General features: G+C 42.2%; 12 protein-coding genes across 26 annotated transcripts; 4 read left to right on the top strand and 8 right to left on the bottom strand.

The window, feature by feature from the left end:
* Positions 1–14,661: 14,661 nt before the first annotated feature.
* spata18 (spermatogenesis associated 18) lies at positions 14,662–22,757 on the bottom strand (the record flags this gene model as incomplete). Its single annotated transcript, XM_084066318.1, has 12 exons — positions 14,662–14,761; positions 15,009–15,080; positions 15,596–15,719; positions 16,271–16,446; positions 16,988–17,146; positions 17,626–17,860; positions 18,213–18,347; positions 18,549–18,644; positions 19,902–20,020; positions 20,858–20,973; positions 21,070–21,175; positions 22,671–22,757. The coding sequence occupies 12 exons, from the start codon at positions 22,755–22,757 to the stop codon at positions 14,705–14,707; spliced, it is 1,482 nt and encodes a 493-aa protein (XP_083922444.1). The 3' UTR covers positions 14,662–14,704.
* Positions 22,758–25,912: 3,155 nt separating this feature from the next.
* Positions 25,913–36,198, top strand: sgcb (sarcoglycan, beta (dystrophin-associated glycoprotein)). The gene is made up of 6 exons (XM_084066295.1): positions 25,913–25,948; positions 28,338–28,547; positions 29,904–30,089; positions 30,365–30,556; positions 33,253–33,384; positions 33,724–36,198. The coding sequence occupies exons 1-6, from the start codon at positions 25,934–25,936 to the stop codon at positions 33,925–33,927; spliced, it is 939 nt and encodes a 312-aa protein (XP_083922421.1). The 5' UTR covers positions 25,913–25,933; the 3' UTR covers positions 33,928–36,198.
* A 17,456-nt stretch (positions 36,199–53,654) lies between these two features.
* dcun1d4 (DCN1, defective in cullin neddylation 1, domain containing 4) lies at positions 53,655–63,369 on the bottom strand. 3 transcript variants are annotated; one of them, XM_084066613.1, is made up of 11 exons: positions 63,299–63,369; positions 61,404–61,474; positions 61,185–61,224; positions 60,661–60,745; positions 59,524–59,612; positions 59,298–59,368; positions 58,593–58,684; positions 58,335–58,443; positions 57,439–57,543; positions 57,226–57,328; positions 53,655–56,914 (listed from the first exon to the last, which is right to left on the bottom strand). In XM_084066613.1, exons 1-11 carry the CDS (start codon positions 63,315–63,317, stop codon positions 56,859–56,861), a joined length of 840 nt encoding a protein of 279 aa, XP_083922739.1. In that variant the 5' UTR covers positions 63,318–63,369; the 3' UTR covers positions 53,655–56,858. The 3 variants fall into 3 exon arrangements, with proteins under 3 accessions (XP_083922739.1, XP_083922740.1, XP_083922741.1); XM_084066614.1 differs by having other exon boundaries at positions 57,226–57,325; XM_084066615.1 differs by lacking the exon at positions 63,299–63,369 and adding an exon at positions 62,282–62,414.
* A 5,237-nt stretch (positions 63,370–68,606) lies between these two features.
* Positions 68,607–70,973, bottom strand: LOC311051307 (E3 ubiquitin-protein ligase TRIM39-like). Its single transcript, XM_084065858.1, has 2 exons — positions 70,910–70,973; positions 68,607–70,675 (listed from the first exon to the last, which is right to left on the bottom strand). Exon 2 carries the CDS (start codon positions 70,672–70,674, stop codon positions 69,019–69,021), a length of 1,656 nt encoding a protein of 551 aa, XP_083921984.1. The 5' UTR covers position 70,675; positions 70,910–70,973; the 3' UTR covers positions 68,607–69,018.
* A 4,733-nt stretch (positions 70,974–75,706) lies between these two features.
* Positions 75,707–185,682, top strand: fryl (furry homolog, like). 11 transcript variants are annotated; one of them, XM_084066785.1, is made up of 65 exons: positions 75,707–75,825; positions 84,669–84,737; positions 93,575–93,640; positions 110,973–111,181; positions 111,881–111,934; positions 114,513–114,652; positions 114,913–115,009; positions 116,757–116,836; positions 118,299–118,379; positions 118,867–119,035; positions 120,187–120,279; positions 120,873–120,971; positions 122,816–122,917; positions 127,201–127,245; positions 128,976–129,079; positions 129,329–129,437; positions 129,558–129,644; positions 130,324–130,495; positions 130,641–130,773; positions 130,860–130,967; positions 132,084–132,321; positions 133,212–133,388; positions 133,956–134,042; positions 134,446–134,714; positions 138,720–138,933; positions 139,820–139,944; positions 140,471–140,528; positions 140,646–140,737; positions 141,782–141,954; positions 142,684–142,844; positions 143,885–143,995; positions 144,622–144,776; positions 145,344–145,443; positions 145,816–145,984; positions 146,255–146,517; positions 147,359–147,499; positions 148,154–148,322; positions 149,179–149,266; positions 149,973–150,085; positions 150,452–150,602; positions 151,325–151,428; positions 152,108–152,290; positions 152,704–152,902; positions 153,581–153,702; positions 154,088–154,275; positions 154,541–154,635; positions 154,896–155,182; positions 155,633–155,977; positions 156,384–156,652; positions 159,165–159,305; positions 160,148–160,348; positions 160,890–161,051; positions 161,214–161,288; positions 161,445–161,621; positions 163,525–163,725; positions 165,320–165,511; positions 169,520–169,872; positions 173,668–173,875; positions 174,126–174,275; positions 174,832–174,930; positions 176,956–177,024; positions 178,557–178,574; positions 181,089–181,199; positions 182,777–182,970; positions 183,356–185,682. In XM_084066785.1, the coding sequence occupies exons 4-65, from the start codon at positions 111,062–111,064 to the stop codon at positions 183,612–183,614; spliced, it is 9,249 nt and encodes a 3,082-aa protein (XP_083922911.1). In that variant the 5' UTR covers positions 75,707–75,825; positions 84,669–84,737; positions 93,575–93,640; positions 110,973–111,061; the 3' UTR covers positions 183,615–185,682. The 11 variants fall into 11 exon arrangements, with proteins under 11 accessions (XP_083922911.1, XP_083922920.1, XP_083922913.1 ...); XM_084066794.1 differs by lacking the exon at positions 93,575–93,640; XM_084066787.1 differs by lacking the exons at positions 75,707–75,825; positions 84,669–84,737 and adding an exon at positions 91,996–92,488 and having other exon boundaries at positions 154,896–155,176.
* Positions 185,683–187,555: 1,873 nt separating this feature from the next.
* On the bottom strand, positions 187,556–189,433 carry zar1 (zygote arrest 1; the record flags this gene model as incomplete). Its single annotated transcript, XM_084066052.1, has 5 exons — positions 187,556–187,699; positions 187,789–187,863; positions 187,947–188,039; positions 188,206–188,455; positions 188,997–189,433. The coding sequence occupies 5 exons, from the start codon at positions 189,431–189,433 to the stop codon at positions 187,556–187,558; spliced, it is 999 nt and encodes a 332-aa protein (XP_083922178.1).
* Positions 189,434–192,074: 2,641 nt separating this feature from the next.
* slc10a4 (solute carrier family 10 member 4) lies at positions 192,075–194,506 on the bottom strand (the record flags this gene model as incomplete). Its single annotated transcript, XM_084066980.1, has 3 exons — positions 192,075–192,605; positions 193,441–193,651; positions 194,025–194,506. The coding sequence occupies 3 exons, from the start codon at positions 194,504–194,506 to the stop codon at positions 192,075–192,077; spliced, it is 1,224 nt and encodes a 407-aa protein (XP_083923106.1).
* Positions 194,507–196,175: 1,669 nt separating this feature from the next.
* On the top strand, positions 196,176–209,874 carry LOC311052778 (B-cell receptor CD22-like). Of its 3 annotated transcripts, none has more exons than XM_084067982.1 (11): positions 196,176–196,251; positions 196,611–196,703; positions 197,189–197,539; positions 197,643–197,867; positions 197,976–198,239; positions 198,862–199,122; positions 207,318–207,578; positions 208,161–208,242; positions 208,400–208,427; positions 209,208–209,299; positions 209,477–209,874. In XM_084067982.1, exons 2-11 carry the CDS (start codon positions 196,649–196,651, stop codon positions 209,640–209,642), a joined length of 1,785 nt encoding a protein of 594 aa, XP_083924108.1. In that variant the 5' UTR covers positions 196,176–196,251; positions 196,611–196,648; the 3' UTR covers positions 209,643–209,874. The 3 variants fall into 3 exon arrangements, with proteins under 3 accessions (XP_083924108.1, XP_083924110.1, XP_083924109.1); XM_084067984.1 differs by lacking the exons at positions 207,318–207,578; positions 208,161–208,242; positions 208,400–208,427; positions 209,208–209,299; positions 209,477–209,874 and adding exons at positions 199,440–199,527; positions 199,872–199,899; positions 200,510–200,601; positions 200,856–200,969; positions 201,124–201,217; XM_084067983.1 differs by lacking the exons at positions 207,318–207,578; positions 208,161–208,242; positions 208,400–208,427; positions 209,208–209,299 and adding exons at positions 199,440–199,527; positions 199,872–199,899; positions 200,510–200,601.
* A 3,406-nt stretch (positions 209,875–213,280) lies between these two features.
* LOC311051472 (myosin-7-like) lies at positions 213,281–234,962 on the bottom strand (the record flags this gene model as incomplete). The annotated part of the gene is made up of 38 exons (XM_084066041.1): positions 213,281–213,388; positions 215,871–216,002; positions 216,962–217,057; positions 217,149–217,253; positions 217,381–217,677; positions 218,054–218,257; positions 218,742–219,050; positions 219,131–219,255; positions 219,506–219,671; positions 219,758–219,941; positions 220,387–220,477; positions 220,928–221,033; positions 221,519–221,637; positions 221,773–221,899; positions 221,987–222,376; positions 223,159–223,249; positions 223,383–223,528; positions 223,972–224,148; positions 224,569–224,811; positions 225,229–225,484; positions 225,980–226,116; positions 226,393–226,516; positions 227,097–227,302; positions 227,403–227,470; positions 228,032–228,341; positions 228,494–228,664; positions 229,590–229,739; positions 229,857–229,975; positions 230,064–230,202; positions 230,649–230,752; positions 230,839–230,937; positions 231,021–231,084; positions 231,286–231,378; positions 232,115–232,220; positions 232,336–232,363; positions 233,413–233,569; positions 234,024–234,167; positions 234,759–234,962. 38 exons carry the CDS (start codon positions 234,960–234,962, stop codon positions 213,281–213,283), a joined length of 5,895 nt encoding a protein of 1,964 aa, XP_083922167.1.
* Positions 234,963–241,162: 6,200 nt separating this feature from the next.
* shc2 (SHC (Src homology 2 domain containing) transforming protein 2) lies at positions 241,163–268,060 on the bottom strand (the record flags this gene model as incomplete). The annotated part of the gene is made up of 13 exons (XM_084066888.1): positions 241,163–242,919; positions 243,723–243,893; positions 245,170–245,513; positions 246,204–246,377; positions 246,495–246,582; positions 247,773–247,941; positions 249,489–249,615; positions 251,336–251,387; positions 251,582–251,635; positions 252,007–252,126; positions 253,393–253,453; positions 259,758–259,828; positions 267,299–268,060. The coding sequence occupies 12 exons, from the start codon at positions 268,058–268,060 to the stop codon at positions 243,765–243,767; spliced, it is 2,151 nt and encodes a 716-aa protein (XP_083923014.1). The 3' UTR covers positions 241,163–242,919; positions 243,723–243,764.
* A 12,748-nt stretch (positions 268,061–280,808) lies between these two features.
* On the top strand, positions 280,809–284,274 carry cks2 (CDC28 protein kinase regulatory subunit 2). Its single transcript, XM_084067117.1, has 3 exons — positions 280,809–280,988; positions 282,450–282,577; positions 283,662–284,274. Exons 1-3 carry the CDS (start codon positions 280,930–280,932, stop codon positions 283,706–283,708), a joined length of 234 nt encoding a protein of 77 aa, XP_083923243.1. The 5' UTR covers positions 280,809–280,929; the 3' UTR covers positions 283,709–284,274.
* Positions 284,275–284,388: 114 nt separating this feature from the next.
* On the bottom strand, positions 284,389–287,711 carry cimap1d (CIMAP1 family member D; the record flags this gene model as incomplete). The annotated part of the gene is made up of 4 exons (XM_084066040.1): positions 284,389–284,870; positions 285,202–285,336; positions 286,425–286,535; positions 287,663–287,711. 4 exons carry the CDS (start codon positions 287,709–287,711, stop codon positions 284,389–284,391), a joined length of 777 nt encoding a protein of 258 aa, XP_083922166.1.
* Between the last annotated feature and the right edge of the window lie 647 nt (positions 287,712–288,358).

Raw genomic sequence — 288,358 nt, 5'->3', positions numbered from 1 at the left:
TAAGTCAAGCCTATTCTACTGAAGTTAACCATTACAGAGACTCTGTCTGTCTGTATGCCAGAGGATGGTGATTTTAATAGACCACCAACGTCCATAACTGGGACTCTATGACGACCCCATTATATATTATGTTTATTTGACAGAACCTAATATATTGCTGTACTAAAAGGCCCGAACCCCAAAAGCTTATATATCCATGCTTCTAAAGCACAAAAAAAACTTTTAATTACATTTTAACCCCGAAACGATTAATTAGACATGAAGATGGTCACCATGCCAGATCTGACAGTATAACTTATTATAATGGTTTAAACCTGAAAGTTACACACTGCAACAACACCGCACAGCTGAGTCAGCCATCTTTCATCAGCAGGAAATAGATGTGGTCTCTGAGGTGGTGTCAGCAGAATATATGAGAAGCAGTTAAAATTCTAAGCTGTGTATTGAAGAGAGACTCACATTATTATTAATACAGTCATCCATTACATGGTGCTGTGACTGGAAAGTGCGTAGTGGTGTGAAGTAAGTACATTTACTCAAGTACTGTACTCAAGTACAATTTTGTGGTATTATTTACTTTACTACTGGAATATTTCCAGTTTTCAATACTTTTACTTCTACTCCACTACATATCAGAGGCAAATATTGTACCTTTTAGTCCACTATAATTATATGAAAACTTTAGTTACTTTGTAGATTTTGATTATTATTACAAAACATACATTAACCACTTCAACCCTATATACATTTCTACAGATCTACAAGCTCACAATGCGTTGTGATGTGACGCATTGCTAGCTTGTAGATCTGCTATTTTCAACTGGAGTGAGTTATGGCAAATGGAAGCCAGCAACATCAGCTTCATCATAAGAGCTATATATGATGTGCTTCCGTCACCAAAAAACCTACATCAGTGGTATGGCGAGGACCTGCCCCCTCTGCCCAGCTCCAGCAACTCTCAGACATATCATGTCGGTTTGCAAGACCAGTCTCACACAAGGCCGCTACACCTGGAGGCACAATCAGGTCCTCAAGAGCCTGGCTGCAGCACTTGAAATCAAGAGGAGTGCAACCAACTCCTTACCCCCAAGAACAAGCAATCCCATCAAAACGACAACATTCATCCGGGAGGGACAGAAAAAGCCTAAGCATCTTCCTACAAAGCCAGAAACTGGACACCTAGCCATGGCCCGGGACTGGAAGATGCTGGTCGATATTGGCCAGCAACTAATCTTTCCACCTGAGATCGCTTCCACCAACCTTAGGCCAGACATGGTACTCTGGTCCCCTTCACGAAAGTCTGTGTACATCATAGAACTCACAGTCCCGTGGGAGTCCTCTGTTGAGGAGGCCTATGAGCGTAAGAAACTGCGCTACACAGAGCTGGCAGCAGACGCAATTCAGCGTGGCTGGAACGCAAAAGTCTGTCCAGTTGAAGTGGGATGCAGAGGATTTGTGGCTTCTTCCACCATCAGATTGCTGAAGGAACTTGGAATCCATGGACAGGCTCTGCGGCAGACCATCAGAGCAGTTTCTGAAGCAGCTGAAAGAGGCAGCCAGTGGTTATGGATCAAACGGAAGGACCCTTGCTGGGCTCTAAGAACATGACCCCCCCCCCACCTGAGAACCCAATTCAAACCCCTCCAACTTAAGGAGGGCATATGAGGTATGCGGTCAGCTGTAGGGTTGGCTCAGGGAAGAGGACGCCCCTGCCTTGCACAGTCCCTTGGGATGTCTGCCATTTAACAACTAGGCAAATCTTAATGATTGGGCATGGGACACAAGCTAAGGCTTGATCACCCTGTAGCTGGCCACCTTTGATGGTATAGTGTTTGAAGGCCGAAACACCCCCTGATTCAAAGGCACACTACTGAGGATGTGTCCCAAAATTGACATCTTACTCCAGTCTAAGAAAGACACCTCCCATGCCACTCTCGTAACATCAAGGCAAATCTCATGTGAGTGCACACCATCTACTGGCACAATGGACAGTATTAACATCACGTCCCGTGTTTTATGATTCTATTTTCAAAAGATTTTAATACAATTTATACATTTGAAAACTTGTGAAATGGGACATAATGAGTATTTTCTGCTTTTGGTACTTTTTAAGTACAAAGTGCTTAAGCATAGTATTTCTACATTGCAGTATTGATACTTTTACTTAAGTAAAAAATGGGAATACTTTTTCCACCACTCAGAGTGTGAGAGAAAGCTGATGTTTAAAACATTTCACAGTGATGTCTTGGGGGGGGGGGGGGGTTTACTGAAACATGAAGCTGAGTCATTTCCGTGAACAGACAACACGTGACCCATGGCCTGAAGGTGTTTTTGTTCTGTTCATTGTCATGTATCGGTCATTGTCAAACATTTTGATTTCAAGGACCCCAGTTTGGTATGCATTAGGGGCACGTAGCCCCATAACTGTACAAATGGAACCAAACGGATTTGACGTTTGTACACTCTCAGAGTAACAGACCAGTAAGAGTCCATTTGGTTCCTCCTAACTATCAATCATTTAGCATGGGGACCCCCTGGAACCCCCTCAAGGACCCCCTGGGGGTTCCCGGACCCCACTTTGATAACCACTGTGACTGTCCTATATTCACATGCGAAGTCATCACGGCAGGTGAGCATTATAGGTTCATTATAGTTTTGCTATAATAATTATTGTTATTTTTATGATAGTAACAAAAAATCTACAAAACTGCATACCATTTAAGAACATATTCATGGGTAAAACTGACAGCAAAAAAACTATAGATAGCCTAGATATCATATCCATCCTAAATATTATACACTATAAGATCTATGAGTTATACGTTTTAGCAAAGCCACATAAAATACATTTTTAAAAAGTGTCGTTAGTTTTAGTTAACTATAATAACCTTGCTGGGTCATAGTAAAAATGACAGTGGCAGGACAGGCCATCATCTGAACAGCTTTCTACAGTCAGGACTTCAGAAGGATATCTCAACGGTTTCACAGCTTGATGGATAGGAAACAGGCTATAGCAATACATCAAAACCGTACAATACATCCTAAAATGCTACAGTAGTTGATAACCACTGAGCGGGTGAGGTACATTTAACATTTAGCAATTTTCTGGGCAATACAGTCTTACTAGGATCAAGTGCTATAGAACCACTGTGTTACATTGTCATGACCAGCCCTTCGTCATTAGTTTAGATTGGAGCTGATACTGCAATATGATTAAAATAATTTATGTACGCATGAATCTGACACGTCTCACATGCACAGACAGACACACAGACACACAGACACGCACGCACGCACGCGCACACACACACACACATGCACACTATATTTGAACAAATAAGCAGCACTCCCCAGAAGTACAAAAACAGGCCCATGCTGTCACATATCTGCAAACATACGGTATTTCGCAGCTGGGAAAGTAGAGTCCATTCATCTTGTAGACGCATACAATACAAACATCACTAGATTAGGCCTGCAGCTATAACAGCCAGGACTGTGTCTGTCAAAATGCCCCCACATTCTCTTCTAACGTCAGGCTTCATTTTAGATGAAAGTTGATCAGTGTGTTGCAATCTAACGTTCTTCTTTCTTGTGTACCACTATTGACACATCCTACCAGGACCTTCTCTCCTGTGTCTCCACTACACTGTGGGTGTCTCCCTCTCAGATTTCCAACTGTCTGTCTCCCCTACACTATCTCCCTCTCAGCTCTCCTACTGTCTGTCTCCCCTACACTGTCTCCCTCTCAGCTCTCCTACTGTCTGTCTCCCCTACACTGTCTCCCTCTCAGCTCTCCTACTGTCTGTCTCCCCTACACTGTCTCCCTCTCAGCTCTCCTACTGTCTGTCTCCCCTACACTGTCTCCCTCTCAGCTCTCCTACTGTCTGTCTCCCCTACACTGTCTCCCTCTCAGATTTCCTACTGTCTGTCTCCCTGCCTGCTGATACGTCTGGGTAAATCTAAATTCAGTGTATATATGAGCTAGAACAGCGGCAAGAACAGCCGCTGACAAACCTATGCTCACTGCTTTGAAAACCAAACCTGATACCGTCCAAATATGGACCTAAAGTCTTTGCATTGGTTCTGCAGTGATGCTGTTATGTATATACATCTTTTTTTATTTCAGCTTTCTTACTTTTTATCTCAATAAAGAAATACAAAGGGACATATGTTTGGTGCCAAACTCAATATGGTTCCTCTTTCGGGTCACTGTTTGAACACTCCCTAGCTCCCTTCTTCCTCACCCAGAGGAAGAAGGATGAAAACCCTCTAAATCTCTGCCTAATAGATGGTACCCTCCTCTCCTCGCCTCCAACTCCGGTTGCCCCCTACCCTTCAAGACCATGAGGCCAGCTCCCCGGTCAGGGAGCAGTTATTGATGGTTGGAGTCGTGACCAGTGACTATGACATCTGACTGGGTCAGTGGAAGCCTCCCTCCCCTCCACCTCCCTCAAGTTTTATCCCTCCATCCCAGAAGAAATATTTATCTTCCTGTCCCTACTGGGGACAGACTGAAGGGCAAGAGGTGAGGCTGACAGGCAGGACATTCGTCCTAGAGACGTTCCCTAGACAGTTGTGCGTTGACTCCAGGGCCCCCAGAGGCCCCCAAGGGCCCCCAGAAGGCCCCCAGGCAGACACATGCATAAAGCAAAGGATATGAGCTTGAATTCTCCAGTCACAGTATCGCCAAAATCAAGTTCAAGTTCATTTGGGAGGTACACCAGAGGTGAGGGGGTAACTCATTACATTACTCTCATCACTGTAACTGTAGGTTTTGTGTACTTGTGTACACAAAACAGGAGTCTGCAAGACTTCATGCTTAGTGGAGTTACATTACACAGTTTTACATTTTGAAAGAGTCAAATGTCACAAAGAAAAATCACTTCCTGTGTGAAGAGAGTGGTGCCTTTGATGAGCCCCGTATTGTCATCACCCGTGTTGTCATCAATGTTTGTTTATTGGACAGACATACATACATACATATGGACACACGGACAAAGTCACATATAGGAGTGGTTGGCACCACTCAAAAACTATAGAAAGGTGCACTCAGTGGACTGCCAGAGAGCCTCTGACGCCATCGATATGCTGTCATAGTGATGTCATCAATATATCATATTGATGTCCAAATATATGGCTCCGTATTTGGGCAAGACTGATCGCAGGGACGGTGGATCTGAGATTATGAATTCACAAAATGTGAAAAATATTCATTAAAAAAACAGATTCCCACTATGTGAAAACATTTGGGGGAGTTACTTCCTTGGTCTACTGGCAGTGTGCACAAGACATTTGGCACTGATCTGCCCAGTGGTTTGTAAGATTAGCCACACACACGCACAACACACACACACACACACACACACACACACACACACACACACACACACACACACACACACACACACACACACACACACACACACACACACACACACACACACACACACACACACACACACACACACACACACACACACACACACACACTCCCAAGTTGCCTTTGGCCAGGGAGATAATGAGCTGAAAGGATGACAATATTGGGTTAGAGTGCCATCTAGTGGCTTATTGAGTAATACATTGAGTAATGTTTTTTTGGGCCAGGCACAGGCAATGAATGTCCCACCACACTCTCTCAGGGCCCATCATGTGGAATCAAACACAAACACCCACATACTGGCTTGCAAGATTCGCTTTTTTTATCACTCAAATTATGCAGAAGTTGCATGTCAAACGGAAACATGGTCTTCATAGTGACAGAGTTATCGGGATTTATTTTCATTTAACCATTGATGTAAAATGTGTCTCCTCATGTGTTTGTGTGTGAGAGAGGCAGGGAAAATGTGTGAGAGACATAGGCACCAGGCAGGCAGACAGACTGACAGAGGTACTGGTAGTAGGTTTCTATGTCTGAGTCAGTATAACAGATTTAGCAGCTGTTCGATAAAACCTAAAAGACTCAGGAGGTCAGGTTTTGAAAGAGTTTGTATTTATTCAGTATGACATGGGCTATTACACATGCCCCCCCTTAGCCCCTTGTGAACCCACTGTTACAATTTTCAAAACCACAAAGGCAGCCAATGGCAAACATTTAGCCCCCCCCTTTTTGTGCTTTCTCTCTATAAATCTGCTCCCTCTCACCCCAACCCTCCTTTTCACGTTCTCTATATCTCTTCTGTCTTTTTTCATTCTGTCTATATATATTCTCTGGGTGGGGGTGTTTAGCACTGACTGGGGCCGGGCGGACGCGGGTCTGGCGCCGGGTTTGATCGCCTGTTTCCGTGAGAGTATCGAATCATGCTAAGTGTAACAAGTCCCTGCGGGGCTGTAACCCCGGCCAAACTCACACCTGCATAAACGGCACATATGCACATTACCCTGCCAGCCCTGCACTGTAATGTAATGGATGGCCGCTATTCTCATTAAACAAATCACCCCAGATGTTTCTTTATATATATATATTATAGAACATTCCAGGGTCCAGTCGCCTTTGAACGGCTGAAAAATGGACACAGACAAGTCCATAGCTTGGTTCTCCGCTATAGGCCTACAGACAGAGCAAATTAGAGAGAAGTCAAAGTAAAGCACGCTTGCGTCTTTGTTTGTTAGATTTACAACTCTGCGTTGCAGCTGTGCAGATACTTAAAGCTACAATGTTTTATGTCCGTTGTCTCCCTCTCCTGATGGAGAGAGGTACATGCAACAATGTCTGAACTACAGTAAAGATGGTGGTGCATCTAATGTTCAATCTGGTGCACCGTCTGTTTCATATAACTTTATTGACATTGTCAGTAAAGTACCAGTACAATGTCCTACCCGAAGCCGGGGTATAATTTCTCACTGGAAGATGGGAGACAAAATGGGTTTGGCGAGATGACAAATTTAAAAGTCTTTTAAAATCGTATTTTAAAGTTGTAGTCATGTTGGTTTCATGTAATTTGAAAAGACGTTTTATTAGCATTATCTCTAGATATTTTTTGGCAGTTTGTGTTACATTGAGCTGGACATAATGCTCAGAAAACCTCTGTTTTCCAAATAAACTTTGACAAATTATTTAAAGATTACACCAGTTACACCACTTGTAACAATGTTGCTTCTACAGTCAAATTCTACTCTTTGCTGAAGAAAGTGGCACTAAAAATCAAGCATGAGTGTCAATAAGGTCCAATTAACTTAACTTTTATTTCATTTCACCTGACAACAATTAGTTGTAATAAAAACGTAAGAAATTATTTGTGAGTGAGTGAGTGAGTGAGTGAGTGAGAGTGAGTATGTGTGTGTGCATGTGAGATAGAGGGGGGGTGAAAGGCAGAGAGAGATTACCTAAAATGAGTGACTCTAAATCCTGTCTTTCAATGACTATTAAATAGTTCTAATGTAAGATCATGTTCAAGAAGTTGATGGGGTGTTTTATTGATCATTCCCAAAAGAAAAGAAATAAGAAAAAACGGTTACACCAATTGACATTTGTGACATCATTTCTCCAAATATTCTATCAATATTGAATGAAACCAGAACTTTTACACTAGAAAAGAGTAACTTGTATGTCTATTTTCAAAATGCGTCCCTTTTAAATGTAACTAAACCATATGGACACAACAAAAAACTATTTATTTATTCAAATAAGTCTCGGATAGCAACTGTAATTGTTTTCTTCCAGCGATATGTAAGCAGTAAGCACCGATCCTTTGCCACAGGGAAATGGTTCAAAACCCCTTCCACTCGGCTGAACACGCCCCCATCCCTCTGGGAAGAGAAGTGGTCGTGACAGCCTCGGAGGCCTTAACGATGTGTTAAAAAGTGTTTCGCGAACAACGAGAACCAATTCCCCCACACCCTGGGGCCCCCCTTGAGCGTCGATGTGATTTTAGGATCACTGACCAGAACGTGTTTATGCAAACGAGCAACGGGTCCAGACAGCTCGCTGGGAACTGGCTACGCTGATTTCATTATGAAAATATTACTGTTCACAAAGCTCTCTGTATGCTGTGCCACACCGATCATTTCACATTCATAGCAACTGACATATACGACCGGTGTGCCCAGATGCTACTAACCAGTGATGTGTTGAAGCTGCTGATGACATACTGCAGCACGGAATCTGACGTTTCTTAACCATTCAAGTGCGCTTTTATACTTTGTTGTATTTTGGTGTCGTACTGCAAAAATCTACAAGCTCACAACGCGTGGCCATGTGCCGCGATGTGAGCTTTTAGGTTGGCTGTTTTTGTTTATTTTTTCTTTTGTGAACATTTCTGCGTATTACGACAAAATAGGGATGCCAGGTTGAAGGTGACAAAAAAAACAGCATACAGAGATATCTGCAAGTAACAACCTTCACACAGAGGAAAGGTCAGGTCAAATCATTTGACCTCTAAAAACACCTAACTGGCCTTTGGCCTGTGAGAATCCAGATGTGCAATCGATGTGAGAACAAGCGGGGAAATGACCTCCACAAATCGGTGTATTGGGAGCCGGTGTGTCCAAAAGATTAATCCGTGAGATGTGATGTGCATCAGAGAGCAAGGGAGGAAGGAAGTGTTTAGCCATGCTGTATCTCTGGCAGAGCGGAGACACTTGCTCTCTGACCCTTGCTGGAATCGAGGTGATGTGCTGTTACGCCTATTTGGACTTTCCTCCGTGGGGTCCATCGGGGCCCATCGGGGCCCTCTCAGGCAGGCCAACAGGGCCCCGCCCCCGCTATGACCTCACAAGCTCAGCAGTGCCAACTTAAGGGAGGGCCCTTGGGCATAGCACCATGGCGGATGGAGAGGGTGGGGTTGTCAATGAGATGTATTCTTGTTTTGTGATATTCTGAATGAAGTCATGGTCTGGTGTTTTCTGTCTTTCTCCTGCTCTCCTCCTCTCCTCCTCTCTGCGTGGTCCCTCCTGTCATAAACTGTTGCCTCCTGTGCGGCAGTCACTGTGCATCCTGCTCCGTTCCAGATGTGTTTAACGGCCCTTCAGAGGGCCACAGAAAAGCCTGCCTCTCTTGGAGACGAAGGGAGCTGAAAACCAGCAACTGCGTCTGTCCGTCCGTCCGTCCCCCCTACCCCACCCCACCCCAAGATAGAGTAGCTCCATCGGGAATAGAACGGAGCATCCTAACCAGCCACACCTCTTCCCTTGTTCGTTTGACATAACCAGTCATCACCACAGTGCCGAACAACCCATGCTTTTCCTGGACAGCAAGATGGACGGAAGTGATGAATTGATAAATGGGTCTAACCCCACAAATACACAAATCATTCTTCCTGATTGTTTGCAAAAGAACAAGCTAGGCTATTCTACTGTAACTCCTCTCTTGCGCTTTCGTATCTCTCATCCCAGTGCATCCCTCCCTCCGTCCTTCCCACTGTCCGTTATCATATTTTCTTTGATTTACGCACAGTTTCTTCCGCTCAACTGTAACTGTGTCATCATGTGTGGTGATATACAGCCCCATTACCCCGTTCCCCTGCTCTCGTAGTGTGGGGGCGGCGGTTGGCCTCTGGCTGAAGCCAAAGAAACTCAAGGCCAGTCGGAGCTGAGCGTGTCCAAGAAGTTCTCCAAGCGTTTGAGAGAAAACATCACACAGTCCAGCAGCGTGGAAGCATGTCCCCGATACTGAAACAAAGGCCTCGCTGGGCCAATCAAAGGGGCTCTGAAGGACCTCCAGTCCCAGCTGGAAAATAGCAGATCTACAAGCTCACAGCACATCAGCGTGAGCCGTTGTAGGGCTTGTAGTTATAGCCTATATCCGGTATGCAACACCATCATGCAACTAGTATGATAAATAAATCAGGCTTGAGTCCGTATGGGGGAAAAAGCGCCAACTACAATAGAGGCTTTCCAAGTGAAGTCAGGTCATGGATTAATATCTCAATCGTTAGCAGCTGCTGAGTTGTTGTCACCTTTATACAGGAAACTGTTGTTTCACCGTTTGCTACCAGAGTACGTCTCTATCCAGCTATGGAACATTGACTTGATGGAAGGATCTCTCTTTGTCTCTCTATGTGGTGTGTGTGTGTCAGCCAGGGAGAGCAAAATATGTTTCTGTGTGTGCAGTGGTGTAAAGTAAGTAAATACATTTACTCAAGTACTGCACTTAAGTGCAGTTTTGAGGATTTTTTTTTTACTTTACTGGAGTATTTCCAAATTTCAGTACTCTACTACACTCTTCTACTACACTACATCTCAGAGGCAAATATTGTACCTTTACTCCACTACAATTATTTGAAAACTTTAGTATAGTTACTTTGTAGATTTTTATTACAAAACATTCAGTAACCACTTCAGCCTATATACATTTCGGCCATTTGAAAATAGCCGATCTACAAGCTCATAATGTGTCGCGACGCATTGTGAGCTACTATTTTAAGTTTATACTAAGATTTGTATACATTTTATTCATTTGAAAACTTGAGACATTCTGCATAACATAACTAGTACTTTCTATTTTTTGTACTTTATGTACATTTTGATACCAATACTTTTGTACTTTTTCTACATCGCAGTATTGATACTTTTACTTAAGTAAAAAAAAAAACTTTTTCCACGACTGTGTGTGTGTGCGCATGCATGCATGTATGCCTGCATAATGCATGCGTGTGTGCTAACACATTCATGTATAACAGGCATATGTACATAGGCACATACAGTATGTGAGCGCCTATGATTATTCATGTTTGCATGTAGGATGGACAGTGTAATGAATGCTTGGACACATGGTCTGTGTCCCGTCGGTTCTCTTTGTGAGAAATATGGAGCCTTTAAAGTCAGCAGGTCTTTTCAGACTGTGATTTGAGGAGCCCATAAAAAACACAGCAGATCTGAGGAATACCTTGATGGATTTAACGCAGGCTAAAGTCTGCAGGCTCCGATGGCTTTGTCACATGTGAGGGTATAACCTGGGGGCTGAGACAGTTCCCTCTCGGTTTGCTTTATACGTTGATAGCCCCTCTCTGCCCCACAGGGTTTAACCTGAACTCAGCTTTACCCCTGCCCCCTGTTGGCCTGTTCCCAAACACAACTTTACGACAGCAAACACACAGCCACGGTTTTCAGTTTTATGCAGATATATACTTGTACTACAGTGTCGCTCGGAACCTCTTACATGCTGCTAGAAAAATCATTAAAAAAGAGCATGCATTTGTTTATGTGTGTGTGCATGATGATGTACATGTTTGAAATTGGATGAGTGTCGCTTGATGCTTGAAGGAAACGCCAGTGGCTGGTTACCATCCCTGCAGTTAGGTTGCGTTCTCAGCCAATAAGTAGCACCATCTCATTCCCAGTTCTCCTCACCAGGCCAACTAATGACACTGTTGCCCCCTGAGTCCACTCGAATGCCCCAAGTGAAGAATCCGCTTGACAGAGCAGAAACATGCCTCACAACCTCCAGCCAGGGCCTCTGGATGACTGCATGATTAATGAACACATGGGCTAACTCACTGTTTGTTTGTAGATGAGATGGCATCCATTAGCTCATTATATGATATCCTGGATATGTTGATTAGAAGAGTAGAGCTTCTTTGTGTTTTGTTGATGAAAGTCTCTTTCGTCTATTACAGTGATTATAATTATTCGGGTGGTTTTCCCTGTTGATAGAGTGAAGATAGATACAGATTTGAGATTAGATGGAGGCTTTGTTGTGCTGGGTCTGGAATCACACATCAGAAGATCTTGGCAAACACTGTTAATTGGTGTCCGAACTCCAAATAAAACACATCATTGAATAAATACGTGAATGGAAACCAGGACTGACTGCTGTCCTATAATAGCAGCTAATGGTTTCAGAGTGCAATGTTATAACAGCGTAAACATCCTTCCTAAGCTGGAACAAATATATATTTGGATCATATCCCTATAAAGCCTAAAACAATCTTGGTTAGTCCCTTTCATTTGCAAACCAGTAGATGCAAGGGTCAAGGAGATACTGCATATTTGTGGAATATGCATTTTTTTTTAAAAGGAAGCTGAATGCTGAGAAGTCCATGTCATGGGAACTTCCACCATGCCTTTGTCACCACATTCCCACACCAGGAGTGTCCCATCTGGTCCCCAATGGTTCAGGAAGGTCCCGGGACCAGATCTTGGTCTAAAACTATGATAAAAATGGCACTGGGCCTGTTGTGGCCCTGCTGGTTGGATGTTTACTCAGGTGAGCTGTGGTTAGTTGTGGTCCTTGGGAGTGGAACCACAGCCAAGAAACTACTGCACTTTAAGAGGAAACGGGAGGCTTTGCTTGGCGTCTACTGGGGACAATAACTGACCACATGATCCCAAGTGTCCCTCTGGGACTGGGCATGTCATCATAGGTGAACTTAAGGCGAAAATACCCCAACATTTGTTGAAAAGAGCTTATCTTCAAGCTCACAAAGTGTCAACAACACATTGTGAGCTTGTAGATCAGCTATTTTCACAGAAGAGATTTGATGTCGAAGGAAAAAGGTAGTGGGCCAAGTACAGACCCCTGGGGGACCCCCTATAACAAAGTATAAATGGTTTACAGTAAGTTGTTACAAAACAAACAACTCCATCATAATAGGAAACCTATCAGCCTAATCTCCACCCTAGCCATGCATACTTAATGTGTGACTTACTTATTGACTATGGCACAATGGACCTACATTATTGATAATGGCATGGCACAATGGACCTGAATTATGAATCTAATATTTTGATGAAAAGTGGTAAGTTTTATGTGATTTCGAGGTGTTTAAGGTATGTTTTGAGACGCACCAGGCTTCAATAAGAAGGTGACTGATGTTATCAATATGATGTCATCATTATGATGTCTTTGTTATGACAGAATACATTTTAAAAGCTCAAGTGTGTTGACTTTGTGACCCAGAAGAAATGTATGTACTATCAGTGACATTGAGGTACCAAAAACAATCCCAAACATTCCAAGGTCACTTAGGTCAGAACCCTCAATAGCAGAGCAGCTTGGAACCTTTCAGGTCCAGCTGTGCGATGGACCAACAGTGCCATCTACTGTTTAACACAGGGCCAAACTACAGTTTGAGGCTTTGTTAACAACCGCATGAGGATCCTTCTGTGATGCTGGGATTTTATTTATGGTTATGATCTTTTGGTCTCTCAACCATAGCTTAATTCAGGACCCAAACATGCTATGCAGTGTTGGTCACAAACAATAGAGAAACAGAATGTGTTTAGGAATATGCTAAATATGTCAATGCAAGAACTTCAACGTGTCCAATCTTTTATTCTTAAAAAAGTTATATAAGGCACAGTCAGAAATATATATTGAGCACTCAATACCACAAAATACAGTTCAGATCAACATACAGAACTGTCTTCACTAAATTGAGTATGAAGTCATCCCTAAATTACGGGCATAGACGTTATACTGCACAGTACGTCATTAGGAACAAAAATATTTAAAATGACACAAATATGACAAACTTGGGATAACATTGATAGCACCCATTCTGCAAAATCAGTCGATATTGGTGTTATTTATCGCCACAATTCTTTGGAAAAACGATAAAGTAAAAGAATAATCACCTTGTCCATCTCCCATTTCATGAACGTCCTTGTTTTAGCAATATCATTTTAGATTTTTGAGCACTTCGTATCATTTGATTCTCAAAATACACAACCACAGCACCAAAAACTCAATAAAAACACACAGTGTAGTAACGGATCCCACGAAGAGCTGCTTTGATCAATATCAGTATAAGTCAAGTACTGGAGGAGTTTATCACTCATTAGCACTGTTCCGTTTTATTTCAACCTGACACGGATATCTACTCAACATGTGATGTGTCACAGAGAAAGAACTAGATGGAATAGATTAGCTGCAAATAGCTGCAATAACCAGCTACAGTGAATCTTGACTAAGAAAGTGCTACTGTGCAGGTGTGATTTTTTTCCCCCCTCAATTGATATTTCTCCAATTAGGGAATATTGTGCGACTATCACTAACACAAAAAACACACTCAATAAAATAAAGGTGTTTCACCCCGATGGCTGTGGTTTAGCAGGACGTAGCAGTGCACGCTTCTGCGCTTCTGAGCAACAAGGCAGGCGTGCTCTTTACATAATACATAACTAGCATGCTAACTTTAATGTCTGGACGTTTGAATTTACTGAAATAAAGAATGTTTGATAACAAATGCATGAGCAACCAATGGCCGTCCAAGATGCTAATCGATAGGGCTGGAAAGATCCGTTATAATCTAGGTTGAGATTGCAAATATTACTTGTATATTGATATGAAACATATTTTGACCTTCAACATTAGCAAGCTCAGCTTGACAAGCCAATCAAATGCGAGCAGTCAGACCTTGAGTCAGTCAAACAACACTGTGATGCAGCAGGATGTAAGAGGCAGGCCCCGGGCGAAACACCTGGTTTTAAGGAGTCCCAAAAACTAAGGAATTCAATCTAAATACAGTAAACTACAGTAAAGGAACTGTTTAAGTGTTTAGTTAGCTGCCAGACTGCTAAATTCCCAAAATCAACCTTGTCTAACAAACAATGTATTAACACCTGGCTATTGCCATCAACCACCAAAACCCTCCATCTGATAATGTAAACTCTGTCAATGGGACCTTGCTACAAACTCCTTCACTTCAAGTAACGACCAACAGACAACAAAATACAAGGAGCCAGCAGATTAAGGCTGTAAGTCAATGAGAAATAGATGAGTATGTAGGCTGTTGTCTTTCTGTGCCCCGGTTGAACAGCTCGTCGTTTACAACCAGCTGGCTGAGAGACGGCCAGGTGAAGATCTTTTGGGGCTGCTAAATACCTGGAAACATCCAAGCAAGACAGGAGAGCATTGAAAGAGAGAGAGGGTTATTTAGTCCACATCTTTTATCATTAAAAATACAGAATTTGGATGAAAAGCAAGTCGGGGTATTGCACTATACTTACCCTACAGACCAGTGGGTGTGGTTGCATGTAGTTTGAAAGAGGTATATGATCTTAAATCTACATTTCGAGTGTTACTGTAAATATGAGCAGGGTTCACACCAAGAACAGTTATGGAAACGTACCAGATGGCGAGTGGGGCTGACAGAGCGAGAACGCACAGGGCTGGCACTCCTGCTCCGACTTCTGCTGCTCCACTGGAAGAACACACATATGATCCTTTTACTGAACATTTGCCTATTATGACATGCACAGAATAAGGATGGTAGGGTTCATGTGGTTAAATTAACACAGACACTACTACAGACATGCAGAATAGTCTCAATAATGACTAGGGCTATCTTTGACTAAAGCAATTGTTAGCCGACTAATATAGTCATTTGTTGATTAATCGATAGTTGATTTAATCACTCTCTTGCGTCTCTGTCATGCAGAGACCAGTGAGGTTGAGAACTGAACATTCTAATGTTGATTTAAGAATGGCTACTGGCTATAATTGGCATGCAGACTGCCACTGAGTCTAGAGTTTACAATACATGTGCTCATAATTCTTAACTAATTCATTCAACATGGAAAAAAACATAAAAAGTCTAATCAACTAATTACCAAGTCTTGGTCGACTGAGAGTAAACTGATCGATTGATCAATTATTATTATTATTATCATCATCATTATGAGGGGACAGCCGTAATAACATCATTTGTGTGTGTACCAGAGCGCCTCTTCGGGTCAAAGCCTCTCCCTTCACGATCACCCCATCCTCTTCCATGAGGGCAGGCCACACGTGGTGCGCCACAAGAGGGGCGGAGAACTCTGAATCATAGCTACGCCGATACCTGGAGCACGGAACAAATACAGGATGAAGATTGGAGAAGAAGAGAAGAGAAGAGAAGAGAAGAGAAGAGAAGAGAAGAGAAGAGAAGAGAAGAGAAGAGAAGAGAAGAGAAGAGAAGAGAAGAAATGTGTGAGCGAATGCAATACTGTACATGTGTTGAGGGTGACATCTAGTGGTGGGGACAGTAAATGAACAGCTAAAGATTAAGAAACAGCTGTTTGTTGAGACCATACATACAGGAGTGGCATACATCAGTGGTTTTAAAGATTGTATTACAATAAAGTGATTTGATTTGCTAAACTTATTAGACAGTTCTAGCTGAGTGATCATCACATCCACATTAATTTCTTACACTTGAGTGTAAATGTCTTCTGAATCGACCACCAGTCATCTCCAAAATATGGTCAGGTTATTCATTACGGGGTATTCGGTCAAATAGATCAGGATATTTGATTTGTGTCAAATCACTGTGGTGCTGAATGTTTGGTGGTGTCCCTAATCAATTTGTGTATCCGTGCATGTGCATTCAGAACATGTCACACAGTCACTGACTTGCTGTCACTGTACAGTTCTCCATCACTGGCGAAGGCCAGGTCCAGAGGTGGCTCCAGTGTCTGCATGCCGAACGCCACCCGGCAGGTCTCTCTGATTAGGGTGCTGATGAGGACAAAGTCCACCTCCGGAGGGAAGGAGATGCGCGGGTTCACGTTCATGGCGTTGATCACATCCTGTGCATAAGACATTGCAAATGCACCGTCAAAGACAATCCTATGACCACAAAACCGGCTAGACACCATTAACTAACTACTTAACCACATGAACTTCGCATCCCTATTCTGGCCGCGTCATAATAGGTGAACATTCCGCAAAAATAGCCAATGTACAAGCTCAGCGTTGTGAGCTAGTTTTTTGATTTTCCAATATATTTTCCGCTGCGAGAAACAGTGTGAAGACTTCCCTTCCTTCTCCATTGTACATTGACTATTCTCCCTTAAGACTTTTGGTGTACTGAAGAGGAGGGGGTCAAGTATAGACTCCTGGGGGACTCTGATTAACTACAGTAAGTATATACTGCAGTTCCTATATACTTCATTGACCGGGGTCAACAAAGCATGACCCAGAAGTATGACGTACATCATCACATTATTAAGCATTAACCACTCCTTAAACCCTACAGTGTAGGGTTCAAGTTGTCAATAGCTGTTGCATGTTGCAACAGCTAATAACTCTTTGTATTTGTGATGTCATGCAGCAGACTAAGTTCCCTACGTTGACGCTGGACTGAACGTCATAGAGGTCCAGGTTTCGGACAATGTAGTCCACTGCTGCTTCCTCCAGGCTCTCAGGACCCAGGTGAGAGGGCGACAACGTCTTCCTCACACGCAGCTTGAACTGACGGTAAGCTAGCTTGCCGACCTGGAAGGATTCCTGTGAAACGCAAACAAGAAGAGGTTAAGCTAGCATCAGATACTCACCTTCTGCTGGTTTTCTATTTGGCCAGCGAGATAAATGGTTCTGAACTGTGTGTATGCTATTTGTACTGACAGTGACAAATTATGTAATCCATGCCCCAGTGCAAATACTGTAGCATTCATGCCTCTACTTGCAGTAGTGTCAGGGGTTTTCAAGGGCAGCCAGTTTGGTATGCATTAGGCTACGGACCCCCACTCTGTGAGTGTACAAATGGAACCAAATGGACCCATTTATACACTCTCAGTAACAGACCTGTAAGGGTTCATTTGGTTCCCAACTATCAATCATTTAGGATCCCCTCTAATGCCCTCGCAGACTCCTGGGGGGTCCCTGGACCCCATTTGAGAACCAGTAACCCAATACACCCTAGTGTGGCCTTCTGGTGAACAGCATCTCTACACTGACGCTGTAGAGCGATCCCCAGTGTTTCTCACCATGACAGCGATGAAAATGATTCTCTGGACCATCTGCAGGTCATCAATGTAGCGTCTCAGCATGCTCTGGGCCTCCAGGCGCTCCACAGCGTACAGGTCGCTGAACCGCGACACCAGGCGGGCGTGTCGGGAAGAGTTGGTGAGCTGGGCCCTAGTGGGGGACTCGCCCCTCAGGGGGCTGGAGGGACGACTGCGTCTCATGGGCAAGGGGCTGGGAGAGCGACTCCTCACCAGCCTGGAAGAAAACAATTCGGGCTGCACTATTGATTATCTTCTTATAGATTTTTAAAATATTTTACTATATCAATTAATCTGATTAAAGGAGTAGTTCACCCAAAAAATGACTTATTTTCCATCAATTACACACTCCATAAAGCCTTAAATGGATTTTTTTTAGCTTTTGTCGCATTCCTGAGCCAATAATTTGACTCCTTTAACTACTTAAGCCCTATTCTATACTTCAGTGTACAACAGTATTGCTCAACAACAGCGAAAATAGGCGATCTACAAGCTCACAATGCATCGTAATGCGATGTGCTGTTGCGGCCCTACAAACAATAAACCAAACTGTGTGTGTGCGCACTCACCTCTGCTGCAGTAAAGCCTTCTCTGAGGTCAGGTAAGACACTTCATCCCTGAGCAGGCGAATCTGACGCTCATAGTCATCCAGCGCGTCCAACTTCCTCTTATAAATCTCCACCTGCTCATGTGCAGCACGCAGGCTGATGCACCCACACACACACACACACACACACACACACACACACACACACATACACACACACACACACTTACTGCTTGTTTGCTTCCTTGCGGACTTGTTTCCGTTGGGGTCCTTGAATTAATTTCATAGACATATACTGTATAGTAGCAACCAAACAGTTCAAATATCAACATAAAATACAGAGAAGGCTATCTCTCACTCTGCTCTTAGTTGCAGTATCTCATCTTCTGTTGCCAGCAGAGTGGTTGCTGACTTATTCTTTGTGTCATCCAGTTCCAGATGAGCGTCTGTTAGCCTGGTAGGACAAAATAAATATATCATGTGACCTATTCTGTTTACTTCCACGTCTGACCAAAACCCTTCGCCAAAAACAGCGGATGTACAAGCTTACAACGTATCACAATACATTGTGATGCGTTTTTAGCATGTTTGCCTATTATGACATACCCAGAATAGGGACACTAGGGTTCATGTGGTTAAGATTGCCTCTTGTGTTGTAACTTGTATCTCTCCTCCTTGTGTGTTTTAATACTTTTACTGACATCTCAAACTGGTTGCTTGTATCATTTGAGAGATACAGTAATTGCTATTCACCACTGAAACACCCTTGTTCTCAGCAATCTATCCACACCACCTGTTGTTAAACCACAGCTGTTTTGTTTCTGCAATAAAAGCCCTAATATAAACGGTTCCAAACAATAATTCAATAGAACAAAGAAGAAAATAAGAAAAAGAAAAGCTTTCAGGCATTGATGAATACATGAAAAGGAACTAACTACAACAACAGATTAATGGAACAAACCCTGACCTTAAACTGAAACAAACAACATTTCAAATATGTATTTGGTGTTTTTATTCATCTTACCATAACTAGTTGTATGCTCTCACATAAACTCCCTCTGCTGTCAAATTATGTAATGAACCAGGATCTGTGAGACAGACTAAAGACTAATTATGCCTTATACCTAGTTTTGCCATAATGTTACAATGTAGGCAGTGATAGAATAAAGGTTGTGTTCTGTGCAAACATTAATAGAATATTAATGATAATTAATAGAATAACAGTGTGTGTTTTAAAACTGTCATATATGTTGTTACATTGGCCACTGACTGAGCCCAGAAGGAAAACTCAGCTCGGTTTATACACAGCCGATCTACAAACACAATGAGTGGGTTTGTAGATCGGCTGTATTTGCCTTGGGACTGTCGTTTCCAAAGGGAAACCAGTGAACATTCACACATCCCACCGGGATTTTCATGGATAAGCTTCAAAAACCTGTTAAAAACTCAAAAAACATGATTTAGTGTGTGGAGTGGATCATTAGAATCTAGATTAACTGTGCATGCGCGCGTGCGTGTGTGTGTGTGTGTGTGTGTGTGTGTGTGTGTGTGTGTGTGTGTGTGTGTGTGTGTGTGTGTGTGTGTGTGTGTGTGTGTGTGTGTGTGTGTGTGTGTGTGTGTGTGTGTGTGTGCGTGCGTGCGTGCGTGCGTGCGTGCGTGCGTGCGTGCGTGCGTGTGTGCCCAAATAAAATGTATTAGTATTTTGACTCACTCTGCTTTGACAGAGTCTAGCTGCAAACGGGTGGAGCTGAGCTGGGTCTCCATCATCTGTATGTCACTGTCATGAGACTGATTCAGCTCCCTGATCTTCCTGTCCTTCTGCACTGAGTCCTGAAGACAAGACAAGACAAGACAAGACAAGACAAGACAAGACAAGACAAGACAAGACAAGACAAGACAAGACAAGAGAAGAGAAGAGAAGAGAAGAGAAGAGAAGAGAAGAGAAGAGAAGAGAAGAGAAGAGAAGAGAAGAGAAGAGAAGAGAAGAGAAGAGAAGAGGAGAGGAGAGGAGAGGAGAGGAGAGGAGAGGAGAGGAGAGGAGAGGAGAGGAGAGGAGAGGAGAGGAGAGGAGAGGAGAGGAGAGGAGAGGAGAGGAGAGGAGAGACGATTATATTTTATTGAGCTGGATTTAATTTGACTGAACCTAATTGAAGTGAACCTTTTCATAATTAAAATGACTGAGTGTTCAACATTAACTATTAGCCGTACAATATGCTTTACATCAGAGATGCTACGATATAAACCAAGGGTACCAGACGTTTTCGGCAGTTGATCATTTAGCCCTTTTCCAAGGCAGGCATGATCACCCAGTGCCAGACAGTGAAAACCACAATTGATTTTACGTTATTATAGGCTGCTAATTACAATAAAACATAACAAAGAATGAGTCAATCATTTAATATGAATAATAAAGGTAAGATAAATTCTGACTATCTGGGGAGTAAGGTTCTATGCACATCAAATAATGGTTGATAATAGCTGTTTTCAATCAACTCAGTTGATCACCTCAATAGCCCAATCTGATCACCTTTTTTTTTAAGTGTTTGCCCATCCCTGTTTTATCTCTTAATCATAAGATATGATGTTTGGTTTTCTTTCCAGGAATGAACCATGTTCAATACTAAAATTGGTTTCCAATGAGAAGACAATCCAGAAAAATCAGGTCACCTGGATGAGACTCAGACTGGTGTCATTTGTCACCGAGGGGCTTGCCATGGAGAAGCAGGTCCCCAGCCATGGCAGCAAGCGGCTTTTGAGGGTGTCCACCCCAGCGTAGTGACCACCTGATCCACAAAGGAGAGTTCACATGAGGTAATGACTGTGTTTATAAAGGAGCTCGTGCTTTGCAAAGCACCCAGTGTTGTAAGTCAGACCTGTACCTTCAGTAGCAGTGTAGTTCAGAATGATGAAGAGTTGGCCCTGGATCTTGGCAGTGAGTTCGATCAGCTCACAACATCTGTTCAGATTCTGGTCACAGGAAAACACCTGTAGAGGGTGAATGTGTATGAGAATGAAGAATGTTTAACCACAAACATTTTCTGAATTATGTTTGAAAATAGCCGATGTACAAGATCGCAACGCATTGTGGTGAAATGCGTTGTGAGCTTGTAGGTCTGCTGTTGTTGGGGGAAAAAACAAATGTTATTTTATTTTAGCCTATATTAATGACATTCTCAATATTGGGACACCAGGGTTAAAGTGGTTAAGACTCTCTCGGCTGCTGCTAGTGTCCGTCTGTTCACAGATATCTGTACATTCGTTTTGCCAGTTAATGTCATGTTGATTAATTAATTAACATGACATGACTATCATTAATTGCCATGCAATGCTAATTAAACATTTCAATTCAGACAGCTATAAATGCATGAATAGTTATAAATGAATTCTAGCCTACATTATTACACATACTGTACGTATTTTCAGGCAGTTTTTCTCACTGCATGCATATTTTATTGTGTGTCTCCATCTTCATCATACTATTAGTATTTGATAACAATGATCTGTCATCAGTTTCATATCAAGGGCTGTTTGATGACAAAGCCATTTCAAATATGTGATCTTTGTACTTTTGCCTTATTTCTGGTAGGCCTATCCATCTCTTTTGTGATTCCGTTCCCTTCAGTCATTAAATGCAATGTTTTGTGTGTGTGTCCACCCCACCCCCACCTGTAGCCTAAAGCAGTGGTTTTGAAAGTGGGGTCCGGGGACCCACAGGGATCCTTTATGAAGGGGTTCCAGGGTGTACCCAGCACAATCAGTAACAGTCTTAACACTTGAACCCCACTTTCAGCTATTCTTTTTAACATTTGGAAAAATATTGAAAAATGTGGAATCATTTTGAAAGCTTCTAACAAGTTCAACGCATTGATATCTTCTCTGGCCCTGGCAAACAATATTTTCAGACGGGGTCCGTAACCAAATACATATCATTTGGGGTCCTTGACAAATGACAATGTGAAAAAGTTTCTGTAGCCTACCACCGGCCTAAAGAATACCACCACTGTCCAGTAGAGGCAGTAGTCTAGACGGGAGGAATGGTCTCACGGTAACCATAGCGACGGGCGTCCATAGCAACCAAACTTTGTCCGGAAATCAACGTAATTAAAACAGGCATACATTCCTTTACTGAAAACGTTACACTTGATTTTATTAGTTTCATTGTTTATACCGGTGTTGCAATGCATTACTCACATGCATATTGATATGCGATATGCCATGACTACCGAATAACTTGTCTAATGATTCAGAAGAAGTGCATGCATAAAAACATTTAATCACATTTTTAAAAGCAAATTGAGACTGAAATGGACAATTTTTATGGAAAACATTTCTGCAGAACCAAAGTCGAATCCTTAAATTGCAAAGGAAAATGTCAGTCTCCTGCAGAGACAAATATCACACAGTCTTGTAAAAGTACACCTGAAGTGGTGTGGTCAGATTTAGGTCAATGATGGTTTATTAATGACAATGACAGACTTACATGGTAGTCTTTGTACCAGCTCTCAGCCTTGTCCTGTAAAACGCTGAAGGAAGAAGTATTCACCAGCCTCCTCAAAGTGTCGGCCATGTCCCTTACCTCTTTTTCTGAACCCTCAGCCTTTAATCTGTCAGTGCTTTAAAAAAAAAGAAAAGAAGAGAGAAATGCTCCCAGACAACCGTGGTGGGTGGGTTTTTAATCTGCACCACGACAGCGCTGATGGGCGGGCGCACGGCACCCACACACATCCGTTTTTATGGACAGTTGTAAAAATTCCAAGCTGCTCGTTTGTTCCTCCACGTTCAATTTCAAAACGCCCCACATCAGCAGTGGCAACGACGTTGACGATCTGAGTGACTGACAACCGAGACAGAGTCACGTTACGTGGAGATCAAAACAAACTCATTATGTCGGTCCGTCTTGTCTTGTGTGGTGTATCGTTCTCCTCCTGTCCTGAACGATGTAAAGAGGAGGACCATTGTAATGCATACTGTTACTGTCAAACCAAAATGCTCGCCCCAAAACACAGTCGCCCCGGAGTAAATCCGGCGACCTCCGAACGGTCACAACCTGGTATTCCTGTAACCTGATTCATGATCGATTGAATACTTTATTAACAGGGATTTCTGGTGATAGCCGTGGTCTTTTTACAGGGACCAGTTCTGAATTGCAGCCACCTGTAAATGCTCTTTTAGAGCAGTGGTTCTCAAACTTTTTCATGTCAAGGACCCCCAAATTGACACTTATTAGCCCGCAGACCCCCATTTCAAAAGATATGCCATGGACCCCCATGGCATATCTTCAGTCAATAAGAGAAGATTTTTTACGGCTCTAGCAGTGATTCTCAACCATTTTAATTTCAAGGACCCCCAGTTTGACATGCATTAGGCAGGCTGCAGACCCCCATTTAATGGCATTTCTATCACTTGGACCGCAATTTATATTGTAAAATCTGTCAATTTAACTCTGAGAGTGTACAAATGGAACCAAATGGACCCGTTCCATTTGTACACTCAGAGTTACAGACCCAAGGGTCCATTTGGAGCCTAATCTATCATTTAGCTGGGGACCCCCTGGAACTCCCTCAAGGACCCCTGGGGGTCCCCGGACCCCACTTTGAGAACCAATGTTTTAGAGCACCTCAGTAAACTATGTGTGACTGTGAACCCAGTGCCAGTGGTGTGTTCTAAGTTTTTTTTCGGAGGGAGAGCTACGCTTCCCCCCCCCCCCAAAAAAAAAATCATACTATGTGTAACTGCTGGCATCAAGTCATTGTTTTATTTTGTGTATTTGTCCTTTTAGTGCCTGATTCATGTCTCTTGAGGGCGCTCTAAGTGCGTTCTATGTGTTGTAGGTTTCCAATTAGGTCATTTGTCAATCAAGTATGTTTGCTACACCTGTTGTGGTTGAGATGGGAGCAGCAGTGTCATTCCACTGAGGGAGAGCAGGAGGAGAGAAGGAGAGCTGAACAGAAAGAGAGAAATAAAATAAAATAGAAGAAAGTAAAGTAAAATAAAGAATGTAAAGAAGAGAAAATAAAAAGGTTTTGCAGAAAAGACTGAAGTATCCAAGTCGACCCCCCTCGAGTCCCCATTCGTGTGCAAGCAGGCAAAATGGTCAGTAGCCTAATTGTTTGTGAGTGAAACAGTGAAGGTCACGAATTTTAATGTAAAATGTCAGAATGCCCAAGTTGATGTTTTGTTTTTAGTCTTTTCTGTATGTACTGTCAGTTCTACGATGTTTTGAAGTGAATAAACACCAGTAAAAAGAACTCCGAGTCTCACATGCGTCGGATGGGAGGCACACTATGTATAACACGGTAGAACACACCACTGCTTAAACCTAACCTTATTCATAAACGTAACATTAGTAAAAGTATGCCTAACCCTAAACGTATTCCGAACCTCAATCCTCAGTAAAAAAAAAAAATAGGCCTACAAGAATACAATCGCTGGGGGCGAGACGCCGCGAGAGGTGCGCGTGTTTTGGGGCGAGGCTTCCGGTTACCGTGTCAAGCTGTCAAACGACACCAGTTAGTTTCCGACAGTAAACAAGCACCAAACTGTGTCTCTGTGTGTGTGTGTGTGTGTGTGTGTGTGTGTGTGTGTGTGTGTGTGTGTGTGTGTACGCGCGCGCGTACTGTTAGAATGTCGGACTTTACTGTTAACACAGTATTTCTACATTGGATTACAGTATTGATACTTTTACTTACGTAAAACAAATTAAGTACTTTTCCCACCACTGCCCGCCTGTAAGTTTAACTATGGAACATATGAATGGACATGAACAGTCTCCTATTTTGGGATGCTCTCTGCCTGCTTCCCATTGGATAGTCCAATCTAACTGGAACAGACCATGAGTCGTCACAGAAAAACATCCTTTTTGAAGATAGCTCGCAGAAATAAAAACTCATAAATGTAGACTATACTACTGTATGTGTTTCTAATTTACTGTGTACTTTCACAACACAGGCCTAATACTGATTCACGCAGCTCTCACCTACACATAAACTGCACTGCAGTAAAGAAAGTAAAGTGGTTTATTCCACTGCCTAACTGTAGTCTACATCCCATGGTCCAGAGGGACGTTCGCGCTGTGATTGCCTCTTTGGTTACCAAGCAACCGCTGAATTGAGCTTGATATTTGAGTTAACAGTTTACATAAATTAAAGGTTATTAAACTAGAATGAACTTTGTAGCTACTGACCGAATAACCACAATTATGTCCCACAGAAAAGACTATCACACAAAAAACAACAATCCAACCACTGGCTGTCACAACAGCTGCTGTGTGTGTCCACTGTCCAGAGACTATTATTACACATTGGACAATGTTGTCTCTTCGAATTTATCAATGTCATTTATTGGTGGACAAAGTATATAATCAAGTGAATACTCAAGTAGGCCTATTCAAAAGTACAATTTCCTTTTAATATCAATGCATTGTTGTATTGAAATCCAGCATTTCAAAAACAAAACAACAGAATTCTTCTGAAAGTTAAAAACAGCAGATCTACAAGCTAACAACGCCATGCACCACCACAACGTGCAAAAAAAATACCAAATATACTCAACAAAAGTACTGAATTCAAGCAAATGCAGGCCTAGGCTACATGTCCACCACTGCATTTTTTTGTATCACATTATTTGCTGTTTACCACCAGTCGCTTGACAACCGATTAGCCAATCACAGCGCAACAGTCCCTCCGGCTGATGGGATCAAGACTGTACGTCGTTAAAGCAGAGACGGAGGGTCTGACTGTCAACATGGCGTCTGAACAGGTCTGATTTTTACATTATTATTAGAAGCTGCTCCCATACAAGGTTGTCTGGTTCGTAAACAGCATAGCGTATCATCTAGTTATATGAACCTAGTAAACGTAAAGGAAAGTATACGTGTATGATATTTATTATGGCCTGCTGTGTGTGTAGGCTATGAGAAATAACGGTCTGCTGGCCTGCGCTCTGCTCGGTTTAAGATCATTACAGTCTGATGATGATCATCATCATCATAATCATATATGATCATACATTAATTTAAAAGGCAGTATATAGAACAATACGACGCCGTCGGTTTTTACGTTAAATATAGCTCCCACTACCATGACTGAAACAATGTATTTTTAGCCCTGATGGGATGGTCACTCACACACACAGACATGTAGACGCGCATTCCTCTGCACACAAGCAGCGCAGAGAAGTGCGCATACATACAAGCTGGTGCAATGGAACTGTTGTTGTTAATTGTAAACAAGAGCTAATCAATCTGCATTAACAATAGTTCAACCGTGGAAATGCGGGTTTCCAATTTAACAAAGCACAATATAGTCACTACAGCTGGCTACACCAGTGGTTCTCTCAAACCATTTCATGTCAAGGACCCCCAATGTATTTGGCCGCGGACCCCCCATCTGAAAAGGTGTTTGTGCCAGGGACACCCAGAAGAGAAGTTTTATGTGAAAAAAAGGACGAAATTATTCAACATTTTCCAAACATTTTGGATACTTTTCAAATATTTTCAAAAATAGCAAATGTGAGCTTGTAGATCTGCGATTTTTGAATATCCAAAATATAAATAGATAAAGTGGTTAAAATGATATGTGGCACTATGCTACTTTTGCTGGGGACCCCTGGACCCCCCACCCCCCCAAGGACCCCTAGGGGTCCCCGGACCCCACTTTGAGAACCAATGGCCTACAAGAAGTCTACACGAAGAGTGGGCACTAACTGGAAGAGTGGGCACCTCGAGGTAGAATTGGTTATTTTGTCCAAAATGTAAAAAAAATAAATAATAAAGTATTTGAAAAATGGTCTTAAGTAGGCTAATGCTGAATACATGATTTGAACATGCACACTGCACATTACATCATTATTAGACTTAAATGTACCCTTCAACGTTGATGCCCAAAATGATTGAATGTACAGATTTTGTAGCAATTTGTACTAGCAATTGTAGAAATATTAAACCTTAATTGTGAAATGTTCAATCACTTTCTAATCATGTATACTTAAAATTACTTAAAACTGTTTTCCAAATATTTATTTTTTATATTTTGGACCAAATAGCCAATTTCACATCGAGGTGCCCACTCGTCCTTAGTGCCCACTCTTCTTGTGTTACCCCAGCACAGCAGTCGAACCCAGTCCAAACCTCCCACAATAAGTAATTGCAAGAATATATTTATGATATGACTTGATACTAGCTCACCATATTTTTTTTAACTGATTGTCTCAATAATCAAGAATCATTTTTATTGTCACATGCTTACATCACAGGTTTACAGGTGTAAATCAGTGGGGGAAGTGTTTGTGCAAGCTCCATCATTTTCGTTGTTTTCAGGAAAGAAAGAAGGGGGAGAAAGAAACATGTCAAATAAAACAATCAAATCAAAGATATCTACATCATTTATTTACACATGCATATATACACTTAGGCTAAAAAAGCAGGAAGTATGTACATGAGATTAGGAATGAGGTGCAAAGAGTGGCAACGTATCGGTAGGTCCACATAGCAGTAGGTATGTACATGAGGTTACACAAGTCAAGGATATGGATATGTACTGTATATCATCAATGTCTGTTGACCCTTGAGAGATTTTAGACTATCTTCAGTATTCCACAGCCATAGCCACAAGTGCCTATGGCTATGGGTTGCATCAAAGTGCTGCTTAAGCTTTGATGGCTATTATTGGCTAATGGCTTCATAGAGACATTTGACAGCACTATCATAACAAATTATATTTGTTTGTTTGTTTGTTTATACATTATCTTTGCTAATACTAATATGTTGGACTTTGTGGCATTCCTAAGCCAATAATTTGATGACCGGGTGTGTATTCGGTAGGAGACACAAATAATCTACTTTGTGTCTCCTACCGGATACATTAGCCGGTAGGAGACGGGAATCAAATTATTGGCTTAGGAATGCCACAAAAACAAAAATAAATCCATGGATTCAAGGCTTCATGGGGTGTGCAATTGATAGAAAATAAGTCATTTTTGGGTGAACTACTCCTTTAATGTGTATTTTCAGACATTTACATACAAGTAAAAATAAAAACGTTCCTATCGTTCCTTGTGGCCCCCCTGTACTAACTCTGAGAACCCCCTAGGCAGAGGTCCCGGACTCCCTGTTGAAGAAGAACCTTGATCTATAATATTTGCATTTCAGGAGAGCTCGAATGGGCCGGTGAAGAGGTCCATGAGAGAGAAGGCCATAGAGCGACGCACCGTCAACAAGGAGCACAACAGTAACTTCAAAGCAGGTTACGTGCCCATAGAAGAGGAGCGTCTCCACAAGACAGGCCTGAGGGGACGCAAGGGGAACATCGCTGTGTGTGTCATCGTCCTGCTGTTCCTGCTCGCTCTAATCAACCTCATAGTGAGTACATGTCGCCTGTTAAATGTCACCTGTTAACAATGAAAACAATACGCCCGCACACTGCCGAACTGCACGGTACAGGAGCAACGATTTATTCAAAGAAGCAATGTTTCGGTCACTAATGACCTTCTTCAGGCATGTCTGAAGAAGGTCATCAGTGACAGTTCGGCAGTGTGTGGGCGTATTTTTTGTTGATGTGCACTTGTTGCCTACGCACCTGCTTCTAAAGTGTTTATTCTAGGTGTGCGAAAGTTTTTCTAAACAAATGTCACCTGTTATAAATGGCTGTGATCCTCCTGAAATACTGTTACAAAGCTTGTAGTACGTACACGTTGTTCTTAAATCCTGGACTTATTTGTATGATTAAAACGGTATTTTAACCAATCTGTATGGCAGAGAATGTAAGAGCGGCACTATGTAACTTTCTTTTAATGAATAAAATGTAATTTTGTCCATTCTGTATGGTAGTGTTAATACAATATTGGGGTGGTTGTATTTTGTCTCCCTGCTCTTCTATTGAGACATTCAGATCGTGTCAAAGGTCATGTCTCACCTAGACACAGGAGACACAAATTTAACCTGATGGTCAAGAATCAAGATCCAATTTATCCCCTGAGCAAGCAGGCAGGCTCTATTAGCTCAATGGTAAAATGTCTAATTTCAAATCCAGGGTAGAAGAGGAAAGTTTAATATAAGTAGTAGACCTACATCTGCAGTGGTTGGAGGTGGTCTCCCTACTCTTCCATTGCGAAATGTAGAACCTGGTGACACCTTCTTGTTGACAAGTGGCCCTGCCTGAGGCTCATAAGCACCCCAGACCAAGCGGGGATTACATCTTGGCTCAGGGATAGACGTTTGGTTTCCTACGCAGGTTTGAATCCCAGGTGTTAACAGTTGCAGTTACCTCTCTTTGTCAGTAGAGGACATCAAAGGCTACAGATTGTAACTTTAAAAGAATTGGACTCAAATCGGCAATGTGTCACAGATGACCAGTGGTGTAAAGTAACTAAGTACATGTACTCAAGAACTGTACTTAAGTCCAATTTTGAGGTATTCTTACTTCACTGGAGTATTTCCAATTGTCAGTACTTTTACTTCTACTCCACTACAATTATTTGAAAACTTTAGTCATTAGTTGCTGAAGATTTTTATACATTTGAAGACTGAACTGTGAAACTGTGAAATGGGACATTCTGTATAATGAGTACTTTCTACTTTTGGTACTTTTTCTTTTTTTTTTATACCAATACTTTTGTACTTTTACTCAAGTAAATTTTGAATTCTGGACTTCTACTTGTAACTTGTATTTCTACATTGCAGTATTATTGATACTTTTACTTTTTTCCCCCACTGCAGATTACTTTAGTGATATGGACGGTGATCCGGATCGGTCCCAGCGGCTGTGACAGCATGGAGTTTCACGAGAGCGGACTTCTGCGTTTCAAGCAGAAGGCAGACATGGGCATCGTCCACCCACTACACAAGAGCACCGTAGGGGGCCGCAAGGACCAGGACCTGATCATCACTGGCAACAACCACCCGGTGAGAAACCATCACAGTCTCAGGACTGATTTACACTTCGTCGTACGATGGTGTTGTGTGTCGAAAAAAAGCTGTATCTAACAGTACAAGCTCACAACGACAGATTAGCTGTTTTCGGCACACGACACAGCAGGGAAGAAATGCAAAAGAGTAGAGGAAAATCATACCTATTCTTAACCCATTAAGACCTGAGGCCGATTCTACAAATGCCTTAGTTCTAAATTGTTGTTTTTTGTCTGTTAACTTTCTATTTGTATATGTATGTGTCACCCTAGGTGGTGTTCCAGCAGGGCACCACTAAGCTGAGTGTGGAGAAAGACAAGACATCCATCGTCAGTGATGTTGGCATATCTTTCACGGACCCTCGTACCCAGAAGACATATTTCAGCACAGACTTTGAAAACCATGAGTTCCACCTCCCCAAAGGAGTCAACACACTCAGCGTACAGAAGGCCTCCACAGAAAGGGTATATACCACAGTAATAATGAATGTGTTATGTATACTGGATGTCATTACTGTGACTAAAGCCCTGTTATGACAGCATTAGTTTTTAAAGGGTAGGTTCTGTCATTTCATGTCTTACAGATGTGGCATTGATCCCGACCGGATCAGCCATTTTATCACACCAACTCTGTGAAAACCAACCTGTTCAGGGCCACTCCGATCAATTTAATACCATCCTATCTGAAAGCTGTTTGATTTAACAGATATTTCTTGTCGCAAATGTGTTATTATGCTATCGAACACCTAGAGCCTTTTTATTTTTTGCATAACATTTTTATATTAGCCAGTCCCACTTCCATAATATTGAAAAGAAACTACAGAGATTCTAATCCCAGCCAAATTAAAGGTTAGATGAAATAAGAAAATATATAAAGCCTTCATTGATTTGTGGAGGAAAATTCAGGTGTAGCACTAGCTACTTACTTACTACTGTAAGAGTCAAACACAGGAGAGGTACAGGTAAGAGCCAAACCAAAGATAAATGAAAATAAAATAAAATATAGCTGCAAGCAGCGATAATACGGGGCCAGGAGAGAGAAAGAGAAATGATAATTCCTTTAACAGGTCAGTTCATGAAAGTCCTTGCGGTCTTGTTTCCAATGAGGGCCTGTGAGCAATTAGGGGTTAAGAGTCTTGCTTGTGTCGATGACAAATTTCATCGACACATTTGCTGACCTGGCCTGGAATCGTACCTGGGGCAACCAGAGCCTCTGGCTCCCTAGGCGGGCTCACTAACCACTCAGCTATGGCCGCCCCTGAGAGAGAGAGAGAGAGAGAGAGAGAGAGAGAGAGAGAGAGAGAGAGAGAGAGAGAGAGAGAGAGAGAGAGAGAGAGAGAGAGAGAGAGAGAGAGAGAGAGAGAGAGAGAGAGAGAGAGAGAGAGAGAGAGAGAGAGAGAGAGAGAGAGAGAGAGAGAGAGAGAGAGAGAGAGAGAGAGAGAGAGAGAGAGAGACGGAATAGATTGAAGATAGAAACGGAATAGATTGAAGAGACAGAGAGAGAGACATGGAAACGGAATAGATTGAAGAGAAAGGCATGGAAACGGAATAGATTGAAGAGAGAGAGAGAGAGAGCCATGGAAACGGAATAGATTGAGTCATGTTTTTTGCAATTCAACTTAAATGAGTGTGCATCAAGTGAGGCTTGAACCAGCAACCTTGCGGTCGTGAGGCACTCTTAGGTAGCTGCAACACTACCTATAGTGCTATAGCTTTGTCCAGGCTGATGTTGTCTGTTGAGGATAACAAACGCTTGCCTTCTGTCATGACCCAAGCCCCTGTTTCACTAACACTAAGATCACTCGTTCACAAACCATTTACCAATAAAGAAATTGTACATCTCCTCAGAAGCAAAACTAGTGAAAGTAGCCGATCTACAAGCTCACAAACCATTAAAAGTTGTCAGATTGTACATCGGCTATTTTCACAATGAAGTATGTTATACATTGAAAAAACATACTCTCATTGCTATCTGAAAAGTTGTGAGATTGTAGATCAGCTGTATGTAAAAAACACTCAATTAAATATTTCATGTTATCTTTAACAATTGCAGATGTATTCATTGATAGTCATGTTGTGTGAAATGCACCTTAGATGAAGTCCGCACCAAGTGAGGCTTGAACTGGTGACCTTCAGGTTGTGGGGCACACATTTAAGCGAGAAGCCACCAACAGACAAGAACCTGTGAAAGGAGATCACACAGATGATACAGTTTCACGCAAATAGCTGAAAAATCCTGGGTTTAAGTGTTTTTCAAACTGCTCAAGATTGCGGACAATCTAAGGGCGGTGCTTACTGGTCAACGTGATAGATGTGTTCCTCATTAGTCAAGGCACATGTGTAAGCAGGTCTAATGGCTGTCGGCCAAACGAGGCATGACTTTTGCCTGTTTAAAGTTTGCATTTTCAAAAAATTGCTATAGCGCCCCCGTTTGACCAATTGGAGTAAGATTGGTTTCAGTGATATTTGGAATGGCCCTTTACATTTCTGCAAAGTTTCAAAGAATGGTAAGTCTGCATGTATGTGTTAGGGGCAGATGAATAATTGTCATAAAACTGCAATGTTCATTGGCTCATTAAAGTTTCATTTTTTCACTTATGGAAAATATTTTGCAAACGTTTTTTGGCATAGGTCCAAAGTTCATGTGTAAAATGTTTCGTGCAGATTACTCAAAAATCCCAGGAGGAGATAGGTTTTAACTGTTTTTCATATAATTCAAAATGGTGGGAGATCTAAAGGTCAGAGGTCAAAAGTCAGAGTGTGAAAGTTGTTCAGCATGAGGAGACGCATGTGTGCATCGAAGTTTCATGGCTGTAGGTGAAACAGGGCATGAGTTGTACCTGTTCAAAGTTGGCATTTTTCAATTGAGTGCTATAGCGCCACCTTTTGACGAAAGATTGTGAGAATTATTTCTTGATCGTTTTTCATGACCATCTATCATATGGCCGAGTTTCATAAAAAGCGACTGCACGGTTCAGCCAGAACTGCCAAAAGTGGCAGAAGAAGAAACGGAATAATCAGAATAACAATACGGGTCCATGCTGGAAGCCTGGCCCCGTAAATAGATCTAATGACAGACGTCCAGTGTTAGTAATCAGATCTCCGATGTTGTTTGTGAAGCTATAACTTTAGCCCTATTCTCGTGCTTTATCTGTTTTCAGATCACAAGTAATCTGACCGGTGACCTTCTTATCAAAGGGGACGGCAGCGCCATCATCCGCGGCAACGAGGGGGTCAACATCATGGGCAAGGATGTGGAGTTCAGAATGGGGGGAAACCTGGAATTCAAGGCTGTAAGTGGACAAATAACTCACAATCTGACTTGATGTACTATATGACCTTTGTCTCTCTGTTGTCATATTAATGGAGCACTTCACCTTATTCCAACCTTATCTTCATATTATTGGTCGTCCCTAACGCTCATTATAAGATAGCACCATTTCCATCTACTCACTCTACGACCTGAAAATGTATCTTCTGTTTACTAAAGAGATGGAGAAACGGGGTGACCACTGTAACTGAACAAAACACTCAGTAACAGCAATGATTACCATGGGAATATAGAGCTATTTAACACTTGTTTTAACAACAAAAACAACAATCACATTTAAAGCAGAGTTTACTCTCTGCAGGAGAACAGCATTGTCCTGAACGGCTCCATCATGATCAACACCACTCGAATCCCACACTCGTCTGGCGACAGGTATGCCCCCGACGACGGCAAGGAGAGGTACAAGCTGTGCATGTGTGCCGACGGGACTCTGTTCCGCGTGAAGGTGAAGCATCACAACATGGGCTGCCTGACGTCGGACAACCCCTGCGGAAATCTTCACTAAAGCCTGATTTATTCTCGAGCTTGTAGATCGGATATTTTCTGGAACGAGCAATTGCTGTTCAAGGACCTGCAGTCAGCCGCCACTGAAGTGCTGAACTACCCTGGGACTCCCCTCGCCACACCTCTCTTAATACAACTGCACTAGGGATGTGCGCAGCTAGTCCACTAGTCCATTAAATGGTGCTGCCCCTACTAATTGTTTACTAAATACTAGTCGTTTAAACCATTATTTATTATATGATCAGTTTTATTACAGTTATTCTGCGAAAATACATTGTTTGACACGCAGCAATCACGGCTCTCCTTCAAGTGATCGAGGTATCTTATTCCTCAGAGTACAGTACTGCCGTTTTATTTAAGGCAGTGGCTGCCTCGCGGGTACATTTATCAATCAATCAATCAATCAATCCATCTTTATTTCAGACTATTATAGGTCCTTATAAAAGACAATACAGGGGACAACACAACAAAAATTAAAACAAAGACAAAAAAACGTATAGAAAAGAGGTACATTAGGCATGGTTAAAGCATTATAATTAAAAGGTTTTAGTCCTTCAACCTTGTTATAAAACTCTACATCAAAAAAACTACCTTCCCTAACATAAATTCACCAGTATCTATGATGGCTGTCGGAATGTTCGCTGGAGCATACCTTTCATGGAGCGAATTTAAGTATAATTTTAGTAAAATCGAAGTTTTAATTTCATTTGAGAAACATTTTCCTAATTGTTGGAAAACGGCAGTACTGTTGGAAAACAATTAGGAACAATTTTGCAGAATCAACAACACATTTCTTTCTGTGCATTTTTTGCAAGAGAACCATGAAGCATGATTGCAAACTGAACTACTTTACTGCGGCATTTCCAAATGGCTTTTATATCTCACAATCATTTTTTCCGATGATGTTTGGCCTTATGGATCGAATTTGTGCTCAATTGTGGCTGTGTTCCCTCAATTTTTAGACTAGTCGTTTAGTCAGTTGCAAAAACATTGTTTAAACATCAGTGAAATTAGTCGCTGCGCACATCTCTAAATGTCCGTTTTCTTACTTTCCGTGTATGCCATTTGTTTGTCAAAAAGGGATCGTATATGAATCATTTCAACATGGCCAAAGATCTATATAGAACATTTGTATGCTGCAAACCATGCTCAAGTGTTTTCATTGTTCTATAGATGTTGCCGACTGTGTTTGAGGTACCTGAAATGATCATAACGGAATATGACTCTCCTGTATCTCTTATTTTACTGTGCTTTAACACTGGCCATTAGGAATTAATGGCAGCAGTTAAGTTAATTACAGTAGTGTTTTCTTTGCCTTACCATCCAGTATTATTAATACACCAGCCTTTACCACACCTTCAAGGGGAAGTTGTGTCAATCTTTATTTGCAATTCATTGTGTCTGGCAGCTGTGCAATGTTTTTTTTTCTTCTCCCCATTATAGACGTCAGGTACTTGTAATGGTGTGGGCCACTATGGGGGTTATTCTTTGTAGATAGTCACCGAATTGCACAGGATTATGAGTCTGGGATTAATTGCAATCGATAGGAAACAGTTTAAGCCGTCCGCTATTACTAAAGGTGGATCAAGAGATGATCTTCTGTCTAGGACTATCCCCTTCATGGGTGTGCTAATGGATTTATGAGGGATAAGACTGTAATATTAAAATTTAGTTTCACTTGTTGTTTGTTTTTTGTTTTTCAGACATTTTATTGTAATATTATTGCATCATTTGAAAACGAAACTGGAGGTTGCTTGCACTAAGATACACTACAGATATAAATGCAAATCTCCTTCTAAATCCAAATGTTCATGAAGGTGTTTGTTTGCCTCATATATTTAACTTGGTTTGAAACCAATATTATTGAGTGGTATGCATTTTGTGCAATATAGCATAGCTCTGTTTCAGTGCTAGAAGTTTGATTCTTGATTTTTATTTAGCCTTGGAGTGTCTTGTCTTCTATAACATGCAGTACTTAAGTTAAAATCTCGCTGCCAACGTTTATAAAGAAATGAAGTAATAATTCTCAAGAAAAGCATAGTTTATTTCATCAACTGAATGGGTGAAATATCAGTGGGCCTTATTTAAATACCCAGGGCTAGGATTTAATTGCAATGTTTGTGTGAATAAAGAGGTATATGTTTGAATGTCTGTTATGATCTTGTTTTTGTTTCAGACCAATTTTGTCAAATGTCTGCAAATGTCTTACATGTATTTAGCCATACAGTTTTTACAAAGCGGCTTTATCATCTATAATAAAAACTCAACCTGGGCTTGGCTCCCTTCGTCACAATCCTCGGTTATCTATAAGGCATGTGGAGAACTATTGACAGTAAGACATTAACTACTTGTGTGAATGATTGAAGGAGTGCCCATAATATTTTATGTCATCTTTGTGTATGTGCATGAGTGAGTAGACACGGTCACACACGCTCCAGACTTTGATCGGAGTCGAAAGTCGATATACTGTTGACAGCGCACTGGAGGTGGGAATTAAGGAGTGACAGTCACAAGTTTTCTTTCGGCCCATAAAGTGTGGACACACAAGGGTAAGTTTGATATGTTTACCAAATTTCTCTTTGTATTATTGTACATAATGGCTCCCTTTTGATTTAGAGTGATTCAGTATGATGTCTGCTATTTCATAGATTATGTGTAATGCTGACTGTCTAGATGGAGCGTTTGATATTTTAAGGGGAGATTGTACAGTACATAACTTGTGTTATAAGGCAACGTGGGTTCCAGAGGGTCCCCAGATGTACAAGAATGTGTATTTTGATATTAGTTTCATTGTTATCTCTATACCTGCTGTACAGTACATAGACCGCAAAGGAATTCTGGCCCTAATGACAGACCACATCAGACCATATCATGTCTAACATTTAACATGTTCTTAGATTGGGGTCCCAGTCTCCTGGAGACAACAATCTTATCAAATGGGGTCTGTGTGGCCTATTGCATATCACATTGGGGGTCGTAGAAATGAAATAGGTTGAGAATCACTGTTATAAGTTATACCATATTCCAATGGGTAAAATGCATTTTACTGCAGCTTGTTCAAAACAGACACTTATAACTCTGATTGCTTTTTCTATCCATGCTTCCAGGGCTGGTTTTGATGGCAGTGCCCCACTGGCCCTTCGTGGCTACAGTGCTGCTTTTTCTTCTCCCCCACGGTCTCCGGTGCTCCCCTGCCCACCCCACGGCCTGCCTCGGCCACAGGGGTCCTGTGTTGAACTGTTCCTCCTCTGGTCTTTCCCTCGCACCGCAACACATCCAGGCCACTGTCTCCGAGCTTGATCTGTCTCATAATAACCTCCTGAACTTGTTCTCACTGCACCAGCCTCATCCCAACCTCAAGAGCATATGGCTGGGAAACAACAACATAACACACCTGTCCCTGTGCGTGGAGGGGACCGTCAGAGGCCGAAGGGGTCAAGCCGCTACGCATCCACATCGGTCCAGATCACAGCGCAAGCAGGGATGTGTGTCTTGGGCGCCCTCCCTGCAGCTGTTATCTGTTGAGAGGAATCAGCTGGTGCAATTCCCTGAGGGTGGGTACCATGCACCCACACAAATAAAACATTATCTCAGCAACTATGTCCTACAGTGTTGAGAAAGATAGCTACTTTCAAAATCGAACACACATTGTACTGGAGCCTATTACTTATCACTTTAAATGAAATGTGACACGTTATGTCGCAAGATTACTTTCTATGCAAGTAAATCTGTTAATAGCTATATAATGTTTGTGATACTTGTGCTTTAATTTCATAAACACTTAAATGAAGTGATATTAAATGTGAGAGGATAGGGTGTGTTAAAATGCTTTTTAGCAGCCCGAAGTTAAATGCCATGATGAAACAGAAAAGTCAGATGCTGCAGCACCCTCTATTGGTGTAGAATGTACATTTAAGAAATCTGAGAAAGGTGTATATAGCAGATGGCTGACAAACTGCATTGCACATTGTTATTAGTGTACATGAATGGATTCACATAACATTTAATTCTAAATAACAGAGTTGACATAGTAACTATACCCTATTTGTGAAAGTACCAGCTGAGCTTAGCCATAGTGGCTTGGGACTTGGAGGTCAGGGGTTAAATCCCCAGCTGGGTCAGACCTCAGCATCAAAGGGTGGATTGGGGGTAAGTCTCTGTGACATACAGTACTAGCGTTATGTCCAAGGCCCAAGGGGTGTCGGCTACTTGTACATCAAGGTTCCTCATGCTGTGATTGCTTATAGGTCTGCCCGGTCTAGAACCAGGCAGTAGTTCCATTTAGTAAATTAGTAGTAGTAGTACTATTTAAAGCATTTTTTTATACTACTAGTACTATAGTAGTTTTTTAGAAATAATTGAAATATTTCAATAGTACCAGGGAATCAAACTGAGGACCCACTGATCAGAGCATTGCGCCCACGTGGTATGCACCCTCCGTTCAATGAATGATGAAAAGAAAAATATGTATATATTCCTTTGTCTGGTGTTGCGCCAAAAATAGCAGATCTACAAGCTCAGAACACTCTACATTGCTTGTAGATCTGCTATATTTGGCATGCGACACCAGCACCGATATAGTATAGTGCCTTGAACAAAAGCACATGGTGGCAATGTAGCATCTTCACTGGTGATATCAGAACTGATTCTGAAGCAGTACAGATCATGGTCTGTTCCTGGTTCCATCACAGAATCACTTTACTGCCACTATGTAAGTGATATATTAACCGATATTATTAACCTATAGCAACCTATATTTCATAGGCCATATCAGGAGTTTTTCATTGCCATCTATGTTGTTACCGTCAGATAAAAAGACATTTAACAAATAACAGTAGAAAAATAAGGGGGGAAAAGAAGCCCACCAGAGGCCCCTTACTGGTGTTTGCGTGTTCTCTTCGTTGGGTCCAATGCACACTTGTTACTTAGTGAAAGTATGGAAAAACAGAAAGAGTTTTTTTGCTGACATGTTTCAGCCAAAGCTGTGGCCTTTGTCAGGGCAGAGTCCTGTTCCTCTATTGTTTCACACTGGGACCCAAATGTGTATATGGACCATGCACATTCTGCAATGCACAATTTGTTTTTACATTACATTATTCCATAATGGAAAGATCTTTGTCTGTAACCCTGTCAGAACATCTTGTGACCCAGTTTTTGGTTCCAAACTATTTGCTGAGAAACACAACAGGAAATTCATGTTTTTGGTCTGTGAATTCTACGATAGCTCAACCATTCCATGGACCACATAGACATATTGTACGTGTAGCTATGGTATATTTGTATTGTCAGTAGCCTAAGTAAACAAATAGAGAAAGTCATTGTTATCCATCATCTGTGGTACTTTGCTCTATTCATAAATGATTAAACATCTCTCCCACAACCTCCAACCAGCCACAGCGCATGTCTACCTGCGTTCCAATGGCCGATAACAGGCTGTAAATGTGCAATGATTATGCTTTTAAGCAGGGAGGGAGGTGGGGGAAAAACTCCCTCATCATCAGTTTTATATAGTGACTCAGAAGTGGCGTGTCGCTTCCTGTGAGTACCTAACTTAAAAAAGTTCTGTCAGAAGAGTATGTGAGGACAGCTTGGCCCTTTCCAAAGCGAGAGGCTGAGCACTCTGTTGACAGTCACAGACTGGTGTCCTGTTTGGTATTCTGCTCACAGAGGCGTCAGGGCCTCTCTAATGAGGCACAGGCCCACAGAGGCTTACTGGAGTCCAGCAGGCTCCCTGAGACTGAGACTGACTCGGTCTTCTGAAAATGGGGGACTTAAAGGCAGCGGAGATGGAGGCGCGAGCAGCTGGGAGAAATTCTTGGCCATTAATTAGCCCTACTTTAAGAGCACACACGCTAATGCATATTGCGAAATAACCCAGGAGGAAATCCATACTGACATTCCAGAGGCGAAGTGTTCTTTATAGCATGGGGAAATCGAAATATAATACATTATGTTCATCAGCTCATGAGCTGTACGATTACACAAGCAGGGTGAGCGTGTTAATTATTCTCATGAAGAAATAATGACAGATTTTTGTAAGGCTCTGCGGCTCTCACATCGTTCCCATTTAGGAAGAGGTTGGAGGCTACAGGTGTACAGAACCAGGTCAAAGGTCAGGTTGCCTGAGGTCAATATCGTCTCTGTGGGGTGGAAACCTCATGTGTCCAAAACTGTTACTTTTCAGTATAGTGGAGGTGTTAGGACCCAAAAATATGCCGTTGACTTCAAGTCATGATACAAAGGTCCCCTTTGGTATGGAAGTACCTTAGGGCCATAGGAAAACATGTATCCAAAGAGACGAGTTAGATCACCCTTCATTTCTGAAATATACATGTTTTAAAAAATGTCCGCCACCATTTACAGCAATACAGCAAAAACAATATCTTTGCTTCTGTTAAAGCTATAACAATAATATTGGTGTCAAAGTGTACATTTTTGGGGTCAAGTAATCCAATTCAATAGGTTTCAAGGCAAAAAAAAATAATCATTTTCTCAATGCCATGAAAACAGGGCTAAAATATGCTAATTTAATTGGAAAATGTTGTTTTAACAGGGTAACTTTCCATTTTTCCCCACTCGAAAACCTTAATTTAGTTTCCCCTTTGGCATGGAAGTACCTTAGGACCATAGGAAAACATTTATCCAAAGAGACGAGTTAGATCACCCTTCATTTCTGAAATATACACGTTTTAAAAAATGGCCGCCACCATTTACAGCAATACAGCAGAACCAATATCTTTGCTTCTGTTAAAGCTATAATAATATTATTGGTGTCAAAGTGTACATTTTTGGGGTCAAATAATCCAATTCAATAGGTTTCCAGGCAAAAAACCCAATCATTTTCTTATTGGCATTGAAAACAGGGGTAAAATATGCACATTTTATTAGAAAAATACGTAAATAACGGGTAACTTTCCATTTATTTCCCCTCTAAAACTTTAATTTAGTTTTCCCTTTGGCATGGAAGTACCTTAGGGGAATAGGAAATACATTATCCAAAGACACAAACTAGATAAGACGTCATTTCTAAAGTATTTGTGTTTTAAAAAATGGCCGCCACCATTTACAGCAATACAGCATAGCCCATATCTTTGCTTCTGTTAGGGCTATGATGATAATATTGGTGTCAAAGTGTACATTTCTGGAGCCAAGGAATACAATTACATAGGTTCCAAGACTAAAAAACCCAATAGTTTTCTCATTACCCTCACAATGGGGGTAAAATATGCACATTTCATCAACAAAATAAGTGACATTAAAATGTTCCCCCTATTAAAAAAACTTTAAGAAGTACAACCTCTTATGCTATGCCATATGCTTTATGTGTGTCTGTCCAATCTAGGAACCCAGTCAAAAAAAGGAAAAAACAGCACCCTCTGCTATTTTTTTCCTTAAGATTTGACTCTGGGGGGGACCTCCCAATAGAATGTGGAAAACAGGATGGTGGCCATTAGGTCCGCCCTCAGCCCTCCACTTCCGGTCTATGTGTCTTTGTTTACATTCCTAACATTCCTAACTATACACGTTGTATCAGGAGCTCCCGACAGATTCAGCTGCAGAGCTCTGAATCTGTCTTGAGAGATTAGTGTCTGTCTGACTGTAAGTGTATATGTCTGACTGCTATCACCTGAGAGTTACACCTGTTGCTGCCACAAAACATAAATTCTGCACAAGGGACTGCGACAATTTGATTAAATCAGAGGTGACAGAAAATCTGAGACACTTTGAGGTTCAATTTGAGGTTTGTATTACTTTCTCATTTAATACAGAATGTTTTTTATGTTAACTGTGCCATTATTGGACAGAGTCGACAGAGCAAGAAGAAGACATGAAGAGTCTGTGAGCCCAGTAAAAACACAGTGCATGAATGGTGGTGGCAAGTTCACTGCACAGGCTATACTCTCATGCTCATCATCATCCTCATGTGAATAAACCACACCGTGTTTCTTCTGTGGTGAAGTTGGCAACAGAAAGGAACTAAGGACGGCTTCCACCCTGGGATTGGATCGAAAAGTGAAATAATGTGCTCAGGTGCTGGGTGACAAGTGTCTGTTAGCTAAACAAGCTGCTGGTGACATGGTAGCTATGGAGGCAGTGCATCATCGTGCATGCCTGACTAGGCTCTATAGAAAAGCAGAAACCGCCGTTGTGACATGACAGAAAATAAGGCAACACAGGTCATCAGAGCACATGTCCTCAATGAATTGTTTGAGTCAATCAATTATTATTAAATGTAACACCACGCGCCTTCGAGAGGATATTGACATCAGATCTGTGCGACTAGATCGTGGCTGGTCCCTGTTATGTTGTTTGATGATGACCTGAAAGCTGTTGTTGGCATGAAAAGCAACACATTTACTGATGTCTCCATCATCTTCAGAGCAGCTAAAATCCTCCGGGAAGAATATCTTCCGATGAAACAATAATTTACAGGTTCCTTCACAGCCTCCTGATTCAATCCCTCCCCTGCTGCAATTGTTCCTAAAGATGCTTCTGGATGGATAAGGTATTGACCAGCCAGCCCCTGAACCAGAGAAGTGCCAGGTTGCTACATCAATTGGGCAGCAAATCATTTACAACTCTGTGAAATGCAGATCCAAGAAATGTCCGTAGTGTTAGTTGTCACATAAGAGAAAGGGAACCACAGCTTCACTGTATCTGGCAATGAATCTGCACCTGCATACTGGCAGTAAACACCAGGTGGATACCATGCATAAGCGAGGTATGGTGTATCATGTGATCGCTTGAAAACATTGAGTACAGTGATCAATCAGTGGGAGCAGATTGGTGTGGTGGTCCCACCTCAGGCAGTTAAGGGTGTCTTCACTAATGGTGGTTTTGACAACATTGACCTCAACCCATCGTCAACAACAGCAAAATCAGCCCTCCACGGGACATGCATAAGCATTCAGCAGCACTTCCCGTCAGATGACCAACAAACAGCCAATCTCACTAACATCCTAGTTCCAGCTAAGATGGGGAAGAAGCATGTACAATCCTTTCCAGCTTTCTACACAACAATGGATCTGGATGTTTCACTCCAAACTCATGTTCCTGCCCTTAATACAAACAGTCATCCTCAGCCAGCCTCTTGTCCTCTCAGCAACATACTTGAAGAAGGCTGCCAGTGGTTGGAGAGAGTCACCGACACCTTGTGGGGAAAGACAACCTTGAGGATGAAGAATGGATCTCATGGGGTGCATATTATGCAAGCATTGCAGAGCCTTGTTCAGCCCCCCCATCCAGATCATACATACTGCCACTGTTCACAGAGTCTCCTACCAGTCCCACTATGGCTTGGCTTGGCATGCAATGAATGTCCTCCTTCAAGTAATCAACTACCTAAATCCAGGTCAGACACCAGTCATGTTAGCTGATCAACCCCTATTCACACTTGCCAAAAAAGATGCTCTGGAGTGTGTCTGGAGACTGGCTGGATGAATGGCAGTGGATGGACTACAGCTCTCACCAATAGTGGTAATTCAACTAGTGGCAAAGCTCAGTCTTTCATTGGTGTTGACCACATCTGCAGAACCTGGTACATGCATCAGGTGTCTGTAGCTGCTCTGTACTTGTGATGAAGGCTTATGAGCGATATTTGGAAAAGGCTGTAAATGATGAGTCGAGCCCCCTCTTCCTTTTGCCCTTTGATGAACGGCTTCAATTAAAATTATTTCAAGGGACTTGCCAGAACTGGTTATTTGCAAGTGCAAGACTCAAATTACCACAACAACCCCATTGTCATGGTAGTAAGAAAATTATTGGGGATTTGTTTTGCCTTGAAACCTAATTAATTGGATTCCTTGACCCTAAAAATGTTTACCATTATAGCTTTAACAGAAGTAAATATGGGTTCTGCTGTATCACTTCAAATGGTGGTGGCCATTTTTAAAAACGCATATATTTCAGAAATGAAGAGTGATCTTATTTGTCTCTTTGGATCATTTCTTTCTTAGTGCTCTAAGGTACTTCTATACCAAAGGGAAAAGTAAATCAAAGTTTTAGAGGAGGGGGGGTAAGTTACCCTGTTAAAACGTATTCTTCAAATGAAATTTACATATTTTACCCCCCGCTGTCATGGCAATTAGTAAAGCATTGGGTATTTTACATTGAAACCTATTTAATTGAATTCCTCAACCCCAAAAATGTACAATTTGACACCAATATTATTACTATAGCTCTAACAGAAGCAAAGATATGGGGTCTGATATAATAGTGGTTAATTGTCGTCAGCCTTTTTTTAAAAACGCCTATATAAAGAAAATGAAGGGTGATCAAACTTGTCTCTTTGGATATTTTTTTTCCTATGGCCCTATGGTACTTCCATGACAAAGGGAAAAGTAAATACAAGTTTTAGAGGGGGTGGGGTTAAGTTACCCTGTTAAAACGTATTTTTTTAATGAAGTTTGCATATTTTACCCCCCGCTGTCATGGCAATTAATGAAGTATTCGTTTTTTTGCATTGAAACCTATTTAATTGAATTCCTTGACCCCAAAAATGTACACTTTGACACCAATATTATTATTATAGCTCTAACAGAAGCAAAGATATGGGGTCTGGTGTAATAGTGGTTAATTGTCGGCGGCCATTTTTAAAAACGCCTATAAAAAAAAAAAGAAGGGTGATCTAACTCGTCTCTTTGGATAATTCTTTTTCTATGGCCCTAAGGTACTTCCATACCAAAGGGGACCTTTGTATCATGACTTGAAGTCAAATGTTGCTTAGCACCTCCACTAGTATTCAAATTGAAAAACGGCAAAAGAGGCAGATCTACAAGCTCAAAACACAAGCCCTCACCCACCTTTCGAGCTTGTGGATCTGCTACTTTTGATGCTTTTGTGTGACGCTGTAGTGTGATCAAGTAGGGCATTAATTCAAGAAAAAACACAAAAAGTTATGGACTATGGTGATAAGAGATTTCTGCCCGACAAGCAACGATATCATCCTCAGAACAAATCATAATGTTCCTGTACTGTCAAGTCAATAATCTTTGCTGTTCACTTATTTCAGTGCATCCACGTGATGTTTTTATTTATAGACAGACACACAGACCCCCGTATAGACGGCTATCTCGTTCAGAGCCACGTGAAAACCTTAAATTTAAAATAATGAATGTATTACAGTGTACAGTAGGGAGTGGAATACACACCAAATAGAATACTGTAAAAATGGACCCATAAAGGTTGAAATTAATTAACTAAAGAATTTGCAGTGCAGAGTTAACCAGAGAAGGTGTCATTATTCTCTGTTGTCGTGTCAAGCAGGGCTGGGAGGCAGTGAGACTCTACAGGTGCTGCAGCTCTCCTACAACAGCATCTCCACACTGCAGCCTGGTGACTTGAATGCTCTGCGACAGCTGAGGGAGCTCCACCTGCAGCACAACCACATCACCAGCCTCCAACCACAAGCACTCACCCACCTGTCCCAGCTCAAGGTAACACTGCTACGAGTATATCACTGTATCTGGAGTGGTGGTAAAAGTACTGTTTTACTAAAATAAAAGTATCAATACTGCAATGTAGAAATAATCTATATATAAATACTATATACTATAATACTATAAGTCCAGAATTCTAAATTTAATTGAGTAAAAGTACAAAAGTATTGGCATCAAAATGTACTTAAAATACCAAAAATAAAGTACTCATTATGCAGAATGTCCCAATTCACAAGTGTTCAAAAAAAATTAAATAGCAGATCTACAAGCTCACAACGCGTCACACAGCATGGATGACTTGATAAATATCTATTTTACTTGAAAGTTGCTATTTGAACGCTGAATGAATGTACAAATGGAAAGTACATTTAGACACTCTCAGAGTTAACACTACAACTTGAACCTGTTCTGTGAAAGAGCATCAACTTGGTGTGACATCTGGAGGAAGCAAAGCAATTATCATCTTATAATAGGCTCTTTATATTTATGGGTGTTTTGCATTTGTTTAATGTCCAATGCATTCAATAATTATCTGTAATTATATTTGATCTTTTAAACAGATACATTAAAAAAACAGATCACTTACTGTTCCTGGTACATAAGTATTTCAACATCCTCAGTTATTTGTAGCAAATTATCTCTTTTAATAGTCGCACTCAGAATATGCAAGCATAATATCATGATGCTGCTGGCAAGGTGTTCAGACTTGCATTCCGCAAAGACTTTGCCTGCAATGCTGTAGCTCCCAAGCAGGCATGAATGCCAAAACAAGACACTCAAAATTCGGCACACGTTCACACATGACACCAAAATTATGCCGACACACTGCCTGCAAATCTTGTATATCTGAACGGGGGCTTAAGACAGAATAGTGACATATTTCGACACCCATATTTGCTCTGTCCTCCCTCCCAGGTCCTTGATCTGAGCTTCAACCTGCTGAGCACCATCTCCCCGCTGACCTACCTGTCACTACGCACCATCAGGGTTGGGGTGGAGCTCAGGGGGAACAGGTGGAGGTGCGACTGCAGCATGCAGAGTGTGAGGAGATGGATGGCCTACGATACGGCCCGAGGCCGCCATGCCTGGAGGATGGTGTGCGCTTCCCCCTCTGCTCTCTCAGGTAGGGCTGTCACCATCATGAAAGTTTAGTTGACGATTAATCGTTGCACAAATAATTGTGATTAATGATTTAATTGCGTTCTTTGGCAATGAACATAACATATACATTTGAACATATAAGTGAAAATTACATTCATGTTTGGGCTATCTTTTAGTAAACAAAACTTGCACAGGGCAGATTTGTCAAATAACTTAAATATACAAAGAAATGACAATGACTGGTACTAATAATCCAATTATTGTAGTATGACCAAAACAGACCATGCATTTAATAATTGTATACTTTCAAAAGAAAAGAAGATCTACAAGGTCACTTGTGGTTCCGTAGATCGGCAATTTTTCAACAGATACATTTATAAAGATGAATGGAAACAGTTCAGACGATTACAGTGTGCAAAATAATTGCGATTATCTCAAATAATTACGATCGGCGATTATGTTTCAATTGTGACGGGCCTACTCTCAGGTAGAGACCTGATCCAGCTGGACGAAGACCACTTGACCTGTTCTACGGCCGACAGCTGGCCAGGTCAGCACCAGCACCACCAGGACATTACGGTGGACGAAGGCTCGGAGATACTGCTGCCCTGTGGCACCACACACCAAGGTAACTTTAGTCACAGACAGTACACAGTAAAATAATCAGTGTTCATTTAACCCATTAAGACCTGAGATCGATTCTACAAATGTTTTCTAAATCCTAACAGTTTTCTGAAAAACCTGTTTCTATATCAGTGGTGCACAAACCTTTTCATGTCAAGCACCCCCCAACATTATATGAATTTGGCCGCCGACCCCCATCTGAATATATGTTGTTCCAGGGACCCCCAGAAGCACAGATTTGAGTTAAAAATGTTCACTATAAATATATATTAAAATATTTGCACACATTTTCAAGATTTTTTAAAAGTAGCAGATCTACAAGCTTCAGAGTTGCACTCCCCCACTTCCTAAATTAGCACTACAACACTGAACTCAACAATATTTGTCCTGACATGCGCAAAACAGGGATGCCAGGGTGAAAGTGGTTTGATGATGATGATTTATTATAATTCCGCTTATTGTTTTTATTGTAGTTTCAACATGGTGGACGCCAAAAGGTGAAGTGTATCTGAAGCAATTTCAGCCTGGCTTGCTGATCAGGAACATCACAGAGACAGACACAGGACTGTATGTATGTGTGACTGAATCACAGCAGGGTTCACTGGCTGTATTCAACCTGGAAATCAGGAAGACTGAGAGCAAAACCAGAAACCCTAGGAGTGTGCCCAGGGGTTTGATCCCACAAGACATCATTCATAGGGTGGGCATCGAAACTAAGTACCCTACACAATCCGACCTGGCTCTTGCCGTGAGTCTGTCTGTTATCATCACCTTCCTGGTAGCATTCATCATCGGAGTCCTGGTCAGACCTTGTATTGACATTCTCTGGAGAAGGATGTGCACCAAGAAGGAGACCTCAGCAACTTACGACATATCTGCTGCGGAACAAAGACCATATGACAATGAGGCCTACTCCGATGGAGAGGAGTCGGTGGAAATCGAGGGGCACAGGGAAAGGAGGGTCACGTTTAGCGCTGTGGACAATAGGGAACAGAGCAATGTGCCGTACTATGATACCGTTGCCAAATTGGAAAACACCGGCAAAGACTCAGTGATAGGGGGTGGAATGGCCATGACTAAGGACCAGTCTGCGGAAGCAGGGAGTGACAGCAGCTCACAGCAGGGCAGTCCAGAGATTAAAGGGAGAGGAGGTAGAGACCTGCAAGATGACCCTCACCTGGGCCCCGTCCATAGAATGGAGTTTGAGCACATCCCAGATCCAAGTGACCTTGGAGAGAGGGGAAGCCTGTCCTCGCACTCAGATAGTTCACACTCTGACAAAGAGCAAAAAGAGAAACTATTGATGCAGAAAGATCCCCATGCACCTCAGTTCCCTCAGCAGGCAGAGGATACATTTCAGCAGAGGTCCGAGTCCCCTACAACCAGACCAGTAGAAGTGTCTCAGACTTCAATCGAAGGCACAGGATTTACCAGTGAGCCCTTTGGTGAGTGGCCACCAAACATTAATGACCAGAACCTGAGGGACCCTGACCTGTGGAATGACAGCGGAGAAAAGTTTGATTTCAGTGATTCCATTCGAAGTGGTTCAGCAAGATCCAACAGTCTCTTCGGCTCTTTCAACCGGTCAAATCAGAATGTGTTGTCTTCCTCTGATAAGTGGAAGCATTCCGACAGTTCCAGCTCCAGCATGAGTGGGGATGAACCCACACAGTACACTGTCAATTTGGAGGGAGAGGAAGAGGGGCATGTTGAGGCGATCCAACTCACTCATGACGATCCTTTTAGACCTTCTCTACGTAATGAGGAATTCAATCAGGCAGAGGGTAGACATGACACGCAAAGTCCTTCAGTAGGCCTGGAACACTCTGACTCGTCCCATTCCAGTGACAGCGATGGTGAGCACACACGGCACACAGTGAACCAAGAAAGCAAAGAGGAAGAGAAAATAGAATGGATGGTCAGTGAGATTGATAAGCCAGAGAGCAGTATGCCTGAAGCAGAACAACCTGGCCTCAGTGTGGGTGACCCCACCATCAATTCCAGTGACTCAGCAAGCAGCTCAGATGAAACAGAGTCTGGCGTACCCACACCCAAACTGGAACCGAAACCTGAGTTAAGATGGACTGATTTGGATCTCAGCAGTGTCCCCCGTGTCAAGAGACGTTTGGACATCAAAGTGGACTCACCAACACCACCTCCTTCACCCTGTGATGGGACTGCTGGCCACAAAGTGAAAAGGGAATGGGACAGAACCGATATGGAGATATCACGTCGTGAGCCACAGGCAAAGTGGCCTGACACAGATCTCAGTGCTGTCTCGCCAGGTCCTATACCAGCTGAATTAAGTTCTTCCAGTAGTGAGAGCGAGGATGAGAGGAGATACAGTGCACCTAAGCCAGAGAGGGAGGTAGGGGCCATTGAAATAGAGGCTGTTCCACATCCAAAAGACACATTGGTGGGGGTTTCTCTCACTACCAAAAGAGCTCTCAATATCACCCTGGCAAACAGTGCTGACATCACAGAGGGGCAGGGAGAAACGGCAGAGCTACACTTTAAAAGCCAGTCATCAAAGGTGGAAATAGAGTCAAAGCAGACAGAATCAGGTCTCAGCAGTGTCCTCCATATCAAGAGGCGACTGGATATCAAAGCAGCTTCACCACTGCAGAGTGAATCTTCTTCCAGCAGTGAGGGTGAGGATGAAACGAGCAGTCAAAAAAACAAACATGATGGAGACAGGCTTGATTTAGGGAGCAAAGGGCCCAAGCCAGAGACAAAGTGGCCTAACCTGGATTTCAGCACAATCCCTGTTCTGAAGAGGCGTCTGGATATCAAAGCAGCTTCACCACTGCAGAGTGAATCTTCTTCCAGCAGTGAGGGTGAGGATGAAACAAGCAGACAAAAAAAGAAACATGATGGAGACGGGCTCGATTTAGGGAGCAAAGGGCCCAAGCCAGAGATAAACTGGCCTAACCTGGATTTCAGTACAATCCCTGTTCTGAAGAGGCGTCTGGATATCAAAGCACCATCACCACCACCAGGTGATTCTTTCTCTTTCGAGGGTGCAGACCACGCCATAAAACAAGGTGAAAGAGATGCTGGAAACTTAACCAGCGAACAAAAAGATACATGCCTTAATGTGGGAGGAATAAATGTTTCACTTGACCAATCGAAAGCTCCATTGGTGGAGGTTTCTTTCACTCCCAAGAGAGCTCTCAATATCACCCTGAAAAACAGTGCTGACATCACAGATGAGACCGAGGACAGAACCACAGCTGATATCAGCCCAGCCCAAATTGTAACCCCAGAGCTTGAGTCAAGGTGGGCGGGGATGACTCTGGGGGTCTCTCGTCTGAGAAAACATTCAGGTATCGCATCACCCAGGGATGCATCACCCAAAGTACCATCAGCACCTCTGCCTGAGTCATCCTCTTCAAGTAGTGAAAGTGAGAATGAACATAAAGACCACAGAGTTAAACATACAAACACTGTGACAGGAGATGTGCTGGCTGCTCTGGGTGTTCCGCGTATTAAAAGGCGCATGGACATCAAATCCTCTGAGAAGCCTCCGTCTGCACCACCGTCACAAAGACCACAAGTTTACTCCTCCGGCAGTGAGAGTGAAGACGAGATGGGTAAAGGACAGAGAGAAACGCCTGAGCTGTACCCAAAGAAAGCCATCAAGGTCCATTTCAATCTGTCAGGGAGCAGTAATGAGGGGCAGGGAGAAACGGCAGAGCTACACTTTAAAAGCCAGTCATCAAAGGTGGAAATAGAGTCAAAGCAGACAGAATCGGGTCTCAGCAGTGTCCTCCATATCAAGAGGCGACTGGATATCAAAGCAGCTTCACCACTGCATAGTGAATCTTCTTCCAGCAGTGAGGGTGAGGATGGAACGAGCAGACAAAAAAAGAAACATGATGGAGACAGGCTTGATTTAGGGAGCAAAGGGCCCAAGCCAGAGACAAAGTGGCCTAACCTGGATTTCAGCACAATCCCTGTTCTGAAGAGGCGTCTGGATATCAACGCAGCTTCACCACTGCATAGTGAATCTTCTTCCAGCAGTGAGGATGAAACAAGCAGACAAAAAAAGAAACATGATGGAGACGGGCTCGATTTAGGGAGCAAAGGGCCCAAGCCAGAGATAAACTGGCCTAACCTGGATTTCAGTACAATCCCTGTTCTGAAGAGGCGTCTGGATATCAAAGCACCATCACCACCACCAGGTGATTCTTTCTCTTTCAGCAGTAAAGAGGAGGGTGCAGACCACGCCATAAAACAAGGGGAAAGAGATGCTGGAAACATAACCAGCGAACAAAAAGATACATGCCTTAATGTGGGAGGAACAAATGTTTCATTTGCCAAATCAAAAGCTCCATTGGTGGAGGTTTCTCTCACTCCCAAGAGAGCTCTCAATATCACCCTGAAAAACAGTGCTGACATTACAGATGAGACCGAGGACAGAACCACAGCTGATATCAGCCCAGCCCACATTGTAACCCCAGAGCTTGAGTCAAGGTGGGCGGGGATGACTCTGGGGGTCTCTCGTCTGAGAAAACATTCAGGTATCGCATCACCCAAGGATGCATCACCCAAAGTACCATCAGCACCTCTGCCTGAGTCATCCTCTTCAAGTAGTGAAAGTGAGAATGAACATAAAGACCACGGAGTTAAACATACAAACACTGGGACAGGAGATGTGCTGGCTGCTCTGGGTGTTCCGCGTCTTAAAAGGCGCATGGATATAAAATCCTCTGAGAAGCCTCCGCCTGCACCACCGTCACAAAGACCACAAGTTTACTCCTCCAGCAGTGAGAGTGAAGACGAGATGGGTAAATCAGAGCTACACTTCAACAGCCAGTCATCAAAGGTGGAAAAAGAGACTAAATCGGGTCTCAGCAGGCGCCTGGATATCAAAGCAGCTTCACCACCGCAGAGTGAATCCTCTTCCAGCAGTGAGGGTGAGGATGAAACGAGCAGTCAAAAAAAGAAACATGATGGAGACAGGCTTGATTTTGGGAGCAAAGGACCCAAGCCAGAGAAGAGGTGGCCTCTACTGGATTTAGACAGAATCCCCAGTCTGAAGAGGAGTCTGGATATCAAAGCACCATCACCTCCACCAGGTGATTCTTCCTCTTTCAGCAGTAAAGAGGAGAGTGCAGACTACGCCATAATACTAAGGGAAAGAGAGACTGGAAACTTAGCCAGAACAGAAAGAGATTCACACCTAAATGTGGGAGGAATAAATGTTTCACTTGCCCAAGGGAAAGCTCTGAACATCAGCTTTGATGAGATGGTGAGGAAAAAGATTGAGCAGATCAGACCCGATCCACATGTGGACTTGCATCCTGCAGTCCCGGGAGGCCATCCACCTTTCACTTCTTCCTCAAGCAGCGACTGGGAGGATGACAAAAAACAAGAGAGAGAGAAAGAAGAAATCACACCACCAAACCCATACTCATCCTTCGATCCCATGAGTGCTTCTCGGCGACCCAGGGGAGTTCTTGACATCAAGTTTGACAACACCTCTAGCAGCACAGATGGGGTAGACGGGAGCGTCTGGTCAGAGGACCGGAGGGAGAGGAAGGGCCTGAGTGCTCTGAAAGCCATGTCATCTGAAAGAGGAAACTGGGATACAGTACATGACGAACTTGAAAGCGGCTCTAGTCAACAGACTGACCAGTTTATATCTTACCATGGGCACCCCACTTTATATAAGTATCAAGCCACTAGGGACATCAAGCCATTCTTTTCCTCTACCTCAACAGATGGAACAAGAGCTGCAGGGATGACACATGGAATCTCCCAGCTCAGTAGCCATACTGTTGTAGATACCCAGGCACCACCTCCTGTCCCAGGATCACCACCACCAGAGGAGGATGGGGTGGTGGTGCCTATGTGGAGATCTTCAAAGATCAGTGAAAAGCAAGACTACAAAGGTTCAATGTCCTCCACATCTCGAAATAGTGATGTAGAAAGGAGCCCCAGTCTCATAGGGCTGGGAGTGGCGACACCATACCACACAACACGGGGCTATCGGAGCATAACCTCCACTACAACACAGCTGGGCCGGACTGACCAGCGTGAGAGCAATGTGACCAACACCACCTCAAAAACCTCCACACTCCATTTTGACCACTCCAACAACATTACAGACGTTTAACTTTGCCGTAAAAAGATGATTGGCATTGTTGATTTTTATGTCACTCACCGAATGATATTCAATATGGTTTTTAATTTTTTTAAATTGTAAACGTGGAAATACGTATAACTATAAGAAAATATTTGATACACACCAACTGTAAAGGTACAAACAGTATGTTGTAAGGACTCATCTTTGACATCACTTTGTATTGTTGTAACTTACCCATTTGATTTATGAATCATTGATCCATGTCTACTGAATGCATTTTGAAAACACATTTCCTTTTGTTCACATCATGTGTCATTAATACATTATTTTAAGAGAACCTAAGCTCAAGTCAATTTCTCTAATTTATTTTTCACATCTGGATGACAATAGCATACTGATGAGCATAATAGCAATGATAATGTGAGGACTAAATCTCTCTAGTTGTGGGTAAAACACAAGCTCCTGTATCAAGCATTAAGTTAATAAACCCCTTTATTTTTGTATAGAGACATAGGTTATAGTGAAAACAGACATATACACACTTACATACATAGTTTACATACATATATACAGCCAGGACAAGGTGGTCCATCCTCCTGCATTAACATGAAAGAATACTATCTCAATTACTTTGCATACAAGTATTTAGTAAGCAGTCTACAAGAACTACAAGTCCATCGTTTAACAAATTCTCATACGCTTATGACTGAAATGCATTCTGACATTATATAACCGAAGCTCTTACAAGGTTTAGAAAGCAAAAGGGTTTTCGTTTACATACATACGGGCTGGTATTAAAACTCATTCAGTTTTACCTTCAAGGTCAGTTCTGAGAGGTACAACAATAGTGTGGTGGAAAGGTCCCAGCACAGACTACTTGCCTTTGAGCAAGGCATCAAGTTAGCCCCTGTGCTCTAAGAGGCACCTTCCTATGAACAGTGTGTGAGAGAACGTTTGGTAGGGGTTAAATGCAGGAGGGAACTCCTCTTCCACGGTGAGGTTACAGGTGTGTTCCAGGTCTGAATAAGACGCAATCATGGTTTTCAGAAGAGAGTGAAGGTATCATGATCGCCAATATCAAATGAAGCACAAAAGAAAGATACTTGCACAAAATTCCTGTACAATAATAAATGAGGAGATTTTACATTAAAAAAAAGAAAAGGAAAAAAAAGAAACATTAAATCATCCATTCACAGAAAAGCTCTGATGGAGCATGCATGCAAATATTAAGTCTTCGGATGATTTCAGCGTCACATCACAGCCAAAGACAAAAGGTTTATACATTTGTTACAAGAACATTATACTAGGCAAGAAAGAACAGCATCAGCGTCATTACACAGTTTCAAACTGTCAATGTCCATGGTTTTTGATTAGACCCTAGGGGGAGATACTAAAGTAACGCATTCACCAAAGCTACCTAGCTAAGCTAGGCCTAGATAAGCCTAAAAAAAAACCTTGTCCCGCCTGAGAGGGTCACCTCGTCTTCCCCCCATCGATCTACTAACACTGTCAGTGCTGGGGGAGAGATGCTACTACCAAGACCTGAAACGAACAGTGAACTAAGGCAGTGGTTCTCAACCTTTTCAGGCCGCGACCCCCCAAAAATAATCATATTTGAACTGGGGACCCCCCACCCTGACAAGCACTTGGAATGTAGGAGTTGGGGCATTAAATCTTGTTTCACCCGGTTCCACAGATAAATATTGTGATAATAGCCGATCTACAAGCTCACAACACCTCGCAATGCAAATGTTGCCTCTTTCTTATATTATTTGACAATTTGGCCAATGTTTGACTAGTTTTACAGTATGGTTTGTTGATTACTTTTGATGAAGTAATAGTCTTTTTTCTTTAGGTATTAAAAAGGTCTTATAAGCCATTAAATTGTCACTTCACTGTCATCTGGGCCCCCCCTCCTCCCTAAAATCATGTGGGGACCTGACCCACAGGTTGAGAACCACTGAACTAAGGAAGACACAATGGATGCCACATTATCAAGACAACTTTGACACCAGCTGGCTCTATTTCAACTCAAAACACCTGCCCGACCGTCTGTATACATCCTGAATAATCCCTGACAACTATTTGTGTTAGTGTGCCTGTGTGTGTGTGTATGTGCGTGTATGTATGCATAATATTTTATGCATGTGAATGAGACACACAAAGTGACTTCCACGTGTTGAGGCACAAGTATATTCTCACCAACACATCGTACATAGATAAACTGGCCACAGGACCAACAAACTGTTGCTGTCGGACAGAAACCTTGTATCTCCACATTTCACCTATAAAATAGGGCATACATTTTCATCAAATGTATGCCCTATTTTATAATTAATTGTAAAAGGAGCAAATATAGCAGATCTACAAGCTCACAATGCGACGTGTTGAGCTTATAGAGCTGCCATTTCTGAAATCCTTTGAAAGTTCTCGCCTACTATGACATGCACAAAAGGGGGACGCCAGGTTTACCATTTAGACCAGAGAACGATTCTAAAAACGCCTTCTAAATCCTTAATTTCTGAAAAACTAATAATGTTGCTATATTGCAACAACAAAAATGACCGGCTTGAAAGTTATAACAACGTATGGGTGTTCCCATTTCCTGAAAAGTAACGGTTTTGGACATACAAGGTTTGCGGCCGACAGTGACGATATGCTGGTCAAAACGTTTATGACCGACGGCTGTGTTGTAAGAACAGTTAAGTTAGTAAGCAGCAATGCTGATTAGTAGAGTGGGCATGATGTTTGAATCCATCACGGGGGGGGGCTTTGCAAACTGGAACACAATCTGGGGCTATACGGAGTGACGGGGGGCACCGTAAGAAAGAAATATCACTGGCACCAATCAATAGAAAACACGCAGGCGTCGCCAGCCTGCACGCAGCCATTTGACACAGTGTGTGCTTCTTTAAGAATTCCAATCAAGCATGAGTTCAAGTCTGATGCACCAGGTATAAAAATGTACAATGTGCCATCACTTAAACCCTATATACTTAGTTGATGGGAGTTCCCCAGGCCTTTACACTTAGTATCTTCGGCGAAAATAGCTGATCTATAAGCTCACAACGCATGTGTTGTGAGCTTGTACAGTACACCAACTATTTCCGCCGAATGTTCACCCCCAGAATAGGGCTGCTATAGGGTTCATTCATGTGGTTTAAGACTTGCTCAAAGGGTCACATCTGATGGTTTCTTTGTGCTGGAGGCAACGGGCTGAGGAGTGGCGTTCTCTTGTCACAGCATGTCACTTTATACCGCCATCCACCTATGACCACATGTTATCCTAACACAGACAGCGATATGACACATCACAGTGAGGGGAGAGGGAATGCCACCGGGCGGGGCTTTGCCGCAAGCTGATAAAACTATGGAACATTGGAAGGGAATATCAGTCCACAGTCACAGTCCAGGACCTGATCTCTCTCTGGACAGCATGCAGCCAGGCTGGAATATAACCCTTGACCTTTGACCCGCAACACCCCCACCCCCAACCCCACCCAACAGGAAAACACTGATGCCATTGCCGACATACAACTTTCCCCATTTTTCATTGTATTGTTTACTTATTAGTTGTCGATTCTCATAGCTGTCGTCATGGTCGTTATTCTCTCTCAGTTCTTTATTCTTTCTTTTTTTCAAAACAAGTCTTCGTGTTGGCCGTTTTTTGATCTCTGGCTATGACATCTCTCTCTCCTTGTACCATTCTACAAATTCGTCCAACAATACTGGCCCTGGTAAATAAAAGAAAAGAAAGAAAGAGAGAGAGATGGATGTAATAATGCAACAAAAAAAAATGTGCGGGTACTGTAAAATCGTGAGTGTCAATTTAACAAAGTGCATAAATAGAACCAAATGGACCCTTAAGGGTCGTTAATGCCAAGTAATACTACTTTAACTATACTGTTCACCACTGTTGTCGTTATAGTTGTTTTGTGGATTCTGCCATCCACTTGAATTAGAATTTTTTTTTATAAAACTATATATATTTATTTTACTGTACTATATGTGTGCTGGAATATGGTGGATATTCATATTTACTCACAGGCACCATCTTCGTCATAGTTACTGAGGTCCAGGCTGATTGTCCTGCTGAACTCTAAAACATTACACCACTGGTCTTTGTTGATGACTTTATACTTGGACTGCTGGAGGAAGCATAGAAGCTTTGGTTTATACAACCGCAAACAATAAAAGAAATAAACACAGCTGTGCGACATGCTCCGATTTGGATGCCGTTCAGGCCCTCCTTCCTCACCTCTAGAAACTGGTTAAATACGGGAAACAGAGGCCAGGTCTTTCCCAGGAGAAGTCCCAGCATGCACTTGGCTGTGTTCAAGTCCAAACTCCTCTGATCCTTTTCCTGTCCAAATCCAAAACAACCAGAGGGGTTCATGAGGTCAGTGAGGCGTTCCATCCAGCAGAGATCACACACAGGGACAAGCACAGTAAGCTCATTATCTGCAACACAACGCCTGCCCATAATGCAACACATGAACCCATCGGACCCATTTCTCATGATCATCAAATATGACAGTGGCGACACAGTCGCTGTTGCGCGCTTATGTCGTGCATCAAAACATTTGCGGATATACGCACTGCGACGCGTTGTGAGCTTGTAGACCGGCTATTTTCTTGTAGACCGGCTATTTTCGATGCGCGACACAAACGCTCAACCAAGTATAAATCTGGAGTCAGTGTGTTGCTCTCCTGAAAGTATGCTTACATCAGCCCAAGGCAGGCTGTGTAAATACAGGAGGTTGAAGACTTGATAAGAGCTCTCTCACTGCAAGTAAAGTCAAACCAGATAATGGCATACTAAAAAAGGTCTACATATGGGTATGTTCTTACACAGCGTTTTGTCCCCCAAATGCTGCTGCCTTTTGTTACATTCAAACCCTATGGAAATGCATCCACATTCTAAAAAGCGCTGAGCTGATTTTTATTGCAGCAACTGGAGCGCTTCCAAAAGCTGGTGAGAAAAGTTAAACTTTTTACAAAAACATTAATGACGTGGACCACCCCTTTCTGAGACATGGTCACCAGGTCGTCGTAAAGGAATGGGAAAGGAATGGGTGTCACGTGATCAGTTTGTTTAGCCTCTACTGTATATTATCCAGTCAAACGCCACTTTTTTTTTTACGTTTGACTTACGCGGGCGAAATCAAAGGCGTATCTGTAGATGAGCTTAAAGCTGGTGGCGTCATTGAGGACAGATCTCAGGTAGTCGAGGGAGTTGCGCAGTCTCTCCGTGGAGTCACACCTGACAACGGAACAAAGCCACTTTAGACACACACACACACACACACACACTCTACACTCAAGCAGATGAACACCGGAGAGTACGGTTATGACAAGAGCCCGTCTCATCCAGGGTGATTAAAAACAACACGGCTTGATGGTAGGACTTACTGTAATGAACCCATGCCTCTCAGCCACTCCTGGAGAGTGAAATATCCCATACTCTGTGCATCCAGCTTCCAGGCAAGCACCAGCATCACCACCTGGACAGGACACACAAAAAGCATCCCTTACCACCACACACACATCTCGCTCCCTCGGCTTGGCGTGACATGAATTCATCCAGTGAAGTGAATTGGCAAAGCCTGTTAACCCATTAAGACCTGAAGCCGATTCTACAAATGTCTTCTAAATCCCAACAGTTTTCTGAAAAACGTATGTTTCTATATCAGTGATGCTCAAACTTTTTCATGTCAAGGACCCCCAAAATTATTTATTTGGCCGCCAACCCCCATCTCAAAATATGTTGTTCCAGGGGTTCCCCAGAAGCAAAGATTTGAGTTAAGAATTTCGCTTTAAAAGAATACATATATTAAAAATGTTCACACATTTTCAAGATTTTTCAAAAATAGCAGATCTATGAGCTTGTAGATCTGCTATTTTTGAATAGCCAAAGTGTAAAATAATGCTTTTCAGCTCAAATCTAAAAATTACACAGATGCGTTCCAGGTCTCAATGGGTTAAACATCCAACTGAGAACACAGCTGTCCACTGTCCTCAAAAAAACAAAGAAAAGAAAAAAATCTTAAATAAATTGAAATAATAAGAATGCAAGGCACTAAGGCAAACTAAAGAGGCATTGAATACACTCCTTACGTTCTCTGGTTCCACGCCGATGTCCTCGCAAAACTTCTCCATGCCCTCTGGCCCCACGACGTCGTCACAGCCTGTTTTAGACACATCAATGTGACATCATCATCCATGTGTAACACCTGAGGCGTAACACCCGCCCACTGAGCAGGCACTGGCTTTATAGGTCACAGTCATTCAACATGGAGCTGATTGTGAATGTCGTGACATCTACCAGCACTGACATCCTCACCTGCATACTCGTAGAACCACTCTATGCATCTCTTACTGGAGAACGTCTCCTCTTCACAGATTTGTAATGTGTCGTGTTTTCTGAAAACACTTCAGATGAAAACATGGTCAACACGACATCATAGCGATGGCAATCTTTCCCGCAACTTTTCAAATTCTCACCCTTCAAATTCCCACTGTCAACCTGACTTCCCTATTTTGGGCACTGTTGACAAATGGTTGCCAAAATTATCAAAATGTTTCCAAAATGTATCAAATAGATCTACAAACTCACAACATCATCTTGTGAGCTTGTAGATTGGCTATTTTGGCATTTTTTTGTACGATAAAGTATATAGGGATTATTAACTCTTTCAGTGCCAGAGTATTTTCATAAAGTACTCCCCCAGTGCCAGCAATTTTCGTTTTTTTTGTTTTGTTATTTTGTAATTTAATTTTCAAATAGCTTGTCTATATGCAGTCTTAAACTCATACGACAGTTCTACCAATAGAGAGCGACAAATTGAGACATTGATCACCTCGTTGACTCGCTCGCCCCCTCCCAAACAGGCCGACGTCACATCCGGTCATAAACGGATGCGACGTTTTCGACAATTTCTGATCGGGCTAAAATACGATGTTATACACGACTACGATGACTGATCGTCACCCAGACCAAAGAGAGTAGCAGTAGACCTCTCCGTTCGTTTTGTATACCGTGTGAAAAACCGTGACTTTCCCTATTCTGGCCGAAAATGATCGCGGGGAAAAAAATGAGAACCGGAAACGGAATCTGCGTCATGAAACCGGAACCCAGTGACTCTGAAGGAGTCAGGAAGCGAAAGTGATCATGAGAAATAAACAGAATAGCGCGACCACAGTAAAAAGTAAAAACTCGGGATTTCTCGTTCTGGCAGGGAGGGTACTCGGGGAAAACTCGGGGTATCTCGGGGCGTGGCACTGAGAGAGTTGAGTGTTTAAAACTACACATGATTTAAAACGGGGCCTTCGAAACATTCTCTATATGGTGAGCATTCTATACAGTCATACGAGAGCAATGAGTAAGACTCAGCTCTGCTGTATCACTGGAGAAGCAGAATTCATCACTACGCTAGTACTGTAGGTACTATAATGTATGATATCAATAATGCTATCATACCTCTCTTGGCGGCTTTTCTTGGCTGACATGTCGTCTCCTGCGGACGGTCTCCTCTTTTTCCTGGGAGGCATGACTCTGGAACAAGCTGGACCAATGGGAAGACAGATGGACAGGTCTTACTGGAAGCAGTGCATAGGTGATGATAGTGCTGGGCAATTAACCAAAATTAAATCAAAACCGATATTTAGAAGCAATAACCGACTTAATCTTTCTCATGTACGTTAATCGATCAATCAAGAAGCAGTTTTTTTTAATGTATTTTTTGTATATCAATAAATCGACACAATAAAAGACAAATCGATTTTTTTATAATCAACTAAATTCATTACTCTGATTAATCCTGTAGTATGCTTCATTGTACATTGGTGGCATACCAAATATCGCAATCGAGACGGTGTACAAATGGGTCCATTTGGTTCCATTTGTACACTGTCAGAGTTATGAGGCCTTATATATACCAAACTGGGGGTCCTTGAAATGAATCACTTTGAGAACCATTGCTATAGAAGATGGCTTATTATTACCTGAGGGGTGACTGTCCTGTCCGACGTCCTCTGTCAGGTTCTGTCATGAGGAATGCACAGAAATGTTAGCTTCACACACACACACACACACACACACACACACACACACACACACACACACACACACACACACACACACACACACACACACACACACACACACACACACACACACACAGATCAAATATATCCAAATGCATTGACATAAAACATATTTACCAGCCTATGCAGGGTGTGGTAGATCTTGTGAATGCTGGCCAGTGTAGACAAATGGGAGTTCAGCTGAAAATCTATAATTTCCACAAATGAAATACAAACTTTTATCAGAACTGACTGATCCTACAGTTGAGTGACATGCATAATAACCTTCAAATGTTCCTCGGAAAACATATGAATCCAAATCAAACAACAGACCACAGCTGACAATCTCCTGTTTATATATTGACAGATCCATTCATTTTAAACTGTATCAATGCAGTTGTGATGACTGGTGGGTGACATCATTGTAGCACTAGTCTATCCGTTTCTATAATTAGATTCCCAACAGTTTTAACCAGAATAATATGACCAGCTCCCCCATATGGTCTCTGTGTCAGTGATTTAGGGCAGGGGTCTTCAACAGGGGGTCCGGGGCCCCTAGGGGGTCCTCAGAGTAACTACAGGGGGAACGCCAAATCTTAGTGTGATGGGGGACATTAGCCGAATGTGAGCTTGTAGATCGACTATTTTCAGAGAGTTGGTGTAGAGGGAAAAAGAGCAAACCAAGTACAGAGCCAAAGGTCAAGTTGAATAAATAATGAGGGTTTAAAAGGTTAACATGCACATTAACATGAATCCAACATGTTAATAGAAAACATAATGTTATAACACGTCTATGGAGTGTCTATGAAATCTATGAAAAAGTGTAATCTGCAACACAATCTTATACAATATGTATGGGGATCTTGGGCTGAAAAACGTTGAAGACCCCTGATTTAGGGCTTAAGATGTGTTTTTAAAAAGACAGAATAGTGATCACACGCATGCATGACAGACATAGATCTGCTCCACACGTAACGCTTGCAAAGTCTAAATGACTTGGATTACATGCATGCTACCTTTTATCCAAATGTCATCTAGCCATTTGCGTTCAGAAGACGTCGTCCAATACAGTCGTGTTTAATTCGTTTCCAAAAAGGCCGAAAAACCCAGTCAAATCAACGGACGTGCGAGCAGATAGCACTAGCTGCATACCTAAAATAGCAGTGCACACACGCACAACTTGCACACAGAGTTTACAAAGTATCTGGAGAGTTGGCTACATGGGCGTTGTAGTCCGTTTCCTTAATACGCGCCATAGGAACCTCGACTGTAGTTGCTAAATCAAACTACAATTCCCAGGCTCACAACGATAATTATTTCACCCCTCTCCTCTCCCCCAACATTTACCTCAACTGATGAATGCATTTCACATTGTTACAAAAAAAGCAACATTGTATTGTGCTTATAACACATCTACTGCATGTATATGTTTCATTACCATATGTAAATGGCGCACAGACAGTCAGACGGCACTGCTGCAGCAGGCAGTGAAAGATGTTTTACAGAACTGCGTCACAATTTTTCATTCTCTGTATTTTTCCGCAGCTGACTGCAAATTTGACCGATTTAACAACAGCATCACACTGTCACCAAGTTGAAGTTGACATTCGTGGGCGACCTCGACTGTAATCAACGGACACAAATCACAACAGATCAATTTTTAACCGAAAAAAAACCATGGCATGTCGATTTGGACTCGAAAACACAACTGAACAGCACTAAACGTTACGCTGAAACATCACCAGCCCCAGCAGGAACACTGCAGAGTCAAAGGTCTCACCACTGAGCATCCACATCACATGAAATTATTATTGCAACTATTCTCCCTTTGTTGTCGCCCCAAGACAACTGAAAAATACAACAGCCACACAATTCATGCATGATCTTCTGCACAATACAAGTGGATCCAGAGATGCAATGCATCTGACTTGTCTGCACAAGCTTTGTCTCCGATTACTTGACTAACCCCCACTTTGCTGAAGGATTTGCATGTTCAAAACGATGGTTAAAAAGCCATGTTAAAGGATACTTACTTGCCGCATCAGAGTGCATTTTTATGAAACACACAACTGTCTGTGGGAAAACCAGCCGCAGACCCGGCCAGTGGGCGGGACGTGTCAGCGTAAACCACGCCCATTGGTGCTTTTAGGCACAAGATCGGCCCTCGTGGCCACGCCCTTGCTTGCTGCGGATTGGCCGATTGAGGTGTCATGTAACCGGGTGGTAGACAAAGAACTAAAGCCCGCCCATGCACCAACGGGATACGGCAGAATTCCAAAACAGGCCGTCCCGTCGAGGCACCTCATTGGCTGGCGAGCTGACCCGCACACGTCAGTCATCAGGATTTCCTCGTGCTAGACTGAAGGCCGGCCCACGACGGGATCCGATTGGCCAGGTCCATGGGTTTGTTAGTACAGTCAACCATACAGCAAAACATCATCTGTCAATTTGCTTCGCTCAGTCAGAGAGAAACACACACACACGCACGCATGCACACACGCAACCACGCAGGCACGCACGCACGCACGCACGCACGCACGCACGCACGCACGCACGCACACACACACACACACACACACACACACACACACACACACACACACACACACACACACACCTCTCACATGGAGTTGAGGCCTCAGTAAGTTAAGTGTCCTGTTCTAAAATTCAAGTCAAAAGGTGAGTGACCTCCCATTCCTAGTATCCTAGACTTAGACCCAGATGTGATGGAAACTCTCGTTCTGAAACTCTCTTTGCAACATATCTACTAGTGGTGGAAAGTAACTAGGTACAATTACTTAAGTAGGCTACTGTACTTAAGTACAATTTTGAGGTATTTTTACTTTACTGGAGTATTTCTACAATTCTACCCAGACCCCACTTTGAGAATCACTAATGGCCGAACCTCACACCTAATATATCACTTTCTGATGCTGGTGATGCTTACTGTATGACTATGCTGTGCAACAATGACATGTTACCCTTAAGAGCGCTGTGTGTGTGTGTGTGTGTGTGTGTGTGTGTGTGTGTGTGTGTGTGTGTGTGTGTGTGTGTGTGTGTGTGTGTGTGTGTGCGTGCGTGCGTGCGTGCGTGCGTGCGTGCGTGCGTGCGTGCGTGCGTGCGTGCGTGCGTGCATGTGTGTACGTTTGTGTGTGTGTGTGTGTGTGTGTGTGTGTGTGTGTGTGTGTGTGTGTGTGTGTGTGTGTGTGCTAGGCATTGAAGTGTGTCATCTCCAGATTTCTCTGGTGACCTCCCTGCTGTCCAGCACTCAGATAAACATTTACATTGAATGGCCTCATCTTCATGTCTTTATTGGCAGGCAGGAGTAATAATCAATCGATGGTGCCAGGTCTGTCTACACTCTCACACTGTATTTCTCAATACAGAGGCAGCCAATCGAAAGCACCACAGAGTGTCCATCCATGCGGTGATGTAGTCACACGGACATCAAAAATTGCAGCCATTATCCCCTTGGTCACTAGGGGCAACGGGTAGAATGGCTCGAGAAGTGCTCCGGAACCAAGGCGTTTGCACTTCATTCTGGGTATAGTGGGGTCAGATAGCAGAACTTCATCTTCTGAATGGGACTAGGTATAGTGCGGCTTTGCATTTATTCAGAATGTTTGAATGTGTTTTAATCGACCAACACAGTTAATGTAAAAAAAATGGCTAAACATCTACTAATGTGACAGTGGGGAATTCCTTCAACCAGCACTGAAATATGAACTATTTATTTCCTGTGTGCGTGTAGCCTAAACTATGCTATGGTTTTCTATCCTACCAGGAGTAGTACTGATGGTTTTCTATCCAGGACCTCTAGTACTGATGGTTTTCAGTGTCCCAGGGTTGGGAACTATGTCCCACAGATTGGACAGTTGAAACAAATGCGTTAATGTCTTGTCTATTGCCACAAAACATATTGGAGCTGGACTCTGAATGGCCCTGATGTCTGTCCTCTAAACAGCCTGTTGAAGTATGCAGTGCAGGGCACAGCCTGGGGGAGGCGCCATAAGCAGGTGCTTGGTGGCTTTGTTGTGTCTTTGTGGAGCAGGGCTGGACAAACAGAAAAGAGAGACAGACAGGCGGGGGGGGTCAACGAGACAGGTTATTCTGGTGTGCCTGCATGCGTGCATGCATGGGTGTGTTTTGGGAATAGTTAGCAGATCTGGGTCGTGTTCTACTGGACATAGTGAGACAAAACAACATACAGTAAATAACAAAATATTGTGTCTGAATAGTATTGTATGGGATTTTGTGTTAGTGTGTCTTTTTGTATGGTAGTGTGTGTGTGTGTGTGTGTGTGTGTGTGTGTGTGTGTGTGTGTGTGTGTGTGTGCGTGCGTGCGTGCGTGCGTGCGTGCGTGCGTGCGTGCGTGCGTGCGTGCGTGAGTGCGTGCGTGCGTGTTTGCGTGTGTGTGTGTGTGTGAGAGAGAGAGAGAGAGAGAGAGAGAGAGAGAGAGAGAGAGAGAGAGAGAGAGAGAGAGAGAGAGAGAGAGAGATTAGAGAACATCCACAGCTGAAGTCTCCCCCTTAGCCCCAGTCTGTTGGTCAAGGAACCCCCCCAAAAAAAGGCTGGGTTTCCGAGGCTAGGAACCCCCTAACATCAAGATACCCGTCTCCCTTTCAGCTTTCCTGCTGTCTATCTGTCCTACACAGCCTCCCTCCGATAAGCTTTTCTGTTGTCTGTTTCTCCTACGTCGTCTCCATCTCAGCTTTCCTGATAGACTAGGCTAGACATTTCCTTGCTGGCTCAGCATGAATAGCAGCCACACTCTTGTCCAAGTGCAATGTCATCTGGTGCTATAGGTTGGTGCTTGGGAAATAGAAACCAGGTGGAAATGCTCCACAACAGGTGTACTGTTGAATCAGTAGATGTAGCATGTAGATTGTTTTGGTGATTGTTTTGTATGTGTTCCCCCATACCTCCACATGGAAGTATGATGGAGCAGTACAGTGAGTTATTGTTTACTATGTTTCATTTTATATTATATTGCAATTGATTTTGATATTTTAGTTATTCTGATATTTATATGTGGTTTCCAACTGAGTCTATTGTAATTCTGAAAAATGTGTGCTCGTATATAGGCTACTCGTTCAATTTCAATCTCATTAATTGATAATTTGACTGGTTTATTCATTTTTCTATTGGAAAAGATGATATATTTGGTTTTGGTTAGGTTCAATGATAATTTGTTTATGTCAAACCACTTCTCTAGTTCCCTTTCCACTCACCACTGTGTTAAATGAATGGGGAACTATATTGAACGGGTGCAGCGTGGCACTTCTGCTGACCTCTGCGGATGCCTTTAGATCAGTGGTTCTCAAAGTGGGGTCCAGGGACCCAGAGGGATCCTTGCGGGCGTTCCAAGGGGTCCCCAGGTAAATGATTGATAGCTAGGTACCAAATGGACCCTTAACGGTCTGTAATGGAACCAAATCTGTAATGGAACTGTTGATCACTGAGTTGAGGCATTCAATTTAGTTTGATCTACAAGATTTCTTATATAATTTGACAATTTGGCCAATGTTTGACCAGTTTTTATGGTATAGATTGTTGATTACTTTTGATGCAGTAATGGTCTTTTTTCTTTCTTTTTGAAGTAAGTCCTTAAATTGTCACTTCACTGTCACCTGGGGACCCCCCCAAATCATGTGAGGACCCCCCTGGGGGTCCCGGCCCCCAGGGGGTGACTGTGGATCTCAATTAGTGAATCTAGTATAATGTTTGTTGTTTTAAATTCAGCTGATGGCATAAGCAGCTTACAGGATGTTGACAAGAGGTTTCACATGTCTTTAAAATGACTCATTGTAGAAGCGGAAGCTGCTCCTTTTTGTCCCTCGCCAGCTGATATTGTATCCATATTGAGGATGTGGCTTCAAAGCAGCTGTTACGACATTAGTCAATGTTTTGTCAATGTTTCCCCTTTAGTCATGCAATGCATGACCGCTCCTGTACTCGCCTTTCTTGGAGCCAGCCAGCAGAGGGCAGTAGAACCTTAGGACAGCTGCAGTGCAACATATTCTAATGTTGAATATTTGACTCTTTCTGACAGAAATCATAAAATGTGTCTAGTTTGAGTGTCCTTTCTTCATTTGTAGATCAAGGTTATTATAGATAACTAAAACTAAAATGGGTAAAAAAAACACAACAACAACAACAACAACAACAACAACAACAACAACAACAACAACAACTGTATTGTGTGTTTATAAAACAAACTAAAACTAAAATCATGGATAAAATGTCCTAGTTTTAGTCTTTATCAATTTATTCCATACAAAAGCCTAGTATTTTGGTTGTATTTGAAATCTATCGTCTATTTGTTTAATTGTGCCAATACTTTTTATGACCTTTTTGAATCTCAACCCTGACAAATACCCGATATTATGAAGCAAAAAAATTAAGCATGTTTGCAAAATACAAATTAACTAAACTAGCAAACCCACTTTAAAAACTAAATAAAACTAACTGAAATTGATAAACATACAGTCAAAATGAAATCAAAATGAAAACTAATGATACATTTAAAATAATTTACTGGTGTGGATTCAGGTCAATCAATGGGTGTTGTATGTCTGATTGTCTTTATCTATTCTGTCTGTCTGTTGCTCTGAAGGGGCCTGGCTGTGTGGAACGAGGTTTGTCTGTATCTCTTTCTGTCTCTATGTATCTCTGTATCTCTGTCTGTCTCTATATCTATCTGTATGTATCTCTCTGTTTCTCGGAGTGTTTCTATATCTGTGTGTATCTCTGACTCTGTGTCTCTGTCCCCACAAAAGTATCACAGCAGAGCAGAAGGCCACGCTCCGTAGGCAACGTTATCAATATCAGCACACAGAGATTACGCATGTTAGCACATCATTGTTGATGATGTATGTATAAACATTAAAACCTAGCTGGTTGGACATAACAAGTGCTATACATGGACTAAAATGAAATTGTGTGTGTGTGTGTGTGGGGGGGGGGTATTGATGCACTCAGGCAGCAATACCATAGTCTCTCACTAGATGGCGCCCTCTCCTTGGTGTGTAGTAATGTGCAATACATTTGTCTCATTGAAGTCCAACAGAGACTGCTCCAGGATCAAAACTGGATCATGAAATGTCCTGGTGGGTTTATGGAGCATTAGGAATATCTGATTTCTTAGTCAACACAAATGATGTGTCGCAAAGCCAAATGATCTGAGAGCCACTGATTTAAACAATTGTTCTGCCTAGGTTCCATTCACATGTTGGTTTCCATTTCATAGTGATTACAGTTTCAACATCAAGACAATTCAAACACAAAACATTAAGCATTAAGCATTTGTCCAATATAACACTTTACTTCAGACATGCTTACCAGGCAAAGTCTATGAAGGACCAAGCATGTACAGTATAAGACATGGCAGTCACAGGGATTATGCAAATATTACACAATGTTCTACAAACCCAGTTCTAAGTGTACCATGTAAAATATGAATTGACCAACAATAACTAAATGTCTTTTGTGTTATTTTATGTTAAAGTTAAGGTTTCATAACATTTACAATATGTTTTCAATAGTTGTTGCAGTATAGTTGCACTATACATGAACACAGTGATCTACATATTTGATTCATTCAACATTTTAAAGCATTTATTCAAATTTGTGGCAGAAATATGAATGTTTATGGTTCATGATTCTTCATGATCCGCTGTCTGTAAATAAGATTTACAAATTGTGTTGTAAATGTAAATAGCAAATAGGATTAGTCTAATGATTAGACAAATCTCTAATTAGAATTAAAATCTAATCTCTTGACAGGAGAGATTATCAGAGGAGCAGAGTTTTTACCACCAATATTAAAACCAGGACTGAAGAATGGATAGAGTTTCTCAGTGAAGTTGCAGCCAGTGAAAGAGTAGATATGAACTCTGGTCTCCACATCATAAAAGGAGACGAGACCCTCCTCATAATCCACAAACACTCCCACTTTCTGGAGCTTCTCTCTTACATGAAGGACAACATCAGCCCCAGTAAGAGCATGATACTCATTTCCATTCCTCAACCTTATAGACCAGTAACCGTTGTTGGGGTTCAGTGTAATTTCTCTTTTCCTGTTGATAGACCCTCTAGCCACTCCTAAATTCCAATGAGTCTTCCTTGTAACCTCTACCTCATAGTAGAATCTTCCTGAGGAGAAGCTTTGTTTTCCTAAGACATCAAGAGTTTTAGAGAATCTCTCTGTGTTGTCTGGGAGATGCGTCTTTATGTCTCCATGATTCACTTGTTTTCCATTTTCGGACAGGATGAGTTTGCGGTGTGCTGTATCAGGGTTCAGAGTTACGCCCACTGCATATTGCTGGATCCTCCTCAGTTCAGCATCACACAGCTTCTTCATCTCTTTACTGAGTGTCTTCTCCAGCTGAGCCACTGCTGTCCTCACAGTCCCCACATATGAAGACTGATGGACATTGAACTTTGTCCAGTCCTTTGTCGGTGGAGGGTTGTTGATAGGGAATGGGAAGTTCTCAAGGAGGTGAAGATGGTCTTCGGTGTGTGAGAGCTCCTTCAGCTCAGAGTTTCTCTTCTTTAACTCAGTGATTTCCTTTTCCAGCTCTTTGATGAAGCCTTCAGCCTGTTTCTCTGTTGTTTTCTGCTTCTCTTCAATCATATCAAGGAGCTCAGCCTGGCTTCTCTCAATACAGCTGATTAGAGCAGTGAAGACTTGCACACTGTCTTCTATCTCTCTGTCTGCATCTTTCTTGCTGAGCTGTACTGAGTGTTTGACCTCCTGAATCTTCACTTGTCTCTCCTGGATCAACTGTTGAACTTCAGCCTCTGCCTTTCCCAGCTCAGCCTTCTTTCTGTCATATTCCTCTTTCAGAGGTACAATTTGATGGAACTTATGGTCTAACTCAGTGCAGAACTGACAAACACACTTGTGGTCAGTCTTACAGAACAGCTCCAGAGGTTTGTCATGTTTCTTACATATAATGTCTTCCAGGTTCTTTACAGGGTCGATTAGTTTGTGTCGTTTTAGCGCTGTGACTCTCTGATGAGGCTCCAAGTGAGTCCCACAGTAGGAGGCCAGACACACCAGGCAGGACTTCAGGGCCCTGAGCTTCGTCTCAGTGCAGAAGTCACATGAGATTTCATTTGTTTTAGCAGGTTCTTGGTTTGTGTTGGAATTCATTTTCTCCTGCTGTGTATTCCTGAACTGATCAGCCATCTCTGAAATGAAAGTATTGACAAAGACTTCTGGTCTCTTATCAAAGGTTTTCTTACATAGTGGACACAGACACACATCATTAGTGTCCCAGTAATGTGTGATACAGGTTTTGCAGTAGTTGTGCCCACACGGAGTGGCGATTGGATCAGTGAACACATCCAGACAGATAGAACACAGGAACTGCTCTTCAGACAGGAGACTGCTCGCAGATGCCATTCTACACACAGAATAAAAGATAAAGTGTCAGATGTAGCCTATTGAATGATACTTCTCACAGCTTAATTGTTTCGGTTGCTGGATTGTATTGGAATAGAGCACAGTCATGTTGACAGATGTACTACGTACTTCATCAAAACCTGTCATATTTATCAAAATTTCAAGGGGTATGAAAATAGTTGCAGATCATGTCTGGATATATGTCTGTTAATGAATAATAAGTCATTCTACCCACCTGTCTTTAAGTTCTCAGTATTTCTGTAAACGTCATGTTGAATGTGTGTGCGCTGCAACCTAACTACTGTCTCTGCTAGTGTATACACTTTCACTTTAGATTTACGAGAAACTCCTCCTCCTGGTACTGGAGCTGTTAACCCCTCACAGCCTCCACTCTTCTGTCCTTTAGCCCACTGTTTCCCAAACACTGGGTCGGGACCCATTTGTGGGTCCAGAGAAAATATCCTTACATAAAACATTATATACTATTGCTTCAAAAGAAAAGAAAAAAGAATGTCAAAAATAACACAAATCAAAGAAATTCCATAAATTTCCCCACAAAAAGAAAACACTTTTAAGAAGTAGCCTAGTGAAAATGGTAGATGTACAAGCTCACAACGTGGCGCGAAGCGACACGTTGTGAGCTTGTACATCTGCTATTTTCACTAGTTTGGGTCCTGGGGAGATATAAAATTTCCCTTTTGGGTCTTGAGTTAAAAGGTTTGGGAACCAATGCTTTAGACCTCTTTCTCATTCTCTTCATCTCCACTCATCCACTTCTTCTCTACCGTTTACACCATTCATGAGATATAAAGGACATACAGTTTGAACATTACAAAAACAAATAAAATAAAAAAAATACAAGACAAAGATGCACAATTTTACCTCAGCCATTTGTAACTCTGAGTGTTAACAGTGGATTTTATTGTGGAATAGTTTGGAAAACATAAAGAAAAAACAACAATCATAAAAACAAAACTGCCAATGGCTAGGAGCCTGACCCTCAGCCCCAGGTTCTGAGGTGCATTTTGAATTATTTAATGACAGATCAGACATCTAACAATAGAGGGTTTACAGTCCACTCACTAACCTGTGAAGAAACCTTAATGTAATCACAATCTGCACTGTCTGCTGGAGTGTTACAGTAGGTCACCTGTCTTAACAGTGTACAGTATAACAAAATGATGAAGACAGTATAGCAGAGCAATTTAGTCCCGCAAAATGCAGTGTAGTTTTACATGACAGCTTAAAGCCAACAGGAGAATCCTTCAACCTGTCAGGCTTATTGTGAAGTCATTGAAAATCACAGCAGTTGTGTAATGTTACTGTCAGTGTTGTCGTCTTTCTGCTCTTCAATGCTGCAATGACATTCATGATGCTGCTGACAGCTCTTCATTTCAGTTGTACACACCATCCATGATGCACCGTGACGCTCTCATTCATCCCATGCATCTCCATATTTGTTCTTCTTAACTTTGAAGTGAAATATTGACAATAGAAACTCAGACACAATCCATATACGTACATCACCTCAGATGCCAACAATTGCATTTTCTCTGGTTGATAGAAGTTAAAAGTTGTGCAGGAGAAGATGCTCACCTTCTTTGGGGGGAACAGGTGTTTGAGTATAGGGCTTCAACAAAGGCTCAGTCCTTTGGGCCAGAACTTTATAGTTCCCACTGTTATTTACAGCTTAATGAACATTTATAACTTATAAACATTAAGCACAAATGTCTGTAGGAAGAATCTTAAAGAGATATTCATGTGTAGACCCTGCTTTATGCAATGAAGATTCAACTTAAACCTTGTTTCATTTGCATTCATTCCATTATGACACAAATCACCCTGTATTAGCCCTTTCTCATCACACAGTAAAATCCTCAGTGTTCATTTATCCATTTGTTACTCCAGTTCGAAAGTCAAATTAAAGCTGTAACTTATTTTTGAGGAATTAAAAGTTTTTTCAACCAATCTGGTCTGTTAATAGCCTACAATAGGCATAACTGCAGTGGTTAGAGTTGGATGGCGGACTACCTACTCTTCCACTGCTGCTACTGCCCATAGAGTTATTGTAATATAGCCTATACTGCCTGGCAGTCTGGCAATGGCAGCCCATGAGTGCAATATCCCCTGGCCAAGCAGGGACTGCCACTTGCAAATTTAGTTTCTCTGGACTGGAGAATGGAGATCATAAAAGTTATGGATGGCTCACTGCTTTGACGCATTACAGTGCAGGACAGGACAGGTTGACTTTTTGTAGTGATCATGATGAATAACTTTACATTGTCTGTGTCTGTGTCTGTGTCTGTGTCATTGTGCCACACTGCCCGTGCGCGTGATTGCAAGGAATTGCACTCTGTATCCAGCGGAAGCTATAGAAGTAGTACTTTACTAGTACTACCAATGCCTTTTTGCTTTGTAAAACCATGTCTTTACTTGCATGTGAGTACAGTTGTTTACACACCAGATCAACAGAAAATGTTTCAAAACATGTGGTGAATAATCCGTGTTGCTCAGTGTATAACCATCTGCTATTTCTGCCAAGAGCATACCTACTGGGTAGTTAGTTACAAGTTACAATGCAAGTTATTATAGCATATTAGCATGTATTAACCCCATTATTGACCATAATACTAAACTTTATATCGATCTGTAACTGATCTGTATTATCTTGTGAGCGGGACATTATTTATACCCTCCAATATATACAGTCCTAGGCTACAATAAAGGCCTGGACTGGACCGTCTGGTTTATCTGCAACAGCAAGACTCCGTGCGTAAAATGTCACAACAATCACAACGTAACATGATGACCTTGCTGCCTGGTTTGGTTGCGCACCGTGTCGCGCACCTAAAATAGCAGATCTAGAAGCTGACAACGCGTCGCACATTGTTATGCATTGTGATTTGTGAGCTTGTAGATCAGCTATTTTCGACGCGCGACACCAGTGCGCAACTAAAAAACACGAATCATGCTTCTTCAATGACCAATCTTTGAGGATGAGCGTTTGGAAACACCGGACTGCCCGATTGGGCGGCCTTGAAGACAGACAGGAGAAGAAGAACAACAATAACGAACACTTTCAACAGCAGGTGCAGACAGTGGTGTAAATAAGTACAATTTTAAGTATTTTTTTTACTCCACTGGAGTAGTAGTCGTAGGCCTACTTCCAATTTTCAATACTTTTACTTCTATATTGTACTTTTACTCCACTACATTTATTTGAACACTTTAGTTAGGCTACTTACTACTTTGCAGATTTGGATTATTATTAGAAAACCAATTCAGCCTTATGTACTTTGGGTATTTGAAAATAGCAGATCTAGGCCTACAAGCTCACACTCACAATGCGTGCTGTGAGCTTGTAGATCTGCTATTTTCAAATGTTTTTTTATACATGTTATACATTTGAAAACTTGTGAAATGGGACATTCTGCATAACGAGTACTTTCTACTTTTGGTACTTTAAGTACATTATGATACCAATACTTTTGTACTTTTACTCAAGTATTTTTTGAATTCTGGACTATTACTTGTAACAGATTATTTCTACATTGCAGTATTGACACTTTTACTTAAGTACCATTTTAAAAAAAACTTTTTCTACCACTGGTATGATGTATATCATTTTTTATAAAAAAAATCTATCATTATTTATTCATTTTTACAGGACGACTGCATTAAAATATGCCGCACCGCATATCAGAAATGATGTGTGGTCACAATGTTGTCCTGTAAATCGAGCTCACCCGATTTCATCCCCAAAATGTTACCCAATCACCAGGTCGTTCTCTGGCACAGCTTCTGATTGACAGGCGTCTCATACAACGGGACGCCTCATAGTGTGGTAGGCGTCTTACCAGCACAGCCAGTCAGGAACGACGTCACACCGACATTGTTGCCCTATTGAATCTCCCGTTTGTTTGGTTATTTCTCCTCAATTTCTGCACAGCAGTCGAGGAGGAGGGCGATAATTTAACCATTTAAACCCATATGGGTAACCAGAGTCCCTCAGGGCTCAATACTAGTATATTTTCGGGTTTCCGTTATTGTGGGGAAAGCTTTCGCTGAAAATAGCCGATCGACATGAAGCTCACAATGCAACGCAGCAGCCCATTGAATAAAAGGAAATATTAAAATTGATTGATTGAATACCTTAGTAACAGTTTTGTAGATTGTTATCATTTTAGACTAAGTGTTTGACTGTGCTCGTGGTGTTTGCATTTCTGTCCAATAAAATATTCAATCATCAAAAAACAGAGGTAGGCCTACGGTTTACAATTATTTTCAAAAGGATAACACAAAAAGCCCAGTCTGGCGTCCTGGGCTTGTTGTTTCCATTGTGGTCACACGTATTCAATTCATTAAGACATCAACACTAGCACTATGATAAAAAAACAACAACTACAAAATACTTACTTTTTAAATTAAAATGTTCTCATCAAACATTTAGCCTGCAGAAATTATGAAATATTTGCAAATATTAAATTAAATACTTTTATCATATAATTTTTTTTTTATATTTAAATATTTTATCAAGCATTTATTTTGCCCTGCCGAAAAAATGATTGAACAGGGTGCATACTTCAACGGGTCACAGATGTGGGTGTACCACTCCGGAGGCGGGACCAGCGTGTCGTGTTGACAGTGGCGCTCTTCTACCACAAAACCAGCGTTGCCATGTCCGCTTATTATAAGCGACTTTGGGCTTGTTTTTCTATAAAGTTGCTTATTTAGGCTTGCTTTCAGTTTTTTTTTATTATTATTTAAACCAGTCGTTCTTAAATATTTTCATGAAAACGTGTTGTGCCCAGGGGAGCATTTGTGTTGTTAGAATGTTTCAACAAAACTCCAAATATTCCACATTTAATTGCAAGAGTTTTTGAAAATAGCTGATCTAGATCTAAAGTTTTCATGTGGCCTTTAGTTACTTCTTTCAGGCTTGTTTTCCTAGACCTGGTTGCTTATTTCTCTCACAATACCTGGCAACACTGCACAAAACCCCAGTTAGAGGAAGAAAAAAAAAACCTCAGAGCTTCAGTTGCAGTCCCTTCATGGAGGAGGAAACCTTGCCTTGTTGGTCCAAAATGACTGTCTGTGAGCCACACAGCTACGTCTAGCTAAAAGTACAACAACACCAGGACCACGGAAGATGTGAGTAAACGTTAGATAAAGAAAGTATTGAAGTGAACAGACACCGTTAATAATGTGATGTTGTTGAGGTGTGTAAAACTGCGTTAGCAAAAACAGGCTAACGTAGCCTAGCGTGATGCTACTGGTACAGACAGACAGATGGGAGTTTTGCTCTCAGATTTAGCATTAGCTTTAGCTTCAATCTGTGGAGAGCAGCAGCAGTGTCAGCCCCTCTCCACTCCTCACTTTTTCTGTGACTGCTTTATAGTTTGGTTCTGTTTGAGAGGCTTTTGTTTGTCTTTATTGTTGTTATTACACATTAACGTGGAGTTGTCAACCAGCTGGCTGGATAAATGAAGTTGTTTTGTTTACAGCTTGGAAGCTTTTTAGTGTAACTTGTACAGAACACATACTCTTGTCTCGACGTCAAGCTAAACTGCTAAATAAAAAGCTAGCTGACGTTAGCTAACTGTGCATTATTTTTGCAGTGTTTTGTTTTTGGTAGATATACTGTTGCAACCGCGTTGCATTTGTTTTGTTAATTTAACTATTGAGTGTACGAATGGAATTTGTTCCATGTGTACACTCAGAGTTACGTGGATAAAATGACACTTAAGGATTTAATTGTGTATGTATTAGGTAAGCCTTATGTCAGTAGCAATCACTGAAGTCTAAATGCAAGGTGCAAATAGCCTTTACTTTAAATCAACATCACTTCTCCTCTGCTAACTGAAATAACCATGCACTCCCCTAAGTCACAATCTATTTAAAGTGGGCTGCAGTGATTTATTTTTAATCTCTGTCTTTCCTGGGCAAATGAAAGAGAAATCTGCAAAATATTAGTCTTTTTCTCTATGAAGATTGCAATATAGTTTGATAGCTATGTGGTCACTCAGCCTAAAAGCTGTCCCTGTGCCGTTTTGACAGAGTAAACAAAAACATGCATACAGCATGACATCTCTCTTGCTTGTCGCACCTCCTGCATGACACTGGGAGAATTGTCAGCGTTGCATCTCGCATGCTTCAGAGAACTTCATTTTCTCTATCTAGAGAGTGCATGACAGACACACAATGGAGGATTTGTTCTTGTGCTGTGCAAGAGCTGAGCTGCGAGACTGGAACACAGACAGAGAGCGAGACAGAGACAGAGAGGGAGAGAGGAATCTGGTCAGTCTGTTGCGAGGCTGGAGGTGGAGATGGCCAAACTATTTCAGACGTAGGCACAATACACATTGATGGGGTGAAAAGTCAGTTTCACCCACGTGCCCACATAGGAGTTGGTCATGCTCTTGGCTGTGTGGGTCCTCTTGTATAGTTGGATGAATACTTTTATATCTCAGCAGTTCTGCAGAGAGAAGAAAGAATGATTCTCCTGTCAGTCAGTCAGTCAGTCAGTGGACTATGATGCCACCACTTTGTTTCATCTCAGTTGACAGTATTTGCTTTTTTGCTCCAAACACATATTCGGGTGGTGAACATTTGCCAAGAACAGGCGAAGTTTGGGGAATTTGTAGATCAGCTATTTTTGATGTAGAGGGAAATACCAGCAGACCTAGTACAGAACTTTGGGCAACCCCGGCCAACAAAGTTATAGACTTTATGTGGTTAATGTATACATATTGGAACCAACCGACTATCTTTCTTCCCTCTGTCCTGCTGGGATATAAGCCCCTGGTGGGAGTGCAGATGTGTAGGCTGTTGTTGATGCACACACGCCCTCAAACTGCTGGGAATCCCTCTAGGTTGTTGAAAACGCATCAATTTGCGATGATCTGGGGCATAATTCAAGGGATTGTGTTTTGTTTAATCTGGTATCAGTGATGAGTATGGGGATAGAATAGCTGGCTTGGTAAAAAGAAAAAAGCACCCCCCTCCCCCTCTTTGGCCCCTCACTAAGCTGTCCCCCTGCTAGGATTAACTGTTAACTCAGCAGTTCACTGGTGGTCACGAAAATATTATGTAATGCACAACGACTAAGGGGCACAAGTATCATCTTTTCACCCTTTTAAATTGTCCTTTTTTATCACATAATCCTTTTTGTTTTTCCAAAAGTCACTGTTGCTTCCCCTGGATCTGACTTAATAGATCCATTAGTTTAACACCACTCTGAATCTGGTCAGTCAGATGATGAGGCTTTTTCTTCCTGACGCAATGCTCGTCTGTCTCACCTATCAGCAGAATGTTGGCCAATTGAGCTGTTGTTGTAGTTAACGTCATGTCATTTTCTTGTCTGGACCTCTGTCTGGCATTCAGCTTACGCACCTGATTGGAATACCTAATCATTTGGACTGTGTTTAACAAGAGCACAAACTAGTTGTATCCATATTTGTTGTTTGTCTGGACAAGGGGTGAAAGGTACAAACGGTGTAGACGGTTTTATTGTATTTCATGCAGTGCTTTTCAGAGAAAAGGTTTTGTACTTTTCATTATTATAGCAGTCTTGCACAATATCATGTTTTTAAAATACCTTTTAATCTACTATTTGAAATATGTCCTAGTAATACATTTAAGTGTACTAATATATATTGGCATACCAGTGCTTTACCCCTTCAGAAGCCTTTATTTTGATTAATTTAGTGTTACCCCAATTTAGTCAATATGCCAATTCATTCTAAATTCTGTTGCCACTGCTGTTGTACCCTACTGGCTCACCTGCCAATGAGGAGCCCCCACCGGGAGGACGTAGCACCTCCGTCCTACTTGTCCTGTTCGACACCCAATGTTGACAGGCGCTGACCCAGACTGTGTAGGAGCATCTGTGTGTGCAGCAACAAAGATCACCCTCCCTCCCCACCTGGCTTCCCTCCCGTGTTCGTATAGATGCTCGGCCAAACTGGAATCACCGCGGTGCAAACGCCTAGACTAAGTCTGTGGTGGTGGGCAGGTATACTTTACCCCTGTGCCACCCATTGGCCCTTCAGAAGCATTTATATTGGCATTTTAGGGAAATGGAATACACCGTCATATACAGTTACCATCAGTGCTTACAATTATACTGTGATATAAATATTACTCCTTACCGGCCAGCCCCAGTGTGGACAATCTACAGTATACCTTCCTCATACGATTAAATACATGAGTTGTCCCTCACATCACACGGATGAGGAGTCCACTGTGACGCAGACATCTCAGATGATTGACTCTGTGTAAGAGCTGGTTCTCTGAGCTCTTGGCAGCTCACCTGTGCCCTTCTCAGAGACACTGGTACACAGAAGAATCCTGAGTTAAATTAACACTCTACTGTTCTACTATTATACTACGATGTTGGTGTTTTACAACCGAGATCAGTGATTCTCAACCGTTTTAATTTCAAGGACCCTTAGTTTGATATGCATTAGGCCATTTTAAAAAATCTCTGGGACCCCAAGCTACACTGTAAAATCTCCAGTGTTCATTTGATGCTGAAATGGTACAAATAAACACATGTGTAAAGACCTGTAAGGGTACATTTGGTTCTTAACTATACATCATGTAGCTGACGGGACCTCCAGCCACCTGTTAAGGACCCCTTGGGAGTCCCCAGACCCAGCGTTGAGAACCAGTGGCCTAGATGACAGCTTTCATTTGTTTGGCCTGTGTGCCACAGATGAGCCCTTATCTCCACTTAGACTGAGGAGGTTGCGTCCAGGTGTTGTTTGTCTGTCTGTTTGTGTGTATTTGCAGTTTAGATTAATGATTAACCTGAGAGTATGTCAAGAAGCCACATACTGCAAGTGAATCTGAATGACACTGCTTGACTTTACGTCAAGTTGGATATGGGGCTTGCTTGGCTGTTTTCTTTAGAACAGCACCTTGGTTCATGGTGAAATGTATTTACAATAACGTCAATAACGCCAGTATTTCAAGTTCAAGCTGAAACTCTCCTGCCCACTGACTGATGAGAATAAAATGCAATTTAAAGGACACGTTCTCAAGGGTCTGAAACCAAAACACCCAAGCTTAATTTAAATGTATACCCCATTGCACGCCGGTGTGGCTTGGTGACAAGTGCTGCATTTTAACGTGTTGTTAGCTTGCAATGAGTTACTTTGAGTGAGCTACAACGTCATGCAATTGTGTATAAATTAGGCTTAAAAGCTTCTCATGTTGCCTTCCTATGGACATGTGGGAATTAGTGCACATTAATTTTAAGCACAGTTTAAGACAGATTGCTTGATAATAGAAGTGGGTCATTGATCCCAGAACAAGTTGACTTTTCTCATTGAGTGCATTGAAAGGCTCAGTGTACTGTAACGCTCAACGTGGAATGAGTTGAGCTAGAAATAGCCTATAATTGAGCCCTGCTGAGGCAGATTATTCTTGGCTTTGGGAGAAAGGGTTTGGAACATAATTGATGTTTGGGTCCGACTTCACCAAAGAAACCACCCCGCTTTTGCCCTAAGGCCGGATTTATACTCTGTTGCGCGCTGGTGTCGCGCGCCGAAAATAGCTGATCTGCAAGCTCACGATGTGTTGTAGCGTGACATGTTGTGAGCTTGTAGATCAGCTATTTACGGTGCGCAAACACTCCTCGCAAGTATATATCAAGCCCTAACGGGAGACGCTCCAAGTCTGGCCTGGGTCCTCAGTAAGTCTCAAGCAGAGCAAGTGGAACGCCAAATATATATTAGGCCATTAGATGTGAGCCAGTCAGGTCAGGTGCAAAGGCAAATCTGTTGAGACATGCAAATAGGTGGTTGTCTCTGGGCGGCAGCATGAAAGTCCTCTCTGTCAAAAGAAGCCAGCGATATTTCCGCTCTGCAGAAAGGTAGCGATTACAGTGGGGGCCCTGGCCTGTCATTTAGCACTGGAGTGAACCAGATGTAGGCTATTTGGTTTGCCTTTGTCCCATTTGCGATACAGCAGCGCAGCGCCCTGGTTGCTGGCTAAAGGCTACACAGGCTGTTACAAATAACAAGTCCAGCCCATGTTGGTATTATTGCTTTTGAAAGTTAGGCCTCCTTGTGTGTGACTATAAAACGGTGATTATGCCATTAGGCCATGGACCCCCATTTGACAAGATTTCTTTTATCTCTGGGACCTGAATCTACACTGTAAAATCATCTATGTTAATTTAACTCTGAGTGTGCACAAATGGAACCAAGTGCACCCGAGAGTTTGTACACTCTCAGAGTTACAGACCTGCATTTGGTTCCCAACTATCACTGGGGGGGGGGGGGGGGGGGGGGCCTGGTCCATGTTGAGAACCAGTGCTGTAAGGTATATATACAGTTCAATTAATGCTGACTGGCTTCTCGCATGCAGCAGTGTTGCATTATGCATTCAAGATGAAAATAAGGAAGAAACCACACAAAAAGATATGGGCCTATATAGTATATAAATGTCTGATTGTAGCATCCTTCCTGCCTGAAAAACCTCAAGGTTGAAGTCCAAGTTAACCATTGCTCACGTCAACACTCTCTGCTCTGTTGATCTTTTACGTTCCTTACAGTTTGTCTTGCTGCTTGCTTGCAGCAACGTGCCCCCGTCTCCTCCCGCAGATCCAAATTCCATAAAAGGCCTCATTCGTTAGCATTATTTTGTAATGCCAGCAAAATGCGACTGTCTCTACCCACCAGTCTATATATAGCGCAGAGGTTTTAGTGTGTCTGTTTGCCTCAACCTCCAGGAGGTACACAAAGTTGGCCTCGCTCTTTTTCTGTGGTCACAAGTTTTTTTTCTTATTTTTTTTCTTTTGGGGTGTGTTTGGAGCTGCCGAGCTGGAACAGGAAGCCAGATATATTCACTCAGGTCTGTCAGCGTGAGAAGCTGTTGGATTAAAAGTGTCTTTTCTTGCAGGAGGCGGGGCTGCATGTGTCCACGAGCCCTGTACTGTGGCTTTTCGGTTTGTCAGTGTTATTTCCTTTTCTTCTTTTTTTTTGACCTGTTACAACTTCTCACAAGTTGTCCACATCAGTGGGGAGTGGAAGTTCTTCTTCACACAGCTGAACTTCTCTGTCTGCCTGACGTGTTCCGTGTCTGACTCACTGACTCATGCAAGCCTAAGTTATGCTTCGCCGTGCGACAGCGACCAAAAATAACCAGTCTACAAGCTCACAACACATCACAGCCTACCACGAGCCTTTGAGCTTGTAGATCGGCTATTTTCGGTGCACGACACCGTAAGTCATGCTTCACCCTTCCTCTCTTTGTTTGATCACAGATGTATTTTGTTGTGTTTTGTTGATCTGTCCAGTGGCACTCTATTTGCACCATTATCAAGGGGTAGCAGTATACATTTCACTCTACATACTACTAGCTTGTGCCAGCATGTTTGTATTGCTGTGGCCGTCAAGCACTGTGTCATGCGGAATACGTCAACCGTTAATAACATCATGTCTTAGACATACTGATACTGGAGTTTTGAGGTATATATTGATATTAGGGAGCTAAAAAAATAAAAAGACTAAATTCTGACATTGATTATTCAATATTCGATGATCCCTCAAATGTGTTATAGTCTCCATTATGTCTTTGGTGGTTATCAAACACTTGATGTTTGATAACCAAAGACATAATGGAGACTATGGAGTCAGATTATTTTGCAGTTAAACAATATAATGTTTTGCTCAAAATGACGTCAGTGCACTGAATTCTGCATTATGTTCTGCAAAAAAAGTTTCATATCGGCACATTTGTATTAGGGCTGTCAAAAAAAATCGATTCATGAATAAATCGCGATTCTTAATGCCACGATTTTAAAAATCGATTCAAAATATTAAAATCGATTTTTTATTTTTTATTTTTATTTTTTTTTTTTTTTTTTTTATTAATTTTTTTTTTTTTTTTTTATAAAATCGCAATAAATCGCAGAATCGAATATCAATTAATCGCAGAATCGCAATTTTAATCGAATCGGCACCCTAGAAAATCGCAATAAATCGCAGAATCGCAATTTTAATCGAATCGGCACCCTAGAAAATCGCAATAAATCGCAGAATCGAATCGAATATCAATTAATCGCAGAATCGCAATTTTAATCGAATCGGCACCCTAGGAATCGATTTTGAATCGAATCGTGAGGTAAGTGAATCGTGACACCCCTAATTTGTATGTTGGACAACGCACAGTCTATACTGGTACCATATCTATCATAGCCAATATTGTCTGAATCGTTATAATGTAAGTAAGTAGGTCGGAGAGGATTATTATTATCGGTATCAATCGAGATTCGAGAACACGGGAGTCTATGCGCTAGACCCCTGGGAGATGGATTGCTGAGGTGGAGCACCACTCCTACCATCAGCTCCCAGTACTTGCTGCACGAGTTGCCGCACTCAAGCCGTGCCATGCTACTCATACGCTGAGTTGGCGATGCCCGGGATCGAACCCATGACCTTGTGATCCAAAGGCGTGCTCTACCGACTGAGCAACCCGGACACATTATAGTGTGACGGCTCTATATTATTACATAATATAGACTAGAGGAGGGGGACCTGAGGGAAGGGGGAAGAGCCTCTACAGCCGTCCTGATGGGATTGATGGTATTTTCGGGGGCTGTGACTACTTATGAAACTGCCTCTTGGATGCAGTGGGAAATGTGAGATTATTCATCCACTCCGGAGTCCGGAGGAGTTTGTAATCCTCCTGACCCCCCCACACAGAACGTGGAATGGAGCCAACAGTAGGCTGTCCCTTCACCTGCTGCTCTGGGACCAGATTGTAAAGCAGCTAGAGGGTAGCTCTAGCTTTAGGCAATATGTGTAATCCTCTAATATGTAGATAGTGTTTTTGCATTCTGCCTGTATGGTATCCCTGTTTTGGAATGTTATCATTGACGAAAATGTAAAAAAAAACGACAACTTTATTTTATGGCAGATCTACAAGCTCACAATATGTCACATTTTGGCACTTTGTGAGTTTGTAAATCAGTTAATTATTTTATATCCAAAGTATGAACCAATTGAATGATGAAGAAATATCCATGAACAAAAATCCAAATCCAATACAAATAAATAGTTGTTTTCATTATATCTTTCAACAGCACCAAGGGAATATAATGTTTTTACCCAGATCTCCTCTCTACATCTGCTGCTTTCCTTTTAACCTGTGTTATTCACAACAAGTCTGATTTCAGTAATTAAGGACCTGGTGTGAGGCCATGTCTGTTTTTGGAGGGACTCCAAAATGTTAAACATTACATGATGCACAAAATCATCTTGTTTTCATCCACTGTCTGCCTGTATGTTCTCAATGTGATTATCAGTCCAGCTTGTCATACAGTATCTATTATGTAACTTTAACAAAGCTAACTCCCACATCATTGTGAAGTACAGTATAATAAGATTGTTAAAAAACGTATGTGTGCGCTCATGTGTAGGCCTGTCACAATTTTTACATAATCGCAATTGTTTGGCATAATCGTTTCCATGTTGAGAAATGTTCAAATATTTTGAAACATTTTTTAAAATAGTGCAGATAGCAGATCTACAATCTCACAACGCTTCAGCGGCTATTTCCACTATTGTTCTTTTGAAAGTATAAAGTTATTAAATATGTCAGTCATTTCTTTGTATATTTAGGTTATTTGTCATACCTGCCCTGTGTAACTTCAAAGCCTAAAAGCCAAACAGAAATTACATTTTTATTCATATGTTCCAGTGTTCAAAAACACAATTAAACCGTTAATCGCAATTATTTGTGTGACAATTAATTGTGATGTAAAATGTCAGAATCGTGACAGCTCTACTCATGTGTGGGGGTCTCATCCTTTGTCAGACGTAAGAAGGGGGGCTTCAAGGAAAAAAGGGATGTGAACCACTGGACCATTCAAGATGTTCTTTTCGTACTGTGCCCATCCAAGATGATACACTGTACTGTACAAAGATGTGGATATATATCACTCTATGGTTTACTGATCCTTTGTGTTCTCTTATGTGTTTCAGTTACTTGTGCAGTGACATCGTTGGACGTCCATCTTTGCCTGTCGCAGTCCATCACTCTATGGCCTTAAGGTACGTCACACAGGCTTCTACTGTGCACTGTGGAGGTTTTACGGAAGCCAAGAGCTGCTAATCAGTGTGGGAAAGAATATGCTGGATTAATCTTGTTGTTGTGCTGCAATCTGAAAAGTAGCACAGTGGAGGTTTTCAGAGCTTTTTCTTTTTTTTTGTGTGGTTTTGTTTTGTAGCCATTTTAAGTTCTTCCCGGGCTTAGGTAACTCGACTAGCCTGTAAATGAGTTGATGTCCAGCCTGACAGCTGTTAGCTCAGGAATGCCTCACGCCACTCAGTCACAACACTGACCCCACACACACACACACACACACACACACACACACACACACACACACACACACAGAAAGGGATTGCGTGTTTCGAACTCATTCACAACAAGCCAGTTGATACTTTGGCTTTCTATTGTAAAGCCTGTGAGCTTGTAGATCTGCTGTCTTCGTTACGCGACACCCGCACGCTGCTAAATGTAACTCAGGCGTAAGCTGGAAATGGACGCAATCAGGCCTGTAATATGGGAGTGCAGACACGCCAAGGTATGTAGCAGGTCTCTGCAGCACTCTGAAACACAGTGCTGTATCAATAGCAGTCTGACCTACATCGAGGGGAGGCTTCAGCCTTTGCTTGCAGTATACGCGGTAAAATCCTCAGTGTTACCCTTACAGGTCCATTTGGTTACATTCGTATGCTGTCAGACTAGGGCTCGAGACTAAGGGAATCCCGACGTCCTGGGGACTTAAAAATATGTATTTCGGGATGCAAATGAATCTCCACTGGGACGAAGTGGATTTTTTGAGCCGACGTCGCATGTCAAAGTCACTGTGCAAGTGGTGCGCAAACTCACAGCACGAGACACACAGAAAATAAATATGATGTATACAGAATGCTTAAAAAGTAAGGGTTCCATCTGAACCAAAACAACGGTGTGTGCGGCAGACTCCGCATGCAGGGACGTTCCAATAAGCCTGGTTATACTTCGTCTATATGACGGTGTTGTGCGGTGAACATAGCCGATCTAAAAGCCCTCAAGGCCCCAAGGATGTGACGCGTTGTGGGCTTGCAAATCGTCTAAGTTCACCGCGCAACACCGTCGTACGGACGAAGTACAAACCAGGTTTTACCGTAATTCCTCCAACGCTCGTGTATGGTTCTTTACCGTATGTGACAGTTATGACACCCACACCCCCTCTTACCCTGGCTGGCTGGCAATCAGATTTTGAGTAGCCACAAGCATATTTATTCAGTAGTAGTAATAATAATAATAATAACACATTCATTTATCAATTGAAAATATAATCATTTTTTACATTACATTCACTTTGGGACGGTTAAATATTTATTGTGGGATGGTTCTGGGACGGTGGTGAAAAAAGTTAGTCTGGAGCCCTGAGTTATAAATGGATAAATTGATACTGAGTATTTTGTAGGAAAATGTAGTCATAATTTATTGTTTTGTGTATTCAGTATAAAGTTCCCTGAAAAGAAATGAAGATATAACTTGGTAAATGAGAAATTATTTCAGCAGAAAATATTTGTGGCAGACAAAAAAAGATGTTACAGGTAAAATAGAAGATCTACAAGCTCACGACACATTGTGAGCTTGTAGATGCAATGGTTTCTGCATGTCACCATCACATGACAAAATATAAAACATGGCTTAGGTGGTAAACCATCATCTGCTCGATGGCTAAGGTGAGAACGAAACTGTGGCTTGCAGCTTCCCAGGTCACACCGGACCATAGCTGTTGTCTTGGTCAACTTCCCTCCCTAGTAATTTGAAGGGTTAAAAGAACATGGGCTCATGTTCTGTTGAGCAAGCAATGGTAAATGTTGCGACGCTAAAGCAAGAGCAGGTTCATTCCCGTCAATTCAGGTTTTTACAGTGTACATACCTTTTATCGTTGTAGTGTAACTGAAGGCCTCGTGTTGCCACGGAGTGGTGATTGGCTCTGACTCAAACAGAGCGATCGTGACCCCGAGGCCGGTCAGATCACATTCTGGCATTCCTCGACACTGACAACCTAGTTCTCGGAGGGTTGCCTCACAACTGTCATTCACCACAACAACGCACAATCAGCCTGATCTCTTTGTCACACACACACACACACACACACACACACACACGCACACGCACACGCACACACACCTATACACCAGCAAACATTTACGCGCGCACACACCTACACACAGACACACACGTTTTTCCTGTTCACATCAAAGATGATTGACATTTGGCTGAAGCACCATCTTACAGCACTGTTCAGATGTCTGAACAACCTGTTATGCAAAATGTGACAAAAGAACACGTAATTTGTAGTAATTTGAGGGGTTGGACAGAAAGCTGGTGTGAAAGAAGACGCAGGGCGAATGTGTGTCTCTAGTAGCACTAGCATATGATGCAGTGTTTGTTTGTGCCATGGGAGGGCGATACAGCGTCGTTATGAAATCCTGGCCTAATCTTTCTGAGGTTTCAGGTATGAGAGGGAGGCGGGGGGGGGGGGGGGGGGGTCGTTATTGATGCCTTTCCGGATCAACTACACTAGCATAACCTGGCGGCAGTAGAAGCAGAAAGTGACAGTGTGAGGACCAGCAGGGACCCAGCTGATTGGGCCCCGCAGTCCGCCGGCTTTCCTGTTTTCTCAGGGCTGGACTGCAGAGCAGGCCAGCGGCAGGCGGGCGGTACCCTGGAATGCCATAAGGGAACGCTGCGCATTGTTCCCGAGCGCTTCCTCTTCCACATTCCTGGGCTGATTGGGATCTGGGCCTCCTGCGCCGGGGTATTGTTCTAACCAGTCAGCACCGCCGACCTGGCCCCCACAGCAGCACAGCTGCCTCCACCGGCCCATTGTGCTGCTCAGACCCTGCGATGACTATCTCCCCCCCAACCCTCATCACTCAGCTCTCTCTCTTTCTCTCCCCTCTGACTCTCTGATTCTTACTAGGCCTCGCTAGGCCTCAGCCTCTCCTCATCTTCATCCGTCACCAGCAGCTACTAGCTTTGGTCCTCAATGCACTATAGTGTGTGTTTATTTTCCTTGTATTTCTATTGTGTCTGCTTTGGCAGCTATTAGTTGTCTGGAATAACAGTAGTGTTTACTTGTATCCGAATCCTCCCAGTAGGTTTCGGTTGGGGGGGGGGGGGGGGTAGATTTTTAACATGGACGTGAACACTGCTTTCATAATGTCGGGTACGAGCTGAACCTTTCTGTAAACAAAATGTAATTGGTAGTATAATTGTTTTAGTCACTGATTGATTGTCACTGTTGCCTAACTGACAAATATGCTCTTGGTTTAATAAGTGACATTGTTTTTCGTCAAATCGAATGTGGAAATTGTATCTGTGTGAACTCTGGCTAGTTAAACACTTGAACCCCAGCATCCCTATTCTGTGGGAAGAATTTGGCAAAAATAGCAGATCTACAAGCTCACAAAGCATCACGGATGCGACGTGTTGTGAGCTTGTAGATCGGCTATTTTCGAGCCAAGAGATTTGGTGTACTAGAGGTGAAAAAAGACTGCACCAAGTAAGTACAGAGCAATACAAGTACAGAGCAACTCGGGTCAAGTATAGAGGTTTTGACTGGTTAAGACCAGCTGTGGTGCAAACCTAAAGATGGGCCTCTTCATCTCCAGGGCTCAGTGCTTGTGTTTGTACTCTGCCAGCTGGCCTCTAGAGGGCAGAACTGCTGCAACTCTTCTCCTACTGGCCACTGCTGCCCTTTCATTTGGCTGGCTGTATTCATCCCCTGCCCTGTTACTTTGTGCTTACTCTGCACTCTAGGTTTGGTGCTGGCTAGATGTAATGCTACAATGCCCTTTGTGCATACTTTTCACAATATTCAGTGTGTGTGTTCTGTGAGAGAGAGACAGAGTTGGTGCACAGCTTTTGTACTGGCAGGCTGTTTAGTGGAGTTTTGAAACGTTTACATCATCTCTCTGACATTTTCACACGCTGCAGCAGAGGGTGTGAGCTCTCTGCACTTCCTCTACACACTCTACAGAGTTTAGAGGAAAACTGACCACACACACGCACACATAATGTTCAGACCTGGTCATTTGAGTGAAACATAAACTATTGAACATTGTATAGAGACAGTTAAGTGAGGAATTGAAAAACATCAGTAACTGGCTGTCTCACTCTGAAAAGAAATTGTCTGTGCACCTTGGGAATATTCTATCTATATTATTTGGTACAAAATTAAGATTGAGTTGAGTAGGTCCTCGAAGCTCAGTATTACAATGGGAGACACACTGATGGCTGCCAAAACATGTGTTAAATTCCTGGGGCAGATCCCTGATTGGAGAGGTTATGGGACAAAGAGTTCACCAAGGTGAACCAGAAAATCACATTACAGGCGTGTAAGCCCAATTTCTGGATAAGGAAACCATGAAAATGTTGGCCTCGGCTTTCATACAGCCTCATGTTGACTACGCCTGTACTACATGGTACAGTAATACACCCAAGGGTATTAAAACTAAACCTCTAACAGATCAAAATAAACTAATCAGGGTGGTATTGAACCTTAGCCCCATGTCTCACCGTGCCAATTAAAGGAATTAAAATGGTTGACAGTTAGAAATAGGTTAAAGCAGATGAAATTGGGAGTTCAATGTAATGGGCCATGGTGTTTTAAGAACTATTTTATGCTAGTTAGGGACTTGCATGCCGCTATTGGCGATCGATTGATTTTTGATCCAGGCAGTTATCGGATCCGATATTCATAATTGTTTAATTATTGGAATCTGTGTTTTGACTTGCCACTCTGGTGCAGTGACCACTCTCTGAAAGCTACGGTTTTGTAATCTGCTGTTAGTAATAATCTAAAAACTGGAGCACCGAAAAGCATCGAACACAAGATATACATTTACATACAAATATATTTGGTAGAGAGTCTAGAGACACATTTGTATAACATTTTAAGTATTTTAAGAGTAAAACCCTTGTGGAGCTTTTTAGGCAATTATGTTTTATCTTTTTAGTAATTTCACTTCAGTTCATAAGAAATGCTGCTAGGAGAAGCTCCCTGCATTTTCAAAAAATTAAACGTGTGTTATGTTTAAAGGAAGTTTTGTGTTACTGTAACTTTTGACACAATGAAATCTTAACTGCAAAATGTATATATGCAATGCAATGTAGATTTAAGACATGTTCTGGGAAAAACTAAATACCTTTCTGTACTTGGCTACAGTATAGAGTTGAATAAACTTCCAGTAGAGATAAAATCAAACCAGTCATTTTCATAGATTTAAACATTCATGTGGGAAATGGCAATTTGTCCACAATTAAAGAATGACCTACGAAGGTGTAAGTTTGTAGGTATTTATGTGTGATAGTTTTGTGTGTAATCCACGGTATGCTTGTACTGTAGGTAGGTGTGCTCGGAGGACACTTGGGTGTGCCTAATGAATTGGAACAAACAGCTGACCAACAACGCTTAGACCTGTTTTATTTGGTATCCAGGAAAGAGAACGGAAGTTCATATGGGTTGGAACGTTGGTTATTGTTGTCATTGTTGTAACTGGCTCTAGGTTTAGGTTGTGTCTATAACGGCAGCAACAAGACAAACCTGGGTGGTGTAGTTGCTAAAGAGGCCGTTCTAGAGTGGTGGTATATACTGTACTGTAGATTCGATTCTTTGATGCATAGCTGATGTCACGTGTGCTTGAGCAAAAAACAGAAACCCAGAGAAGTCCAAAATGTGAAATGAAATCGCAACAGAAGTAACTGTAACCTACATTGAGAATTAATGCCAATTATTAGTGGCATTGCACTACATATATTTTAAGGAATAACACATAGCAGGTTAATAAAGCAGTTTGCACCATTTACTGTAACTATGGGATTTTGACCTAATAACAGAGTATACCACCCGATTATTATACACACCAAGCTGACTGACTTTGTCTTTGTGTTATTACAGGATTGCCTCACCCATTCATTTGTATAAACAGTGATTGTCCTGCCACTGAATCTGTGCACAGAGCTACCAAACTGAATTGTAATCTAAAAGACAAAGTAATAAAGACTTAAAATACTTGTACTTTTAGCATTATAGTGGCATGGTCCAGTCGCTTCACTGTGGTGCATAACTTTAGCTAACACTAAAGGTTGTTTTATACTTGAACATAGCCGATCTACAAGCTCACAACACGTCGCAGCACAACGTGTTATGATCTTGTAGCTCATAACACGTAACATGTGTTCCAGACAACCGTGGATATTTTCAGTGCACGGCACGGTGCACAACAAAGTATAAATCAGGCATAATGGTGAATCAGCAGAAATGTCCAGTCATGAAGGTGTTGTAATGGTTTATTGGACACTGCTACAACTATAATGGTTTATTGGACACTGCTACAACTATTGTATCTTTTTATGGAATATTATCATATGAGGTTGATATGATCATATTGAGAACTGCATATATTTGTGCTTGGATGGGCTTCACATTTTTTATTTTATTTCTTTTGCGCATGCTTTTAGGAAATAGCTAATTGATTATTTCCTTAGGCTCTGTGCCTGTGAGAGTCAGCACAGCACACTCCCTCTCTCCCTGCCCTCTCTCTCCTTCTCTCTCCCTCCCTCCCATCAGCTGGGAGGATTTTTGGAGGAGTTAAGAGTTTGCTGCAGGTACGAACTGTGCAGCCAAGCACAGCACAGCAGTCTGTCATCAGGCCGTTTCACAAGAGGCTTTCAGCTCGCTCACTCTGCTTCTTGTCATCATACGTCCAACGCCGTACAGTGGAAATGAGAGGCAGAGGAGTGCTGCTGTTGCTGTTTTATTAACCCTGGCATGACTATTTTGGGCAAATTAGTTTTTTCTTCCGTCATACATGGAAGTATATAGGGCTTAAGCAAGCAAACACACCATCATTCAGATGTGTTGTTTTGTCTGCGTGTCTGTGTGTGTATGTATATGAGTGTGGGAACATATGACACAGTTCCGTGCATGATAAGGGCTATCAGTAAACACAGGCAGGCCAGCAGAGCTGGATACATGCACGCTCGCTGGCTTTACCAGAGTGTGCTGGTGTGTGTCAGTCACTCCTCCTTCCCCTGGCGAGGGGAGGCAGGTCTGCAGGGCGTGGCTGCTGGGTCTTCTGTTGTGATTGGCTGGAGGCCCGGGCGTGTGTTATCTCCTGTGGAACATATTCTAGCCCCGCCCCTGATAGCGCCTGGCCCCGCCCACTCTTAATTACATCACGGTCGGAGAAGAGTGCCATGTCTGTTTGCTTTCTGCCTCTTCTGCGAGCACACAGGTAGTTTCTCGCTCTTTGACAACAGGCGGTTAATCCACTGTCAGAGTGGCAGAGGAGAAACAACAGTCCTGCTACTGAGACGTGCAGAGATCCCAAGAGGTCGCGTGTCTGTCTGCTCATCTTGAGGTCAGTCTGAGGGTCCCGCACGTATAGGCCTCAGTAGCTGCTATCTGAGGGACCATCCATCCCCTGCTCCTCCGTGAGCGGAGATGAAGCAGCTGGGTAGCAGGCCGCACGTTACCGGACCACGCGCTGGAGTGAGAAAGACACTGGGCGAAACATGGATTTCCTCAGGAGCCTGGTCCCCAACGTCATGTCAGGGGACGGTCCCACGGAGCACGGGGGAGGGGTCCCTCGGGAGACGGGCCCCCGGCTGCTCCGCATGAAGCGGCTGGGCCTGCTGGCCATGGGGCAAACCATCCACGAGGATCCGAGAGAGGCGGCGGCTGGCACCGCTGCGCCCCCTCGCTCCGACCGCAGCCGCCTCAAAGGTACTGCTTACCCAACAGCACAGGCATGTAGGAGTCATCCACGTCCGCCTTTATCTCTGCTTGTTAAATGGACTCTCGCGCCCGCCTGCCCGCCCGCCTGCTCGTCTGCTTCCCTGCCTCAAACTCTACTTTGCATTTGTGGTTAACCCTCCCAAGTTCCATTCAGTGCAGTGGGTGTTCGTGAACACCCAGCTACTCCTTAGTGATAAGCAGGTTTACCAGCAGCCTGTCACACTCGCAGTGGCATAGACCAGCTTACAACACATGAAGCCCTGAGTGTAATTTAGGAGGCGGCCATACTGTCCGCAGCATTCTGAGGGGTGGTACTGTACCTTGAGTTTGCTCTTGAACAATCAGCATGTCTTGTATACATTGAGCTCACGCAGTCACAAGTCAGCCATTACTTGGGCACTGTATTAAAAAGCAGTCAGTCCATTTGCTCTGTCATGATAACTCTCAACGGCCTACATATAATGCACCAGCACCCGTTTTATTTTAGAGCTGAAGTACTTGGTTTACTGTGATCAGATAACTCGTACTGAGAAGTAGATCTACAGTACCTGTGCTTGGGGCCTTGGGAACATGTTAGTTGTGTGTGTGTGTGTGTGTGTGTGTGTGTGTGTGTGCGCGCACACATATCATGCAGGATGATGACTCGTCATTCTCTCAGCGTGGCTTTGTGTGCATCGCTTTCCTGTCAGAACACGCCTGTTCTCCTGTTTACTCACGGCTAAAACATGGCTGAACGCTCCTTCCTCCTCCTCCGCTCATTCAGGGCTTTTACGATGAGCCAGGCTGAGTGCTTGCCCAGTTAACCCAGTTAACCCACACGGTCCGGCCCACGTTAACAACCGAGATGGGCCAGTTTGTTGGAAACCCTCCGGTTGTGGAGCGGTACACAAGTTAAAATGTGTAAAGGTTGTTGACTCTGTGTTCCAACATAACTGGGTACCCTCCCCCCACCCTTTGTGCTCCTCTGTATTAATATATCCATATTAACACATCATCACTCTCCCTCGAGAATTGACAGAATAAAGCATTCTCCCTTTTCCCCCTCCTTTTCTGTTTTGTCCCCTTTTCAACTAGGACACCGCCGCCACTTTAGAAAAGTCTCCTTTGCACACCCTGCTACTGGTGGTAGGGGTTCTGCTGGTGAGTTCGACGTAACAAAGGAAAGAGCTTTTTGCACAGTGATTGACTGCGGCATGCAGGACCGGTCTGGAGACTGCGTTGAAAGAGTGCATTTAACTTTGTCGCATCTTGGGGGACTCAAATCACTCATGCAGCGTTTATTAGCACCACTCCCTTGTGTTCTGGGACTGGCATATGGCCTGAGTTGGCTTTCCAGGCGGTGCCGCTCTAGTCTTTCTGTCGTTTGTCATGTCCAGGTACACACAATGACATCAGTTCATAGCTAGATATACCGTGGAGCGTTGATTAGGACCAGTATTTGGTTAAAGGGTGCTGCAGGTTTGCCGTTTGTAATTAGGGTGTGTTATACTATGTGCGTGTGACTGAACGTGGATGTGGGCCAATGGGCCGTACTTCAGTAATGAAGGATGTTGCATGTGATATTTTTTTTTCTTGGCCCGTGAATAGCTCACAGGGTGTGTGTTCCAGACAGCCGTGGACCAAATTATTCACTGGGCTTCTTAAATAGTTATTAGCTGCACATTGAAACGCCAGTGAAAGAAGCCCTTTAATGGCGCAGCCTAGCACAGACAGTGCACTTAGTGGGAGAACAGTATCATAGCTGGTGGAGACACGTGCTATGAATCATCCCTGATGCTCACACCGTCACACTGACTCCACAGTGAATAACCCTGCAGTGAGGCCGCATCTCATCTCTCTACCTGAGGTTTAATCCTAATTTGGCTGCAATGTGCTTCCATAGAGATGTTGCTGCTGCTGACCTCACAGTGACACTATGAAACGACGCAACACTCAGCATTTGGAAGGCAAATCTTTGCAAAGTGGGTTCATTAGCTTAGCCTCGAGTCTGATAGATAGAGTATACAGCTTGTGTGTGTGTGTGTGTGTGTGTGTGTGTGTGTGTGTGTCAGCATGTTCAAATGTGGGGCTGATAGTTCCTTGTGAACTGTAGTCATTAGTGAAGCCAACTATGATTGTGCAATATGTTTTGAAAAACAAATCAGTCACAATAATTGACAAATGTTGCAGTTTGGCAAGTTTTTTTAAATTTAAAAAATCTCAAAATGAAACTTGTTTCAAACGGCAACATAAACAAGCTACTGTTACTTTTAACTTTAAAATTTTTAGTTTATTAATGTTAAAGCTGCACTGAAACTTTCCTCTTCTACCCCGGTTTTCTGCGCACGTGCTGACATTTTTACCATTGATATAATCAGATCGTCAGATCCTGTCTCTAGGTGAGACATGACCTTTGACCCGATCTAAATGTCTCAATAGAAAAGCAGGGAGACAAAATACAACCACCCCAATTGTCTAAGTTATATTGAATTAACATACTCTACCATACAGATAGGTCAAAATTACATTGTATTCATTAAAAAAATGAATAAAAGTTAGTTTAATACTGTGCCCTTTAATGTTGGTGTTCATTTATCCACAATGTAATATTGAGATAAATCTACTGCATGTACATTTTCTGTATCTTCTCTATTTGTACTGTGTTAAGTACACACACAAACAAACACCTATACACATTATGTATATGGGTGTGTACAGCGACACCGCAAAATGTGGTTAAGAAAACATGTCATTTCCAAGTGTAGATCTCACGATTTATGGTCAATGGCGTTTTCACTTTGCGGAAGAGAGAAGTAGCTTATATAGCAGTGGCAATATTCAGCAAAAATATATACTTTGTATAGTATACTGCTTTTTTTTTTACTCGACTCATTCAGCCCTCAATTACACCTAGGGAGCAAGTGGCCGTTAGTCTGCAGTTTAAAGCATTGTCTAGATATCTAGGAAGGCATAGTGTTGCATGGGGTGTGGGAGAGTTGTACTTGTTTTTCTGCTTCTGTCTACACAGGGCTTGGTTTGTTGAGTGCAGTGTCCACATCGAGAATAGCAGATCTACAAGCTTGTAAATCTGCTATGTTTGGTGTGTGACCTATTGCCTACCATACTCTAACAGACTTTGAAAACTAAGATTTTGAAAAGACTTATAAAAGACTTCAAGTCTCACATCTAAAGACAATTTGTCACGGACTATAAGATTGGCAAAGGCTGGGGATATTGCAGGTCCAGTATGTGCAAGAAGACGCCAGTAAGCAGCGACATGCTCGCCACGCTCTCGCTGCTTGTACCTGTATGAGTAGTGACAAATAAACCCTCTTGACTTTTGTATGCTATTTTTCAATAATTTTATTTTTGAGTTAGATTTTGAATATACAGTACTAATCATGTGGTATCGAACCACAAGGAATATTAGGAAAGTGCCGCATCTTGTGACTAAGCAGCGGTACTAAGCACATAATAAAGAGATTTGTTGTATGCCACATCTGCCATTGTATGTTGTTGTCCGTTCCATGTGACCCATCTACTGTACCGTTAGTGTTGGAGAGAGCGTACCTATTGGATGTCATTGAACTTCACACAAATATGCGCCAACTCTGCCAAGACTAAAGACTTAATAAACATGATTGGAACTGTCAAGATGAGAAAAAGACTGACTCAAGACAGCTCAGACTACCACCTTACACCATCAACATGACGGGAGCGCGTTGTGACCCGACTCAAACATTGGGAAATTTTGTCTAGAACAGTGTAATTGTTGAAAAGTTGTTTGATGTAAGGCCGGCATAAGTATAAATCCGGCTTATAGTAGGTGCGTAGGACCTGTACAGGTTGTTTGATGGATCTGATGCTGTGTCCTCTGCAGCCCAGGCAGTGCGAGGGAGGTCAGGGATTGAATTACAGCTGCTATCGATTGTTGCCCCCCCCCACCACCACCACCCTCCCACTTTGTGCAGACTAGAGAGGCCAGGACAGGAAATGCATGCCCCACTCTGTGGGCTCCTGGGAGGAGCAGCCTCCCCCAGTAATGTCTGCAGTCAGGATGGCTCTCTGTCCATCACGCCCCCCACTTTGTGAATGGAGCTACCGCCACTCGACTGGCCTCGGCTCTGAGGTTATTTGATCATCGGGTGGGGGGGCTCTTGTTTCCTGGAGGTTGAGGTTTTAATGATGTTTAGTTGGAAGTCTCGGGGCCTGGGCTTGCCTTCGTTGTCGGACAGTCGCTCCATAATGGCTGTCCAACGTTCCCATGATGCTGTCGGGAGATTATTCCTCACACATTCCTTGAGGATTGAAGCCGGTTTACACAAAACAGTGTCTTCAGAGCCCTCTGTGTGTTTGTATGTGAACAGGTGTGTTTATGCTGCAGATACTGTGTGATCTCTCTCTCTCCCTCTGTCTCTCTCTGTGTTCTGTTTTTCCCGTAGCTGCTTTGAGTGCAAAACTGCGAATTAGGCTTCGGTCCAATACCGCTTTTCTGTTTATTTTATTAATAAATAAACCTGCAACTCTCAGCCTGTATCGGTCGACATCAGAGTTGGTGCCGGGGCCTGGTTTCGACAAAGCGCACATTTGTGTGGTGTTTGTTTGCTGCAAGCTCTGGCCGGGTTTTGCATAACTTGTGTGTTGTGAGGGCGCGTCATGTGACAGAGGGGAGCGGTCGAGGGAGAGAACTGAAGGGATGAAGACAAAGAGTGTTTGTTACAGCGACAGTCTGCTATCTCTTCTTCTCTGAATATTTTGTTAACAAAGTTAATCCTGCTCTTGAGTCTTGACCAAGAATTAGTCCATGTCATGCGGATACGTTTAAACTCTGTAAGCAGAGGAGAGAGTATAGTCAACACAGGTTAAAATAAATGCCAGTTAAAACGCATACAGCCACATTGCATTTGTTTTTTCAGTGATGGAGCGTGGGTAATTGTCTAGTGGCTTTTATAAATCTATTATGTAATGAGTATGACTCCGCTGGGTGTGTTTGTTTTGTTTAGCCCTACAGAGCAGCTATCATCCCTGTCGTGCCCTTCTGCAGGGCTGACGCACAGAAGGATCAGCTGTCCTGTGTCCTGCTCAAGTGAAACATCCTAACATAGCCTAGATTCTCCTGTTTGGACCTGGAACTCTGGAATGTGTGATTTCATTTTTGCGGGCAGATCATTTATTTATTATTGTTTTTTTTTTTTTGGGAGTGGTCTCCTGTCTGAGTTGTAAAAACTGCTGTAGTTGGAATAGCAGTATTACTTGTTCTGCTGGGCTGTGTGTATGCCTGCTTTTCTTTCCTCTTCTCTCTCTCTCTCTCTCTCTCTCTCTTTCTTCCCATTCTCATTTCTTTTCCTCACACACTGCAGTTGGAGGATGACGCATCAGTATTGCTGTGGGGAGCTTACAGGAAGTGTAGTTTTGATAGGCCAGCGCAGAGGCAGCACAGTAGCGGCTCTGACATGCGTTTGCATCGCTGAACCGCAGCCAGGCAACACTCGCAGCATTTTGATGACATCACCCCCCCACCCCTCTTTCTGCTGTTGAAACAAGCTCTCTCTCTCTCTCTCTCCCTCTGAGAGAAAAGAGCAGGCATCAGTAAAGAACAAGAGCTAGTTGGAAAGGGGAGGGGCTGTCAGTGAGCGAATAGGGAGGCAGGGAGCTTGACTGAGCGAGAGAATAGCTGACAGCGCTAGCCGGGCTAGAACTCGACACTCAAACACAGGAAGAAGGAGAGGAGAGGGAATATCTCCACGCATTTGCCAGGAGTTGTATGTGCGCGTGGGGAGCTCCGCTACTGTGCCTTTCCCACTAGGAGAAAAGTTTCCCTGGCTATAACACCCCCCCCCCCCTGCAGCCCCTCCGCTGTGTCTGGATCTCTGCACTGGGATGGGGATGAGGGACTCAGTGGACTGGCAAAACTGCAGCAGCAGGCACCGGGACGGAATAGTCCTCTGAATTAGCCGGGGACTGTGTTCTTTCTCTGCGGAGTGCTGTCAGCAGGCAGCAGGGAGTGAACCAACAACCCTGGACGTCCTCCCCGGGGCTCCATCAACACTGAGCTGCTCCGACATCGCCATGCCACCCTGCGGAGGCTAGAACTTGGCTCCGGGTTGTTTAGTTTTTTTTTTTCTGTGCCAGGACATAACGTGCGTGTTTCTCCCGAGGGGGAATCGGGTGTCTTTCGCTGAGTCTTCGTGTTTCTGCGGAACTGCCGGTGGGGGATTTTGTCCCGGTACATTTTTTGTGCCTTTTGGGTGTTTTTTTGTGTATTCGTGTGTGAGAAGCCCAAACGGCAAGTGGCGTCATGCTGAGCCTGCAGGATTCAGTCTTCTTTGAGATCAGCATCAAGTCCCTGCTGAAGTCGTGGAGTGGCAGCTGTGAGTAACCCCCGCCAGGCTATAAGATGCACACACACACACACACACACACATACAATGTTTACATACCTCGCTCAGATTCAACGCGCTTATCTACCGCACGCAGTTAGCCAGCAGGCCCGCGCGGCGTCCTGCCCGCTTCCTCGCATGCCATCCATGCATGAAGATTGCTTATCGCCTCCGAGGGGGGACAATGAAGTGCCTATTAATGGCCTTGACGGCTTGATTGATCATCTTTGGTCCAGATGTTTGATCTGTATGCAGGTAGTTGTGAAGTTAACTTCCCTTGTTTGGCTGGCTGCGGCTGTGTCCCGCGGGGCACCGTGGCCTTGATGAGCATCTGCAGATGCAGACAGTGATTACACACACACACACACACACACACACACACACACACACACACACACACACACACACACGCACGTACAAGACGTACACCCTCACGGGCTGCCCGAAAGCGCCTGCCACACTAGCCATTCTCCCCCCTCATCTTCACTTCTTTCACTTTTTGGACTTGAATCGTCTCCCAACTCATTCCTTCCAGATGCACAGAAAATATCTTTTCAACTATCTTTTTTTCCAGCCTTTATTTCCCTTTCATACCCCCCCCTCCAACCCCCCATACTTATCTCTCTCTCTCTTATCCTTTGGGACGGCTAATGTTTCTCTCTTATTGATCTGTCTTCTGGTTGACTCCTGTTATTATGTTCCCATACAGGCAGCTAATATACCATCAGACATAAGAAAGGGTCTGCCTCTATTATCCTGTTGACCTTAAAGTCTGGGACCTTTATACCTGGTTGCGCATCGTATGGCGTAATGAAAATAGCCGGTCTACAAGCTCAGAGCTATTTTCGATGGGCTATACCTGCGCACAACTAAATCAGGCTTATAACATACAAATAGAGATACAGCTGGAATGCCTATCACTAATATATCTCTGATGCTGCTTAGCATCACTCTTTTGTCCCCTTGTTTCAGGATGCTTTATAATATGATGTCACAGTTTGTCACATGGTGGCTGTCACCAGCTATAGTGACATAAGTTCTTGTGTCTCGTAAAGAACATGACCACACACCATTATTTGGCTGTATTGATCATCTAGTTGAGACAGAGAGAGAGAAGCTGATAAACGGCTAAAAGACACACATCCCAGACCTACTAGGCTGGGTGCTGGATAAAATAAAGTTTAACAGTGTATAAGAATAGAATTCCGCACACCAGTATTGCTGCTCCCAAATGGAATTTAGTTAGTAACGTTTTGAGCCACCATGGCTCTTCCTCAAACTTGTACATCTACCCATCAGTTTCCTCCTCTTTTGTTGCATGTGATATATGGGAGCTTTTTGACGATTTTTTTATTTAATTTGTATTGAACAGTAACATGAAGTTATTGGGCGCATTGCTAATTTGTTAACCGCTACGCGTATGTATAATTTTCCAATGTATATATATTTTTTGCTCTGTCTGCTAACATATTGTTTTGAAGCTCTGCCCAAGTGACCCTTCCACCTTTCATGCAATTACTTTAACAAAATAATTTACAAAACAAATCACTGGTTTGCAATGCAAAGTATAGTAGCAAACGATCGCTGCCAAGTTAACTAGACCAAGCACAGGCACAGCACATGATCATCATATACGTGTATCATTCTTTGAGACAGAAATTACATCATTGGCAGAAGTTAGTTAGTTTAGACACATTTTGAACGGGATCAAACAATTGATAAACAGTCTTATTATTGCAACAGCATAGTTTTTACCATTACTAAAAATCCCAAGAGCACAAAACAACATTTATAATCACAGCATGCTTGCTCTGCCCCTGAAAATACCACTGAGGCTATGCCAGTCTACCAGCGCTGCTGACAAAAAGTTTATCAATGAAGGATTTTTATTGATGATCCTGTATTCCCACCTCACTTCACTTCACAGCTGGGATGGCTTTTTACACTTGCTTGATGTAAACTCCTATGATGTGAAATGGTGCCTCACAACTTACTGTACATCCACCCATATTATGAAATGATAAGAAAATAACCACTTTGTGTGGAGAATCATCTCATATGGGATTTCCCTAGAAGGAGTATATGAATGACGTTGTTGCTGAGATACAATTATGGCCCGAGGATTGTACCAGGCACTATTTAATTAAAGGATAATTAAAGGCCTATAATCGCAGAATATTTTGCATCAGCGTTCAATAAGATTAGACTCAAATGGGATAACTCCCCTAAGTCGGATATCTAAACCAGTATTCACACTCGGAGTAAAGCTTGAGTCGGCTACTAACACTCTTGTATTGTTCTGTCAGTATTATCCCGATTTTTTTTTTACTTGGCCAATCTACCAATAGACACCTGACTGGACAACCCTGGACGGCTGCTACCATCCCTAACCCAACATAAAGTTCTCCCTAACACATTTTTTGAAATCTTGGAGATTTTCACCTAGAATGACATGACAAAATAGGTCAGAGTTAATCTAAAGACTTCACGGTTGCAGCAGTGAACCATTTGCATATCTCTCATCCTCTGTTGTGTATAGATACAATTCAAAGAGAAAACAAAACCAGTGCAGAGATTTGAGATAAATTGACTCATTTGAAAATATACCACTGTTATTCGTTTTTGTTTTTTGTTCTAGATTTCCTTGAAATGGCATTGACTTTCCCAGTGTCTGTTCATTTTGTGGTGCTGTAAAGTTGGCAACTTGCTGTTCAGTAGAACAAGCAACCGTTGGGTAAACAGCTTTTTTTTCTTCATTTGCCCCCTTTTTCTCTAATTAATGGCCCCTTAGCCCCCCGCCCCTATCCTCGTATCCTGTGCTGGTTGCCAGTTCCTCTGCATTAGGCCTCTCGAACAAAGAGGGCTAAGGCCTAGTTATAGCAACTGTCTCTCTCTATGCCGTGAAATCCACAGGGTTTTAATTTAACTCTTTGAGTGTAAGAACGGTTCACTTTTTACGCTCTTGAGTTAAATGAACACTCTGGATTCTGCTGTGTATCCTGACCTGCCACAACCTTCCTCCACCTGTTGTCTCAGCATCACGCTCTTTCTTTTTGCTTGGCACATATTTGATGTTCCAGAATGCTCCTAAACACCCCATGCAACAGCACATCAATGACACTTTTTTGACTTGTTTTGCAAAAGAAGTTGTCACAGCATAATCGCATGCACGTTGCGCATGAAGGTCCCGGGGGCTAGAGCCTGTGTTTTCATGTCGGCATGTTGCTCGGAACCGGTGTTGTCAACTTCATTTGTCAGTTTTGATTCACCTTGTATCTCCTGGGCTTGGCTCATTTACCTAGAAGAAGCCACGGTGAAGTGTCGACCAGTAGTAACTCGTTGGAAAGTGCTAACATGTTAAGACACTGTGACAGAATTGGCATTGCCGCACACTAGCACACTCTAGCCGTGCAACCTTTACTCCCTTTAATACACTACAAGGGAATGAAAATGCATGCATCCAACTCTGCATACCAACATAGTGTGTGTGTGTGTGTGTGTGTGTGTGTGTGTGTGTGTGTGTGTGTGTGTGTGTGTGTGTGTGTGTGTGTGTGTGTGTGTGTGTGTGTGTGTGTGTGTGTGTGTGTGTGTGTGTGTACTGTATGTACACCATTGTTGCTGGTTGTTCTGAGAGCGGAAGTTAGAAGGCCTTGGGGAGGGCTCTATTTTTACTGTGACGAGGTCACTCGCTCTATGAGTTGTGTAGTCCGACTGGGTTCTGTGTTTCTGGACGGGTGGTGTCTCTTTGACTCTGAGGGGTCTCTGGAGCCCCTCACATGCTTGGCTGCATGATAAGCCTGTATACCTTTTACAAGGTATCAGTATTCTTTACAACCCCTGGACTCCTTGAAGGGCTTCAAGTTGTGAACAGAAATGCTGGACTTATACTTTGTTGTACGCTCATCGCGTCGCTGTCAGAAATAACAGATCTACATTAGGCATTGAGAGCTTTTAGATCAGCAATTTTCAAGTCTTATTTTAAATCATTTTTAAACAAGTTTTTGCTGCAAATGGTCTAGCAGGCCAGGAATCGAACCAGAGACTCGCTGTCAGGCAGTCGAGTCCATGTATTCTGCGCCCTAACCACTCAGCTAGCTATCAGGTATCACCCTTTGAGGATAAAGACTATGTATCAATACCGAGATGGGCATTCAGTGTTGAAGGCCTGGAAAGGAATACAATTGGAGGTTATAGCTGTACTAGTAGCAGTATTCAATCTACAAATTGCACTCTTTGTGTACTCACCTGCAGTGCCTGATTTGGACTTCCCCAAACCACACTTTCATTGTTCCGTGGGCTATGTATTTTAGCCGTTGATAATTCTTTGCATGTTGTATGTTCTGTGCATACTCTGCAGTTGCCAAATATTCCGATTGTCCCCTTTGGGAAATGATGGCAAACAAAGTCCTACAATAATTTTGAGAACAACTACCCTTAACACATTTAATACAGGAAAGCATCTGTGTCATTTTCGATTATAGCTATATATATTGTCTCTGTCGGGTGGAAACCTCATATGTCCAAAACAGTTACTTTTCCAGGATTCAAATAAAAAAATAGCAAAAGTAGCAGATCGACAAGCTAAAAACGCGTTGCTTCGCGCCCTATTAGCTTGTAGATCTGCTACTTTTGATGCTTTTGTGTGACGCTGTATTTGTATGATATGACGTTTTTCAGAAAACAGTTAGGCTTTAGAAGGCATTTATAGAATCGTCCTCAGGTCTAAATGGTTTAAGCTATAATACGTTTTTACTCCTAGTGCTTCATTGTTTTGAAGCGGAGAAATATGTAGCAAGCACTCTTGTTTAAGCCCCTGTGTGGTGAGTAAGCATTCCCAGTCATTGGACCGCAGCAGTCAGTCACACAGCTACTGGATGTCACTTTTCATATTCCCATTTCATGATGCCACAAAGCTACTTCCTGGTGCGTCAGTCAGGTCGCCGATGATGGGCCGGCAGCTTTTCCTGAAAAGCCGCGGAGAGAGAAATTCAGCTATGGGTTAAAGCCTGCTTTGCTGACGTTAGTCACAGAAAGGGGTTGGGAGGGTATTTCTGCTACTTTTGCATTGAGATTTGAATGAGGAATGAAGCATGAGCTGTGAGTGTGTCGCACAGCTCCCCCCGGCCAGGCGGCCACACAGTACGACGGTTGTCTCTAGCCTCCAAGGTTTTTAGACCAGTTGCTAAGATTTTTGCAACGAGGTCAGTTTAGGGAGGGAAGGGTCGGATTTGGCACGTCACAAATGACTCCCCATTGAGAGAGAGAGAGCAAGCGAGAGAGAGAGAGAGAGAGAGAGAGCAAGATAGAAAGGCAGAGCAATGCAGAGACTTGGCCCGGGAAAGGATGCCTTGCATTTTTTTCCCCTCGCTGTGTTGTTGAGTGGAAAAATACAAACAATGTTCCTTCCCTGCGACCCGCTCTCTTGTCTGTCTGTCTGGCATTCTGTCTCACTCCTGTCTCTCTCTACTTCTGTACCCTAGAGATACAGGAGTGAGAGAGACAGTCGGAGAGGGAAAGAAGGAAGAAGGGTGGTGGGGGTAGAGCAGGGCATCACGGGGTGGTGATTGGCCGTGGCGAGCTGGCTATGTGACAAGGCTATGTGACATCACTGGGTGGGCAGCTGGGGTGTGTTGAAGAGGTGTTGGGGGGGGGGGGGGGGGGGGGGCGTGTTGGTGAAACACAGTAAACAAAGAGGCAAATGTCTGAAAGGCTCACTGTGCTTGCTGGACAGCGTTTTCCACTACGCAATAACAGTCACTCCCCATTAGTGTGCCCCCTGACCACCCCACACCCCTCACCCCCCTTACTATATTCTGTAACACTCACACTGTGTGCCCCCTGGATCAGCCCCCCCCCCCCCTCCCTTACTATAAAAGTTTTTCACACAGGGGGCGTTTTCCTTGTGTGATTAATTGGCCCAAAAATATATTTTTGTCCCAACGGTTGTTGGTGTCATGACTTGAGTACATTACTGTGGCGATAAACCAACGTTATTTTTATTTGGAACAAGCCAGATTTTTCAGAGCTCCCGCATCGCGAATAAAGACATGAGCCCATATGAATGAGCTACATGGATACTTTTGGTACGAAATATTTGTAGGCAAGTATTTAGCATTTTTTGATTATTTATTTGTCCCTGGCTGCACCGGTATGTAAAGGCCTTAAAGCCAAAAATGGCAGTAGATAGGCTGTTTTAGGTGTGTGTGTGTGCGACACGGTGCACGTCGAAATATACATCGGGCTTAACACTCACACTGGGATGCCAATTAACCCATTAAGACCTGAGGCCGATGCTTCAAATGCCTTCTAAATCAGTTGTTCTCACACTTTGAAGATTTTAAAAAAATGTTCAAAAATAGAAGATGTACGAAGTGACGCGCTGTGAGCTTGTATATCTGCTATTTTTTAATAACCAGTGCAAAAATCGAAAATCCTTTCCCGGTTTTAATGGGTTAATCCGATTCCACCCTCACTTTCTATTTAACTCGCTAGTCGCTACGTTTCGTTTTTATATACTGCAGGTTGTACAATTCTGCATACCTTGCTTTCAAGTTTAAAAAAAGGGGTTCCACTCCTGCGGCTTTGCATATTCCCTTCAACGACAACTTTTTTCACCTCCTCAGTTATGTAACCCTAATCATTGTTAGATGCTTGGTGTGTTGCTCAAAGCCGGTTGCTGGGTGTGAACATCTTTCCTCATTATTTTTTTTATTATTATTATTTTTTACTGCGGTTCAGCTGCAGCACCTCGCTATTGTTTGAACTTTTTTTCTGGAGCATGCAGGGGTGTTGCTCTTGACAACCAGGAAGCAACAGAACCAGGGTTGTTTTTTCTTTACTGGGGAGAGCTGGCCAAGGGTCGTTTTGGGCTGACTGGGAACATACTGGACTGGTGCAGAATGCTTTCCTCCTGGTCTCTTATGGTTCTTTTCAACTACAAAGAGTAACCCAGAACCTTCCATGTCCTGAAACTTCACAGAAGCTGTGAAGTTCTGTTTACATTTCTATTATAACCAGGAACACCCCTGAGGGTGGAGAAAAAAACAACAACTCATTAAAATAGCTAAAATAGCTCATCTACAAGCTCAATGCGCTGTGAGCTTGCAGATCTGCTGTTTTCGCTATTAAGTTGACCCAGATCTCAGGGTTAGTACTATACCTAGCTCCTGAACAGGTCCCAAATTAGGTTTTGAGGACCTTACCTGAAACCGAGCTGTAGCATATTATGGAAACGAATCCAGAACAGGCACTTTAATTCACTCAGTTCTTGTAGTCGAAAAGAGCCATTAATATTCCTAAACTTAACAGAAGTCTCTCTAACTCCCCCAACGTAGCCTACAGTACCAGCAGACAAGTGTCTAGGCATGTAGGTGTGTGTGGTTCATTAGTCATGTTGCTGGCAAGACGGCAGGATTACAGGAGTTCCAGATTTTCTCAATGGATGGACTCCACTGCTTCCATTCAAACCCAAAAGAGGTTGAGTAATTTGAACAAAATGTGACACTCTAGTCAAGACTCAACGTGTGGTCCGGGGACCCACAGGGGCCCTTGGGGGGTTCCGGGGGGTCCCCAGCTTAACTGACTGATGGTTAGGAAAGGGTCTCTAATGCTGTGTTCACACTGGCAGCTACAAAGATATAGGCTACCATTTGTTTTCAACAGAAGCCAGCAACATGAAGATGCAAAGATACATCCAACGTTTGTAGCTGCTACAAAAGCTACAACAACTTAGAGTTCTCAACGGCCCTGAAAATTAAGGCCCGACCCTGACTGGGCCCTAACTGGTCTGGCCCGAAGCATAATGTAATGTTAGGCCCGAAAAGCCCCCAAAAGCATACATTGGCATAATTACCATACATTTTCGGCCTGGCCTGGCCCGAAAACGTCGGGTCGGGTTCGGGCAGAATTTGAGAACTTTACAACAGCTACAAAGTTACAAGAAAGTTGAGCTGGTTTCAACTTGAGCTACAAAGATAAGATACAAAGCTTCAAAAATGCGGTTTATCTTTGTATCTTTGTATCTGCCAGTGTGAATGAAGCAACACTCTCTTAACCCATTAAAACTGGGAAAGCATCTGTGTCATTTTTTATTTAGCTACGTATAGTAGCACATTGGTTGGCTATTCAAAGATAGCTGATATACAAGCTCATAGCACGTCACTTCGTGCCGCGCTATGAGCTTACAATGCAATTTTGGGGGTCCTTGACATGAAAAAGTTTGAGAACCATTGATATGCCAGGGATAATTGACGGGTAGCCGGACATTATTGATAAATAAATCCTGACAGGGTGATTAGGCACTGACGCGTAGCAATTATCCCGCTTATTACGCGGCTACTTAATAAATAAAGTAATACATTGACCCAAAAGTAACAATAAAACGAAGTATTTCCTTCATACTGTAAGTGTTGCGCAGGGCGGACACGGTCGCCTCGGAAAACAAGGAAGTGTTGATCAAATGGAATACATTTTTGGTTACTGCATTGTCTATTTCTCGCTTCAAATGTTTTCAAAAACATTCTTGGGAGCAATGTTTAGTTGTAAATTACATGGTGTGTTTGTTTACATGGCTGTCATGTTGGATACAGCATAATATCAAGCAGTGCAGGTTGATATGAGCAGGTGGTCTGAGTCTTTGATTAGACAGCGGTCTGTTATTGAGCTCATCGGTCATTATCCAGAAATAACACCGCTGAATTCAGTGATTGACCAATCAGAATCAAGCATTCAACCAAGCTGTATAATAAAGCAACATAAGGCATTTGTAGAATCTGCCTCAGGTCTTAATGGGTTAACGGTGTACAAATTGAACTAAATATTTGCTACACTGTCAAGAGTTAAATTAGCACTGAGGTCTTTGCGGTGTAGATGAGGGTCCCGGACTCCCGGAGATAAACATTGAATGTAATGCATATCGAACTGGGGGGTCCTTGCAGTGAAAAAAAGGTTAAGAATCACTGATTCAGAGAACTATCTGTGGGTTCTCCTGGTGACCCCTGCAAGAATGTGTTACAGGAAGCCTGTGTCAATATTGAGAGGTGCTGCTGTGCACATATACAGCTCTCGTCTCCAGCTGAGAATGTGCGTACGTGCGTTGCGTTCGTGCTTTGTGTGTGTGTGAGTGAGTGAGCGTTACAGTATTTCAGCGCTCTCCCTCCCACTGAGTTGCGGGGGTCACCTGTTCCCAATCTTATGAACTTTTACATAACTCTGGAAGCGAGGCAGAGGGGGGCTTTTGTTGATCATGTGGAGGCAGTGTTCCATCAGTGTTCTGTTCTCAGGACAACTCCCAGCTCCAACAACACATCTGACTCAAGTGGTTTATTTAATGTTAAAAAGTAAGACAGCCAGTTGTTGCTCTGAAACTTATTTTGTTGTTGGGGGGGGGGGGGGGGGGGGGGCTGACTGATGGCCCCTAAAATTAGGTTATGGTGTAATACATTCACCCCTACCTACATGCATGTCTCCTGTTATCACTGTATTGCAATATTGCAGTAAGTAACCGCCCTGCCCATGTTGGAGGAATGGACTCTTGTATGCATAATATTCTGGAACCAGAGTGATTTGTTTACATTTGTATCATGCAAATAAATGAATGTGAATCAGAGATCAGAAACCAGAATGGAGAGGTAAAGGGGACCTTTGCACCCTGGCGCAAGTTTTTTTGTCTTGTTTTGACTGGAAGATGATAACTTTCACTTTTATTGATGACTTATCTTATCAAAACTATGCCAGACAGCCAAGGTCACCATTGCTAATGAGATTTATGACCTTTGTAACCGTTTGTTACTACCACCGTTTGTTGACCGAAGAGGTGATCAATGTTTGGGTCGAGAGGGTCAGAGTCTCAATCAAGGTCAAGGTTTGCCTGTTAGTGAAATTATTAGAGAGCAAATTGACGGGTTTTCATGAAGCTTGATGGAAACGATCTGTAGACTGCCCGAAGAGATGATTAACTTCTGTGTCGAAAAGGTAGAGGTCCTAATCAAGGGAAAGGTAAAAACGACATATCATATCTCGGTTTGAAATGGCGCATACCTTGACAATTAGCCTAGCCTAGCGTAGTGTTGGCGTTATGCAACAATCTTTCTAGTTGGTTTTGTGTTACTAAGACCTTATGTCAGATTTATAATACATTTTATTTCAATGTATACTTTATTATTATTCATGTATTTATTTTTTGCCATTTTAGCATAAAGCCTACAATACACCAAAATGTTGAGCTGGGAACAGCAGAGGTTCTGATCGTTGGGGGTAGTCCGCTTTATACTTGGGTATTTTCAGCTGTAGTGTCAAAACATCGGTCCAAAAATGACAATTTCGAGGCCTACATTTGTGTATGAAAAACAGGGTGTATAGTAGGGGCAGGATTGTCCACAGCACACAAATAATATATCATCTGTTGTTGTTAATATAGTCATGGCTTTTTTTGGAATGAAGAAATTAACCCATTAAAACCGGGAAAGCATCTGTCATTTTAGATTTGAGCTAAAAAGCATTATTTATTTTATACATTGCTAAATACAAGCTCATAGCGCGTCACTTCGTGCTATGAGCTTGTAGATCTGCTATTTTAGAAAAACCTACAAAGACATTTGTAGAATCAGCCTCAGGTCTTAACCCATTTAATCCAGGAACACATCTGTGTCATTTTAGATTTTAGCTTTTATTGCAAAGATTTTTGCAAATCTCTGAATATGTATACCGGTATATATTTTTGGAACTCAAATCTTTGCTTCTGGGGGGTCCCTGGCCTAATATCATTTTGGGTGGTCCTTGACATGAAAAAGTTTGAAAATCACTGATATTATAGCATTTAGAAGATATTTGTAGATGCGTTCCCGGATTGAATTGTATGTTATTGGGTTAAGAGATGCACTGGTGTCTCTGATTGAGGAGAGGACATCACTGACTGTATGATATTTCAGAAGGGCCCCACTGTGACAAAGTGAGTTTTTGAGCACAAGAGTTTTTACTGCTTCCAAAATGATAGCTTTCGCTGAAGTCAAAGTTATGGTCAGTGAATGATGTTGGTGGTGGTCTGGCAAGGGAAAGTACCGCATTGAAAGTTTCTCTACTGGTTTTTCTGAAAAGAAGTGACATTTATCTGATGATCCAGGCAGCTGGGATGAAACATTTTACTTGGACTACATACACATTTCAAAGGATTTTTTTTTTGTGGCACATAGTGGTAGCTTGCTGGATAGTGCGTCAACCACAAAATGGCGACGTCTCCAGTTTGATTGCAACTGGAGACCTGTGAGACCTTTCTTTACACTGTCCTATCTGAATAAACAATTTAACCACAGGATCCATAGCGTCCCTATTCTGGGCATGCCATGTCATAGGCAAAAATAGGTGAGCATTCGGCGAAAATAGAAGACCTGCAAGCCCAAAACGCAACACTTTGTGAGCTGGTAAATCGTCTACTTTAAGTGTACAGGGGAAAAAGGAGGGGACCAAGTACAGACCCCTGGGGGACTCCGGTCAACGACGTATATAGGGTTTAAGTGGATGAAGGATGGAAACCATTGTCGTGGTGGCTAAAAGCTGATAACTTAATTAAATGTACATCATGTTTGGATCACTAGCTTTGAGTGATGTGAGACCAAATGCCTAATGCCCATATTCTATACATATATCCACAATAGGGCTGCAGCTATTGATTATTTTCTAGCATTTATTCCATCAATTACTTTTTTGATGAAATGATTAATCCAGAAACTTTTTTGTCTTTTTTTTATTTATTTTTTATATATTAACGATTGACACGAAACGATTGTAATAGATTTTTTATAATCCACTAAATTGATTATTATTGCTATTGTGTACTTAGAACAGTATCACAATTAAACGGTGAACATTGACGATCTACAATGTCACAAAGTGACACGTTGTGAACTTGTAGATCTGCAATTTTATAATCGATTAAATTGATTATGTCGATTAACTGTTGCACCGCTACTCCTCACCTATCACATTTAGTACAAAACATCCTTAATTACATAATTTTAAATGGGAGATTCCGTTTAACTTTGGGCTGATCGCTCATATCCTCACTGACCTCCTTTTATTCATCCTCTCTCTCTCTCTCTCTCTCTCTCTCTCCACAGCCTCGGCACCAGTGAGCACCAGCGTGAGTAGACGCCGAGCCCCCTCCTCTGTCACTCCCCTCTCGTGGGAGAAACGAAACGCCGCCGTCATGTCCAGCATCACCATCGACCCCGAGCTGAAGCCCGGGGAGTTCGTCATCAAAAGTCTGTTCGCCGAGTTCGCTGTGCTGGCCGAGAAGAAGATCGAGGTGGTGATGGCTGAACCGCTGGTGAGTAGAGAGAGAGACACACTCACAAAACCATCATTTTTAACTTTTTCAGTGGCTCAGAGCCTCTGCCTGAAGACCAAAAGCCTAATATCTCCCCAGCCAAGAGGGAATTCCCTCTTACGCTAGTGGTTAAGATGTTTGGCTTTAGTGTCCCTATCCACGTGGGAGACCTGAGTTCGAATCGCGGGTGCTTCATTTTCATTTAAACGTAGACCTATGCCAGCGTCATTTTAATTGGTGGTGGTGGTGGGGGTATTATAACATCTTCTGTAAGGCGTGACGCGCCCTCACTTTTTTTGGACGGCTCTCCCTCCATTCAGTCATCTTTTGAGTTCTGGTCGGTTCTCTCGTTCCACATCCCACCCATCTTTCTCTCCTTAATTTCCGTTTTAGCCGGGCTGCTGTGTTTGTCCAGCGGTGAGGTGTTGGCTGGATGTTGACAGAGGGGTAAATGACCCCGGGGGGGCTCCTCCATAGCGGGCCTATCTCGCTGTCATATTCAGCCACATCGTCACCGCCAGCACTGCTCTCCCATTTCACCTGCCTCCTCGTCCTCCAGTCCACCCGACGCCACCGGCATCGCTGTGCTGTTGTGAGAGGAATCCATTCTGCCCCGTGACTAGCAACTGACCCTCTATCTCTCTCTCTCTCTATGTCTCTACCCCCCCCCCCCCCCCCCCCCCACCCATTCACACACAGGAAAAGCCCCTGTCCCGATCCCTTCAGAGAGGGGAAGACGCACAATTTGATCAGGTGAGTCCAGCAGTAATCATTTAATGGAAAACTTCTCGTTTGTATCTTGTGACTTATACTTCGTTGCGTGCCAGTGTCGCATGTTGAAAACAGACGATCTACAAGCTCACAACGCATCGCGACACGTTGTGAGCTTGTAGATGGGCTATTTTCGGCATGCAACATTAGCACCTGACTGAGTATATCGGGTTTGTAGAATTCCTCTTATTCTTACTGTACCTCAGTCTAAGCGCATGAACCCACCGCCACACACACACACGAACACACACACTATCACACTATCACACAACACCCAATCAATCCCCTACTCAATGGTCCATCTGTCTCTCATCTCTGACTGGTGCAGAACCCCCGAACAATGGGGCCGCCCCGTCGCAGCAGTGCTTTGTTCAGCACAAACGCCAAAAAAAAAAGCAAACGAGGGTAGGGAGCTATAGATCCAGCTGCCTCCATTGTGAGCGAACGAGGCAGAGACAAGAGAGAGAGAGAGAGTGTGGGCACACAGAGTGAGAGTATGTGGAATCGCTGTGTCATCCTCAGCAGTAAATCAGCACCGGGTGCTGGAGTGTGTCCTCCTGGCGCCGTGAGGTCAGAGGGAGCACTTGCGTAACTCTAACCACCCAGCATCCATCACCCTGCACCCACCAGCACACTGTGCCAGGCCCTTAAACACACGTACACGTACAGTACGTGCCGCACAGACCTATGTTATGCATACCACACTGTTGGAGGTCAGTTCACCTCACATCGCCTGCATTGTGCGAACGGATGTCAGTGTCGGCATCTAAAGGCCGCTACGATGCTCGTTACCCGTGGTCTCGAGTCTTTAGTCACAGTTTTTTATCAATTCCACATATAGCGTTATATCATCTCTGTCGGGTGTAAACCTCATATGTCCAAAACAGTTACTGCTCAGTATTCAAATTCAAAAATGGCAAAGGTAGCACATCTGCAAGCTTTTGTTCGAGCTTGCAGATCTACTACATTTGATGCTTTTGTGTGACGCTGTAGTATGTTCAAGTAGGGCGTTAATTTACGAAAAAACACAAAAAGTTAAAATATGGAGATAAGGGGTTTTCCTGCCCGACAGCAACGATATATTTCACGGCTACCATATATCATCCCCTTAACAATGCTTTTATTGCTCCGCTTATCCAGTACAAGTTAAAGCTGATTTACAATCAGGGGCCTCATTATCATGGATGCGATCAAAGTGCTGATGAGGTGTTTGGAGCGGCAGCAGCAAAGCCCCGGCAAGCGGGTGGGCTCGGCGTACGGCCACTGCTGCAGAGAGCGCCGCTCAATAGGATATCAGGAAGCACACTGTGCTCGACATGTCATTCAACACCGCACACACACACCCCAGGCCCAATCAATAGCTCCAGTATGGTCACCCACTGGCCGAGGTCACCTCTGCTCGAACCCTGTGCGCTGCACTCTTTTGGCTCGGCACCTTTTCGTGAACATCTCAGCTGGGGAACAGTTCACACCACGGTTGTGTTTCATAACCATTCTTTGCGTAATGTTTTATATTTAACAGATTCAATCCAGGAACGCATCTGTGTCATTTTTAGCTATAACCATTATTTTATACTTTGGCTATTAAAAAATAGCAAATATACAAGCTCATAGTGCGGCACCAAGTGCCACGCTATAAGCTTGTAGATCTGCATTTTTTTTTATAATCGTAAATATGTGTGCAAATCTTTAAATATATATTTTTCAAAGCGAACATTTGTAACTCAAATCTTTGCTTCTGGGGGTCCCTGGTACTAAATATTTTTGAGATGGGGGTCGGCGGCCAAATACATCCGTCCTTGACATGAAAAAGTTTGAGCACCACTGATATAGCAACATAAGTTTTTCAGAAACCTGTTAGGATTTAGAAGACATTTGTAGGTGCGTTCCCGGATTGAATCGGTTAATAACTGATTTAAGACCTGTGAATAACAGCGGCTGAAGGGGAAGCTTCCATGTTATTTAGATAGCATGCCGTTTTAGACAGATGCTCGGTTTATTGTTAACATGGTATCCTAGTTACTGAATTGATCGTCTTTGCGGTCTACTTACGTGACCGTTTATCCCGTTATTTGTTGACTATGGTTAATCCCATTTAACATCTACTAAGTACCTAAGTTGTAAATGTAAGCAATTATTGACACTGTTGCAAGATGTAATTAAAATATGATAAATCATTCATTGTAACACATACTGTAATCCGATTTATTAGCTGGTGCTCATTTGGAGCTCAGGAAGTCGTCTAGCCCAGACTGACAATGGACGTCCAACATTCTTGATCATCAGATCATTCCAGTTAAATTGATTCAGATGTGATCATAATAAATATATATATTTTTTCACATCTTACCTTTTAAAAGTGCATCACAATCATGCTGCAACTCTACTGCTCTACTAGTGTTTGCTCTAATTTACTGGATCTATTGACAAGGCTCCATGATCTGCCATTGTTGTAAAAAATGAATAAATTGGTCCATTGGAGCAAATGGAGTTGTCGCCACTCTCTCATTACATGGCTCTGGTCTAGCCCATTCTAACGCTGACCATGTTTGTTTTCCAGTTAATAAGCTCTATGAGCTCAATAGCGGAACACTGTTTGCCCTCCCTGCTGCGCACGCTGTTCGACTGGTACCGCCGGCAGAGCGGCACCGAGGACGAGTCTTACGAATACAGGCCTCGCTCCAGCACCAAGTCCAAAGGGTAAGGCTTGATTTCATAGTTAAGCACGGGTGATGCACACCAAAAATAGCCGATCTACAAGCTGTGAGGTTGTAGATTGTCTATTTCAGGTGTGCGACAACCTGCATGCAACTAGTTATACATCAGGCATATTGGCTTATTTCTCTCCTGGTCCTCCTCGTATAGAAATCACCTCAGTGATTTCGTGTGACGGCATTATCAGTTTTTCTTCAGTTTTGTTCATAATCTGTCATTTTTTCTCTCTCTTTCTCTCTCTACAGAGACGAACAGCACCGGGATAAAGACTACCTTTTGGAGCGGAGAGACTTGGCCATAGATTTCATTTTTTGTTTAGTTTCTGTGGAAGTTTTAAAACAGGTGAGCAGCTCTCACACACTCGCTGTCTGGTCTTGTAGTAGTTCTGTGCCAACACAGTAAGGCACTACGTTATCGCTGGTACAAACCAAACGAGTGGTGGTAGTGTTTCTCAACTTCACCTTTTCAAACAGTGCTGACGCACAAGGTCGAGAGACGTTCTGCAGTTTTTGGGAGATTCGAGACCGCCCTTGGCAGCCAGATGCTAGCTCTTGTTATGCTTAGCCTCCACAGCTATTATCTAAAATTGTAACCCTTCCACATTCAGGCCCTTCCTCTCAGGGGCCCCGTCCAAGGGCCTCTCTCTGACAAGGTTTCCTTCTTGTAGGGTTAATCAAACTAATTGATTTAATCGATTATCAAACAATAATCAAAATGTAATAATATAATCAATTAATAAATAATCCTTATTTTGGCCATTTCCTCTCCCCTGGGTACCAGAAAATACTCCCTTTCCCTTATGTGAAAGAACTTTTGCAGATCTGTTTTTTTTTATTGAATACTTAATTAACAGTTGCAAATAGTACAGTGGTACGATATTACAATGATTGCTAAAAGGATAACACTAAAAGCCCTAGGGGCTTGTTTCCATTGTGGTCCTGTGTATTCAATTCATTGAGACATTTAAAGACATCATATCATATATGCCAGCAGCACTACGTCCCACACAAGAAAAATATAAATGTCAGAAGAACCCTCGTATAGATTTTACCTCACTGTTTCTCAAACAGATATTGGAATTGCCAAACAGTTGAGTCTAAAAGAAAAAGCATCACTACTATAGCTCTTGACAGTTGTTATGTCTCTTTATTATAACTGCCATCCACTGGATTTCCAGTGCTGTCTGATAATAGAGGGTGGATTACATTTAACACCTGAAAGCAGGTGCTTTTATTTTCTGTTTAGAAAAATCAATCTTCTCAAGGTTCAAGGTGCTTTATTGTCAAATGTACATACAATACTGTACGTAGCAACATTGCAGACAGTAACATTATTCTACTATATACAATATATACTGTACACACATGTCAAATATAAATTGATATACATAATATACAAAATAGAAATCAAATTAATCAGAATTAGAGAAACATTTCATCATACAGTATATAAATACGATATTGCAGTGGTGCTCGAACATTTTCATTTCAAGGACCCCAAATCAATGTGCATTTGACCAAGGACCCCCATTTGAAATGATTTTATGCCAGGGACTCCCATAAAAGAAGATTTGTCAACGTTTGTCAGACTTTTTTGTAAATAGCCAATCTATGAGGTCACACGTAGTGAAAAATAAATAAGGTCCTAAGTGTTTACGCAATTCGTCTTTTTTCTGGGGACCCCCGGCGACCCCCTCAAGGACCCCTGGGGCTTTCCAGAACCCACAGTATAGAGAACCGGTGCTATAGCACTGACAACCAGTGCTACACTGTACTCTTCTTTTTCTTTCTATCAGTTATCAGTGTGAGCATGCAGGCAGAATGGTAAATAGAGTCTGTGTCAGGAGCACACACCCTCCTACAGGGCTTTCTTCTGAATTTGTTCCCCGGTCCAGGCTCTGGCCGTGTCCCTGCAGCACACACTGTCCACATCATTCCAAACCACACAGCAGCCCTGGAGACCGGAGCTCCGCTTGTCCTTGGCACGTCTTGTGTAGGGAGGAGGATAATGAATGGTAGCGAAGAGGGAAGCATGAAGGGGGAGTATCAATGCTGCAAATAAGACTAATGATTTAATGCCTGTGTCACAGATTCCTCTTCATCCAGTGCCAGATGGTTTAGTACACGAAGTTCTCAACCTGGCGTTCAAGCACTTTAAGCATAAAGAGGGGTGAGTGTACACACACACACACACACACACACACACACACACACACACACACACACACACACACACACACACACACACACACACACACACACACTTGCAGAGACACACACATGCACACAGATCCCTTGAAATGGACATAGCGTTTAACCACTTACAGAATACTTTGTCAAAAACAGCCGATCTACAAGCTCACAACATTGTGAGCTTGTACATCATATACTTTTGAAAACATTTTTGAGAAGGAAAAAAAAAAAACGTTTTTGTGAATAGATTGGTCATTGATGAACATATCAATCATCACTTAATCGTTCATTCACTCCATTGTGGGTGTGGCTTTGTGACCGGGACTGCCAATTGACAGTCAGTCATGTCTTTATGGCTGTTTGGATACAGTGCTTTTTATGGCCCATGTGTGACTTTATGATCCGTCCACTCCACATCATTAATGCCTCTTAAAGAAAACACATTGGGTCTTTTTCTGGCTTGTTCACCACGCTCCAGCACTCGGCAAATAGGTTCCTGTGGTCGGCGACGGTTGGGTTCATTTCTGGCAGCTCAAATTGTTAAACAAATTTTTAATTTGGTTGTGACTCCAAGCTCATAATATTTATTTACCAAAAAACGTCCTCAATTAATACTTAAAAGCTATGTAAATAAGGAAAGGACAGGTACGTGTCACTTACTTAGTCTGGCAATTTCCAGCTGGCAGATTCGTCAGGCTGGAGCTGGCAGTTCGATGGAATGCATTGAAGTCAATGAGAGCCAAGCGAACAAGCATAATGCATAAACACTATTTATTTATCATTGTGACCTTTGTTAGATAATCGGTTCAGGAAAATAAAATACATTTCACACATTTTCTTTATGTTTATCGACGTGCACACTATATAATGTTATTGAGGTATCTAAAGAGCACAGACTTCTGACAGGGCTCTCCAGCCTGAAACTTAGTCAGTGCTCTTTAGATACCTCAATAACATGATATAGTGTGCCCATCGTTGATCGATAAACAGAGAGATCAGAATCAACGTTTGATACTGTATGTCTTCTTAAATTTTCCTGACACTATTATCTCAGAAGTGTCGCAATCATTAAAGTTTATTCTAAGCTGGTCCTTCCGGCTCCCATTGACTTTTTTTTGCATTTCATAGAACTTACAGTTTCACTTTGCAAATCTGAATTGTGACTAACCGTTTAAAATGGAGGTAGTTGGGAAATGGAAAGATGAATGGTGAATTATTTTCCTTTGACACAGATATTTCAATGTCATAGTGAAGAATTTTATAGATTGAGCAGCCCTACCTCTAGCCAGTATTAGAAACGGACTAGAGCCAACGGTAGAATGCCTTTGAAATAATTCCCCAAATTGTATGATGTTGAGGAAGGGTGGTGGTGGCATTGCAAAGATATAAAAATTCCTCTACTTGTACATGAAGTGATAACATTCTCCCTGATCTACCAGGTACTCTGGCCCCAACACCGGAAACGTGCACATCATCGCAGACCTGTATGCCGAGGTCATCGGCGTCCTCACGCAATCCAAGTAATCTTATGTTTTTTTATGTATACCCACCCTTATGAATAACCTTCTAACTGATTTAACCCATTTAGACCTGTTAGACCTATACGCTGTTATACGTTTCAAGCTGAGAACGCCTCTGTGTCATTTTAGTTGTTGCTATATTTCGCTGCAGAAACCTCCATATTCATCTCCATACGTATTTTCTTTGTAAATTAATGCCGTACTTGATCATTCTACGGCATCACACAAAAGCATCAAAAGTAGCAAATCCACAAGCTTGAAATGAGGTGCGAAGCGACGTGTTTTGAGCTTGTCCATCTGCTACTTTTGAATATGAATCAGTTACTTTTCAGTTACTGAAAAGTAACAGTTTTGGACATAATGAGGTTTCAGAAAACGTAGGTAGGATTTAGAAGGCGTTTTTAGAATCGTCCTCAAGTCTAAATGGGTTAACACTGTGACACGTTAAAACGTAAGCGGTATCACATTCACTGAGTGTTTCCTTCAGGTTCCAGGCAGTAAGGAAGAAGTTCATCACAGAGCTGAAGGAGCTCCGGCAGAAGGAACAGAGCCCCTACGTGGTCCAGAGCATCATCAGCCTCATCATGGGCATGAAGTTCTTCCGGGTCAAAATGTACCCCGTGGAGGACTTTGAGGCCTCCTTTCAGTTCATGCAGGTAAAAACTTTAGCGAAGTGTGTAGCGCGTGCTCCGAAAAAGCACACGTTGGCTTACGCCGAATTCACACTAGCAGCACCTCGCCCTTTTCTCAGAATGTGGAATACCGCTAACGTCTGACTCAAAGCTTGGGTATACCTGCCGAAAACAGCACAACTAGAGGTTCACAGCTTGTAGATTGACTGTTTTCAGCTCGCTACGACATCATACCAGATTAAAGCTCTATAAATTGGGATTCAATCAGGTAGATGACTGTGGCTAATCACCTCCATGTATTTGCTCTCAACTGCACTGTAGCAGGGAACTTTTACTGCTGCTGCCCCCTTTTGTTGAAGCTCAGCAAGCTCGCCGTTGCACTGCCTCATAAAGCCAGATGAATAACGATCACACACCACCATACATTGCCAAGGTGTGTGTGTGTGTGTGTGTGTGTGTTGTGGACTTGGCCAAGAGCTGTGAACGGAGCAGTGGCTCAATACAGCAGTAAAAACGCTGGCTCGACGCGCTGCTCATCTCAACATGACGCTGATTTGACCACCTTGTTAATGGAAGATGACGGGTAATACGCGGTAGTTTACGATCACCTCTTCTGTTCCCTTTACATCGCCAGTTAGCGGCCATATGTTATCTATCCGACCTGCGTAACAAATGAAAGTACCTCCGACAGTCTCCCAATGTACAACAGACTGTAACTGCTGTATATTAACGCAGAACTAAAAAGACTTTGAGGAAAAACTAATCCTCAGATTTCTGCTCATTTTAAGAACAAATTGTGTTCTCCAGACTCATGACTCATTTCATCATAGATATATTAATGTACTGTAAAAAAAAGTGTTAATTTATCTCTGAGAGTCTACAAATGAAACCAAATGGAGCCTTATGGGTCCATTTGGTTCAATGTGTACACTCTGGAGTGTAGTGCATGCACATTTAATAATAATTCATATTGATGCTGATTCATATTTAATACTGATTAGCTGCCACCAGAAGACAAATTGTAACAGTCACTGTTAGTCAGACTGCCTTATACAGTACTTGTGACCACTTTGACTGTCACTTATGAACAACAAAAGATGAATTTGACCCAGAGACTTTTTCCACCCATGTGTTGTGTGTATTCCTTTGTGACCACCCTCTCCTCCCCCCTCCAGGAATGTGCCCAGTATTTTCTGGAGGTCAAGGATAAGGACATCAAGCACGCTCTGGCAGGCCTGTTCGTGGAGATCCTCATCCCTGTTGCTGCTGTGAGTTCCGCCGTACCGCTCCCATGTTCAGCTTCCAGTGCACACTGTTTTTGATTGATTGAATACTTTATTAGCAGGTTTGTTAGCAGTACACGTAGTACAGTCAAATGTTATGCTAAAAGGATGAACAAAAAAAAGCCCCAGGGGGCTTGTTTCCAGTGTGGTCCATTATTCTCATTGTCCTTTGTACTGTCCCATCTGGACATGTTCAGTCAATGTGAGTTAATCCCATCCAGTCAACTGTAACATGTTGAGTTAATCCCATCCAGTCAATATGTAACATGTTGAGTTAAAAGAGTAGTTAACCCAAAAAAAGACACACCCAATGAATGACACCCTTGAATTCATGAAGATTTTTTGTTTTTGTCTCATTCCTTAGCTAATAATTTGATGACCAGGTCATCGGTCATTAGGAGACTCAATTGAGTCTACCGGAGACTCCGCCGGTCATCAAATTGTTGGCTCTGTAATGCGACAAAAACTAAAAAGATCCATGCATTCAAGCCTTCACGGGGTGTGTAATGCATAGAAAATAAGTAATTATTTGGGTGAACTACTCCTTTAAACCCCTCCCCTCCATCCACTCCCTTCAGGCGGTGAAGAATGAAGTCAATGTGCCGTGCCTGAAGAACTTTGTGGAGATGCTGTACCAGACCACCTTTGACCTTAGCTCCAGGAAGAAGCACTCTTTGGTAAAACCCCCATTCCACTGTCTTTGTCTCTCCCTTTCTTCTCTTTTCTGTTTCTCACGTAGCCAGACGATCATAGATCTCTGCCGACGATACGTCCGTTGACATCTAAATTCAATGTAGGGGCTAATACTGGGTGGAAACAATTTGGAGATGAAAAAAAGACTTGCAAAGACTTAATGACAGTCCTTCATATTGGGACGTTGATATGATTAGTTCTCAAAGCAGTGGGCTTAAGTTTTATCCGCAGACATTTTCTCCACTGTTCTAGCCTGTACGTACGTAGAATGTAGATGTCACCAGTAGGGATGGAGCTCGAAAACCGGGTACATTATATACCCGGGCATGAATTTATCGAGACCCGGGTATCGATAAGCTTTAGGCTTGTCGAGCCTGTTATCGAGTGCAGCGGCCCCTGACGTCATGTCTAAACTATCAAAACAAGAGGCGATCAAGAAATAAATCTAAAAACTCACGCTGGCACAAACATGTTGGTCTAAAAGTGTATTGATAGCTGCAAGTTGTGCCAAACAGCGCTGCCCAGGTTAACAAGGAAGAGTAATTTTATTGGCTCACTACATCACTATTTTAAGGGGGCTGTAAGCGTCCATTTGGTTCCATTTGTACACTCGGGTGGTTGCGTCGTTGTTGTGTTTACATGTGCGGTGCAGCGGTGAAACAATGGCGTTAACGAGTGAAACGCTCAAAAGTTTCACTCGTCCTCTTTTACCCAATGTAGCAAGTCTCCGTTGACAATTTTAATTATCCAATTGATAATAATCCGTTTGGGATCTCCCTGTGAATGAATAACTAGTGTTGCTGAGCGTGTCCGTCCCTCAGTCTATCGTTGCCGAAAATGGCAGATCTACAAGCTCACAACGTGGTGCGAACAGACGCAGTGTGAGCTTGGAGATCGGCTATGTTTGGTGCGTGACACCGTCGTACGATGAAGTATAAATTGCGCTTTTAAAGTGACAGTACACAAATTAACCGTTTCTTCAATATTATTTTCCAAAAGTAAAAAGGTCACTTGCCTTCTGTCTGTTACTCTGTAAAGTACTGTATTTGAAGGCCCTAGTAAAATGTAGTGCAAGTGATATATTTTGGTTAAAACAAAGAAAAAATAGAAAAAATAAATATGCATTTTTTGTTATAAAGAGTTGAAGAGACATGGAGATTTTATAGTAATTATTACAGTACTATTCATAATATAAAGCCATTTAACACTTATTGCACATTATATGAATGGTTGTTTTAATGATAGGCAAAAATATTTTTAACTTTTGTCATTTTAATTTTAGATAGTTGTCAGCCACAAACTCACTGTGACAACTGGCCAATAAAAAAAGATACCGGTTCTGTTCAGAATTTTTCGTCTCACGTCTTTTTTCTTAATAATAGAAAAAGATCGATAGTGGGCTCGATAAAAGCTCGGTTCGATAAGCAGGCTCGATAAGGTGCTCATTATCAATAAAAATTAACGAGCTCCATCCCTAGTCACCAGACATTAGACGTTAGTGGGGTTCCAAATGGACCCTTAGAAGTCTGTAACTCTGAGAGTGTACAAATGGAACCAAATGTACGGGTCCATTTGATTCCATTTGTACACTTCCCAGAGTGATGGTGGTCCTTGAAACTAAAAAGTCATGAAGTCCACATACCAGGTATGACCGCGTGATCTAACCGATTCCTCAATGTTGTATCCGGTTCTTCCGGATCCCAACCCTACTCTCTGATCACCAGACTACGCAAGACTAAGTCCAGTCTCTCTCTTGGTGATCTCTCTCTCTCTCTCTCTCTCTCTACCTGCCTTTTGGTTGATGCTAACGGCATTGCTCTCCCCCCAGGCTCTATATCCTCTGGTGACGTGCCTACTGTGTGTCAGTCAGAAGCAGTTCTTCCTCAACAACTGGCACATCTTCCTCCAGAACTGCCTCTCACACCTCAAGGTACAGTAGCAGAGCCACATCTCTCTCTTACACACACACACACACACACACACACACACACACACACACACACACACACACACACACACACACACACACACTCACACTCACACTCACAACTACAGTATTACACTCTCAGACACATCGTTTAGCGCCGCGATTCTCAACGTGGACAAAATTATTTCACTGGCTAGAAGAGCAAACATTTAAGAATGACTCTGCAGTTTTCACCCCCTCCACTGTTATCTCCCCACTCACGATATAGTTTTATGTTTTAAATCTAATCTAACGAAAAAATAATCTATACGTATTTTCAAATAGGGGTCTGCAGCCTAATTCTTATCAGTTTTGGGGCCCTCGACGTGAAAGTGTTTGAGAACCACTGGTTTAGCTTATTCTAAATCAGTGATTCTAAACCTTTCTAATTTCAAGGACACCCAGTTTGATATGCATTAGGCCACGGACCCCCATTTAATACAATTTGTATCTCTTGGATCCCAATCTACACGGCAAAAACCTGGTTCTTGGTTATCAGTCATTTAGCTGGGGAGACCCCCTGGAAACCCCTTCAAGGACCTCTATTGGCCCCCGACCCCATTGTTGAAAACCAGTGTCCTAAACTGTACCCCACACACTGAAGCCTCGAGGCCAACGGATATTGTCAGAGGACACTGTAAAGTATATATTTAAGTGTCTTCACTTTAAGAATTACATCATTTTCAGATTTAAATTAACGCTCGATTTTTGCTGTGTATTATGGAAAACACTTGAACCTCAGAGGTCTTATGACTCATGATATGAAACCCTTTATAGAACTTCCTTTTACCCACAGGCAGCGTAAGCAACACGCGCCCGCTTAAAAATAGAACTCTAGTAAACACCTACACTCCCACACTATTGTTTCAAGTGCCCTAGTTCAAACAGGTAACTGTAATACACATAAATGCACCAGTGAGATAATGGTATTCCAGGTAAGTTGTACAGTATTATGCTCAGCACCGCTTATAGCACAAGTAGTTTTGGTGTCTTTTTCAGCGTGCGCTCTGTGGTTCTGCCTCAAGATCACAATGTGCTTTCCCCCCCTTCGGTCACCGGCAGCCAGACCTGGACAGGAATAGCTCATGACTTGTTAATAATAACGGGCAATTTGAAGTCAACTCATGCAGGATTTGCTCTAAACTATAAAGCCCATTCTATTTTCATCCCTGCTGACCGCTTGAAAAAGCACCATCTCTGGGGGTCATTTGGGATTCATAGAACCATAGCTGCATTTGGAGCTTTCGGTTTATACTTAAGTTGCGTGCCACTGTCGTGCGCCAGAAATGGCAGATCTACCAGCTCACAACGTGCCACATTGCGACGTGTTGTGAGCTTGTAGATCAGCTGTTATCGTTACACGGCACTAGCCTGCAATAAAGTATAACGCTATAAATTAAGGATATCGTCAAATGAACTGTGAAGATTAGTTAGTGCCATTAGTGCCATAGTGGCTGGAAGCTGCTTCTAATAATTATTGCCCCCCTGTACTCAGCTTCTGATGGGTTGACTGACCAGTGGAATTGTTCCCTGCCAGAGCATTGTCTTGCAGAACAATTTCAAGACCTCCCCCACAAATTGGATTCAATTCAATTGGAAAAACAAACCAAGTGGATGATTTGGTTTTATAATGCTGATTGTCAAATTATATCTAACACTAATACTGGAATTGTCAAATTATATCCAACACTAGAATACTCGAATTCCAGTATTTCCAGTATTTTGCAAATTCCACAACGATATATCGGTGAAATTAATCCTACACCTTTTATATCGAATCAAAAGCTTTCCTCGACCTCCAAATGAAGGGCATCTCATGTGTCACATGCAACGTCAAGTGCTATTTTTGACCCAGGTCTGCTAATGACTCCTTGTAAACCAATCACGAACCGATCAAACCGATCCCTCCTCTCGTGCTCTACCAATCATAAATGGATCAAACCTATCCCTCCCCTTGTGCACTACCAATAAAAAAACAATCGAGCCGATCCCTCCTCTCTTCCTCTACCAATCATATACTGATCCCTCATCCTCTAGTGGAGTACTGTGTGATGTGAGTCTCTTGCAGTGGTGGAAGAAGTTCTCAGATGTTTTACTTAGGTAAAAGTAGCAATACCAAAATATAGAAATACTAGTAGTAAAAGTTCTGTATTCTAAATTGTACCGTACAAAGTGCAAAAGTACAAATAGTAAAATTTGAAAATAGACGATCTACAAGCTATTGTAGTTGAGCTTGTTATATAAGATATTGCTTAAGTGGTTAATGCATGTTTTGTAATAATCTAAATCTGCAAAATAACTAGTAACTAAACCTGTCAAATAATTGTAGTGGAGTAAAAAGAACAATATTTGCCTCTGAGATGTAATGTAGAGTAGAAGTATAAACTAAAATATATATATATGTAATGGAAATACTCAAGTAAAGTAAAGAATTGTACAGTAATTGAGTTTATGTACTTAGTTACTTTCCACCACTGGTCTCTGGTGTCGATTGACCCTTGGGTGACTTGAGTGTGTGTTGTTGTTGTACTGTTGGACATATTGTGTAATTCTCTTTGTAACTTCCTTGTGTTGGGAATTCCCTACGGTGTTGAATAGTCCCTCTGTGATCTCGGGACAGTGATTTCGTCACATTGTCGTCCCCCCCCCCCCCACCCTCCCCGGCACTGTGATTGATATGGATTCCTCCCTGATTGATCACTGTGATCAGCCCCTCCTGTTATGGTGATTGATTGTTGTCGTGTGATCGCCCCGATCGTTGTGGGATTTCCATGTTTTAGCGGTTTAGCCCATAGATTTTTTTTAACCCTGTGAGGGCTCTCACTAAAGAAGAACCGAGTGTCTTTGACACTTTTAATTCAGCTGATTAAGTATTCCTTATGATTGCCACGCAGGGTTAAAAAAGAATGCCAACATGGATCAGAAGATTGTTTGGACTGTTGATTTAACTCTGACCCTACTAAAAAACCCTGACTGTTAATTTAACTCTGACCCTACACTATAAAACCCTGAGCGTTCATTTAACTCTGAGAGTTTACAAACCGGTTACAGAGTTTACAAATGTAACATGTGACATAATGTCAACTCTCAGAGTTAAATGAACACTGAGGATGTAGGGCTTCTTGTTGCGTAGCACAAGACAAATGTCTTAAACTTCTTGCACGCACATTCTATCGTGTCCTCCTCTTCGTCCTGTCTGCATCCTGTGCTTTGTTTGTGTTCCGTCTCCCGTATCTGTTAATTGATTTATCTGCCCCATATTAATGCACCTTTTTTAATTTTGCTTTGCTTTCACGCATTTAGAAATGTAGACATTTATCTGTGTTCAAATGCTGTTTTTTCCATGTCATTTTCAGTAGTGTAGTAAAATTGACAGACGGCATCGTAACTGTTACGGTTAAATTCATACTGTTTGCATTTTCACAAAATTCATCTCACTGCCAAGACAGTGGCTGATTGGCGTGCTGTTAAAGGAAAACTTTGCTGACTTTATGGGTGCAACAGTTATTCTGATTGATCAATTTAATCGATTATACAATACATAATCGATTTGAATGAAATAATTCATTTATATGAAAAAATAAATACAGCAGCAAAAATGGACCGTGAAGTTCGATAGGGCTGCAATACTTAATTGCTTTCAACCTGGCGTCCCTGTTGTGAACATTTCATTATAGGCAATTAGCAGATTGACAAGCTTGTAGATCTGCTATATCTGCTCTTTTTGCACCACACTGCTGTATCAGGACGAAGTATGAAATAGAGCATAAATGGTTAACCAGACTAATAGATTTAATCGATATATATTTTTTTAAATCACGTCAATAATCGATAATTGCAGCCCTAGCTGATTTTCAACCTAAATCCCAATGTTCTGATGCGAAGACATCAATAATATATTTTAGCAAAAATTGTCTTTTGTGTATATCTCTGTGAAATGATGACGTGAAATTTCATGATATCATGTAATTATATCGAGTGTACCTTCCGTACGCTCGATATCGTGAAACAACACTATGTTATTGATCCTCACATCAGAAAAATGTAGCTTAGGTTGAAAACCTGTGGTTTTCCTTTAACACTGACAAGAGTTGGACTGCTCTCGTCATATGTGTCTTCTATTGTGTTCTGTCTCTCTGTTCTCCCTTTAAACTGCATGTCTCCCTCCTCAAACCCTCCCACTGTGTCTCCTGTCCTCTTTTATTTTGTGTTTACGTTTGTCCCTTTCTGACGTTCACTGGCTCCAGATGCCATCTAACAACAGCATCCGAAAGCAGATTGAGACGTTGCAGGTGAGTTTGGCCGATGGCAGTAATGAAGGGGCCTGGGTCACCTAGCTTAGTAGCTTACTGGCTAAAAGAGGCCAGTGCCGGGCCTCCTCAGTAACATAATGACATCTCAGAAAGAGTCACCTCATTATGGAGAGAGAATAGAGGAAGATACTTCCTAGTTGCAAATGTTTTCCAGATTGCAACGTTGCTTTGTTCTTTTCTTCTCAGCTACTGTACTTTTGTGTCTGCATCAATAGCTTTGCTGACCTGTGTGTTGTCGCAAAGTAGAGCGCAGTGCTGTTGTTTCTGTCAGTAGAGTGGACACACACACACACACACACACACACACACACACTCACACACCTTCTCCCTGTTCCTAGAGAGGTTCCTTGATCAGAGATCACAGGTTGGATTTGGATATCAAGGTGTTGGTGTTTTTGCAGTCTGCTCTGTCAGCTCTGTGCGTGTGTATGTGTGTGAACTGCGTGTGTATGTGTATGTGTGTGTTAGAGGTAGTACAGTCAAAGACTGTCGGTTCCGTCCCCGATCTGTTATCGAGTTTCCCCTCTCGCCGCCCTGCGTCTCTGCATTCACGCCTCCCGCTGACGGCAGGGAAGGTCACAGCGGCAGCCTTTTCAAAAGATTCCATTGTGTCATCTGCAGTGTGTTTACACTGGAATGTACACTGTGTTTGTTTGTGTTGCACTGGGGCTGCTTGCCTCCTCTGTGCGGTCGGAACTGTTAGGGTCCAGACGGTGAACGCTCTCCAGATACAGCACGGACGCTGCTTAGCTGTCCAGCCCAGCCCAGCGTAGAGATAAGACCTGAGGCCGATTCTTCAAATGCCTTCTAAATCAGTAGTTCTCGCACTTTCAAGATTAAAAAAAAATATCAAAAATAGCAGATATAGCAGAAGCTCGCAGCGCAACACAAAGTGACGCGCTGTGAGCTTGTATATCTGCAATTTTTGAACAGCCAACGCAAAAATCTAGAATGACGCAGATGTTTTCCAGGCTTTAATGGGAGATACTAAAGCCTGATTCATGCTTGGTTGCGCATCGTGTCCCACACCGTGCGACACCAGTGCACAACCAAGTACAAAACAGTCTTAACTTAAACTGTACATGAAATGCCTGTACGCTACACCCTTACCTCCTTGCAGCATTCTATGCATGTATGCAATACCCCCCCACCCTTCCTATTGCATCGTATTACAGAGTAAAATCGAACAATGCCCCTGAAATCCAGGGAAGGAGGACAAAGATTTCCCACAATAGTTTCTGCTGAAATGAATAGGCTAATATGTTATTAAATTACACTTTCAGGGCCAGGTCCTGGCTTAAAAAATTGCATTACTTTAAGATGAAGTAATGCCACCCACTCTTCACACACAGAATAATTGTAATAAAATGCCCCCAGGTTTTTACACAGAGGGAACAAAAATGCACCCTTCTAAATTTTTAACTTTTCTACACTACCCTAAGGTCACGAAAATCATGCGTCAATGCCCAAAACAAGCATTTAAATAAACCAGAAGTTTAGTTATTAACAGATTGTGGGGAGTTCAGTCATCCATCAGTGACTCAAATGTCTCCTACACTGCGGCTGAAAACTAGTTATTGTGTTGACCATGATCAGCTGCTCAGGAAGACATGTAACTGACTACATCAGACCTATTTAATGTCACAGGTGAGTAATAATGTCCAGCTGTAATATGTCGAGGTTCTTAATCTTGTGTCTCCGATCGGCAGAACAAAGATCCCAAGATGTCCCGTGTGGCGCTGGAGTCGCTCTACAGACTGCTGTGGGTCTACATCATCAGAATCAAGTGTGAGAGCAACACGGTCACGCAGAGGTCAGTGTTTACTAGCGCAACGCATCCTCGTGCTTCATTTAAGCACCGGCATGCGACGTTGTCACACACTAGAAAATTGTCAATCTACAAGCTCACAACGCATCGCAACGCATGGTGAGCTTGTAGATTGGCAATTATTTGCCATGCGACACCGTCGTACGATGTAGAAATCAGGCTTCATGTATCAGATACTATGGAAAGGATGTGATTGTTCACCATTGAACACATCGTTCTCTCCTTGTTTCGCAGTCGATTACTCAGCATCGTTTCAGCACTTTTCCCCAAAGGTTCTCGCAGCGTGGTTCCCCGGGACACGCCGCTCAATATCTTCGTCAAGATCATCCAATTCATAGCTCAGGTACAGTAGGACGCCCATTTTCTTGTCTCTTAACCAACGTACCTGGATTGTGAACAGCTGAGGCTTAAAACTAAGGATGAACTAAAATGATCGCTGGTCTGTTCACATGTCCTCGCTCAGGAACGGCTGGACTTTGCTATGAAGGAGATTATTTACGACCTGCTGTGCGTGGGCAAATCTCACAAGACCTTCACCATCAACCCAGAGGTAAAATGAGTAAAGATTGAATATACATCACTTTCGCTCTCTCTCTATCTCTCTCTCTCTATCTCTCTCTCTGTGCTATTTGTGTTGACACAACAAAACGATAAGGGAATAAAGATGCACCCCTCCAAGCAAAAGATTTGACAGGATAGTTCAGGATCATTTCTCATTTGTTGATGGATTTTTCATCAGTGAAATTAGCGCTGCTCTTGGCCTCTGGGTGGCGCAGGGGTAAAGTTCCTGTCAACCAGTGTGGAGAGTAGGGGTTTGACTCCTCCACAGGGCATCCGGCATTGGCTGGGCATTCCAATTCCAATGAGCGCAATTGTCCGTGTTTGTGGTGGGAAGCCAGGCAGGGAGGGGGATATCTGTCACTGGACTAGCGACTCCTACAGGTTTGTGTCTGCTGTTCAGCAAGGAAGCGGAACTGGGAACTCCACACGAGTTATGCCCTCCCAGTGAAACTCTGCTCTGTCAGGTGAAAAGAAGCAGCTGGCGACATCACATGTATTGGAAGATTGTGGTTGTTTACACCCTTCCCAAGACCAAACAGTAGTTGTCAACAGAGACTACATGAGTGATTTGGCATAACGACTAAACTGCGACTGTTCTCTCAGTGAGAGGTCTTGTCCGAGTCTATTATCCCCTCTCACTGTCCGTCTGCCCTTTTGTGTGTCCTCAGCGGATGAACATCGGCCTGCGTGCCTTCCTGGTGATTGCAGACAGCCTGCAGCAGAAGGATGGAGAGCCCCCCATGCCGACCACAGGGGTCATCATGCCGTCTGGGAACACCCTGCGAGTCAAAAAGATCTTCCTCAACACCACCCTCACAGACGAAGAGGCCAAGGTCATAGGTAGGCCTTAGTGCTGGGCGACATGGAATACAATCTATGTGCATAGCAGTCCATTTGTATGCTCTCTGAGTTACGAATGGATAAATGAACACTTTTTGGCTTCTGCTGTGTTAATGTAATGAAATGTATTAAATTCAATTTGCAGGCATGTCGCTGTACTACCCACAAGTGAGGAAAGCCTTAGATAACATCCTTCGTCACCTGGACAAGGAGGTGGGGCGGTCCATGAGCATGACCAACGTGCAGATGTCCAACAAGGAGCCAGAGGACATGATCACGTACGTTACCTTCTACCATGCTTGAACTGTCTCGTTCCCAGGGCTCGTAATCCATAATAATCCATAATCCATTTGACGTGTTCCAGGGGTGAGAGAAAGCCGAAGATCGATCTGTTCCGGACGTGCGTGGCGGCCATCCCCAGACTGATCCCGGACGGCATGAGCAGACAAGACCTCATAGAGCTTCTGGCCAAGTAAGAACCCCTTCCTCTCTCCCCCTCCTTTTATGCCAGGGGTTGCCAAATGTGTTCAGCTCGAGACCCAAAAGAGGAATTTGGTGTCTCCCCTGGGACCCAAATGTACAAAAATTATGAATTAGTCGGAATAAGTCCTATTTCAAAAATAGTGATAATAGTGGCTCACGTGTGTTTTTCTTTAATTTCTGAAATCTTGAAAGAAAATGTTAGTTTATTTTATTCTTACAATTTCTGACAAATTAGATTTTGTTTTCTTTAAGTTATATCTGAAAATCTGTTGGAAAAACTTTTGGATAAAATGAAAATGCACTGGAGTTTAACAGTCTACACATTCCTGGACCACTGGCCCTATTAACACTTCCTGTGCGATTTTGTCGCTGTGGAAACCTTATTATGTCCAAAAGCGTTACTTTTCAGTAAATAGAAAAAAGAATCTGTGTTCTAATTATTATATTAGTTATATATTAGTAAAACACAAAAATAACAGATCTACAAGCACACATGTCACATCGCAATGTGTTGTGAGCTTGTAGATAAGCTATTTTTGTGACTTTTGTGTGACACTGTTGTATGGCGAAGTAGGGCATTCACTTACGAAAAAACAAAAGGTTGAAATTTGGAAATACAAGGTTTCTGCCCAACAGCAATGATTATTTATACAGCACTTTTCAACAAGGCTGTTCAAAGTGCTCTACACAAAACATTAAGAGTATTCAAACAAAGTGCAAAAGAAGCACATTATAAAAGGGCATTTGAATACGATTAAGCATTGAGTATAGAAAATAAGAATAAAGAGAATAATGAATGACATGAATCAAAAATCTCAATAAAAGGTAGTTAAAAGAACAGAGTTGTAGCAGACCTGCTCTTTTCTGGGACTTTGTTCCATATATGTGGTACATAAAAACTGAATGCTGCTTCAGAAGGTGGTCACTAACATGTTTGCATTGTAATTTAAGCTAGCAGGAAATATTTGTAAAGGTAGCATATTAACCACTTAAATTTGATTAGGGTCCCAGGGTCTCTCTCTATACTTGGTCCACTAGCGATGCTAGGTTTCATGTGGCTAACAACAGGTGTAAACGGGTGGTCTCTCTCCCTCCCCTCTCCCAGACTGACCATCCACATGGACGAGGAGCTGCGTGGCCTGGCCTTCACCACCCTACAGGCCCTGATGGTGGACTTCCCGGAGTGGCGCGAGGACGTCCTGTCAGGCTTCGTCTACTTCATTGTACGCGAGGTGACGGACGTCCATCCCACGCTGTTGGACAATGCCGTCAAAATGCTGCTGCAGCTCATCAGCCAGTGGCGCCAGGCCGTCCAGAGCAGCAACAAGAGCCAAGAGGCTCAGGTGGGTCCAGAACCAGTCCAGACTTGGAGTTGTGGTGGATTTTCTAGGGCTGTGGTTTTCAAAATGTTTGTGCCCCAAGGCACAGCAAAGGGCAAGTCAAAATCTCAAGGCACACCTGTGCACACCTGTGCAAAATAGCCTCTGTAACATATGGTATCATTCTTATCACTCTGTAAATGCTTTTTATCTATTAACACATTGGCTGCCATTGACGCAGATCTGCGTTCATTTGCGCAAAAGCCCGTTGGCTGCCATTGACGCAGATCTGCGTTCTTTCAAAAAAAAAATTTTTTCAAAATAAAAGTTTTTTTTTTTTTTTTTTTTTTTAATTTTTAATTTTTCAAAAAAACCCAAAGACCAAGGAGATATGATTTTCCGAAGAGTTTTGCTCCCAGACACTTCCTTATAACTGAAAACTTAAAAATTATGTATCTCGGCTCCTAAGTGCTTTTTTTTTCTCATTGAAAAAGTCTGGCAGCCAGCTGTAGGTAAAAATTCAAAAAGCTGGCAGCCAATGAGTTAATGGCAAATACAAAGTTTAACCACTTAACCACTTGAACCCTAGTGTCCCTATTCTGGGAGCAAACATTCAGTGGAAGATAGCAAATCTAGAAGCTCGCAAGTTGTGAGCTTGTTGAACGTTTTTACAAGCTCATAAATATAATAATTCTCCGAAATAGGGATGCCAAGTTGAAAGTACTGATATAATAAAATAAAAAGATAATTCATTACTTTTTGTATACTTGCAAAAATGATGTGTGGTTGTCACAAAATCTCAAGGCACCGCTGGACTGGTCTCACCGCACACCGCTTGGGAGCCGCTTGGTACTAGGCTCTGTGTTTTAGGCTTATGGTTTTGCTGTGTTAAGTCTACGCTCTTGTTCCACCAGGCGCCAGGCAGCGGCCAGTCTCTGCCCCTGGAGCGTACGCCTCTGCTGAACGTGCTGCACGTGGTGGAGGGCCTGGCACTGGTGGTGCTGTGCAGCTGCCGGCCCGCCACCCGCAGGCTGGCCGTCAACGTCCTCAAAGAGGTCCGCGCCCTGCACACAGCGCTGGGCCTCGCCAAGGTAAACACAAGCTGTGTCAGGTTTAACTGTGAATAACTTCTTTTAATGGTATGTTTTGTTGTATTTGTAACTGTACTTTTTCTGACCTTTTTGAATCTCACCCCTGACAAATGACAGAAATGTAGGGTAAGTGTTTTTTTTTGTTGTTAAAATAAGTGAGGAGTCTATAACAGGAGTCTCTCCAGCTCTCCAGATTGTATCCAATCAGGATAGAGAACTCACACAGGATACGGATTAAAGAAGTGATGACACAAAGAAATGTGCAGACAAAATTTGAACTGGAACACTATAAAACTGAAGCTGATAAATGGGTACTTTCTCCTTATTGGCTGAAGTTTGGCCACCCACCTGAGAATGTTTCTGTTTATTAAAGAGATGGAGAGACAGGGAGACCCCTGTTACTGAACAAACACTCTATACAGCAATGATTACTATCAGAAGTGCATTAACCTTTTAGCAACACGTTTGTGTTGCTAAAAATATCACTTCCTCTACCTTTAAAACAATAACTAAATTGTGTGGAATCTCTTGCAACATGTACTTAATGCCTGTCTGTCCATCTTCCAGGGGGATGAGGAGTTGGCCATCGACGTCATGGACAGATTAAGTGCATCGGTGCTGGAGAGCTTCATCCATCTCACAGGAGCTGACCAGGTAAAAAAAAACACACACACACACACACACACACACACACACACACACTACACGAGTGGTTCTCAAAGTGTGGTCCGGGGACCCCCAGAGGTCGTTGAGGAGGTTCCAGGGGGTCCCTTGCATAATGAGGAACATTACATTACACTCAGCCCTATTTCATATTTTGGCTATTTGAAAATAGATATTCTGAAACGTTTTGTCCCTTTTTGCACAAAATCTTTTCATGTGGTGGTCGGCCGCTAATACGAATCAATCTGGGGGTCCTTGACATGAAAATGTTTGAGACCCAGGCGGTTCTGTAGTGGCTACAGCACATACAGAAAACATGCACCACCATGCATGCGTGGTGATGAGCCTTCTTGGGCCTCACTCCTCCCTCTCTCTAACCCGAACCCCCCCACAGACCAACCTGCTGTACTGCCCCAGCGGAATCGACCTGCAGACCCTGGCGGAGTGGAGCTCGTCTCCCATCAGCCACCAGTTCGACGTGGTGAGCCCCTCGCACATCTGGGTGTTTGCCCACGTCACGCAGGGCCAGGACCCCTGGGTCATCAGCCTGTCCAGCTACCTGCGCCAGGAGCACCTGCCCAAGCACTGCCCCACCGCCGTCAACTACGCCTGGATGTTCGCCTACACCCGCCTGCAGCTGCTGTCGCCACAAGTTGACATCAAGTATGTCTACTCTGTGTGTGTGTGTGTGTGTGTGTGTGTGTGTGTGTTCCACCAGTGCTTTTGTGTAGTTTGAGGGGCTCAGGAAATAATCATGTCACCTAGTGTCTTTAAGACGTTTCTTGATAAGGCTTTTAGATCCTGTTTGCCTTGTTCCGTCCTTTAAAATAGGTCACTTGGCACAGAGGTGACAGGTTGCCGCAGCCCTTAAATGTTTTAACAACTTCATTACATTTTTAAAGCTGCAATCCTCGCGTTTTATGTCTGTCGGCTCCCTCTCCCGATGGAGAGAGGTAACTGCAACGATGTGCAGGGGTCTAGTCTAGCAAAGGGTCCTCAGAATTGCTACAGGGGGGCTGCCAAATCTTTGTGTGATAGGGAACTCTCTTTTTCTTTTTCTTTTACATTAACCACTTGAACCATAGCATCGTTTTTCTGAGGGGAAAATTAGCCAAACATAGCCGATCTACAAGCTCATAACGCCTTGCGGCAATTATTTTCAGCAAAGAGGTTTGGTGTAGGGAAAAAAAGAGCAGACCAGTATCAAGGGTTTAAGTGGTTAACTGTCTGAAAATACACATTAACATGAATCCAACACAACGCTACACAAGTCTATGAAGCTATCTATGAACATTTTTAATCTGCAACACAATTTATACCATGTAGTGGGGGTCCCTGCTTCATCCCTGCTTCATCTCTCTCTCAGCTAAGGGGTTCTTGGCCTGAAAACCATTGAAGACCACTGGTCTAGTGTAACTTAACACATGGGGTGCCAGGTTTTTTTTAAAACAGAGTACACTGAGTGCCAGGATTTTTAACCATTTTTGAGGAGCCGAGATACAGGCTTTTGAAGTCATAAGTTAACCAGGAAGTGGATTGGAGTCTAAATCTTCAGAAAATGATATCTCCTGGTGCTGTGAAGGAAAAAAAAAATAATAATTGATTTTTTTTTGTTTTGTTTTTTTTTCTTTCAAAAAAACGTATATATACGGTTTTGGCACCCAATGTGTTAAGTGTCCTACCCGACACCAGGGTCTAAATGTCTCAACTGCTGATGTGCTTGTTATATTGTATTAAATGTTTTATTCTTTAAAAAAAATCCACACTGTAGCTTGAAGTAAAGTGATTATGCAATCAGCCATGATGGAGATATTCCAGTCAAAAGCTAAACATTTCTTTGCCCTCAACAAATAACAAAATGTATAATCGTGTAATCATCAAAAACAATATTAGCAATATTCATATTGTCATAATAGTGTAAGTTAACCAAATGAACCCCATCATCCTTATTCTTTGCATGTCATAATAGGTGAACATTCGGCTAAAATAGAAGATCTGCAAGCTCACAAAGCGATGCATTATGAGCTTGTAAATCTTGTAGATTTTCAGTGAAGAGATTTGGTTTAGAAAGAGAAAAGAACGGGGCCAAATACACGTCATGTACTATGACGGGTGAGGCGATCTTAAATGTGTATATTGGACTGAATTGGGGTGGGATACAGCCACCCTTATTTGGACAGTAAACAACCCACAAACTTTAGTAATCCATTATGTACTTTGTGTCCGACGATGTCCTCTGAAAGGAAGAACAAACCCCTTCACTACCGACGATGCAAAACATTTAGCATAATTTGGCGTGTGCTCCTCATTTTCCTTCAGATTGACCAACACTTTGTCATATTTTAGGAGCTGCCGCTCCTAAAATATGTACCAGCCGGGAGATGTTGCTTTATGTGTAGACTCTTTGTGCATGAGGTTTAGAAGCAGATCTTTTGGCCAGTGAACGGGCACTTAGCTGGAATGACTGTGGTTGCAGACTCTCTGCTATGGGTGATGTCATCCTATCTGTCTGTGAATGTGCCCACGCGCCGTTAATGCCACCGTCCTGTCCATTATGTCACTGCAGCCCACGTGTCTAAATATGCCTGGATACTATCCTTGACTAGATTTGCTTGTCTCAGCTGCGTTTCCTTCATATGTTTGAGTATCGCAGGATGCCTGCAGGTCTACACTTTCAACCTGGTGTCCCTATTCTGGCCATTATAGGCAATACATTTCCAAAATAGTGAAAATAGCAGATCTATAAACGTACGTGTCGCGATGCGTTGAGCTTGTATATCAGCTATTTTTGAGGTGGTTAAAGGATACCGCTTGTGTTTTATTTCTTTTACATTGGTTAAAACGTATGAAACCAAACCATACTCTATAACTGATATAAAGACAGCTAAAACAAATATGCAAACCTTGTTATTTATCTTTTCACTCCTTAGATATGACAGATTATGTCATTTTGACCTTGACTTTTCACCTTGGAGGAAGAATGGGCAGCAGTTGCGAAATTGCATGTAGATATGATTATTAAAGTATCAGAGTCAGACTACTCTCATTCCACATATTCACACTGTTGCTATGCTCATGCTATGACAAGTTTCACAATGCTGAATACAGAGTGATGCTAGTCTGACTACATGGAAGTATGTGTGTACCTTAATGCAGCACATTATTTGTCTTTTCAGTCCTTATAAAGTATTGTTACCCTCCCTGCCCGCAGCAAGGCCTGGCAGGGAATTGTAATTGGTCTCTGTCTGTTTGTTTGAGAACGGATGGGCAGGTTCTCAAGAAATATGGAGGGAATGATCAGTAGGCTGCCCTGAAGACCATGATTAAAGCAGCACTATGTAACTTTCCTCTTCTACCCCGGATTTGAACCCGGTTTCCTGTGCAAGTGCTGAAAGTTATATCACTAAGCTAATAGAGCTGCTTGCTCAGGGGATAAATTGCCATCAGTTAAAATGTGTGTGTCTAGGTGAGACATGATCTAAATATCTCAATAAAAGAGCAGGGAGACAAAATACAACCACCCCAATTGATTACGTCATATTGTATTATCATACTACAAAATGACATAGTGAGGCTTTAAGTTTTGGCTTGAAAACGTCAAAGGCCAACCTTTATAATATCTCTTATGGTAACTGAATGGGTAGAGAGGCCTTCTGGTAATGAAGAAGGTCACCAGTTTGCCCACTGGTCTGCCCAGTCTGTGTGTGGAACTTAAAGGAGAATTTTGGACTAAGGTTTTCTTACCTTTTCTATGAATGGTACAGTAGAAAGATTTCATCCATCCCGGGTCCGCCACAGCTTAAAACGTGCGTGGATAGGCCTTGTGTTAGATCGCATATTTTAATAGCTATTATTTAATTTTTTTGGTGAGATCTGACGTTCATAGTGACAGAACACAAAAAAACAAGTCTCGCTAGACGAGATTGAAATCTCGAGATTTCAATCTTGGTTAGGTTTGTTTTTTTTGTTGTTTTTTTTGGTTGCATATTGTTCTGTCACTATGAACGTCAGATCTCACAAACAAATACATTTAAAAAAGCTATTAAGATATGCGATCTAGCACAAGGCCTATCCGCGCACGTTTTAAGCTGTGGCGGACCCGGGATGGAGTTATAAACATTTTCTACTGTACCATTCATCCTAAGATATCGTAACATCATAGAAAAGGTAAGAAAACCTTGTGTTGCCAACTGATGGAATACTTTGGTGTAACCAAAATGTGAAAAAAAAACAGTTTAGAGCTTTCAAAATGTCTTAACTTGGCATTTCTTTTCTTTTTTAAAAGTTATTATTCGGGGGCATTTTTAAGCCTTTATTGACGGTGATAGTTGAGAGAGACAGGAAATGTGGGACATTGACATCGCTGATCATTTCGCACCCTATACACTTGCCTATCGTATCACCATTAAGATATCATTTCAGGTCTTTAAATAAAATCGTAACCACTTAAGTCCCATTTTATACTTCATTGTATGATGGTGTCGCATGGTGAAGACTGCAGATCTGCAGCTAGTAGATCAACTATTTTAGCTATTTTTGAAAACATTGACCTATAATAACATGCCCAAAAAACAGAATGCCAGTTTGACAGTGGTTAAAAAACAGTTCTACAGTACATAACATGTAAAGCGGTAGCCATGTCATTAACCCCTCCACTCCTCCCTGCAGCAGCCCCATCAACGCCAAGAAGCTGAACAGCCTGAGCAGCAGCAGTGACTCCTACGTGGGTCTGTGGAGGAACTACCTGATCCTCTGCTGCAGCTCCGCCACCTCCTCCACCTCCCCCTCCTCCTCCTCCTCCTCCACATCGGGCTCCGTCCGCTGCTCCCCGCCTGAGACGCTGGCGTCCACGCCGGACAGCGGCTACTGTTACGACTCGAAGGTCAGTGCCGTGTAGCGGCGAAACGACAGCATCGACCCTCAAGTTTTATATCGTTGCTGTCGGGCAGAAACCTCTGATCTCCATATTTTAACTTTATGTATTTTTTTTTTCAGTGAATTAACGTCCTACTTGGTCATACTACAGCGTCACACAAAAGCATCTAAAGTAGTAGATATACAAGCTCGAAACGCAGCGCAAAGCGACGCGTTTTGTGCCAGAAAAGTAACAGTTTTGTTTTTTGGACATAATGAGGTTTCCACCCGACAGAGACGATATGTTAAATATATCAAATTTGTATGTGTGTATGTTATTATGTAGGCTTTAAGAATGAGGACATAAAGTATAATTTTAACATGACAGGAATATATACATAGATTTCTCCAGTATAAAGGCCCTGGCACACAGGAAAGTGTCACTGGCGTCTGGCACGTGCCACGCGAGTCGCCTGTTCACGTCGTCTATTTTATTTAAAAACGGACTTGTTAATGGAATGGTCAAAACAAGTGAAAACAAACATACATACACTGCATTACAAGTTTGAAAACAATGGCTGCTTTCAGTGTGTCGGGGGCTTAAGGAATATATTATAATGAACATTTTGAGTTGTATCCACCTTCTGGATGTGTGTTTGTCAGGGTCTTAACGCATTAAAACCGGGTGTCATTTTAGATTTTTGCGTTAATCAAAAATAGCAGATATACAAGCTAGCAGCGCGTCACTTAGTGCCGTGCTGCGAGCTTGTACATCTGCTATTTTTGAAACATTTTACTTTCTTTTGTGAGAACTACGGATTTAGAAGGCATTTGTAGAATCAGGTTTTAATGGGTTAAGGAATATATTATAATGAACATTTTGAGTTGTATCCACCTTCTTGATTTGTGTGTAGATTGTTGGCACTCCGTCCCCCTCATCCCTGTTCAAACACGTTGTTCCCATGATGCGCTCTGAGAGCATGGACATCACAGAGTCTCTAGTCCTGGGGCTTGGCAGGACCAACCCCGTGGCCTTCAGGTAAAGCACTGAACTTATGCCCCATTTTTACTTGCATGGTTGCGTGACAAAACAATACCTGATCTACAAGCTCACAATGCGTCAGGCTCCCCCCCCCCACAAAATCACTTTTCTTCTATCAATTTCTTTTATCAATTACTCACCCTGTGAAGCTTTGAATTCATGGAAAATGTTTGTTAGATTCCTTCACTGTGAATGAAGGATCCAAAAACGAAGATAATACTAGATGAAACAAAAAATTAAAAAAACATTCATTGCTCTCCAAACACCATTTTTGCGGAAATGTTACTATTTAAACCGCTTGCGGGATAAACGGTCTCGTGCACGAATGAGGAGCGCACCTGAGCGCACGTGTTGAACCCCACACACATGCCCAGGAGCGCTTCTATTTCGTTCACGAGACCATTTACACCAGATATATTTTAGGGTGAGTAATTCATAGAAGAATAGTAATAGATTATTTCTTAAATTCTATATGAACTAAAAAATGCAGACATCACGACAGTTTTGTTAATTTGTCTTCCAGAGAGTTGATCGAGGAGCTGAACCCCATCATAAAAGAAGCTTTGGAGAGAAGACCTGAGGTGAGGACAGCTTCAATCATCTCTCAGGTTCTAGTCTTGCATAGTTCTGCATGTTGGCATGCTGGTCAGTTTGTGCATGTGTCCTAAAACAACCACCCAACCATGGTCCGTTTGCAGAACATGAAGCGACGCAGGCGACGTGACATCCTCAGGGTCCAGCTGGTCCGGATATTTGAGCTACTCGCCGACGCTGGAGTCGTCAGCCAGTTGTACGTGGTGAAACCAGAACTAGTTAACGCCGCTAGCATCCTTAGGCCTGTCACAATTATTTCAAAATCGCAATTATTTGAGACAATCGTCATAATCGTTTCCATGTTGAAAATTGTTCATACATTTTCAAACATTTTCCAAAAATAGCAGAAATAGCAGATCGCAGAAAATAGCAGAAATAAAGCTTGTTGATCTGCTATTTCTGTAATTTTTTACTTTTTTAAAGTATGCAATTATAAATGTCATTTATGATCATTTATGATAAATATGTCATTTCTTTGTATATTTAAGTTATTCTTCATAATATATGCACTGTGCATTATTTATTATGAGGCCAAAAATTCCAATGTTCTATGCCAAAAACACAATTCAATTGTTAATCGCAATTATTTGTGTACTAACCATTAATCGTGAACTTAAATTTGTAATCGTGACAGCCCTAAGCGTTCTGTGTAAAGCCTGATTCATACCTTGTCGGAAATAGCAGATCTTCAAGCTTGTAGATCTGCTATTTCCAGCGTGCAACACCAGTGTAAGGCGGTGTATATCAGTGGTTCTCAACCTGTGGGTCGAGTCCCCGGGGGGGTCCTCATAGGATTTGGGGGGCGGGTCCCCAGATGACAGTGAAGTGACAATTTAAGGACTTTTAAGACCTTTTTAATACCTGGAGGAAAAAAAAGAGAGAAAGAAAAAAAAAAGACCATTACTGCATCAAAGATAAAATACTGCATAAAAACTGGTCAAAGTTTAATAATATAAGAAAGATGCAAACATTTTGAAAATAGCCGATCTACAACGTGAGGCGTTGTGACCTTGTAGATCTGCTATTTTCAAAATATTTATCTGTGGAACCGAGTCGAACTAAATGTAATGCCTCAACTCCCAGTGCCTCAACTCACCAGTTCAAATATGTTTTTTTGGGGGGTCACAGCCTGAAAAGGTTGAGAACCAGTGGTATATATTAGCGCATTAGCATCTATAACAATGTCGTTTTCCAAAGACAAGGCTGTCGTTCTTACTGTGTGTTGTGTGTGTGGATGCAGAGCCAGTGGAGGTCTGGATGGGGACAGCCACTCTCTGAACAGCTCGCTCTTGGAGTATGTCGATCTGACCCGACAGCTGCTGGAGGCCGAGAACGACAAGGACTCTGACACGCTGCGGGACATCCGCTGTCACTTCAGTGCCCTGGTGGCCAATATCATTCAGAATGTTCCAGGTACATCTGTCTCGTCCATCTATGTCTGTTTGGCTCACTCCATTCTTGTACAGTGAGCTGTGTTAGATGATAGCTTTTTCCTTTTCTTTTTTTTTAAAAACTTTTATTTGGCCAAGATGTGTACTGTAGTTCATAGTCTTTTACACCCCCCGTCTGGGTCATTTATAGGGCTCTTTCCCGCCAAGTCTATAGTGTTCATTATTGTGATTTATGTTGTTAATGTGATTAATCTCAGTTTAGGAAATGTACCACATTTTTCTGTGGTGCTAAAGTTTTATCCTTTCTTGCTTATCTGTTCCTATTTGTCTTTTTTTTTTTTTTTTCCTTTCCTTGGGGAACACTCGTTTATGAATTAATTGGTCTATGAATTAGCATTGTGTGCATACATGAACGTGAATGTTTATTGAATTCATAAATGACAAATAATCTCTACTGACAATATTGTCAGTAGAGATTGTCATTTTTTATGAGACATACAGTATCACACACACACACACACACACACACACACACACACACACACACACACACACACACACACACACACACACACACACACACACACCCTCTCCATCGGATTTTGAAGGACTTTTCCTTTTTCCCCTTTTTTTCTGTTTTTAGACAATTCTGTAATGATAGATAGATTGCTATTCTAAAGATTCTGTGGCAAGCATTCTGTCTTGGGGGATGACCTCTCACATGTACTATTATGTGGTTGTTTTGTTTCAGTGCATCAGCGGAGGACCATCTTCCCCCAACAGTCCTTGAGACACAGTCTGTTCATGTTGTTCAGCCACTGGGCCGGTCCCTTCAGCATCATGTTCACCCCCCTGGACCGCTACAGCGACCGCAACATGCAGATCAACCGCCATCAATACTGTGCACTCAAGGTACCATTTTTTGGGCATGTCATTATAGACGACAATTGTCAAAAATGTTCAAATATAGTCAAAACGGCAGATCTACAAGCTCACAGCAGACTTGCTGTCTCACTGGCAAGCATTGCCGTGACTTTGTTAAAAACGAATTGCCTGTTTTAAAACATTTATTCAACAAAAGGTAACATTAAACGTCTGATAACGTATTCATCATTTCATACAGAATACAGTACAGTGAGAAGCTCAAGTTAAATGGAAATGTCAGTTTTTGCTGCAGTACTGCAGCTACTCTTATAGCACCGTCGTCTTGTTATTCAAACATGGAGCAACGTAGTGTTCTTGATTGTACAGTACGTGTTTCACCAAATTCATTGTATTGCCGATCTTTGTAGTGATGGCTTTTTGCAGTGTATATCATGCACTATTGGCATCGATCCTGACAAAGAAGATGAGGTGATACTTTTGCAATCTCTTAAAATACAGTATATGTATTGCACACTGTAGTCCTAGCCTTTATATAAAACAACAACACACTCACATGAGCTCCGCCTCTGAGCCTAACGTAAGAGTGATTTTCCTGCATGCCTTGTGAAAAGAACGTCTAGCCATGGCATGTGATGTATTGTTAGCTTGTACATCAGTTATGCAGAGCATAAATTAGGCTTTAGATATTGATATTTGGTACAGAATGACAATGCATTTTTCTGTACTTGAAGGTATTGAAGCAGTTAGTCGGTGCCATAATATTATTGCTCACATTGTCATCCATAGCGCTCTTTAGTTTATTTTTTGTCTTTTCTCTTATCTTTGGTCTGTTTGGATTGTTCTGTTTGTAGAGATAACGAGAGACAAATTACATGATTTGCGATGACGTCTGTTATACTGACATAATGTGTATATCACACAAGTTCATTCATATCACAAGGATGATTAAAATGAACATCATAAAATCATGCAGCCCTGATGTAAAGATCATTTAAATAATATCATTAAAACAATGTACATGTTCTGTACATGGTAGTTCCGATACCAACTAACCATGTCTCTGCCAGGCCATGTCTGCAGTGTTATGTTGTGGACCGGTGGCCGACAACGTGGGTCTCTCGTCTGACGGATACCTTTACAAGTGGCTGGACAACATCCTGGACTCACAGGACAGGAAGGTAAGAGCCTATACACAGTCTCTCCTTTTATACTGTCAATGACTTGAGCTTGGAGGTACAGTAATACCTGTCCTACAGTAGCACTCTGGAATCTTGATGTGTAAATGCTGCTTCCGGTTGGCTAGAAGTAGTGAGGGGTTGGTACAAGAGAAGTTGTCATTCATAATCCTACCAGGAATGATACTGATTCCAGCGCAGACAGGTTTCTCTAATCTAAGATGTGATCAAATTTGACCTTGATTCTTTTTTTTTTTATTAGGATTTGAAAAGTGTTGTTCAAGTACTCAGTAAAATCCTGAGGGTTAATTTAACTCTGATAGTAGAAGATAGTAGATGGAGTAAATGGAAAACAATTACAGCACAAAATGTTACAAGTAACTTTTATGTGTTACTGAATGTTACTGGGACCTTTTTTTGTCCTGTGGTGTACCTGTTAGTGAATGTTATTGGTAACGTTTGTTGTGCTATGGTGCATTTGTGTTTGTGAATGTTACAGGCAATGTTTGTTGTGCTGTGGTGTGTGTACAGTATGTGTGCTACTGATTAGCACCGGATGATGTTTTATTGTCTTGTGGTGTATTGTGTGCTACCAATAAGCTCCTCTGCGCTGTGGTCCCGTCCACTAGGTGCACCAGCTGGGCTGTGAGGCCGTGATGCTGCTGTTAGAGCTGAACCCAGACCAGAGCAACCTCATGTTCTGGGCCGTGGACCGCTGCTACACAGGCTCCCGGCGCGTGGCCGCCGGCTGCTTCAGAGCCATTGCCAACGTCTTTCACAACAGGTACTGGTGGTGGAAGAAGTACTAATGTTTTACTTAAGCAAACGTATCAATACTGCAATGTAGAAACACTCTGTTACAAGTAAAAGTCTGTTATTCAAAATGTACTTGAGTAAAAGTACAAAAGTTTTGGCATCAAAATGTACTTAAAGTACCAAATGTAGAAAGTAGTCATTATGCAGAAGAAGTTTTCAGCTCACAATGCATCGCAACGAATTGTGAGCTTGTAGATCGGCTATTTTCAAAAATCCAAAGTTCAAATAGGGCTGATGTTTTGTAATAATAATCAAAATCTACAAAGTAACTAGTAACTAAAGTTTTCAAATAATTGTAGTGGAGTAAACGTACAATATTTGTCTCTGAGATGTAATGGAGTAGAAGTAAAAGTAATGAAAAATTGGAAATGCTCCAGTAAAGTAAAAAAAAAAACTTCAATATTGTACTTAAGTACAGTACTTGAGGAAATGTACTTAGTTACTTTCCACCACTGCTGGTGACACACGTCACAGTGGGACTCATTGTACAGAATATCTTGGCATTTGACTGGCTGTGATCTGTCCTCCCCTCCAGGGATTACCAGTTTGACACTGTGGTGCTGCTGAACCTCATCCTGTTCAAGGCGGCCGACTCATCCAGGGATATCTACGAAGTTGCCATGCAGCTGCTGCAGGTCAGTCGGGCACACTTATTATTTCAACCACAGCGTGTTGTTCAGTGGGCAGAGTGTTATTGGCAGTCTTTGTTGTACTGCATGTTTTCTGTCTTAAACACAGTTACAATAACACTTTAAACATCTAGAACTTTGTTTAACACAAACAGTTTTCTGTCAGTTTAAAACAAATCTTTGCCGTAGTAAAAACCTCACCGGATAGAGAGGAAAGCAGCACTGGGTTCAGGAAGATAACCCCTCTCTGTGTAGGGAAGAAACCTATATTAGAATAGTCACATCAATGCAACACATTTGAACACTCATCACATAGCGATGAAATGCAGGAGGTTGCAGTTTTTATTCACATTTTGTTGCTGCTGTGTGTAAATCCAGATCTTGGAGCCCAAGCTCTTCCGTTATGCCCACAAACTGGAGATCCAGAGGACAGATGGGATTCTGACACCACCCTCACCCCTGCCACACCTCTACTCTGTGTCCTACTACCAGCTGTCTGAGGAACTGGCCAGGACATACCCAGAACTCACCCTACCCATCTTCTCAGGTCTCACACACAACTATACTCTCATCAAAAACGATCCTGGATTGCGCCTTTTAAAAGGATAAGCAATGCAGATATAGAAATGAGATTAGGAATTGATTCTTTCTTTCAATAATTGACGTATTGATTGAATACTTACTATTTGACAGAAATGTAAACAGCAGGAGGTACAGTCAGAGATTTGAGCTAAAAGGAGAACACAAAAAAGTCTGTTAAAGTTTTGGCCATGGCCCTGACTTGCTTCCTCCGTGGTTTGTGGCTTTGTACCCACAGAGGTGAGCCAGCGCATCCAGACGGCTCACCCTGGCGGTCGGCAGGTGATGCTGCACTACCTCCTGCCCTGGATGAACAACGTGGAGCTGGTGGACTTCAAGCCGGCGGCGCGGCGTGGCGAGGAGTCGGCCGGCGACGAGGAGGACGCGCACGAGCGCGACATGATGATGATGAACAGTCGACGGTGGCTTCGCGGCGAGGGCTGGGGCTCGCCACACGCCACCACCATGGTGCTCAACAACCTCATGTTCATGACTGCCAAGGTGAAGGCCGATAACCCCAACACACACTCACATTTACAATAAACTCCAGACATAAACTTCATTGTATTTTATTATATATTGTTGTATTATTGTCTTATTATTGTATTTAATTATTCAAGTAAACATTCTCACAATACAATATTGAGAACACACTTTAATAATAACCTTTATCAATATATTGATATACAATGCTAAGAAAAAACGTCAATAATAATCTTTGCACTTTAAGTTTTTTTTTTTTTAAGATTTACAGAATAAATAAACTTTTTATCGTTAACCTTTATAATTCAAGTTGATTTACATTTTATCTTAAATAGAAGTGATTTGTTCAGATCCAACAAGACATGTGTTGTGTGTGTTTTGGGGGCAGGGTACTCAAAGTAAAACACTGATGCATGCCTCCTCAATGCGAAAGAGTGATACATCTCTACTCAGAATGAAAGAGTTTGTTGCATGCCTAGATTGGTCCAGGTAGAAGGCTGCTGGCTATAATGTGTCATTGTGATTTCTTCCGGTAATTTGTTATCGTGCCTTCTCAAAGCGAAAGAGTGATACGTGTTTGGATGCGTGTGAAACGACTGCCAACAAAAGCAGCTCCTATTGTTTACTTTCAGAATGAGATTTAGGAGAAAATGATGTGTTGGTATTGAAGCAGTTGGATACAGCGATTAAAGGAACACTTTGCCTAAATCCTGTTTACAGCTTTAATACATGCTCAACATGCTTAGTAACAGTTGTGTTGTGTGTCCGTGTATGCATGTGAGTGGGTGATGGGGATGAGGGAATATAAGGAAATATAAATAAGCATGACATTAAATGTGTGGTGTGTGTTTCCTACTAGTACGGGGATGAGTTTGCCTGGTCGGAGATAGAGAACGTGTGGACCACGTTGGCAGACAGCTGGCCAAAGAACCTCAAGATCATCTTGCACTTCCTCATCAGCATGTCGGGCGTCAACAGTGACCCCAGCCTTCTGCCCTATGTAAGTCACTGTGTATACACTGTACAGCCATAGCCCCATATATACAGTGACTGCATTTACATGCATGGGTTATGGAAATAAGTCAGTTAAGTCAGTTTTTATTTTTTGTTATGGTATTAGGATTATTCTAAATATCCAGTGAGATTGAAATCCAGCTCTGTTAATTGAGCTACACTCAAGGGAAATTCTGGCCAAATTGGACAAAGATCTAATTCTTTCTCATCTTTACCAACAATAGCAAATGTGACTAACAAAGATCTAGATAACTGTTTCAGTTTAGAGTGCCAACGATTATGCATTTTACATATTTGGCAGCCTCCAATGTGTTCCCCTGCCACCAAAAATCATCACTAAATCACTCAAAATATGTTATTTTCCTGTTGTTTGTAAAGTGAAGTCTCCTTGAAGTGGCTGCAAAGCTTGCATCACAACCAACACAAGGCAGTGATGTCTTGAAATGTTTTAATTACAGACATGTAGCATTGCAGAACTAGCAACACCCATTGTCAGTGTATCACCTTGATCCGGGTGATTTCAAACTATTAAAGGGCATCTAAATAGGTCTATTCAGTGTGATCACTACCGGTTCCATAGCACCCTATTCACTAACAGTTCCATATCACCCTATAATGAGTGCTTTTTGTTGGTCATCAGGTGAAGCGAGTGGTGGTGTACCTGGGCAGAGATAAGACTATGCAGCTGTTGGAGGAGTTGATGTGTGAGCTGGAGCTGACGGACCCTGTGAGCTCAGCCGTCACTCACATGGACAACCCTCCCTACTACCGTATCACCTCCAGCTATAAGATTCCCTCAGTCACCTCAGGTACTGATCCAGAATGCTGCAGCACCTCTAGTCTTCAACCAGCCAATACTTTCACATATCTCCACCGTTTCTGCTACCTTCATTTTTTTCCGGTTGCTGCCTACACCTGAGTACAAAACACTGGCAACCAAAAGCATGGCACCTCCATACCTTGGAGACATGATCCAACCTTGCAACCCTTTCCGCTCACTTAGATCAGCTAACACAGGACTGCTGTACGAGCCTTCCCTAAAATGTCCTAGACTCTTCTCCTTCTTGGCTCTGTGGAATAACCTTCCCATTGCAGTCAGAACTGCCGACTCACTCGCAATTTTCTGCTGCAGTCACTCACTTCCTCAACTCCTAGCACTGTACTCTCCCTGTACCCCTTCTTGCCACCCTTTCTTATGATTGATGCTTGTACATATCTTGGTCACGTGTTCTCATGTTTTTGTTCCATAGATTAGTTTTTCTCTTCCACAAATGTTAAGAATGATTTATATAGCATGTTATCAAGACAGATGCTTGGTTCGTTGTTTCCCTGGTATCCTAGTTTCTCTGAGGCACTACACTGTTATCTCTGTACTCTATTTATGTCATTATTTACCTTGTTTACTGATAAGAGCTCATGTTTACTCCACTTATTCCGATCTCGCACTTGTACGCTGCCCTCGATAAGAGCGTCTGCTAAATGCCTAAATTGTACTATTTTAGTAATGCAAGTTTTTACTTGCAAGTCATTTACGCTAGATCTAGGCTGCGTTTCAACTTAGTATGAGATGGTGCAACCTGGCCCAGGACTCACCACGCTGTCAGAAATGAAACACAATGATTCCTTGCTGGTGGTGACAGTGCATTTTCTCATCTGTCCTCTCAGGAACAACCTCCAGCAGCAATACCATGGTGCCAGGAAATGACGGTCATCACGACCACAGCAAGATCAAAGACCCGAATATGGAGGACAGGTACAAAAACATCCACTGACCTTTTTTTTTTAAGGCTGGTACCAGCATCACGCTTGCCCTTTATCTGCCATAAATACTTGCTGTTCACATGCAGTTACTTTTTTGGTGTTGTACTGGGTTGCTCTTACCTTGCAGTCCAAATGACCTAGAATAAAGCTCTCAAATGTGGCTTGGGTTAAATTGTAATTGGGTGATAATTCCACTAGAGCAACATTTAACTCACCGATTTAATTTGCAGGGTGAGTTTGAGCCATAACTCACGCAGCTGACATTACATTACATGAAAGATACATTTTCGAGGCATCAGGAGCCACGAGGTCACTTTAAATTCTAGTCACCGTAAATTGAAAATGTGTTCTCTGTCAATGGATGTCCTTTGCTTGCCTGTTAAGATGTATCCTTTTTTCTACATCATTGCTGTCGGCGGTTTCTCTGTGGTATTTTCATTCCATATTTCACACTACAGTGTCACTGAAAAGTAGCAAAAATAGCCGATCTACAAGCTCACAACGTGCCGTGATGCGACACATTGTAGAGCTTGTAGATTGGCTATTTTTGCCATTATAGTTTGGTTTCATAAATATTGAACCAAGACTAAATGATAACTACATTGGATCCATTGGAACACAGGTTATTTTTTCCACATCCTGAGTAACGGTAACGGCGATGATATACATATATAAAGTGCCTGTTTTCCTGTGTGCAGTTACACCCACCTGGACATCTACAGTGGTCTGAACAGCAACCTGAACCGACAGCACCACCGTCTGGAGTCCAGATATAGCAGCAGCTCTGGAGGCTCCTACGAAGAGGAGAAGAGTACGAACACACACTTTAACCACTTAAACCCTTTATGCTGCAAGCTTATAAAATTGTCATTTTTGCTTTATATTGATATATCCTAGATCTCATTGCATCCTCTTAGATGTAAACAGAATCAAACCATTCTAGATGGGGAATCTACTTTGTATACAAGGAGACATCACTTTGTATGATAATCACAATAAAATATCTGGTTTGTCTGGACAGCCCATTTTAACAAGGGTGATTTTGGACATATATATCATCTGTTTTTTTACGTCTGGATCAGACAAATTTCCATGAAATATTGGTACATCTAGTGTTGATCTAGTGTACCATCATGTGTGATAATGACCTGTGTGTGTTTGTGTGTGTGTTTTCAAGGTGACTCCATGCCTCTGTACGCCAACTGGCGTCTGAAGGTGATGGACCACAACCGGCCCGAGCCTCTGCCCTTCCCTCCTACTGGAGGCTGCTGGGCTCCTCTGGTAGACTACCTGCCTGAAACCAACACCCCTGCTGTTCCCCTGCACAGGTAACACACACACACACACACGCACACGCACATGCACACACACTGTTCCCCTGCACAGGTACCACAAACGCACACGCTCTATTCCCCTGCACAGGTAACACACACACACACACACACACACACACACACACACACACACACACACACACACACACACACACACACACACACACACACCCACACCCACACACACACACCCACCTGCTGTTCCCCTTCTCACGTACAACACACACACACACACACACACATATCACACACAAACATCTTATCTACAATCCATAACAAAATAACTTTCAAAAAATATATATTAAGAGATATCTTGCCAAGTATGTAACTGTTAATTTGTGTATTTGTTTAATTTGACTGGACTTTGGGATTAGAATGTTAATTCTAAGTCTTTTTGTACTAATTTATTATTATTACTAATTACTACTAATATTATTATTATTATTTATTTATTTAAATGTATTTTATACTTTAATTTGTATTTTTAGTGTTTGTATTTTTATGTATGTCTGTATTGTCTTTGCTATGCTCAGGACCCCAGGAAGACTAAAGGCTCATTCATGTGTCTAATGGGGATCCTTTAATAAACATAAACACTGTTCCCCACGGGTGTCGTACAACACACGAAACCCGCCATTAACCTCTCTCACTGTCACATACTGTAACTGCAGCGTCCCTCTGTCAATTCGTCATTTTTCGTCATCTCTGTTTTCCAGGTGTAACATCGCTGTCATCCTTTTAACGGACCTCATTGTGGATCACGGGGTCAAAGTAGAGTGGAGCGCCTACCTGCACCTCCTGTTGCACGCCATTTTTATAGGTAAACACACCTGTTGTTGCACGCCATTTTTATAAGTAAACACACCTGTTGTTGCACGCCATTTTTATAGGTAAACACACCTGTTGTTGCACGCCATTTTTATAAGTAAACACACATGTTGTTGCACGCCATTTTTATAGGTAAACACACCTGTTGCATGCCATTTTTATAGTTAAACACACCTGTTGTTGCACGCCATTTGTATAGGTAAACACACCTGTTGCATGCCATTTTTATAGGTAAACACACCTCCTGTTGCACACCATTATCTGCCTTGTTGATTTTACAAATCAAGGCAGATACTGAAAAGGCGTACACTCAGTACCTTCCATGCATTTACACAGCAGCTTCCTTGTTTGTGGAGGCAGTCACAGCGATTGCTTTCTTGTAGAAATCATTCTTGTTTTGAAAACGTTTTAATTGAGATGTGTTACCAGTTTGGTAACCGTTTTTGAGAAACAATAAGCGAGGCCGTTATTTGCTGTGATTTTGGAACAGGTAAGGTTTATTTTTTAGGCCCTCTGCTTCGCATAACCACATGCCTTCGCTGTCCTAAAATCCATGGTAAACCACGGCCTCTTGTGGTTTATTATTGCTTAGTATGTAAGCAACGAGAAGGAGTTGTACTCGATCTGTCATGGTGACTGATCTGACACTTTGGCCTGCGTTCTCCCTCCAGGGTTTGATCACCAGCATCCAGAGGTCTATGAGCACTGCAAGCGCCTACTGCTCCACTTGTTGGTCGTGCAGGGAGCAAACAGCAGTGTCCAGTCCCTGGCCACGGTGCTGCTCCGCAACAGGGAGTACAACGACCCCCGAGTCCTGACTGTGAAGCCCGTCACCCCCGAGTTCAACCTCACAGGTCAGGCTCCAGTAGCTGACAGCAGCTCCATTAGCTGCTGAGGAGTAAAAGTGTAACTGTTTTTGTAATTGCATCGCAAGATCACTAGGTGGCAGCAAAAGTCAGCTCTCTTCACTGAGTGTCTCACACAATGTAAGGAAATGCTATTTTCAAAATATTTTTCTACAATTTATACATTTGAAAACTTGTGAAATGGAATATTCTGCGTAATGAGTACTTTCTACTTTTGGTACTTAAAATACATTTTGACACCAATAATTATTTACTTTTACTCAAGTAAATTTTGAATTCCGGACTTTTACTTGTAACAGAGTATTTCCACATTGCAGTATTGATACTTTTACTAAAGTAAAAAACGCGAGTACTTCTTCCATCACTGGCTGTGACGTGTGTTTTTTTTCTCCCCCATACAGGAGTGCAGGACTTCATGCCACATCACGAGCATCAGCCGTCGCCAATGACGGACTCGGGTCTGAGCTCCAGCTCCACCTCATCCAGCATCAGCCTGGGAACGGGGGCCGCGGCTCTGTCCCACCTCAGCCCCACCCTCCTCAGCGAGGTGGACGTCACCGACGAGAAGGTCAAAGCCCTCATCAAGTTTGTCACCTCCAGGTGAGAACGGCCACACATAACGGCCACTGAGAGTACAGCAGACCGTATCGGAGTGGACTTCAGTTTGAGCTTTAGTTCGTTTCACAAGTGTAATAAGAAGGTTTAGTTTTGGCTTTAGGAATTGGCTAGTTCTAGTTTTTCAGAGATTATGAGGAAAGCCTTGTTTTATAGAAGCTGAAAAAAAGGTAGGATGAAAGAATTGATGAACGCTGGAAAAACTCAAATGAAGATGATTTTGTTTCAATTTTGCTTAGTTTTAGTTAGTCTTAGTTTGTTTTGTGTAATTCATTTTAGTTTGGATTTAGCCTTCAGATTGTTTTATTTTAGTTTCAGTTAATGAAAATATTTGTTATACTTAGTTTCGGTTTCCTATAATAACCATGCCTGGGACTAACATATTGGTGTGTCAGTGTTCATCATCATCATCCTGGTTACCATCACTAATTTCTTCATCCCATTCGTGTGTTTGCTTTCATGCTCACAGCTATGTCTGAACGGATCTGGTATTGTCACATCGCATGGCTTTTTCGTTTGTTTGGTTTGACTTTTGATATGTTACACATGGTTTTGATTTGACTGTGCGTGATAAACTCATAATAGAGGTGGTGGGGGTGGTGACGTGTGTCTGGTGGTCTGCTCTCCTAACATGGGTTGTGTGTGTGTGTTTGTCTGGTGTAGGAAGCGCGGTCCGCTGTGGAACCACGAGGACGTCTCTCCCAAGAACCCCAACATCAAGAGCGCCGATCAGCTCAGCGTCTTCCTCCGACATGTAGTGACTGTGTTTAAACAGTCACCGGCAGGTCAGTATTGTCTTATATGGTCTTGGTCTTGTCCGTAGCTAGTCTCGCAAACCGCAGGACCGACCTAGGCACCACATTTGTTGTGCACACTGTCATTAGGCTAATTCTTGTCCACATATGCTCTATACTTTTTGACATTTTAAATCATTTCTCAACATATTTAATGAAAGTGAAAGGGGCCCGGATTGGGTGACATCAGTTCAGTACCGAATTCTACGACTGCCTGTCTAAGAATAACTATTCAGATCATAGATTTCACTCTCTCCACTTTTTAAACATTCTCTCATTAGGCCAACTTCTATCTACCTAGCCAGTGAAATAATGGTGAAATTAAACTGTTAATCAGTCACCAGTCACACTAACGGGTATGCTTCCTTCCCATCAGGCTTCCAGCTAGAGTCACTGCTGAGTGAAGTAGCCCTCCAGACAGCTCTGTCGTGTTCTTCTCGCCACTATGCCGGCCGCTCCTTCCAGATCTTCCGGGCTCTCAAGCAGCCCCTGACAGCCGCCACGCTGTCTGACGTCCTCTCACGCCTGGTGGAGACCGTAGGAGACCCCGGAGAGGAGGCTCAGGTATGAAGAACATCACAACCAAAACGCTGCTCGTGCTGAATGATTTATGTGTCTAAAATGAAATATTTCTGTTCAGAGAGCAAACAGGTGCCTCTCTGGCCTGGATGGAGAGTGAAGCAATGTATCTGTTGTGTTAGGAGCCTTGTGAGGGTCTGTGTGTGTGTGTGTGTGTGTGTGTGTGTGTGTGTGTGTGTGTGTGTGTGTGTGTGTGTGTGTGTGTGTGTGTATCTGATAGGATTACCTCTGCTCTTCTCTCTCTCCTAAGGGTTTTGTAATAGAACTGCTGTTGACCCTGGAGTCGGGCATCGACACACTGGCAGACACCGTCAAGAACTATGACCTCCTCACTGCCTTAGCACAGTAAGTCTGCTCATAAGCCAGAGCTATATCCAATTCTCCAGTATGAGAATTGGATATAAACAAATGAAAAATCTTCCGTTTTAAGCAGATAGGCTACTAACTGGTGAGCTGTGCTTGTAGCTGCAATCCAGAACTTATTTTGAAAAATAAAATGTTAGTTTAACCAATCTGTATGGGGGAGAGTGTGTTAATACAATGTAACTTGTACACTGACAAAACCCATTTTTCACCAGAAAAATGATAAAATGTTTATATTGCAGGACCCCTACCCACGATCACCTATTATTGGGAGCCAAGTTTGCAGCCAACAGGAAAAGCACGGGACAGATAAACCTGAGCAGCGGGGGTCTGTTCAACTATGCCCACTACGGCCACGGCCGCAGCAACTCGCTCCGTGCCAGCCTGATGGGCGAGCAGCGGAAGGCCGACCGGAGACGGAGCAACACCCTGGACATCGCCGACCGCCTGGGAGGCAGCCACGGCAACCTGGCGCGCACGCGGAGCCTCTCATCGCTACGGGAGGGCGGGGGAGGGGGCGGAGGTCCAGGTAGGCCTTGTTTATTTAAAAAAATATTTTACATAATCGCAATTGTTTTTGCGTTATAGCCAGAATCGTTTCCATTCAGCTGTATGAATTCTTCTGTTGAAAAATGTTCACACATCTTCAAATATTTTCAAAAATAGTGGAAATAGCTGATCGACACAACGCATTGCAATGCATGGTTTGAGCTTGTAGATCGGCAATTTGAAATATTTTTAAAACATTTTGAAAAGTATAAGTATATGGCCTGTTTTGGCAATACTACTTTATTCACTTTGATTATTGGTAGCGGCCATTGTTAAGTTATTTCTTTGTATATTAATTGTCATATCTGCCCTGTGCAATTTTTCTTTTTAAACCCTAAAAGGCAAACAAAAATATTTTAGATGTATTGTTTGTTGCAATTATTTGTTACAATAATTGTCAACTAAAATGTCATGATCGTGACTACCCTAGGTCCGGGCGGGGAGGCCACACCGCCCCCCGTGGACCCCTCCAACCTGATGGCCACGGTGTTCTGGATTGCCGCCTCGCTGCTGGAGTCGGACTACGAGTTCGAGTACCTGCTGGCGCTGCGGCTGCTCAACAAGCTGCTGGGCCAGCTGCCCCTGGAGAAGGCGGACAGCCGCGAGCGTCTGGAGCGCGTCCAGGCCAAGCTGAAGTGGTACAGCTTCCCCGGCCTGCTGCAGCTCTTCCTCAAGGGCTTCACCTCGGCCTCCACCCAGGAGCTCACCATCCACCTGCTCAGCAAGCTCATCAGCGTGTCCCGACACACGCTGGTGGACCCCTCGCAGTTGGCGGGTAAGAGACAGATTTTGGGGGGGTCCGAAGACCAATGTTTTGACCAATATTTCGCATTTTTATTTTGAAATCGATGTAAAAGTTTCTGTTTGAGAACATTTAACTTTTTGATAATTCAAAAAATTAAATAAAGTATATCATTGTTGTCGGGAGCCCTATGTGATCATACTACAGCGTCACACAAAAGCATAAAAAATAGCAGATCTACAAGCTTGAAACGCGACACGCTTTGAGCTTGTCTATCTGCTGTCACCCGACAGACGACATCATGATTGCAGGCCTTTTGCTGCGTTATAGAGGCGACGGGGAAATAACACATTTTATGTAACAGATGTGTTGTAAAAGTGCGACATCTGGTGGCTGAACGTTTTGTCTGGTTTCCCTTTTAACGCCACGCATTCCTCAGGTTTCCCGCTCAACATCCTGTGCCTCCTGCCGCACCTCATCCAGCACTTTGACAGCCCCACCCCCTTCTGCAAGGAGACGGCCGACAAGATCGCCAAGGTGTGTGCCGAGGAGAAGTCGCCCACGCTGTCCAACCTGGCCCACATGATGAGCCTGTACAGCACGCACAGCTACTCGCGTGACTGCACCAACTGGATCAACGTGGTGTGTCGCTACGTGCACGACGCCTTCGCCGATATCACCTTCAACCTGGTCACTTACCTGGCCGAGGTAAGCGCCGCCCCCCCCCACATCACACGACCGTCGGCATGTCTTAACCGCTTTCACGGCGTCCCTATTTTGGGCATGTCAGCGTAGGCAAACCTTTTCTAACATTTTCTAAAACAGAAGATCTACAAGCTAACGATGTGTCACTACACAAGTTGTAAATTTGTTGCTGTCGTTGTACGACAAAGTATGAAATAAGGCTTGAGTGGTTTAGAACAGTGCTTCCTAAACCTCCAAATGAATTATGTATTTGGCCGTGGACCTCCATCTGAAAAGATTTTGTGCCAGGAACCCCCAAACAAGATTTGTGTTGATTAAGGCCGGGCCGTTAACGCCGTTACCGGGCTAAGTTAACGCGGACTCTTATCGTGCGATAAAAAGAAATTACCGCCGTTAATCTATTCTCAAAGTTGGGTCTGGGAGCCAAAACATTAGCTGATGTAGCTGGGCGAATTACTCTGTGTCTGTGTGTGACTGCAATGTGTGTGTGTGTGTGTGTGTGTGTGTGTGTGGGGGGGGGGGGGGGGGTCATTGGACAAAAGCAGAGCCTCCGCTACCGTGTTGATGAACAAACATAGCAGTAGTTGGGCGCTGTTTGGTAATACTTGTTGGTAGAGCATGCTAATGAGTGCTACATGCTAACAACAACAAACGTATGCTATTAAAGGGATAGTTCAGATTTTTTGAGTATTTTCTGTAGGAAATACTTACCATTAATGTAGTGGTTGCCATGGTATTAATTGATTGCCCGAGTCCCGTGGTCAGAGTTATGGTCCGTTTCTGATAAATATGAATGTAGTTCCGGTAGATTAGTAGATTTGGAGGGGGCCGCTCATTAAAAAAAAAAAGAAAAAAAAAACTAGCATCATTTGTATTGTTGACCTATTTCCACCATATAGAACAAGTTTCGTTCAATTTCGACCCCTCTGTCACATGGTACTATTTTTTGTGTCATATATTTTGTGCGTGAGTAGGCTGCCGCGGCGTAGTGATTCTGGACACAAACATTAGTACCATGTGACAGAGGGGTCGAAATTGAACGAAACTTTCTCTATATGGTAGAAATAGGTGAACAATACAAATGACGCTAGTTTTTTAAATTAATTTATTTTTAATGAGCGGCCCCCACCAAATCTACTAATCTACCGGAACTACTTCATATTTATCAGAAACGGACCATAACTCTGACCACGGGACTCGGGCAATCAATTAATACCTTTGCAACCACTACATTAATGGTAAGTATTTCCTACAAAAAATACTCAAAAAATCTGAACTAACCCTTTAAGCGTGCGGGTGCACACACACACACACACACACACACACACACACACACACACACACACACACACACACACACACACACACACACACACACACACACACACAGTGTAGGACAGTGGTTCTAAAAGTGGGGTCCGGGGATCCCCAGCTAAATGATGGGTAGTTAGGAACCAAATGGACCCTTATGGGTCTGTAAATTCAGTGTCCAAATGGAACCAATTGTTCACAATTTGCAATGATGGGCCTACTGGAGAAACTTTTCAATAGCAGACTAGATTCTTTTTTGGAAAGATTTAATGTAGCCTACTCTCAGAGAGTCAATATGGTTTTAGAACTAACAGATCAACATCTCAGGCATTGATGGAATCCATTGAAAGAATCACAGTTGCAATGGGAATATTAATTTACCCCAAAAAAGCTTTTGACACTATCTATCACACCATATTAATAAACAAACTGGAGAAAATTGGTATTAGAGGCATTGCAGTAGACTGGATTAAAACAAAGTTATTTGGACAGACGTCAACAGTTTGTTTAGCTGGGCAAATACAGCTCAAATCATTTGGGCGTCTCCCAGGGGTCAGTATTGGGGCCCAAACTTTTTATTCAATATCAATGATATTTGCCAAGTTTCTAAGCTGCTGTCACTGGTACTTTTTGCTGTTGACACATATGTTTTTTGCTCTGGGGATTATCCAGATGATAATATAAAATAATTTGGAATAAACAGGGATTGCTTTTTCAAATGCAGTGTTTACACATGTTTTTCAGACTGGATAAAACTGTTTTTTTTTATCGATCATATCGACATCGGTTATATCGGTTATCGGTCATAACAGCAATATATCATATCGGATATCGATATCGGCCAAAATCCCATCGGTGCATCCCTAGAACACACATATTTTGAATGCCTTCGGCAGACTTCAAATGAGCCATTTTAATCTAGATTAATCTAGATTAACTCCAGGATTGCAGATAGATTAATCTAGATTAAAAAAATTAATCTATGCCCACCTCTAGTGTTGATAGAATGTTTAAAAAATATTCCAAATGTTTTGTATTTTCGCAATTTCTTTTCGCAATGCACATTTGCAAACACCTATGTCATATATATATACACATAAATGTACATCCTAAAGGAGAGCTTGACCTGCCAACCCAGTCAATAATTCATAATGCAACAATGGAGGATGTACACTGGTGGTAACCTGTGATGTGTCTCTCTCAGCTGCTGGAGAAGGGTCTTCCTGGCATGCAGCAGTCCCTGCTGCAGATCATTTACAGCCTGCTGAGTCACATCGACCTGTCGGCGGCCCCCGTCAAACAGTTCAACCTGGAGATCATGAAAATCATCGGCAAATATGTTCAGGTGAGCCATCAAACCCCACCCACCCCTGTCAGGTGGAAAACTTGTATGTCCAAAACAGTTACTTTTCAGAAAAAGAAAAGAAAACCTGTGTTCCAATGGACCAAATGTTCTATTTTTTATAAAAAACGCAAGCTTGTACATTAAATTTCTTCTTCTTTTTGCACAAGCCTCTTGTAATACGTATTCATTGACGGAAAAAAATACATAGAAATTTGGAGATACACGATTTCTGCCCGACAGCTACGATATGATCAACACCACTGTAACTGACTGAGTGACAACCCCCACACTGGAATGAATAGAAATGCTTTCTGTGCCAGCATGTACTTCTTTGACTGTTTGTCTGTTTTTCAATAGACTCGTCCTCAGTACAGTATGTGTACATTTGCTAGAAGGCGTCCCCAATCTGTACAGCAGGAATAATATGCGGGGTCACGGTTTTCAGGCCTTTTCTTGAGCCAAACCACAGCTCTTTATGTGAGCCTTTTACCAGCCTTCTGCCTCGGGGCAATTCCTTATGCAATCATTGTCACCCATGCCTGTGTGGTCTTTTGTTGGGAGTCCATTTGTGTGCGTGTGGGGCATGCTAGCGTCCTCTGTGAGTCGTCTTTGTTTAGAGTTCTTTCGAGGTTGCGTGAAAGTGTCTTGGGTCTCATACAGTTTCAAAATGGCCTCTCTACATGCCGTCCCAGCTGTGTGTAGGAGTTAGTTACTGTGGTTAATGGTCCACTCCTACTCGCACATTATCGCTGTCTGACCACCTACAGTACACATCAGTTGACAATAGAGCCACTATATACAGTATGTATATTTGTTTTTGTGTGTGTGTGTTTTGTGTGCAGAGCCCATACTGGAAGGAGGCCCAGAACATTCTGAAGCTGGTGGTGTCTCGCTCTGCCAGCCTGGCGGTCCCAGACGAGGTTCAGCGCTCCTACAGCACGGAGTCGTCCGGCTCCCCAGAGATCGCCTTCACGCGGATCTTCAACAACTCCTCCAAGGAGCTTCCCGGGAAGACGCTGGACTTCCACTTTGACATTTCTGAGGTCAGCGATGCAGCTCTTTAGTGGCTTCTGCAAGTAACTCAAGGCCAAGTTTTACTTAGTAACATGACCAAGGAGAAATGCATGTGAATTTGAATTTTTAAGGACATGAACACTAACGTTCTGGGCATGTCATAGTAGACAGATAATAGCAGATCTACAAGCTCACAACGCGTTGAAAAGTGACATTTTGTGAGTTTGTAGATTGGCTATTTTTACATTATTTTTTTAATCGTCCTTTAAAGCTGAGTCACTACCTTTTCCACTACTCACTTTTCATGCCTTTACTTTTAGCATATATATATGTGCACACTATCATTAAAACGTGTCATTTTTGATTTTTGCGTTGGCTATTAAAAAATAGAAGATATACAAGCTTACAGCGCGTAACTTCGTGCAGCGCTGTGAGCTTGTATATCTGCTATTTTTGAATTTCTTTTAAAAATCTTGAAAGTGTGAGAACTAGTGATTTAGAAGGCATTTGTAGAATCGGTCTTAGGTCTCAATGAGTTAATAAAGTTGCATCTGTATGTGGCCTCCACAGACACCCATCATAGGGCATAAGTATGGTGACCAGCGCACCGCTGCGGGGCGCAACGGGAAGCCTCAGGTGATCGCTGTCACCAGGAGCACCTCGTCCACCTCCTCTGGATCCAATTCCAACGGCCTGGTGCCTGTCAGCTGGAAGAGGCCTCAGCTCTCTCAGGTAGAGACACACACACACAAGCACACACACACACACACACACACACACACACACACACACACACACAATTTTCTTCATGTTCGGTGTTGTAGGGCCAGAAGATGGTGTCATATGAATCACCATATTTACTTGATGTCTTATGTGGTCATGTTGTCATTACAGAGGAGAACCAGAGAGAAGCTGATGAACGTCCTGTCTTTATGTGGCCCAGAGTCTGGTATTCCCAAAAATCCATCCGTAAGATTCTTCTCCTACTCTAAAGCCTCACATTTTTACTGTTAAGAACATGAATCACGCTGTTTCGCAAATCGCATATTAGGACTTAACAAAAAAAAATTCTGTTGTGAGATTTTATTTTGCTTTTATCCATGACTCTCCTGCGGCGGTGTGCAGGTGGTGTTCTCCTCCAACGAGGACCTAGACAGCGGGGACCAGCAGACCATCCTTATCCCCACGGTGGAGGAGGCGGTGCGGGAGGAGGACGTGCTGGGAGAGGACGCCGGCAGCGAGCAGCAGTTCGGAGTCTTCAAGGACTTCGACTTCCTGGACGTGGAGCTGGAAGACGCCGAGGTGGGGCGGGGGTTCGGATTTGAACCCACACACGCACATCCTTCATACACGGACACAGGCGTGCGCGCCCTCAACTTCGCGTCCTCGTTTTTACCTTCTGTCACAGCCTTCAAAGTTTTGTTCTCCAGCGATCATGTTATGGAACGACGGCTACATGCGCGATTTGTGTCATGAAATGTCTTGTGTTTCTGTACGAATGTTCTCGTAAAGTATGTGAATCTTCTGTCAGTGTCCTTAGTCTTCTAACACTCGTGTTCCCCTTCTTCTCTTGCCACAAGGAGTTACAGGTAAGTCTGTGGGGCCAGTCAACTTCATATGCCAGATTTATACTTCGCCGTATGGCGATGTCATGTGCTGCCGGCACATGACACCGTCGTATGGCGGTGTATACGTTAAGCATTAGAGCTGCCATTGTCCCCCCCCCCAGCGCCCTCGTGTCTGTCCGGTATTCTGTGTCACCCTTTCACAATCACCTGTGTTTTGTTGATGTTCTTATATCAATGTTGGATTTAGATCATCGTTGCTGCTATGCCTCCTCATCAGCCCCGTTACTTTGGTAGATTTTTCTTTTCCTTTTTATTCTTTTTCACATTCCTTACATCCCAGAATGTTGATGTGTGGGATGGGTGATGGCTGATTTATCCTGCGTGCATCGATTAACCACTTAAACCCCAGCATCCATATTGTGGAGAAAGCTTTCGCAGGAAAATAGCAGATTGACAAGCTCACAACGCGTTGCGAGCTTGTCAATCGGCTATTTTCTGCAAAAGCTTTCTCCACAATAACAGAAAACAGAAAAGACCCTAGTATAGAGCCCCTGAGGGACTCGGGCTCCAATCAGTTTGACTCAGGCCAGGTGTGACTGCTTAAATCAGCCATGTTTACACCACAATGGTTACATGGCGGAAGAATCGAGCTCCTCCCATTCAGGTCCATCTGTGTTTGTGATCATAAACTGTTTTCCATCCAAGTGAACTTTTCAAATGCCGCTGACGTAAATTAAGGATACTATCGTCATTTTGGGGCTGATGTGAATGAAAGGTTTTCCTGTGTGTACAGGAAGTGTCATCACACAAATAATTGCTTTTCGACAAAGAATGCTCCTGGCTATTAATGCCATTAATTGCTTAGTTGACAAACTTAAAGCAAGCTTAAAGAATTGCTTATTGAATAGCGATTGAGGTAAGGTTTATCAAAAAATAAACGTTTAAATGCAGCTCTTCCAATTCTTTACCATTTATATCATAATTGGCACAGCAAACTTGGATGGAAACATGGCTAGTGATATTTTCCAGTTTTTCAGTGGTCATGTGTATATGTGTGTGGCGTGCTGCCTTGAACCTTGATCATGTCCTGTTGAGAGTCCTGCACGGTTACTTTTTCCACAACGGTCACATCAATTCTGAAAGCAAATCAGTGCTCATCTTCAGGACAGAGTCTGTCCTGCAAGCTGTCCCGTCCTGAATAGATTGTTCCAACAACTGAGCAGATACGATAATTGTGTAGGCACCTGACATCTTTTCTGAAGGGAGAATATAGAATTCTGACAAGAAATTGAATTGACTCTAAAAGCCCAGTGGTGACCTATAATACCCAATTTATGCTCCGTCATATGACTGTGTCACATGGCGGATATAGCTGATCTACAAGCTCACAAGGCGTTGCATGTGCGATGCACATATTGAGCTTAATGTAGATTGTCTATTTTTGCTGTGTGCGACACGTCATAGGATGGAGTACTGTAAATATAAATCATTCTTAATCTGCCCATCAGGTGTTTTCATTTTATTGTTTTAGTTTTTTGTTCACGAGTGCTGACCCGACCCTGATGCAGGACTTCTCCAGAACCCTACTGTGCACTGTGTGTATCCGTATGTGTGAATCTGAACCTGTTTCCCCGCAGGGCGAGAGCATGGACAACTTCAACTGGGGCGTGCGGCGGCGCTCACTGGACAGCATGGACAAGGGGGACACGCCGTCCCTGCAGGAGTGCCAGTACACGGGCAGCACGCCCAGCCTCAACCTCACCAACCAGGAGGACACCGACGAGTCGTCTGAGGAGGAGGTACTGAGCGCTAGCCAGATTCTCACCCGCTCCGGACTCGTAAGTCTCACCCCACCAGTCAGGGTAGCCCCCCCGAACCCCACCCTGTTATCCCAACCCACCCACCACCACGCTCCCCACACAGCCCGCTGGCATGGTGTGCGTGTGTGTGTGTGCGCTGCGCTGAACCTGCTGCCAGTAATGGGCGAGGGAAGGCTAGACGCTTGCTTCTTCGCTGGTGATAGACCCACCCCCTCCCCTCTCTCTCTCTGTGTCTCTCTCTCTCTCTCTCTCTCTCTCTCTCTCTCTCTCTCTCTCTCTCTCTCTCTCTCCTCTCACCCTTAAATCTTAAAACACCTGCGGCCTCACTGCAAAATTAGTGCTGTTGTCCTGTTTCCTTCCTGTAGGTAAGTACAGCCCAGAAATGAAATTTCAAACAAGACACGTTTAAGACCCATCCATGTCTATTTACAGACGATAAACGAGAGTGCTTTTCTCTAAATTGGATAGAGACTACCGTAGATCTAATTGGCATTTTATATATTTGAGGACAAGTCTCAGAATAACAGCATGTTCCTGTGTGAGCACGAACTACTTGGCCTTTTTTTTCATAATTCCTGATTTTCTGGTTTCTCTTTTTTTCTCTTCTATGCTGTGTAGTTGTCCCAAGCTGTCAGTAAAGCTGTCCCTCATACACTTTTGCCTTTAAATCTTAATAATCCATCGTACAAGAGTGTCACTTGCTAAAAAAGAACAAATCTACAAACTAACGGTACTTCAGTTAGTTTGTTAATGTTTGGCAGGTGACACCATGGTACTACAGAGTATAAATAGGCTTAATTCATGCTTTTGCCACCTGACCTGTTCTCTTCCTTTTGCTGCAGTGCGCTGTGAGAATGAGCATCTCCTACTTGTGGCCTTTTGACCCCAAATCTGTTCCTTCCTTTCATTCAGTATTACAATTTACACAGTTTGACAATGAGCATGATGCAGCACCTTTTACACCTGATTCAGACACAGTGATGTTTGGAATGTATAATACTGTGACTTTAAAATGGCATGACTCATTCATTATACGTTTTGCCTGCTATGGTGGACTAAAACCACTAAAACATTATGCTGGACTTACAGTATTTCTCCAATTGTTTTTTTTTTTATATAGATATAGACGTATTGGAAAAGCAAATATTGTTTCAGCGTCTCACAGTTAACCAGCTAATGGACAGCATGTGCAAGTGTTCAAAGGGATTTTAATCCTCTCAAAAATTGTATTTCGATTCAATGAGAAAAGAAAAAGTAAAGTAAAAGAAATCGCATTTGAATAACTATTCCCCTTAAAGACAGACGTCAACCCATTCCTGCAGGGATTTTCACTATAATCACAAATAAGGTGGTCATAAAGTTTCTCAGCTTATATCCTCCACCGCTGTGACGAGTCATTAGACTCACAGCGCGTTGCAATGCAACACGTCAATTTGTGTAGAGTGATATAAGCCCATACCAAATGCGCTCTTTACAGGTCAGTTTTATCAAGTATAGAGGGTCCATTTTATGGAAGCAGAGGGTCTTATAATATCACCATCTGTTCCGTGTGTTGATCCAGTGTCTCCAACAGAGAATCTAACCAGCCCCATGCTTGTACCCTCTCTCCCAGATGAACAGTGACTCTGCCACGGACGACGCCACATCCAACCACGTGGAGTCGTTGCAGCAGTCCCAGGACTCGTCCAGCAGCGCTCTGACGGAGGAGGTCACCATCCTGCCCTCTCTGCCCTCGCTCCCTCGCCTGGACAGCCCCGGTCTGGAGCTGGCCCACTCAGACAGTGCCAGCAGTCAGCTGCCTGAGGTGCGATCAATCGGGAAATGCAATAAACTGTGGTGCTCGGGTGCTTTCTGACCGCCTCGCTTCCCCCCCCCACCTATGTCTCTCCATCATGGTCCACATTCTTCACTGTGCTTCTCTCGCTCCGCTGTCGTTTTAAGACGGAGGGTTCGGCTGTGTGGTCTCCCTGCCCCGTCTCCCTCCCAGGGACAGTGTTTTCAGGCACCATCCCGGTTCCCTCCTAACCCCCCCCCTTGTCTGCTCAGAGAGCATGTTGTGCTTCTTTTCTGCAGTTTTCTGCCTTAATTCCACCCCTCTCTGTCTCTATCTGGCTCTGCTTCGTAACTCTGGGTGCTGGGTGCTGGCTCTCAATTGTCTGGCTAGTTGTTTTGACGGGTGCTTGCTCATTTGATTTGGGGAGAGATCGTGGTGTTGGAAAAACTAAAACGAGAAGAAGAAAAAACAGGCTCACCTCAGGTCAGCTGTTACTGCTCCCTGCTCCATACTAACTTTACCACTAAAACACCTGAGCAAATGGACAGAAGCTCCTTTTATCCCCGGCACGCTCATGTGTGAGTATATGTTGGTTAAAAGTGGTGTTTTGTTTTAAATTGAAAATGCAATTAAGGTCGAGTTGGAATACGCAGAGAGAACACTGGTTGATTGAAAAGACTCGATCTTCAGCTGGTTTATTCTTGTATTAACAAGTACAATGATTTAATTTTTTTCATTAACTAACAGCTTTGCCATTGATTCTTACTAACATTTATCACTTGCACTATTGTATCTTCGCTGTTGGGCAGAAACCTTGTAAGTCCAAAACCTTTAATTTTCAGGAAATGGGAAAAAGAACCTGCGTTCCAATGGATCCATCAGATTTATTAATTAGTCACTTGTTAAGTGCTTGTTAATGCTTTTCTTTGGTTAAATATTTATAAAGCCCACAGACACACTTAACTGCTTTCAACCTAATGTCCCTATTTTTGGGCATGTCATTAAGGTAAATATATACAGGTATATTGTATTATACACACACACACACACACACACACACACATAGTATTATAGTTTTTTTATTGCTTCCCTGTAAAATTGTGGGGGACAACCCAGGAAGCAAAGTGTTCACCTGGCTTTGACGCCGTTGACAGCTCACACATACAAATGTGCACCGAGGAGGAACCCGTGGGAACCATATTTAGGCAGGGCGTCCATCTCCTCTTTCAACAGGGATCCCACTCAGTGGGTGGCAGTGACCCACACGGTCCGCGTGGCGTTAACTACACCAGGAGGTGAACAGAAGCTTCCCTGCCAGTTCACTCACTCTCAATATCAGCCCAAGGACATCTCCTCCATCCCAGCCCCCCCTCCCCCCACCGGGCTCTTAGCGTAATGAGCCTCCAGATAAAACCATCAATACTGTTACTCATCTGCTACCGGCATGGGCCACCGTCCTAACCTCCTAAAAGCTTTCTGCAATATCGCCAGGCTGCGTCAGTGACGCGCTTGGCCCCTTGCCACACTCTGCCTTCTCCTAATGCATTTCTCTTAAAATAAGAGAAAGCCATAGACCTGGGGGGGGGGGGGGGGGGTACCAAACGAGCGCTTTCAATTAGACCCTTTCACGGTGTCATCACTGAACATATACCCTCCCGCCCCGCTGCCACGGACGTGCTTTGCATGAGCGCGGTCACTTGACATCAAGTGGTTCACAAACTTTTTTAGCTCGACCTAAAAGGGAAATTTGAGGTCTCCCTGGGACCCAAAATGGTGAAAATAGCAGATCTACAAGTTCACAACGCGTTAACTTAGCGTGAGCTTGTAGATCTGCTATTTTCAGAACTTACATATATATATTTTGTAGAATTTTCATTTTTTCACATGATTTTTTTAATGATGCTTTTGAAATAATATATTTTTAAATGTAGAAGAAAAAAAATTCTATTATAAAAAATGGGATTACTCATTGAAATAGGTCTGCGCCCCACAAATGCGTCCCGAGTCGACCCAGTGTTTGGGAAACACTGCTTTACTTGGTGGAGATTTAAGCTTCCGTGTTTCCTGTGACTCAGTCACAGGTGACCCTCCCGCCCTGCTGCCATGGACGTGCTTTGCATGAACACGGTCACTTTACTTGTGTTTCCTGTGACTGAGTCATCCCCCGTAAGTTGTTTGTCACTGAGACGGAGTCATCCTCGTACCCCCTCTGTAACGACGGTGTTGGGCCGAAAATAGCCGATCTGCAAGCTCACAACGCGTTGCCGGTCACGCAGCGCGTTTGTGAGCTTGTCGCTCGCCTATTTGTTGATGCTGTGATTTAGGTTATTGTCGGTTATTCAGTTATATCAGTTATTGGCTGTATACCTCAGCCACGATTTAAATGTCAAGGTTTACAGGTGTAAAATGGTGGCTGAAACCATAAAATGGTGATAAGAGTTTTCTGGCCGACAGCGCTGATACTGTATATACTAGCTACTATATCAGTTTCACTTAGTGATTCACAATTACAGTATGAAGTTCCAAGCCATAAATGTGTGGTTTATGGTCCTAAACAGATTGGATGACGTCACATCAGTGCACGCACATCAATCAGGTGCTGTCGTCTCTCACTGTGACGCTCATGCTTTATCAGCCCCGCGGGTCACGCCCATAACGCCACCTCAGTGACGGATGGATATTAGCCTCTTTAATTTATTGACTCATCTGCTCTCGTGTGAGACGCCAATACGTGAAGTGATGTGAACCAATGGGGATCTTAAAAGGAAGCCAATATGTGGAATAATGCTGACAAGAATTCCCCGTAGTGTAATAAGCAGAGGCTATAGTAGCTGTTCTATTTGTGATGCAAGATAAAGCCTTTATGGAAAGGGTAAGTGGCGATATCCCCCGTGTCCTGGGTTGGAAAGAGTAACCGTTGTCATAGTAACCAAGCCGTCCCATCCTTCTAATTGTAGAGACATAGTCTAATAACGCGGTGGCCTCCCTGTCCGACCTTTAGCGATCAATAGTTACTATGTGAGCAGTTTGGGAACGAAGCCGCACAAATCACACACTGCAGTGTTCAGCCACAATGTGCAGCCTGGATGCTTGTGTTCATGTTCTAGTGTGGGGACAGTCCACGTGTCCTTTGGCCAAATGGAAATGGGGATTTTTATATGAATACTTAACCCATAAAGGGTGATTTATACTTGGTTGCACGCCAGTGTCGCACTGAAAATGGCAGACATGCTATTTTTGGTGTGCGACATGGCATGCAACCAATGTTATTTTTTTTCACATGCATAAAAAACTCCAATCCAACTTTCACATTGTTATTCACACTCTTATTTAGGCTGAACGAAAAAAAAAGAACAATATAAGAAAACAGATGTTGCATAATTTCACCAGACATGCAGATCTGCATATATTACTCTTCAATAGCTCCATTTGGAAAGAATGTATTACTCAGCTTTTGACTCGACTGTGTCAACTGCGTGCAAGACCAATTACCAAGAAGTCATTAAATCATTGTTTCAGATAGACTGCACTCTTTCTTCCAGATCAGTCATGAAAAATGTGAACCTTGCTAGTTTTGATTTTCTATCAAGAAGTAAAAGTGCTTTAATACAATGTGATTGTCTGGCCCAATTTGCCTCGGCTAGCCTTTGCAATGACACTATTGCACATCTTCTGTTTTGTGATATCCGTGACTTAACTATACATATTATGGGCATATCATTCTAGATGAAAAATATTCAAACATTTTATGAATTAAAATAAAATAATTTGCCGATCTACATGCTCACAATGCATCGCAATGCGGGGCGTTGTGTCAGTTGGCTATTTTTGAAGATTTGAATAGTGGCTAACATTAGCTGCGGTTGGCCTACTCTCAAGGAGGCCAATAGATTATCGTACAGGCGTATAGTCAGTAACAATGTTCCGCAAGACGTGGCTGCTGACCTTCAGCAGCCACACCGTAAAAACCTATCGCTTGCCGATCGGCGCGGTCGCTCCAGTTAAATAAACCCGCTCCCCCCATGACTCTGTCAACAGGACGGTGCGAGCACGTGTGAGCTGAGCAGCAGCGTGAGCGAAGACACGGGATTCTGCAGCGCCCCGCCCCTGCCCTCCGACCCTTCGGAGCTGCTGTGCGACCTCCCGGACTCCTCCCAGAGCTCCCAGGAACCCCAGGACGAGCTGGACCCGGCCCCCCCTCCCCCGCCGGCCATAGACACCCCGCCGGGGTCCCTCTGTGAGGAGGAGGACGTCCTGACGGCCCTGCCCCTGCCGCAGGAGGCGCCCGACAGCCCCTGCGGCTCGGTGTGCGAGGAGGACGTGACGCTGGCGCTGAAGGAGCTGGACGAGCGCTGCGAGGAGGAGGAGGCCGACTTCTCTGGCATGTCCAGGTAGGAGGACCCGTTCAGTGTCACACAAAAGCATCAGAAGTAGCAGACCTACAAGCTCGAAACGTGGCGCGTAGATCTGCTACTTTTGCTATTTTTGAATTTGAATCCTGAAAAGTCATATATATATTCACATGTACTGTAATTATGAAACAGTGGTTCTCAAAGTGGGGTCCGGGGACCCCCAGGTGTCCTTCAGGGGGTTCCAGGGGTCCCTGCCCCAACGGAAGGAGTTCATACTGTAGCATTAAAATTGGTTTAACCACTTTAACCCTATTTTACACTTGGGCTATTTGAAAATAGCTGTTGTAAAAGCTCAGCTGAAGCTGAAGATTAGGAGTAATTGTGAAACACAAATCTTTTGTTATGGGAGTCCCTGGCACAAAACCTTGCAACATGGGGTCCCCGCCACGTCCCCTTCCCCCCCCGGGAGTTCAGAGAGGTAGCCTGGTTGTCGAGGACCTTGTAGGTGGTGATTAGAACAACAAAGTGCTCCGTCCAACAAAATGTTTTCTGTGGACATGGCCCATTATGGTGCATGTCAGTGACTCAGTGTGGTTCCTGTCACTACTGACCTTAACCACTTAACCCATTGATACCTGGAACGCATCTATGTCACTTTAGATGTCTTTGGCTATTCAAAAATAGCAGATCTACAAGTTCATAGCGCGGCACCGAGTGCCACGCTATGAACTTGTAGATCTGCTATTTTTGAAAAATCTTGAAACAGATTTTTGGGGATTTTTTTCAAAAAACTGTTAGGATTTAGAAAACATTTTTAAGAATCGCCTCAGGTCTTAAAGGGTTAAACCCCATATGGTTGAGCGAGTCCCTCAGGGCTCTATGCTAGTGTATTTTCTGTTATTGTGGGGAAGGCTTTCGCTGAAAATAGCCGATCGCATTTGTCTATTGGCTATTTTCATTCCCCACTATACCTATGGTGGGGTTTAAGTGGTTAAAGGTTTTCTTGGACAGCCCAGTGCTTAGCTACTTGAACCCTAGCGTCCCTATTCGGGGGGGGGGGGGGGGGTGAACATTTGGCGAAAATGGTTGATCTACAAGCTCACATGTCACAGATAACGCACCACAGATAAATATTGTGAAAATACACAATGTTTGACTCTTTCTTAGGTAATATTTGACAATTTGGTATTAAAAAGGTTTAAAGTCATTACATTCTAACATTATAAATATGCAGATACCCTGTAGTATAGTATAGGTTGGTTTGTTTACTGTTGAGTGAGAAAACACTGTTGCACATTAAGCTAATCATCTGGAGCCCCCCCCCCCCCAAAAAAAATAATAATTTGGGGACCCACTGGGGGTTCCGACCCCCAGTTTTGGAACCAGTTTTGTCTTAAGGACCATATCAGAGGACCACTGTCTTCCCAAGGACTATATCAGAGGTCTGGCACGTTTAACTCATTGAGTGTGTCTCATGGTACATTTTAAATACATTTTAAAAAGCACACTTGTTACATTTGGACTGGTTGGGCTTGCTTGTGTAATGCTAGCCATATTTCTTTGATAACATTTTAATCTTCGGTGAAGGTTAACCTGGCTGGATGGTGGCTCCTATCGCCAAAAACATAAAATAAACTTCTACATGAGAGAGTTAACTTTTGCTACTGGCCTGTGGTTTTGTTTCTCTCATGTGGAGAAACCAGAAACCATTGGAGGTCCCTTTTCGTTGTGTATGGTATCACTGCAGTGCTCCTCCTTATATCTAATTTCTGCTTTGTCGCACGACAGTTTTGCATGGTGAAATTAGCCAATCTGCAAGCTCACAACGCCTCGCAGATGCAGCGCCTTGTGAATTTGCAGATCGGCTATTTTCGGGCAAGTTACAGCACTGTAAATTGGGCTTTAGATTTGCCAATTTCACTTCAAATATTCATCAGTTCCCTTATATTGCGTATATATATATATCTTCGCTGTTGGGCAGAAACCAGCTAACTAAAAAATTCAACTCAATTTTCAACACCCTTAACGTCTGTGTGTGAGTTAAACACATTTTGAACCAATGAATAGTATTAAAAAGCGCTTCTGACAAAACCAGCTAACTCCATTGGTTCGTCAAACTGTCGGCTAAACTAGCTAACTCCACCCCCTCTCCACTGTGTGGCACACAGAGGACAGAGCTGCTGCTGAGCGGAAGATAAACACACTTTAACGAGGGAGTTTAGTCTGTTAAAAGTAACTATGCAGTGCACCTGTTAATCAAACTTGATGCACTGATGCTAATGTTATGAAAAAGAAAATATATGTAGTGTTTTCTGAGGAGAGCGATATAATGACACATGCAAGTATCTATTATATTATATGATAATATAATGACACATGCAAGTATCTGAAAATATATAAAATCACAACACCAACTTTGATTAGGCAGTATTGCTTTGTTTTAAAAATAGGTTTTCTTCATTTCCTGAAAAAACATTATTTCGTTTTTCCATTTCCTGGAAAATGAACATTTTGTAGTTAGCTGGTTTCTGCCCGACAGCAGAGATATATTGTTGTCCTTTGTTACGAAGCTAGTGGTAATATCTGCAGTGTACAGGTGGCAGGGTTGTTCCGGTGTTTTTATTAGGCATTGTGTGGCCTCTGTGAGATGAAGTAGATGTTGTGATTGCTGGGTGGGTCCATGCCTGGCACAGGTCCCACACAGCAAGACCGCACGCTCCTCTGTTGAAGGTGGGCCAGCTTTTAGACACACCCTCCTCAAGGTGGTCCAGGCCTGGCTAGAGGACACTAGTCACAACACCAGTCAGGATTTAAGCTATTCCTGCATAAAGAAGCACCCCCCCCCCCCCCCCCCACACACACAACTGTATGCTCTCGCTGGCAAACAGCCATACCATGCACTTGGAGCTCTTACACAGAACTGTTGCACAGCATGATTGATGGAAAGTGTAAGAAACCCTCCCAAGAGATTAACTCAAAACAGTGGGGCTCTACTAAATGTTCTGCCTGCGTGCACGTGCATGCGTGTGTTGAGCCATGCGAGCGAGTGCCTGAAAAGAGCAACTCAGCAGCCGTGCGCTGCCTTGAGGATGGGCCTTGCTCAGTTTTTTATGGCTGTGTGTGTGTGTGTGAGTGTGTGTATGTGCGAGTGTCGATGCTGGGCTCAGATAGAGCTTCCCGCAGTCCTGTGTGGGACAGCTGAGCAGTGCACTAGCAGAGTTAGCAGTCGCATGCAACACTGCCGTGTGCTGCAGACTGTTAGGGGGAAGAGGGGAGGCAAATAACGTGAGATAGAGGCGCGCTAATTAAGGTAAGGATGAGGACAGAGGCTGTGTCCGCCCCAGCGCTCGGCAGCGCAAGCTTCAAATACTTCTATTCTGTCTGCTTCTTCAGGCTCTTTCGTCCCACAGGCCTGTAAGTATATGTGTGTGTGTGTGTGTGTGTGTGTGTGTGTGTGTGTGTGTGTTTGTGTATGTTGCGAGAGAGCGAGAGAAGATGTTTCGCAGGATGCTAAAACGCTAACAGTTTCCCCTTTGTTGTTTTTGTGCTAGGGCACTGCAGTAGGTTAGAGCTGAAAATAGACTGCAGCAAAAAAAGGAAAAAAAAGAAAGAAAGCTCCGCAGTGAACGAGAGAGAGAGAGCAGGAACGACGGTTTAGAACAGGTCCACTTGTTTCCTCGCAGTCAAGGGGAAGAGAGCGCTTGAGAGCATGTGCGTGTGTTTACATTCGACCGCTCGCTGGAAGAACGAGGCGACTGCAGTGTGTTGTAGCTAACCGGCTGTGTGTGTGTGTGTGTGTGTGTGTGTGTGTGTGTGTGTGTGTGTGTGTTCCAGTCAAGATGAGGGCGACGCAGACTGTTTCCCTGAGATCCAGGCCTCTCCGCCCCCTTCGCCCTTCCTCTCCGCCATCCTGGCAGCGTTCCAGCCTGTCGCCTACGACAACGAGGAGGACGCCTGGCGTTGCCATGTCAACCAGATGCTGTCGGACACGGACGGCTCCTCTGCTGTTTACACCTTCCACGTGTTCTCCAGGCTCTTCCAGGTCAGTGTGCCTGCGCCAACACAACAGCTTCGTGCCTGGTTTGTACTCGGTTGTGCGTTGCGTCGTGTCGCACGCCGAAAATAGCGACAAACTCGGAACGCGTCAGAGCGCAATGCGACGTGAGATTGTACTATTTTCGGTGCACAACACCCACGCGCAACTAATTATAACTCAGGCTTCTGTCTCCTGTTTGTTGTTGCTACAACATTGTTTACTACAACCTTCTCTTATTTAATTTTTGTTTGCACAGAGCATGCAGAGGAAGTTTGGTTCCATCACGCATTCCTCTGTACGCTTCCTCGGCGAACGGCTACAGCGAATGGGCAACCAGTTCCTCAGCTCCCTAGAGGTCATGACCTCACACTCCCAGTGTCCCACGGTGTTGCTGGACGCAGAGACGGTAAGACGGCCTGTGACCGCCCCTCATGACAACCGTTTTTTTTAAACAGGAATTCGATCCACTCTACACCACACATATTCACATTTAAGCCTAATTGATACTTTGTTAACCCATTGAAACCGGTAAAGCATCAGTGTCATTTTAGTTTTTAAACACTTTAACCATTATTTTATACTTTGGCTATTACAAAAATATTTTGAGATGGGGGTCCGCGGCCAAATACATATCATTTTGGCATGCAAAAGTTTGAGCACCACTGATATAGCAACATACAGTTTTTCAGAAAACTGTTAGGATTTAGAAGACATTTGTAGAATGTAGGCCTTAGGTCTTAATGGGTTAATAAACATGAATGTAGACCTGCTGTTTTTGTTGCGCCACACGATATAAATCAAGTGTTAGCCCACCTGTAAACGGGAAGGGCATGTAGCGTTTGTTGCATGCGGTTGTGTGTTTCGTCCTATACCTTTGACTCGTTTTGGTGTTGTGTGTATGTGTGTAGCTAGTAGCTACAGCGTGGGTTTAATGTGTGTGTTGCTGTGTGTCGCTGTCGTAGTTGGTGTCGTGTGGACTGCTGGAGACCCTGAAGTTCAGTGTGCTGGAGTTGCAGGAACACCTGGACACCTACAATGGCAAGAGGGAGGCAGCCGAGCAGGTGAGCATCCTCCAAACCCCTGTTCCTCCTCGTCGGTCGGGAACCATGTTTGGGTCTCGGACCAATTTTTATGGGTAATGAGTAAATATCCCCCCCTTTTTTGTTTCCTACATTTAAAAAGATTGATATATTATTTCAAGGGATTTTCATCAATTATCTAATAATCTAAAGTAGTAAAATAGATAATTTCCAGAAGTGAAAGAAGTAGTGAAAATAGCAGATCTACAAGCTTGTAACGTGGCGCGAAGTGACGCGTTGTGAGCTTGAAGATCTGCTCACTAGTTTGGGTCCCGGGCAAAAATCTAATTTTCTCTTTTTGGGAACCACTGTTCTACACCACTGTTTTTTCAAACTTTTTCAAGTCAAGGACCCCCAAATTGATATGTATTTGGCCTCAGACCCCCATCTGAAAAGGTTTTGTGCCAGGGGCCACCCCAGAAGGGAAGATTTATGTAAAGAATCCAAACATTTCAGCTTGTACATCTGCTATTTATGAATAGCCAACATAAATAGATAGTGGTTAAAATGACTGTGATGCTCTGTTAACTACTTTAGCTGGGGACCCCCTAGAACCCCCCCAATGTCCCCTTGGGGGTCCCCCCCACTTTGAGAACCACTGTTCTACACCACTGGTTCTCAATGTGGGGCTCCCATGAAGGGAGTTCCAGGGGGTCCCCCCCAGCTAAATGATTCATAGCTAAGAATCAAATGGACTCGTACAGGTCTGTAACTAACCCCCAAGAGTATACAAATGGAACTAAATGGAATCTTGTCTAGTCCACTTGGTTCCATTTGTTCACTCTCAGAGTTAAATGAAAACACAGAAAATGTTGCACTGGTGTCCCATAATATCACATGGGGGGGTCCGTGGCCTAATGCATGATCAAACTTGGGGTCCTTGAAATTAAAAAGGGTTGAGAACCACTGTTCTACTCGTATCCACGCCCTGACACTTCACCCCACATCCTTGAATACTTTGTTAGTCAGAAATGTAAACGGCACGTGGTACAGTAAGACATTAAAGCTAAAAAGATAACACAACAAAGTCCATTGTACCTTTATCCGGTTCTAGGGCGGGGATAAGAGGACAAAGAGCTGATGCCTCTGTACACGATAAACGACCATTGTCACCATTGGCATCTAGCGGGAGGGTTTTAGCTGCCATCGTTGTGCCTCCCCCCCCCCCCCCCCCCTGGCTAAAAATAGCTCTCAGCGGCGGTCCTTAAATCAGTTACAGAGGCCCAGGCAGCAGCAGGAGGAGGAGGAGGGATGCACGGAGAACAGAGGAACAGATGAGATTGTGGAAAGAGGGTGGAGGAGGGGGGGGGGGGGGGGGGGGGGGTTCTGGCATGCAGGGGCGCTAATTGAATGAGACAGTTCCACCACCGCTCTCCTGAGAGAGAGCTGGATGCCAACCCAACCCCCTCCCCTCCACCCCACCCCAGATTTGAAAACAGGCCTTCTTTAATTCGCTAAGTACAACAGTACTGTTATTAAATCTAAACTCCGCCCCCACAAAGTCTGTCTCCATCTGTCTCCATCCCGCAACACCCACACCCACAAGTCCTGTGAGCTTGTAGATCTGCTCTTTTGGAAAATGTCGCCTTTAATGGCATGCCCAATGATGCCAGGGAGAAAGTGGTTCACAGTGACTTGTCTTCTGTTTCGTTTCGTTTGGCCGTCTCTCCTCCTCGAGGGATGCAGCTATCAATTGTTTTCTTTGTGATTACTCAACTTCACAGTCTACTTTTTCAAGCGTTGTTTTATACTTAATTGCACAACAGTGTTGTGTAATAAAACTGAAAATAGAAAATAGACGATCTACACATTAACGTGTCGTATTGTAAAACGTTGTGAACTTTTTCATTGGCTATTTTTATGACATGCCCAAAATAGGGAATGATGTGAATGAATGTTTTTGATTATTTCATTAAATTGTCAATTATCGATTTTCTTTTTTAAATAATTGATTAAATGGATTTGATTGATGAACTGTTGTACCCCTACTCTCCTCTGGCTCTGCAGTGGCTGGAGAACTGCAGGAAGACGTTTGGTGACAAAGACAGCAACCAGAGGCCCAACACTCAAGCCCAGGTAGGACCCTCAGCGCTGCCTGCCCCCACACGGCCCCCCAGCATGTGGCTTCATTGTGCACGACAGTCAAAAAGTCCTTTAGGAATTTAAATGGAAGGGAAAAATCCTCCTCTTGGATCTCAAAGGACCAAACCGGGATTGTTTTGAAGCTATAAATTATGCGTAATAATATATATATTCATGCGTAATTATAAAACAGTGGGGTCTGGGGACCCCCAAGGGTCCTTGAAGGAGGTTCCAGGGGGTCCCCAGCTAAATGATTGATAGTTGGGAACCAAATGGAACCTTACAGGACTGTAACTCAAATGGAAGAAAAATGGGCTCTTACGTGTCCATTTTGTTCCAATTGTACACTCAGAGTTATGGGGTCTGTGGCCTGATGGATACCAAACTGGGGGTCCTTTGGGAAGGTTTGAGAACCACTGTTCTAAAAGATAGTTGATCATACCACCTTGTCATAAATCCAATGTTTACAAACATGGCAAACCTTTTATGTCAAAATACAGCAAATACAGTTCATATAAAATAATTTCTGCTGAGTGAATGACCTAGAGAATAAGAACATATCTCCACTGCACTTTTACGTTTTTGGTGCTTGGGCACTAATGTTTGTATCACTGACTGGTCTTTTAATTAAATTGAGGACCAAGTGTTTTGGACACTGGTCTTATCGTGGATTTGAAATTATCCAGGAGGATTTTTTTTAAACTCCAGTTGTTTATCCTTTTTGTTTTGTGCTGTGTGTATATCTTAAAAGGCTTTTTGACTGGAACCAAAGTCTGTCACCTTAACACAGTCCTCTCAATAATAAGCACCATGATCAGCTGGTCGTTTCCAGGAAACCACTGGACTGAATGATAGACATAATCGAATCCAAATGGCTGGAAGAAACATGACCCATACAAGCCAGAGACTAATGGCCCTTTTGTAGACGAGAGCTCGTCTCACATTCGCTCAGCTGCTCTGCAAGCATGGCCACTACACACTCAAATCCGGAGTGTTAATTTAACTCTGAAAGTGAGTGTGAGAGTCAAATTAATAGTCCAGATTTTGATGTGTATCTTTTCTCTTTGTCTCTCTCTGGCTTTCTTTCTTTCTTTCACTCGCTCTGTCTCTCTCTACATGCTGTTCTCTAGCATGTCTCTTAGTGCTGAGCTTGTCATGTGTTAAGCCGTATTCCTAATTCGTCGCACGACTGCGTCGCACACAGAAAATAGCCGATCTACAAGCTCACAGCGCGCGTGACATGTTGTGAGCTTGTAGATCGGCTATTTTCTGTGCATGACACCGACGTACGACGGAGTTACTGTATATTCAGCATTATTATTGGCACTGAGTGAGTGTCCACCCCCACTCGGCCTGTGTGAAGGACAGATTGCTCGTGCGTGACTCTCCTGCCATGTTGAAGCACACTAATTCTTGGTCTTTCTCTCTTCCTGTTTTTTTGTTTTTATTTTTTATTTCTTCTTGTTTGTTTGTTGTTGTTGTTCTGTTTATTTGTTATTTTGTGACCTGCTCACCTTCTTGCTTAGCAAATGGAGAATCTAGCAGTAAGTGGTTCTCGTATTCTTAGCCGTAATAATAATAATAATAAACATAACATCCAAAAACAACTCACTGACCCCATTTCATTTCTCTTCTGTAACGTGACCCCCGCGCCGTTGTTTCACCTGAGGGCTGAGCTATCTCTCCCCCCCCCCCACCCCCCACTCTCTCTCTTTCTCTCTCCTTCTCTTGAGTAACCCAGCTCGGCCAACCTGTAATGAATCATAATACACTCCAATACCTACCATGTATGTAAATACTGTAGCTGCTTTTACTGTTGGTTGGCTAGTCGACCTATTAACAGCATTGTACTCCATACTTACTGTGACTGCAGGCTGACTTCTTGACTCCTGCTAATAACAACAGTGGTACCTGCTGATTTTAAAGGGGTATGAAACCTAGGCCGATTTTTTTCGTTTGTCTTCTTGTACAGGTTAAAAACGGCAGAAGGGTTAAAAGATGGCAGGCTGACCTTTCATTGTACACGTGATGTAAGCAGCTCAGATGCAGCTAACAAAATTAGTAATAGGTGTATTAGATTTAGGTGTGTCAGTGTGCAAGCAATCACTCAACAGTATTTTCAATGCTTGCACATTGGCATGTATAAAGCGAACACGGCCATTTATAAATGTTTGCTTGCATCATGGTGTACTACTAACGTCAGCCTTCCATGTTTTTAGCCATTATGTAGTTATTAACCTGCACAGGAAAACAGACGACAGATCGTCCAAGGTTTTTTTTGCCCCCTGTAAGAGGTTGTCCTGGGTTATCAAATCAATAGGAGAGAATGGATGGAGAGAACCATATTGTCACCATGTTCAAACCACTATTCATTTTTGCATGTGTAGGGCTCCATTCCCATACTTCAATACATTCATATTGCTTTTGTTTTTTATTTCTCCCCTTTTTTGGGGAATAGGTTGAATTGAGCAATTATTCCTACTTAGTCGGACAATCTTGTGGATTTTCATGTCTCTGCTTGCAGTTTGAAGGTTTATTGAATGGTGATTTTAGCTTTGCCTAGCTCAATTCTGGAATGTCTATGGGATCATTTAGCAGCTCCTCTCAATAATAAAGTAATGCACCTTTAAACTTATTCAAAGATTAATGGCTGCTCTAACAAAACACATTATAATTTATGCATTTATTAAGTCCCTTAATTCCCTATTTGCAAAGAAATTAGATTATATCAAACAGCCAAAGCAGATGAATACAAATATCCATATTTCAGAAAATGTTGTATACTATTGAAGCTGTAATTACAATGTCATTGTTAGGATTTTAGATGCACTTATGAAAGAGTTTGTTAAAGAAATGTTGACAGCACAGTACAGTTGAAACCCTTTTGTTTGGTGTAGGTCTGTTTCTCTGCCTGTGAAAGAAGCTGTCATTTGATCTCATAGACATGGGCAGTTGAGCTAAACTACTGTAGGTTAAACTCACTGTTCAACAAACTGCACACCGACATGAAACATTAATCCATGAGTTTGTCTCACTCTGGGTAAGTCAAACCCCCCCCCATTTTGCCCATTTTTTTTTAAGGTGAATCCTATTCTATTCTATAGCGTTCTAAGATGTGAAAACTTGTCGCAGCACTTCCTAAATGCTGTCTACGTTTAGAGAGCTCGATCTGTAGGCACTGGCAAAACTACACATTTAACGTTGGCCAACTGGCGTTTCACCAGCGCCTGCAGACTAGTGATCATCTGGACACACAGAAAGCATTGGAGAGTGTTACCATCATGAGATATTAATGTCCTGCTCACAACACAACAATATGATTCAGCTTTTTAAAATATCCTCAGAGGTGCCCTTTAACTCCCATCCATGACCCAATCATTCAACCATCTATTTGATTGCTTTATTTATCCAGTTATTGGGGGCCCAGCGGGAGCGTGACAGCGAGGTGCTGAAGGATGGTCTATGATGATTTAGAGACAGACCCTCACCTCTCTCCATTGAATCCTTGAGTTGGTGCCTGGGTTCACATTAACCACTTAACCACTTAAACCCCACACATGGTTGACCGGAGTCCCTCAGGGCTCTATACTAGTGTCCTTTCTGTTTTCTTTTATTTGTGGAGAAAGCTTTCGCTGAAAATAGCCAATTTGACAAGCTTACAACGCGTCGCAGATTTGCTATTTTCTGTGAAAGATTTCACCACAATACGGATGCAGGGGTTTAAGTGGTTAAACCCTGTATATGATTAATTGACCGGTGTAATCCCAGGGCTCTATACTTATTCTCATCCTTTTTTCCCTCTACACCAAATCTCCTCTCCGAAAATAGCCGATCTATAAGCGTCTCGTTGCAACTTACTGTGAGATTGTAGATCTGCTCTTTTCTTTTTTGCAAAATGTTCGCCTATTTATGACATGCCCAGAATAGGGATGCGAGGGTTCATGTGGTTAACCCTTTCATCTCCACTCTCATCTCTAACCCAGGATACATTACTGTACCCCTTGTGATTCATGCAGGTTGTGACTCTGTGTTCTCTCTTTCTCTCTCTCATTGTGAAGGAGCTGGAACTGTGTCGCAGGCTCTATAAGTTGCACTTTCAGCTGCTGCTGCTGTTCCAGGCCTACTGTAAACTCATCAGCAGAGTGGACACCATGAAGAGAGAGGCAGAGGTGAGCCTAAAACCACACAGAAATGGCCGTAAACACAGCTAATGTTGTCTGTGTTTCACACACAATCTAAACAGAAGCCCACACAGCACTATTCATACCCTAGACCAGAACAAGGAGATGTGTCTTTCAGAGTTGGTCTTGAGACTTAACCACATGAACCCTAGCGTCCCTATGCTGGACATGTTATAATAGTCGAACATTGTGCGGAAATAGGCGAGTAACGTGACGTGATGTGAGCTTTGACCCCGAACAACAAAGTATATAGGGTCTATGTGGTTCATCTAAAACAGACTTCTCTACCAGACTAAAATTAGACTGCTGCATAAAGTTAAGATTTGAGACTGTTAAGTTGGCCTCCCTCTAAGTTAAGACTTGTGTTAAACCATTCAAGAGATCCAGCTTTCCATGTTGAAGTTAATTCTGTTTTAGTTGCTGGGAACAATATTGTGCACTATAAATGATGTATCCTTTGGATGGGTCGAGTCAGGGTGACTATAAGTTTGACAAGTTTAGAATCCTGGCTGCCTTTTATGCAAAACTCAAAAAAGAATGCAAAGAAATTTACTCGCACACATTGTGAATTTTGGTTTCCTACAGACTCTTACTTACTATATGAAGTTGATGCTATAGGTAGTCTTTCACTCTTGTTGTTATTTCGGGCCACCAAGCACTCAGACAGACCTCCTATCTAACCATCGCTAATCTCACTGACTGTGGGCTTGGGTCGGCCATTGTCTGATCTATGCTGCCACAGTCTAGCACTGCAGTTTTTATAGCTCTTTGGGGGATCTTTAATCAGATTAAAGCACTGCATTAGATTGAATCATTTCTCACGGAGCGATAGGATCACTTATTCCAGTTAATCACTGGTCGATACTAACCGGTTTTCTTTAGTGACCTCCCTATAGGCGGACTTAGAACACGCATGCTTGTGGGCTCATCCGTGCAGTAATGCTTAAGTTGTAGTCGGCCATACGATGGGTTGTGAGCTTGTAGATCTGCTATTTTCAGCAAGCGACACTGTCGTCCGACGGATTATAAATCAGGCTTAAAGTACCTACAGACAACACCACATCACAACCAGTGGTGTACAGTAACTACGTACAATTACATAAGTACTGTACTGAAGTACAATTTTGATTTTTTCTTTTTTTTTTATCTTACTGGAGTATTTCCAGTATTTCAGTACTTTTACTCTCTACTCTCTACATCTCAGAGGCAAAGATTGTACTTTAACGTCATTACAATTATTTGAAAACTTTAGGCAAAGATTGTACTTTAACGTCATTACAATTATCATTACAATTATTTGAAAACTTTAGTTACTAGTTACTTTGTAGATTTGTATTATTATTACAAAACATACATTAACCACTTCAACCCTATCTACTGTACATTTCGGCCATTGAAAATTGCCCATCTACAAGCTTGCGATGCGACGCATCGTACTTTTTCCACCTCTATGGTAAAAGCTTCCATATTTCCCAGAGTCACGTATACAAGGCCAATTTTTATTCCGCACCTTTTTAAAAGCTCTGTGGATGCATCATTTCCTTTTTTATTTGTGTGTGTCTCAGGTAACCAATATGTCTGAAGAGCTGGCTATCCTGGAGGGTTGCTTGAAGGAAGCAGAGACAGGCAGTGATGAACAGGAGGATGTGTGTATATCGGACTCTGCTCAGACCACCACTGAAACGGCCATCCAGTCACTGATTGAAGCTCTGAGGGCTAGAGACTTCAGTTCCGCTCTCACACAGGTCAAGATCTTCAGGTAGGTCAAGTGCGGACTCTTTATGTTTTCTTCACATCTTCTTCTGTCCAGGACCTGTCGTTAATCGTTCTGGACGTGCATGCTTTATATATTTCTGGTGTCAAAACAAGTGTAGGAAGGACTAGCTGTCGTTTAGGCCTCAGCTAATGGGGATCTGTCTAAATAAACAAATGAGCGTGAGTCATTCCCCAGCTAAATTGTTGATAGTTAGGCACAAAAAGGACACTTACGAGTCTGTAACTCTGAGCGTGCAAATGATCAGAGTTAACGGGGGTCCGTGGCCTAATGCATACCAAACTGGGGGTCCTTGAAATTAAAAACGTTTGACGTTTTATAGAATAGTATAAAGGTCTGCACTAAGCACCATCCTCCCCTCCTCCACCAGGTCTTTGTGGCCTAACGACATCTTCGGCAACGAGACGGACGACGCCGTCCAGACGCTGCTGCACATCTACTTCCGCCACCAGACGCTGGGCCAGACGGGCTGCCTGGCGGTGGTGGGCCCCAGCAGGGACCTGTCCCAGGCCAGCGCCCGCCTCATGGAGCTCAACCTGCAGATTCGCCAGGCTCTGAGCCAGGCCCAGGCCAACCAGAACGCCAATACCAATGCCACCACCACCACGACGTTCAGCACTGGACTGTAAAGGCAAGGCTGGACCGCACGGCACCGGACAGGACGATCACAGACACCCCTCCCTTTTCCCCCCCAGACCCCACCGGGGCTGGGGAGGCGGGGGCTTCACAGGAGGACGAGAGAGACTCCACCTATAAGGGCTAAAGGATGTGTGGGCATAACTGTGACTGTGATTAATATATATATATATATTATTATTACATCTATGAATACTCAAAGCTAATATTAGATTTTTTTGTTTTCCCAGACTAAGCCAACTCGTAAAATTCAGCTGCAATAAGTCATGTATGATTGGTAAATGAGGCTGGCCCAGGATGGTGGGATGATGATGATGATGCAAAAACAAATGTTTTCTTTTGGTTTTTGGTTTTTTTCTTTGGTCGCATTTAGAGAAAAACGGCCTATCTGGGCCTCCGGTTCCTGGCTGGCGGCCTTGTTAGCCCCAGGTTGAGAAAGAACGGGGTTGAAGCATGCGAGTCGATCCGGAAAGGAACGTCCAGACGCGTGTGTGTGTGTGAGAGAGAGAGAAAAAGAGAGCGAGAGTGTGAGAGAGAGAGAGAGAGAGCGAGAGAGAGAGAACATATTCATAAGCAAACACACGTACACAGTAAAAAAAAAAAAAAAAACTAATAGGAAAAAAAAACAGAGTTTTCAAAAGCATGCTTGAAAGAGAATAAGCACTGCAAGAATATTTTTTTGAGAAATGTATTTTTTATTAGAGCTAACATCCTAGGTTGTAAATGTTGGGGGTATTTAACACGGAATTGTAACCCCAGGGGAGCTGTTTTCCTCCACCGGGGAATGTAAAAAGAGAAATATATATATCTGTTTATCGACCTGCTTTGAGAGGAGCGTTGCCTTCGACAGATCTCATGAAACTCACTCTGTTAACCAAATAAGTAGCTGCCTTTAGAGACTTTATGACCGTGTGGCAATTATATATCGGACACTCCGGTATACGCTCACACACACAATGCATAGAGTTGCCCACGAGTGCAGACTGGCTACAAACCCATTATGGAATACATCAATAACTTATTTTACTCTGTATATATTTTAGAGAGAAAAAAAATGTATAGTGTAAAACCAGTATTTTTTTCCCTTGTACTTTTTTGTGTAATGCACTGTTAATCCGAAACAGGATGGTTTAAAAGCTAATGTGAGAAGAGACGACGCGAGACCAGATTTGAGTCACTAACCACCATCGTAATCCTCAAATCGCACTCAAAACTTCAACATTTCCCAAAAAGACTGGCTTGGTTTTGGATGGCTGCTGTTTGCAATGGAGTCTGGGGTCTTGTGGGATCGGACACTTCACCAACAGTCACATGCTGATGGGAGGGGGCTGCGATTGAAGTCTCTTCTCTCCTGTTGGTTCGCTGCAGCCTGGCTTGATTTTATACTTTGTCGTGCGACGGTTTTCGTGTGCCAAAAATAACCGATCTAGAAGCTCACAACGCATCGCAGTGCGACGTGCCGTGAGCTTACAGATCGCTTATCTTTGGCTTGCGTCACCACAGCGCGACAAAGCATCTAAATCGGGCTAACCAAGCCTGGTCATATGCATTCCTTCTCTCACTGTGATTTTATTTAGTTTTTCTGTTGGCCCTGCTCTCCAATCGAAGGCCCTCGCCGCCTTCCGATGGGAGACGAAGGTTTGTGTTTGTCCATGTTGGCTGCTCCCATCATACAGCTGTACTCATTGCCTGACACACACAACTACCGGGGGTTTGAAATGGCTGCCATTGAGACTTTCCGCCATGCTTTGTGAAAAGCACCGCTTCTTCGCCGGCCAAAAACAGCAGGATTACGAACCGATAACCTGAACGCGTCGTGGAATCTTGTCATGGCACATTGTATTAATCACTGTAGTCATTCCTCACAGAGAGCTTTTTCTTCTGCTTGTCTGGTACAATTGAATGCTGTTCTTAATTATTTAATGGATATATTATTTACCTGGAACATATTGTTTTAATGTAGAGGAGCATTATACATTTTTCTTTTTGTTTCTTTTTTTTTCTTGTTCACTCACATACCAGCCTTCTCTCTGGATAAATAAAGAGCTGATCCTACAGTAAGGCTGTGTCAATCAATGTTAATATTAATAGTTAATGGGATAGTTCACCCCAAAAATACATGTTTTTCTATTGATTAGTCACCCCATGGAGACTTGAATTCATGGATATATAATTTGATGACAGGCAGCGGTTCCGGTAGGAGATACAAAGAAGACTCTTTGTGTCTCCTACCGGAACCGCTGCCTACCAGTCCGCTGGTCATCACATTATTGGCTTAGGAATGCAACAAAAACAAAAGAATATGGAGTGACTAATTGATAGAAATATAAAGTAATTTTGAGGGTGAACTATCCCTTTAACCCATTAAGACCTGTCATTTTTAGATTTGTGCTAAAAGCATTATCTTACACTTTTGGCTATTCAAAAATAGCAGATCTATACCGCGTATATATCTGCTATTTTTGAAAAATTGTGAAAATGTGTGCAAATCTTTGAATATATATATTTTTAGAGCAAACATTTTTAACTCAAATCTTTGCTTCTGGGGGTCCCTGGAACCAAATATTTTGATGGGGGTCCGCGGCCAATTACATATAATTTTGGGGGTCCTTGACATGAAAAGGATTGAGCACCACTGATATAGCAACATACGTTTTTCAGAAAACTGTTGAGATTTAGGAGACATGTAGAATCGGCTTCAGGTCTCAATGGGTTAAAAGGTCACTGGTTTTCAACGCTCTGTACCAGGGTTTCTAAACACTGGGTTCAATCCATAACCTAAAACCATCCTTGAGTGGTTTTAGTCCCGCTGGTGTCTGTCTGTCCAACACTTTACATCTCAAACTACTGGGAGGAATCCCTGTACATCAACGATTAACCCTATGGCCACTTAGATCTAGATACCTCGTTGGCCTCAGTGGCCACCATTAGAGAAGACAAGCTTCCTGACACTGGCCAATCACAGCGCGTCTTAAGTCCCGGAATAGACACAGTGATTGGCCAGTTGTCAGGAAGCTTGCCGGAGGAGGCGTCTACCTTTATGGCTATATAAACGTAGACGCCTGAGCACATTCATGTTCCCAAGAGCCAATTTGGTTCTGTATGGGTCAGAATTATGGGGATCTGTAGCCTATAGTACATACCTAACCTTTGAGAACCACTGCCCAAGAGGATGGAACCTGATCATGTTAGTGACCCCAGGCCAAAGTGTTGACTTGCTGGGTGGGTGTAACCGCTTTTGGTGACCCTATGGCCTTTCCCCTAGTGATTTATAAATGTTTCTCCACTTGAGACTCAAGAATTTTGGGCAGATTAGGTGTGGGCAGCAGCAACCTCTAGGGGTTGCTACACTAGCAACCCATTTTTATTCTTTAGACACAGCAGCAAGGATTCTGTTGCGGATACATTGTTATGAATTGGGAAACGATACAAACTATATGCAAGTATTAAAACGTCAACTTCTGCATTATGCCTTAGTTTTGCCTGTTCAGTGGTGCACCACTGCCCTACCATCAAACATCACATTTTAAAGATGCTCTCTGAAGCAGTTGAGACTTGGATGGTGGAGCTAGAGCAATAGCCCACAGGTTTGATGCATTCCATTTCCTCAAACCCCTTATCCTGTTGACCCCTTTAACCTCACAAGTTGCTCTAGATAAGAGCATCTGCCAAATGTTAAGTTAATGCAGCCTCACTGTTGTATAAATCTCCATGTATCAAGCACACACAAAAAATCCAAAGTAGAGTGCTAGGTTGTCCTTTTATTGCACATTTACAAGTGGTGTATACTTTTAATTTCAAAACACAAAATTAAAGTAATGAGTCCCCGGCCTTCATCCCAGGGGCCCTCGTGGGCATTGTAGAGTCTCCCCGAGCGAAGGACAGTGGCACTAACGCAGGTGTGAATGGGCAAAGTCCGATGGAGTCATCAGATTCAAATAATGTACTTGAAGCTGAAGGTACTGTCACAGGAGAGCCGTTTGCCCTTGCACCTGCCGCACAGATCCTGTCTGTGGGGCCGTTTGGGGTCGACATGGCGCGGTGTCACCTCACAGGAACAACGCGCCTTGTTGCAGGTCTGGAGAGAAGGAGGGACAAGGTTAAGAACTGGACCTTTTTAAATATTACCGGTACTCGTCATTTTGTATAGTACAAAACATTACTCACATGACATGTGATATCTTCGACACGGTAAGGATTGAAATCCTTTTGGCATTTTCTACAGAACTGCTTGAAATACACCTGGAAGGAGAATGAGATACATTGATTAGACTCATGCAACAGAAACTGATTGTTCTGGGCCATGGCACTCGTCGTATTCTTACCTTATTGGTGCCGTGGACGCACCACACATAGGCGCTCTCCCATCGCAGGTTGCAGTCTTTGCAGTGATAATATCCGTATTTCTGTTCTAGAAACTAAGGGGTGACAAGTAAAACAAGTCACAATCTCCTCTAGCGCTCGAGTCAATTACACAACGTCCATTAAAAGGCAAGGTAATTTATCAGTCTGCAACTCCAAAAGTGTACAAATGGAACCGTATAGACCCATCATCCATTTGCACACTCTTGGAGTGAAACTCACCTGAAATCTTACGCGGCCCTTGGTGGTCACCTCGGCCTCAACGAGTTTGACGTCTTCAACCTTGGACTTTTTGCGTTGCCCAGCAGATTTGGATGTTTTCGCCTCCTTGTTAATGTTGACCCCTTGGTCCTCGCTTTTCACAAAAGCGTCAGGAGGATGAGGTGGGTCGTCGGGCGGATCTCCAGTCTGTGCCTCACTGTCCGCTTCTCCCGTCTGCTGGTGGTCCTCTGTCACGAAGGAGGTGACGCTTCTATAAGTAGGTCACAATTATTTTCCATAATAGTTTCCATGTTAAATTTTCCAGAAATGGCAGATCTAAAAGCTCACATCATGTCTCCGCATTGTGAGCTTGTAGATCGGCTATTTCCGCTAAAGGAACACTACATTTTGAAAGCATACAATTATTCAATGTCAGTTTAAAAAAAAGTGAATTGTCAAATCTGCCCTGTGCAATTTGTTTTAAACAATGCATGCAGTTCTTAGAGTAGAGTTTGCTGATTGCTTTAATTTGATTTTAACTTGTATTTGTTTTTTAGATATTAAAAAGGCCTTATAAATTGTCACTTCACTGTCATGTGGGGATGACAGTTAACGCCCCCCCCCCCCCCCCCACAAAAAAAATGTGGGGACCTGGGGGTCCCGACCCACAGTTTGAGAACCACTTGTGTAAAAGGCAAACAAGTGTAATTTGTACATGCCCAAAATAATTAAATTATTCAGTGCAATTATTTGTATGACAATTAATCTGTCAAGTAATACGTCATGATCGTGACAGACAGTCACTAAGCTACCTGTAGGCGATGGGGGAATAAACAGCCAGGGTGCGGGGGTAGTGCACGCCGCCCACCGCGGAGTTGTTGTTGTTGGGGGGCGTCTGGGGGGCGCTTCCCTCGCTTCTCCTTTTACGCTGCGTGTCTCGCTTCAGGGCCGAGAGGGTCCGCGGGCCGATGGAGCACTGGACCGAGGCCTCGGTCTTGGGGTTGACCTGCACCGACACGTCCTTGGTGTTGGCCTTCCTGAGCCTCGGGGTGAGCTTGGGGTTGATTTGGGACAAGATGGACTTGAGCTGGGCGCGCTGCTGGTTGTTGAAGGCCTCGGCGTCCGCGTAGTGGGACACGTAGTTCTTGTACTTCCAGGCCGCGGCCTTGTGTTTGGGGTGGTAGGACCTGTAAGGATTGTACGATGAGTAGAGGTAGCTATCCATTGACTCGTCTCCGTACGAAGCCATTTTAGTTCAGCTAGCCCGGTCACCATGGTGGAACAGGTTAAATACACCCACCTGGTCGCCATCAGACCTGATTGTGCTCAGGTGCGGTGCGGCCGTAGGATTGCTTTCATAGTTAGCCATGGATCACACGACGGTCGAATGAACATGAACCTGGTGTTTGCACTTTCTCCATGTACGGCCCTTAGTCCCGTACATCTACATAAACGTTCGGATTTCAAATATAAAGTGCTTACCCTGTTACATGTATTAAATGTACATGTACATGTACATGTATATTATGTACGGGCCCACCAGAAGTACCCGTATCTTCCGTATTGTTCAATAAAAAGCATTTTAATCCGATCGGTGGCCATTTTCTCATTAGAGTTATAATGTATCAGAGTGCAATCCACCTCCCAACCGATAGGGTCGCGTAGTTGAAAGTGTATGGTGATAATACGTAGAAAAATGGCCACCGATCGGATTAAAATACTTTTTATTGAACTATACGGAAGATACGGACCGTACTTCTGAGGGGCCGTACATAATTGTAACATCCGCGGCCATAGGGTAGGCATCTGAACGTTTATGTAGATGTACGCGTAGTTGTAGATGTAAATGGAGAAAAAGCAAAAACCAGGTTGAAGTTCATCCATGACTGATATTTCAGGGAGCTTCACAGTCAAATCCTCGGTGTTAATTATATAATATAATTATATAACTGTATGGTGTAGGGTGTACAAAATGGAACCAAATGTTCTCGTAGAGTCGTAGGGGTCCATTTGATTCCACTTGTACGCCCTCGGAGTTAAATTTACATGAATATGTTTACTGTGTTGTAACGTGTGTGTGTTCCTTCTCTGTGCGTAAAAGGCGCAAAGTAGCTGCTACCAGCATGTTGCAAGAGAGCCACGACAAAACGGTTGCCATATATTTAGAACTTTTATTTGGTCGATATATTTTCTCGATATACACATGGTTATATTATACACAATTGTACATTGTCTTCAGACTGTTAGTCCTGGTCATTAGTAGAGTCCTATTCATTGAGAGTGGTTGATGGATTGGCACAGCGTGATTCCAATTGCAACGCAGCAGAAGACACCTTTTGTTACCCAGTTACTCCAGGGAGTCGTACATACATTCACGCACGCACGCGCGCACGCACGCACGCACAAACACACACACACACAAACACACACACACACACACACACACACACACACACGCACACACACACACACACACACAGGGTGATTTATATAGCAGTGGTTCTCAACCTGTGGATCGGGACACCCAGGGGGTCCCCAGATGGCAGTTAAGTGACAATTTAAGGATTTTTCATTTAAAAAAAAGACCATTACTGCATCAAAAGTAATCAACTAACTATACTATAAAAACCTGTCAAACAATGGCCAATATAGAAAGAGGCAAAAAATGTGAAAATAGCCGATCTACAAGCTCACAACATGAGTGTTGAGAGCATGAGCATGAGGCGTTGTGAGCTTGTAGATCTGCTAGTTACACAATATTTATCTGTGGAACTGAGTCAAACAACATGTTATGCTTCAACTCCTAAAATGCCAAGTGCTTGTCAGGGTGTCGGGTCCCCAGTTCAAATATGATTATGTTGGGGGGTCACAGCCTGAAAGGGTTGAGAACCACTGATTTATAGCAACAGACCAGTGTACTGTATATGGCACGACAGGACTATGGGGTAAACTTTGGTGAGTGTGTCCTTGTGCTGTGCACAGCATGTTGACAAGTGCCCCATGAATGTAAAATGTTTTTTTTTTGTTGACAAATGCCACTTTCCCATAGACATGATGGAAAGTGATCGAGTGCTTACACAGTTTGTTCTGAGTTCATTATTATATCTGAACCTGTCTGAATTGGCAGCGTTTCTTTAGAAACATTGAAAGCTTATGTAGCCTATGGGAGCAATGGGGGACTAAATGACACTTGAAATGAAAATTAATGTATTTCCATAAGATCATTATCATTTCCCACATATATTATGTTATTTTAGTACAAATGAAAATGCAATCATTTAATTTAAAATGAAAATGAAATGACATTTCATTTTCAGACTTAATCTGTAGCACTGTAGACCATAGCTTAATGTTAAAACAAGATTTTCAATTTAAGATTAACAATGTAACCTGAAGTCTTTGAACATGAAAAGTCAAAGGCTGTTTTAATTTTCATCTTGTCTAGAAAATGTATTAATTTTAACAGTGACTTAAATATTGCTTGCATAAATAGAATATCAGGTTACATTATTTAGATTGCATTTTAAATCGTCAATTTGAATTAACATTTGACTGTAGCCCACTGTACAGTGGACAGTATAGGCTATTTCAACATGAACAGCTTAGAATCATTTTCATATGGTCATCATTGAAGTATGTGAAAGTTGAATTATTGCATTTTACATGTTAATGTTTACTCAATCATTTGTGTAAAAATGATAATGCTATTGTGGCATTATACATTTTCAAGTTGCCTAGTCCCCTGCAGCCTTCCATATTATGACGTATGAAGCACAGCTCTTAATTCTTCTCCTGGGCTCTCTCTCTCTCTGGTTCATAACAATGAACAGAAGGATGATTCATCATCGTGATATGATAACAACGCAGAGTCACACAGCCAGCCAGGGACATTAAACAGGAGTGGACCCCGGAGGACAGGGATCCAACGTGATGGAGTTTGCGTCGCTCACTGTCACCGCTCCATAGGACGACTCAAAGTCACCGTCGTCGTCTTCGAACCTCTGATACCCAATGTCCCCGCCTTCTCCTGGCCCCGTGAGGTCAGGCTTGTGCAGGACCTCCTTCCTGTACATCCTATAACCCAGGATGAAGATGCCGGCCTCGGCCGCCTGGAACAGAGCGTAGAGCAGCGGGAAGATGTACATCCCCCCCATCAGCTGAGGGGGGAAGGCCAGCTTCAGGATGGCCGTGCACAGCTGCACGTTCTGACAGCCCGTCTCCATCGAGACGGCCCTGCAGCTGCTGGGAGGCAGGTCAAAGGCCACGGCCAGGCCATAGCCGGCGGCGTAGCCACACGCGGGCATCAGTATGGCCACCACGTAGACAGAGGGAGGGATGGTGGACAGGAGGTCCGGACCCAGCAGAGCCCCGGTCAGGATGAACAGCAGCACCAGGGTGACCAGCAGAGACCACAGGGACACCTGCATGGAGGAGGGAGGCAACGGTTAATCAAACTAATCAACTTAATCGATTATGAAAAATATTTCTTTTTATATTAATCGATTTGGGTCGGGCTGAAATGTCCCTATTCTTGTGCAACACTGTTGTATGACCAAGAATAAAATAAGGCTCAAGTAGGAATAGTCATTGTTTTAGTCGGTTATACAAAAAAGTTGGTTAGTCAGTTAGGCCTATAATGAAGAAAATTGTATTATTCCTGCATGGATTCGTTATAATATAATCGATAGTAGCAGCCCTGCATGCATGCAAGCAGTGAGAGCCTGGAATGCATCATCAGCGCGCCTGCACCGTGTCTCAGAGATGTGAAGCAGGCGCCCACCCCCCTCCTCCTGAGAGCCTCTATTATCATGTTCAGTTCAGAGGGAGGAGGCTTACTTAACAAAGTGCCTCTGATGTCACTGTGCCCTGCTGTCAGTCTCATGGGGAATTACGCAATGCGCCGTTGCGCACAAAGTGTGATCGTAATTCTAAAGCATCCAAGTTCTGAATATTTTTTTCTTCCTTAAAGCGGACACACAGGAGCTTTCTGAGGTTGCTCACAGGACATGGAAATATCTATGCCCCTGGGATTTATTTTTCACAATCAGCACATGTATTTATTATCCCCCTGTTGTGTCATTATTATATATGTTTAAAAAAAAACTATGATTAGAGAAATGCTGTTCAGAAAAGTAACATTCTCCAATGATTGTACAGAGATGGCACCTGGTACTGCATATTATTTATGTCTAATATTCTTGTTTTGTGAATCAATCAATCAATCAATCAATCAATCAAATAAACAAACACACCCACCTTTAAAACGATGTCAGCTATCCGTGTGTAGCGGTACCTCAGCGCTACCCCCAGGCCTATGGGGATGAGAGTGCTGCACAGGGTCAGGATGATGGCCCCGAAGGGCATCAGGTTGACCACGGGCGTGTTGATCCACGCCCGGCTGTAGATCCACAGACACAGCGGCATGAGCACCAGAGCCAGCAGCGTGGACGATATGGTCATGATGATGCTGATGGGGAGACAAGGGGACAGATGAGTCTCGAATATGATCATAATATATGATATTAATCAGCAATAAAACTCAGCGTTTCATATTATCTTGATGTGATTCACTTTTAATCACGTTTAATCACAGTTGGTTGTACAGAAAATGCAATTATGAACTTTGGAGCCGTGCGTAATGTAACTTTTGCGTAAAAACGATACGACAATCGTGCGTATTTCTAATAAATAGTAATAAAAGACCATAACACTAGGAGGACATATTACTGTATGTGACTATAGGACATATTGTGGCCTATTGAATACTTTAGTTTTGTGTAGCCCATTTATAGGCCTAGTAAAACAACACATTTCCAAAGTTGGAGGTGCGCGTTGCTTACCTCAGATTCATCTCTCCGTGCACCAGCAGGGACATGATGTTTGACAGGTTCCCCCCTGGACAACATCCACACAGCAGGACGGCCATGGCCGCCACGTCGTCCAGAGAGAAGGCCAGGGCCAGCAGGAAGGCCACTAAGGGCATGACGACGAACTGACACACCAGCGCCAGCAGCACCCCGATGGGTCTCCTGATCTGCTCGCCCAGCTGGCTGAGCTCCACCGTGCAGCCCAGGCCCAGCATGGTGAAGCACAGCACCAGGCCCACGAACACGTTGATGCCGTGGCTCAGCGGGGAGTCCCAGAAGGCAGGCATCAGGTGAGTCGCGTCCGACGGCGGAGCGGCCATGAGCGCAGCAGTCCTGACCGTGTTGGAGTCCACGAAGAAGGGCTCAGCACCACCGGCTGCTACCCGGAGTGTCTCCATCACAGAGTTATTATCCAAAGCATGTCCCTGGAAAGTGTCGTTAATGTAAAATGCCATTAAGCCGTCCATACCGGAGTTCTCCATGGCGCAACGGAGGGTAGACTCACTCTCCCCGCGGGCGGCTTCTCTGTCCGGAGGTGTCCGTGCATCAAATGAGAGAAGGAGAGGTTCCCCTGGATGGATGTGACGCACGGTCCCTGCGCTCTGTCACGACTGCTGGCCAGGGCAGCGGTCAGAGAGATGGTTGATGGTTCCACTTAGACAGTCTGGTGCCACGGATTGGCTCCCTGCTGTGTGACACACACACACACACACACACACACACACACACACACACACACACACACACACACCGCTGGAGGGGGGAGTCCACCCCAGTATTGTAAGCTACTCCGATCCATTCCATTATTAATTTAGGGGGAGAAAAATGTTGTAATAAAATTTACCATACACTTATTTTAACCAAGCAATTGCAACATTTGCGCACTTTCAGAGTTACAAATGGGTAAATTAACAATGCGTAGCTATTTAATTGTGTAGCCAATTAGCCTATTAGACTATCAACCAATTGGAAACATTTGCCATTAGAGATTAGGCTGGCTAAATGAAATGTGACTTTTCAATAATAGCCTAGAGATCGACTAATTGTTGTCAAGTGATACTGATATACATGTTTGTGGTATTTCAGATAACTGATGGATGGTGGAACTGTGTGGTTCACAAACAGCTGTGCGCTCCGTGCGTCGAGGAGGAGCTCCATAAAGTAACGGAGCTATTCTTTATATTCGTGCATCGACTGCGAGAATCTGGTGGGTTTTATTTTTTTGCCCGATGCTATTTCTGTCTGTCGTCAATCAGTTAGTGCCTGAAAGTCTTCTTCATCATGAGGTGTGTGTGGAGTGGAGGACGTGTTGAGGAAAGTTCGATAAATAAGTGAATCATCATCCCCTCCACCAGGTGCTTCATTTGGGGTCCCAGCCAAGGGATGGGATTTGCTGCCCCCTAGCGTTCACATTTAACCATAAAATATGTTATTTTCTTCCGTCTGTGAATGTTTTTGCAGGTTAATCTAATAGAACCAGTGGTGGAAAAAGTACTCACATTTCTTACTTAAGTAAAAGTATCAGTACTGCAATGTAGAAACACTCTGTTACAAGTAAAAGTCCGGTAATCAAAATTGACTTGAGTAAAAGTACAAAAGTAGTGGCATCAAAATATACTTAAAGTACCAAAAGTAAAAATTAAATTGAGCATTTTCTAATAATTGAACTATTTTGATGGATAATAGCAATTAAACAATACGGTCATCATCAGTGTATCTGATTTCAGACAACGTCAAAACGCCAGTGCTGAGATGCAGACTATTGTGTTTATTTTTAATCAAAGGATTAAAAACGTCTCTTCTACAGAGTAGAGGATACCCTCTAGAGGGTCTAGAGCAGGGGTAGGCAACCTTAGGCACAGGTGCCAACATTGGCACAGGGCCCAGGGAGGGTGATCACAGATCACTGGCACACTGGCATAAGTGTGAGAGGATTTTTACTTTACACTAAAATGTTGTCAAAAATGTAGTCAATTAAATTAAATCTCCTCACATCTGTATGCAAATTGCATCCTGTACATAATGCTACAATTTGGTCTTATGTCTATGCAATACTGTGTGAAGAGATGAAGCAACACATTCTAGTGGTTTTAACCGCTTCCTTTTTAGTTGTGGGTGTGTATGGTTTTGGTTATAAGTATGTCTAAACTAGACATGACTGTCAATGTAGAAGTGCTGGACAGATAAGCTTTCGAGATGGGTGAGTAGAGTATGTCTGAATTACCTCACTGTAACATTAGTAACAATGATACTTTATATGTATTCATTGACAGGATTGTATCTTATACTGATACATGTTTGACAAGGTAGCATGAGGTAACTTTCAATGCAAACCATTCAGAGATGTGAGGGAAGAAGTTGTCCAAATATAAAACTTACAAACTTAGCAAGCATGAAACCATGTGATATTATATCAAATACAGTGTAAATATGAAATGTAATATTAACATTGGTAAGAAGACTCTGTATAGCCATAGATCTATTGACAGCTTATTGCAGAACAGAGAGTATAGTAGCTACATTCATGTTGTTGGTTGTAAAGTGTGTCTTTCATTGCAGTTATTTGATGCTGGGGTCAGTTTTCACCTCAAGATACTATGAGGTTTCTAAAGACAATCAGAGTGATCCTGACATTTTTTATCTTGGTACCTGGTAAGGAGAGTTTGAATTGGCTTTCATATTCATTGTGTTCGTCATACTGTAGATTTACAAAATGACTTCCAAACGGCAAAGCACAAATCAAATACGTGTCAAACACCTATTTACACGCTATGAGTAACATATAAATATATACAAATATGTAAATATGAAAAAGAACAAAGAATATATATTTTCTAATGTATTCAATTATATGATCATATTGAGGAAAACACCTACTTTTCATCTGTCTATTTGACACGAAACTAATAGAATATGCACATCACTTGGTTGAGGTGCTGGGTTGGAAAGTAACATGAAGAAAAATGATAAACTTCTTTCACTTTGACATCATGCCGTAACCCCAATCAACTTGATAAAGAAAGCGTGGCCAGAAGATCAGAATTATTTTCACATAATAAAAAATAAAGGATAAGAATGATCTGAAGATTCATCATTTTAGTTGACAGCTGTTTATTTATTGATGTTGTCTTTTACAGGTGTGTGTAGTGATGAGTATGGAGTGACCTTCACCAATCCACCTCCATGTGTCATGAGAGGGTCATCAGTAGACATTGGTTGTTCATATGAATACCCAGTGGGTCACACTGTCACTGAGGCATACTGGTACTTCTACTACTCAGGGAAAACTCGAGCTTTTGTCTCTGAACAACTTCCATATCAAGGTCGTATTGAATACATTGGTAATAAAGACCATGATTGTACCCTGATGATCAAAGATATAAAAAACAGTGATGAGAGAGTTTATCACTTCGGGTTTAGAACAAAAGGTAATAAAAGGCAAAAAGATGAGTGGCGCAAGACTAATACAATACATTTGTCTGTAACAGGTAAACAAGTATTTTTATTTTTTACCTTTTATGTAATCAAAGTCAAATCTTTCCTGACAATCTCACCAACTGACGTCTGTCTTGTTTTTATTCTTCTGATCAGAACTGTCTGCACGCATGACCCCTCCCACTGTGTCAGAGGGGACATGGGTGACACTCACCTGTGAAACATCTTGTAAATCAAGGCCCAACATTGTCTGGTTTAAAAATGAACAGCGAGTATCCAAACCAGAATTCCAGGCTAAAATAGAGGATGGTGGGAGTTACCAGTGTGCTATTGAAGGACAAGAGACATGGAAGTCTGAACCTGTGATGTTGGATGTGCAGTGTGAGTTTATATCTGAGTTAATCTGAGGTCTTTATCTGTCTGAATCTTTTCTCTCTGTTTCATTCTCTTGTATTCCATTGACATCACAACTCCATTTTGCTCATGCAGATGGTCCAAAGAATGTTGCTTTGTTCATCAGTCCATCATATGTTCTTGAAGGAGGTTCAGTCACTTTCACCTGCAATAGTGATGCCAACCCCAAAGTAAAACCAGAACAATACAAACTGTACAGAGATCAGAGGATTGTGACAGGGTTATCACAGAGTCACACCATCTCTAACATCCAGAAACAACACAGAGGACAGTACAATTGTCAGGCTCACAATGACATCAACACAACCACGTCTGCTCCAGTACCACTTGAAGTTCAATGTGAGTATGGTCACTTTTGTTGTTTTCTAAACTTAGAATTGTACAGAATGCATGAAATGTTTGACTTTTGTTTCAAGTGTTGTCCAAAGGATTTTAAAATGTTTACACCACACCGTGTATTCATATAAAATGATTGTTGTATTATTTAGAATAGTTAAAGAATCAGAATCAGAATCAAAAGCTTTATTGTCACATCACAGGTTTACAGAAGTAAAAAAGTGAGTGAAATTAGTTTTTGTGCATAGTTCCCATCGTATCGTTATTTCCATAGAAAAAAGAAGGGGAAGAAGAAGGGGGGGGGGGCAAGTGGGAAAGGAGATCAAACAAGAGAACAGAAAAATAAAAAACAAGTTATTGACATATTTACACTTGTTTGGTTAAAAAGGAATACTTCACCCTCAAAATCAAATATTTCTATCAATTACTCCAATCCAAACGAAGAGAATACTTGATGAAGTGAAGAAAATGGGAGTCCAAGATGAGCAACAGCAAAACCATTTCCAAAATCTGTTTATAAACTCCCACACAACTCTCATAGTACACAGAATATGTGTTTGGATGTATTCTTTTTATTCCTTTTTTTAGAGGCAAAGTTATTTAAAGATCTGTTTTTCTCCAATAGATGGTCCCAAGGATGTTGTTTTGTCAGTAAGTCCACCAGGAGATGTTGTCATGGGAAGCTCAGTCACTTTGACCTGCAGCAGCAGTGGTTCATATCCACCAATCGAGAGCTACAGCCTTCTCAAAAACAACACTGAAGTGACACAGAACGAGATACTGACCATCTCTAACTTCCAACCCAGTCACAGTGGAACATACTCCTGTCAGGCAAAGAACAACTTTACAACAGTCAATTCACCTGAAGTCACTCTTCATGTTTTCTGTGAGTAATCTACTAAAGTGTTAAACTGAATTCATAACATGTATGTAAATTCCTATAACAAACTATATACAGTACTGTATGCATATTAACATTTTCTAGGGATGGCAGCTTTTCTAATAAATTCATAATATCTACCAGTAGGATTTACATGGAAACGTTTCCATGAGTTTTATTTCAGCATTTTCTGATGACATTATCAGAGCATGTCTTGATGATGTAATTTCTAACTTCAGTAAATATTTGCATATTATTCACAAATCAAAATAACATCTGAACTGCATATTTTAACTTCTCCCCTCTATTGTGTTTCTCCAAAGCCAACAGTGTTGCTTTAATATCTGGAGTTGGAGTTGGAGTTCCAGTGTTAGTGCTGATTCTGTTTTTCGTCATTGTCTTCTGGGTCAGGTGTGTGTGTGTGTGTGTGTGTGTGTGTGTGTGTGTGTGTGTGTGTGTGTGTGTGTGTGTGTGTGTGTGTGTGTGTGTGTGTGTGTGTGTGTGTGTGTGTGTGTGTGTGTGTGTGTGTGTGTGTGTGTGTGTGTGTGTGTGTGTGTGTGTGTGTGCGTGCGTGCGTGCGTGCGTGCGTGCGCGTGCGTGCATGTACGCGTGTGTGTGTGTGTGTGTGTGTGTGTCATTCTAAACATGAACTCATCCTCTCATGCACTCAAATATCACATTCCTTCTGACTACTGTCATGTCATTGATCATTAAATTGTGTAAATAATAAGTTATAATAAGTTTTTATTTTACAGGAAGAAAAAGACAAATGCAGAGCAAGAGGTATTTATTTTTGTGGTTTTTATTTTGAATTGAGCTGTTTCATAATTCTGATTGTCCCACCTCTCAGATCAACACTGTCTACTCCAGTGGTTCTCAACCTGTGGGTCCCCACATGATTATGTCCCTAGATGACAGTGAAGTGACAATTTAAGGACTTTTAAGACCTTTGTAATACCTAAAAAAAGAAAAGAAAAGAAAGACCATTACTGCATCAAAATAATCAACAAACTATACTATAAAACCTGGTCAAACATTGACTAAATTGTTAAATAATATAAGAAAGAGGCAGAAATTTAGAAAATAGCAGATCTACTAGTTTCACAATATCTATCTGTGGAACTGAGTCAAACTAAATTTAATGCCTCAACTCCTACATTCCAAGTGCTTGTCAGGGGGGGGTCCCAGTTCAAATATGATTATTTGGGGGGGGTCACGGCCTGAAAAGGTTGAGAACCACTGTTCTACTCCACAGTCCCACACCACTCTCTGTCCCCTCCTCTTCCTCCTTCTGAAGAAATCCCTCTTTACTCCATGTTGAAGTTTCACTATTTCATTTCACTGCATTACTCATTACACTTTTTTCATATCTTTTTATCTTGTATATGCTCAGCATGAACAGGATGTTGACTATTGTTCAGTGACATTCAAACCAGAGGCCAGGACCCAAGCAGATCACAACAACACAGCCCTGCAACATACACTGTAAGTTATATAAAAAAAACACACATTGATTGTGATTACAATTTAATTACAACAGCTCAAACTTCAAAGCATTGAAAACAATGAAAGTCATGAAAAGAAATGCACAAATCCAGATTCAATTCCAATATTTTAAATAGATATTGAGAAATTGTGCTTTACAGAAGTAGATTTCCTGTGCTGCTGGAGAGCCATTAGGGTTGGATGTGTAGTTCTTCTCTACATTAGTTTGAATGGACGAGTATTGTTCTTCTCAGGTCCGGTGAAGCAGGAAATGAAGACATCTCTGTCATCTATTCCTCTGTGGTGAAGGAAGACAGCTCTGCAATCTATTCCACTGTGAATAAAACACAAAGGCAAAGCAAAGCAAAGTAAAACCATGTCATGTTTAATGAAGAAAAGCTGTGCATTTGTTTAGGAAATACAGTTTGAGGCTTTGGCAATATTAATCTGTTGTGTATCTCAGCTGAAGTGTTTCTTGTTTCACCAGTCTCTCATTGTTGTTGAGAGTCTCTTTTTTCGCAGTTACACCCAATCTGACACAAAGTAAGAAACTGCAACAATAATGATGTGATGCTGAACCTAATTCTTGGATAACATTCTACTGTCATCTAGAGTATAAGAGGCAGAACTTCATAAATTATCTAAACTAGACCATACCCGGTGAAGGGCGCAGGCGAAAGTAGTTGCAAAGTTGGGGTTAATGCACGTCCTGTCGCGCGGTTTCTCCCCCGCGCGCGCCCCGTCGTGGCGCCCCCCTATTTTGGGGTACCAAAAGCGTGGGACAAAAAATTCCAAAAGTGAAAAAGAAAAAAGAAAAAGATTCAATATTTCTTTTTTATTTTCCTGGGTGTCCCCGGACCCCCTGGGGGCCCGCGCACCCCTGTGGAACATGGCGGACCCCTTCGGCTGTTTGTTTTAATATTATAGGAGGGTGTTGTGATGTATTTCATATAAATGTAATTTCAGTAATGCATTGAAGCTGGTATTGAGGCGGTACTAAAAGAGGCGGTACTAAAAGAGTATTTGTAGTAGTAGTTAAGTAAGTATTGTTACTCAATGTATTTACTTGAAAGTGTTTTTAATGACTTTATTAGCTTTAAAGTTTTTTTTACAGATTTTTAAGTATTTTTACTGTTTTTATCAACTTTTAGGTATTTGTAGTGTTTTTATCAACTTTTAGGTATTTGTAGTGTTTTCATCAATCTTTAAGTATTTTTACTCTTTTTTTTCAACTTTTCAGTACTTTTAAGTATTTTTACTCATGTTGAGTACTCTGAAGTATTTTTGCTCAAGGTATTTGAGTATTCTCTCCGTTCCTCTCTCTCTCTCTCTCCCCATCTCCCTATTTTCACAACGCATCGCGACGCATTGAGAGCTTGTAGATGGGCTATTTTCAATTGATTGCAACCTTTATTGTGAAGGAACGACCGGAAGTGCTAAGCTATTCAATTGCAGAAACCCACCAAAGTCCCCAAAATAACACTGTTCAACGGGCTAATTAGTTAGCATTGATGACATTGACCACACTAACGTTCATACAGGTTGTTGATAAGATGTTTAACGTAGCCGTTTGAGTGACGACAGCTGCGTTGTGTAACATTAACGTTAGCCGCATGCTAACGCTACCCGTGGCTTAGCTCCACACTGACGGCCCATTATAGGCAGCTGTTGGCTTAAACCCAACTAACGGCAACACAGTATTGGACATAAGCATTCACATACATGCTTTAGACAGTATTAGCAACAACCGGTAGTTTGTTTACATGGCGCGGGACGTCGCGGGTGGCCGCTGCCTCGTCTCCTTCGTGTCTTGTGACATTTGTAATGGACAGAAATGTAAGTTGGGCTTGTTTGTGTGAGAATATTACCACATTGGTTCGAAATGTGTGCCTATTTCAGCATTTAGGAGGTAACTGTGCGTGAGCTGTGTGAAGCGAGCGAGCTGCTGATTTCAATGGCGGCCGCGGCGTGTGGAATTGTAGACAGTCAGAGAGTGGGCGGGGTCTCGGTGTTGCCATGTCGGCGTACTGTAAGCGCTGTAGGGCCAATGTTGGTGGTATAGGGTTCGTTTGGTTTGGCCTCGTTTTCATAGACCTCGTTGCTTGGAATTGTAGACAGTCAGAGAGTGGGCCGGGTCTCGGTGTTGCCATGTCGGCGTACTGTAAGCGCTGTAGGGCCAATGTTGGTGGTATAGGGTTCGTTTGGTTTGGCCTCGTTTTCATAGACCTCGTTGCTTGTTTCTCTTTCTCTCGCGAAACCTGGCAACACGACGCATGCGCAGTTTGATCGGAGACCCAGGACCCCATCCACCCACCGTCAGGTTACTAGAATTATAGTAGGATGTTTATCATCGATATTCTGCTTGATATGAAACAGGAGGATCTATTTAAAAGTTGTGAGACAATGACTAACTTTTACATGACCAGATCTAGAATATTTTTGTACATAAGCTATGTTGCATTTCTAAGCAGGGTAAACAATTTGGGTAAGATAAAAAGAAGAAGGTGGGATGCATGGAAAATCCCCCCATAAATCAAACGCTGCTTCTATGGGATAATAGCATTGTATGTTGACTGGGTTTAAAAATGGGTTTAAAGTGTCTCCTCTGAAATGTTTTATTTCTAGCTAAAGAATTTTGTTTTTAATTGGAAACATTTTAAGGTATATCGATATATTTAAGGCTATAGATGTATCATTGCATGTATTAAAGGTCAGACTGCACAAATTCAACTATAGTCGCAACTCCTTGCAACAAAACGCAAAGGCCAGTCCACACCAATGCAACTCCTAGAAACTGCCATTGGGGATAATGGTTGCAATTAGTTGCAAGTAGTGGCATTGGTGTGGACTGCATATATATTGCTTTGCTATATGCTAACGGCTAATTATGGAAGCTCAGGAAAGGATCAAATTAGGTAAACATGCAATAACACTGATACTAGATATCACAGGAATAAAATAAAAGCAAAAATTTGAAAATCTTTTTATTGTATTTATTATTATCTACAATCTACAAGCACGTGTCGATGTAGATCGGCTAGTTGAACTATTTAAAAATATTTTTCAAAATAGTAAAATATGTTGGCCTGGGCCGTGGCGTCGCGGTCCAGGCACCCTGGTTGAAATCCCTTAACAGACAGCGTGCCGCAGGTTCGCGTCCCGTTCCCGACGGCCTTTGCTGCGTGTCTTCCCCCATCTCTCTCCCCATTTCCTGTCAGCCTACTTTCACTATCCCTCTCCCAATAAAGCTATAAAAAAGCCACAAAAAAAAAACTTTAGGGATAAGGGGTAAGGCGCCGTCCCAAGATAGGGCCCATGATGTCTTGCCTACAACCATATAACTATTTTTGCAACCCACTATTTTTTTCTGAAATTACCTTTTATTTTTAAATTACCTTTTATACAACATAGCATAAAAAAATTACAAAATAATACATGTCATCAGCAAATACAAAACATTACTGTATGTATGTACAAATGAGAAAAGGGAAAAATGCCGGCAGTGAATAACACCTCCTTTCTATGGGAATTTATATTTACCTCCCCTTGTGGTCATTCCACATTTTGGCGTCAGAGTAGTAGAATGAGAATTTTCAGTAGTAGAAATTCTAAATTTGGGTAGCACCAGATCATAGTCGTTCCCTCTAGTATTGTGGCTGTGGGTGTCACTCACTTTGGAGAAGTAGTTAGTCAGTTATGAGGGTATTGAGGCCACAGTCCCTTTGATTATCTTAAATACCAGTCCCATTTGTATTTGCTTAACCCTCTCTTCTGCCCTGAGCCATCCCAAACTTGCAAAGTGTGTTGAAATTAGGTGGGTCATGGGCGTAAGGCCTAGAAGTAGTATCAGTTTGTTTTGGGAGGTCTGAAGCTTAGTTTTTAGTGACGGAGAACCAAGAGATGCAAGCCTAGTTAAAATGGCATTCAGCTCCAGTCTCGAGAGCACTTTTGTTGACAAATGAGGAAATCCTGCCCAAAAATCTTGTTCTTTGATTGACTTTCATTTAGACAGTTCAGAGTGTGCCTTGAGATGTTCGGATAAAGGAAATTATAACTTTCAACCTGACATGTCATTATAGCCAAAGAGTTTCAAACATTTTCAAAAACAGTGGCTGATCTACAATTAATGCGTTGTGATGTGATGCATTGTGTGCTTGTAGATCTGCCATTTTCCACTGTGCGACACCATCGTATGATGAACTATAAAATACGGTGTAAGTGGTTAAAAATAAATGGATATTTCTTCAATAAACAAACTACAAATGTTTCTGGTCATGCACATTTTCTCGGTCTAAAGGCACACACACACACACACACACACACACACACACACACACACACACACACACACACACACACACACACACACACACGCAGACACACACGCAGACCACGCATGTTCCATTTGCACTTGAATATACATTACAGCATCATTAGCTCAAGAAGTGGCCACTTGTGAATCGGAAGGTACCAGATTCAATCCGTGACTACCCCTGGGTTAGTGTTGATGTGTCCTGTGCAAAACCACTAACTTCCCCCGATGAGCAGGTTGGTGCTTTGCATGGTTTCCTCTGCCACCCCCTGTAGTAATGAAGAAACATTCTAGTGGTTTTAACCTTCCTTCCTTTCTAGTTTTGGCTGGGGTTGTTCTGGTTATCAGTCTAGATGACTGTTAATGTAGACGGACTGAACAGACGATCTTTAGAGACAAGTGAGTATGTGAGTATGACACTTCATTCATTGACAGGATTGTACCTTATGCTGATACAAGATTGACAAGGTCACTTTCACTTCAAACCATTCAGAGATGTGAAAAGTGAAGGAGTGTAGTAATAGTAGTAATATTAATATTTTACATTTTTTGCTAATTGTTTCCACAAACAATTACCAAAACCAAAGAATTTGACTATTGCATATGTATGTAACTATAAATGTTGAATATTCAAAATATGAATCGTACGAAAATGTAAGAATTGGTCAGACTCAGTATAATCGTATATTTATTTACAGCGTATTGCAGCACAGAGAGTACAGTACATGTGTTGGTTGTGAAATGTGTCTTTCATTGCAGTTACTTGATGCTGGGGTCAGTTTTCAAGATACTATGAGGTTTCTAAAGACAATCAATTTCATCCTGGACATTCTGATCTTGGTACCTGGTAAGGAGAGTTTGAAATGGTTTTCATATTCACAGTGTGTTCACCCCTCATAGATTTACAAAATGACTTCCAAACTGTAAAGTACAAGTCAAATACTGTGTCAAACACCTAATTAAATATTGTGGGTGATGTACAGATAAATGTATAAATATTGAGGTGAATATGAAAAAGAACAATTAAAAATGTATTTTTCTTAAACTTTTTTTTCCTATTCTATACATTCTATTATATAATCAGATTGAGGAAAAATATACTACAGTACCTTCAACTATTTGACATCATGCTATGTAATCATAATTAGAATGTGTTTATTTTGTTGTCTTTTACAGGTGTTTGTAGTGATAATCCTAGCGTGACCATCGCCAATCCATCTCCATGTGTCATGAGAGGATCATCAGTAGATATTGGTTGTTCATATCACCCAGAGGGTCACACTGTCACTGATGCATACTGGTCCTTCTACTCAGGGAACACTCAAGTTAAAGAACGTTATTATCAAGGTCGTATTAAATACATAGGTAATAAAGACCATGATTGTACCCTGAGGATCACAAATATAGGAGACAGTGATGAGGGAAATTATCACTTCAATTTGGAGACAAAACAAGTTTGGTGGACAACACAAAATATATCTTTGTCTATAACAGGTAAACAAGTACTTTTTAAGAACAATTCTTTAATGAAAGTCAAATCTTTCTTGACAATCTCCGTATTGTTTTTATTCTTCTGATCAGAGCTGTCTGCACGCATGACCCCTCCCACTGTGTCTGAGGGGACATGGTTGACACTCACCTGTGAAACATCTTGTAAACCAAGGCCCAACATCGTCTGGTTTAAAAATGGACAGCGAGTATCCAACCCAGAATTCCAGGCTAAAATAGAGGATGCTTGGAGTTACCAGTGTGCTATTGAAGGACAAGAGACATGGAAGTCTGAACCTGTGGTGTTGGATGTGCAGTGTGAGTTTATATGAGTTAATGTGAGGTCTTTCTCTCTCTTTGTCTGAATCTTTTCTCTGTTTCATTCTCTTGTATTCCATTGACATCACAACTCCATTTTCCTCCTGCAGATGGTCCAAAGAATGTTGCTTTGTTCATCAGTCCATCATATGTTCTTGAAGGAGGTTCAGTCACTTTCACCTGCAATAGCGATGCCAACCCCAAAGTAAAACCAGAACAATACAAACTGTTCAGAGATCAGAGCATTGTGTCATCAGCACAGAATCACACCATCTCTAACATCCAGAAACAGCACAGAGGACAGTACACGAGTACAGCTGTCAGGCTCACAATGACATCAACACAACCACGTCTGCTCCAGTACCACTTGAAGTTCAATGTGAGTATGGTCATGTTTGTTGTTTTCTAAAGAGTGAAAAGAATAGGAGTCCAAGATGAGCAACAGCAAAACCATTTCCAAAATCTGTTTATAAACTCCCACACAACCCTCATAGTACACAGAATATGTGGTTGGATTTGTGTTTTGTTTGTTCTATTTACAGACAAAGTTGTTAGTTTCTAGTTTTACTCGTTGTAAAGATCTGTTGTTCTCCAACAGATGGTCCCAAGGATGTTGTTTTGTCAGTACATCCACCAGGAGATGTTGTCATGGGAAGCTCAGTCACGTTGACCTGCAGCAGCAGTGGTTCATATCCAGCAATCCAGAGCTACATCCTTCTCAAAGACAACACTGAAGCGACACAGCAGGAGATACTGACCATCTCTAACATCCAACCCAGTCACAGTGGAACATACTCCTGTCAGGCAAAGAACAACTTTACAACAGTCAATTCACCTGAAGTCACTCTTCATGTTCTCTGTGAGTAATCTACTAAAGTGTATAGTTATTTAAAAATGTGTAAAGCACAATAAAATCACACGGAAAACAATGTTGATTTATTTCCTTTTGAATGTTATGACTTTTGTGTCCAGTGTAGAAAGAGTTTGAAATATTATACAAAAGCTTTTGTTTTGTTACACACCACATATTCAAAGTATTAATTATTGTTACTGTTGGTGCTACTGCTGTATTCTAACTTCAGAATTGCTAACTGATTATTTGTTGAATCTACAGTAATTTCAATGTTGAACTGAATTCATAACATATATCTACATTCCATACACTATACATACACTGTACTATACAGTACTGTATCCATCCATATAACAATTTCTAGGGATGGCAGCTTTTCTAGTTATAAATTCATAATATCTACCAGTAGGTAATGTCTCCATGTATTTTATTTCAGCATTCTCTGATGACATTATCAGATCATGCCTTGATGATGAAACTCTGGCTTCAGTAAATACTTGTATATTATTCACAAATCAAAATAACTTTATAAAACAACATCTGAACTGCATATTTTAACTTCTGCCCTCCTATTGTGTTTCTCCAAAGCCTACAGTGTTGCTTTAATATCTGGAGTTGGAGTTCTAGTGTTAGTGCTCATTCTACTTTTCGTCATTGTCTTCTGGGTCAGGTGAGTGTGTTGTGTGCGTGCGTGCGTGCGTGCGTGCGTGCGTGCGTGCATGCGTGTACATGTGTGTCATTCTAAACGTATGCACTCATATATCAAATTCGACGTAATTGATCATTAAATTGTGTAAATAATAAGTTAAGTATTTTTTATTTGACAGGAAGAAAAAGATAAATGCAGAGCAAGAGGTATTTATATTTTGTATATATATCTCCTCTATAATTAATTTTATATAACAAATGAAAATTTGCAGACAATGTTTTAGCAAAAAGTGTTTCTGTATCTTCAGTGTTAACACTCATATAATATACATATTAAGTCTGTAATAGCTATAACTGACAGAGTGCACAATCTATTATGGGCATATGGGTAATGTGATGCAGGGGAGGGGGTGTGAAACCAGACAGCTATCTGTTTTCTTCCTGTTGTGTCCCACACCAGACTGCGTGTGTCCCTGTGGTCAATGGGAGGGGCTTGACATCTGTTCCTGTGCTCAATGGGAGGGGCTCAGACTCTTCAGTATTGCAGGTACAATAAGACTCTTCCTCTCATTGTCCCACCTCTCAGATCAATATGGTCTACGACCATATTGATCAACACCACAAACTATACTATACAAACTGGTCAAACATTGACTAAATTGTTAAATAATATAAGAAAGAGGCAAACATTTTGAAAATAGCCAATCTACAAGCTCAGAACACAGAGTCAAACTAAATGTAATGCCTCAACTCCTACATTCCAAGTGCTTGTCAGGGTGGGGGGTCCCCAGTTCAAATAGGATTATTTTGGAGGGTCACGGCCTGAAAAGGTTGAGAACCACTGTTCTGCTCCACAGTCAAGCACCACTCTCTGTCCTCTCCTCTTGCTCCGTCTGAGGAGATTCCTCTTTACTCCATGTTGAAGTTTCACTATTTCATTTCACTCATTACAATTTTGTCATTTCTTTTTATCTTGTATATGCTCAGTGTGAACAGGATGTTAACTATTGTTCAGTGACATTCAAACCAGAGACCAGGACCCAATCAGATCACATCAACACAGCCCTTCAACACACATTGTAAGTTATACAAATAAACACACAATGAAAATGCACAAAAAAAGAAATGCACAAATCCAGATTAAATTCCAATATTTTAAATAGATACCATAGAAGACAGATGCGCTGCTGGAGAGCCATTAGAGGGTTAGTTCTTCTCTACATTATTTTGAATGGACGTTTAATTGTTCTTCTCAGGTCCGGTGAAGCAGGAAATGAAGACATCTCTGTCATCTATTCCTCTGTGAAGGAGGACATCTCTGCAATCTATTCCACTGTGAATGAGGACATCTCTGCAATCTATTCCACTGTGAATAAAATACAAAAGGCAAAGCAAAGCAAAGTAAAACCATGTCAGGTTTAATAACGAAAAAGCGGTGCCTTTGTTTATAGGAAATACAGTTTGAGGCTTTGGCAATATTAAAGAAAAAGCTGTGCATTTGTTTATAAAGAAATACAGGTTGAGGCTTTGGCAATATTATTCTGTTGTGTATCTCAGCTGAAGTGTTTCCTGTTTCACCAGTCTCTCATTGTTGTTGAGTCTCTTATTTCTCTTCCTTATTCTGTCTCAGTTACACCCAATCTGACACAAAGTAAGAAACTACAACTCACTCATACTATGATATGATGCTGAACCCAATTCTTTGATTATATTCTACTGTCATCTAGAGAATAAGAGGCAGAACTTCATCAATTATCTAAATGCGTATCGTCGATATTCTGCTTGATATGAAACAGAAGGATGAGGATCTATTTAAAAGTTGTGAGACAAGGACTATATTAAGTTTTACATGACCAGATCTAGAATATTCTTGTATGCTATGTTGCATTTCTAAGCAGGGTACAATTTGCGTAAGATAAAAAGAAGAGGGTGGGATGCATGGAAAATCTCCACATTAAATCACACCCTGGCTGTTTCTATGGGATAATAGCATGGTATGTTGACTGGGTTTAAAAATGTTTTAAAATGTCTCCTCTGAATTTTTTTATTTTTAGCTAAAGGATTTTTTTTAATTGGAAACATTTTAAAGTAGTAGGCCATTATGTATCATGCACTGTATGCATGTATTAAAGGCCAGACTGCACAAATGCAACTAGTCGCAACTCCTTGCAACAAAACAGTTTCAAGGCCAGTCCACACCAATGTAACTCCTTGAAACTGCCACTGGGGATAATGGTTGCAAGTAGTTGCAAGCATAGATATATATAAAGGCTAGATGACTCACCCGCGCTGCTGGCCAATGGAGTACGACGTCGCCACATGGCGGCCATCTTGGGACGGTCATTCATAACATTATGTCTACGGTGCATATACTTTGAAATAACCATAGCGTGCTCAATTTTCATCCGATTTTCAAACGGTTTGGTGTTTTGTAAACACCAAAGATGTAGTTATGATATTATTGTATTAAAAAAAAAAACATGATTATAATTATAAGTATGCAGTATCATAACTACATCTTTGGTGTTTACAAAACACCAAACCGTTTGAAAATCGGATGAAAATTGAGCACGCTATGGTTATTTCAAAGTATATGCACCATAGACATAATGTTATGAGTGACCGTCGCAAGATGGCCGCGGTTGAGCTACGCTTGCGCCGCCCCCTTGAGCCATCTAGCCTTTATATATATCTATGGTTGCAAGTAGTTGCATTGGGGTGGACTGCATATATATTGCTTTGCTATGCTAACGGCTAACCAGTGGTTATGGAAACTCAGGAAATTATCAAATTAGGTAAACATTCAATAAAGCTTGTGTTACAATCACAGTTCTTTGATTGCAATCATTTTCACCTGTTGAATAGAGCCCAGCATGTGAGTTCGCACTTCTGGTCTGCTTGAAGTAAGTATAATTCCATGATGTAGTGTTGAAAATGTAACCAGCTGTAGAATACAACTCTCGTAGACGTATTTATGATTCTGACGTTAGATTGAAAACGTCAGAATCATAAATACGTCTACGAGAGTTCATATTCTACAGCTATTGAATATAGTGTTGCTGCTGTATTTCTGTGTCATTTACCTTGTTAGAGTGAGTTGCCTCATTGTGTGGTTGATCTCGTTAATTGGCGGTTATGTTATGTGTGCAATATTGGACAGACTACAGCCCAAAAGTACCGGCACTCACATTTTTTACTTACCGTATGTAAAACTATCAATACCGCAATATAGAAATACTCCATTACAAGTAAAAGTATCGTATTATTATAAAAAATGTACTTGAGTAAAAGTATGAAAGTATTGGCATCAAAATATACTTAAAGTACCAACTGTTACGGATAGAGCAGAATGTCCCCTTTCACAAGTTGAAAATGTATACAACATCTTTTGAAAATAGCAGATCTACAAGCTCACAATGTGATGCATGAGCTTGTAGATCTGCTACAAATGGCTGAAATATATGAATGAATGAATGAATGAATGTCTTTATTGCAGACTCAAGGTCCATAGATACATATATATAAGTGAAGTGGTTAGTGTGTTTTGTAATAATTATTAAAATCTACAAAGTAACTAGCAACTAGTTGTAGTGGAGTAAAAAGTACAATATTTTCTTTTGAGATGTAGTGGGGTAGAAGTAAAAGTATTGAAGATTGTAAATAGTGAAGAAAGTAAAAATACCTCAATTGTACTTAAGTACAGTACTTGAGTAAATGTAGCCTTCTTAATTACTTTACACCACTGCTACAGCCAGTATTTTTTATAAATCCTGCTGCCTCTTTCTCACTCTGTGACTTATTGTGCATTATTAGTTTAAGCCTGTATGTGTTTTGTATTGTGCCACCTTGTGGAACATGTTAGTATCCTACTATCCTACTATAATTCTAGTAACCTCTGTGCGTTTGTAGTGGTGGTGGTGGTGAAGCTACCCGGTTCTCCCCACTGGCTGGACCAATTGCTCTGATTTTGCACACAGCCATTGACCATTACCATCTGAACTGAACTGTGGAGCCCGTTTTTCAATTTAATCAAATCTCAGCTTCTTATTAGCGTTTTTGTGTCAAAGAATGTCGTCCCATAGCTGCGGCTGCCCAGCTATGGGACGAACTGCCTCCCGGGTTGCCAGATCATGTGCGCATATCCCCCCACGGATGCGCTGCGCCGACCGGGTATGGTCTAGTTAATTTAATTTGTATAGCCACTCAAACCATTTGTATTGAAAGAACATCTATAGTGGCTGTGTTCAAATAAAATGCTTAAATGTGACCCGTGGACTGGAGGACCCGGCACCTGAGTTTTCATTCAGGAAGTACTTGATGTCACGGCTGCTAATATGTTGGTAACCTCCAGTAATAATACCCTATAATAGAATTTTTACTTATAATCTGGAGTTAAGTTTGTCAGATATTTGCTTTTATATAGTCAATGTCGGCCATCATTAGTCAAATTTAAAACAAGACGACTACAAATTTAGAACCAGAGGTGGTTTGGGCTCCAGCTGATTTGTGTTTTTTCCATGCACATCAGCTGGAAAGAGAGCACGGGGCAGACCAAGGACCAGATAGGGTCATTATACTTTATCTATTCTCCAATCTCCGCACTGGCCTTAAGGCCCTGGGATCCCCCAGTAGAAGTAGCTCTTGTGGCCCGGCAAAGGGACGTCTGTGATTCTCTGCTGGAAATGTATTGCTGTGTCACTCTTACCTCTAAGAGCAGACAATTTAGCTGCCTAAAAAACAGTATGTGGGAACATGGTTTCAGCTTCAAGACCACTGTAATTAACTTACTTTTTAGGTGATTAGGCCAAACCACGGGGAACGGCATAATACATTTAAATGTGTTTTCCATAATGTTCTTAGGAATGCTCCCCCTAGAATCTAGGGGGAGCACACCGTTCAACACATGATCTAGGGCCTAGATCATGTGTTGAACGGTGTGCAACTTGTGAGCAGACCCTAGCCTGGTAAACCAACCCTGGTGTGATTTCACATTATCATGTGTCTTCTTCTACAGACTGCTGGGTGGGCATTTTGCAGAAACCAAAACGTGGAAGATCCAATCAGCGTCTGCGCTCAGGGCCCTGTGATTGACAGACGCTGTTTTTCTCTTCCACTTTTTGGTTTCTGCAAAACGCCCACCCAGCGCTTGGGGCCAGAGTCAGACCAGTCTGCAGAAGACACATGATAATGTGAATTCACACGACGACATGATTTACCAGGCTGAGCAGATCCATGATCAAGGAAACGCATGAGACAGTAGGCACTGTTCACTTGATCATTACAGCCTCCCAGAAGCCATCCAGTCACGCCCACGTACGGAACAATAGTACTAATAACAAATGATTTACTGTTATCTTAATGTTAACCAATGTTCATTCTTACAACTACTTGAGGTAGACTGGATAAAAGTACATTAGTTGTTGTTATATGTGGGGTTATGTAGCGGCTTGGGGTGAGGCCTGCTGACTTGATGTGTATATGTCCTTCAGGATTTCCAGGAGACCATTGAGATCTTTCAGCAGAAACATCAGACATTCAAGTCTGCATCTGAGAGGTATTATCTATAGGTTTCAATTCAAAATCACAGCTATAATCTATAATCTTTGAATTCCACTTTCAACTTACAGTTAGTGTTGTATGCTCATTCACTCTATATACAGGGTATGACAACTAAGTCACTCTTATTTTACTCTTATCTTGTGTTTGTTCCAACAGAAGGCGGAGCTGGGGACACGTGCTCCTCATTGGATGGGTGACAACAAGGTAGTAAAGAGACAGCTCTGACAAGATGGAGGCATCACTGTGGAGCCTGCGCTTATGTGAGTCACCAGTATAATGTTTCCTCTCTTAACAGGTGGTGGATTTCATATTTTTAAAAGTATTACAACTTTCCCAACTAGCATCAGTCATTACATTGTCTTTGTTTATCTAACATAAACAGCCACATTTCACATTCATATCTTTTGTTAATATTTTCTCCAAAGTCATAAGATTATAGAATGCTATGTTGCCATCTAGTGGGTATTGGTGGTATTGCTATGTCAGGTCAGCAGGGGAAAATAAATAGGAAAGACACACAGACTGTCCTGGAGACTATAATTTATGCAACACGTTGTGAGCTGGTAGATCTGTTATTTAAAACAAATATTTAGAAAATGTTTGAGGTTAAGTGGCATTGCAAGGGTAATCACTGTGCTAGACCACATATCTCAGTAAAAAAAAACATGCGAGTAGCCTAGGCTAGCCAATGTTTACAACTTAAGAAATTCGAGAGGTTCTAGCGGGTTCATTGTTTACCTGGTATCCTAGTATCTTTGTGGCGCTACATTGTTCTTTATGCACTCTACTTAGGCTATGTGACTATTTATCTTGTTTGTTGACTGAGTTTTCATGCTTGCTCTGCTTATTCTGATCTCTAAATCACTCTGGATAAGAGCTATTATAATATATTTAGATTGTTATAATCCAATAATAAACATGTTTATGATGCCATTATTAACAAAGGTTTGTAATGGTATTATAAACAATTATAAAAAACTCATAAAGCTTTTAACACGCTTCAGCAGTCTATAATCTGTTCAACCAGTTTCTTAAAAGTGCTATTATATAATCTAATAAACATGTTAATGATACTATTATTAACATTTATATAGTCTTATTAGCAAATAATGTCAATAAGCATCTCATTTGTAACAACTCATAAGTGCCATACTACCAGCCAATTACAAGGATCTTAATATAAAGCACTATACCACTTTTTTGAAATACTAGTGTAAGGAAAGGCTACGAACTCACTTTTAACAATGATTTACGTTCTCCAAATGTTGAATACAATGGAAATGAAAGACACATTTAAAACAAACAAAATGCTTTTAGATTGCTTTATTCTTTTTTCAGCTGTTACATGCCAAAAAAGGCTTTCTTTTGAAATGTCTGTCATTTCTGTAATCTTACATTGCTTGCTTACAATACATGGCTTTGCATTACTCAAGAGCTGCACACACAATCCATACATTGCTAGACAATACAGTTTTGGAAATAAATACATTCATGGATTTGCTGTAGATTGAATACTTTTTGGGAACAGTAATGTAAGGCAAGGTGTATAGACTCAATTGTAACAGTAATGGTTTACTCTCTCCACACTTAAAACAAACACAAAGATTTTAGATTGCGTGATTATTTTTGCTATGTTGCATAGAGAAAAAGGATGTCATTCAGTGAGATGGCTTCACTCTTCATCTTTACTTTTCTGTATGGGGAAAGATATACATATATGAAAATAGTAAACTCACTTTCTAGTCAAATTGTGACATTTGTGCAGTGGTGGAAGAAGTACTCAAAGTTTTTACTTAAGTAAAAGTAGCAATACCACAATGTAAAAATACTCTGTTACAAGTAAAAGTCTAGTATTCAACATTTACTTTTACTCATTATGCATTATCCATTTCACAAGCTCAATATGTACTTGCCCTTATGAAGACCAGTTGCTGGTCGAAACATGTTGACTTTTAAAACTTTATGTAGACATGATTAAATTTCCTTTTTTACGCCCTCTCCTCCGTTATTTTTTGAGTGCTTGGATCCCTCCTCTTTTTCATGAATGAAAATCTTTTACCACTGCATTTGTCAGTATGTATAGGTGCTTACCTTGCCCGTATCGCGACCCTTGGTTCTGAGTTTGTTGATCTGGGATTCTGCCATGTCAGCCCTTTCTTCTGCCTCGTCCAGTTCATGCTGCTGCTTACGGAACTTTCCAAGATGGGAGGTGGCTTGTTCCTCCTAAAATATTATATGGAGAATTATTCAAGATGAGTTATTTACTTTTTCTTATCAGGACGATGAATCCATTTTGGTCTTGCCTTCACAGGTTTTAGTTAACTGGACCACTGCTCTGTGTCACTGACTTGAGTAGCTTATATGAAAATATTTTAGATGCTCCATAACAGCACACTGCAAAGAAATCACTGCGCGTTATTAAAGGGTCAATCTTACGTTTTAGACCTTCGTCAAATGAAACACCTGTGTGTGTGTGTGTGTGTGTGTGTGTGTGTGTGTGTGTGTGTGTGTGTGTGTGTGTGTGTGTGTGTGTGTGTGTGTGTGTGTGTGTGTGTGTGTGTGTGTGTGTGTGTGTGTGTGTGTGTGTGTGTGTGTGTGTGTGTGTGTGTGTGTGTGTGTGTGTGTGTGTTCTCTTCTATCCCAGATTTGAACCCGGTTTCCTATGCAAGTCCTGACATTTTTACCACTGGGCTAATAGAGCCTGCCTGCTTGCTCAGGGGATAAATTGAATCTTGACCATCAGGACAAAATACAACCACCCCAATTGTATAAGTTATATTGTATTAACATACTCTGGTGAAAAGGATGTGACCACACAGCTCTTAGCCACGATGCAAAAATGTATTAAAAGGTACAGGAAACCAATGTTTCTACAATATAAACCTTCCAAACCCTAAGCCACTATATTGTCGAAACATTGGTTTCCTGTACCTTTTTAATAGGCTACATTTTTGCATAGTGGCTAAGAGCTGTGCAGCCTCATGCTTTTCAACATTATAACCTGCCGTGGTCAGCACCTCATCAACACAGGTGTGCGCGCCCTCCTTTGGGTTTGATTAACATACTCTACCATACAGATTGGACAAAATTATGTCCAATCTATAAAAAGTGACATAGTGCCTCTTTAAGTGTGTAGATAGTTCCTAATATTCCTATAGTGACTGAATAGCTGAAATACTCACAGCGTCTTCTGCACTTCTCTTGTAGGATTTGACTTTAAGCTGCAATTTATCCACCAGTTCCTGGAGGCGGTTCACATTTTTACGATCCTCCTCTGTCTTCATTAAGAAAACAATTAACATTTTAATTCAGGTATGCATTCATAAGACCAAAGGTGTATTTAAGTCAGCTGAAAATATAAGATTGTACCTGATAGGTTAGCTCCTTGATGCGTCTTTCATATTTGCGAACTCCTTTTACCAACTCAGTAGCCTTTCTTTGCTCCATTTCCAATTCCGCTTCCAGCTCCCTTACCTTAAAAAGAAGGCATAAGTAGGCCAAATACATATACATTTGGGGGGTCCTTGACACGAAAATGTTTGAGAACCAGTGCCTTACAGCACATAACATATAGTTTTATGAATCAAGTTGAGTCGCTCACCCTGGCCTCCAGTTTCTGGACCTGCTTCTTGCCACCTTTCAAGGCGATCTGCTCCGCCTCATCCAGACGGTGCTGCAGGTCCTTGATGGTCTGCTCCATGTTCCTCTTCATGTGCTCCAGGTGAGAGCTGGTGTCCTGCTCCTTCCTCAGCTCCTCAGCCATCATGGCGGCATCGGTAATGGCCTTCCTGGCCTTTTCCTCTGCACTTCTACACTCCTGCACGGCCTCCTCCACTTCGTTCTGAAGCTGGGACGTGTCTCCCTCCAGCTTCTTCTTCTGGTTCAGTAGACTGGTGTTCTGAAATCAGAACAAAACAAAACATTGTGATTTGTAAAATAATTTTAGAATGAATGAATCATTTTATTTTTGTGTCTGGCTGCCTCAACACTTCCATTACAGGATTATCACTTTTTAAAGAACACAGTATTTCCAGTGCCAACATGCTGTCACCAAAATAATAAACTAAATAAATACCACATACTGTATATCTGACTCTGATAAGAAGTACAGAGACAGTTTAGTAGTCTAATTTTCAAACTAGAGAGTGGAGGGCAAGAGAGAGAGAGAGCGAGAAAAGAACAGATATACAGTAACATGTTTTATGAGAATCAATTCAGCGTAAGTTCTGTCATTAGTCTTTCTGAGTAGTGATGCATCCATTTGAATGGCTTACCTGAGAGTGCAGCAGTTGAACTCTTTCAGAGACATCACGCAGTTCCTGCTCAGCCAGCCTTCGGCCTCTGTCAGTCTGCTCCCCCATGGCCCTCAGCTCATCCACTTCAACCTGCATCAGGTTGTTGCGTCTCTCCACAGTGGCCATGTTGTCCTTCAGGTCATCATTGGCACGAAGAGCATCGTCCAACTGCAGCTGGGAGTCCTGTTAAAAAATATGAATAACCATTAAACAAAATGGCATCTTTTTTGTCTCTTGCTTGTCTGTCACTAAGTTACATCAGTGGTTCTCAACCTGTGGGTCGGGACCCCCAGGGGCCAGATGACAGTAAAGTGACAATTTAAGGACCTTTAAGACCTTTTTAATACCTAAAAAAAATGAAATGAAAAAAGACCATTACTGCATCAAAAGTAATCAACAAACTATACTATAAAAACGGTCCAAATTGTCAAATAATATAAGAAAAATGAAAATAGCCAATGTTTATCTGTGGGAACTCAGTGAAACTAAATGTAATGTCTCAATTCCTACAATTCCAAGTGCTTGTCAGGGTGGGGGTCCCCAGTTCAAATATGATTATTTTTGGGGGTCGCAGCCTGAAAAGGTTGAGAACCACTGAGTTACACAATGAAAGGTATTGACTTGATTTATAGTGAGCAATATTTCTGTTTTCACAACAGTACTATACCTTCAGATGGGATTGGAGTTGCTTGAGCTGTTTCTGAGCTTCTGCTGCCTGCCTGTTGGCATGGCTGAGCTGGAACTCCATCTCATTGAGATCTCCCTCCATCTTCTTCTTCAGCCTGAGAGCCTCGTTTCTGCTCCGATTCTCGGCATCCAAGTGCCCTTGCAGGGTGTCTACCACTCTCTGCTGGTTCCTCTTGGCCAACTCCATCTCCTCATCCTTCTCAACCAGTTTACGCTCCATATCAGCCTTGACCTGGAAGAACTCTAGTTGAGCCCTGAGGATCTTGGATTCCTCTTGCTCGAGGGACCCCTGATGATACATCACACCATGAGAAATGTGTCTGACATTGAGCCGATGAACTTATGATATCTTTAGAGCTTATTCCTCACCTCAGCTTCCTCCAGAGCAGCCTTTGTCTCGACTTTCTCCTGCTCCAACTGTTTCCGTGCCTTCTCCAACTCATGGATGCTCTTTCCTCCCTCAGCAAGTTGCTCAATCAGGTCAGAAATTTCCTCTATTTTTTTAAAGTAATTCAAATCATTTTAAATTGGTTCCGGCCGTGCAAAGGTATCCTTAATATCCATTCGATATATTAAAAGCATTTGAACCATAGTCAAGAAGAGAGCCTTGAAATCTTTTTGTATATTCTGTATATTTGTGTCTCTTTCCAAAGAGCACCTCCAACATACTCTCCATATTTTAGACCAGGAAGTGCTCCATCCCAAAACATGTATAGATATTAAAGGTTAATGAAATCATAGTACCTTGAAGGTTCTTGTTCTCTCTCTTCATGGTCTCCAGATGGTCCAGACACTCTTCATATGAGTTCTTCAGTTTGAAGAGCTCGCTGCTGAGAGACCTGGCCTCTCTCTGGGTGCTCTCCAGCTCAGTCTGAGATTCTTCATACTTCTGCTTGCACTCAGCCAGGACCTGGTTAAACAATGTGTCACATTAGATCAGAAAATTCAACATTTTAAGAAGTAACTACATGTTATTTGCCTTATGTATTATATTACCCTGTCAAAGTTTCTTTGCTTCTTGTCCAGAGCTGCGGCAGCAGCATTAGATCTCTCCACATCTGCCATGAGATCTTCAATCTCGTTCTCGAGCCTATGTTTGGTTTTCCCCATAGAGGAGCATTTAGCATTAACAGCCTCCACGGCTTCCTCTGCATCCTGCAAACGCTGGGCTAACTTCTTCCTATATTTACAGGGACCAGAAGCAATCAAGATGAGATGCGGAAAACTAAGTACATTTACTCAATTACTGTACGTATTTTTTACTTTATTTGAATATTTCCAATTTTCTTTTACTATTTGAGAAATGTAGTTACTAGTTACTTAGTAGATTTTGATTATTATTACAAAACATACATTACCCACTTCAGCCCTATATAAATGTAAGCCATTTGAAAATAACCGATTTTCAAAAGATTTCATTTGAAAACTTGTGAAACATTCTGCACAATGAGGACTTTCTACTTTTGGTCCCTTTAAGTACATTTTCATACCAATACTTTTGTATTCAAGTACATTTTTTATTCCGGACTTTTACTTATAACAGAGTATTGCTACATTGATGTATGATACTTTTACTAAGTAAAAAATATTTGAGTATACCTTTTCCACCACTGGGCTTTACTTACTTTGCGTCCTCCAGCTCCTCAGTCCTCTGGATGGCATCAGTCTCATACTTGGCTCTCCACTGAGCCACCTCAGAGTTAGCCTTAGACATACCTAGGGATGGGACAATATGAAAATTATATGTCACTATCATTGTGGCAAAAATAATTGCGATCAACGATATTATCGCGAGAATCAAAATATGCTTAAAACTTACAATGACACTTTTGTTAACCACTTGAACCCCCAGCATCCCTATTTTGGGGGCAACATTTGCCAAAGATTGCCGATCTACAAGCTCAGCTAATTTTGGCGAATCAATTTGTATAGAGTGAAATACATTATGTAAGAGCGTACCAAATGCACTCTTTATAGGTCCGTTTATATCAATTATAGAGGGTTTAAGTGGTACTGAATTTGCAGCTCAACAAAAGATATATTCATCCTAGTGTATGAAGGAGCTTCACGATAAATTAAAATCTCTGCGATGCGATTATTGTGAACGTTTTTTTATCACGATAAACGATGATAACGATTATCGTCCCATCCTTCTAGAAGACATACCCCGTTGCAGCTCCGACTTGGCCTCCTGCTCCCCCTCATACTGCTCCCTCAGCAGGTCACAGTCATGGCGAGCAGACTGTGCCGCATGGGCAAGCGCATTCTTTGCCTTTTGTGGGAAAAGAAATACGTAAATGGTTTATGAATACACTTAGCCGCCGCAAAAAGGACTAGATGTAGAATCCACAAATGAAATAATAAAAGTCCATATTATATTATTATGTTACTTTTCAGGAAATTGAACCTGTATTTCCAATGGATAAAATGTAGTTAATATTTAGTTACAAGCTGTTCCAATATTTATAAAATCCACAGACACACTTAACGACTAAAAAATAGCAAAAATAGCAGATCTACAAGCTCACAATGAGTAGCAATGCGTTGTGAGCCTGTGGACCGACTATTTTTGAAAATTGTGTGTGAGACTGTAAAATGAAGAAGTAGAGCATATTTAAAAAAAAAAGAAAAAACATAAAACGTTGTAATATGGAGATACAAGGTTTCTGCAAGACAGCAACAATATATTAATTTATTTTGGCCCACAACCCTCTTATGAATGAGTTTGTGGTAGTTACATCAATATATATATTCTACCTTGACTTCCTCCTCCAGTTGTCTCTTGAAGTCCTCATTCAGCTGTGTGCATGATTGCTTCCCTCTGGTCAACTGGGTGATAAGAGCGTCCTTCTCCTCCATCTGCCTGATGAGCTCACCTGCAACCAAATGCCTTTCAATTGTTTTACTGTGTAACATATAATACAGTATGTGGCTGAAATCAAACTCAACCTCCTGAATGAGCTGGATGGGAATATATTTGTTTTGTCATTACCATTTTAACAGTGTCATACCATTCTCAGTTTGAAGCTTTGCTTTCTGCATGGTAAGGTCGGTAATGGAGCGTTGACCTTCCTCAGCTTTTGTTCTGTATTCAGCCATCTGATCCTCCAGAGTACGGCACATTTTTTCCAAGCTTGTCTGAAAACAATATTTACACAAATGTATTATGAATCAACAGGAAATTTAATATGAAATGATGCTACATGACTTAGAACTTTGACTCACTTTGGTCTTCACAGTTTGATTTGCGTTGGAGACCACATCCTCGAGCTCCATCCTGAGCTCGCTCTTCTCTTTCTCCAGCTTCTGCCTGACTCTCTGAAGGCTGTCGATCTGCTCTCCCAGGTCAGCCACGCTGTCTGCGTTCTTCTTTCTCAGAGTAGCTGTAGTGGCCTCGTGTTGCAGAGTGGACTCTTCGAGGTCTCTGCGCACCTTCTGGAACTCAGCCTCTCTCTTCTTGTTCATCTCGATCTGGGCGGTGGTGGCTCCGCCGGCCTCCTGCAGGCTCTCACTGATCTCCTCCAGCTCTCTGGACAAGTCTGCTCTCTGTTTCGCCACCATGGCTCTGGCAGCTCTCTCAGCCTCAAGTTCTTCCTCTAACTCTTCAATACGGGCCTGAAAATAAAATGTACATATTTATCCCAACACTTTGTTATTACCTCGGCGGAGGTAATATTTTCACCCCCGTTTCTCTGTTTATCTCAACTAGATACAGAAAGATTTGCACTAAACGTGGTGCAGAGGTTATAGGCCTGGGCCAAGGAGGACCTGATTAACCTTTCATGCAGATAAGTCAAACATCTGGGTGTGACAGTGGATGTGGCCTAGCCTGGGACCAGACGAATCTGCCAGTGCAAAAAAAATTGCACTCGGCAATTTGGTTCTGGCACCGCTCCATTGGGAATCCATTTCCTGCTCCCGAAGTCTGGGGTGACCAATCAGGGCCCAGTATTCAAATATGGTAGACTGTAATTGGTAGTTGGTTGTAGGTCTAACCAATTGCATCCAGAGCCATTCTTTTGATCCCACCCCTTGGGAAAAAGAACTTCCTCATAGAAGCACCAGACTCATATCAACGCAATGATATATTCTGGCTACGCAAGGCTAGATGTGGCCTGTCATAAAATGCACACAACTTCTGAACAGATTAACATAATACTTGTCACAGTACTGATCACATCGTTTTGTCGACAACCTCCACAGGCCACTGAGTGTCAGTACCCTCTTATGCTAATGCTTCCTTAATTCATATTGGCTCAAACTGGATGGATATGGCACCAGTAGCACCTCAACACTTTAAAGAAAAATGCTACCTTGGCAGAGTTCTGTGCTTCACTGGGCAATTTTTATTTTCTAGCACATGCAATCATGGCATTTCATATTGCATTCATAGTTACCTGCAACTCCTTAAGTTTCTTCTGAAGTTGAGCTCCCAAAGCCTTTTCATCCTCAATTTTGCTGTTTAGCTGGCTAATCTCAAATTCCTTCCTATTAGAAAGAAAAATGTGTTGATACATTTCATGTAAAATAAAACAGACATTTAGGGCCTCTGCGTTTGGTAAAAAACTATTGTAGATTAGATTTGTAATGTTTTGCGTGATTGTCATATAAAATCATTTACTTCTTCAGCCTCTCCTCGAGTTGCTGCTTGTCGTTCTCCAGGTCCATTAGGTTCTCCTGGGTCACCTTCAAGTCTCCTTCCAGCTTTCTCTTTGATCTCTCAAGATCCATCCTGACTTTTTTCTCTTGTTCCAGTGATCCTTCAAGCTAAAAAAAACAAATAATGAAACAAAGTCAGGAAGATAGTATCAAGTACAGTATAAATCTGCTGCTATGCTCACGCACCTTTATATCTTACCTCATAGCCTGGTAAACCCTCCCTCCGGAAATCTCATTGGAAATGAGATTTCCGGAGGGAGGGTTTACCAGGCTACTTACCTCAGGCACTATGTGTAAATATGTAGATCATTTGTTTCATTTAATTTGATTGATCTCTCTTCCCCCTAGCCCCCCCTTCTTCTTCTTCCCTTCTCTTCTTCTATGGAAATAACAAAAACGCTAGTACTTGTACAAGAACGAATTTCACCCACTTTTTTACTTCTGTAAACCTGTGATGTGACAATAAGCTGATTCTGATTCTAGTAACTCTATTGCTATGACAATTCGTTATTATTGACTGGGACAATAAGAGTGCGTAATAAAACACTCACATCGTCAACCTGCTGCTCCAGCTTGGCCTTGAACTTGGTCAGAGTGTTGACCTTGTCCTCCTCACTCTGCAGGTCGTCCAGCGTTTGCTGGTGAGCCTCGTGAAGAGCCTTCTTCTCCTTGGTATCCTTGGCGATGGTTTCATCCAACGCTGACATCTCTTCAGTCATGCATTTAACCTAATGTTGTTGTTTTAAAAATATATATATTTTGTTAGTGTATTTCAGTTGCTTGAGTCATACAACATTGGTTCTCAAAGTGGGGTCCGTCCGGAGACCCCCAGGGGTCCTTATATGGAGGGGGTTCCGGGGGTCCCCAGCAAAAGTAGTTAATATAGCATCAGAATCATTTTAACCACTTTATCCGTTTAGATAATTTAAGTTGGCTATTCAAAAATAGCAGCTATTTTAGAATGTCTTTGAATAACATAGACTTAAAATAATAATAATAATAATAATGATAATAATAATAATAATTCTTCTCTTCTGGGGGTCCCTGGCACAAACTCTTTTCAGATGGGGGTCCGCGGCCAAATAGTACACATCAATTTGGGGGTCTTTGACATGAAAATGTTTGAGAACCATTGTCTTAAACATTACCTTGTTCTCGGTGGCGTTCTTCTCCCTCTCCACTTTAGCCAGAGTGAGCTCCAGATCATCAATGTCCTTCTTGAGCTCTGAGCAGTCGTCCTCCAGCCTCCTCTTCTTAGCGGTTATCTCTGCGTTCACCTCCTCCTCGTCTTCCAGTCTCTCCGTCAGCTCTTTGGTTTTGGCCTCAAACTGGACATGGCTCTTGATCAGACGCTCACAGCGCTCTTCGGCATCTGAGAGATTGTCTAGTTCCTATTTTATAAAAAACAATGTATTTGGGGATTTCCTTGAGTGAGATGATTATGAAAAACTTGAGATACGTTTCAGGAAAGGAGCTTTTGTTTTGGCACATTTTATATGTCAAGCTTGGGAGAGACGACAGAACACTATAATTCTGAGCTGTAATGGAATGTTTATGTGAATATAAACATGTTGTAAGCGTAAAATGGTGATGTCTTATAAGAACCACTGAAATAGAACCACTGACACAGAAACATACATTTTCCAGAAAACTCTTAGGAGTTAAAAGACATTGATAGAATCGGCCTCAGGTCTTTATGGGTTAATAAACTATTCATTTAAATATTTTATTGTGTAAAGGTTTTTGTAAACAATGATTTATTGAACATTTACGTATGTGACGTTTGTTGATTTGACGATTTGACTCACAGACTGGACGTGGAGCTGCAGGTCATTCTTCTCTTGGAGAAGCGTGACCATTCTTTCCTCCAGTTCCTTCTTTCTGGCTTCAGTTTTAGCAAAAGTCTCCTTTAGCTTGATGAATTCGTCCTTCATGTTTGCCATCATCTTCTCAGTCTCGGCTGTTTTCAGCAGAGGCTTGATCTTGAAGTACATCGTCATCCAGGGCCAATTCTTGACACCCAGGAAGGAACGTATATTCCACTTGATCACCGTTAAGGCATCCCTTTTGATAACAACAGTTGATTTTCAGTAATTCCCCTTCTATTACGGTATGAGCTGTTGCAGGGGTCACCGCCATGCTGGCTGGTGGTGGACAATTTTGTCAAAATTCTATTTTTGCCATGGACATACAAAATGAGTAGACAAACACTAGCCCTATAATGACCATTACTGGTCTGTAACTCTGAAAGTGTACAAATGGAACCAAATTGACCAGTAGGTTCCATTTGGTTACATTTGTACACTCGCAGAATTATTGGGGTCCTTTTGCTGATTTTAGAACCACTGTCCTAGTGGAGTCCTAATGTGCCATACATAGTGTCATAGTTAATCAGTGTCATACATATTCTGAAGAATAGAATCCTGCAGACTGACATTCAGTAACTGGGTCTTATGATCAGAATAAGAACATAAATGGTGTGTAAAAACAAGACACATTTGTCAGTGTACAGACATATTGATGACCCCTGAGCTGTTTGCTTTGAGTTTTATACCGTACTTGCGTTCTAAAAGTTCCTTGTAGTCCAGCCTGGCGAGTATTCCTCTGGCTCTGGCCTGCATTCCAGTGATGATGAGAGCGAGACGGTCGTCTCTCATCTCCTCAAGAACACCCAGGAGACCAGCTTTGAAGAACACCTATTATGGATAGAGGACAATATGCAAACAGAAAGATAAAAACAATTGGATATTTCCAGTGTAAATATCGGTACATATGTATTTAAACGATATTCAGGAAAGATCCAAACATGACACAAAATTCAAAAATATGGGAAATTTAATAGTCATTTAATACAGCCTTGAGCCCTGTAATTCTGTCTCGGAAAGTCCTGATCGAGGCTATATGCAAAGAACCCAACCTCTTTCTTTACTTTTACTTTCTTATTAAGTGTTTAGAAACATAATAACACCAACCTTGGTGTATCCAAACTTATACTGCTGATGATCAATATCTATGGAGGCCAGCAGTTTTTCTGAAGCCTTCTTGTTATCCATGAACTGTCCGTCAGGGATAGCATTTGGATTGAGAATACGGTATCTGAATCAAACATGGTAAACACATATTTAAAATCCAGTGATGGAAGAAGTACTTGCAAGTTTTACTTAAGTAAAAGTATCAATACTGTAATGTAGATATAATCTGTTACAAGTAGAAGTCCCATATTCAAAATTTACTTGAGTAAAACTGCTAAAGTATCGGCATCAAAATATACTTAAAGTACCAAAAGTAAAAGTACTCATTGTGCAGAATGTCCCATTTCAGTTTAAGTTCAAATTGTAGGAAAAATCTTTAGAAAATAGTCGATCTACAAGCTCACAATGTGTCGCATTGTGAGCTTGTAGATCTGCTATTTTCAAATGGCCGAAATATATATAGGGCTGAAGTGGTTAGTGTGTTTTGTAATAATAATCAAAATCTACGAAGTATATATTAAGGTTTCATATAATTGTAGTGGAGCAAAAAGTACAAATTTGCTTTTGAGATGTAGTGGAGTAAAAGTATTGAACATTTAAATACTCAATAGTAATAGTAAAAATGTACTTTGTTACTTTACACCACTGCATAGAATAGAACATATATTTAGAGGAGCAGTTGTAGGTAAAAGCTCATGTTCAACCTTTGTTTGAAGTCTGCATACTGGACCCTGTTGGGGAAGCCCTTCCTGCAGATCCTGATGCCTTCCAGCACACCGTTGCAGCGTAGCTGGTGCATGACCAGAGGATTGTCCATGGCCCCGGGAGTCTTGGACTCGTTGGGGATCAGGCAGCGTACAAAGTGGGGATGGGTAGACCTCAAGTTGGTCATGAGCTTATTCAGGTTCTCCTGTGAGTTTAACGAAGAATCAATGTGTCATACACTATCTTATCGATTTTATTCTGTGTAGAGGTTCAAAAGTTAAAGATTTTGTCCAGCAAATGTTCACCCTGTGCAAGGCAGACACCGTCTGGAATGAAGACCCCTTCTTCTTTTTTCCAACAGAACTCTTGTCCTCTATAGATGACATGAAAAGGATAGACCGTTATGGGTTATCAGTAACATCTTGTTATATAAACTCCTCACAAAATGTTTGGAAACTTAACTTATGCTGAGGGGACAAACATGGCATCTTTCCATGGGGGCAGTGTTGCTGCTTGGATAATACATACATTCTCAACAAAGTTGCAGGACCCATGCTCAGGTACCAGTCACACACCTGCCAGAACGTATGTGCTGGCAGTTTGCTCAAAACGAGAACGATTACCAACAGAAGCATATTGGGGGATTGTGGCTGTTTTTTTTTGGGGGGGGGGGGGGGGGGGGGGCGCTACCCACACGTTTAGCTGTGTTAATCATTCCATGATTGAACGATCCTTACAAGTTATACCTCGTTGTAAAGGTGACTAATCAACGATACAAAATATATAAAATACAATACCAATTGGTATTACTCAAGGGGAGAAATAATCGACCAAAATTAAGTTTCCGAATTTTTTGTGAGGAGTTTAGATGACATGAAACGTATTGACCAACTCCTTGAATATTTACTGAACTCCATCTAGTACTCACACATACCTGCGTCTGAGCCAGCGTAGCCTGCAAACAGCACACCCAGCAGCTTGAGGTTTGACTTCTGGAAGAGACCGACCACCGTCTCGTTGAGAGGGTCTTTATTCTTCACTAACCAGTTGGAGATGTTGTAATCCACCGTGCCGGCATAGTGGACCAGGGAGAAGTGGGCCTCGGCTTTGCCCTTCATAGGCTTGGGCTTCTGGAAGTTGGGATGTTTGCCCAGGTGGTTGTCATACAGCTTGGCCTTGAATGTTTCATCGCTGGCCTTGGGGAACATGCACTCCTCTTCGAGGATTGACATGATACCCATGGGCTAGAGAAACGTGGGGAAAGAGATGCCAATATATTCATAAGAAACCAGAGCTTAACCCATTAAAGACCTTTAATATGTTAAATATAACTGTATTGAAAATGTAATTATTAAAAAAGTATATCTGGGATATGCTTTATTACTAAGTATCCAACCTTCTCAATGAGTTCAATGCAGGCAGCCAGGTCCATGCCAAAGTCAATGAACACCCACACTATGCCCTCTTTCTTGTACTCTTCTTGTTCCAACACAAACATGTGGTGGTTGAAGAACTGCTGCAGCTTCTCATTAGTGAAGTTGATGCACAATTGTTCAAAGGTGTTGAACTGAAAGGGAACACATCACATTAGAAGAACTTGAAAGTTGAAACTATGGTTTGTAGGAGGTATGCATAAGAAATTAGAATTGCAGCAAATTGGTCCATTGATGGAAGCTATAGTTATTTATGTTAGGACAACTCATGAATGGATAAAATATTTTTGTTGAATATAAAATTAGCAATATATTGATTTTGGTTTTGACGATGAATTGGATCTGCTTTGTATGTACTCTGAGAAAGCACATTACAGTACATCTCCCTACCAATAGGGACTCCGAATCCCCAGGACATAAAGGTAAATTCAAAACGACAGGTGGTAGCTGGGGTGGTGGAGGGTGAGCAGCAAGTTTTAAAGCAACAGCAGCAGGCATCAGCAGCACAGACAGCAGTAGGCAGCAGCAAAAGGCAAGCAAGGAATGAGCAATGCAACTTCCCCATTTAAATCTTCTATTATGAAGTGAGTATGTGATTGGTTGAGAATAGAAGCATGGAGCTGAGACCGACCAATGGTCGGCCAGCAGCAACTGCACTGACAGAACTTGCTCTGCGCATGTCTGTACCAATAAGCGCGACGCTCATTTGCTTTTACTATTGAGTGATGTAGACGCTACTTTTTCTTCTGTAACCATCATCACAAAAGGCTTTTTCAGCTTCACAATTAACATAAATATGATAAAATAAAATATTCACTAAAATAGATTATTAGATATTATTTTGATATCGGTTTGATACCGAAATTTATACTGATATGGTGACCGATTAATCGCGCATCCCTAAATACATACGACATTACCCATAATTGGCCTTTTTCTATTGTATTCTGTTCTCAAAATGTTCTTGCTTTGTGATATTTTCACAGACAACAATACTAGTATGGATTATATAATATTATAACCATCTCATGACATTTTAATTGTTAAAGAAATACTCACATCAAAGATCTCAAAGCCTGCGATGTCCAGCACACCAATGAAGAACTGACGAGCATTCTTGGTGTCCAGAGACTGGTTGATTCTCACCACCATCCACAGGAACATCTTCTCATACACTGACTTGGCCAGTGCACCAATAGAGTAGTAGACCTGCCAAAAGTCACGTAGTAATTAAGCCTCACAAAATGAATTTACCTTCATTAACATATATACAGTATATATATTGCTGTGTTACTGTAAATACATAGTACAATAACTGACACTCACTTGATTGACACCTTGACCTTTGGTGACCCATTCATTTCCTACTTTGACCCTTGGGTGGCACAGGCCCTTTATAAGGTCAGCGGAGTTTAAACCCATCAAAAATGCGACTTTGTCAGCATCTGGATCAGCAAATTGTTGAGACATTTCAATCACATATGCACATTATCTTAAAGACCCATATTCAGGTTTTAAATCATGAAATCTTACCCTCAGTGCCATCAGCCTCTGCCTGTTCCTCTCTCTGCTTCGTCTTGAACTTCATGTTGCTATAGTGCATGATGGCACCAGTCATCTTGTAAATGCCATTCTTCTCCTCTTGGGTGAAGCCCAGCACATCAAAAGCTTCCTAAAACGGGAGATTAATTGTTTTATTGGTTAAGTTGGTTTTGGACTCTATTGCCCCATTGATATCCCTCATGTCCCACATGTGTTTTATTTATTACGTACTATTATAGTACTTTTTTATTATTTATTTTAAACTTTTTTATTATCTTCAATAGTTTTGCACTGTTGTTCTTTTGCATACGGATATTGCTCGTTATCGCACACCTGTCTGCCCAGGAAATGTGTCCCCTCTTTAATTTTCCTATTTTCTTGGGCATTGTTGATTGTCCAATTGAGAGATTTTCGAATCTAAGGGTCATGTTGTCTCTTTTGTATCAATCTCTTTGAGACTGTCATTGTGATTAAGGGCTATACAAATAAATGACAGTGGTAAATGTTATATTATTATTATTATTATTATTATTATTATTATTATATATTATAGTTTTTATCCACAAAGTCACCTACATCAGTAGCCATCAGCTCGTCAGCATCATTGATTGACGTTACAGTTATCACTCCTTGGGAGATGTAGCCATAGTCATAGGGGTTGCTGGTGACGAGGAGCATCTCTGTGGAGTATCCAGAATACATTGTTAATGTTTATCCTATAGTGAGTATTCATCAGAATGATATGGTTTTATGTTTCAATATTCACCCAGCAGTTCTGGTTTCCTCTGGGACAGAATCTGGTAGAAGATGTGGTAGTCTCTCTCAGCTTTGAGCTGATAAGTGACACGGGACTTCTCTAGCAGGTCTGAAAGACATGGACATTTTAACTTGATTATTATTTTTACTGTTTAAATGCATCAAATTGATACAAATGGCCTTTATACTTACATGTCTCAACATCAGCAGATGACAACTTGCCAGTAATGCCAAAGTGAATCCTGATGAATTTACCCTAAGAAATACAGACAGTTTGGTTTGGTCTTTTTGAGGACAGAACATCTGGACTCTGGAGCATGAATTGCTGCTAGTTATTGACACAAAAGCACATATTGTGTGTGTGTGTGTGTGTGTGTGTGTGTGTGTGTGTGTGTGTGTGTGTGTGTGTGTGTGTGTGTGTGTGTGTGTGTGTGTGTGTGTGTGTGTATAAACGTACAAATCTGGAAGAGTTATCATTCCTGAGGGTCTTGGCATTCCCAAAAGCCTCCAGAGCAGGGTTAGCCTGAATGATTTGATCTTCAAGGGTTCCCTAGAGATGAACAGATTTCTTATCAAAAGCTGTTTTTAAGTCACTACAGGTTCGGTGTGAGGGCCACTACGAGTCCCTCACACCTACGTCTCACAGCTGATCCGACCAATATGCCCATATATGGAGTCTCTGTATCTCTCAGTCCTTGTCCCCCTTATGTCCATATATTATGGAGATCGATGATGTCATCAGTATATTCCCATGTGGGCATGCCCCCTTTTGTGCCCATATATGGAGCTGACTGATTTGTTTGCACCTGATGCCATGAAGACACATTGAGGTTAAACAACACACTCCATATTTGGGCGTAGCTGCATTGGGAACTCCTTATATGGTTATAGCTGAGTCATAGTGAAAAATTGTGTTGTAGATTAAACTTGTTAGACACTCACAGCTCTTATCAGGGTTGTGTAAATTAATGAGCTTTTTTTTAAACCCTCAATACTTAGTAAACTTGACCTTTGGCCCTGTACTTGGTCTGCTCTTTTTTCCCCTCCACACCAAATCTCTTTGCCGAAAATAGCCGATCTACAAGCTCACAACCTGTCACCAAGCGACGCGTTGTGACCTTGTAGATCTGCTATCTTAATGTTCCCCCCAGAATAGGGCTCATGCTAGGATGTAAAAAAAGAAAAAAGGTTCCTATCACACAAAGATGTTGTATTAACTCTGAGGACCCCCTAGGGGTCCCGGACCCCCTGTCGAAGACCCATGTGCTAGATTTGACAAAAGAAACCTTTTTCTCTGCTGCAGCATCCTTCTTTCCAGAAACGGCTGCTATGCTGGCAAAATACTGGATGACTCTTTTGGTGTTCACAGTCTTTCCTGCACCAGATTCTCCACTGGAGATAGAAGAACAAAGTTTTTGTTGTTGTTGTTTTTTTTGTTAACAAGAAGAACCTTTGTTTGTGTGTTTAGCAGATCAAGGTAACCATGTTAGTGTAATGCTTTACTCACGTGATCAAGACAGACTGATTCTCCCTGTCTGCAAAAGTTAAAGAGAAGGTTAATATGATTTGTGGTACTAATTTTGGGGAGTCACATTAATCTATAAACAGTGTTTTGTTGTCCAGTAGTTCTCAACTTGTGGGCTGGGGCCCTCTGGTGGCCTGTGAGGATATTGAAGTGGGCCCCCACATAATAGGCACTTTCCTACATTTTGTTTTAAATTATTATTTCAAAACATAAAAAAAAACACATTTTCCTGAATTAAAAACAAATGCAATGATTATTTTCAAAATAATTTCAAGAATAAATAATGAAAAAAATCCATAAATTAGATTTTTTTTTTTTAGAAAAACGTTTAATAGATTAGATTAGATTTATTGGTCCCCGTGGGGAAATTCGTCTTCACTGACTGTACATTACATAAAGGACAGTTTCACATCACACAAGACAGACAACAAGCAACAAGACAACTGGTGTTAATAGGACAGATTTTTTCAGCGGGGCCTTTTGTTCAGGACCTCGATGGCTGCAGGAACCAGGCTTTTCCTAAAGCGGGCCCTGTTAAATGAGAGTGTTCTGTACCTGCGCCCTGAGGGTAGGAGATTGATGAATTTGTTGAGTGGGTGGGTGGTGTCTTGAACTATGGAGTTGGATATGCGTGTGATGGATCTATTGTTCAGTTCTGTGAGGTTGGGTGTAGGGAGAGAATTTTAGCAGCTGTTTTTGTGATGCGTGTGAGTTTGGCCTGGTTTGTGACAGAAAGAATAGCAGGAGGTGTGGGGCAACATATAGTCCTTTAAGTTTACGGATGGCTGACAGGCGTTGTTGACTTCTTTTTTGAATGTCCGTGGTGTGCTGATCAAAGGAGAGTTTATTGTCCAGGGTGATTCCTAAATATTTAAAAGTGTCCACTGTTTCAAATAGATGCGTAGATGCGTTGTGAGCTTGTAGATCTGCTATTTTCTCTAGCTTGGGTCCTGGGGAGACACCAAATTTCTGTTTTGGGTCTTGAGCTAAAATGTTTGGGAACCAGTGGTCTACACAGTGTCACGTTTTCTAATAAGGTGAATATCAAGTTTACAGTACCTTTCAGCATGTATTGGTAGGCATTGTCAGAGATGGAGAAGACGTGAGGAGGAGCTTCACTCCTCTTCTTGCCTCTGTAGGCGTCCACCACTGACTGGTCGTACACTGGCAGCCACTTGTAGGGGTTGACAGTCACAAGGAACAGCCCTGAGTAGGTCTGTGGATGAAGTCAGTGTTACATTAATGACATTAGAAAGGTACATAAACTAGATCAGTGGTTCTCAACCTTGAAAAGAATCATATTTGAACTGGGGACCCCCAAAGTAATCATATTCGAACTGGGGACCCCCCATGCTAACAAGCACTTGCAATTGTAGGAGTTGAGGCATTACATCAAGTTTGACTCGGTTCCACGGATATTGTGAAAATAGCCGATCAACAAGCTCATAACGTGAGGTTGTAGATCAGCTATTATTATTTTTGGCCTCTTTCTTATATTATTTGACAGTTTTTATGTAGTTTGTTGATTACTTTTGATGCACTCATTTTTTAGATATTAAAAAGGTCTTAAAAGCCCTTAAATTGCCACTTCACTGTCATGTGGGGACCTCCCCCGGGGGTCCCGAACTACTGAACTAGATGATGTTCACGTTTAGGTTGCAATGACTCACATAGATCATCCAGGCTGCGTAACGCTCTTTGAGGTTAAACAGCACGGCAGGCTCATGGAGGAAGGTGAACATCGCCATGTCTTCAATTTTATCATACTTTGGTGGGTTCTGGGGATGGATATCTTCCAACCTATGGGTGACTGTCTGGGGGAAAAAAAGACATTATGGTATATTAACATTTCTTATGGTCATACTTTTCATCTTAAGATATTAAAATAAGATATTAGAGTGACTTCTGTATGGTTACAATGTAAAGAGAAAACATTATTAAAAATCCATTTTGTCAGTCTGGGAAATTTTAGCAATTGCCTCCCACAATGGGCAGCTGCCCTCATTTATACCAGTGGTTCTTAACCTTTTCAGGCCGTGACCCCCCAAAATAATCATATTTGAACTTACATGTTGTTTGACTCAGTTCCACAGATAAATATTGTGAAAATAGCAGATCTACAAGCCTCGCAAGCTTGTAGATGGGCTATTTTTTTTTTTTTTTGCCTATTTCTTATATTATTTGACAATTTGACCAATGTTTGACCAGTTTTATAGCATAGTTTGTTGATTACTTTTGATGCAATAATGGTCTTTTATTTTAGGCATTAAAAAGGTCGTAAAAGTCTTTAAATTGTCACTTCACTGTCATCTGGGTACCCCCCCAAAATCATGTGGGAACCCCCTGGATGTCCCGACCCACAGGTTGAGAACCACTGATTTATACAGTACGTTTGGCACACTCACTTTCCCAAACTCGGTATCCACGGTGACTTTGAAACTGTCTTTGCTGGTGATAGAAGCCTTGACGTACTCCACATCCGGGTCGGGCACAAAACACTCCTTCTTCATGTCGAAGACCCGGGTCTGGGCCTCCAGGCGCTCCTTGACTGACTTTCGCAGAAACTGAGCCGCGGCCCCGAACTCCTTCATGACAGCGTCCCCATTCATCTCTGAGACTTTTAGGTGTTTACCTTCCAAAGAGACAACACCTAAAACACAGTGGTGGAGGAAGTACTCAAATGTTTTACTTAAGTAATACCACAATGTAGACTGTTACAAGTAAAAGTCCGGTATTCCACATTTACTTGAGTAAAAGTACAAAAGTATTGATATCAGAATATACTTAAAGTACCAAAAGTAAAAGTACTCATTATGCAGAATGTTCCATTTCACAAGTTCAATATGTATAAAAAAAAGCTTTTGAAAATAGCAGCTCTACAGGCTCACAAGCTTGTAGATCGGCTATTTTCAAATAGCCAAAATATAGGGCTACTGCCTACATACAACATGAAGTGTTCCATTTACGAAACATACACTGGACTTCTATTGAGTCCATTATTCTGTATAGCCGGATAGTCAAGCCAAGTGGTATCACTCTCACACTGCTCAACATATTGGACATTTAAAGAGCTGTTTCATGTGCAGCCTCACAGGGTGGTTCCAACATTCCCTAGCCATGGTACAGTAGGCTAAATCTCCATGAACACAGATGTAACACAGTATCCTCTGAAAGCTTTGTTTCAATAAATCACTCTGGAGATAAAAGTATTAAAGATGGCTGGACAGAAAGTTACTATGTCACACAAAAAGTGACTTGCCTTGTTTTGCGACCCCAGATTACTTGGATACGAGGTCTCTGGAAAGAACTGTGAACATGGATATAAAGAAATTAAGTAGTACAATACAATGCAATACAATACAATACATTTGCTATTCACAATTGGTCAACTTGTCTCTCCAGTCCAACTACCTGTGTCCTCTTACCTTCAGGTGCCCTGGTGCTCTGTGTCCCCCCAGCTCTGTTGCTGTCTGTATATAAAGGCTAGCATTGGACCATATTTGGAGCGGGGTCATAAATCCACTCACACTTCTGTTTTGGATGGTGGAGGTGTGGGTACATCTTTGACCAGTATGGCTAGATACAATGACCTATGGTTAAGGACAGGAGGGCAGCAAGTGGAAATTAGAACATCACCCGGTGTTCTGCTTCCTATTCTCCTATAAGAAAAGGAAGTCTCCTATAAGATGGTTTTGTGATGCTCTTAGACATTTCAGAGCACAACCTTTGTTCCAAACCTCATATAGTACATTTTTACGGTAATCTCATTTAAGTTCATATACGTATATTAACACCTTAACATAATATATATTTCCCTGTCAAATCCCACCTCACTGTATATATTTTGCTCAGGATTCATTGAACAATGTATACTGCAATAGCTGTTGGAGGATCTTTTTTTTATGTATTCCACTCATAGTTACCCTACTGTTAAAGATAATGCCTATAAATACCAGTTGCATACATTTAAAACATAGAACACCTTCCTATGGTGGTGATTTCTTTTTATCTATATGAAAACTGTGGTCACAAACAAGTTAAAAGCTAGTTTCCATGTATTATATTTACGTTTACTCATTTTATCCATTTTAGTGTTTCCTTTGTTTGGGCTTTTGATCAAATGTGTGAATCAGTGGTCATTCTAATGCTTATGCTTCATACAATGAAGTATGAATTCAGTTCTTAAAGATGCAGACAGCTGCAGCTGTCTGATCCATTGTTCATCCCCAGCTAAAAGTCACCACAGCTCACACACCCCATCAATGTGTTGGCGTGGTATTGTTTCCTCTTCCCTATCCTTGAGGACAAAGATAACATAATACTTCTAGTGAAGCATACTTCAAAGTCTTCTCTCTGTACACTTTTAGCATATGCCCGCTCCTTTCAGCAATGAAGAATAAGGAATCAACTCAAGTCATTATGGTCAGGTATAATTATATATTTAAAAAATCCCATCATTATTAGTACTGTATATGGCACATTTTACATTATCCGATCTTGTACCGATCTTAGTCTGTATTTATTTCAAATATAATTGTTAAAGGTGCTGAACATAATATTCTTTTGTTAAAATAAACAAACAAAATGTTAAAAAGTTAAAGCTCTATATTTTGACACTGTGCAGTGCCTTACACCTTCGACCTTGGATTCTTCAGCAGAACATAGGGTTATCAGTCCTTGCCAAGGGTTCCAGGAGTCATCTTGAGTGCATGGATAATTTGAGTCTTTATGTGATGTACTTGAACAAATTGACCGTAACTTACTTAACTGCCAACCTTTATCTATGTTACCTCTGTACCACGTTAAAACACATTCTACAACACATTCTTAAAAACATATTTTTAAAGAAATCAAATTTTAATTAAAATCTTTATATTAAAACCTATATATATCCTTCTCAGTTCACACAGAAAGTAGCCTATATTTTCGCTCATTAATTGAACAATTGAACAATGTAATACCAGCTGTTAGACTCTAAATACACAATGCATAAGACCCTCTAACAGTTAATATCTATACCCATTTTATCCAGTGATTTTAGTGTTCCCTTTGATCATGTTTTTGATTAAACTAGAGGTTCGGGCCGCTATGCAGCCCTCACACCGACGTCACACTGTCGATCCGACCATATGTCTGAGTCATAGTGTCGTACCCGTTGTACCCATCTGTCCTTGTCCCTTTTATGCCCATATATGGAGATCCATGATGTCATCAGTATATGCCCATATATGGGCATGCATATGCCCATATAAGGAGATCTCTGTATCTCTCAGTCCGTGTCCCTTTATGCCCACATATGGAGATCTCTGTATCTGTCAGTCCTGGTCCTTTTATTCCCATATATGGAGATTCCTGATGTCATCAGTACATGCCCATATATGGGCATAAACGTGGTTTGTTTATGGTTATGTTGTCATAGTGACGTGGCCGTGGTTTGTTTATGTTGTCATATTGAAGTGGCCGTGGTTTGTTACATTTTAATATAGGATAGGGGTGTGAAATCACAGTAAAGCTGTGATTTTCCGCCCAACGACAAACGTGGTTACATCTTGGTACACTCTCAGCGTTAAATGAACACTGAGGATTTTACTGTTTGCAAGGTGATAATTTAGGCCACAGACAATATGGTGAAAGTGTTTCCTCCAACAAGACCTTGCCATTCATCAACAGAAACCTTGTCAGCTGTGCATGAGCTGCACTGTGAACCTTGGATTGTTCAGTGGGAACATATACAGTACCAGTCCCTGTCAAGGGTTCCAAGCATCAGCTGTCCTGAGTTATTGTGTACTTGTGTTAGCGACTCCAAAGGTCCTCTTTTCACTTTAATCCATTATTTTTTTTGTTGATGATGGCTCTTTGTTAAATAGGCTTCTTAATGTCCATGCATATTGAAATATCAGAAAGAGTGATACAGTTTAAACTAAAGAATAACACGTATTCAAATAATCAAAGTGCTGCTATTATTTTAGAATTTCACCTCTGTTATTATTCTATTTTTAATGATGAATTGGGCTAAATAATTTGAGAGACTATTGAAATGGTCACACACACACAGAAAATGTCTGGAAAATATTTTAGTCACATCATTGCTGTAATGGTTTTAGGGGCACACAGAGCTGAACCGTGGACCCCTTTATTGGCAGTCAAATACACAATACTCCCTCTTGCTAAAGCTGCTCTTACATTACAAACAGTATTATTCGTATCGTATGACAAAGCGTTTGTCATTGTGTGTTTATGGATTAAATATTTATTTTCTTACTGATGAGATACAAGATACAGCCTGGACACATTTGCAGCAGTTCTTCAGCAGTGCAGGGCCCAGTAAACGTGTCTGACTCTGAGTACCATTGTTTGGATAAAAAGGGGTGAGAATTGGGGACGGGAAGGGCTCATCATGTTTGCTAAATGTTTCATACTAGATAAAAATGTATGCACATACACAAACGTTGACGTATGAAGTTTCATGGCCTTGTGTTGTGATATCATATGAGTCAGAGTCATTGCTAAGCTACATACACTACATACACAGACCACCTCAGCAGGACTAGCTTTGTGTCCTCTGAGTGAGGACACACTCAAAATATTGTGGCATGCTGCACTGCTTTGCACAATTCTTTGCCTGGTTGGCATGCATTTCCAACTTGCATCGCCGGTGCCGGTCTAGTTATGTAAATTCACAATCTCAGATCCACCATCCCGCTGATCCACCGAACTGTGGGGCTCCATATTTGGGCCAGAGGGATGTCATAAATATGTCTGGAGCCGCATGTAACTCCATGTTTGGACAAGCTTTAGGTAGGCCATCATCCAGCCTGGCTGAGAGCACTGAGTGCTCCTTTCCCCTGATACCTTTATCCAGGTAAATCCTGTTGATGTTTATGTTGAGAGGGAGCCCTGTCCAAGATAGCAGCAATACAGTGTTAACATAGCTTACTAATCTGTTTGCCTGTCATTCTGTCTGCACATTTTCACCATGTAGCTGCTGGGTAGCTTAACAGACACTAAATCTTCAGTGGCACATCAACATAAAATGGCTTACAGATGACTTTGAGTGCAGTTTGTCCATCATATCAAACTTAGAGATAATTCTCCATTTGTAGCTTTTACACATTGTCATATGTTACAGAATAGTATGACTTTTACATATTTTTTGACAAGCTAGTAGTAGACTATACAGTATCATTCTTCAATGACATAGTATATCGTGATGATTTTGGAATTATTTGACGATAATATGGTCAAATAATACTCAATACTGTACTATATTATGGTATAGCTGACTTTTTTCTTTTAACAACACTGTGGTGTACCATAGTATAGTATATACTTTTTTTTTCTATTTTTGGGGGGCCAAACAAAGGTTGGATATCCCTGCATAGAAAATAAATATGCAGTTTAATGAAATATCTGTGGTCACTTGTCCAAAGAAGATCAGTATTAGTGGAACAAATATCACACATAATTAATTAACAATCAGGTACAAGAAAAAACACCAACAGTATACAGGTCTTGGCAGTGTCATAGGAAAGAATAATCCATGCTTTATATAGTGACATCAGCAGGGGGTAGGTGGTAACCTTTTACTGTAGGTGTTTAAAGAGACAGTCAGTGGTTAACAGAACATATCTATCTATATCTATCTATATCTATATCTATATCTATATATATATATATATATATATATATATATATATATATAAGGTGTGTAAGAAAAGTAACTGGACTGTGGCAGCCACACTCACTCATGACTCAATGCTAATTGCGTATCTGCTTATGTCACTGTTGTGCAACATCTCACCACTATTCTGCTTTAATATTGTTCACTTCTCTCACTCTGTGCTTCTGTTCCAGGCTGCTGTAATTATACTGCTGTTACCCCCTGTGTATATATATATATATTAGTGTGTGTGTGTGTGTGTGTGTGTGTGTGTGTGTGTGTGTGTGTGTGTGTGTGTGTGTGTGTGTGTGTGTGTGTGTGTGTGTGTGTGTGTGTGTGTGTGTGTGTGTGTGTGTGTGTGTGTGTGTGTGTGTGTGTGTGGGTGTGTGGGTGGGTGTTTTGGCAGTAGCATGTGTACTGTACGTGCATACTGTAGACCTGAACAGAGCTGTTATTTTACCTACATCTCTTCTATGTTGTACCTTTGATCAATTGATGCACACTGTTGTGACAAAATAAACAAAATGGCCTTTAACCTCGATTTAAATTCATTTTATTGATAAAAATGCATTACCTTTAGGCTAATCAAAGAACGAACTAAAGTACACTAAAGTCCCGAGAAAGCAAAGGGGGCAATTTGGGAAAAGGTTGCATACAGGCGAGGAAAAGCCCTTTTCCTCTCTTCATTCTGTGCAACTAAAGATGTTATCATCACACAACTGAGCTGATGAAAAACAGCCAACAGCTTTTTCAGTTGAAAGTCCATAATTCGTTGGCCAACACTGTTGAGAGATGAGAATAAAACCGCTTTCAGAACTATATATTTATTGTTTAATGGGATCTGATTGATTAGATACTGTATGTAGTCAGTGGGATGAGACAACAATACATTTGATATCACTTATCATGCCAACACAAACCCCTACACCCAACCTCTTAGATTAGATTCACTAGATTCACCCACACCACACAAGGCTTCACTGCAGTCTGGGACGAGAAGAGTAAGATGTGTTCATGGCATGTAGCCTAATGACTAATGCTTAATTTATGCTCCGTCGTACGACTGTGTTGCGTGCCGAAAATATCGGTTATTTTCTGCAACCTTAGCCCTCTGGTGCATCACAGGGATATGCAAGTATTATGGCTGTATACAACATGGCTTAAATTCAGTTAAATTCAAATCTTTATTTAAACTTGAAAAGTCACTGAGGTTGCCCTCATTTCCAGCAATGTCAAAGTGAGTTTCTCTTCTCTTCTCTCGTAATAAACTCATGAAGGGATTTCTTTCTATCTTTCTTTCTTTTTTTGGGTTGATGCTATGGCTTGCTTCTAAGAAAAAACATAGTTTGAAGGGCAAAAATACTCTCGCTCTTCTGAAGGACGCATACAGTATAGGGGCAGTGACGATCAATCATAATACACCAAGTCAGTATTTTAAATATTGTTTGCACATCAGCAGCTTACTTCAGAGTCACAATGATAACAGCTTACAATTAACCTGACATCTTGATCATCCATTCATTGGCAATGCAAAAAAACAAGTCCTTTGCAGTTGGGACATTAATACACCTTATATTATACACACTCTTTGTTGTCCTCTCCGTGTGGGAAAAGCAGACAGAAATGCTTGTTTCTGTAGTTCTTAAGGCACTGAACATCGAGGACAAAATACAGATCAGGATCTACTGAGTTTGTATGCATCTTTAGCAATGGCTGTTTTTTTATAACAGAAGACAGAAATAATTTAACTACAGAGTACAGTCTCTCTGAGCAGTAATCATCACAGGCTTACATAGCAGGTGTAGCTGTACCAAGACATGATTTACCCATACCAGCACAACACAAACTGATAGTGTCAAATCTGAACTGCCCACATTCCAAGATATAATACAGTACATCCATAAACTGCTTATGTATAGACTGTCTACATGTGTGTATAATAATGTGAAAATTAAACAACCCAAGTTGACATCTTTTCCTCTGCAAAGATCGGCCTCCTTCTTTAGTACAAATTACACAGACGCATGGCTTAATTTGGACCTGAGATTATTAGGATGAAATAAAAAATGTGCTAGACCGAAGTGGATGTAAAGCAATGGTAATATTGAGGCAAGGAACAGCACTGCATCATTTTCCAGTTGTGCCATCTTCAAGCCATTTATGATATGCCTACAAGCATGAGGAACAAATATTTCAAACGTGTCCTTACATTTCTGCAAAACTGACATTGGGAGGAGATGGGGTTGATGTCTCCCATTGTCATAGTAAAATATGACCCAATTCTTGCATTTGGTACTGAAACGAGAACTGAGGAATACCGAACACAACATCTCTCAGGTTCCATTATGTGCGCCAAAAAAAGTCCTTCGGAGCGTTATAGCTCTAGTCAGGTTCGTGACTGGTTTACTGAATGACACAAGGCCCACGGTTCACGACTCTTTGTGACTGGCCCGGTCCAAACAGCAGTGGGGGACAAGAAGTGCAGCGGGTCTGTTGGAACACTTCACTTCTGTGTGCTTCCAACCCCCGTGGGGGGACGTACTGGATGATTTCTGGCCCAGTGTGTCAACTCTCTCTTTGACCTTATTGGACCTCTTGTCATCAGCTGCCAAGTGTTCACGCCATGTCATTGGCTGGACTATGGGCTCAGTGGGCTGGACCATGACAGGTTCAGACCGAGCGGTTTGTAGCTTAATGACTGCATGCTGAGGAGTTGAGCACGGATGACAGGACAGTTCCTTTTGAGCCTGAAAGCCCACAGAGACAGAAAGTACAAGGAGACATCAGACAACCTCTTAAGTCCTTGGTAGCGATGTCCACTGGAATAGGGGAGTCGGCGATGCAACAAGGCTAAAGGTTTTAGCCGTTTTTTTTTGCATGGACATGAGGGCGTTCACCTCTGGATCCTGGGAGAGAAAGACAGAGAACTGTATTTGCATTCATTTGAAAGTCATTTACAGTGCATAGCAGTGTAGTGGTAAATCAAGAGGTGGGAATGAACAACAATGAGCAATTATATTTAAAACAATGAATTCACTCTCATTTATTTCTGTAGACTATGAATTGATAGTAATAATAATCCTAATGAAGATTCATATAAACTAGATTAGGTAAGCAATGCAAAACTGAGAATACAGTACTGAGTTGGATGAGCTTATTCTCGAATACATCCATGAATTACCAAACCTAAACATTCAAAGACCTATGCCAATAAAACTCCTTGACATGCTCTCTGTTTGTCAAACGTCCTTACAAATATCATACATATATGCATGTATATATACAGTATATATCAGAGGTCTTCAACAGGGGGTCCTCAGATTTACTATAGGAGGGCCACCAAATCTTTGTGTGATAGGAACCTTTTTTTTTCTTCTCACAACGCCTCACAGCACGAGGCGTTGTGACCTTGTTCTGAGCTTGTTCTGAGCTTGTTGTGAGCTTGTAGATCGGCTGTTTTCGGCAAAGAGGTTTGGTGTAGAGGGGAAAAAAGAGCAGACAAAGTACCGAGCCAAAGGTCAAGTTTACAAAGTATTGAGAGTTTAAGTGGTTAATTGTCTGAAAATACACATTTGACATGAATACAATATGTAGATGGGGGGTCCCTGCTTCATCTCTCTCTCAGCTAAGGGGTCCTTGGCCTGAAAAACCTTGAAGACCCCTGGTATATGTTTTTTTATGCAGTCCTTCTTCTCGGTATCCTGCTTACCCATTCAGGCAGTGCACCCTCAATGAGGCAGGCCTGCAGGGGTCACTGTTTCCTCCTGACCACCTGTTTAAGGTGGAGTTCACTTTCTGCTGCCACAATAGGCAGCTCATTCTTAAGGTGGTAGGCGATCAGGTGGCTGATGCTCTCAAACAGCATGTCTTTGGTCCGCACCTGCATGTAAGCAGAGGCAGAGATGCAAGGGAATAAGAGTTAAGCAGTTCATCATGCCACTGTTTCTCAATGTCAGGTTCGGGGACCACCAGCAGTGGTGGAAGAAGTACTGAGATGTTTTACTTTAAGTAAAAGTATCAATTCCACAATGGAGAAATACTCTGTTGCAAGTAAAAGTCTGGTATTCAGAATGTACTAGAGTAAAAGTACAAAAGTACTGGCATCAAAACGTAGTAAGTAAAAGTACTCCCATTTCCAAATCTTTTGGAAATAGCAGATCTACAAGCTCACAACACGTTGCATCGTGACACGTTGTGAGCTTGTAGATCTGCTATTTTCATATAGCCAAAGTATATATAGGACTGAAGTTTAATGAAGGTTAATGCATGTTTTCTAATAATCCAAATTTACAAAGTAACTATAACTCGAGTTTTCAAATAATTGTAGTGGAGTAAAAAGTACAATATTTGCCTCTGAGATGTGGTGGAGTAGAAGTAAAAGTATTGAGAATTGGAAATACTCAAGTACAGTAAAAAAATACCTCAGAAATGTACTTAAGTACAGTAACTGAGTACATGTACTTAATTACTTTCCACCACTGACCACCAGGGGTCCAAATGGACCCATATAGATCAGTGACTCACGGGGTCCATTTGGTTCCATTTGTACACTCAAGGGCCCTATTTTGCGTGTCTTAAGTACCAAACAGCATTGGCCACGCCTCCAGGTCGTAAGTTAAATCATAAGACCTGATACTTAGACACCCTATGGATTTTGCACCCTCCGGATAAAACATTGTATACTCAGAGTTAGAGACCCGTAACTCTGAGAGTGCATTTGGACCCGACGTAGAGAAACAGTGGTTCATGCCTGTTTCTTGAACTAATAGGCTCTATTCACAGCAGCCATATTATAGCATTCACAGGTGTTACCAATGATACTAATGAAGGCTCTGTTCCATTCTGGTCAAACAGAGTCAGGGTGCTGATAGTGTGCATGTTGGCCCACTGGAAACACTCTGTTACACCAGTGGGTCTACAGTTGGGGTCATGGGCTTCCAAATGGCCCCTTACAGGTGTGTAACTCTGAGAGTGTACAAATGGAACCCGGGTCCATTTGGTTCCATTTGTACACTCTCAGAGTTATGGGGGTCGTGGAAACCACTGTGCTAGACTAAATGGAACAGAGCCTTCATTAGTATCATTGGTAACACCTGTGAAGGAAGTGATAATATGGCTGCTGTGAATAGAGCCTATTCCATTTTCCCCACACTCACCACTCCCTCGGGGTCGACCAGCAGCAGGTGTTTGGGCAGGCCACAGTGCATGCCCGTCAGGACGTACTGTCCCGGGTTGGTGGTGCTCTCCCTGACCAGGAAGTCTCCGTCTCGGACCAGGATCTTCTCTGCGTCTCGGCGGCTCATGCGGCCGTGGTACCAGGCCTCCCTGCGGAGCTGCTCCTCGGTGGGCGCCACGGGGGCTCGGCGGCGCGGGGGGCTGGGCCACTGGTCCTCCAAGACCACCACGCCCTGAGTGGCACACGCCCCGGCTGCGGCGGACATACCGGGGCCTCCGCCTCCTCTGGTGGTCTCGTGGAGCTTCAGAGCATCTTCAAAGGGCCCTGGGGGGGGGGAGAGACCACGAAGCAAAGAGCACAGCGATACACTTACACCACTGTCTGCACTTAGTGCATGTTTGCGGGTTGCTACCAGTGATGGAAGAAGTATTCATGTGTTTTACTTAGGTAAAAGTATCAATACTGCAATGTAGATAATACTCTGTTACAAGTAGAAGTACCATATTCAAAATGCACATAAAAGTACAAAAGTATCGGCATCAAAATATACTTACAGTATACCAAAAGTAAAAGTACTCATTGTGCAGCATGTCCCATTTCACAAGTTCAAAATGTATAAAAAATATTTTGAAAATAGCCGATCTACAAGCTCACAATGCGTCTTATTGCAACGCATTGTGAGCTTGGGGCGGGGACGGATTTATAGGGTCTTTAAACCCGTTTCAAACTGCTCAACTGCTCAACTTTAATTAAAGCCTTGTGCGTCCTCCTGTCTGCGTTTAGTCTGACAGTGCTGCTAGTGTTTTGCTTTGATGACTGCAACTAAGTTGATCTACAAGCTTGTAGAGATCGTAGATCTGCTATTTTCAAATGTCCGCAATGATATATGCACGGCTGAAGTGGTTAGTGTGTTTTGTAATAATAATCAAAATCTACAAAGTAACTAGTAACAACATTTTAATATATGTGTTAAGTACAGTAGGCTACTTGACAAAGCAAACCTGCCACACTTACTCATGTCAAAGATGTCTTTCTTGGGACTCTCAGGTCCCCTGGGTCCTCTGTGTGTCTCTGACCCCTGTGCCAGGGAGTCTTCCAGACTCTGGGTGTTGACGTACAAGTGCTCCTCATAGTCTCTGCTGCTGGGAGGCTGACCGTCTGCACGCAGGTACCCATCTGATGTCAGGCCTGAGAGAGAAAGCAATTAAGACCATCATGTTTAATAAGATATTAAACATAAAGAATTAGCTATTCAGCTAACATTTTCTAATTGCAGTACTTTTGTTTTGCCACAAGAGGTCTTACCTGAGCCACTGCTGGTTTCTGTGTCCCAGTGAAGTTCGTAGCACAGCTGACCAGAGGGGTAAGACACAGTTCTCGCTGGGGAGCCCATCTGCAGACAACCACAACACACACACGCACACACACACACACACACACACACACACACACACACACACACACACACACACACACACACACACACACACACACACACACACACACACACACACACACACGCCACAAAGACACACTCAAATGACTTGTAAACATATTTGTTTCACTACCTGATTGGTACAACATACATCTCTTGTCCCTGCATAATGTCGTTTGGAGGCACTCAGTCTGAAACCCTAGCTACAGTACAGCGCGTGCCACTCGAATAAGGCTGCTGGGAAAAGGGAATGATTCCTCTCACAGGGGCCTGGGTTCAACCTGTAATCATATCTTTCTCCGGCAATCACGGTGCAGTGCACCATAGAGAAGACGTTTATGGAGTGCACTGCCATGCTCCCAGGGCTTGAGTTGATACCCCATTGCAAACAATAGCAGCAAAGAGCATGAAGGCTCATTCGTCATTGGTTTATGGACTAAGGAGATGAAAGAGTGTTGCCTGAACCCTGGCTGTCAATTATGGGCTGAGGCTGGACATGCACACTGCTTGATTCTGAGCAGCTGCAGCCCCCAATTACAGTGTCTGAGATACATTTAGATCGGGGTCGAAAATGACATGCTATAGGAGCTATGACATTAATTCCTCTCAACATTATGCAAAGTAAATAGCAAACAGCAGCGGTACCAGAAAGCCATGTGGTTCTCTCAAAGTAGGGTCCGGGGACCCCCTGGTGTCCTTCAGGGGAGTTCCAGGGGGGTCCCCAGATAAATGATGGATAGTTAGGAACCAAATGGACCAAATGGACCAAATGGACCCTTGTGTGGCTTTAACTCTGAGAGTGTACAAATGGAACCAAATGGACCCTTACGGGTCCATTTGGTTCCATTTGTACACTCTCAGAGTTATGGTGGTCCGTGGTCTAATGCAGGGGTTCTCAAAGTGGGGTTCGGGGACCCCCATGGCTCTATAAACATTTTTAAAACGATCTTGACATTCTTTGAAAATGTTTGAATTTTGACATTTTTAACACCACAAATCTTGTATGGGGTCCTTGGTGGGGGTCCACGGCCAAATACACATTAATTTAGAGGTCCTTGACATGAAAAAGTTTGAGAACTACTGATCTACCGAGTTGATTACATGCATTAGATACAATTCTCCTATAATGCCACCATGGGCCGCTATACCTTGCTCTGTGGCTGGGTGTGGATGTGACCCAGCATGGCCCCGCCAGGCCTGAGCCGGGAGTCCACCACTCCTCCCACTGGGGGCTCCTTCCCTGGGATGCTGTTGTAGTAGTCATGCTCTGAGGAGTCTTCCTCGTCCCCCCACACGGGCTCCTCTGTCCTGAAAGTCCTAATAAAGGCATAGAGTGAGAACATTGCTGCTGCCCGAGGTAGAGTTATCATACTTCAAATGCGTCGCTGAGTAGTCTTGTATGTTTTAAGCCAAGTTTGTTCTTTTGCCTAAACAAAAAAGTTGGAAAATAGCTGTTTGAAGGTATTACAAATATATATTTTTGTATTATACAGTGGGCTTCCTCCTCTATTGTTTTTTTGCCTTGGACTTTTTGCCTTCTTGGGAACTCAAGGACTTTGAGAACGAGTGACAACGACCATGAGGTGGGGTTGTGAAGGGAAAATAAGGGATGCTAAGCAGACATTTTGTGCAGATTCGAGGTTTCAAAATAGATACAAAAAAAAAACGATGTCAGCTAACAGGCTTCAGTAATTTTGTTTTTATTAGACAGTGTACGTGTGCAAGAGAAGTCATTTTGGACAGGATTTGTTTCTGTCACATGAGGCCTGAGAAGATATCAGCTCTTTATTGAATCACTGAGCCCCGTCGCCATGTCAGTGAGCCCTGTCGCCATGTCAGTCTTGGCGACATCACAGGCATTATTACTTTATGTGTATTGTATTGTATAGATATGAATATGAATATACTCCATTGCTGTAGCACTGGCACTATAACTTACTGTATGTATACACATATATTTATATATGTATTATATCTGCTGCTAAGTAATGTGAAGCGCACACCTTTATATGTACATATTGTTGTCCAGTTATCTGACTTATTCCTTTGTTTACCTCTTCTCATGACTATGTTTTGTAACTGCAAATTGTTGAAGACATAAGCAAATGAAATGAAAAAAAGAAAAAGGCTATTTGGAATGGATTCTTGAGCAGAATGGAGCTTCAGATCAGATGACATCTCCATATCAGAAGTGTGTCTATATAAATCCACATGTGGCCCGTTGCTGCTATTGTTGGCTGCAGGATAGAGTTCATTTGAAACCAGTAGAATAGATTTTTTTCTGGTGTTTGCCCCGTGTCCCCAGTGGCCCCAGCAACACCTGAGGTCTGGTGACAAGCTGAGAGCGAGGCCCCTGAGCGCTGAATAACAGGCGTTGATATGTGTTATGATCAAAACTGAATGATGGACTTTGTGGGAATATGAGATTGAGGAAAGTATCACATCTCCTTCTCATGCACAAGAAAGGAAGAGCTTTTGATATCAGGTTTTTACTGTCTCTAGAAAGGCACAACTCAGCACTTTCTGTAGGATGCCAGGCCCAGGGGCAGTGCCAAAGTGTGATAACCACACTGATTGATGAAGCCTGTTTGTCCATTGCATCATCCTCTTTTGTCAACTGGCTGCAAAGCAGCTACAGTGAACGTATGTAAAATGATGGAAGTCATGGTATTGGAAATTGTGTGAGACAAGAAGTCTATCCCGAGTCCAGAGACTACACTGACTTAATCAAATCTGGCCTACGAGTCCCAAACCATGTTTCACCCCCCCCACACACACCTCTCCCTCCATTATCTGTATTTTCTTTCTTCGTTCCAGTGCTCTCCAGTGAAGCAGGGAAAGAATCCTCAGAAAAGTGAGCTCACCTCTCCGTGGAGGCCATGGTCTTGGGCGGGCTGTGAAGGTACTGTTTGAACTGCAGCTCGAAGGCTTGGCCAATAGTACTGATGACACTCTGGGCTAAACCGTCTGAGCACTCCAGAATATGACACGCTGACAGAGACAGAGAGCCATGTTAGTAGTGAGCCCAGAGATATAGAACGTACACTGTAAAACGTGTTAATTTGACTCGAGAGTGTAACCAAATGTGGCCAATTTCGGTTACATTTTCTACACTCTCAGAGTTACAAAGGGATAAATTAACATTTTTTACTGTGTACCAGGGTTATTATAGTTAAGTAAATCTAAGATTAAAGCAGCACTATGTAGTTTGGGATATCAGCGGCCACTTTGGACACAAATGACATGGCAGCCAACGTCTTTGACTTCATTACCCAAGAGTCTCTGCAAGCATGTCCGGCGAGGACGCGCTGTGATTGGCCAGTCTTCGCTTTTACTGGCAGTTCTGCCGTGGTGCCTTGGCAAATATCAGGATGAAACTCATTGTCTCCCCTATACATAGTAATACGGTCAAGCCCCTAGCCGGGCCCCCCCCTGAGTCTATACATTTATGGAAGGATGATTGTTATTGCTTAAACGTGTAACTTTATCATTTTGTGGGACATAATAGGCGATATAGTTGTTAAAATGTTACATAGTGCTGCCTTAAAAGTAAAACTAAAGGGGAAATGTGTTTTGAATATCAATAAAGACAAAAATGAACAATACGAAAAAGTATGTAGGTCTATGTAAAAATCATCCTAGATTTTCCCCTCAATTTGCACTGAGTGGCCTAGCTCAATATGGGCCTTTGATAAATAATAATACGCTTTGTAAATAAAATCTGATGTCATGCATTCTTTCATCCTATCTTTTTCAGCTTATACTGTATAAACAAGGCTTTCATAATGATAAAGCTCCTTACACACCGGGGGCGATTTTTTCATGCGAATAATACGTTTTTTTTTTAAAAAACTTATAAAGTCAATGCAAGCTTCCATGGAGCAAAAAAGCGTCTTTTAATTATTCGGAACGAGTCCGAATTTTGCGTATAATCGCCGGTGTGTAACAACCTTAAGACTAAAACGCAAATAAATTAAAAATGGTCAATTCCTAAAATTAAAAGAAACAAATGAATATTTCAAAACAATAATAACTTTGCTGTGTGCATGTATCATAAAAATAATCATGACCCAATCCTGAGATAGACATTTATTGATCCCGCGGGGGAAATTCAGTTGCCATCTTGATCCTGAATCTTCTTTAGCACCCTAGCATCCCTATTTTGGTCATGTCATAATAATGACCAGCAGGACATGACATGATAGATCTACAAGCTCACAACGCGTTGTATTGCAACGTGTTGTGAGCTTGCAGATTGGCTATCTTTGGCAAAGAGATTTGGTGTCGAGGAAAAAAACTAGGGGACCGAGTATAGACCCCTGGGGGGATCCCGGTCAATGAAGTATATAGATACGGTTTAAGTGGTCATGAGAGCAAATTACATTTGTATTAGCCCACACAGAGATGTATTTTCACCTCAGTAATGAGTTTAAAGGAGCAATCAAGGAGTGTTTTCCAACCAGCAGATAACTCATTTTAGAATGAACTTCTTCATTTTGTCTTTGTCTTTTTGAGAGAGTCAGAAAAATCGATAGCAGCATCTTGATAAACAAGTGGCAGTGAGTCATAATGCACCTCCCTCTGGATGGAATCTAATCCATATTTAACGCGCACACACACACAAACACACACACAAACATACACACGATGCTGCATGTATGTGTTGTGCACTCAAAAGGGAATGCAAAGAGAAGCTCCTTGGAGTAGATACCTCTCTGATTAACTGGGTCTTTGGCCACATATGCAACGTAGTCGGGCGTGTCCTGCAAAAGACGGGAGGAAAAACTCAATAAGACCAGATGAATTAGGGGTGGGATATAATTGAATTAAAGCCCTTATTGATTCTCAGGCCATGAGATTGGAACGCAGTCAAATGCAACCCGGTCAGACTTGCCGTCTGCCAAAAAGTCCATTCCAACCAAACAGAAGGCAGTGGGGAATAACGCATTGCACTCACAGTGTCTCCCCCAGAGGCAAAGGAGATGGACTGCATCGGATGGTGCGCTATCACCTGAGAGATGGAGACGGGGAAAGTACAGTACAGAAACAAAAGATAGAATCACTGGGATTACAATGCAACTCTTACGTTTGGTACTGTTATTGTTTGTCACTGTCCCTATGCCGGAAAATCAGGAGCATTCATTTACATCTGAGAGTTCATTTTCAACACTCTGTGATGTTAACATTCCTGATTTTACCTTGTATATGTTTGTGTATGTTTCTCTCTGTCTCAGTGCAACTATATCAATAACAATAATAACAATAATACTTTTAATTCTGGATATAATCATATCACCAGTGAGCAAACTGACATTTTTGGTCATATAAAAATATTTTGTATCAGATGTAAATACATCTACTTGTAGCGGAGCGGTGTCTGACCTGTCGAGTGGTTGGGATGAGGAGGCTGAGGCCCTCTATGGAGATGTTGACCGCAATACTCATGCCAGCAAAACGCAAGTTACTTTTACCCATGATGGACTGGAGAGCCTTGTTAAAGGCCTACAACACAGAGACACAGAATACATCATCAACTGCGTATCTGTTTATTAACCACTTGAGCCCTATGTTAGACTTCGAATCTTTGACAAATTGATTGGAAATATGAAAGGTTTTGGAAACGGTTGACAATCGTGACCTATGACAATGTCCATATTAGGGACACCAGGGTTAATGTAGTTACAGTAATACTCTACATGTACATGCACTGGGAAAATAGTTTGCTGCTATGAAACAATAGTGATATACCCACACATACAAATGCACAAGACTAGTTAAGGAATACTACTTGCAAAATGTTTCAAAATCCAAAATTGTTCTAAACAAACATTTACCTACTGTATAATAAAATAGAATAGTTCTAAAAGGGGCTCTTTGCCTCGTACACTATGTCCATAGTGTCCATGGCATATCAGTCAGAGATGTCTCTGCTGCACATCAGGATTGTGGGTAGTGAAGTATTTGATGACATGACTCCATGACATTGTAAATTAAACATGTTTTTCTTAAAACTAGATTGATTGCATGCAGGCTTGTAGCTTCTACAGGAACATATAGCATCGTTTTACAACCGGGAGCTTCGTGATCTGCATTAGATTGTTATTATAGCTGATACTACAGTTCTCGATGGAGAGTACTGTAAACCACCCAAAAGAACCACTGCTGACGATCTAATATTTTTGTGCCTTTACTGCCCCAGGACACTTTCCACTGTCTAGTTCAGTCATTCTCAACCTTTTTAAATTCAAGGACTCCCATTTCATATGCTTTTTTATCTCTGGGACCCCAATCCACACTGTAAAACCCTCAGTGTTAATTTAACCTGTAAGGTCTATTTGGGTCCTAACTATCAATCGTTTTAGCTGGGGACCCCCTGGGACCCCCCACAAGAACCCCCCCCGGACCCCACGTTGAGAACCAATGGTCTAGTATGACAACTTAGCCCCACACGTCTAGTGCTCCAAGGCCAGTTAAAACTTTTTTTTTGCATGTCAGTTTAAATAATAATTTGAAGCTGCTCTTTGAACCATGTGTGATGCACACGCACGCGCGTGTGTCACACACACACACACACACACACACACACACACACACACACACACACACACACACACACACACACACACACACACACACACACACACACACGCACGCACGCACGCACGCACGCACGCACGCACGCACGCACGCGCACACACACACACACACACACACACACACGTGCGCACGTGTGCACAGTCACACAAGGATTACATCTTTACCACTGACCTTCTTCCGCCAGGCTCCCTTTCCCCCAGGCACCGCTTCACACAGCCTGTTGATGGCTTCCCTGGTTAGGAAGGGTCACACGTTAGATTGACACAATGGTAGGACACAATATTGGTCAATAGGCTGCTAAAATCAACAGTGTTCATTTAACTCTCACAGTGTACAAATATCTCCTTAGAGAGGTTACAAATAGAACCAAATGGACCCATAAGGGTCCATTTGGTTATAACCTCTCTAAATCAGTGTTACTTAAACTTTTTCATGTCAAGGACCCCTAAATTAATATGTATTTGGTCACGGACCCCCATCTGAGACATTAGCAGATCTAGCCGATGTACAGATATAGAGTTAAAATGGTTAAACTGATTGTGATGCCATAGGGAAGGGACCCCCTGGAACCCCGCTTTGAGAACCACTGCTCTAATTACAAATGGATCAGTGAACACTGAGGATTTTACTGTGTGGCTATTGATCAACAGGCTACAAAGGATCCATGGACAATGGAGAAATGATGAATTCATTGATTATGTTTGTATATGAAATGTTCTTTTGTTTTTTTTAAACAATATGACGACGATCACATTTTAGCAGATTTAGAATAGAATAGTTTATTGAAATTATACAGCAGTACAACAAAGTCCTTGACAGCACTTCTTCTTTTCTTTTTCTTGCCTTGTATTGCTGTTTCTTGGCTGTGTGTTTTCCACTACCTGTCGGATTTCATTGGATATCACTAGTCATCTGACCGGTTTCATTGGATTTCATTGGATCAAAAGACAGGAAGTGGAACACAGTGAAAAGCCTAGGAAACAGGTGGATACGACAGTACTTTTCCTTACTCTTTACCTCTTTACCTCTTTACCTGTAACTCTGTAACTTAACTGCTGTGCTACCTCTGGACAACTGATTTCCCCCCACGGGATCAATAAAGGTATCTGTCTATCTATTGAGGGGACCATGATCACACTTCAGTGGTTTAGGACCACACAGTGTCCGCCCTGAGGATAAACGCGTTACACAACCCAAAATGAACATGCTCTGTGTTCCTCCCTCAAGGTAAGGTCGCAGGTCACAGATCACATCACAGTTCAAAGGTCAAGACAAGGTTGCCAGCAGGTCAACCTTTAACAGGCATGACTTTCTCTGGCTACAGCTTAGAGACACATACCTGATGTAACCATGACTGTACTGTAACTATGCCTAGTTAATCAATATCACACTTAAGTGGCTTCAAGAAATCACATCTCTCCTTAACGACCACTTCAACCCTATATACTTAGCTGGCTGGTGGTCCCACAGGGGTCTATATACTTGGTCCTCTTCTACAGTGTAGAGTAGACTGTAGAGGGACAACAATCTGCTATTTTCTGGAAAGCGATTTTGTGTAGTCTTCACAAAAATAGCTGATCTACAAGCTCACAATGTGCAGTATTGTTAGCTTGTAGATCTGCTATTTTCACCTCATGTTCACCACAGGACACCACAGAAATTGTCGCGTGATTCAGGGTCCACAATTACAATCCCATTTCTCTTGCACATACTGTACAGTATGCAGTGCCCCCCAAACCTCATAGCTCAACGATAACCCTCAAACCAATTCTCTCAGCTGCTGGAATGTTCTGTGTTTTACTGTACATCTGTGCGATTAGGCTGCTATAGCCCCGGGGAGAAGATGGCTTGCTAATGGGTGTTGATGGGTTTTGTCTGTGAGATGTTCCAACATAGTATGTCTGTGCGAGCTGGAGATAATGTGGCCTAGTAGAGTGGGGCTGGGCGGGGATTATAGTCGTGCTCAGAGCCTACGTGACAAACATAAAGTGGAAATGTTCTAATTAATTATCATGGTAAATGCACTGCATACATATATAGTGCCTTTCTAGTCTTTCCGGCCACTCAGAGCGATGAGCAGTTTGATGCCTTGCATGGTTTCCTCCACCAATGGTGAAAGAAAGTGTGTGCAAAAGGGTCAATATAATGCACATTTTAACCCATTAAGAAGACCCGAGGCCGATTCTACAAATGCCATTAGTATTTCTCACACTTTAAAGATTTTCCAAAAATGTAAAAACAATAGCAGATGTACAAGCTTGCGGCACAACGTGATGCGCTGTCTTGTATATCTGCTATTTTTGAATAGCCAACGTAAACATCTAAAATGACATTTACTTTCCTGGTTTTAATGGGTTAAAGTGTGCTAAGGTGCTTTATAAATGCACCATTTACCATTTCTTGGCCAACCTGCTTTACAATGTACTTCACATTCACTCCTTTCACACACACAATATACATGTATTAAGTAAAAATCTACATCTACAAAAATCTAGATCTACAAGCTCCACCCCAGAACTCATCTCCTACCGACTCATTAGCCTTGGTTGACTTAGAGTGGAGGAGAGAGTTTGGTAACACTTACTATGCATCCCATGTCTATGATGCATTATAGTCCACATGATTGTAAACGATGAGGCACCCAAATATTTATGCAATGACTTTTATAGAGTTTATGATGTACATAGCTACTCCACTAGAGGTACCTGCACTAACTTTGTAGAGCAGAGTAAAAAGCAGTATTGGAAATGACTTTCTTCCTACAGTCAATACGTTGACTGGGACTATTACTAGCTTTAAGTCCTCCTTAAAGGGTTTTCTAAATTCCACATGGTTCTGATTTTAAACTGAATTTGTACATGTAAATGTATTGTTTCGGGCTTCAGGCTTTTTTGTGTTATCCTTTTGACCAAAATGTGCAATCATTTGTTTTGTGCATATGCTTGTTATCGATGAATCAACCAATCAATCAATCAATCAATCAATCAATTGCTGTTCCTGCTAATGAGATACATATACACACCGATGGCAGAGGCAACCATGCTAGGCAACAACCAGCACCAGCCTGCTCATTGGGAGCAGTTATAGGGTTTCACAGTGTCTTGCTCATGGACACTTCAAGTTGCAGACATGAGGAGCCACAGGGAATCGAACCAGAAACCTTACGGCTCCCAGACGGCTACCCTACCCCCTGACTCACTGTCGCCCGTCCGACCACCGCTGTTATTCATATTGAGAATATGGAGCCGTCACATATAGTGTTGTCGTGAGACAATGATGCAATGATGACACATGCTCACAGGCACGAATGCCAGCATTCACACACACGCACGCGCGCGCGCACACACACACACACACACACACACACACACACACACACACACACACACACACACACACACACACACACACACACACACACACACACACTCACACTGATGATGAGGCTGGAGCTGTTGTGTTCTAGACTGTCAGGGGACAGTGAGGAGGGGGGGGGGAGTGAAGAACCCTGCCCCTATCAGGTGGCTCGTAAATATTTAAAAAGCAGCGTCCCCATCTCGACTAAAGGTCTTCTCAGGGATTTTTGAAAAACGCCACAATGCTCATGTGACTCGTGGTGACGGGAGGACAGTGGGAGGAGACGATCATGGTGTTGTTTTTGTTGCTGTTGTTGTTGATGATGTGCAGGCTTGGGCTCTCTCTCCTAGGACTAAATCCAGTGCCTCTTGCTGCCTGCTCTTATTGCTTAATGGCTTCATACTGTGACACAGCTACAGCTGCTAAATAGGCTTGTGTTGTTGAGGACACTGCAGCTTGTGGAAATTAGATTTTCAGGTTGACTGGTATTTTTCTGACATTCAGGATGTGGATGTGTCTGCTGGCTGTGTTGTCCTTTATTGCATCCGTTTTGTTTGGATTTCATCACTCCATGTCTCTTTCACCTACAGTAACAGGGGTTGTATACTAGTATTTTACCCATACAGACCTACAATACAGTATAATTGACTTAACCACATGAATAGTGTCCCTATTCTGGGGGTGAACATATGGCAAAAATAGAGGATATACGCATGCTTAAAGTGAATGGCACATCGAGTGGCAAAGCGAGTGGCAAAGCAACATGCAAAGTGAGTTTAACATTGTTTAATGTTGTTTAATGCAATCAGATATGACTTTTCTGTTTGGATGCATGGGCTGTCAAGGCCAGAAAGTATTTTTTTGACACTCAGTAGGCATTCCTGCATAACTTCTGGGTTTGATGATGATGTCACACGCATATCCTCTATAGCAGATTTACAAGATCACAATGGGTTGCTTTGCTATGTGGTATGAGTTTGGTAACGGTTATATTTTGGTATATAGAGGGCAAAAGGGAGCGGACCAAGTATAGAACCCTATATGTATATATATGTGTATAGGGTTTAAGTGGTTAAAAAGGTTCTTTCTGTTTTGCATAGATTCATATTATGTTAAGTGCTACAAATGAAGAGTTTGATTTATTGAGCCGATCAGTCATCCTAACTGCCCAGTTGGACAGATGGGCTCTCTTGAGGGTTTGGGGCCTCAGGTCCCATGCCCTCTGTGTCACTAGGGAATTTGGAGGTCTTTTGTAAAGTAGCCACTGTGACAAAATGGCCTCTAAAGATCATAAAGAGAAGTCCAACAGGCTTCAGCCAAGTTGTGGGTATGGGCTCTGTGCTCCACAGTGGAACACTTTTTTTTTTTTAAAGAAAAATGGGCAATTCAAACGAAACTACCCAAATACAACCAGTATTTTAGTTGGGTTGTCTCTATTGAAGTCACCAGGTCATTTTTTTTTAATATGACCTCTGAAGCAAACATGAAAAAAATATTTCATGAACAAAACTCCCACACACTGCTCTTGCTCAGCAGCATTAGCTTTTATTCAAATTGACAGACGTTTTGGCCCCTCTGGACCTTCCTCAGGAGTCAATCAATCAAAAGTGTCTCTCTAATATGACCTCCAAAAATCTTAGTGGGGAAAATGCAAGCCTAACTTGAAATGGGGACAATGTTATAGAAATAAAGATCTTCACAAAGACAGAGCTACACAAATGAACAATCATAAACAACCAAACGGATCATGCAAGCATGTCATCCAAAACAAAGCAAGTCCTCAAAAACGGGCACATCCAGCCTTGTTGTGTCATGAAATCAGTCACAGTGGAACTTAAGCTGATTTACGCAGCTTTAATACAAGACATCTCTCTGTCTGTTTCTTCTGTCCTTCCGTTGTTTTGTTTTGAACCACCCCCCACCCCCTCTCATCCAATATGAGTCACACCAGACATTATCCTGTGTGTGTGTGTGTGTGTGTGTGTGTGTGTGTGTGTGTGTGTGTGTGTGTGTGTGTGTGTGTGTGTGTGTGTGTGTGTGTGTGTGTGTGTGTGTGTGTGTGTGTGTGTGTGTGTGTGTGTGTGTGTGTGTGTGTATGGGGGGGGGGCATTGAGGATCACTGCAGCTTTCCACAGTCATTAGCCAACATCATCAATAATAGATCTGTCTCTATTCCTCCCTCCATCTCTGCCCCCCCGCACCCCCCATCCCCCACCCTCTGCACTTATACCTTGGGTGCACAGGGGGGGCTCTGATTACTACCAATCGATTATGGAGGAGAGAGAAGGGTGAGAGACAGTGAGAGTGAGGTAAAGAGAAAGATGGAGAGAGATTAGGAGAGAGCGAGAGAGAGAGATTGAGTGGTGCTGCTGCTTTCATAACAATAACATCACATGTGGAGCATAAACACACAGACTTAAGGCACACATCTTGACGCACACATAAAATCTGCAGTAGTGATATACTGATATCTCTTACATGCCATGGTATGTCACAGCTATGAATTACTGCTTCATGGAAAAATATAACTAACAGTCATTATACAGTAATTATTTTTCGATTATTATGATTTATGGCCCATTATAAGTCAAGGAAAATAGAACCCATGTAACCACTTCAAAACCTAGAAAATGCTAAAATGATCTCATCAAATGGATGTCAATCTGAAAATATTGTTTGGAATCCAGTAACAAACTTCAAACATATTGGTAAATAACCACTCCTTGTAAGAGAAGTATTCGCACATCCACTTCATTCGGATGACAGATTTTTCGGCCCCACTGAATGACAGATTTTTCGGCCCCACTGGACCTTCATCAAGGACACTCTTGATGAAGGTCCAGTGGGACCGAAACATCTGTCAATTTGAATAAAAGAGGCAGGGTTTTTTGTTCATGAAAATATATTTTTTTCATGTTTGCTTCAAATAACCACTCCTAAAATGAGGTACTTGGTAAACACATTAAAAACCTGAGTATTCATTTAACTTAAAAAATTAAAACATTCACATTCAGGATTTTGCTGTGTGCCAGGCAAGATCAGGCCGAGGGCCCCGTGATGACAGTGATTTGGTTTCATGGTGGCTGATCCCTCTGCTAATCCCATCAGATTCTCCCGACTCACCATTAATACTGTACCAGTACTACCAGGAGAGATAGTTAAACCCCAGCCCAGCTTACCTCGTCACCTGAGTTCGCGTGTTGAAGTCCAGCGAGCGCATCGACTTCAGCACCTCAATGCAGCCCATATACTGCATGGAGAGAGACAGAACAGACACAAAGTTATAATGTGGTTTCAATTAAGATGTATTGTTATATTTATTAGTTTGATTTATTATTATAGATTTACCTTTTGGCTATATTGTAAGATTAGTGAGTGGAAATAGCCAATCTACAAGCTCACAGTGTGTCGCATCACGGCACATTGTGATCTTGTAGATCTGCCATCTCTGCAAGGTACAGGTGAATGGTTCAGGTTTAAATTCCACCCATATTGATACATATACTATCTAACATTACACACATACTATATCTCCAAAAGTTTCCAAAAGGACAAGGTTATCTGCACAACAGAGCCTCTTTAGCAGCTTAATTTCCTATGCCTTGTTCGGGGTCTTGCTGTCAGCAGAGTCTGGATGTTACCATATAGATCAGGCCTTTGCCCCCTGTTCACCAGCTGAGACTTGTAACCTCCTCGCGTCAATAACAGGGATGAGCCCCGTGACATTTCAGCTTCTAGCTGAGACAGCAAATTGCAAATTCAACGGTAAAATCAACATTCCCTCAATAATTGTATACAAGACCTTGAATGTTGCTGATCACGTACACACACACACACACACACACACACACACACACACACACACACACACACACACACACACACACACACACACACACACACACACACACACACACACACACACACACACACACACACACACACACACACACACACACACACAGGGAGGTGGGGAGTATCAACATTTTTTGTTCCAACAGGCCGTTTTCTTAACACATGATAAAGAAATTACATTAGTGCCCCCTATACTCGCCAATCTACAAGCTTGCGACGTGTTGCGACGTGTTTAAGAGCTTGTATATCAGCAATTTATGGAAAAACCCGAAAAACCATTAATACCGGGAAAGCATCTGTGTCATTTAAGATTTTGGCTTTGGCTATTCAAAAATAGCAGATATACAAGCTCACACCGTGTCACTTTGTGCCGCGCTGCAAGCTTGTACATCTGCTATTTTTGAACATTTTTGAAAAATCTTGAAAGTGTGAGAACTATACCGATTTAGACGGCATTTTGTAGAATTGTCCTCAGGTCGAAAGCCTTCCCAAGAAAGAAGGTGTGGTGGGGGACACACACAGTATTTATGATAATGTGTAGTAATCTAGCTGTGGTCCACATGTCCTGTGGACCAGTTAAGTGTACTCCAGCGACCAGGAGACAACTGAGTGGCCCCTTAATGGCCAGAAGGTTGAGGTGCTAATGGTGTCGTGATGAGATTAGTAGCACTCACAGCTCTGAGTGAGGGATGGAGGTGTGTGCGTGTGCGTGTGCATATGCGTGTGCGCATGCGTGCATGTGTGTGTATACGTATGTATGCGTGTGTGTGTATGTGCGTGCGTGCGTGCGTGCGTGCGTGCGTGCGTGCGTGCGTGCGTGCGTGCGTGCGTGCGTGTGCATATAATATGCATACTGTATGCTAAGTGTATATATGTAGACACCTTTGTTTGATTTTTCTTTCTTTACCCCTTGCTTTTTTTTGATTGATTGAATACTTTATTAACAAATGGCAAACAGTACAGCAAGTACAATTACGCCAGCAATGCTAAAAGCATAACACAAAAAGCCCTGAGGGCCTATTTGCATTGTGGTTTCCCAGCCCCCCCACCCTCTTCTTTTCTTTCTCTTTCTGGAAATAACAAATTTCAACGAGTGTGTGTGTGTGTGTGTGTGTGTGTGTGTGTGTGTGTGTGTGTGTGTGTGTGTGTGTGTGTGTGTGTGTGTGTGTGTGTGTGTGTGTGTGTGTGTGTGTGTGTGTGTGTGTGTGTGTGTGTGTGTGTGTGTGTGTGTGTGTGTGTGTGTGTGTGTGTGTGTGTGCGCGCGCGCGCGTGTTTGCACAAGTCATGCACATGAGTAAGTCTTACATTACTTTGCAGCTGTGTGTGCACACCTATTTTAATCTCTCTATACCCCCCCACGTGAAGTTGGGTGCAACGGTGCAGACGATAATCTTAGTTCTAAGGTGCAAAACAATCACCATGATGTGTCCTACAACAATACAAAACATTACATTAGTGGAAAAAAACATGACCCTAACCCTAATTAAAAAGGACCGAAAAAATGGATCAACGGTAAACAAACAGTACCATGATATCAGTGTTTCTGTGCTTACTTCTCTCCCCTCTTCTTCGCCAGAAACAGACTGTATCAACTATGAGTGACTGACTATCGTAAACGATACAGAGCCACCTCCCTGACAGGACAATTTGTTTATTTTTGGACCACAATTCTTATATGGGACGATTCTAAGATGACCCAATGTTATTTTTCATAGAGAAAAACTTCTGCGACCCAGGTTGATGAGCGAGTGACGTCAGGACTTCGGTATTCTGTAGCCACCCCAGCTATGGCCACCCACGTTTTTGTAGACTACTGCACGAATCTTCAGTGTTAATTTATCCACTTCTGTCAAGTCTGAGAGTGTGCAAATGATGTGACCAGATGGACCCTTTTGTCACATTTGTCACATTCATAGTTAAGTTAATGCTGAGTATTTACTTACTTGAAGGGTGATATGCCCTACCTTTGAGCGGCTATATGCTAACATCGTTCACATCCTGCCCACTTTGGATTTGGGTTCAAACTCAATCAATGTCTTATCATGAGTATAAGTTTCCAAGACTTTTTTGTTGTGACTGCAGTGGGGAAGGCTTTAACAGGCCGAACGGTTCTCAGACACACACACACACACACACACACACACACACACACACACACACACACACACACACACACACACACACACACACACACACACACACACACACACACACACACACACACACTGAGCAACCGCCTGAGAGCTTAATGAGCCTTCTAACCAGATTAGGAAACATGGGGAAGCCTTCCATCATGGAAACGGTCGCTCCTGCGCTTGCCGCTCTCTCTCTGTTCTTTCTGTCAATGCCTCCATTGTTACACTGCTACCCTGCGCCGACGTGAAGCATGCCCTCTTCCATTTGCCTATCTGCACTGCCCCTCAACCCTGACGTCTTAAGTCTCCGACGCACCAATCATGTTATCAGGGACACAGGCTTTCTAAAGAAGCATTAATTCGAGAAATTCAAGGAAATTAGCCCTTTTTTTTATTTAAAGGAAGAGAGAGATGGTTATCATATTAGTTGATGTAGCCTGGCTGTCGGTGCTGCAGAAGACATCCTGTGGCCGTTTATCTCTGGTCCGGGGGCCCACCAGGGGTCCAAAATGGACCATTTCGGGTCTGTGTGTGTGTGTGTGTGTGTGTGTGTGTGTGTGTGTGTGTGTGTGTGTGTGTGTGTGTGTGTGTGTGTGTGTGTGTGTGTGTGTGTGTATGTGTGTGTGTGTGTGTGTGTGTGTGTGTGTGTGTGTGTGTGTGTGTGTTGTTTTATCTTTTAGAAGTTTACGCTTCTACTGGAAGTCAGTGGAGGTCGGATTGGGATGAAGCTTGCCCTAATATGGAGATGTCTGATCTGTCACACGGCCCTGGGTAGAGCCACCCGGCCTGGCAGTCACCTTTCTTAGTTGCGTGTAAGATCTGCGACGATGATGCCATGAACTTGATGTGTGTCGATGCATTGTTGTTTTGTGACCACAGTGTTTGTGTCCCTTCCTAGCTGCTATTATGTGGACATGCATGAATAATGAATGTGTGCGTGCGGAAATATGTGCGTGCGTGCATGCTTGTGTGCGTGGCTTTCTGCTGCTACTGAAAATACAACATTAATGAAATATGACTCAAGTAGGATAATAAAGGCTGGCAAACAGGTGGACGTCATCATATGACGTTGGACAAATATGATAAACATATTTTAGTTTGAGGATTGGCACAAGAAAGCAGAAATTAACACACATGGAAAAAAGATTCATGTCATTATATCTGACACTCACATATTATGTCGACGCTGTCGGGTGGAAACCTCATATGTCCAAAACTGTTACTTTTTCAGAATTTAAATTCAAAAAGAGCAAAAATATTATTACTATTTTTGCAACTTTTGTGTGACACTGTAGTATGACGAAGTAGGGCATTCATTTACGAGGAAAAACAAAAAGCTAAACTACTGTATGGAGATAAGAGGTTTCTTTCTGCCTATACAGCAAGAGATACAGTAGAAGAAACATGCTCTGAACTGCTGCTATGCTGTAAGATGATGATACCCAGTGTTAACTTACCCCAGGGAGTGTGCAAATGCACCCAAATGGACCCGATTGACGTAAGGATCCATTTGGTTGCATGTGTGTACTCTCAGAGTTACAAATAGATAAATTAACACTAATGTGTACTGTAGCCACAGTAAATGGCTTACTACGTCTGTTTTTCATAATTTGAAGAGACGTCCTCCTGTGCAGCACTAAAATGAAATGTCAGCCACCTAATTGTGCAGAATGATTGCAGTCATGGTTTTTTATTGCTCTCTGGCTAGTGGTTGGCTTGGCAGGCTGCAGGGGCTTTGCCTGTCGTTTGCGGGGTGCATTGCGGTGCTGTGCGTGGGTGTCAGGCAGTGGTGGAAAAAGTACTCAAATTCTTTACTTAAGTAAAAGTACCAATACTGCAATATAAAAATACTCTGTTACAAGTAAAAATCCAAAATTGGCATCACAATGTACTTAAAGTACCAAAAGTAAAAGTACTATATATTTGAAAATAGCCGATCTACAAGCTCACAACACGTTGTGAGCTTGTAGATCTGTTATTTTCAAATAGCCTTGGTATAAAATAGGGCTAAAGTGGTTAATGTATGTTCTATAACATCATAATTTACAATTGCAAAGTAACTAGTAACTAAACTTTTCAAATAATTGTAGTGGAGTAAAAGTACAATATTTGCCTCTGAGATGTAGTGGAGTAGAAGTAAAAGTATTGGAAATTGGAAATACTCAAGTAAAGTACAAATATCTCAAAATTGTACTTAAGTACAGTACTTAAGTAAATGTACTTCGTTACTTTCCACCACTGGTGTCAGGTGCAGAAGCAGGTCGTGTCGTGGCGTGGCGTGGCGTGGCGTGGCATGGTGTGGAGTGGCGTGGCGTGGCGTGGCGTGGCGTGGCATGGTGTGGAGCGGCGTGGGCACACAGGACGTGTCAGGGTAGAGGACAGCAATGGCTGTCTGTCACCTCCCAGGAAGGGGTGTGTGTGCACACATTTATGCACGATCATGTGTCTGCAAGTGTGTGTCTGTGTGTGCCTGTGCATGTGTGCATGTGTGCATGTACTGTAGCTGTGCAGAGAAAATGGCCCGAGCGCAGCAGAAATATCCTGTCATTGTGACACTAATACATGCAGCGGGTGCTCCTCCCTACACGCATTAAACACAGTATAGCAGACAAACTGCATTCTGCCCACGCATCCCATGGAATCCTGTTTGCACAGTAGCTCCAAGCTAATCCTCACACTTACTGCAGTGCCACTTGCAGTTGGCAAGCTTAAACATCCAAGCGGCTTGATTATAGGTATGATGTCTATTTCAGTTACAACGGTTCAGGTTGCATGGCAAACTGCGAGAGAATAATTCTGGGGGAGAAAATTCCTCTAGGGAAAGAAGAGGATCCGATCCCCTCGTCGCCAGTGGTGACCGAATGTCAGTCAAGACAAACTGAGATGTCATCCAGGCACAGTGTTAAATGCGAAGGCGGGGTGGGGGGCGCTGGTGGTTGTTAACATGAGCCCAGAGAATCCCCATACAGTCTGGTGCTGACAGCCAATATGTTTTCACCGCCTGCCAAGCCTCACGCTTACTTCATAATAATAATGCCGTATGGTGTGTGGTGTCGCTCGCCGAAGAATACGCCATCGTATGGCGATGAATCGGGCCTCACACAGATGGACCCCTCCCCGCCCAGGGCCCTGGCTGAGCCAACCATCCTCATCTGCATCACTGTTTCTCAACGTTGGGTTCGGGGACCACCAGGGGGTCCAAATGGACCCGTACAGGCCTGTAACTCTGTGTTCAAAAGTGTACAAATGGAACCAAATCGATTCCATTTGTACACTCTCAGAGTTAAATGAACACTGAGAATTTTACAGTGTGGATTGGGGTCCAAGAGATTTACAGACCCGTAAGGGACCTTTTGGACCCCAGGCGGGTCCCGGACCAGACGTTGAGAACCAGTGATCTACATCACATGATGCAAATGACAGTGGCTGAAATGTAATTGAATATAGGAATGAATGGGGTGTCTGTGTAATGCTATTAGAAAGCGTGCTTGGGCCCTGCACCGGGCTAATCAAGAGCCACGTCGTTGGCTTGAGGCTGAGGAGGAGGAGGAGGAGGGGTGAGGCAGGGTGGAGGGGACAGGGGAGCAGAGGGGAGGGGGAAGGAGGGCGGGGAGTAATGGGGGTTTGCTGAGGGGAGATCGTTGACATTGACGTCAAGCAGTCTCCTCGGGACGGTAACCCTTTGTGAGCACTAAATCACGAGAAAGGCACCGATGAGGCGATGTCCTCACTCCCCGTACAAGCCATCCTCACAACGCATGATGATAGATTTCATGGGAAAAATCAATGTCACCTTCTTGGCGGGAAAGGGGCTACAATTTCCTTTTCTTGACGTGGCTTGATTCCATTTTTGATAATAAAAAAAAACATTTTTTGGACACCAGTTATACAACCATAATGTGAATCAGAGGACTGACTTATTTTGTGCTTGCACATTGTAAATCAAATGCCATGCCATTGCCATATAATCTTAGGGTCTTTCTCTCTCTCTTTCCACACACAATCAGTACACAAAGAATGCCACTCCCACATGCATCATTCATTATTTTCTCAGCCAAGTCCTTTAACCAACCATTACGATTTGGTTCTCTTATTCATATTGGGACTATATTCCATTGCTACAGTAACAGTCACCACACATAAAGATGTAAGTTGCAGTTTAGGCAACAAATGCAATATACAGGGGGTTGTCAATACCACTGTATATATACCCTCCATAAAGCCTATAGTATACTATAAAGCAGAAATTGTCCTATTAGTATTTGCATAAATCATCATCCTGTATCATCCCCACCCTGAAGCCTGTGTGCTGCCCCGGTGCAGTCTCTCTACCAGCCACACCAAGTTATCTGTGTGAATTATGTATTCCTCAGCCATCAACATGTGGTGCTGCATAACAAACTGCCTGACACTGTAGTGTCCTTTTGTTTCCAGCCCAGGGACACAATGGACTTATCAATAACATGTGATCTAATGATACCTGTGAGCTGGCAATTGTACCCATTCTGTTAAATCAGATGTAAACAATGAGCTTGGACAAAAGTATGTGCTTGGCTGTTTGCAAGAAAGGAATGCCAAACTTGCTGGCCAACAACGAAGGCCTGAGCTTTATTATAACTTCTGCAGGAAAACTAGCCCCAAGGAAATGTAATGTTCAATTGTAATTAAAAAAACAACCCCCACACAGTGATAAATCAACAGATAATTAGTATGAGTGTGTAATAACTCACCCTGACAATATAGGAGGCCCCTGGTCCTGCAATCTTCTTGTCAGGGTGCAGCCATCCCTGAGTGGGCTTGTGGATGAAGCCGCCCTTCTGACTGAAGTCCTCTCCTCCCAGCCACATGCCCTCCACTCTGGCCCGGCGGCTCATGCCTGACCTGGCACTGCAGAAGCCCCCTGGGCTCCCTGTGACCTCTGGGGCTCCAAATCCGTGGCCCCCTGAACTGGCCGCCGCTGCTGCCACTCTCTGCCCTCGGATAGCCTGTAATGAACAGGGGGTGACACACACAGGGTCACAGGAGTTCAACACAGCAGCTAGGCTGGCCACAGGGCCACTGGCTGAGGTTGCACCCCCAGATCCGTGTACTGATGATGATAATGATGAAGAGGAGGGCTGGGAGGGAGGTGCAGCCTTGCCCGAGTCCTTGCTGGAGCTGGAGCTAGAGCTGGAGTTTGAGGGGCTCCGGCTGAGCAGGGAGTTGGAGAACTTCCACTGAGGCATCTTGGGGATGAGCATGCAGAACGTGGTTGTGGCATCCTGCTCCCCGTCCAGGCAGGGGGAGTCGGCCAGGGCTGCAGCCCCAGAGGAGGATGCAGACCTGGAGCTGGGGTCCAGGGGAGGCAGGGGAGGCAGAGGCAGGCTGGGGGCGGACGAGTGGACCACCGGTGTGGCCACCACTTTGCCACTCATAGCTAAGCTCTGCATCAGGTCGTCGGAGGAGGTCACAGAGTCGTTGCGAAAGCGGCCATACTTTGGCTTAAGGAGCATGCCCGGAGGAGCCGCCTGAAGCAGGGGGCTGAGAGGGGGGGATAGCTGGCTGAGGACAAGGGGAAAGGGGAAAGGGGAGGGGGGAGGGGGGGTGTAATGGAAGAGGGGCAAAGTCTGGAGACAAAATTCTTCAGGGAAGAGTCCTATATCCTCGTCAGTGGTGACTGTGCGCTGTCCAGTCCTCTCCCACTCGCACACACACGCACACACACTCTCCCACCCTCATGCCGCTCTGCTCTGCATCTGAGCTGCCCTGCTCCTGTTCGCTGCCTTGGGCTGGCTCACTAGTACGCCCCCCCCCTCCCCACTCTCTCTCTCTCTCTCTCTCTCTCTCTCTCTCTCTCTCTCTCTCTCTGGATGATGTCATTGTGTTATTGCTCGTCTATTAGCCCTGCCCTGCCCAGCTGCTCTCAGACAGCATTAGCTAAAACACATCTGCTTGAGCTACCCTTGCACACGCACTCACATCAATACATACGCGCATGTGATTGTGTGCGTGCACAGACACACGTTCACGCACACATGCACGCACGCACACAAACTCACACACACAGATACGCACACACACACACTGCAGAGCAGCCTATTGCAACATATTGCACATTATCAAACTATGTGACAGTAAAGAACACTACCCTTTCAACAGTCCTAACAAAAATTAATAAGGACGCATTTTACATAAAGGTAATATAATGAACTGTGGACAGAGTCGATGCACATTATGCATATTAACAGCCACCTTAACAGCAATATTTCAGCTTTATGGAAGTGAAGTGAAGATAATGTCAGTGAGAACTCAATGGAGCTTGTGAGAGGTTGATTCAAAAGTTAGATCTTTAAATTCTAAATGCAATACTTAAATTGAGAGGTACAATGTTTTTCAGTTACCTGAATCAGTTGGTGTTTGGGGTGGAGTCAAACCTTCAACACATTGTGCTGCAAGTGGTCAAAAATAGCTACATCTACAAGCTCACATCTTGTAACTAGTTAGCTATTTTTTAAATGTTTCATGTTTACCTGTAATGACATGCCCAAAATAGGGATGCCGTTTTAGGTGCATGTGGTTGAGTTAACAGGGATGAGTTATTTTTATTGGCCACGCGCAATTAACCACACATAACTACAGTAATGTACTGTAAGTTTAAAAATGCACATAATAGCTTCAAAAATCACGGGTGAGATATTAACAGGTGTACTTTATATCATAGAACAAAACATTGACTTAGTCGTCTTCGGCTTATGTTAACCAAGACCTTATTCTCCGCTTGAATCGAAAAGCACTCAAGTATTGAGTTAATGTTTAAAATCACTCATCATCGGTTTATCTTGCCTCTATCTTTTGTCACAGAGGTGAAATACACAAGTAGGGGAAACTGCTTCTCTGGGTTTTTGCAACAAGGGACTCTCTCTGACAGAAGGAAGGCGTTGCTGGTTATCACCAGTGTTTGGCCTATGGTCCAACTGACATGGCTGGTACCAGTGACCCCAAATTCCATTTGCTCGGGGAACAGGCAAAAACGTCACTAGCCAGAGAGAGAAGCAATGCAAAGCCACGCCTCATAAAAGGCTACATCCACCCAATCCCATCTGCCTGACCTCCCTCTCCCCCCAACTCCCTTGGCCTCCCAGCCAGCTCCCCAGAGAGCCATCCGCCATATTCTGGAAAGCACAATCCTTTTAGCTCCTTGCGCTCAACCTCACTGACACACACACTCTCTCTCTCTCTCTCTCTCTCTCTCTCTCTCTCTCTCTCTCACACTCATTCTCACTCATTACTTTACATCCATCCCTTGCAGTGGTGGAAGAAGTAGGCTACTCAGATTTTTTTTAAAGGATCAATACCAAAATATAGAACTACTCTGTTACAAGTAAAAGGCCTGTATTAAAAGTACAAAAGTATTGACTTTGAAATATACAAAAAAATAATACTTATTCAAAAATAGCAGCTCTTTTCCCATATCTGAAGTATAAAATACGGCTAAATTGGTTAATGTATGTTTAGTATTAACAATCTAAATCTGCAAATAACTAGTAACTAAAGCTGTCAAATAATTGTAATGGAGTAAAAAAAGTACAATATTTGCCTCGGAGATCTATGGAGTAGAAACATTGTCCAGAAAGAAATTTAAAGTAAAAGGAAAAAAGCACCTTAAAATTGTCCTTGATGTACTGTAAGTACAGTACTTGAGTGAAGAAATGTACTTTCCACCACTACTCCCTTGCCCTGCCTCTGGGCATTCTCATCTTTCCTTTATTCTCTCCTTTACTCTCTTGCCTCGATCACTTTCATATTTTCTTAATCATTCTCTCTCTCTCTTTCTCTCTCTGCTTTCACCTCCCCCTTTTCTCTGGTCACCTTTGCCTTCCTTCATTCTCTCTAACATCTCTGTTGTCCCTCTCAAACCGTCTCCATATCCCACAATGGATAAAGAACTGTATATGTCAGCGGCCTGGTGTCTCAGTATCACACTCTAGTAAGTGGCTTAAGCAGTTGTCCTTCAGACCTTTCTAGGAAGAGAGGGTTTAACCAGTAACCTTCTAAATCACAGCCAAATACATATTAATTTGGGGTCCCTGACATAAAAACGTTTGAGACTCACTGGCCTACATACAACAACAACAACAACAATATATTCCATCAGAACAGATAACCTTCGTTAACACAAGGTTAATAGTAATCTCATATCTGCTATTCTGTCACAGTTTGAAAATGTTATATATATCCTACTATATACTGTAATAAGGAAACCTCTGTCAGTCAGTCACTCATAACCTGTCTGTTCCGCATGGTTCTCCTCAGTGGCTTGAGCAATTGATCTGAACTTGCACACAGGCATTGACTGTTAGCATATGCACACAATCACGATGCCTGTTTTTCACTTTCCCAAAATGTAAGCTGTTTATAAGCGTTTTTGTGTTAACACCGGAGATTCTGAGTTTCAGCTATGGGATTTGTGTGCCGTCAGGGGGGTTCATCAAAAACCCACCCACTTGAATGGAGAGAAATTCTTTCTGACACCAGCAGGGGTAAAACAGCGAAACTACAGACCATTAATATGAACTGTCATTTCCACCTTCATTACGGGGCCAGGCTTCCAGCATGGACCCGTATTGTTATTGGCATTATTCCGTTTCTTCTTCTTCTGCCACTTTTGGCAGTTCTGGCTGAACCGTGCATACGCTTTTTACGAAACTCGGCCATATGATAGATGGTCATGAAAAACGATAAAAAAATAATTCTCACAATCTTTCGTCAAAAGGTGGCGCTATAGCACTCAGTTGAAAATGCCAACTTTGAACAGGTACAACTCATGCCCTGTTTGACCTACAGCCATGAAACTTCGATGCACACATGCGTCTCCTCATGCCTAACAACTTTCACCCCTGACTTTTGACCTCTGACCTTTAGATCTCCCACCATTTTGAATTATATGAAAAACAGTTAAAACCTATCTCCTCCTGGGATTTTTGAGTAATCTGCACGAAACTTTTTACACATGAACTTTGGACCTATGCCGACAAACGTTTGCAAAATATTTTCCATAAGTGAAAAAATTAAGCTTTAATGAGCCAATGAATATTGCAGTTTTATGACAATTATTCATCTGCCCCTAACACATACATGCAGACTTACCATTCTTTGAAACTTTGCAGAAATGTAAAGGGCCATTCCAAGTATCACTGAAACCAATCTTACTCCAATTGGTCAAACGGGGGCGCTATAGCAATTTTTTGAAAATGCAAACTTTAAACAGGCAAAAGTCATGCCTCGTTTGGCCGACAGCCATTAGACCTGCTTACACATGTGCCTTGACTAATGAGGAACACATCTATCACGTTGACCAGTAAGCACCGCCCTTAGATTGTCCGCAATCTTGAGCAGTTTGAAAAACACTTAAACCCAGGATTTTTCAGCTATTTGCGTGAAACTGTATGATCAGTGTGATCTCTTTTTTCAGAGGTTTGTCTGTTGGTCCAATAGCGTCCCGCTTAAGTGTATGTCTCACAACCTCAAGGTCACAGGTTCAAGCCTCACTTGGTGCAGACTTCATCTAAGTTGCATTTCACACAACATGACTATCAATGAATACATCTGCAATTGTTAAAGGTAACATGAAATACTTAATTGAGTGTTTTTTACATACTTCATTGTGAAAATAGCTGATCTACAACCTCACAACTTTTCAGATAGCAATGTTTTTTCAATGTATAACATACTTCATTGTGAAAATAGACGATGTACAATCTGAAAACTTTTAATGGTTTGTGAGCTTGTAGATCGGCTACTTTCACTAGTTTTGGTTCTGAGGAGATGTACAATTTCTTCAATGGTAAATGGTTTGTGAACGAGTGATCTTAGTGTTAGTGAAACAGGGGCTTGGGTCATGACAGAAGGCAAGAGTTTGTGATCCTCAACAGACAATATCAGCCTGGACAAAGCTATAGCACTATAGGTAGTGTTGCAGCTACCTAAGAGTGCCTCACGACCGCAAGGTGGCCGGTTCAAGCCTCACTTGATGCAGACTCATTTAAGTTGAATTGCAAAAAACATGACTCAATCTATTCCGTTTCCATGGCTCTCTCTCTTCAATCTATTCCGTTTCCATGTCTTTCTCTTCAATCTATTCCATTTCCATCTCTCTCTCTCTCTCTCTCTCTCTCTCTCTCTCTCTCTCTCTCTCTCTCTCTCTCTCTCTCTCTCTCTCTCTCTCTCTCTCTCTCTCTCTCTCTCTCTCTCTCTCTCTCTCTCTCTCTCTCTCTCTCTCTCTCTCTCTCTCTCTCTCTGTGAGGGGCGGCCATAGCTGAGTGGTTAGTGAGCCCGCCTAGCGAGCCAGAGGCCCTGGTTGCCCCAGGTACGATTCCAGACCAGGTCAGCATCTGTGTTGATGAAATGAAATTTGACCCTGAGCAAGACTCTTAACCCCTAATTGCTCACAGGCCCTCATTGGAAACAAGACCGCAAGGACTTTCATGAACTGACCTGTTAAAGGAATTATCATTTCTCTTTCTCTCTCCTGGCCCTGTATTATCGCTGCTTGCAGCTATATTTACGGGGCCAGGCTTCCAGCATGGACCCGTTTTGTTATTGGCATTATTCCATTTCTTCTTCTTCTTCTTCTTCTTCTTCTTCTTCTTCTGCCGTTTTTGCCAGTTCTGGCTGAACCGTGCATACGCTTTTTATGAAACTCGGCCATATGATAGATGGTCATGAAAAACGATCAAAAAATAAATCTCACAATCTTTCGTCAAAAGGTGGCGCTATAGCACTCAGTTGAAAATGCCAACTTTGAACAGGTACAACTCATGCCCTGTTTGACCTACAGCCATGAAACTTCAATACACACATGCGTCTCCTCATGATTAACAACTTTCATACTCTGACTTTTGACCTCTGACCTTTAGATCTCCCACCATTTCGAATTATATGAAAAACAGTTAAAACCTATCTCCTCCTGGGATTTTTGAGTAATTTGCACGAAACGTTCTACACATGAACTTTGGACCTATGCCGACAAACGTATGCAAAATATTTTCAATAAGTGAAAAAATGAAGCTTTAATGAGCCAATGAATATTGCAGTTTTATGACAATTATTCATCTGCCCCTAACACATACATGCAGACTTACCATTCTTTGAAACTTTGCAGAAATGTAAAGGGCCATTCCAAATATCACTGAAACCAATCTTACTCCAATTGGTCAAACGGGGGCGCTATAGCAATTTTTTGAAAATGCAAACTTTAAACAGGCAAAAGTCATGCCTCGTTTGGCCGACAGCCATTAGACCTGCTTACACATGTGCCTTGACTAATGAGGAACACATCTATCACGTTGACCAGTAAGCACCGCCCTTAGATTGTCCGCAATCTTGAGCAGTTTGAAAAACACTTAAACCCAGGATTTTTCAGCTATTTGCGTGAAACTGTATCATCAGTGTGATCTCTTTTTTTCAGAGGATTGTCTGTTGGTCAGATAGCTTCCCGCTTAAGTGTATGTCTCACAACCTCAAGGTCACAGGTTCAAGCCTCACTTGGTGCAGACTTCATCTAAGTTGCATTTCACACAACATGACTATCAATGAATACATCTGCAATTGTTAAAGATAACATGAAATACTTAATTGAGTGTTTTTTACATACTTCATTGTGAAAATAGCTGATCTACAATCTCACAACTTTTCAGATAGCAATGAGAGTATGTTTTTTCAATGTATAACATACTTCATTGTGAAAATAGCCGATGTACAATCTGACAACTTTTAATGGTTTGTGATCTTGTAGATCGGCTACTTTCACTAGTTTTAGTTCTGAGGAGATGTACAATTTCTTAATTGGTAAATGGTTTGTGAACGAGTGATCTTAGTGTTGGTGAAACAGGGGCTTGGGTCATGACAGAAGGCAAGAGTTTGTGATCCTCAACAGACAATATCAGCCTGGACAAAGCTATAGCACTATAGGTAGTGTTGCAGCTACCTAAGAGTGCCTCATGACCGCAAGGTTGCCGGTTCAAGCCTCACTTGATGCAGACTCATTTAAGTTGAATTGCAAAAAACATGACTCAACCTATTCCGTTTCCATGGCTCTCTCTCTCTCTTCAATCTATTCCGTTTCCATGTCTTTCTCTTCAATCTATTCCGTTTCCATTTCTCTCTCTGTCTCTTCAATCTCTCTCTCTCTCTCTCTCTCTCTCTCTCTCTCTCTCTCTCTCTCTCTCTGTGAGGGGCGGCCATAGCTGAGTCGTTAGGGAGCCAGAGGCTCTGGTTGCCCCAGGTACGATTCCAGGCCAGCGGGTAGCAAATGTGTCGATGAAATGAAATTTGTCCCTGAGCAAGACTCTTAACTCCTAATTGCTCACAGGCCCTCACTGGAAACAAGACCGCAAGGACTTTCATGAACTGACCTGTTAAAGGAATTATCATTTCTCTTTCTCTCTCCTTGGCCCCGTATTATCGCTGCTTGCAGCTATATTTAGACTTAATTTACAACTCTGAAGCTGGCCCCTTGGTCTGGCCCCAGCCGTAATAAACTGCAGTTCCTATGATTGGCCAGCATGTCCAATGCGCTTCACTGCTCCCTCTCGGTTTTGGAGGCTTGGTGTAAGCAAGTTAGTGTAGCCAGCCACTAGAGCTCCCATTGCCTGCGGGTTGTAACCATGCGTTTTAAGGCTACTTTCACCATTGTATGATGTTGTATTGTTTTTATTAATGAAAAAACATCGATTACTTGGTGCTGCTTACATTTTGGTGGGTTCTCCTACATTTCTCCTGGTGCTCCCAAGTGAAAATCCCTGATATAGTGTGTACACAGCGCAACGTGTACACCCAAACCTCCCCTGAACGTGAGCCAATTGTGTTTGTATAGCGCTCGACAAAGCCAGATGCACCACGGTGGATTTGAACCCATAGAACCCCTAGAAGTATGAAGTCATGAATATTTTGTATCCAACAAAATCAATCCCCAGCCACCGCTCTAGTCTATATTAAGTCTGGTCTGACTATTCAAGTGTTATCTGTAGCTTGTTGTTGTGTAGACTATGCTACAAATGAACAAGAATAAACATACAGCTTAATGTAGTATGTTATATTTTTTGTACTATATCCCAGAATATATATCAGATTCTGATTATAACTTTAATTGAAAATTATGACAAAAGTGTTAAAAACAGTTCAAAAGGGCATCAAGGACAAGAAACTCACCTATACCAGGCACTCAGCATGCAGGGAAGAGAAGATGGAATATAAGATCCAGCCGATTTAACTATGTGTAACTAACAAGGCAAGCTGGCTCAATTGACAAATGTCATAATACAAAGCAGCTGGAGTTCTTGGCTGAATGAGGGAATAATGTAATTTCACTGGCCACAAACTCTAACACACCAAATTGCGCGCGCGCACACACACACACACACACACACACACACACACACACACACACACACACACACACACACACACACACACACACACACACACACACACACACACACACACACACACTACCACCTCCTCCAAGCAGCCAATCAAATGTCATGTCTTTCCTGCAAAGTATCAGAAGTTACTGATAAACCAGATGCAATCAATATACAGTATGTTGACTGATGCATTCTAACTAACTAAAGTCTATGACATTTTCAAACTAAAACAAACTTTTTAACTGATTATTTAAAAGACAACAATTTATGACCAATACCTTTTCACCAACACCATGCAGAATATAGGACAATGTTCCATTTTGGGTAAAAAACTAAACTAAACGATAAAACAAGAGTTGAGGTCTGTTCTGTGCATACACAAGTGCAGTGGTGTAAAGTAAGTAAGTACATGTACTCAAGTACTGTACTTAACCACTTCAGCCCTACATACATTTCGGCCATTTGAAAATAGCCGATCTACAAGATCACAATGTGTCGTGATGCGACGCATCATGAGCTTGTAGATCTGCTATTTTCAAAAGATTTGTATACATTTTAGAGTTTAGACATTTGAAAACTTGTGAAACAGGACTTTCTGCATAATGAGTACTTTCTACTTTTGGTACTTTAAATACATTTTGACACCAATACTTTTGTAAATTTACTCAAGTAAATTTTGAAGTCCGAACTTACTTGTAACAGCGTATTTCTACATTGATACTATTGATACTTTTACTCAAGTAAAAAACGTGAGGACTTTTTCCACCACTGTACACAAGTGGAACAAGACATGCTGTGAATGCAGCACCACTCATTAGCAGCCATTACCCTGACAACAGTGATTACAACTTGGAACAACAACACACTTCAAGCCCGCGGACCTCAAACATCGATTGAAGTTACGTTAAAAAAGTTAAATGTTCACTCACTGAGTTCGTGGAAAGTTTAAATGTAAGGTTTTGTGCAAATCATTCACTGTGAATGTAAATATACCGCTATGCGGCCCTCACATCTAGTAGCCTGGCCCTCACATGCAGTAGCCTACAATATTGGCTATATACTATTATTACACAGACACGCGACAGTAAGTGAATACAGTCCAAAGCGACACACACACACACACACACACACACACACACACACACACACACACACACACACATTCACGCACACACACTCGCTGTATCGCGATCTATACGATCTCTCTGAAAAGGTAGATCGCATGCCTTTATGTCCGGTATCAAGAAGACTCACCTCAAAACCAACTCACCTCAGAGGTAGGAATACTCACCTCGGAAGACTCACCTCAGAGGTAGGAATACTCACCCCCAAGATTTTCGGGGGGTAGGAACACTCACCCCATGACCTGAGAACACTCACCTCGGAAGACTCACCTCAGAGGTAGGAATACTCACCCCAATGTTTAAAAAAAGGTAAAAAGGTAGATCTACCGGCTTGTGAGCTATGATGTTTAATCCATATCTGGATTACTCCATATCTGGATTAAATTCTTTCTTTGAAGGTATAGAATTAATAAAGTTCTTTAAATAGTGCTTTAAATACAAGGTAGATTTCATCAGAAAAGGTAAAAAGGTAGATCTACCGGCTTGTGAGCTTTCCATTTTCACAGAATGCTTTCATAATGTGAGCTTTCCATTTTCACAGAATGCTTTCATAATGATGTTTAATTACATTTAGCTAATTAAAGTGCTTTAAATACAAGGTAGATTTCATCAGAAAAGAAGGTAGATTTCATCAGAAAAGTGAACAAGGAATGCAAATAGCAAATAGCATGGTCATTTGCTATGTGTATCCAGCTCCACACCTTGCCCCATCCACCTATTAGATATCAAACAATGAATCATTAAGTGGGATATTAGTGTTAAGTGGTCAACCCCCCTCCTCCCCTTCACTCCTGTGCCCCCATCAAACAAACAAACAAACAAAGGTAGGAACCCAGAGAAATGAACATTCCAATGTCAATTTATGTTGTTAAATTACATTTAGCTAAGCATTATTGAACTTTAGTTACTTTAGTTACTATTAGATATACATTTCACTATTGTAAGCATTATTGAACTTTAGTTACTATTAGATATACATTTCACTATAGTAAGCATTATTGAACTTTAGTTACTATTAGATATACATTTCACTATTGTAAAACATGCATTAAACACTTTTCCCTATTTTTACCTAGGATATTTAGTTACCTACTACTTTGCTGGTATAAATGATAACAGTATAGAACATTGCATTGCACACATGCATTGTTTGAGAACTTTAGTTTTTAGAAATATTACTTTTGGTACATTTTGATGCCTTACTCTTTGTGTGTGTGTGTGTCCGCGGACCCCACTTTGAGAACCGTGGCATTACACCATTGAGTTTTTCTGGGTGAGTTTTCCTACCCCCGGGGGGAGTATTCCTACCCCTGAGGTGAGTGTTCCGAGGTGAGTGTTCTCAGGTCCTGAGGTGAGTTTACCCACCCCCCGGGGTGACTGTTCCTACCCCCGAGGTGAGTATTCCTTTTTCAGTTGAGGTGAGTTTGTCTTGAGGTGAGTCTTCTTGTATTCTTATGTCCATGCTGAAGTAATGTGTATGTGTGTGTGTGTGTGTAGCAAGTACGTAAGGATAACAGCTTTTAAAGATTGGTATAGTTAGACTGATAAATTGACTGCAAACCAGAAATGACCAGGTTTGGCTGGGAGCTCAATATGTGTATGAAAAACCAATGAATGATAGACAGAGGCAGATTGCAGGATAACTTAAAGATCTATACTGAAATAGTTCTCTTTTCAACATACAGAATCAATAGCATATACAGAAAATAAAATAATAGGGTCCCTTTAAAGTCTTTGGGAGCTCAGAGTTCGCTAGCATTTACAGCATTTACAACTACTTAGCATCGTCTATGGGAAACCCCATGTTAACGGTTAGCAGTTAACATGGGGTTAACGCAACACCTGTTCAAAAACAACAACAAAAAACAACACATAACCATATAACACAAAACAACATATCACACAACACAACAACAATACAACACAATACATGAGGTCCCCACTACACACAGAAAACCATCTGATGCAGTTCATTACAGGATCAACTTTCTAGTCAGTAAGAATACCATGAAGATTCTCGCAGGGGCCCTCATCCATTGTCATTTCGACTATGCATGCTTCTCGTGGTATCACAACACCACTAAGGCCTTAAAAACAAGGCTCCATAGGCATGAACACAAGGTGGACTGAATAAACAGCAGAATATATTATCCAAATTCATTCATGGGATAAAAGGAATTAACCTAATTATTTAAATTTGATCTGAAGTATAATTATAAAAACAAATGAGGTACAGGTAGAGGTAGAGAGCACCTAACACATTATTTTTTTTTTTACAGATAGCAGAAGACTTGAACCATAAAAGGCGCATAAAAATATCAAAACATCAAATTGACAGCAGCCTAACAGGTTACTGACCTTTGACAGCACTGATGCATTGAGCTGCACTGGTGGTGTAGTCCAGTGGTTCTCACACGTTAATTTCAAGGACCCCCAGTTTGGTATGCATTAGGTCAGGGATGGGCGGATTTGAGAAGTTAGGGGCTCCAAGCAAAGCTCAGGTTCAAATAACACTTTGAGAACCACTGGTATAGTCCTCAAAGTGCCCGGGTCCAGGGTGGGAGGACCCCCATTCAGGAGTCCTTGAGGGGGTTCCAGGGGGTCCCCAGCAAACTCAGGAACAGGTTAATCACTTGATCCCTATTTTATTTACAAATAGTAGATCTACAAGCTCACAACGCATCGCATCGCTACACGTTGTGAGCTTGTTGATCTGAGCTATTTTTTGAAAAATATTGACAAATGTTGACAATTCTTCTATTATGGTCCCTGGCACCAAATCAAACACACATCAATTCAAACCTTTCAAACCTTTCAAACCTTTCAAACCTTTCACATCTTTCAAACCTTTAGAACCTTTCAAACCTTTAACTCTATCAATACTCAATACCATCAACATTCTTAGCGATCCCACACTGTTTCTTCAGGAACAGTACTTTCTAGTTTATTAATGTTTTTCCTTTTTTATATATGTATTAATTTTATTTAATCGTTAAAATCTTCATTTGTATCCAATTTGGGCAAGACTGTGTCTCAATTTGGGGGCCCACTTGCAATATCCTCACGGCCCACCAGTGGAGCCCCCCGGCCCACAGGTTGAGAACCACCGGCTGTTGTAGCATGGTCAGGGGGCGGGGCGTCGGGAGGCTCGTGCTGTGTGTTTTTGTCCGCGCGCGTATTCCAGTATTGCCATGTCTGCTTATTATAAGCGACGTTGGACTTGTTTTTTCTGTGAAGTCGGACTCGGTGGTTGCGCGTTGCGTTTTTCTGGGGGGGGGGCTCGTTTCTAAAGTTTAGTTGCTTATTTGGGCTTGTTTCTTAATGTTGTTTATAAGCCAGTAGTTCTCAAACATTTTCATGACAAGGATCCCCAGATTATTATATGTATTAATGCTATTAGTTAAAACATTTTACCATACAAGATTTGTGTTGGTAAAATATCCCAAAAATTATGATTTTTTCCCCCTCAAGATGTTTTATTGTTGTTGAAAATAGAAGATCTACAAGCTCACAATGCGCATTGTGAGCTTGTAGATCTTCTATTTTCAAAAAATCCGTAGCCTAGCCCTAGTTGCTTCTTTTGGGCTTCACTTGTTTTCACAGACCGCTTATTTCTCTCGCTAAATCTGGCAACACTGGCGGCTTCCGTCCTCTAGGCGGGCGGACCGTTTGAGTTTGAAATCACCAACGCCAACCCTCTCCTCTGACCAACAACACGCAGCAGATGACAGACAGCCTGTTCCCTTAGTGTAAACACACTGAACACAACAAGCCTCCGAAAACAAACAGCTCCTTGCTAACTCATCTGACTCCGCATTACTTCAACCTTCCAACATGTCGAAGAAAGAGATATACTACTCTGATAAGTACACGGACGAAGAGTTCGAGTACAGGTGGGTCTAATTAATGTCGTCTTTCTGTTGTTACGACACCGACTGAACTGAAGGCTAGCGAGCATTAGCATAGGAGCTACATTTACTTTAGCAACTCTGTTAGGATATCTGTGTTGTTATAAACGGTAGGCTAGCTTGAAGAAAAGTGAAGGACGTTATTTTACCGCAACAATATTGACCATACACTGTGTTTATGCCATGTTAAGCCTCATTTGTGCTCAGTCTTATGACGGTCAGCGGTGGAAAAAAAGTACTCACATTTCTTCTTACTTATGTAAAAGTATCAATACTGCAATGTAGAAATACTCTGTTACAAGTAAAAGTCCGGAATTGAAAATGTACTTCAGTAAAAGTGCAAAAGTATTGGCATCAAAATGTACTTAAAGTACTCATTATGCAGAATTCCCATTTCACGAGTTTTGTTTTCAAATATATCAAATCGTATCAAATCTTTTCAAATGGCCGAAATGTATATATGGCTGAAGTTGTTTTGTAATAATAATCAAAATCTACCAAGTAACTAGTAACTCTAACCCATTTTCTTTTGTAGTGGAGTAAAAGTACAATATGTCTCTGATGTAGTGTAGATTAGAAGTAAAAGTACTGACAACTGGAAATACTTCAGTAAAGTAAAAAATACCTGTACTTAAGTACAGTATTTGAGTAAATGTACTTAGTTACTTTACACCACTGATAGGAATTTTCATGGTGATATTGCCCCTGCGTTTTAACTCGTTTTATTATTATTATTAGTATGTCAGGGACAACATGGAACACAGCAGCTTTGGAAATGTGCTTGTTTATAAATCCAAAAGCCTTGTTGATAAATAATCTTTGGATGCTTCTCTATAATAATTAAATTTGAGAAAAATCTAATAAACTTCTGCTGTTAGATATGTGAGATATTTTTTTATTTTCATTTTATACAAACTAAAGTCTTAATATCATTTTGTGTTATGTAAATTGGTTTTATTTTGTTGTATGATGCCTCACATGTGGGTTGTTGTCAGCTTTGTTTGTTAGAAATCCACATAAGTCCTGGGACTTGTTTTTAACCAGATGATGGTGATTTGATACTGTCTGCATTTTTATTTTTTCAAACAAAGACTTAACAAATAGAATAATCCAAGCTGTCCGTACAGGTGCAATTGTGGAGATTTTATAGTTGTTTACTACAATCAGATAGGACTTTTCTGTTTCATGAATGGACTATCAATGGAGGGTATTGCAACTTAGATGCATCTGTCATCTAAGTTGCTTGCGTCTAGGTTATGCAGTCCAAACTCGACTCACCTGATCTACAAGCTTACAGGACATTGCAACACATTGCTTATTAGCTTGTTGATCAGTTATTTGATCAGTTATTTTCCATCCAATCGTGATGGAGCATAATACATTTAGAATACAGAAATTTGCGTTATGCTTAACATTTTTGTATTTACATATTTCTGCTGGTCATAGGCATGTTGTGCTCCCGAAAACTCTGTCCAAGCTGGTGCCCACTTCCCACCTGATGACAGAGGACGAATGGAGGGGACTTGGGGTTCAGCAAAGCCAGGGCTGGATTCACTACATGGTCCACAAACCAGGTGAGCAAACTTTGGATTGGTACAGTAGCCCTGGTACCATAGACCAATCCATAGTCCAGGGACCCAGGAGTCCCAAAGTAAATGTACAGTTAAATCCATTTTAAATTATCACAATACAAAAAATATGTGATTGAGTGATCTAAGTATGACTTTTACACACTTTATTTTAAACAAAAAACATATCAAACATGAATAACATATTTCATATCAGGGTACCAAGGACAGAATTATTTGAAATGGGGGCCCATACCTAGATGGATTCCAATCTGGGGGTCCTTCACATGAAAAAGTTTGAAAACCTGAAATAGACATAATAGAAGGAATTCCGTTTTTAAGTCTGACATCATTTTGTAGTCCGACTGTACTTCTGGGTCCAAGAGGCACCAAGCGCCGTCAACTCTTCATTGTTAACAAACATGTCGGAACTTTTTACAAATCTTTTGACAATATCCTCTTTTTTCAAAAATGAACCATTGAGGGTTAAAAAGGGTCTTAATGCTAATATCATAGACAGTAAAAAGTAGGCTAATATATATATACATATTTATTTTATATTATTATTTATTAATGTATTTATTTTTTATATTTAAGTATATATATTTATATACAGTATGTATGTATATATATATATATATATATATATATATATATATATATATATATATATATATATATATATACGTATATATGTATATATATATATATATATATATATATATATATATATATATATATATATATATATATATATATATATATATATATAAAAAAAAAACATTCCTCTTCTCTTTGTCGTTGCCAGGAAAGCGGTAGAATGACACTTAAGTCGTTATTTTAGTCTCAGATCTGTTAAAACGACAGCGAGGGACACAGCACTGTGCGTATTGGGAAAACACACTTGGACCCGGAAGTTGTTCTGACGGGCGCATATGTCACGGCTTAAGAACAGAACAGGTGGAAAACGTGGGTTTAACAATGCAGTCTGTCTTGTTGAACTGGTAAATTACAGCCATTCTGCTGTAGTCCAGAATCAACCAGATTGTGCTGACAGACTCTTGTTTTTGTTTTGTTTTTTGCTCTTTAGAGCCACACATACTGCTCTTCAGAAGACGTCTGCCAAATGAAGTCTGAGTGTGAAGCATCTATCAAACAGTCTTAACTGTGACACCATCTGTTCTGATTTGTGTCGTCTTTCAACTACATAGCTCCCCTGTGTGTGTACATATTTACATGTGCTTTGATGTATAATATATAGAGGACCCGGTTAAATAGTTTTTTATTTTTATAAACTCCCTCACGTTGGGGAGTCTTTACGTTGGTAAACTGTTTGCCAAGGAGAGCTGAAAATGGTTCACAGCACCAACACATAATGGTAATGAGTTCCACTGTAATTGATGAGATAAGCATCAATATGGAGACGTTCTCTGTTATCTTTTATTTCAATTTTTACATTAATCAAATAACATCTTGTTATTGATTTTTCTTTTTTGTGCTCACTGAAGGGTCTTAGGCGTTTTATTTTATTTTTAAATGAAAGCCTACACGTTATGTAGAAAAGTGCTTTGAATTCAAACTTGTATTTTTCTTTGTTGTTTAAATATGTAAGTAATATTACTGTACATATTTACAGTACAATTTCCGTTTATTCTAGAGTAGTTTATTGCTGGTATACACAAATAAAATGCGTTTATACATATGCAATGGCTCATAATCCTTTTCTAAACGAATGCAAACTTTTGATTGTTACACAAGAGTGGATGTCGTCATGTTAGCTATTCATGTAATACTGTTGCAACACAAGTGGGTGATATTCAGTCAGTTACAACCAGTGGGGTGACGAATTCAGAGTGTCTGATGCCCAGAGAGTAGGCTGGGGCTCTCGGTCTGTTGACCGTCACCTTCTCTGGGTTATGAGAACCAGGGCCAGGCTTCTTAGTGGCATCTCTGGGTACGCTGTGACGTCCCAGCATGGAAAACGCTGGTTGCCGGGGCAAATAAACACTTGGGTTTGTGCTGTTGTATCGACAAGGCCCTGGTGTTTTTGACAGGTCCTCTGACGGTCCGCCTGTCTTGTACAGTCCTGACATGGTGTAGCTCGCACTTGCCGGCTTGTTTGGGATTTGCGGTCCCATGAGTGTAGGCAGAGAGTACTTGTTTGGGGCAGGCACTGCGTCTACAGTGCGGTAACGTGTGCGATAGCCCATGGTGTAAGAGGGCGGACGGCGCTGGGTGTTGCATGGAGGGGCATTCTCCGGGCAGTATGCGCCTGGTCCTGGTGTCTGGAAAATCCCATCTTGTAAACAAACCCAAAAAAGAGTTGAATGGTTACCATGTGAAAACGAGCCACTCAACACCATCTGTAGAGTAACTGTCGTTAATAGTGGGCAAATGGTGGCTAAAAAATTCAGTTGCGCCAGCTGACACTACAATACAAGAACTGCTGTCAAAAAACCATAGCTGTCACTGCTCAAGGGCATAAGATGTGCCAAACAAAGTTGTAATACATAAACATTGCAGCACTTAATAGTATAAAACCTATTCAAACTATTGTACACTTACAACCTTAACATTTTGCTTAATTGGATTAGGAATAAGAAGATTAATTCAAAATGAAGTGTATTTACCTGTTTTAGATGTGAACTTGCTTGGCACTTTCATTCGGCCCAGCATTGAATATGCAGGGTTACCGTCTCTACCGAAGCGAGTGATCTTTGCATCAATATAATACTGAGGCCCAGGACTGGAGTCAACACGGTACACTGCATGAGAAATCAACAAGAGAATATCTTATCAAGATATTCATAGTAACCATCAATATTATTAAATAATATAACAGAAGTTCCTGTTATGCCGATGTACGTACATGTGGATTGAGTTTGTATACAAAGGCCCTTACGGATATAAGTATTCTATGTCATCAGAAAGACTAAATGAAGAGTTGGATTTTGGGCTAATGGCATTTCTTAAGTGAGAGGATTACAGTTTATTTCATTTAATGGTTATATATTGTTTACCTATTACACTGCCTCTAACTCAGACTTGCTAAGATCATTCTGAGTGTTGTTCGTCTCTACTTATGATGAGGCTGGGGAGCCTGCGTACTGGCATACAGGCCAGAGGGTCTAAATGTTTCTGCATGTCTGGACTGAAAATAAATTGTTTATTTATTTATTCAATGAAGTGAGCTGTTTATATATATTTTTTTATTTTTATTTATTTATTTATTTATTTATATATATATATATATATATATATATATATATATATATATATATATATATATATATATATATATATATATATATATATATATATATATATATATATATATATATATATATATATATATATATATATATATATATATATATATATATATATACTTTACTGTCATAAGGAGCTGTCTCCCCCCAATGGGGTTAATTAGGTATTGCGTGTGAAACTACTAGATGCCTTTTAGTGAATGTTTTGTTGATATAATATACCTATTGATCCCAGTGGAATACAGCAACAAATCACACATTACTTAAGCCTGGAACCAAGCCATGGTGAATCATGACCATAAAACATTAGATTCTGTGTCAAAAAGATTTTAATATTTCATTATATTATATGCTATATTTAATAAATAAATATATATAGTTTTTGCAGTTTTCAAATGTTTTTCAACACAGAATCAAATGTTTTATTATCAGGAGCCTGGAACATGGTTAATTAATATGAATATTTTCGGAAATCTCTTGAAAAATGAATGGTCTTTTTCTCTGTGGAAAAAGGCCCTATAACAAACATGTCCTAATATGTAACAGATAATCTCAGGAAATGTAAGAAGAAGAAAATAACCCACTGTTGTCACTCATCCTGCCATGGAAACTGTATGCAGGGCTAGTGGGCTTGGTGAAGTCGTGGCCAATGAACCCAATGGTGGATGGTAATGCATAGCGTCCAGGTCCAGGCCCTGTGCACAGGTCATCATAATACTAACTTCATCAACCATTAAGAAGTGACACGGTACAATAAAAATATATACATTTTACTGCATTAGAGATATATTTGTGTGGCAGAAACTGAACGTTGAGAAAGAAAGTAAAAGTTGTTTAAGAATTGCTTTTGAATGTTGTTCATGAAAAATAAGTTCTGTGTAAATTACAAAAGTAAGACTTTAAAACCATGAGGAGGATTAATATCACAATGCAGGTTGCTACTAGTCCTTGACAGAGACTGTACACCAGCATCAATATGAGTAACATAATCAGGCTGAAATCAAAGTAATAAAAATAGAGATCTGGAAAATGTGAAATTGTAAACCCTGTATAACCCTGAATAACTTTGACCACTGTCACTGACCATCTCATTCACCATGATCTGAAAGGCTAAACCTGATCCCAGGCTGGCATCAGCATTGTACTCTCTCTGAGAGACTTGATGAACGGCAGCCAATAAGCCTCGAGCTATTAGACCCCAAATGAATAATTTTAAGTTTGATTGGTGCATATCAGACATGATGGGTCAGACAAGCAGCTGATGTTCTCCTGGCTGAAAAATAAGAAACTGCTGCAGGCGGTAATACACTACAACGAGACACGACCTGGGGAATAGCATTACCTCAGCATAGAGGTGTTCAAGGGCATGTACACATTACACAAGCACAGCTACTGGGAGCGGGAAGCCTTTAAAAAAAACAAACAATAAATGCAGCGAGTCCAGGCAAGTATGAAGGCTGAGAAGTTAAAGTTATCTTGCCTGTGCAAGTCAATGTTCCACATTCTGAGGTGAAAAAATATAGTCAATGACCACAAGATTGGACAGTAAATGATAAATTATTATTTAACATTTTATGACAGAATACAGAATTTGTTCAAAACAGTGGGTTGCGCACATCCAGTTTGTTACACCAGCAAATCAGAAAGAAATGACAGAAAAACATATTTTTTTCAGATTCTTTTCTGTGTTTTAAAGTAAATTAAATACTTAGGAGCAATGCTATTGTGCAGACTTTTATCCTTAGAATATAGAATTTGCCCTCTAATATTGGCACAAAGACATTAAGACAATCAACCATATAATAATCGTTTGTAAACTCACCTTTCTCTCTGCCTGCGATTATAGGGCGCTTTTTCTCAACTTCACTCATGACCAATAATGAATGATCCTTAAAGAATACCTGAATGAATGCACCAGTACACAACATTGAACAAAGCCACACAGAGAAATACTTGCATAGGCACATGCATGATGCACATAAGTGTGTAAATAATCTTCATCGGTATAGAATCAATAAATATTAAGACGGTTATGATAGGTGCAGATAAAATGGGTCCTTCTAAACAAGCATGAAAGGTGGCTTAAACATAGTACTTGTGAAGTGTAATATATAGGCCTATATAATTGTAATTAGACTGTTTTCAGTCCTTAGACCACAACCTATTTGGATAGTCACTCTGGCAACAATAATATTACTGTACTACCTAACTATTACAATACAACATACCTCCAAGATCCAATATATTTCATATTCTTGTTCAAAATGAAACCTCAAGCGGGCAAAAATCAATCTCCAATTTCTCAAGATCACAGAAACTTTGAAACTGAAATTCTTTTAAATGTCATATCTGGTCTCTCTGGCTGGGTCTCTTTATCCAACTGCTCCATCTCAGGTGGATGAGCTGAATAAATAGCCCCTTCTTCCAGAGAGGTTGCCAGTGTACAGGTGCACTCAGCTGATGCCTAGAAACAATGTCATCACCAGTGGTGGAAAAAGTACTCACATTTTTTACTTAA

The sequence above is a fragment of the Gymnoscopelus microlampas genome (assembly GCF_963454915.1).
Source record: "Gymnoscopelus microlampas genome assembly, chromosome: 9".
Taxonomy (NCBI): domain Eukaryota; kingdom Metazoa; phylum Chordata; class Actinopteri; order Myctophiformes; family Myctophidae; genus Gymnoscopelus; species Gymnoscopelus microlampas.
This window is presented reverse-complemented; position numbering and strand designations above follow the sequence as displayed.

Coding starts and splice junctions, on each gene's coding strand:
- sgcb (XM_084066295.1), top strand. Junction 30,557..33,252: donor AGAAGGCCTCCACAGAAAGG/GTATATACCACA, acceptor ATCTGTTTTCAG/ATCACAAGTAATCTGACCGG. Junction 33,385..33,723: donor GAAACCTGGAATTCAAGGCT/GTAAGTGGACAA, acceptor TACTCTCTGCAG/GAGAACAGCATTGTCCTGAA.
- dcun1d4 (XM_084066613.1), bottom strand. Junction 61,225..61,403: donor ACCACACCCTGCATAGGCTG/GTAAATATGTTT, acceptor TCCTCATGACAG/AACCTGACAGAGGACGTCGG. Junction 60,746..61,184: donor ACAGGACAGTCACCCCTCAG/GTAATAATAAGC, acceptor CCATTGGTCCAG/CTTGTTCCAGAGTCATGCCT.
- LOC311051307 (XM_084065858.1), bottom strand. CDS start 70,674: ATGGCATCTGCGAGCAGTCTCCTGTCTGAAGAGCAGTTCCTGTGTTCT.
- fryl (XM_084066784.1), top strand. CDS start 92,278: ATGGATTTCCTCAGGAGCCTGGTCCCCAACGTCATGTCAGGGGACGGT. Junction 129,645..130,323: donor CCTTCACCATCAACCCAGAG/GTAAAATGAGTA, acceptor GTGTGTCCTCAG/CGGATGAACATCGGCCTGCG. Junction 145,985..146,254: donor CACCCTACCCATCTTCTCAG/GTCTCACACACA, acceptor TTGTACCCACAG/AGGTGAGCCAGCGCATCCAG.
- LOC311052778 (XM_084067982.1), top strand. CDS start 196,649: ATGAGGTTTCTAAAGACAATCAGAGTGATCCTGACATTTTTTATCTTG. Junction 207,579..208,160: donor AGTCACTCTTCATGTTCTCT/GTGAGTAATCTA, acceptor GTTTCTCCAAAG/CCTACAGTGTTGCTTTAATA. Junction 208,428..209,207: donor AGATAAATGCAGAGCAAGAG/GTATTTATATTT, acceptor GTATATGCTCAG/TGTGAACAGGATGTTAACTA.
- cks2 (XM_084067117.1), top strand. CDS start 280,930: ATGTCGAAGAAAGAGATATACTACTCTGATAAGTACACGGACGAAGAG. Junction 280,989..282,449: donor GACGAAGAGTTCGAGTACAG/GTGGGTCTAATT, acceptor TGCTGGTCATAG/GCATGTTGTGCTCCCGAAAA. Junction 282,578..283,661: donor CTACATGGTCCACAAACCAG/GTGAGCAAACTT, acceptor TTTGCTCTTTAG/AGCCACACATACTGCTCTTC.